The 287,706-nt window shown below is 45.9% G+C and overlaps 1 protein-coding gene across 1 annotated transcript; it reads right to left on the bottom strand.

Moving 5' to 3' along the window:
• Positions 1-55,930: 55,930 nt before the first annotated feature.
• On the bottom strand, positions 55,931-235,425 carry OAZ3 (ornithine decarboxylase antizyme 3). The gene is made up of 5 exons (XM_069626441.1): positions 235,272-235,425; positions 205,174-205,280; positions 111,848-112,020; positions 110,054-110,139; positions 55,931-56,258 (listed from the first exon to the last, which is right to left on the bottom strand). The coding sequence occupies exons 1-5, from the start codon at positions 235,423-235,425 to the stop codon at positions 56,128-56,130; spliced, it is 651 nt and encodes a 216-aa protein (XP_069482542.1). The 3' UTR covers positions 55,931-56,127.
• Between the last annotated feature and the right edge of the window lie 52,281 nt (positions 235,426-287,706).

The raw sequence follows: 287,706 nt of genomic DNA, 5'->3' as shown, positions 1-287,706 counted from the left end.
ACCGTTGCCGTTGGCAGAAGTGGATCCTTTCCAATGTTCCATTCCTATGGTCTTGTCTTTTTTGCTTTGGTTAGCCCACAAGGGCCTTCAAGTGGGTACCATTAAGGGTTACCTGACGGTGCTGTCTATATTTAAGCGCTCGTCTGAAGTGTTCTTACTTTCAAATTCCTTTGATTTCACAGTTTCTGAAAGGACTGTCCAATGTGTTTCCACCCTCCCCTTTCCACGTGCCGGGTTGGGATTTAAATTTGGTTTTAAAGTTCCTGATGGGAGCTCCGTTTGAGCCCTTGAACTCTTGTCTGTTGAGACTGTTTTCTTTTAAAACTGTGTTTTTAGTTGCTGTGACTTCCGCATGCAGAGTGAGTGAATTGCAGGCACTTTCTGCCAAGCCACCCTTTACTGTTTTCCATAAGAACAGGTTTGGCCTGCGGGTGCAACCTTCTTTTCTTCCGAAGGTTGTGTCTGAATTTCATGTGCGCCAGAAGGTGGTTCTTCCGGCTTTTTATCCTCTGCCGCATCCGGGTAAGGAAGAGAAGAGGCTCCATAGGTTGGATCCTAGGAGAGCTTTGAGCTTTTATCTTTCACGGATGTCCCGGGTCAGAGTGGACGATCAGCTCTTTGTAGGTTATGCTGGACACCGCTTGGGTCAGGCTGTTTCCAAACAGACCTTGTCCAGATGGATTGTTTTGACTATCTCAGAATGCTACCGTTTGGCGGGGAAGGACCCTCAGGTAGGTTTACGGGCTCACTCTACTAGGCGTGTGGCTACCTCCAATGCTCTACAGAGGGGTCTTCCTATTCACAATATTTGTGAAGCAGCCACATGGGCCTCTGTCCATACTTTTGTTAAACACTATTCCCTGGACTCCACCATGGGCAGGATTTGGCCTTTGGTAAGGCAGTCCTCTATTCAGCTATTTGATTGGTCACTCTAAATTTCACATTCTAAATTCTTTCCCTCTTCCATAAGTGTGGTACTGCTTTGGGAGTCTGTCATAGATGTGGAATACGTCGGAGGACACAATCCCTTCGAAGAACTTCGTCTTTTTAGATCGGACGCTGATTGGTCTGCAAAGGAGATGAACAAGTTACTTACCAAACTGGTAACGTTCTTTCGATGGGCTGTTCCTCCGGCGTATTCCACATCGCCCTCCTAGCCTGCCCCTCTGGAGAATTTCCTCTGTGATTGCAGCTTTCATTTCGCAAGGCTGTGGGTGGTTATGGTGGCAGGAGATTAGTGTTAAGACGTATTTCTGAACTCTGACCTGGAGGGACAGAGGTTCAGAAGGCCAGCCTAGGCTTGTATTAAAAATATAGACACATTTATTACAAGGCCTTTGTAACATAGACCATAGCAAAGAATCACAGTAACACTAAAGTAAATCAATACATCTAAAGAGTTAAAAGCACGGAATATGTAGACCACCTAGATGGGGAGGAAAACAGGCAGTGCAGGTAATCTTTAGTCCCAGTTCATCATCAGAAATACACCTAAGAGGCAGTCCAGGCCCTACGAAGAGAGGAGCCTTATGCTCAATAGTACCTGCACACGCTGGTGCCAATGGACAAGATGGGGTCTCTTCAAGGGTCACTAGTAGCTCAGGAAGGTGGATGCGGTCGATGAAGAACAAGTCCCCACTACTCGAGCAGGACCTGCATTTGCGGGCAGAGGCAGGTTGAGAGTGCGGGATGGAGTTGCTATTTCGCAACAGCGGTAGAAAAGAAATGGGCTCCTGCGCTTGGGGCCACTGGTTGGGGTATGGACTACTCACCGGTCCCCGATGCAGGCAGACCCAGACTTCGCCAGTTCCGTTCACTTTACTGGCAGGTTCGAATGCGACAATCGGGACGTCTCGACACCGTGTAGTTTCCACGGTAGCAGGATTCAGGGTCAAGGGGGTCACAAAGGCAGCGAACGTGCACAGGTCGTTGCCACAGCAGGGCAACACGGCAACCGCGTTTACTCTGGTCCGGGCACACTCTTCTCACTCATTGCCATAGCAGGGCAACACAGCAACCGCGTTTACTCTGGTCCTGGTGCACTCGTCTCACTTCAGACCTGGGAATGCCAAGTTTACGAAATTTGGTTTGAGGGTGCCGTGGATACAGAGCTAGCAGTATGCCAAGTTTTGAGGGCTTCCCCGAAACGGATGCGGTGACGGAGCAAACGTCCCGTGTAAGCTGGTCAGCCCACTGGTTGGCCCAGGGACACTTCCGAAGAGGCTTACTTGCCGGGTTTGATGAAGGTGCCGAGAATAGTTGGTCCTACTATTCCAATGGATCGAAGCGTCTTCACAGACCTTTTAGGACAATCAGATGCAGAGGGGTCCCACGGGACGACAGCAGGCTCAGGGTGCCAAACCTTCCAGCGGATCACCAGCGGTTCCTTGACTCGGCTACTTGGCTCCTTATCCTTTGTTCGGTGTGAACTCAGGAGATCGACATGGTAGGTGGTGTTTTCAGCCTCCTCTTATCCAAAGTTCCCTTTGCACCAAAACGGAGAGGACCCAATGGGAGATCTGCTCACAAACACTCACTCCATAGGTGGACCAATCACGGACCACAGTGGTCCCAGGCATTCAGGACACTCTAGACTCCCTGGCACCCAGGATGTGTATTGGGAACAGACATCCCAGCCCACATCCTGGAGGCACACACACAAGGCATGCAGAAGCCTGCGAAAGCATTGGGTTTCGCAGGAAAGTGCATGACCAAATAAGGACTGGCCCGAGTCGACTCGACCTGGGGAAGATGAAGGGGCAAGATGGCCAAAGGACAGGACAAAGAACCTCGTGGCATGGCCATTTTGCAGCCAGGCCACCTATTTGTGCCAAATGCGGTTAACATGGCAAAAAAGGGTTTGAAACATAATATAAACGATAGCTTCCACCAGTCCTGTCCGTGACACACCTGCACAGTTCATAAATAAGTCCAGCGAGAGTTTCGAGGGCCTTTGGAATGACTAGAGACCCAAGTGTACTGTAAGGTAAATTACATTGTACACCTTTTACATGTTGCACAAAAGCTGCATCATGAGGAAAGGACTAAGGGAAACAGTCTCCCAGTACTGACTTTCTTAAGGGCATGTCAGTTTCCCCATAAGAATTGAGCGAAAGCCCGGAGGAGTGCGGCTGAGGGCTTGGGGGTTGACACTTGGAGAGGAAAATCACATTCAAATATGAAATCTTTCCTAACAGCTGGTGTCACACGCTCTGACGGAAAAAACTAAACTGAGGCAACGGACGCCATGCGTCCTATATATAACATCCAGTGACGTCGACCCTCGACGGAGGCCCTCGAGGGGCATGGGATCGACGCAGGACACCCTCTGCTGAATAGTTTTCAAAGTGCACAGCTGTGGGGACACAACTGTCATAGATGTGGAATACGTCGGAGGAACATCCCATCGAAAGAATGTTACCAGTTTGGTAAGTAACTTGTTCATCTCCTTTGCAAACCAATCGGCGTCCGATCTAAAAAGACGAGATCGTCCGCAAAGAGGATCCACAATAGCTGCCTACCATTCATCTTCGGAGGGAAAGCCCTTACTGCAACCTGTGACTCTGCCAGATCCGCAATGTATAAACAAAACCGGAGTAGCGCCAGGACACACCCCTATTTAACAGAAGGTGTTTATTTTTTCTGAAAGTAGCCCCTTATTAGATAATCTGATACGGACAGAAGTGTCAGTGTACAGAGCTTCCATGGCTTCCACCAGATCTAAAGGGCATCACCATTTCCTCAATTTGGCCCATAGCCTCCCCCTGATGACCCCATCGAAGGCCTGTTGAAGGTCCATGAAGGCGAGATGGAGAGTATTTCCCGAGTTCAGCGCCCTCTCTTTCAGCAGGTTTATCATAGAGATTCAGGGATGTACCCACTCCCTTCACGAAGCCCGTTTGTCGGGGGTCCAAGATACCACTTTTTGAAGCCCAAATTTTTAGATCCCTTAATAAAAAAGTCGCAAAAAGCTTCCCTATAGAGTCGAGCAGAGCAATAGGACGATCATTTTTAGGCTTTGCACGACTACCTTTTTTAAAGATGGGTATGATGTTGGCCTCCCTCCATGAAGCTGGTATCTCTTTGTTCGCCATGATCTGCGAAAAACGTGATGACAAGCAGCCTGGCCCACTGTTCTTTATTCTTTTTCAATTCTGGATTAGACAACCCATCGGGCCCTGCCGCCCGCAACAAGCTAAGGTTGTCTATCATGTTCGCGTCATGTTCATCGAACTTTCACCTATGGGGCAAATGACTAGTCATTACCTCATCCTTCCCATCAGGATCTGCAAAGAGGGAGGAGTAGTGTTGGACCCAATCACGTTCAGACACCATATTCAAGGAATGTGCTTCTCTAAACACCCCCCCCCCCCCGTTGTTAATTAATTCCCAGATGTCTTTGGATTTTTTTGCACAAACTGCTTTCAGAACATGCTCAGCATTGTTTTGTGATCTAATGGCCCTAGAGCTTTTGCCCACATTTTAGAATTTTTGCCTAGTCCTAATTCGCTCTGGTTTGGCCGGATAGTTATCTTTCCTAATGGCTCTTCCCGGAGTGGATCCCTGCTTATATCCTTCCTGTGCAGGACTACTCGTCCTTTGAATGCCTGGTCTGCAGGCTCTCTCTCCTGGCCTTTCTCTCACTGTGGCCTCTATCTACCGGCTGCCCGGCCAGGTAGCTTCCTTCCTCTCTGAGTGGGTGGATATCTCCTTCTCCCTCCTCGCCTCTACCTCTCAACTTCTCTTCAGAGACCTTAACATCCACTTGGATGCTTCATGTCCTTCTGCAGGACTCTCTTGCAACCTCTGCAACTCCCTCTGTCTCTCTATTCTTCCCTCAGACCCGACTCACTCTGCAGGGCATACCCTGGATGTTCTGATCTCCCTCTCCAACCCTCTCACCACTCCTCTCCACCCCTCGGGCCAAGCCGACTCCAGCACTTCCACCTACCTTCTCGGTCATATGAACCATGAAGCGTTTGTCAGTGGAGGGTTTTGCCGCTACTTTCTCTCCTCCTTCTTGCATGGCTTCTGGCCGTTCTGAAGCCAGACTGACGGTCATGGAGACAACCAACAGATTCAGTATGAAGGTTAAGCTGGGAGATGATCAACTTTTCCAAGAGTTTGCCCAGGAAAGGAGTGATAGAGATCGGGTGATAGTTGGCCAGAGAGGAAGGATCGCCAAAGTGATTCTTATGGAGGGGGTGCACAAGGGAGTGCTTCAGGGGGGAGGGGAAGGTTCCAGCGGCAAAAGAATGATTGCAGAAATCGGCCAGGGCTGTCGATGTGGTCCTTGATGGTTCTGGAAGAACAGGGAAGAACATGTTTTGACGAGACTTTCATAGATCAGACTTGTCTAGAAAAGTCATTGGGGGTGAACATGGGAAAGGAGGAGCAGGGAGGTGGAGAGGTGGAGAGGAGGCCATGGGTCTGCACTACCTCCAACTTGTTCTTCGTAGGTAGCTCCCATCTCGAGCTCTCCGCTCATCCACCTCCAACCCTCTGAGGGTGAACCTCTTTCTAAGCAGATAGTTGGGGGAAGATCTGTCTTTGGCTGGGGCCTCCCTCTGGAACAGTCTCCCTCAAACTTGAACAGAACCATCTCTGGTTCAGGAAGCAACTGAAGACCTTCCTCTTCGCTTCCGATTTCTCTCTTCCTCTCCCCTGCTGATGACCTGTCTGTTCCACGCACTACACACTGGTCACCTGGCCACCCTCTGAACTTTGGCCCAGGTCCCTGCCTGTCCAGCCACAACTCGCACTGCCTCTTGGCTACCCCAGCACTTGTGGTCTGTATCTGTAACCCTACAATCCCCTCTCTCTGCACTTATGAGCCACGCATTGGCTGCACTTTCCGATTACCTGCACTGAGCCACCCGCTGACTGCACTTTTGATTACCTGCACTTCTCCACGCCCGATGCACTTCTCCCCTGCGCGATCTGTTGGACACAAGGCCTAGTAAGATTGGTGTGTTGTCCTCCCTCTATTTCCCCCTCCTTGTCTTGTCGTGCCTTGAAAACACTTGTGTATAGGCGCGTTATAAATGCATATATCATAATATATATTTTATTTGTATAGCGCCTATACACCGTGTTTCAAAGTGCTTCAAGGTGGAGGAAAGGAGCAAAGCTAAAATACAATAACATTCTTACAAGGCCTTGAGGCATTAAGATTGGGCAAATAAACCATTGTACTTGGCCTGACTACATTTCTGATAGTGCAAGAGCATTGACAATAAAAGAGAAGAGGGAAGGATTGGGGGGGAACAAACAAACGATCGTACTAGGCCTGATGACATTTCTGATAGTGTAAGAGTAGTTATTATGGAGGTGGCGAAGAAGAGAAGATTCAGGCAAGGACAATAAAGGAGGTTGGTACTACTCGGCGCAACTAAAACACTATTAAAGCAGATGGTACACAGTAAGCCACTGGGCGCATCTAAAACAATATTAGAGCAGATGGTACACCGTAAGCCACTGGGCACAACTAAAACAATATTAGAGCAGATGGTAACACAGTATGGAGATGGTAGCACAGTAAGCCAGTGGGCAGGGTTTGGGGTAAAGGAATGGAAGTCCAGGTGAAACAGAGTGAGAACGGGAGAGTCAAGATGGGCAAAGTGATGGTCAATAAGATGACTAACCCCAGGAGGTGAAATGTCTTGACATCAAGCAATGATCCGAGGGAGAGCCAGGTCGCAGCAGTCAAGTGTGCTTGTGTGGCGGTGTAAGTGCAGGCCCCTTGGGCCTGGCCAGACAGCAGACAGGAGCCTCAGGAGTGGGCCTTGAGTGGGGGCGGCGTTCACCTGCGGGCTCCCGTGATTGGTGGAGGAGGGGGGGGGGACCAGTGGCCATTCCCAGCAGAGATGGTATTAGGGGCAGGCACTCCAGTGCCAGGAAAAACGCTGCAGCCATGATGGAAGGTCCCAGCAAATATCTGGGAAAGTAGGGCCCAGCTTCAATGCAAATGTGCTTTCAGTGCAGGCACCACGGGAAACGTCCACAACACAAAAAGAGATGAAATTAGCCGTAGAGCACTGTGATCGCCCCTCGTGCACAGCAAACGCAGCAACTAATTTTGATGGAATAAGCCGGCAGGGCTTACCTTGTGCCTCGTGCTTGCTCCGCAGCCCGTGCCGCGTGGCAGAGGCAGCTGCAGGTGTACCACAGAGGTTGGCAAGGATGGATATCCTATCTATGGCATGCTCCATGGGTACAGGGATGTGATGCTATTCTTGGATATGGATGTCATAGTTCACCTATGACACCAATCGAATGTGCAGGACATGCCATTCAACAGCATAAGCTGGTTTGTGAGCAGAACGCATGACTCCCTTGAAAGGTTAAAGGCTTGCATGTCAATGGCTGGATCTCATCGGCCACCAATACATTCTTTACTGCATCTGCAAGGGGACGCTAAAGGGATTATCCCTTCCAAAGGGGCCATGGCCATCAGCAGTCCCAATGTCGGTAGCCAAGATTGTTTTCCTCCCTTTGAGGGAAAGAGCGCCGATTGGTGAAATCAGTCACACCTTTGTGTGCTCCGGCACTACCCCATCAAACCCGTTGTGCGTTATTCTTCTTATCCCACCACTCGCCACCTTTTCTAACAGGAATGGGAGAAGATAATAGACCATTGGGTTCTCTAAATCACCTTCCCAGAGTTAGTCTCATGTTCCTTAAGAACCCCATCTCTGAACCCTCTTCTTCTATGCCATTTCCTGACCTTATTTTGGTAATTGTGATTTCGCACCATCTCAAAGCCATCAAACTTGTAACTCATAGTTGGGAAATGGCTGGTATTCCTGGCATTTCCTGGTCCCAAGAAAGATGGTGGATCCTTGGTCCATCTTGAACATGAGACTTCTCAACTAGTGCCTCTGTAAAGACCAGCTCAAAGTGGTGGCCCTGGAGCAGATCCTTCACACTCCTTGAGCGTCAGTATTGTTGGGTGTCATTCATTCTTTAGGATGTTTGCTTTCATGTCCCAATCCACAATAAATATTGGTTCTGCTTGGGGTTTGTTGTAAGTCAACTTCCAGTTTACTACACCCATTTCAGGTTGACCCCAGATCTCTGGATGGCAGTGGTGGTGCGCCTTCACACAGGATTCCAGTCTTTCCATATCTCAATGACTGCAACCTTCATGCAAAGTCAGAGTGCAGCGCGCTGGCAAACTTGAGGGATACACTTCCATTCTCTGGGCTTCCACCTGAATCTGAAGGAATCTTCGTTAATGGTGTCTAGACAGATTCCCCTCATTAGTGCTATTTTGGACAGATAAGTGGTAGAAGCTTTTCTGCCATGGGCAAGGGGTCAAGGCATCCAGACACATTCCAACAGCTCTCTTAGCATGAGTCATTTCTGGGATCTTTCTGAGGCATCTGTGCCTCATGGTCTCTTAAATCTTTTTTGCTCCTCAGGCGAGACTGAAGTTGAGATCGATCTTCAATTGTCATGGAGAACTCAGTGATCACAATGTTGGGTTGGTGGACCACATTTGGGTGGATCCTTCAGTTTGCAACTATCTGCAAAGGTGGTCCCTCCCAACCTTCTATAGCCTCAGCTCATCCTGGAAACAGACTGGTTACTACAGAGAATGGGTGCTTGCATTCTGGACCTTTCTCTGAACAGTCTGTAAGAAGGCCAGGTGAGTAGTTATCCCATTATTTCCTCGATTTTAGGATGATCACACTGACATTGAAGGATTTGTTGTCCCTGGTCAGGTTTGCCCTGGTCATGACGGACAGTTTTACTGCCATACACAATCTGAACAGGAAGTGAGAAGTGGGATCATATCAACTTTGCAGGGAACCTATGCCTCCTGGTTTTGGGCCATCAAGCGTATAGTCCACATCACGCTGGCTTACATGGCTGCATACAGAACATTTGAACAGATGCAATCATTTGGCTGACTGCTTAACTCCCACTGGTGGGAGAAACCCATGGGATTTCACAGCAGATAATCATCTCTGTGTGAGTTTCCACAGGTGGACCGATTCACATACAGTATCAATGAAAATGTTAGGCTATTTTGATGGGTTTTTTTACACTGCATCATTCATCACTACAGTGGTTTAACAGACCTGAGGCCTGTATGGAAAGTGGCATCTTGTACATCCGTCAGTGGTATCCAAACTTTAGTCAGTGGTGGACTGATCATTAGAGGAGAGGAAGGAAGAAGAGGGAGCAGAGTTGTAGGAGGAGGATGGAGGATTAGAGTTTGACCAATATGAAATATTTGGACACGGAAGAGGGGAAGGATCGAGATTGTGATAGCTTGCATGTTTGTCAGTGATGCATGGTCAAAGCACACCACTGATCAGGAAAGGAGCCAATCCATAAATATGTGCTCCTTTCCGCTCATGGGATTTTTCCTAATTGGACTTCTATAGGAGACTTGGTGGTCCTGTGAGAATTCAACTTTGTAAGCTTTTCTCCTATTTCTGCTTATTTTGCTGTCTCTCTGGAAACTGAACTTTGCTGGTTAACAATGAAATTGGTTACCTACGATTGGGTCAGAACCACCTGGGTCATGGTGCTGCTGGAAGTAGTAGCATGTTCTCTTGTGAGCCAATTGAACATCTATGCCAAGGCTATTGAGGATGGTGTACCTAAATTGGGAATTTTTAGTTTGTTATTGATGTTCTTTTGTCAGCAAGATGCCAAGCTGAGAAATCTGTTAGAGATTTTCAGAACCAGCACTGAGTGAGTGTTCTGAAAGCCCAACCTAGGTGATGAGCCAGGCCTTTTAACACTTGGTCTTTTCAAACTATCTCACAGTAGCATCGGCTAAGCAGTAAAGCATACTTGGAAGATAATTATATGATATGACATTTCTAATGCGCCTGTAAACAAGTGTTTCTAGGCGCCACAAGACAAGGAAGGGACAACCGAGGGAAGATGAGACAAACTATCCTACTAGGCCTTGTGTCATTTGAATCGTGCAAGTGTGGTGACGAGAAGTGCAGGGGTAAGGGAGAGGGAGAAAGGAGAGGGTAGGGCGGAAAGTGTGATCAGTGCTGCAAGTGCATACACAGCGCTGCTCTGGGTAAGTGCAAGGAGGCAGGGGGCTGGAGGGGTTACAGTTATAGCCCCTACGTGTGCAATAGGCCAGGAGGCAGTTTCAGGAAGACTGGTCATGTAAGAGCCTGGTACCCAGAGAGTCTCTGAGGGTATCAAGCAACTAGTCGGCGCAGAAGGCAGGTAAGTTAGCAAGGAAGCGAGAGCGAGAAGGCAGAGGAGAAAAGGAGGGTCTTGAGTTACTTCTGGAACTTTAGGTGGTCCGGCTCAAGTCTTGGAGGGGGCAGGGAGGCCGTTCCAGAGGGAGGCACCTGAGGAAGAGAGACCTACCCCCGCTTTCTGCCTGGAGAAGCGTCTGACCCTCGGAGTTGAAGGTAGGTGAGCGAAGGGCTCTAGAAGGAAGCTATTTCGGAATAGAGGGTTGGATGTATTGCGAGCCCCGGCCCCAGAAAGCCTTATGGATGAAGCAGAGGTTCTTTAACTTGATCCTTTGCAGCCACCGGGAACCAGTGGAGAGATTTCAGGGCTGGAGAGATACTGTCTGTGGGCTTGAGGCCAAGGATAAGTCTTGCAGTCCTGTTCTGGATTAGTTGCAGGGAGCAGGGCTACCGATGACTGGCATTAAGGCAAAGATCGTTGGAGCCGCACCAATCCTGAATCACGGATAGACAGTCAGGGATGAGCGAGGGGAGGAGATTAGGCAGAGGGAAGCTTGAAGGATAGATGAGCGTCATCTGCATAACACAAAGTTAAGAGAAATTGGAGATCAAGTGGGCCAACGGGCCCAGATACACATTGAAGAGCCAGGGAGAGAGGATAGAGCGCTGGGGGACGCCACATGTGTAGAGAGAGGTGGTAGAGAGAAAGGACCCAAGTTGGACCTGAGAGGGTTGGTCCAGGAAGGTCGTCAGCCACACCAGGGCCTGATCTGTAATGCTCAGGTTCACACGGAGTCGGTTGATCAGGGTGGCGTGATTGACTGTGTAAAAAGCAGAGGAAGGTCAAGGATGATGACAGAGGGAGAGCTGGAGTCAAGGCTAGAGGGTAGATCTTCACGGGTGTTCAGGAGAGCAGTGTCAGTCCCTCTGGCTGCTCTGGAGCCAGACAGATGGTCATGGAGACACCCAACTGATTCAGTTCTGGAGAGTAAGCTGGGAGATGGCCAGCTTTTCCAGGAGTTTCCCCAGGAAAGGAGCAATAGAAATCGGGCGATAGTTTGCCGGACAGGTAGGATCGCCAGAAGGCTTATTTAGGAGGTAATGTACAAGAGAGTGCTTGAGAGAGGGGAAAGATCCAGTGGCGTAAAGGAGATTGCATAAATTGGCCAACGCTGGAGCAAGGGTGCCAATGTGGTCTATGATGGTTTTGGAAGAGCCTGGGATCACCTGTTTGGACGACACTTTCATAGATCGGACTTGTTTAGAAACATTGGGCCTCATTACGATTTTGGCGGTAGCCATGCCGCTACTGGCGGCATGGCTGCCACTGAAATCGGGTCCGGGTCCCCAGAATGGGGAATTACCGGGCCATTCCGAGTTTGGAGGGCCCAGGCCCGGACCTTTCCCATTCTCATTTCAGCCCCCATAACGCTGAATGGGGGAGGGAGCAAACAATGGGCCGATTACGAGCGGCCTGTTGTTTGCTCCCTCTTCCCCTCGCGGGACCCGGTAAGCACGCCTGGTTTGACCAGGCGTTACTTACCGGGTCCTGCGAGGGGAGCTTGGAATGAGGCAGAACGGGTTTAATGGGACTGCCTCCTTTAGCGGGTCCCGTTAACGCGTTCCGCCTCACTCGTTATGAGGCCCATTGTCTGGGATTGTCAGAGAGGAGGAGGAAAAAGGGAGAGGAGAGGGAGAGTCAGCCAGAGGGGGCCTGAGAGAGGGAGAGGAAGAAGAGAGTGAGGACAGGATGTTCTGAGTTTCAGTGGTGAAATGCAAGGCCAGAGCCGTTCAGAGGGCCTGGGAGGGAACATGAGAGGTGGAGACTGCAGTAGGATTGGCCAGCTCCTTGCAGATTTTAAAGCGTTTGACGGTGTTAGAGCCTGCAGAGAAGCAGGCTTGGATATGGACCATCTTCTTGGAGAGGACAGAGTCTGTATTGCCTTTGGAGCAGGCAGCAGGCCAGTTTGGCAGAGGATGCTCCTGAAAACCGCCACCTCCTCAAAACCACCCTGCACTTGCGTATCAGGGTGGCGAGATCAGAGTCCAACTAGGAGTTGCACTTGGAGGTAGGCTTCATTTGTGTTCTCATGACAGGGCCAAGGTCCAGAGAGTTACAGATAGAAAGGTGCAGGTTAGAGAGGGCTTTGTCAGAGTGCGAGTCAGCCGCAGTAGTGGGAGAAGCAGAGAAAGTACAGGCAAATGCGTCCACTGAAACTCGCCTAGTGGACCGAATGACTGAGGAGGAGGGTGGCAATGCTGGTGTAGGTTTTTCTTGAGGGACAAGAAGTTTCAGGTGAGAGGAGGGCAGAAAGTGGTCAGTCTGAGAGAGGAGTGGCAAGAGGGTTAGAGAGGGGGATGTCTGAGTAGATGAGAACATCCAAGGTGTGTCGGGCACAGTGTGTCGGACCCGAGGGTAGAATGTAAAGGGAGAGAGATTCGCAAAGGTTGCGGAAGAGCCCAGAGGTAGGATCTGAGGCCTCCAGGTGAATGTTGAGGTCTCGGAGGAGGAGAATTTGAGAGATTGAGGCAAGGAGAGAAGATGTTGCCCCATTCTGTGAGGAAGAGGGTGACCTGGCCAGGTGGCCTGTAGTTGGTGGCCACAGTCAGAGAGAGGCCAGGAGAGATGGAGAGCCTGCAGACCAGGCATTCAGAGGAGGAGTAGGCCTGCGTAGGAATGATAGAAGCAGGGACCCAATCAGGAAATATCAGAGTCACTCCACCTCGCTTGGTTCTGGGCTCAGAGAGGATCTTGTAGCCCTCAGGGAGGAGGGTGTCAAAACTCGTGACAGAGCTGCCCATCAACCATGTCTCAGTGAGGGCAAGGTCATCCATGTCAAGGTCTTCAAGGAGGTGGAAGATGTCAGGAGTGTTTGGCGGCAGAGCGAGAGTTGAGAGTAGCAACATGGAGCCGGTTGACGCATTTGAAAGACTTCCGGGATGTGGTATAGGAGTGAGGTGCACCCATTGGAGGCGGTAGAAGGGGCCAAGAGTGGGCAGAGGCAGTAGACGGAGGTGGGATAGGGGCCAGAGCAGAAGAGGAGGAGCCCGAGAGGTGTTAGAAGGGGAAGCAGGAGAAGGGAGGAAGTTGATAAGACGCGGGAGATGCCTATCAAGAAGAAGGAGATTGGGCCAAGAGCCTTGGACCATGACCGTACCATTTGGATAGACATTGATGATGGTCTTGGGGGAATGGAAGGAGGCCAAGAGGACCTCCCACCAGGGGCCACCGTTAATTGGAGAGGAGGAGAAAGGAGAGAGAACGGACCGTATGAGCGGTCAATGGGTCTAGAGAGGATGTCGGTGAGAGTCTGTGTGGAGGAGGCGCTGATGTGGGTATTGGCGATAGGGACGCCTGGGTTGGAGACCAGGATATCCTTTTTCAACTTTTTCCTTTCTGCCTTAGTTAGAGGTATAGGATAGGAGATGGAGTAGCAGTTTGAGAAGATGGAAGAAATTGAGAGCACCATAGAGGCGTGTGAGGAGGAGAAAGGGGGGGGGGGAGAGAGGAAAAGGAAGCCTAGATCCGCGCACCACAGGAAGCACCGGAGGGGGAGGGTTCACACAGGAAGAACAAGCAGGTAACGCACGACAAGGGGAACACAGGAAATGGCGTGGACGGAGGACTGGGGCGGGGAAGGGGCAACAGAGATTAACATCCAAAGGGGGGGGGCAGTGCCAGTGCAGAGACAGAGCGAGTTAAAAGGTTTTCAAGATGACGTACACGCACTGTGAAAAACACCCAGATTCAACTTTCCCAGAAGGGAGGGATAGGCACAGTTTTTAACACGACAGCAATGCAAAATCACACACTTCTGACTTTTTAATAAAGAGGGAAAAGGGCCTATTTTTCAACACAGCAGCAATGCAAACCCACCTAGATTCGACTTTTATAAAGAGGGGGGAAAAGGCCTCATTTTTAACACTATTGCAATGTAAACCCACAGAGATTCAACTTTTCTAAAAAGAGGGAAAAGGCCTAGTTTTTAAAACGGCAACACTGCAAAAATGTGGCTTTCCTAGAGAGATGAGATGTAGCTGACCAATACAGTTCACCAAGATGCTGAAGAGTATGAGATATGGGAAGTAGGGTGGGTCAGTTAGTGCGGTGCCGTGATTGCTGCATCCCCTCTCTACACCACACTTTGTCAGTCGAAATAAGTGTAGTAAGTATGGGTTTGGTGTGTCAGTACAGTTTAGAACACTTGGAGGCAATCAAGGAATAGAGTTCTACCATGAAGTATACACATATACTATTTATAAGACCCAAACACACATGCAAGTAAAACATAAGGATGCTATACACTACAACACACTTATATTAAACAGAGGCTGCACCACACTTTACAGGTAATGCATTAATAAGCAATTCCACAATGTCAAAGCAACACTGTGACTAGTAAAATGGGAGAGAATATTGATTCAAACGGATAATCTACAACCTATTTATAATTTTAAGGCAGGCGCCTTACTTTAGCAGTTCTTCTGTAACCAAGTAAGTAGATCTGAGGTGCTAAAGATTTCAGTCACAGGTAAGTACTTGGCAAGGGAGTAGGAGTGCTTTCCACTGCGGAAGTGTTGGCCTCAGTTAGCAGGGGTAAGTAAAATGTATTTGAAAAACAGACTTTTAGGGGAAAGGGTTTAGAGGCAAAGTAGGCGTAAACTTCCAAATCTCAAACACTCGAGGGATTACCCAGAGGGTAATGTAAGGGTAGCATTAGGGAATTAATGTATGTCCATGCAATCCATATTGGGCAAGGGAGGCACAAAGTGGTACTTACATTTACACCCGTAAAGGAGCTCAATCAGAATGAACCCTGCAACATTGTCCACTGCAACTCCCATACTGAGGGTGGACCCTCTGGATACAGCAAGCAAAGTGAAGTGGTGAAGAAACCCCCATCAGGGGTCGGAAGGCTCAGCTGGAGGCAGTGCCAGTAATTAAACTCCAGGCAGGGCCCTCTTCAGGATGGAGAGCAGCTGATGCCAGTCATTTTGTTCCTGGGCCACCAGTTAAAGATCAGCCAAGTCCCAAGTTCCAACTCTGGAAGGCATTAATTGTAGCAGGGAGGCCTGTTTGGTTAATGGTGGGCACATAGCATGGGCCAGGGTCACTTTCAAAGTCCACCAATGGTTGGACAGCCATGTTGGACGCTGGATTGGTTGATCTCACCAGTACATGGGAGGAAGTTCTTCCATGGTTGCAGGAGACAAGTCAGAGGATCCCCAGTGATTGGCTTTGGCGATGATGGATTCTTCAGTGCTGGCCTTCTCGTGTTCAGATTCTTGGCTCCTTTAGGTGACGTCCAGAATGGCTATAAATAACCTCATCTGAAATCCAAACTTGCGTGTGACCCCAGTCATCCTATAGGAAGGATCTGCACCATTCAAACTGGCAGTGAGTGCCCAATTTTGGACAAACCACCTACCAACTGTCTGCCTGGTATTATACACACACTGGAAGAAATGTGGGTTTGGACCAGTATGTCTCAAATCCGGTTTCAACCAGTTGCAGTCACAAAAAGCAGAACCCGGGAGTACTGAACAGGCCCTGTAAAGGTGATTGCCCTTATTTGGGGTTTTCTGGCCTCTGTGTGCTGGAAGATAGCTAAAAGCGATATGGCCAAAGGACAGGTAGGGTAGCCATTTTAAATACATGGTACTCAAAATGGCATTCTTGCAATATAAAAGATGTAAAACATGGTTCACTGCCACCAGCCTTTCCTAGGCACATTACAAAGGCATACAGATGTTGCAAGAAAAAAGGGGCTCAAAGTGCCCCATAACAATTAACTTAAGGTTGTGTCTGTTACAAAATGAAAACACAGGAAAAGATGAGTGAAAATTCCCCTGCATTGTCATCCTTAGGGACTGAGCAGTGCCCCCAACATAAATGAGTTTAGCAGGTGTGTGACGCTCAAAAGGTTTCACTCACCCCAAGACTCAGCGTGGTTTCCAGACCGTAGATAAATATGCTAGGAGTCCAAGTGAAATCAATGGTGGAAAAAGCTGCAAAAAGAAACAAAATAGCTGATGAAGTCCATTTATGCCATTGGATGGTGGTGGTTGTTCTTGATGCTACTCTGTATTGGCACCGTTATGGGCTACGTAGTGGCCTTGTTTGTTTTCAAGAGCAAGGATCTTATTTCGTTATAACTCTAGTTATCCTGTGTATGGTGCCCTCCTTTCCATCAAGGTCCTTCCACCCAATAACCTTCATTGTGGCGCAGTGGGAACTGTTTTGTTCTCATCTTTCTGATGATACTCCCTTTAAGCCTTAGTATTTTTTCCACTGCCTCTTTAAACACCGAAAGTTGCTTTTCTGGTTACACTAATATCGAAGATGGTGTTGGAGCTTCAGGCTCTCCCCATTCACCTCCCACCCTTCTCTTTTTTGAGGAGAATTTTACTTTGAAGCTACACCCCTAATCCTTGCCAATGGTGCTGTTGGGTATCCTTTGTAAAATAATAATCCTAATCCTCCTCTTAAATGGGAGATGTTCCACATGCATGACCCATTGCAGGCTTTAGGCTGCTGCGTGTATGAAACTAAATATGTTCATCAAGGTGAGCAGGTGTTTCTAACATTTGCTGTGCCCCTTAAGGGCAGGGCGGTTTTAACCAGATCTAAAAATGGATTGAAAAACTTTTTTACAAGCTTGCTACGAAAGAAGTGCCTGTTTGACTTCAAGGTCATTCCACAAGAGGTCAGGCTGCCATCTCGGCCCTGCACAGCCAAGATAGTTTGATGGAAACCTGTTGCGTTGCTACATGTCACAGAAAAGACCACAACATTGAAGAGTAGAGATCCCGCCAGACCATGCTACCCAAGGCCTAAGACCACCCAGAGCAATGCTCCAGTGAAACACAGAGGAAGACTTCAGCCCCAAGCTCTCCTTCAGATAGTCATTCAGGTCAGAAGAAAGAGGGAATAGAACAAAAAGAAATGCCATCACCACTCTGGGAGGGAGGATTCAGCGTTCGACCATGCAGTACTTTGGGATTAAAATCGCATAGATGGCCTATAGATTTAGCTCCACCTAAATTGCGTTGAAATCGCCCATGCAATATGAAGGAAATGGGACGAGACACAGGAGTAAGTAAACGTTACTCACTGTAGTGACTATACTGTACTCCAGTCCAGAGTCCCCTTTTCCCCATATGCCCCATTCACCATCAACCTCAAATAGGTGTAGTCAGCGCTGTCATCGTCGGCGCTCAGAAGAACTGAGGTGTGGTGCTGAGAGATGTGGTTAGCATGTGCGATCATGCTTACGCGCCCCCAAATACAATTTTAAAGCGTAAATCCATATTTTTCAGAGCAAAAGGCTCCCGTTGCAGCCCTGTACAGGGACGCCCATATAGTATGGAGGAAAGGGTACTATGGACTAGGAGTGCAGTAGTCACTATAGTAAGTAACTTATCCATACCCAACTATGATGTCATCCTGGCATGAGATGACGCTGACAAGAAGACATGTCAGAGATCAGCGCCAATGGCGCCACCTGCTGGATAAGAAAACCTCAGGAGCTGACTAAGGAGCTGACTAAGTTGAAAGGTATGTTTCACAAGATGTGGAATCTGTGCTAGGAATTGACATGTCCACCCGAAAGAACATTACCAGCCCACACCTTTCTGCCAGAAGAGTATTTTTCTTTCATACGGAAGGATTTGCTCGATTTTTGGGATGGTCCACATTCCAACTTGTATCCACGTGGTATGAACTGTATGCTTATAAGTAAAGAGAACCCAGGGGCAACCGGTAAAACAGTGGAATTAACCCAATTGTCTACAGTCCATTTTACAATCACTTGAAGTGCTTAATTATCTGAAATGGTGCACAGTGGACATTTCTAGATATGTATTTCCTTGATTATGGACTATATACGCTCAAGATTATCTTTCTAGTCTCAAAAGCATTCATTTCATAACTATGGGGCATGTATTCTGATTTTAATAGTTAACACAAATGTGTTATTCTTCTTGAACAAGGATCCACACATTTCTTCATTTCTTCCAGCTATGTGCCTTGGCAGTAAATCTGTGGAATTTGGTTATAAGCCAGGAGATGTACTCCTCCTCAACATGTCTGCCAAGTGTAGGCCATTACAGAGCTAATGGAGGGAGCAAGCAACACTTCCCCACACGAGTGAGAGCTCAACAATCAAGTAGTTCTTAAATCCTCTTGGAAAATGTTTGTGAGTCAGCTATAGTCCAAGTCTAGTGTTTATGCTTTGTGGCTGGTAAAGGGTCTGCCCCGTGGAAAGATTATTTTCTGCGGTATTGCTGGGGCTGTTCACTGAAGCCTGTTTACCGTGCCACATCATCCACAAAGTCATACTGAAATTAAATGCAAGCACAGCCTGTTGATTGCTGTTAGTAGCACCCAAATGGCCAGTCTCTGTATGTGTACCTACCTCTGCCGTCTGTAATGCAACAATTTCCCTTCCATGTAGATTGTACTTTCTGTCAACAACAATGCTGGGTTCTTCTTTGAGGTACAAGGTTAGCATAGTGGCCAGGTTCTGCTCCCATGATGTGTGAGAAGCTAAGTTGGAAACGTCTTTGATTCTTGGATGACCACCTGAAGAAAGCAGTCCGAGTGCTAGATGAAATGCTACAGATGTTGACCTTGTTTGCTGTTTTGTAAATGTAAGCCAAATCGTGCTTCTTGCACATAAATCTGACAATACCCAATTGGTGAAAAAGTAGCCTACTGCTAGAAGCATCTAAAGTAAATCCTACCTGGCTATAACCGGCCTCCAGAGGAATTACAAAAAGGACTTCTTTTTTACAAAGGTTGTCCAAAATCGTTTTGTTTGATTACAGACACTGGAATCATTTGAAAATGCTTCCCCATTCATGGGTTTGGAACATTGCTCCAATGTTTTTAAGCTTCACACTTGGAAAACATTTCGGCAAGGAGAATATACAAGATCTCGGCCCTCTCAACTTGGAAATACTACACTCTTTTTCATAAAGATAAGGTGGCTCAGTGGACCGATTCTTCTTTTCTGCCTAATATTGTCAGTTACCCTATCAGACCAGAAATATCTATTTTCTGCAAACCTGCCATCTTGATTTTAGAATGCCTATGAATGCTACATAGAGGTAACTAAGAATGTCAGAACCCCATGAAAACAAACATACCTTCTGGCAGATCCTCTCCAATAGAACAGGCTTCATGGGTTTGCTGGATAGTTTCTTATATTTTGGAAGTATACAACATTCAAAACACCTCTATTCCAGCAAGTATTCATGGAACTTAATATGACAAATGCAGTGCCAATGCTTCCCAACGATGCTTGCCTCTAGATTTAATCTGCACATTTGTGGAGCTCAAACCTAGGTAAGACATCTGTAAGGGCTACTCCCTGCACACCAGCTCAATGTCTGATGCTCTTTTTTGCCAGGAATGTTTGGTTAAATCTTTGCTGTCCTCCCTATAGTAACTCAAGTACTGGTAGTTGTGAGAAACATGAGGGAATTTTCCCAGATGGACCTTGAGAAACCCTTATTCAGGTGGCCAGGGACGAGCTGGCGTGCTCAGATCCCAACCCTGGGGGTGGACGAGCGAGAGAGGATCACCTGGGTAGGGGAGCGCCGTGGTTATGCTTGGGGGAATATCCAAGGTGGAACACAGTATTACACTGGGGAAGAAAGATAGGACGAGATCCCTGGGGCCTTTGTAGGCTGTACTACATCTGCCTCCCTTCCTCCAATTGAATCTCTCTGGACCAGATCTCATAACATGTCCGTACATAACAAATGCTCTAGAATCCCAAACCCTGTTGCACCCAGCAACTCTCTCTCCTACACTCCCTATTTTCCTGTTCCCTTCCCGAATACTCTACTTCCCTAAGATTATTCTTTCCCGAACACACCATCTACCTTGACAAAACACTACCATTCCCACCATCCCCTCTGTTCAGTTCACCATCCGGCTATCCCCATTTGTTTAATAAACCCTACCAATCCCGTCCCTCTGTCATTTTCCAAACTCCCAGTTGAATGTGACCTACAATTACAGTTCCCACAAACCCTCTTACTCATTTCACCAACCCTACAAAAACCACCCCTCTGAGATCACTACAAACCCCTCTAGTAATGCCATACAACACCTCTTCCTTTCTATATCCCATAAGATACTCTAACAGTCTACCCCCCTCTTCTGACACACTTTTCTACACCACGGAAACCAACAGACTAATTCCAGAGCTGGTCACCTGACGTGTCCCAACGCAAGGGCCAGGCAGAGTCAGGCAATTGACCAGAATCACACACGCATGACAGTCCTTTCCCCACAGGGATAAAAGGTGGAGCAAAGAACGAGCAAGACAGACCGCACGACGTGAAAGCTAACTCAGCACGGCAGTTCAAGAGGAGGAGAAAGACGGCGCATACCGAGAGGGAGACGAGGAGAGAAGTGACCTTGCTCTTTTAGACCAAGGCCTGTGAAACATCTGCAGAAGGAATCAATAAACCTCAAACAATAGCCAGCATGTGTTGCAACAGATGGCAACGGTGCACTAGACCCTCCTCTGCTGATACCAAGCCGGGGAGAGAGGCTTGTCTCTGTGGTACCAACCTTGACTCCAAGAAGAGCGACAGCTAAGCAGTTCATCACAGCTGGTGAGTCGAGGGGAGAGTCGCTAAGAAACCGAGCTGTGTTCAACAAAAAGTAGCAAATGGCTAATTTGAACTGTGAAGGGCTTAAAGAGCTATTGATATAAAAGGAGGAAAACCAGCAGCCGAGGAGTCCAGCACCACATGGGTGCTCATGTAGGAAACTCTGGGCGATTACCCGATGGTAGAAACTACCGTAACCAGAAGGCCTTGGGAAAAGATGAAAGTTGTCAAAGTGGTCATACAGGGATCTTGTAACATTCTCTGTACACTCGAAAGTCTTTGACCAACAGATGACTGTAAAGATAAGGGAAAGGAATCCCGCTTGGTGAAATTAGTGCATGAACAGTGTGTTGCAAAGCTTAGCAAGAGTGAACCCAGTGGAGGGATGCTAACAAGACGGGACAAAGCCTGAAGTCCCATGAACCATGTGTTGACTGGATCCGAGCCCGAACAAGGGAGATCCAGGGTGAAAAGTAATCACCCAGAGTTTATTCAAAAGTTGGCAAGAGTGAACCCGGCAGAGGGAAGCTGACAAAAAGGGGTAAAAGCCAGAGGCGCTGTTTAAAAAGACAGTGACTCATGAATGCAAGAAGTATTGTAAGACCAGGGGAAGTGGATTGTCTCCCTTGGCATTTGAATCCGAGCCCGACCGAGGGAGATTCAGAGATGAAACAATATCCCCCAAAGTCCATTGAAAAGGAACTTTCTGTTTGTTTTGTTGAACGTGTGCAAGAAGGATTGCAAGATGAGGGAAGTGGATTGTTCCCCTTGGCATTAGGATCCGAGCCCAGCAGAGGGAGATCCAGGGGGAGGAAAGTCATCATCCCAACGTTCATTTGGAAAGGGACTTCTTGTTTGCTTTGTTGAATACATCAGGCCCTCCGAAGTCAAGAGACTTCAAGAAAAGAGATTTAACCATTGAATAACCTGATAGCTAGTACGGAACAATCGGTTTGTGCTAGGAAAGCTCAAGCGTATACTGTGCTCAGGAAATCCCCCTTATCCCGTGCTCAAAATGTGGGGAAGGGAGACCCCTGACAATCACATTCTGACTTATTCTTTGTGAACAATTCTTTCTTTATTGAAAACCCTATGCCACACTCTTTCTGTAATTAATGTAAGGATTTGGCAATATTTATTTTTAGTATAGGCCTTTTTTACTTTGACAAGATGCCACAAGGACGCTTTATTTTTAATTTGATGGTCAAAGCTTGCTCCCATCTTAGATTTAGGTTTCGGTTAGGCGCTTTTCCACCCTGCATTTCCAGTTTAATAAACACCCTTGAACTGTGATCACTTTTGAGCAATTTCTTTACTGTTGCCACCATGAGTTCCTTACATAGTCCATACCCCTTTTTCCGGATTTTTCTGCAAAGAGGCGCTCAGCTGGTCTGTGTCAGGACTTCCATCAATCTTACTCCTCTCTTTTAATTATAACTGACATGCAAAGGCTGAAGACCCCATTGAGGTACTCTAAGTCAGTCATCCACTGAGGTTTGTGTCTTTTTTTTATTAGATAACTTTCAATGCATATCTTCCATGTCTCTTCCCTGCCCTCACAATGTGGCTATCCCCACCACTTCACATCTGCATCGCTAAACCTTCACATCCGTGTTGATTTTTCCCCAATGTGACTCTATTTGTTTTGGCATCTTCACAATGTACCTATATATGCAACTTTCAATTTCAACAGTCTCTTGCTCGAACCCCCTTGCACACAATCCACATTCCCTCACACCTGTATTCTAGATGACCATCTGGCTTCTCCCGTCTGCCCTGTGGATTTTCCCGCCTGCCCTCTGGCACCTCCTACTCTTGCTTCCCTCCCACTCTTGCGCCCATCCTGCCCTCTCTGTGACCTTCCTGCCCTTTCTCTCTGAACGTCCTGACTGCCCATACTCTGATCCTTCCAGCCTACTATCTGACCTGCCTGCCCACTAAGACCCACCCATTCTCAGACCCGCCCACCCTCTCTGACACTCCCCAGCCTTTCTCTGACATGTCCACACTCTTACTTGTCCCCACCCCTTGCCCACCTACCCACCCAATCTTATGCCTGCACACATTCTGACCCACCCACTGTTTCCGAAACTGTCACCCACCGGCCCATTCGCTCTATGACCCACCTACCTCTTTTCTCTCTGGTCCGCCCATTCACTCTGTTTATGCCAACCCATACTTCCTCTGTGCCCACCCATTTGCGCGCTCTGCCTGCCTACCCACCTGTTCACTCTGCCAACCCAACCATTCACTCTGCCCACCAACCCCTTCACTCTCTCTGCGCTCAGTGTCTGCTCACTCACCTGTTCACTCTCTGCCCACCTGCTCTCTGCCCGCCCACCCGCTCTCTGCCTGCCCGCCCTCTCTGCCCGCCCACATGCTCTCTGTCTGCCCACCCATGCTCTCTGGCCATCTGCCTGCTCCCCTGCCCCCCCTGACTTGTTTACTCTCTCTGCCTGTCAGTTTGCACTCTGCCCGCCTCCCAGCACTCTGCCCACTCATGCTCTGCCTGCCCATGCTCTATGCCCACCCATTCTCTCTAGCTACCCGTCCACGCTCTGCCTGCCCCTTTGCCCGGTCTCTCCTCCTGCCCATGCACTCTGCCCACTCGCTCTATGCCCACCTGTCTGCACTCTCTGGCTTCCCGCCTGTCCCCCATGCCCGCAATCTGCCCACCCGTTTGCGCTCTCTACCTGCCCGTTTGCACTCTGACCGCCTGCTTGCTCACTGCCCGCCTGCTCTGCCGCCTGCTCATTTTGCTCTTTGCCTGCCCAGCCTCCCGTTTGCGGTCTGTCCCCCCAACCTCCTGTTTGCGCTCTGTCCCCCCAACCTCCTGTTTGCATTCTGTCCGCCCAACCCCCATTTGCGCTCTGTCCCCACACACCCCTGCTAGCTTTTGTGGTGCGTGCGACCGTGGGGGAATAACTTGCAACCAGGGTAGGGGGGAGTACGTTGAAAGGGCATTCGTCAGTCTTGTGGCACTGCCAACCTACCCACATACTGTTCGCAACATTGGCTCTACTCCAACCAATCTGCAAGCACCACCCTCTACCGGATGCAGAGTCAGACATGCATTGCTACGGTGGGTGTGCTGAAGCCCAAGGCTCTTTAGTGCATGGCCTATGGCCTTAGGCCATGCACCCAATAGTCTAATCCTTCAACAGACCCACCGCAACTTCATGCACCCACCCATGCCACCATGTGCCCAACTACCGCTATCCATCCGCATAGCACAGGCACCCATGCTCCCCCTCAACCTATGTAATATGCAATTCACGCCCCTTTTGAAATTCACCTGCCACCACTCACCACGGAAAGAGGTCACTGCAAACAGGTCATGGCAGAAGCTATCGGGCCGTTGGCTGCCTCCAATCACCACACAAAGTAGTCACCTGTCTATGTACCCGCAAATTGGCGCAATATGCACGAATACTGCAGGCACTCCTCCATCTTCTTCCACCCATTTACATATATCACATGAACCAATTATCACTCTCCCCCCCCCGCACCCACCCTTTCCCTGCCTTTGTGCTGCCAACACATGGTGTACAGTATATTTTCCAGACCCATCCGTCGCCGCACTGTCCTCCGATACAACATGGCAAAGTTTGGCAAAAATTGTTGACGCAGAGCACGATTCCCTCCAGCCAACCACCGGCCTCGTCCAAAGTTCTCTTTCAGCATGCCGTACCGCAAGCCAATGACACTTCTGTCCGTGGAGCGAATAGGAAAATGGGTCTGTGGAGCGGAACCAGATATCACACATTTATAGACACGTGCATTTCTGTTCTTTGCAACAAAGGTATTGATCAGATTCCCACCTAACACACAAAAGCACACTTTCTGAACCAAGCCTCCGCTCCTGCTGCAAATTTGGTGCAAATCCGTTCGGCCTGTAGCCGTGCGCAAAGATTTTGCCCATTCAGTCTATGGAAAAAGAAAATGTTGGAGCCCCCCTATAACTCCCCGCTGCCCCCCGCCCCTCCCTGCACGAAACCGCACCAAAGTTGGCGAAACAATTCAGAGCGGGCAATATACTTTTTTTGCAATGTTTGCTGAAGATTCGTCCAGGGGGAGCGAAGTTATAAGCCACCCAAAAAGTGGTCTTCCTATGAGTTTAGCAACTAACCATAACTACACGACCGCTACTGCGGGCCGTGTAATATTAGTTTTAGTGTCATATTTGTTTACAGCATGCATGTAAGGTATTTGCAATATGTGTTGTATGTACTGTGATCAAGTGCTATGTTTGAGGTTAGAAGATGGGATGGGGTTGGGGTCCACTCACTCTGTGATTCAGGTTGCCCAGTCCATCCTGAGCCTCACGTCCAGCCACTCTGTTCCAGATAGAAAAGTAGACCAGGATTATACAAATTGTGGAACTTCAACTACAGGCCTTTGCGAGTCATCCAAAAGGGAGGCCTGGTTTCTTAAGTGACAAGAGCATGCATGCGCCGCTCACCAAGCGGCATACAAACCATGAGCATGCCTGCCTCGAGCAGTGTGAATCATCATTGTTGAGAGAAAAAGGCCTTGAGCCCGAGACTCTCAACTGGCCTCTTCTGTTGGAAATCCACATTGAATTTGGCAGCTGGATGCTTTAATAAGTGTGCTAGCAGAACCAACTGCTAACAAAGTGTTTCCACCTATTGGTTTCGTACTTCAAACCCAACCTAGCCAATCTTGTAACACCGCGCACCACAGCTGCATGCATGCATCTGATGGTCCTGAGAAATGCAGACCCAGCACCATGCAGGATAAAAGAAGGCTGGGGCAAGCAGTTGCTGTGGCAGCCGGGAGTACAGAGAGAGGCGGTGTTAGGAGCGTGGTGGTGCAGTGAGTAGAGAAAGAGTGAGGTGAAGGAAGACATATAGGGGTGCCCTTGTAACTGCCCATGCCTCCATAAGCTAACACTTCATTGTAAACAGGGGATACAGAAAGACACCATCTTTGAAGGTAAAACGGGGCGCATTTTATTCACAGAAATGATTTATCAAAATTGACAGGGAGCCACAGCTCTATACGTCAAACCATCGTCGGTTAGCATGACCTCCTTGACCCTACCAGCCCTGCCGACCCGCTAGCTACCCGATTGGCCTACTAGCTGTCCGGGTTGTCTCAGAGGTACTTGTATAAAATTATGTCATGTCCAGCCAGACAGTCCAAAACGCACAAGCCTAGGCTAAAAACCACCCAATGGGCCACCCGATGCGCCGTGCCCACCGTCCTAGCCTGGCTGGCCTATTGGACGCAAGAGGACCCCTCGACCCACCACTCTGGTAGCAAAATCATAGATATTGTTAGTTCAACATTCCCCAGCTGCAGCTGCCACGGCTTGCTGTCAGGGATGCTATACTGGGTCAAATTATCTCATTCTGAGATGGTAGTTGGTTGGTGATAGGTTTAGACAAGCTTACTTGTGAATTTCAATTTATAATGCAGGTTGTAAAATATATATGATACGGTTTCGTATTAAATAATATTACTTTTAATTACGTATACACGTTTGGAGGAGCCCCCGGGTGGGCCCTTTCAACACAGCCACATCTTCGTGTATGATTCCGTCAACATTCTGGAATCATACACGAAGATGTAACCCTAGCAACATCCAACATTCTCACATCTCCCCACCTTAACAATAAAATACAATTTGTATATTCAAACAACAAACAAAAAAATCTTTTCTTTTTTTTTTAAATTTAACTAATAACACTTAATCTATGAAATGACATAACGCTGTATTTTACAACCAATAAAGGATACATCTTTCTCCATGTGTCTTGCAATCTACAGCCAGTCTTGGAACGTATAACTGTGTTGAACTCTTCAATAATACACATAGTCTTGCTTGTGATTCCATACTCTTTTCCTACATTTAGATCCTGACTGAATACTGTCATTTCTTCCTTCCATTGAATTTTCCTGTACATTCCTTCCTTGTGATCTCTCGTTGACTAAATCTCTGAGTTCATCACATCCATTCATGGAATTTTCAACTTCCTTCAATCCATTTCCTCCATATTTCATCACTTCTTTCTCCTTTGCTAACACAACATCATCACATGACCATTTTTTTCCGTCTTCAAGTACCACAGACTTCCTTGAACATTCTTTTACTCTCTGAGGAGAACGAAACTTAGATTCACCTTTCATCACACGTTTTGGTTCTTTTACTCTCACCATATCACCTACTTTTATTTTACTCTCTTGAACATTCTTCTGCTGGTCATAATAACTTTTATACTTCTCTTGTTTCCTTTTTACTCTGACCACAATGTCATCCATGTTGATTTTTTTTTCTCATTACTCATTAACCAAGCAGGTCTCAATCTATTGTTACACAGTCTTCCTCTCATCAACGTAAATGGTACTTCTTCAGTTATGGAATGTGGCGTCACTTTATAAGTAGTGAGAGCTTCTTTAAGTGTCTCCTTCCATGGTAACCCATTAACACAAGCCAACTGTATAATCCCTTTAATGAAACGATTCATTCTTTCTACAAGCCCGTTACCCATTGGATGGTACAACGCAGTGGTGCTGTGCTTAATAGAGCTATCCTTTAAAAATCCTTGAACCTCTGATGACATGAACTGGGCTCCATTATCTGACACAATTTCTTGCGGGTCTCCCTCTCTACTGAATATTTCATCCAGGAACTTCACAACCTTGATGGCCGAAACTGATTCTTCTACTATACCACATTCCACCCATTTTGAGGTATAATCAACCAAAACCATCAGATAAATCTTCTGAGACTCCAAAGATTTGTATGGGCCAGCTATATCAATAGCCAATTTAGTCCAAACAGTACCAGGAATGTCCACAGGTTGTAATGGAGTCATTCGTATGGATTTGCTCTTATCACTTATTGCACATGCTGTACAATCCCTTACTAAAGTCTCCATATCACTCCACATGTTGGGCCACCAGTAACTTTCTCTTACTCTTCTTTTAGTTAACATTCTACCCACATGGCCTTCATGTGCACTATCCATAATCCTCTTTCTTAAAACTGTTGGTGGTATTATCCGATCTCCTCTGTAAACACATATTTCATCACTGGACATTTCATCCTTAAATCTTTCCCAGTGTCTTAACTTGTCATCGGTATCTCTCCAACCAGTTTCAATAGCCTTTCTCAACATTTCTTGTTCGATGTCACTGTCCTTCGCATCTTCCATTCTTTTTGTGAGAAACTGGGATACACTTGAGCTATAATACAATCCATGTGCTGTTCCTCTCTGAACATATGTTCATCACCACAGTCGTTTGCAACTTCTTCACAGGGCAATCTGGAGAAACAATCCGCAACCACATTGTTTCTTCCCGGAGTGTACTTTATGGTAACATTAAATTGCATAATAATCAGAATCCATCTACTGATGCGTGGAGACATCATGTGCGAATTTTTCGCATTCAAAACATGAACAAGAGGCTTATGGTCCGTCCTTACATCTACAGGAATACCCCAAATGAGACTCTTGAAATGTTCTAAAATCCACTTCACTCCCAGAGCTTCTTTTTCTATGGTCGAATAACTTCGCTCAGCTCCTCTCAATGTCCTTGATGCAAACGCTATGGTAACAACTTCACCATTTTGCACTTGTTCTAACACACCCCCTAAGCCCACATTGCTAGCATCAACTGCAATCCTTGTTTTGGACCTTGAATCAAACATTTTCAAAGCTGGTGCTCTGTTAATCATAGTCTTTATCTGCTCAAATTCCTTTTTGCATTCTTTTGACCAATCATATCTCATTCCTTTACACATCAAATTCCTCATATTTTCGGTATTATCCGAGTAATGATCTATAAATTTGGAATAGTATTCTGTTAGACCTAAAAAACTTCTCAACTGGTCTTTGTTATTTGGTTCTGGAATTTTAAGAATGGTGTCTACCAAAGACTCTTTAGGCATGATGCCTTTGTCATTTATTCAATGTCCTAAATATGTGACTTCATTTTTCTTTATCTTACATTTTTCCATTTTGAGTGTCATTCCTTTCTGCTGTAACACTTGTAGGATAGCTAGCAATTTTGCATCATGCTCCTCTTGAGACATTCCTGACACCAGAATATCGTCTTGGAAGTAATACACACCTTGTAGACCGTCAAATAGATGATGCATTAATCTCTGGAACACTGCTGCAGCCGAAGCTAATCCAAACGGCATTCTCTTGTACCTAAAAGCTCCCAACGGCGTCACAAATGATGTCAAATGTCTCGATCCTTCCTCAAGAATCACTTGATGGTAGGCTGATGACAAATCTAAAGTCGTGAAATATTTCGCCGGGCACATGGTGGACAACATTTCTCCAATGTTCGGTAACGGATGTCGATCTATCCATATGTTGGCATTTAAATCTCTTAAATCAACACACATCCTAATAGATCCATCAGTTTTTTTAACCAATACAATAGGCGATAACCACTCCGAACTCTCAATCGGTTCAATCACATCTTGCTTGCAAAGTTTTTTTTAACTCCGCTTCCAATGCATCCTTGGTGCCAATGGGTATATTTCTCACTTTATGTACAACTGGTGTTACGCCTCTTTTGAGAATGATGCGATGTTCGAATCCTTTAAGCAAACCAATCTTGTCATTGAAAACATTTGGAAAAGCTTTTGCTAAACTCTCTGCATTGTCACACACATTTTCAGCAATGCAAAGAATGGGTACACACTCTCCAGGATGAATCTTGATCTTCAATGCAGCTTGTTCCCACCATCCTACTATTGAAAAACCATTCTCCGCCACATACAATCTGCAGTAAGTCTTGCGTCCTTCAAATTTAAGTATCACCCAGACACACCCTATGATATTAATGGGTGTTTTTCCATATCCTGTTGCTCTGGTGTTGGTCACCTGTAAATCTTCCATCTTCTTCTTTAAAACATTGACATATGTCTGTACATCAACCATAGTATATGGGGAACCTGTATCCACCATCACTTGTAAGGTTACACCATCAATATCCATGGGAACCCAAGATCCTACTCCATCATTTCTTGGTGTGACAGTAAGTATCTGAACTCTATCTTCTTCCATATCTGTTATCGCCACCAAATTACTTGGACCAGCAATTTCCTCCACAGCTCTCACACCCATAGTATTGGCACCTCTGGTTCTATAAAATCGTCCAGCATTCCTACCAAACCTGCCATTATACCTTCCTCTTCCTCTGTAGCTGCGACACATCTTACCAAAATGTCCTATATGTCCACACCTAAAACACTCGGCCGAGAATGCTGGACACTCTTTTTCCATGCTTTCATGTTTATTCCATCCACAACATGTGCATCTATTACTCTGCTTGAATGCATCTCCTCCATCTTGTCTGTAAACACCAGACGCATCTGACTTGACCATTCTCTTGACCAAGGCAATTATTTTCTCCTCTTGGTCGTTTTGCTGATTGCCACTTATCTCTTGAACTGACTTAATTCCAGAATACTCCGGTTTGCTTTGAATCTCTCTCATACATTTTTCACCCAATTCAATTGACCTGGCTATCTCCACAGTTTTTTCCAACGTAGGGTTCTTTGCCTGCCATAATCGTTGCTGAATACGCGGGTCAGCCACATGCAATACTATCTGATCACGCAGATATTCATCTGAAACTCCTGTAAAGGCACATGTGGCCATTAATCCTCTCAAAGCAGCCAAATAAGAATCGATACTTTCCTCTTTGTCCTGTTTCCTTGTGAAAAACCTATATCTTTCCAATACCACGTTGGATTTATTACCAAAATGTTTATTCAATTTAGCTACCGCTATATCATACTTCCTTGACCCACTTGAAGCTTCTCCCCAAGTTTCTTCATCCTGCTCCAATTCAGGCAATGACCTGAAAATCCTCAATGCTTCTGTACCAATACAGTGCAATAGAGTTGCTTCTTTCTGATCATCATTAAATTTTGCCCCTCCAATTGCTCTCAAATACACTTGAAAATTGTCTTGCCACTGCTCCCAAGGACATGTCGGATTCCCAGGAGCCGGCAAAAATTTTATTGGGGCAGTCGTGTTCTGCATGACTAAAGATTGATGATGATTTGTATGTAATGCTCTGCTCATATGGGTATGTTCCAGTGGGATTACTGTACGCTTCTTGTATAGTAATTATTTGCACTTTTCAAAAAAAAAAATTTTTTTTTTTTTTTTTTATCTTCTTCCAATGTCTCTTAACTTTATGAATCCAGTAAAATCACTCAAAAAAAATACACCATCAGTTCCTCCACGTAGCTCTTGTGTTTCTTTGTTAATTTTTTTTTTTATATACTTCGTTGCCGTGAAACAAAAACAGCTGATCGTCGTACTAACTAAGCTTGTAACTCTTCCCAAAGATGGCGGCACGTTTCTCACGTACAAAAGTCCTTTCCTCTAACACAAACCGACGGTTGAAGCACAATCACTCCACGCGCACATCCCACTGCAGCTGTTGTCGGGTATTAAATATATTTCTTCCTTTCCTTATTATTTCCTTGTGCACCAATGCTCATAATGTCATGCCGCTCACCGTACTCTCCCGTGAGCCAGCAACTCTTCCTCGACATATCCAACCTTGCACGACACTACCATCCTCATTAGTCGCATCCGGGGGCTCCCTCCACCTATCCGCGTCCTCGTCGCCAATTGTTGTAAAATATATATGATACGGTTTCGTATTAAATAATATTACTTTTAATTACGTATACACGTTTGGAGGAGCCCCCGGGTGGGCCCTTTCAACACAGCCACATCTTCGTGTATGATTCCGTCAACATTCTGGAATCATACACGAAGATGTAACCCTAGCAACATCCAACATTCTCACAGTTGGGCCTTAATTTTATCATTTAGAGTGTTGACAGGATCCCAAGCCAAGATGGTGAAATGCATCAGTGACCTGATTGGTTGAGAATTCCTTGTGTCCTGTTGAAAGGAATTCTCAACTGCCTTTCATCATTAATCTTTAGCTGAGCTGGTCAAGTGTTTTGGAGTTCCAGCAGTTGGGGCCCATTTCCCTGGGCCTAAACTGGATTAAGTGCGTCAGGAAGAAGATTTTGAAGATTTCAGGTGAAGCTGTTTAAACTGTATGCTGTGGAAGTTTCCGTTGCTGAGATAATTGCCTTTCTGACTTATTTCAATTCGATTGCTGCCCTGCCACAGCAGTGAACCGTAAAATGTATCTGTTAGCTCTGAAATTGACAAGATTAATATAAAATTCATTTCACGAGTTCTGAGCGTTGTGAAAATAAACTATTCAATTCATCCATGTGTTAGTTTAAGTCCTAAGGCAAGCGCGAGCTCTGAGAAAAGCTTTCCTTTGAGTAATCATAGTTGTTACGGAGTGGACCTCCGGTATGTGTTTCCCCTTTAAGGCGGCGTTGTACCTTTTTATACTGTGTTTCCCTTTTAACATGGACCATGATTACGTCATGGCCCAAGATAATAAAAGGAAGCCTGCAGGCACGTGCGGGCAGTACGGCTGCGGACACCATGACCAATTAATCAGTGTGTGTCCTTTCTTGTGGCCTGCAGGCCCGCCCTGAATACAAGGGGCCTGCAGGCCACGGCGTCATGGGGCCTCCTGAGGCACTGAAGCCTCCCAAGTGCTGGTGTCCCATAGCACTACATGGCCAGCTCCACCCTTCAACAATAGTGAGTTCTAACGTTATATTATTTAGTCAGTTTTCCCTGTGAAACAGTGTTTTTAAATTTAGGGAATTTGTTTGTGTTCTATTCCCAGCGGCTGCTGAAGGAGGAAGCAGTCGGGCACATCGGCTAACAGCTGTTAGTTTACGAGCGCGGAGCTTCCGAATCTACAGGCTTTCAGTTTGTTTATTTTTTCGGTTGCGGTTGTCAGCCGCACAACAGTTACTTTGCATAGGCGAAGTTTTGTAAGCAGTGGGCTCAAATTTAATTAATAGGTTGCGATCACGCCCGCACTTCTAAACTTTTCTTTCATATCTCCTGTGTGCATGAAAAGAGCTGTAACAAAGTGGAAATTAATAGTTTAAAAGGAAGTTAGTTAACCTGGTGTGGCCAAATGATAAGTAAATAGTTTTAAAGAGGAAACGTTATCTAGGTCAAGTAAAGATAAATATAAGCTTTATATAAAAGATAAACAGTGGCAAGGAAACGTACTTTGGCCAGAAAGACTTCAGGAGAGTGTTTCCTGACTTTTGGGTGTGTGCAGAGACTAATCCTTTATCAGTGGAGACAGGAGCGCGGGAGCCTTCAGTGACAGCGCAGTGACTGGTCAGTGTTGGAATCAGATAGTCTTTTCTAAGCAACTCCAAGAGTAATTTTCTTGCGGAACAAAAGAAAAGGAATTTCCTGTTTAAACCGTGTACAATTGAGGAATCACTTATCTGAGCTTGGTCCAGTTGGTGTAAGAGTTACATTTTTAGTTTCCGGAGCAGTTTCCGGAGCAGAGGCAAACTGGTGTATTTGTGAACTCAGCAGAAATCAACAACTTTGTGTCAAAGCAAATAACTTACTGTGACTCTTCAATTCACTGCAACATACAAAAATCACATCCTCTGGGCTAGGAGCAGAGGGGTTTATAGTGATAATATTGAATACAAAAATGTCGAAAGTCATAATTTCGAAAAAATGTCTTAAAAAAATCGAATTTCTTTTTCACTACGTTTTTTTTCGAAAAGGGGGGTTCCTCCCAACCCCCCCTTTTTTTTTTTACTCGCGAAACCCCAAAAAAATATGAATAAAAAAATGAAGAATTCGATTTTTTTTTCGACATTATATTTTCGAAATTGTCTTTCGACATTTATTTTTCGATATTATGACTGAACACTGAGCAGAGGATTAACAGGTACCAAGTTAACTGTTCAGCAATTTCTTTAGGAAACATGTGAATGAAATGTTTGTTGACTGCTATAACCTTTGCTTCCTGCCATTGCTGCAGATCATCCTTAGGGTCCAGAGGTCCGGAGGGAGTCTGTTACTTTATTTTCTCCAATTTCCTCTTTCCCCTGGGGGTGTGGAGTATTTAGCTGTGGCTAACTGTGGTTGAGTGTTTTACACCTTTGAGGGTCTGTTGGGGGTCAGCAGCTTCCGCAGATCATTGGACAAGACTCAGCCTGACAGAATGAAAGGGCAAATTTTTTGAGTCTGCCCGAGCTGCCATGAATCCTGACGAGACCTCAATGGATGTTTTGGGAGATATGATTAGAGAATTGAGGGATGAGTTAAAAATATCACACAGGGAAAATGAGAAATTAAGTAAGAAGATGGAGGAGTTGAATGAGAAGGTAACTAGTTTGCAGGAGGCTGAGGCTAGGAGGACGGGAGTTTCCAGATCGCAGGATGGAGGGGATCCGCCTGTGTTGTATGGGGTGGATGAGAATCGGTCCCAGGCAGGGACTGGTGGGGTGATCGATCCTTACTCCTGCCAGTTCCATTGGCAGCTCCCGAACGGTATGGAGGAGAGGCCAAAAGATTTCAGACTTTCAACACTTAACGTGAGCTTCATTTTTAAGTAAGCCAGAGATATTTTCTTCTGAAACGGCTAAAGTCACATTTGTTATGTATTATTTAACAGGCAGGGCAGCAGCATGGGCAAGGTTATTGGGAAACCAGAAACATTTAGCCTTGGGAAATGTTTGATCGGCGCCAGGTGTCCCTGGAAATGGATGGAGAACTTTTGGAACTTCGGCATGGAGGACGAGATTTAGTGTCTTACATAACTCGACTTAAATCACTAGTACTGGAGAGTAAGTGGCCGGAAGAAAAAAGGTCTTCCCTTTTGTATAGAGGGTTAGGACAGTAATTGAAGGATACTCTATCCAACATTGTGAATAGGCCAACTTCTTGTGAAGAACTTATGGATTTGGTCATTCAGTTAGACTTTCGTCTCAATGAGAGGAGGATTGAGCGAAGACAAGTTTTTGGAGATGGTAGGAGTTTGACCAGAAGTGAGCGATCCCCTAGAGTGGAATTTGTAATTAAGGAAGTAAGAGGACGGGGGGCTGAGGTTAAGGGTTCTGATCAAGGTGCTAGGATTAGAGTGCCTTTAACTAAGGAGGAAAAGGAGAGATGGCGTGCTAATAAGTTATGTCTGTATTGTGGTAGAAGTGGCCACTTTTTTAGGAAATTGCCTTTATACTCCTAAGAGACCGATCATCTCAGCGATTAAGGATCAGCAGGTGGCGAATACCATACAAGCGGCTGTTCCACATATTAAAGTGAATGTTTCCTTGTTTGACAAAGCCACACTAAAGGGGTCTGGTCCTGTAGTATTTGATTCAGGAGCCACAGGTAATTTTATGGACTGTGGAGTGGCAAGGCTTTGGGAATTCAGTCTATTCAGAAGGAGGTGGTGGAACAGGTGCGGGCAGTGGATGGAACCTTGCTTTCATCAGGCCCTATCACTCATGAAATGGAGTTGTTGATTATGGTTCTTGCTGGGGGTCATAGAGAGGAGATAACTTTTGAATTGATTAATACACCCCAGTTAAAGATTATTCTAGGAATGCCGTGGCTCACTTCTCATAATCCTCGGATTGACTAGGGTCGTAGGATGGTAGAGATGCAATCTGAATTTTGTTTGGAACAGTGCTTTTTGGGTGAGGAGTCGTGTAAGGTTGTGGCTCAGGAGGAAGAACTATCTGTGTCAAAAGCTCTGGCAGAGGAAGGAGCTTCAGTAGTTTACCTTGCAATTGGGGCTGTGGTTGGGGAATTACCACGTTGTTACCAAGAGTTTTGGGATGTGTTTGATGAAAGGATTGCAGGGGAATTACCTCCACATAGACCTTTCGATTGCAGGATAGATTTGGAGCCGGGTGCGGTTTTACCCAGTAGTAGAGTATATTCTCTCACTGAGAAGGAGAATTAATATTTGATGGAGTACTTGGCGGAGAATTTAGAAAAGGGATTTATTCGGCATTCACAATCTCCTGTGGCTTCCCCCTTGTTTTTTGTTCCAAAGCCAGACTGTTCTTTAAGAACTTGTATTGACTACCGGCTGTGAATAAGGTGACCATAAAAAACAGGTATCCTCTTCCTTTAATATCATAGATGCTAAATTGATCCAGGGAGACACTGTATTCTCGAAACTTGATCTGCGGGGAGCATACCATCTGGTCAGAGTCCAGGAGGGGGGTGAGTGGAAGACCGCCTTTAAAACCAGGTTTGGGCTTTTTGAATACCTTGCTATGCCTTTTTTGTTCTGTGTAATGCTCCAGCGGCTTTTCAGTTTTTTATCGACAAGGTCCTTCAAGAGTTTCTGGATGTATTTGTGGTGGTATACATCGATGATATTTTGATTTTTTCTTCAAACATAGACCAACATCAGATTCATGTGAAAATGGTGCTCCAAAAGCTAAGAGAAAATCATCTGTTCGCTAAACTCGAGAACAGTCAATTCCACACAGTCCATAAAGTTTTTGGGATTTATAATTTCCCCTAAAGGTTTGGAGATGAACCCTCGGAAGGTCCAGGCGATACTAGGTTTGCCTTCAAACAGCAGTGGAGGGATGGTTCCTTTCGCTATTACTCGTCCTTCGGTAAAGCGAGAGGAGCTGGCAGTCAAAGAGGCCAACGCAGGGGTACCAGAGGTGGACGACAGGGTACCCGTGGTGCCAAGGCCGCTCGGGCAGTTGCCTCTTTGCCCTCAGGTAACACCGCAGCCGCTCCCACTGAGTCATGAGGCCATGTCCCATGGTTCGCCGGTTGGGGGAAGGCTGGCGCAGCATCTTGTAGAGTGGCAAGCCATTACTTCAGATGTGTGGGTTCTGGAGATCATAACCCACGGCTACTGTCTTCCCTTTCGGCACAGGCCTCGCGACAATCCACCGGGGAACCTCTCTTTGCAGAGTCCGGATCCGCTCCTTGCGCAGGAAATTCAAGCCCTGCTGGAGAAAGGCGCCATAGAATTGGTGCCTGTAGCGGAGAGGAACAAGGGATGGTATTCCCCTTATTTTTTTATTTCGAAGAAAGACGGGGGATTGAGACCCATCATGGACTTGCGCGGTTTGAACAAACTCCTCAGGAAGGACAAGTTCAAGATGGTTACTCTCTCTCAAGTCCTCCAGGCCCTTCAGCTTCAGGACTGGTTGGTGTCACTCGACCTCAAGGATGCTTACTTCCATGTGCCGATCCATCCCAAGCACAAGAAGTACCAGAGGTTCGCGGTTGGCGACTCGCACTTTCAGTTTCGGGTCCTGCCGTTCGGATTGACCTCCGCCCCGAGGGTTTTCACCAAGCTCATGGTGGTGGTGGCAGCGCATCTCAGGCAAGGGGGGATTTGCGTCTACCCCTACCTGGACGATTGGTTGATCAGGGGGAGCTCTCCCGAGCAAGTCCTGGATCATTTGTCCGTCACCTGCCACTCCCTTCACAGGCTGGGCTTCTCCTTCAATTTAAAGAAGTCCCATTTGACGCCAACACAGCGGCTCCAGTACATCGGAGGAGTGCTCGACACTTCCCTGGGGCAGTGTTTTACTCCCCAGGTGAAGGCTCTTCACATTCAGCAGATGGTGCACAAGTTTCAGCATGGCCAGACGCTCCCAGCGTTCGAGTTCTTGAGGTTGCTCGGCCTCATGTCATCCTGCATTCTTCTGGTGCCAGAGGCTCGCCTGCGGATGAGATCTTTGCAGTGGGCACTCAAGACGCAATGGTCGCAGTCCTCCGGCAGGATGTCGGACCCGGTTCAGGTGCCGCCCTCGGTCGCCCGGGACCTTCTGTGGTGGGCCGTCGAAGGCAACTTGATGAAAGGGGCTCCATTTTGGCTTCCCTGGACGGAGGTGACTATCGTGACGGATGCATCCCTCACGGGATGGGGAGCTCATGCCAACGGGCTGACAGTCAGCGGTCGTTGGTCTCCGTCGGAGTCCAGACTCCATATCAATCTGTTGGAGCTGAGAGCCGTCAGGATAGCCCTGAAGGCTTTTCTGCCGACTGTGCGAGGAAAGAGTGTCCTGATCCTGACGGACAACACAGTGGCCATGCACTACCTCAACAAAAAGGGGGGGCAGGGTCACTTCCTCTGTGCAGGGAGGCGATGCAGCTCGAGTTCTGGGCCATCCAGCAGGAAGTTTCGATCTCGGCAGTTCATCTGGCCGGAGACGAAAACGTGACGGCGGACGCTCTGAGCAGGCAGAGCGCGATCTCTCACGAGTGGGAGTTGGCTCAGGAGATTCTCCTGGAGATCTTCACCCTTTGGGGGACCCCTCAAGTGGATCTCTTCGCCTCCAGTGTCAACCAGAAGTGCGAAAGGTTTTGCTTGCGGGAATTTCCTCCAAAAGGAGCCTTAGGAGACGCGTTTGTGGTGGAGTGGTCATTCCCGCTGCTGTACGCGTTTCCTCCAGTCCCCGTCCTCCCACAAGTGCTGCGGAGGTTACGGAAGTTCGGTTCCCGGATGATCCTCATTGCTCCGGCGTGGGCTCGGAGGACGTGGTACCCGGACCTTCTCGATTTGTCCATCTGCCCTCCACGTCGTCTTCCCTACCGAGACGATCTGCTCTCACGGGAGGGGGGGTCAGGTTCTCCATCCAGAGGTCAGATCCCTCAACCTTCACGCTTGGCTTCTGAAAGGTTGAGGTATAAGAATTGGGACCTCCCTGAAGACGTGATGGAGGTGTTGCTTTCGGCCCGAAGGCCAGCAACAAAGTCTCTGTACCGTTGGCGTAAGTTCTACGACTGGTGCAGAGTTCAGAATGTGGATCCTTTTGCATGTGACATCCCCATGGTTCTGTCCTTTTTACTTTCTTTGGCCCACACGGGCTTGCAAGTGGGTACCATTAAAGGTTACCTGGCGGCGCTGTCCATCTTTAAGCGCTCGTCTGAAGAGTGTTCTTACTTTAAAATCCCTTTAATTTTACAGTTTCTGAAAGGGCTCACTAATGTGTTCCCTCTGTCACCTTTCCTGGTGCCCGGTTGGGATTTAAACCTTGTTCTTAAGTTTCTTATGGGTGCTCCGTTTGAGCCTTTACATTCTTGCCCTTTGAGGCTGTTAACTCTGAAAACTGTGTTTTTAGTTGCGGTTACTTCCGCTCGCAGAGTGAGTGAGTTACAGGCACTTTCAGTTAAGCCACCCTTCACTGTATTTCACAAGGACAGGGTTGTCCTTAGAGTTCGCCCTTCTTTTCTTCCGAAGGTAGTGACGGAATTTCATTTGGCCCAGAAGGTTGTTCTTCCGGCATTCTATCCTCCTGCGCATCCTGGTAAGGAAGAGGAGAGGCTCCATAGGCTTGATCCTAGGAGAGCTTTAAGCTTTTATGTTTCACGCATGTCCCGGGTCAGAGTGGACGATCAACTCTTTATTGGTTACGCTGGAAAGCGTTTGGGGCAAGCTGTGACGAAACAGACTGTCTCGCTGGATTATTTTGGCCATCTCGGAGTGCTACCGCTTGGCGGGTAAGGACCCACCGGCTGGCTTGCGGGCCCATTCTACCAGGGGTATGGCTGCATCTACTGCCCTGCAGAGGGGTGTTCCTATTCGCAACATCTGTGATGCAGCCACCTGGGCTTCAGTACATACATTTGTACGTCACTATTCCCTCGATTCCATCCGAGCACAGGATCTGGCCTTTGGCAAGGCGGTCCTTTGCTCTGCTATTTGATTGGCTATTCTAAATTTTGATTCTAAATTCTTTCCCTCCTCTTTGCTCTGGTACTGCTTTGGGAGTCTGTCATAGATATGGAATACGTCGGAGGACCCAATCCCCTCGAAGAACAAGTTACTTTCTTACCTGGTAACGTTCTTTCGATGGGATGGTCCGACGACGTATTCCATATCGCTCCCGCCCTGCCTTCCCCGCTGTAGAATTTCTTTTGCGATTGCAGCCTACGTTCCGCAAGGCTTTGTCTCTGACTGGCAGTTGACTAATGTCACACGTTCTGGGGGAAAAAACTACAACTGAGGCTATGGGCGTCGTGCGTCCTACTTATCACATCGGATGACGTCGGACGTCGGAGGAGGTCCTCGACGACGGCGCATCGACGTCATCGACGCAGACGCCAAAAAAAGTTTCCGAAGCAGCACAGCTGTGGTGATTACATGTCATAGATATGGAATACGTCGTCGGACCATCCCATCGAAAGAATGTTACCAGGTAAGAAAGTAACTTGTTCTTTGCTCTTGTTGTTTGTGATGTCACTCAAACCCCATGGTGGAATATGAGACTGAAGAGGATAGCTACTAATCTATAATCCCACAAGTGATTATAAAAAACCTTTTTCTCACAACAATTAGCATTAGAACTTGTCAGGGTGAGGCTTGCCGAAATCCGCAGGAGCTGATGCTGGTCCCACAGACCCTCACCAGGATTTCCCTTCCCAACCTACATTCTTCAGCTGAGTCGAGAACCCCAGGGAAGGGAAAGGGGTAAATGAGAAAATAATAAACGAGATACTGCTGGCTTGCAACCTTCTGGTCGTCACAGGTATCTGTAGTAAAAACAAGTGTCCTAGGTTATATATGCATTATATAGAAATCACTACTCTAAATTATTCACAAAAATGTAAACTCCTGTACCTGCTTAACCTCTGCAATGGCTTAGAGGTTCTGAAAATCGCATTGAAAACTTCCAAAAGACTGTGCTTGCACACCTCATAGAACTTATCATAGTCCTTAGGAGTTTTCTTTTGTAGCTTCAGGTAAAGTTTCGAGTTTATTTAGAGTAATGTGCTTCTTATAGCCCTATATAGGCAACTAGCATTCTTATAGTAACTGACACCTGCTAGAAGCCTTTACAGTCCTTAGTGCTTTTAACTTGCCGTCAGGAAACAATACTTCATTGAAGTCTGCAAATGCTGTGTAACAGATGAAGAAACTGTAAATGACTATCCATTTTATTCATGAATGGGCAAGGATTCCTTTCACTTTGTTTTGCCCATTGTATGGTAGTCCACTTTTTACCTTCATGACCAGACCTTGAATGCTCCTTTGCTAGATAGTCAGTGTAACGTTAGTAATTGCTTAACTCTTCTAAAAACTTTCGGCTGGAATCACCATTAACTTGAGAAGTACAGAGTTTATTTAACTTGCTGTAGAAACACGAATCCCTCACGTGCTTGTGTTGGTAACTTGCGCTACAATTAACTCACGCTCTCTTTGTTTATTGAGTTACGTTCTTGCTCTAACACACGTGCATAATAATCCATTAAGCACTCTGCCCTTTTTCGCGCAATGCAGACGATTACTGTTAAGATGGATTTCTAAACTCTGACCTGGTGGGCAGAAGTTCAGAAAGCCAGCCTAGTTTCTTGGAACAGGGTAACCTCTGGACAAGCCAGTAGATTTGGCAGGCGGTCAAGACTAAGTCTCAGGAGGGGTGAGGGTGACAAAGACTTCAATGAGCACACAGAGCAAGGGCACTTACAAATTACTCCCAGACAGGTGTTATATCAAAAATATAAACACATTTATTACAAGGCCTTTGCAACTCAGACCATAGCAAAAGAATCGCAGCATTACTAAGCAAACCAACACAGTCACAATCAATACAATATATATATACAAGACCATTGGGGTCTAAAGGATTAAATGCACAAAATATGTTGACAACCTAGATGGGAAGGAAACAGGTAGTCTTTAGGCCCCTTTGACATCAGCAACACACCTAAGTAAGAGGCAGTCCAAGCCCTAAGAAGAGAGGAGCCTTGTGCTCAAAAGTACATGCAATGCAAGTGCACGCGTTTGTTCCAATGGGCAAAACGGGGTCTCTTCAGGGGTCTCTAGCAGCTCAGGAAGGTGGATGAGGCAATGAAGAACAATTTCCCACTATTCAGGGAGGACCTCCCTTGCGGGCAGAGGCAGTTCCAGAGAGCGGGATGGAGTCGCTAGTTCACACTAGCAGTGGGAAAGGTGAGGGACCTTCAGGTGCCACTCATGCGTAAAAAGGGGCCCTGGTGTTAGGGGTCACCGGTTAGTGTTAGAATTACTCACCTCTCCTAGGTGCTCTCGGACCCAAACTTCGCCATTTCAGTGCACTTCGCTTGCAGGTTCGAACACGACAAAAAGGACATCTCTGTTCTGTGGCTTTCAGTTCCTGAGATACAGTGAGGGTTCCCCAACGGGTCAGTGGCGATTTCTCCGCTCGGGGTGGATGAATCAACTTGGTTTCACTGCATCAGGCTTCAGGGGAAAGGGTCACAAATGCAGCGCACTTGCAAGGGTTGTTGCTGCGGCAGGGCAACACGATATCCGCGTATGCTCCGGTCCTGACGCACTCGTCTCACTTCAGACCTGGGAATGCCAAGTGTACGAAATTTGGTGTGAGGGTGCCGTGGACACAGAGCTAGCAGGAAACCAAGTTTCGAGGCCCTCCTCGAAACAGCGGCAGTGACAGAGCAAAGCAACTGGGTAAGCTGGTCAGTCCACTCGTTGGCCCAGGGACACTTCTGAGAAAGCTTACTTGCAGGGTTTGAAGAAGGTGCCGAGAGTAGTTGGTCCCACTATTCCAATGGGTCGAAGCGTCTTTGCAGACCTTCTAGGATGACCAGATGCAGAGGGGTCCCACAGCAGGCTCAGGGTGACAAACCTTCCAGCGGGTCACCAGCGGTTCCTCGACTCAGCTTCGTAGTTTCAGGATACTTGGATCCTATCCTTCGTTCAGTGAGAACTCCAGAGATCAACATGGTATGGGTGTTTTTGGCCTCCTCTTATCCAAAGTTCCCTTTAACCAAAAACGAAGAGGACCCAATGGGAGGTCTGCTCACAAACACACACTCCATATGTGGAACAATCACGGACCACAGTGGTCCCAGTCATTCAGGGCACTCCAGACTCTCTGGCACCCAAGATGTGTATTGGACTCAAGTAAAAAATATAGGGCGCCTGGCGAAGTCCTGATTTACCCAGGTGGGTACATGTATAAGAAAAAAATAATCAGGATGAAAAGATCCTACAAGCCATAAAGTTGTTCTGTGTGTGTATGTTTATTTTACAATGACACAGAGCATTTTGTGTTGATTATACAATTTATTTTACAGTACTTTCGATAAGCACGAACGTTTTGAGAAAACAAACGGACAAGAGTGATTGTGAACAATGGTAACACGGGTAAGTGTCAACCTCAGAAGTATTGAGGTCAAAACTCCACAGGCAGGCACATTCCAAAGACAGATGAGGTAGAAACCTACTATGCAAGGGAAGTGCGCCTGAGACTTAAGATGGTGCCAGGATTGGTTCACACAAGGTGTACACAACAGTCTTTACAAAACATACACGAGAGGGGGATGGTACAGTTGTGTCACGGGGATCGACACAGGTGTGTTTCGGCCAAAATAGGGCTTGATTGAAGCCAGTCTATATGCTGGCCTTCGTCAGGAGGGACACCAATTGTGGTGCTTGTGCGTAGAATCTGTAGGTTTAAAAGAAGCTGTCAGGATCTCGGAGAATAATTGACTGGTTCATAATAGTATTCAATACTGGCCGAGTGGTGCCATGGTGATACATCACGTGGTGTATCAAAAAACAGCTTCCCTGCTGCTGCAATAGCAGTAGGATGCTGTGGACAATCCTCATATAATTGCTGGATTGCTAGTGCAAAGTTGCACTTTCAGAGTTGGCCGAACTGTCCTGGAGGCTGACGTCTCTCAGGGTCCCGCAGACTGGAATGGGCCAGGGTCGGTCCCAAATCTGAGAGGAAAACCAAGGGAGGATCATGACCAAATGATCCTCAAAGAGGTCTACTAGTGGTGTATTCGGTGGTGGTGAGGGAATCCTCCCAGGGGTCTGTACCCCCTGTTTGCCGTGGTAATAGTCCATGCGTGTCATGATGCCTACCCCCGGAGCATCAGGCCAGGCCCAGCACCCCCGGAAGCAGTCATCATGCCCTCAGGTAAAAGCCCAGCGGCTCCTTATAGGGACTCTTTGGACTCAGTCCTGGCGCCTTTGGCGCCAGGCTCATGTTGGACATCAGTCCTGGCGCCATAGGCTCCAGGCTCATAAAGGGAGGTGTTTTGTGCACTTACCTGATGCAGACCATGCTGCATGCTTCAGGCCTCCCTGAGACCTGAAAGGGACTATTTTTTCATAGGGACTATTTTTTCACTCTGGCGTGGCCAGGGAAGGATACATACCTGGGACTTCTTTGGAGGCTATTTAAGCCACGCCCAGACAGCAGCTCATGCTTCGCGTTGTTCTGCTTCCTGCAGCTTAACGCTCACCGTGTCTGCTCCTGCTCCTGGACTACAGCCACGCCCGTCTTGAACCTGGAAGACCTGCAAGGAAGGAAGAGAAGAGAAAGGGGAAAACCGAGGATTATTTCAAGCTTCTTACCTGCATCCGGAATCTTCTCGCCAGCATCCCTGAAGGAAGACTTCAATTTAAAAGCATTGCGTTGCTCGCTGCAGCGCCACGCTTCACTCACTTGTCCTGTCCTCGAGACATCTCCCGGCTCCATCGCGGCTGTCAGCATCGGACGCCACATCTCTGCACCTAGGGGAGAGAGGAAGAAACAAAAGGTGTGCAGAAGGACACACAGAAGGAAAGCCTGATTAACAGCCATAATACTTACCGGCTTTTCTTCCACATTTCGGGTCGATGCCGCCCCGTTGGCAGGTACCGTACCCCGGCCCCTATGGGGAAAGGACTAGAGACATTTCAGAGGAATGATAAGGACATCTAGAGGGATCGCCCTCATTACTACTCACCTCGGCAGGTTAACCCCTCGACGCATCGCCTTCATTCTGCACCTGAAATAAAGGACAGATCACAGGTGAGAAAGACAGCATAAAGGGGGCCTCACTTGAACTTTGAACTTTCATACTTACGGCGCATCGCTCAGGAAAGTCAAGTGGATTTTGCCAGCGCCATTCTGAAAACCAGTGAAGTAACTGGACGAACGCGCGCCCCTGCACCAGAAGCAGGATGGAGAGTTCAACCTTCCAAACCATAAGGTGAGCTTAAACCGGGTTTGGAGGAATAGAGAGGAACGGAGAGGGGAAGGGGGGAGCTAGCACACCATTCTGCAGACTGTTAATCCCCTTTCTCATCTGCAGAAGGATATTCCTACGGGCCAAGGAAGCACGATTTGGAGGTCCTGTCCAATCGGTGTTCCGGGCCCTGCGCATCACGCTAGAAGAGGCCGCAGTAACCCAGACTAGATCAGCGCCCCCGTGGGAACCAGGTGGGCGTTACAATACGTGCCCATAGAGTGAAGAAGTATTCTACACGAATTGGCTTCTAGGATGAATCTACCTCTCTGCAAAAAGACCACTTCGGATGTCATCACCACAGTCGATGGAACAGAAATTGCCTCTGGGCCTGTAACTCATTCCACCACAGAGATGACACTGTTGGGTCAAGAAGGGCATCGAGAGACTATTGTTTGATTTAATCAAAGCCCCGCAGTTCCAAATAATACTGGGGGTACCTTGGTTGGAAACGCATAATCCTTGTATTGATTGGCGAGAGAAGAGAATAACCATCCCGGATTGTGCACACACCTGTTACCTGGAAAAAACCTTGAACAAAGGCCTGGCCACAGTCGCTAATCCAGTCATGCAGTTACCTCAGGAATATCAAGAATTCCAGGATGTTTTCCAAAAAGAACAAGCAAACACCTTACCACCTCACAGATCATGCGATTGTCAAATCGACCTCATACCCGGTGCACAACCTCCATGCAGTAGGATCTTCGCCCTTAGGGAACCCGAAAACCTTCACCTGCGACAATACTTGGACCAATACCTTGCTAATGGCTTCATTCGTCCATCCAAGTCCCCTGCATCCTCAGCTTTGTTCTTCGTGCCCAAAAAGGAAGGTGACCTCAGAACGTGCATAGACTACCGCGCATTAAATCAGATTACGGTGAAGAACCGATACCTATTGCCTCTGATCCCCGAATTACTAGACCAAGTAAAGGATGCTTGCATCTACACTAAATTAGATCTCCGAGGGGCATATCATCTGGTACGTGTAAAGAAAGGCAACGAATGGAAGACTGCCTTTCGCACCAAGTACAGATTATTCGAATATCAGGTGATAGCCTTCGGGTTGTGCAATGCACCAGCAGCCTTCCAGTATTTTATGAACGATGTCCTTCGTTAACTCATTGACGTCTGTGTTGTCGTATACATAGACGATATTCTAGTGTACTCCTCCTCAGAATCAGACCATGTTAAGCACATTTGTGCAGTCCTCGAGAAACTACGCCAGCACAAGTTATATGCAAAATTGGAAAAATGTGTTTTTCATGCTACAGAAGTTGAATTCCTTGGATTTATCCTGACTCCAAAAGGAGTCCGAATGGACTCTCGAAAGGCGGACGGAATTCTCAAGTGGCCATCACCCAGTTCAGTTAAAGGGGTACAAAGCATGCTTGGATTTGCTAATTTCTACAGCAGATTTATTCCTGACTTCTCACATGTTGTACACCCCATCACAGCACTTTTGCGAAAAAACAAACCCTTCTTGTGGACCGAAGAGGCTGAAAAAGCCTTCCAAGAGCTGAAATTGAAATTCACGTCAGCATCTGTCTTAAGGCATCCACGGCCCGAGCTCCCATACATAGTTGAAACCGATGCATCCAGTTTAGCCATGGGGGCTGTCCTGTGCCAGAAGGATCCTGAAACCGGTCAACTTCATCCAGTAGCATTTTGGTCCAGAAAGTTCTCGGCCCCCGAGTTAAACTATGCGGTTACCGATAAAGAGTTGTTAGCCATCAAATCCGCCTTCAAGGCTTGGCAGCATTATCTTCTCGGTGCCAGGCACACCATTACTGTAATCACCGATCACAGGAACTTGCAGTATTTAAAAACAGCCAAGGCTCGATCATCGCGTCAACTTTGATGGGCATTATTCCTTACCGAATTCGATTTCGTGATCACTTATCGACCAGGTTGTAAGAATGGTAAGGCAGATGCCTTATCCCGAATAGGGATGGGAGAAGCATATTCGAACCCAGAACCGGTGCCTATAATTCCAGAACAAAGAATTCTTGGCATAACTACTCTACAGACTTTAGAAGATATTCATTTAAAAATCCAACAACTTTTCGATTCAGCAGCCCTGCAGGACTGGGTAAAAAAGGGCCAAGATTATTCAGTCATCAATGATTTACCTTACTATCAAGGGCGTCTATTTCTACCACACAAGGAACTACAAAAACTAGTCATCTCCAATTACCATGATGCTCTGATGGAAGGGCAACCAGGTATTGCAAAGACTGAAGCTAAAATTAAAAGACAATTCTGGTGGCCCACCTGGCGAAAAGACGTAAAGTCATTTGTACTGTCTTGTGGCATCAGCGCCCAAAAAAAAAGTCAGAAGAAAAAAACAGCTGGTCTTTTACAACCTTTAGATATTCCACCCACACCATGGCACACTTTGTCTTTAGACTTTATTACAGATCTACCGCCATGTAATGGATTCAACACCATTCTAGTTATTGTGGATCTTTTTTCCAAGATGGTCCACTTTATTCCTTTAAAAGGATTACCTTCCGCTTCAATTTTGGCCAAGGAATTTCTCGAAAACATAGTTCGAATACATGGATTTCCTTCCGTATTGATCTCTGACCGAGGTAGTCAGTTCATTTCGTAATTTTGGAAGAAATGTTGTTAATTGGCGCAAATCGACGTAAGGTTATCAACCAGTCACCATCCCCAAACCGATGGTCAGACGGAGAGGACCAACCAGACTCTTGAACAATACCTACGTTGTATGCTTCACCAAACCGGAAGTAATTTGAAGGATATTTTATGGATTTCTGAATCCGCATACAAAACTCACTGTCAGGTTTCGTGGGATTTGGTTGAATGTGGTGGAATGAGGATATGATTAACATAAAGTATGGTTTGGGCCTTAACTTTCTGTGCAGAGTGTGGAGAGCTTCCAAAGCCAAAATGGAGACTTCCAAAAGGATCAGTGATTGGTCAGAAGTAAAAGAAAGGCATTGTTGGAACATTCTAAACCGCCTTTCATTGTCAGAAGCCCAGCTGGAAGGTCTTATGTTTGAAGCTCTTAAGATTTAGAAAACTTTAGTTAGGCCCTTGTGCCTAAAATTGTTTATTTGGATCAGGAAAGTGTTGGAGAATTAAGAAGAAACTTAGAAAACGTTCCAGTGAAAGAAAGAAGCAAGCTAAGTGAATTCTTTATATTTTACGGAACTTTGTGATATTCAAGCAGGAGTTAAATATCAATACCATTAATTAACTTGTTCCTGTTTTCTTAGTTTTTGTTTAATTAGTAGTTCATTTCGTTCTTTCAAGAATTTATTTTAGAACTTCTAGAACTGTATTTAAATTTATTGAACTGCGTCACATTTTTTGCACCTGGCAAGTTGGAGTGTGGAGGTCTGTTTATCATTTTAGCGTCGTGTGTTTTTTCGGCCGTATAAAAGATTGAGTATTGTTCCATTTTACGGTAACAGTGCTTTTCTTAACGTCGGATTAGCGTTAGAAATCTTACACTGTCTGCGCAAGTGACAGTGTGGTAGCCACGCGACTCCGAGGCGTTATGTTTTATTTACTAACATTCTAACCTGGCGCGTGATCATCACTGGGCTGCCTCTTCAAGGATTAGTGTCCGGAACTGAGGAATTTCTTCTTTACAGTTTGAACAATTCACATTAAGAAGAGTGAATACTATTCCATTACGCATGCGCCCATGCCAGTTTCATTTTTGAACTCTATTCCTTGTTCATGAGCGCATCCATTTTAGAAGGAGAAAACAATATCTTTACGCATGCGCATACTCTGGTTAAAAGAACGCTTCTTTTATGAGCGATCTTCTTTGCAAGCAGAAGATCCAATTAATGAACACTTTATATATTCAGGAAACAAACAATTTTAAATTGAATAGCCAGAGTGTCATTTTTGGAATTTGTGTTGAAGCTAGAAATTAATACGAACTACAGGTATAATATTTCCAGCGGGTTGTTTGGGTAAACGACATCTGAACTGCTAGAAGATTAACTCATTAAACTGAGAGAGATTAGCAGTTTTTCAATTCCGAATTGAAGAAATTAGTAAGAGCATCTGAGACTCTATTTTTCTGTTTTCTTCAGTAGAATTCACACACGTCCTCTACGTTATTCACAGAGGATAATCAGGTATGGTGGCGTGTTTATTTACTTAAATTGATAAAGAGAAGTCAGAGCCAAGGAATTCAAAGGTTAGTGACTAAAGTGAATTTGTTGTTATTTTTACCAACAGGTTGACAGATAAAGAAGCTGAGCAAAACCTGAAGTTTATTATTTTGTCCCATTTTCCCCCTTTCCCTTGGGGGTGCTCTCAACTGAACTGTTTGATACCAGTTAAGAGGTTAGCATCCAAAGGGGACTGCGGGGGTTCAGCAGCTTCCGGGGACAACATCAGATTTGATAATGCCTGACAGTTATCAACCAGTCACCATCCCCAAACCGATGGTCAGACGGAGAGGACCAACCAGACTCTTGAACAATACCTACGTTGTATGCTTCACCAAACCGGAAGTAATTTGAAGGATATTTTATGGATTTCTGAATCCGCATACAAAACTCTGTACATTCAGGAACCGGACAAAGTCCCTTTTATACCATATATGGACATCATCCTCGAACATCAGAACTCAATTCGCCCCAGCACTTAGAAATGCCGGCAGTGACTCACTTTACTATTATACAAGCCTTTAAGGAGGCAACAGAACATTTGAAACAAGCAAAAGAGAAATTAAAGAAAAATGCTGATCAACATATAAGTGAGACTCCACCATATCGGATTGGAGATCAAGTTTGGCTGGCTACAAGACACATACCTCTGAAAGGAACTCGGAATTTTAACCCTAGATATTTGGGACCTTACACCATTAAGGCCATTATCAACCCGGTGGCCGTCAAATTAGAATTACCCTAAAATATGCAAATTCATCCTGTCTTTCATGCTTCACTTCTAAAACCAGTTCAACCCGGGACAGGATTAACCAAACCACCTGACCCCATCCTAATAGATGGAGAACCTGAATTCGAGGTAAAAAACATCCTGGACTCTAAGATGGTTAAATCAAGACTTTTTTTTTTTTAAATCGACTGGAAGGGTTACGGACCACAAGAAAGAACATGGGAACCTAGTGACCACGTTCATGCTCCTCGGTTGGTGAAAAAATTCCATCGGAACTTCCCAGACAAGCCAGGGCCAAGGGGAAGAACAACTTTACGAGGGGCCTTGGGGGGGGGGGGGGGGGGGGGAGTGCTGTCATGATGCCTACCCCGGGCATCCGGATCGGGTCCTTCGTAATCAAGAAAATTGATGGCTTGGTTGTCCCAGTCGATGGTGAACTTGATGTAGGTATTCTGTGTGTTGAGCCATTGGTGAAATGCCAGTAGTGATTCTTTACTCCTTCCCAGATCAAAAGCACGTCGTCGATGTATCGACGCCAGATCTTGATGTGCAATCTGTGGGGGTTGTTGTTGTGGTAGATGTTATCTTCTTCGTACTGGGCCATGTAGAGGTTGGCAACGTTTGCTGCAAAAGTTGCCCCCATGCTGACACCTTTTATCTGCTGGTACATTTGTTGTCCGAACAGGAAAAAGATTTCTCCCATGGCAATGCGGCTGCATTCCAGGAGGAAGTTGGTGGGTATGGTGGTTGTGTCAGTGCTTCTTTTGAGGCAGGTGGCCAGTGCTTGTAATCCTTCTAGCTGTGGGATGGAGGTGTATAAAGCCTCTACATCCATAGTGACGAGGATGGAGTCGTGGTTAGATGTACTGTGTCCAAGATCTTGATGGTTTCTGTGCTGTCTTTAATGTAGGAAGCCATTTTCCCAACAAAAGGTTTCATAAAAAATGTGTATAATGAGAGGGGTTCGAATAAGGAGACCCCGCCTCCAGCACCAAAATTGTGCACATGCACCGTGCATTGTGTTCCTTAGACCAGAATGCACAGTTTTCACGTTGCACCAAGCATAGGACCGGACGCCCTCAGAACCAGATATTTGAACATGGACCACACTGTTTCACTCATGCGTCACCCTTACACACCTGGTGGTCTACCAGGCCTTCTGCACAGGCCTGCATCACTGTTGCACATCTCAAGTTACGATCAACGCACCAGAGAGGATACACTACACCTGGAGCCATACCCACTTGTGGAACCACGTCACTCCACTTACCTCCATGGATACTTCACGGCCTACCGGAACTATTCGCCGAGGTCCTGTTACGCTCACCTGGTTCCCACAGGGGCGTCGATCGGACCCGGACAGCTGCGGTCTCCACCAACGTGATGCGTAGTGCAGAGATGACAGTCTGAACTGGCCCGCCTAATCTCGTCTGCTTGACCCGTAGAAGTATTCTCCTGCAAATGGAGAAAGGGATTTAGCCACCTGTGGATTTTAGTGATGCCCCCCCCACTGTTCTCGTTCTCCCCACTAGTCCCCTCCGATATCCCCTTTTAGTATCCTCACCTTATGTTTTTAAATGATGAGCTCTCCATCCTGCGTGGCATGCAGGGGTACGTAGATACCAGTAACTTCACTGGTTTGAAGGTACTGGAGGAGTTCGGAGGAATATTGACTCCGGGGTTTATGAAGTTCAAAGAGTTCAATATGTCCGATGTTCACTCTTGTTCCATTCCCTTGTTGAATTGCAACTGGGTCCAAAAGAAAATTGCCTAGAGGCAGCTGATGGCGTTCAGGTAAGAGTCTGTATTACTCAACACTGTCCGGTAGAAGTTGCATGAGTTTAACTTGTTGTTTTCTCTCCCTTTATAGGTGCGGCATAGGAAGATGTGGCGTATTGAAGGTTAATGCCTCCGGTGGTAAATCAGGCAAGTCTATGGTGGTAAAAGAGATGGTATTTGTCGGCTCTGTCGGCTCACCTTGTTATTTCTTTTGTTTTCCCCCAGGTGCTGGAGTTCGACGAAGAAAATGATGGAGGCCGTGCCAAGTCGAAAGATGCTGTGGACTGGTGAGTATGACGCGGCGCTGCTGCTGGCGATGCGACGCATGCTGAAATAATGTCCTTTCCAGGCTCGGAGATGTGCTGGATCCGGAATCAGGTAAGGAATTAAAAATAATGTCTGTGATCTAACCTTTTCTCCTTCTTTTCCCTATTTCTAGGAGTTCTGGATTCGAGGCGGGCGTGGCAGAAGACTGGATGCTGACTTGCAGGCATGGTTAGCGTTACGCTGCAGAATGCAGAATAACGCAAAGCGTGTGCTGCTGTTCGGGCGTGGTTTAAATAGCCTCCAAAGTAGTTCCAGGTAAGAAGTTCCCCAGAACCACACCCGAGTAAAAAAATAGTCCTGTAATAAAATAGTCCCATCCAGGCCTCACGTTGGCTTGGATTCACTTGCAGCATGGTCTGCATGAGGTAAGTAATGTCTATGAGCCTGGCGCCTAAGGCACCAGGACTGAACCCAAACAGCCCTGAGCCGGGGCTGCTGGGGTTTTAATAAGTATCTGGATGCCTGCTCCCGGGGCTGATGGACTCGATCCGGATGCCTGGGGGTAGGCATCATGACAGGTCCACATAGAATACTTCTTCACTCTATGGGCACGTATGGACCACTACCACGGCAAACAGGGGGTACAGACCCCTGGCAGGATTCCCTCACCACCACCGAATACACCACAAGTAGACCTCTTTGAGGATCATTTGGTCATGATCCTCCCTTGGTTTTCCTCTCAGATTTGGGACCTACCCTGGCCCATTCAAGTCTGTGGGACCCTGAGAGACGTCAACTCTGAAAGTGCAACTTCGCACTAGCAATCCAGCAATTATATGAGGATTGTCCACAGCATCCTACTGCTATTGCAGCAGCAGGTAAGCTGTTTTTTGATACACCACGTGATGTATCACCACAGCACCACTCGGCCAACATTGAATACTATTATGAACCAGTCAATTATTCTCTGAGATCCTGGCAGCTTCTTTTAAACCTACAGATTCTACGGACAAACACCACAATTGGTGTCCCTCCTGACAAAGGCCAGCATATAGACAGGCTTCAATCAAGCCCTATTTTGGCCGAAACACACCTGTGTCGATCCCCGTGACACAACTGTACCACCCCCCCTCTCGTGTATGTTTTGTAAAGACTGTTGTGTACACCTTGTGTGAACCATCCTGGGACCATCTTAAGTCTCAGGCGCACTTCCCTTGCATAGTAGGTTTCTACCTCATCTGTCTTTGGAATGTGCCTCCCTGTGGAGTTTTGACCTCAATACCTCTGAGATTGACACTTACCTGTGTTACCATCATTCACAATCACTCTTGTCCGTTTGTTTTCTCAAAACATTCATGCTTATCGAAAGTACTGAAAAGTAAATTGTATAATCAACACAAAATGCTCTGTGTCGTTGTAAAATAAACATACACACACGGAACAACTCTATGGCTTGTAGGATCTTTTCATTCTGTGTATTGTACTCGCAGTCCAGCCCACATCCCAGAGGTACACACACAAGGCATGCAGAAGAAAGTATTGCGTTTTGCGGGAAAGTGCATAACCAAATAAGGACGGACCCGGGTCGACTCGACCTGGGGAAGGTGAAGGGGCAAGATGGCCAAAGGACAGGACAAAGAACTTCGTGGCATGGCCATTTTGGAGCCAGGCCACCTATTCATGCCAAACACGGTTAACAAGGTTAACATGGCAGGAAAGGGTTAAAAATAATGCGAAAAGATAGTTGCCACCAGTCCTGTCCATGACACATCTGCACATCTCACAAAAAGTCGATCAGGAGTTTCTAGGGCCTTTGGAAAATGACTACAGACTCAAGTACACTGTTCTGGAAGGTACATTGTGTACTTGTTACATATTGATCAAAAGTTGCAACATGGGAAAAGGACTAGGGGAAACAAAGTCTCCCAGTACTGACTGTGTTAAGGGCATGCCAGTTTCCCCATTAAAAGTGAGCGAAAGCCCAGAGGAGTGCAGCTGAAGGCTCTGCTTCTCTGGGAAAGTCAGTCTATGGTGTCTAAATAGCAGCAAAAACTTTGGGGATGTACACATGGAGGGAAAATGACATACAATTTTGAAATCTTTCTTAAAAATGACCTTGAACCCTTTTTTCGCACTTGCACCAACGCGCTCCCTCTTTCACAAGACGCCCGCTTCGTAGCGTACTGTAACCATGCCTCCTGTACCGACAGTGCAAGAGAATCTTGGCTCGCGCTGGCACAACTCGCGACTACACCGCGCGCCATGTTACTCAACCGATTCACTTTTAAAACTATAACCCAGTGGTTGCATTACACGTGCTTCATGCTTTCCTTTACTTGCGGTTGCTTTACAATGAGTTTAAATGAATCCTCACGCTGCACAGCCATGTACGGTGTCAATACCATTCTCTTGGCTACTAGTCTTTTGGTCCTACGCTTATGAGAAATCCTCAGTTAGACTATTTACAAGAAAACATATCTAGAGTCTCAAGATACGTTTGCTAACTGTCATTCAGCAAATACTTTCCTCTCAACTTACTCTTCATGCGATTTTCTTTCTAGTCCTACTGTTATCTTAGTTTTGAAATCTTCTTTAAATCTTTGAACTTCAAAATAAACACTCATACCTGTAGTCTTCAAAACTCCCTCAGTCAGTCTTCTTACTTCTTAACTTGATTCTCGGAACATTGGAAAGGCCTTAATTAAGGAGCTTAACAAATATACAACTGGTCTCTATAAATTACTATGGATGGAAGGCAGTTTAGAATATTGCTCACCTACCAAGTACACAGACCATTATCCTCCCCACCAATCAGATAAGGGAAACATACAATTGTTCCTCCAAACAATCAGATAAGATTTACTTCCCTCCATCTTTGTTTATACTTAAGGAAGCAACTTCCTATCCTGGGAATCACTACAGGCCTTTTCCTGCTGCCAGCCCACCTACTCCGACCAACCCTGACAGACCTCTCCCATAAATGAAAATAGTATCATGGCATTTGTGTTCCTGGTACTCAATCGCCCTCAGTACTTATCTGTGTTGGGATGCAGGACATGCCGGTTTCGAAGCTCTGCACCCAGCGTAGGGTTCCTCATCTCTGGCTCTTCTCCTGATGGGAGTGGGAAAGCCTCCCATTGCTCTGACCTTCTCCGCATTCAAGATCTCACGGTTGGTGACCTCCAGATTTGTCCTAAGACAGAGCAGTGTTGTTAACTGACCGGCATAGTACGACTCTGCGGGCGTGTGCTGTTCCGCCCACCAGGGCAGAATTTCATGGAAGCACCGTTAACGGTGCCGGTGCTTCCGTGATCCCCATTCCTAATGGCAATGGGTATTAACAATTTACTGACGCCTGACATCCTGGAATGCCGGGGTCGTAATCCCCCCCGGTGTTTCCGGCAAGCCAGGCGCCGGTAAATATTGCAAGTCTGGCGGCAACCACCCTGGTAGCAGTGGCAAGGTTACCGCCAGACTTGTAATGAGGCCCATAGAGTACCCTGCTCACGGCTCAAAGACTTTGGATTTGTTTTCCTTACGTTTGTCCACATTTAGGGATGCCATTGTTGGGAGGTGGTTACCATCCTTCCGATCTCTGAATCTATATACCTTCCTTTTCCGGGATGGTATGATGAGCCAATGTTGGTGGGAATTTGGGGAATCATGTTAAGTAAAACAACTTAGTCTGTGCACAGACCTCAGCGTGCACTTGCATCAGTGGACTTATTGTTTAGCATGTCTTGTCATAGATTCGGCGTTTGAGGTACGTCCTCCCGGCGTGTTCTGAGTTGCACTTCTAAAGAGAATAGCGAATGTTGTTCATGCAGGGATGACCTCTTTCCTACGTTAATGTCACTACAGTCAGGATAGATGCATGTGTAAGCCTGCAGTAATACCAAGAGGCAGCGCTGTCACTATGACAGCTACACAGGCACCACTATAAATGCTTGTGAAAATATAAACAAACATAGTTAAAAAATGACCACACTATTTGTTTTCAAGGATCCCTGGTGACTCTAACTACAAGTGTGCAGATTAATTTAAGTGTATTTGCCAACATCTCTGACGCAACCACCAACTAAAATATGGCCAGTTAGCACGACATGGCATCACTTCAGCAAACCCCCTTTTCTTCGTGGCCACATGTGCATTGCCATTACAGTTAGTGCATTTGGACAAAGAACAGACGAGGGACGTTAGAAGGTATGTGGTCGACAAGAGACGTTATTTCGGGGTGCAGCACTGTCTGAACTCCTTATTCCTTCAGGTAACAGCCTTGGTATCAATCGGTCTGACCACAACTTTGAACTTAACTTTTGCACAGGTTTATTTGTCAGTTTCTTGTGAGATTTGTCGCCTAAAGTGGTTCGAGTGAGCTGTGCGAAAGTGAGCATTTTACTGTACGTTCTTACAATGTGACTCTCCTCTCTTTGTGGCCTTTAGTACTGTTCCCAATGCCGGGGGTCACGACCCCTCGCACCGAGAGAAGTTCTTCAACGTCAATGACTGGAAGGCAGCTCCCTCTCCAGCGAGTAGACCATGAAGATGACATCTTCCCAAGCTGGTACAGATGGGTGGCCTGGCCGTACCACCTCAAAGCCCAGGTAGCTGAATGCCCGCAGCAGCTCACCTGTGAACACACAAACAAGAACCTCATCAGTCTAGTGCAACCCTGTCAAAGGCAAGGATCTGGAGCACTCGCATGTGTTGGATAACGCCTGAACAAACTAATAACGGCGCTTTCCATTGAGAGAGTGCATGGTGTACTCACAGGTGTACTAAGATTGATGACATGAGTCTAGGTGGCATCAAAAATGCATATGGGAACCGAGAACTGTCATGTGGACCAGATCTCTCTGCAATTCAAAGAAGGTGCAAATGCCCGCCTCCCATCCAGCACAACACCTTCTGGCTCTCATGCCTGTCAGAAGGGCATCAAACTGGGAAGCCAGAACCGCTCGTGATTTCATGCTTGTACATACTCAGGTGCGGGCCACATCATTTATGAGGAATGCCTAATTGATTCTTGGCTCTGTATCTATGTTGTGATATCACATGTTGCTGAATTTTACAGGGCTGCTTGCACTCAGCCACTCGATGGATTTACAAATGGTGACATTTTCATAACGATCCCTTTTAATCCCACTGGAGATCAACAGTAAAATGGACAAACTATTAGGAGATCAACAGTAAAATGGACAAACTATTACTATCCCTAGAACGGGCACCCGCTAATAAGATGCAAGTGAGTTACTAGTTGTTTTAACGACACATAGAAGGTTTGAGTATTTCAGTATGGGTGAATTCACTACACTCGACTAAGAAGCTTGCTAGAGGCGAAATGTCAATTGGTTACAAGTGTGCTGGTCCGGTAACAACGGTGCTGGTAAGCCTACCGGCACTGTTGTTACCGGATCGGCACACTACGAGTCTGCGAGTGGCTGCTGTCCTGCCCGCCAGGTCTGACCTGATGGGCAGGATGGCAGCCGCTCGCAGACCTTCCAGGAAACACCAGCACTATTACTAACGGTGCCAGTGCTTCCCTCATCCCCATTCCCATTGAGTCCTACGGGAATCAATGGGGATTTACATTTTTCCGGCGCCTGACTTCCAGGAACACTAGGGTCGTAATTCCCCAGTGTTCCTGTGGAGCCGGAAACATGCACGAGTCTGGCGACAGTGTGCCGATTTTACCAGCAAGGCTACCGCCAGACTCGTAATGAGGCCCAATATCTTTTTTACACACTAAGGTGCTGCTACAAGTGGAAAAACGGAATATGCGTACCGGGGAGCAAACATTAGAGTTGCAAGCTACTTGCCAGCCATAAAAAGTCACTCACCACCACATTTCTATGCATACACACAGCACCCCATTTCTTACTCGCCAAGAGTCAAATATCACTAGCCAATGGCTTGTTGAGTGCATATTTTTCACCCATGTATTATAGTAAGCATTCCCTTCCCCTCACCGTTGGCACTATACCAAGCTTAGCATATCCTTCCTTCTTGAGGCTGAAAGGTACTGTCATATATCAACAAACATTTAATACTAGAACTGGGAAATGAAGGATGGCTTTTGCAATCGATATTAATGATCTTCTTTACACCATATGAATGAGAATATCTGATGTCGAGAGTAACCCCCAAACCGTGGTTGGTGTGTGTCTTCAGTGCTGCCTTTCAAAAGTAAGAACATCGTGATAGAATGATGAGAAGGCAACACGTGTTCGAAAATCTCCACTGTTCAAATAACCGTGGCTGTGATATTGCAGATTGATTTAGTGAAGGCAAATGTGCTTGATATTGGTGACAATAACCAACGCCCCCCATCCCTACATATCCCATGCCCATTGTAATAATGCTCAGAATGTACTGAAAGCTCATTCATGGACCTGCTTCTGGGCTGAAAGGTGTATCACACATCAAGCACACTCTGGCTAGAACACCTTTTGAGGGAGGTCTGTGTATACCTTTCAGTTTGATGGATTACCTATTAAAATGCCAGTGATTTTATTTATGTTGGGGGAGGGTCAACTGATTTAGCTTTTCAAGTGCCAATTGGGGTGCCAAAAAAGTGCACATAGGGGCACCCATTTAAAATCGCCAGATATGATGTGGAGAAAGGTGGAGACTCTGGCTAATTCAGTTACTAGCAGTAGAGCAGGTCACCCCACACCCTCTGGGGGATGAGAAGGGACTGCTACTCTGAGATAAACTGGTTAAACAAGTTTGTGTCTGGGACATTGAAGCCTCAGTGCTTCGACAAAGCTTTAACCACATATCCAGGAACAAAAGGGGGAATAGGTTAAGGAAGCCACACAGTAAAATGTCGTCCCTGCCTCAGCCCAGGTAATGGTATGTATAAGTCTGGATGGCTGCAAGGCGAAGCGAAGGGTGGAGTTTAGGCACCATTTCAAAACGACAGTCTACAAAAACATTCTCATCTGATGTATTTTGAATAGAAAAACCAGTGTTACCAAAGTTGCCCGACAGTGTAAGAATGAAATGTTACCTGTTTTACACATAACTAATATATTCATGGATGGCCTATCATCTAATGCTTACAATAAAGAAGCATTTAACAGGAGACGTATACAATCAAACCAAAACGTTTTTGGCTTGAAACGCTAAAAGGACTACCTCCCTCTGGTGATATTTTTTCTGACCTATTCTCCTCTCACTGATATCTTGGATATTTCCCAGTGCCAGTCGATCTTCGGAAATCTGTTTCAGCCCCATGGGGCGCAGTATGGTTATGCGCTGGGTCTCGTTGCCACTCTCGACTGTACGCCACCAGCAAATGGGCCCATGCTCCATACAAATAGAGATTGCCGCATTCCCTGACCTGTTCCAGCTCTTTTTCCTCAACAGGGAAGGAAGGAACAGATGTGCCTGAGTTGTCTTTCTCTTAGAGACAGTTGGGAGGCTGATGAGGATTCTTGGAGAATCCATTGGAAAGAACTGAAAGGCTGTTTGTCAAGGTTTCTAGTGATTGCATCGGAAAAAAAGGGTCGACACACCAAAGCATCGAAAACAAAGCATCTAATGCCAAAACATCGACAGTCTATTTTTAACATGGAAAAGTGCCTTTCCATCTAAACCAGTTCATCGAAAATATAAATGGACTGGTTTCAATGGAAATGCACTTTTACATGTAAAAGATAGCATTTCAATGCACTTTTTTGTAGTGAAAATGTTACATGGAGCTTTCCAGTGCTGAAATTTCGGCACTGGCCAGCTCCTTGTAACGTTTAAAAATGTTTTTGCATATTGGGGGGGGGGGGGTAACCCTAATGTAACCCTTAATCTAACCCTAGCCCCAACCCTAACCCTAATGTAACCTTTAATCTAACCCTAGCCCCAACGCTAAACCATAACCCTAATGTAACCCTAATCCTAATGTAACCCTTAAACTAACCCTAATGTAACCCTTAATCTAACCCTAACGCTAATGTAACCCTTCAGATAACCCTAACCCCAACCCTAATGTAACCCTTAATCTAACCCTAGCCCCAACCCTAACCCTAATCTAACCCCTAATCATAACATTACATTTCGATGGATCCATCAAATTTTATTCAACGAAATGGCCATTCTATAGAATAGCATTTCGATGTAAAAAAAATTTGATGGTTTGGTGTTAGATGATTTGGTTGTCGATGCAACGACCGGATACCGTTTGGCAACTGAGTTACCCATTTTGGCCCCACCAAGAGAGAGGAATGTTGTTTTTCCTTTTTGAATTGCCCAGTTCTGGATGCATAGAAGCTCAGGATACTCTTGGGATCTAGCCCAGGGGTCTGCAACCAGTGGTTCTCCAGATGTTTGTACTATGACTCTCATGATCCCTCACCATCATCTATATTGCCTAGAGCTGACGGGATAATTAAAATAACTGGAGAACGAAAGGTTGCAGACACCTGATCCAGCTAATTACATCTTTCCTCCACTTTGGGAGGTTGTGGAGGAGGGTAAACACTGTTAAATGGATCTTATGTAAGGGGTACAATTACAATGCCAAAACTACTTTGGGGAGTGTTATGGATTTCAATCAGGCCATACACCCAGGTCTCAGCCTAGCATGCAATGCACAATGAAATACTTATTTATTGTGTCTATAGGTTCAATATTCTGAGTGATATACCACTCATATCGCACCCATCTCAAAATACCCCTCGGGTCACAGTGGACCAGGAATCAGGCTGGTTGGTAAAGGTAAATATATATTTATTATTTAAAATTGAAATCACACAAGTTTAAATATATATATGGGGCAGCAATCACCAATGTGGTGACAAAACAAATCAGAAATAAGTAAGGCAAATTAATTCACTTTTGAGCAGCACAGAAGATAAAACACAGGGAAAAGACAGTTTTGGTTTGTGAAAAGATAGCGCTTAGGTTAAGATTTCCCCTGGCAAAGTTCTTAATTCACAAATGAGAAATTCTACACAGATGTAAGTAAGCAGCAGGTATTTAGGAATGAAGAACAGATAGAGGGCGCTAGAGAGCCATCCAAGATGGCTGCCTCCTAGAGAGCTCTGTGTGGCTCTCCATTAATCCTGCGACATCCTTCCCTCTGCGGTGTCCGTTTCTCCCACAACTACAGCCAGGTGCATTCAGGAGGCGCCGACGAACATTTTAAGCCCAAAATCGTCTTTGGCGGCAGAGCAGCGGCCGAGTCCCGGCCTGGCCAGCAAGGCCTGCCGTTCACGCCGGCAGTGAGCCTCGGACGGAGGAGGGGATCGAGAGAGAGGTGCAAGAGCTCCCCATCAAAGCTCGAGCGGCGGCGTTGGTGTAACACCCGACACCCAGAGCCAGCGGAGACCCGTGGAAGTGTAGAGCTGGGCCGCGTCAAGCAGCGGGTAAACGTGCGCGCCGGAGGCGCCAAGAGACACACAGTCTCTGTCCCTGCAACAGCCCGGCCGAAGCTCAAGAAGAAGTGCGACGAGCAGCGGTGCTCTCGCTGAGCACCCAGGTAGGAGCTCCCCCCAGCGTGCGCAAGCTGCCTCCCCGATCCGTCTGTCTGCAGAAACCCTGCGCTTCCGTCAAAATCCTCGGTGAACGAGGGAGGCACAGCAGGATACGCCTCGCCAGCAACCGTCCCCAACGCCCAACCGGCTGCCTCCCCTCCGTACGAGGGCCGCACCCAACCTACTCCGGGCTTCCACGAACTGCGAGAACACCAAGGCCCCCCCACCCCCTAAGGCGGAGCGGAGAGGAACACGCAGCGACAGGGGGATATCACCATCATTCCCCACAGCCACAGCGAAAGCCACAGCGATCAGCCCATTTGGCCGAGGCCAACACTGTCAAACCCCACGGCCGCCGAGAAACAGTGCCCAGATCAGAGACCCTCAGCACCCCATAGCATACAGCAGAACGGCAGGCATAGGAGACCCGGACTAACAGTATCACCTTTAGGGGTTTGGCTACGACACATGGCCATACGGGCCCCGCCGATCGGCGACACAACTCCTCACACCGAGGCCCGGAAAAAGCCCGGCAGCTCACAACCAGAATATCTGCAGCCTGAGGAGCACAGCGTCCCCGTCTGAGAACCTCAGAGGACGCCTCTGCAACCCGGCGTTACAAACCCTCTAGCAGAGGCAGACGCTCCTCACAAGAACAGTACTAACCCGCGTAACACAAGTGGTCCTAACCCCCGAGCTAACCCCATACTCAAGTGTCTCTGCAGTAAAGGGAGTAGACTGCTAGAGCTTGCTCTGCAAATCAAGGGGGAAAAAAAAAAAAGCCGCCTCACCAGGAATTCACTCCAAACCTCCCCCAAATAGCAACCCGACGCCGACCCAGCTACTACCCTAACGCAGCCACCATAACGAAAGCAATAGGCGTCACTCGATCACCAGTGTTTGACCACCAGTTATCCGCCTGTTCCATTTTCGAGTGCTTGGAAGCAGAAGATAGTTTAAAATGGGGAAATTAGACAAATCCCAAAAGAAACTGAACTTTGAGTCTGGCTCCACCAGCAAACCGCATTCCGAAGCGAGCGGAGCGGCGTCACCAACACCCACTATGTCCCTGCCAGAAGAGCAATTACCAAGTTTCGATATCAGGGAAATTCTGATGGACCTCAAAGCTGGAATTGGCGACTTAGGCAGTAAACTCGACAACCTATCATCTAAAGTAGACCTGCTCCAACATCGCCTCGACAAGCACGCCGATAGGTTAGATACAGTGGAGCAACGAGTATCCGACCTGGATGATGGCGCAACAGGCCTTACCACAAGAGTCACCGCCCTCGAGTCCCAGATGAAAGCAGTCTGCGCCAAGAATGAAGACTTAGAGGGACGCTCACGAAGGAATAACATCAGAATCATCGGAATCAGAGAACAACAACTCCAAACGAAAATGGAGGACTATGTCGAACATATCTGCATAGACCTCTTCGGGAAAGAGCTTCTCTCCAAAATGTTTGTAGTTGAACGAGCCCACAGAATTCCGAACACCAGACCAATCCCAGGCGCAAATCCACGGCCGATTATTGCAAAACTATTAAACTATAAAGATAGAGATGCGATACTCAAGGCAGCCAGAGAAAAAGGGAAACTGCAATATGACGGAGACCCAATCCAGTTCTTCCCAGATTTCTCCCCTACCGTTCAAACACTGAGGCGCTCCTTCACGACAGTTAAGAGAAGACTGCAAGACAACCAGATACTTTACTCAATGCTCTACCCAGCAAAGCTTCGCATTCAACATGAAGGGAAAGCCCTCTTCTTCCACACACCTGAGGAAGCCAGCGACTACCTTGATCACGCCGGCTGCAGATCCGCCGCTAATAACCCCAGACCGCAGCGTGAACACCAAAGACGCAGAGAACCGCCATAACGTTCGACCCAGGCACCCAAGGGAACAGGATTCATACCCCCGACACCAATGCATAAACCTAATACTGCAGAGACTCACTCCCAGTGCGTTGGAGAGCCACCCTCCCCTCTCGGGAGGCGCAAGTGCCCCAAGCACAGCAACCCTTATAGTTTAGTTATGAAGAGGGAACCTCGCGGGTCAGTTGGGGGTTACCCGCACGCGGGAGGGAAGTCACAGTTGCCACACCACCTCCAGTTGAGGTGCGCATCCTCACCTTCGTTTAGCCGTGAGGAGCGGCCAAGTTGTGCGACACCAGTTCCACGCCGTCCTCCGATCCTGCATCCCCTTCGCTCGCCACCACCTCTATCTCACCGTCCATCCACCGAACCTCCTGGCAAGACCATAGGGAACAAAAAACTAATCAATGTAGACCCTGACCCGTTCCATTCAGAATCATAACCTGGAACATAAGAGGAGGCAACATCCCATCTAAAACTAGGAAAATCCTCCAGTACCTTAGAAGACACGAAGACGACGTTGCCATGCTTCAAGAAACTCACTTACTCCCAGGGAAGGATCATCAGTGGGCCAAGAGCTGGGGATGCCATAGATACTTCTCCTCGTACTCATCTTACTCCAGAGGAGTCGCGATCTTAATACACAAGATGATCAGCTTCCGGCTTGTCCACACCACAAAAGACAACGAAGGGAGAACTCTCCTTGTGAGCAGCATTATAGCAGGCCAGAAAATCACCTTTGTTAACTCGTACGCACCAAACATAGACGGCCCCGACAACTTCAGCTTGGTACTATCCCGTCTATCATCCCAAGAACCTGTGACCATAATCTGGGGCGGAGACATGAATACAGTGCTGGACCCGGTGAGAGACATATCAAGAGCAACCCCACAACCTCCATCCAAAGCCAGCCTTCAAATAAAAGAAATCTGCAAGGCATTCAATCTGAAGGATGCCTGGAGAACGTCTAAAGGGGAGCTGCGTGAATACACTTTCCACTCCGCCGTACACAACTCGAGTTCCAGGATCGACTATCTGTTCACCTCTGTGAACGGCCCATGGACCAGCGGCCCATGCGATATCCATCCAAGAACTCTCTCAGACCATTCCCCGGTAACTCTCGTTCTAAACCCAGCACACCCCAAACCCCCCCTACAACGGTGGCGTTTCAAAACCGGCTCAATGCGGGATGAGGTATTCGCTGCCGAACTAAGAGAAGAGATTGCGTTGTTCCTCGAAGTCAACACAGGATCTGTGGCCTCACCCAGCACACTGTGGGAAACTCTAAAGTGTTTCGTCAGAGGGGTCTGCCACGCCAAAGAAAATGGCATATTGAAACTCATACGGCGGGAGCTGACAACTTGTGAAGAGAAACTAAAACAACTTGAACTCCAGTGCTACAACACAACCAACCCGAACATACCAGTCGCCCTGAGGGAAGAGCTACAAAAATTCAGTAACGCAGCGGATCGAGAAGTGAAATTTCTAAATCGCAACAGTCTAGTCAGACAATACGGCGAAGGTCAAAGACCGGGCGCCCTCCTGGCAAACCTGGTCAAGGCACACAACAAACAATCGCCAATAGAAAGGATTCGGACCAGGCAGGGACACTTCGTCCACACTGACGAAGATATAGCGGAGGAATTCAGGCTCTTCTATCAGGACCTATACAGCAACAGTCACAAAAGCGACCCACAAGTCGCGTTGGAGTACCTCGAAGATGCAGAGTTGTACTGGGTTGAGCACTCCCTGCGGGAACCACTGAACGACCTAATCACACAAGAGGAGATCACAGAAGCTATCAAAACCCTCCCTAGCTCAAAAGCTCCTGGCCCAGATGGCCTAACAGGGGAATTCTACAAAGCCTTCGCCACCACCCTCGCCCCCCTTCTGGCGGCAGTATATGCCGAGGCACTAGAAAAAGCGACTCCCGTGAAGCCAACGTCATCCTCCGGCATAAGCCAGGCAAGCCACCAGAGGACTGTGCATCGTACAGGCCCATTTCCCTCCTCAATCTCGACAACAAAATACTTGCAAAGGTGCTTACCAACAGGCTACTACCATTGATGCCCACCCTCGTCCTGGCAGATCAGGCAGGCTTCATCCCAGGCCGCAACACGACCTTCGGCATCAGGAGGCTGTTCAGCGTCATTGAAGCACTAGACCCCTCAACTCAAGCAATAGCAGTCCTCCTCGACGCCGAAAAGGCATTCGACTCGGTGAAATGGCCGTTTATGTTCGCTGTACTCACCAGAATGGGTCTGGGAGCCCGCTTTATCAAGCTAGTATCGTTATTGTACAACAAGCCGCGCTCCAACATCATCATAGGTACGGCAAAATCGGCTCCAGTGATACTCCAGCGGTGCACCAGACAAGGCTGTCCACTCTCAGCATTGATCTTCGCCCTGGTGATGGAACCGCTGGCCTCCATCCTAAGAGAACATCGACAACGAAGAGGACTCGTTATTGGACCACACAAGCTCATCATATCCCTCTACGCGGACGACGTGGTCCTGTTCGTTCGCGATCCCGAAGAGAACCTGAACCCAGTCATGAGGGAAGTAATCAAATTTGGGACAGCCTCCGGCCTGAAAATCAATCAATCAAAGTCCATCATATTCCCGCTGACCCCAGCCACCAAACCCTTCGAAGATGACTTCCAATTCACATGGAAAACGTCCAATGTCCGATACCTGGGAATCCAAATGTCCCTGAGCTACCACGAGGTGTTCCGCGACAATTACGAAGAGGTGACCAAGTCCCTCCAGGAAAAAGTGACAAGATGGAAGACCCTACCACTAACGCTCTGGGGAAGAGCTTCCCTGGTCAAGATGGTGATCCTACCAAAATTACTCTACCCGTTTACCAATATTCCAATATTCCTTCCTCAAACTTATCTGAAAAGACTAAAAAGCATGGTCCTCGAACTACTATGGGCAGACAAACCGGCCAGAGTGGCATATGCAACACTAACACTTCCAGTGGCGAGCGGTGGCCTCGCCCTCCCAGACATGGAAAAGTACTTTTGGGCAGCGCAAGCGCAATTTCTCAGTCACTGGTATGCCTCCCACACAATCAGACCTCACGTTCAGGTGGAACGGGCGCTAGCAACACCGAACCTGTTAACCGCAGTCATCTTCAGTCAAATTCCTGTTCCCAACTCCACCATGAACGTAATGCTTTCAACATATAGAGTTTGGCTGAGATTGGCCCAAAGGTACGGGGTAAAAACAAGATACTCTCCCCTGTTGCCCATTAAATTCATTCCAGGAGTTCCGCTTACGTCTGTAAAAGTATTTCATCAGTGGGCCGATAAACTGAAAATTGAGACTCTGGAGGGATTTCTTCACAGAAGACGGCTTTATAACTCCGCAACAAGCAAAATCGAAAGGCGGCAACACCGCACTCGATGTATTCCTCTATTTTAGGACCCGATACACGTTTCAAGCGCTCCTGCCGGACTTCCCACGTCAGCCACAGACCTGGCAATTACTACACAACGCCATTCAAGCACAAGGTGAAGGCAAGCTGGTGTCACAAATCTACAAAGCTATTATTACTGATACATCACCTAAACTCTACCAAGCAAAGATCAGATGGGAAAGGTCCCTGCACAGTACAATATCAGAGGAGGACTGGACCTGCATCCTGAAGCAGACTCAAAAAATTGCCCTCAACTCACGCTTTAAACGAATCCATTTTAACTTTCTACACCAGACCTATTACACACCTGCGAAAGCAAACCAGCATCGCCCTGAAACAGCTGCAAAATGTGAAAGATGTGGAGAACATTCAGCAGACTTCGTCCATTTGGCATGGGACTGCCCTGAAATAACACCGTTCTGGAATCATGTCTTGGAGACAACAGCAGCAATAGTGGGAGAGGCGATACAACCAAGCCGGACAGCGGCCTTGCTGGGTATGACAAGGCTGCTCTCTGCCCCGACAAGGAAACTGACAGGACTTCTGCTGACACTGGCCCGGAGGAGAGTGGCCATGTCCTGGGGCCGGGCCCCCCCCATCGTTCATCGCCTGGCGCAAAGACATCCTTTATTGCCAGGATGTAGAAACAGACTTTGTCAAACAACTTCCCCTACATGCCCGTCCTCCAGACATCTGGGGTCCGCTGATAACATTCTTGCTAAAAGAATCAGTGGAGGACTCTACCAGCCAACCAGATGCCTCAGACACAGGAGAAAGGTCACAGTGAAGATACAGAACTAGCAGCACCATTTCCATGCTACATCGACCTGGAATCAGGACGGCACAAACAGTTGAACTATGGGCCGAGCCGGGGGTTGGGGGGGAGGGGGATGGGGAGGATGGGTGGTGGGACACGGCGCAGAGTTAAGTCCACCCTAATGTGGGTGTGTATTTGTTCTTATGTCTTTATAGAATAATACAAAAACCAAAAATAAAGGTTTTAAAAAAAAAAGGAATGAAGAACAGAATGTAGAGTTTGAATGCAATCTTCCCTCCCCAAACAAGAGAGAAAAGCGTTTTTGGGAAATTTGCATTTTTTAAAATGACAGTTGAAAATGGCTTTGTGAAACAACGAAAAGTGCAAAAATGCTTACATTGATTAAAAAATTCCTATGGGAGCAACACTAACCAGATTCTAACCAACATGAGCTACAAGATGAGCAACAGAACACACTTTAAATTAGAATGGGAGTGTGGAAATACTTTGAATGGGAAAAGACACGTGTAAAATCTTTGCAAAAATGCAAATTAGTTGCGGGTGTAGCTAAAGGTCTTAGGTTTAACTGAGAGTTGAAATTATGTCTCTAGCTATAAAATTGAAGAAGTTATGTAAGTTTTAATAAGAGGCGTTTTTGAAAAAATAGAACAGAGAAAAGCAGAAATTCGGTTTTAAAAATGACAGATTGGTTTTATTTAAACTATATTAATAACTAAGAAAAAGAAGAATGCCGCCCGGGAATCGCCACAATTACGCATGGCCTCTTGTAACTCTTCACGTGGCGGATACTATGTTTTCTTTATGGGAATTATTTTATTTAATCCAAATCACTAATGGGTTATGGTTTTGTAAAACAAATAAAAGAAAATCAGCGCTAACACTATGAATTACAAACAGGGTTGCAAAAATGGTTCTGACAATATTAGAGGTTCTTAAGTTAACGAGAGGATGGGTTGAGATTGGGATAGGACAGGGCAAATATTTATGGGTCACTAGGATTCTTATCGATACTTACAGTCCACTGTAATTTAATATTGCACCGTCAGGGTTCTGGTCATCGCGGGTCAGGTCTACCGGCATCCGGGCACCTCTGGCAGGATGGTCAGCTGGGCGGTTTGGGTCAATTGGACTGGCACCTCTGACTGGATTTGGATTGGATTGGCCCTTCGGGTCACTGGATACTGTAGTTTGGCGGGATGGCAAGTTCAGTAGGTAAGCCTTAATGGTAGCAAGCCAGACTGGATCAGAATTATTTTCCCTTAAGTTTGGGATGGTTCAAGATTTGGGCCTAGCTGAGAAAGAGTTCAGAAAATGCTTGGCCTTAGTTTTGCAAAGTATTCTGGATCAGGACAAGATGAAGAAGTCTGGAACAAAACGCAGCGCGGAAATCAGGATGTAGTCAGGAATCAGTGTGTCTGTGTGTTGTGAGGTTCCCATATTTATCATGCCAAGTGACATCACACAGTTTATGGTAGGGGCAGAATTACAGTCCATACCCACTCGGCTGTGATAGGTCCAAGGCACTTGCCTTTTTCTGGTTGGAAGTCAGAAAGAGCTGTCATCTTTTATGATGTGATTTAGGAACTTCCACATTGATTTGTACGAAAACGTAACTTTTCCACAAATGCACATTTCTATAATTATGCCCTCTACTAAAATCGGAAAAATGCATTACATATTTGAAGGGTTATCTTTACATTCAATTCCCATCTCAATGCAAGCTGTCTTTGCCGGTCTGTGGAATTTTGTCAATTTTAATCATAATGGTTTGGCCTAACAATTCCTAATTCAGTACAAATCTGTGCAATCACCACTAGAACACGGGTATACAATATTACACTTGCAGCATTAATAACACTTGGCGCAATCAGTGTTTTGCTGCATCTTTGGTTCCTTATGCAGCACAGGGTTCACTCACGTCTTCACAGAAAGAGCAGAACATTAGATTTACAACTACACATTTTTAGATTTGCCCTCCATCATGTTGCAAAGTTAGAGTTTCAAAACTTAATCACAAATAGGCATTTAAACACCAAAAGTTCTTGTCAGTTTTTCCAAAAGTTCTTGTCAGTTTTTTTTTTCTTTTTAACTTCCCTTTCAACAGGCAACAGCTGTCAAATTCCTTTGATCAGGGTGGGGTGTACTCTTCCTTGAGAGGGAAGCTCCCGGCCCCTCCCCTGTAGGGATCAGTAGGCAGCCTGCCATTGTCCTTGGCTGGGCCAGAGACGAAAGTTTGATGAGGTCTTTGTTCTAAATATGTGAGAGCCTCCAGCATCAATTAAGCCTTCCTGTAGCAGCAAGGTGTTACCCATTCCCAGGCTGAAGCTGTCAGCTCAGAATTAAATATTTGATTAACTCAAGACTGGGTTTGAACTTTAAAGAATTACCTACAGCTTTCATTACAACATATAACTTGAACACAGTTCATAGGTAGATTTTGACATTTAAAGAATTAGGCCTTTCCACTAAAACATACTTTTAAAGCAGGCGATTTTGCACTTTCTTCAGGGAAAAACACCTTTAAACTGAGTCTTTTACATCCAATTTTCTTATGCACATTTAACTCGGCATTATTTTGTCTTTGAGGGCTGAGATGTGTCTGCAATCTGGATGTACGTATCCAGCCTTTGCTTGGAGTTCTCTCTGCACAGCTGAATTTGTTACATGTTGCCATTTTTAGCCACATTTTTCCTGTGGAACTGAAAAAAATGTTGCTGGTATGCCTTTTTCATGAGATACATTTCTTGGCTGCTGTCAGTCAATGAGGCCCAGCTTCTCTGGCCACACTGGATGATCTGTACCCTTTTTAATTTTAATGGTTCACTGGATAATGAATGGATCTAGCGCCAAAACAGCACTGTGAAGGTTGCAAAAGCTGCATTTTAAAACGCATTTTCATTGTTTTGCCCAATTCTGTGGCCTTGCTTCATGTTAACTGTAACAGCACCCACTGGCATTCTCCTGCAGTGAGAATTCTGATGTCGCCCCCACTTTGAATGTGTGGCAGGGTTGTGCAGCTTTTGGTGAGTGTGACCCATGCACCGCTTTGCAGATTTCTGCGCGCACAGGGGTCAATTTTTGGCTGTCTCTTTCCCCATTTGTAAAGTGAGGCAGTGGGGCACATTTGGATGGGTTAAAATATCCAACAGCAGGACGGCCAACCTCACTCTTAAAATAACCTTCTCCTTAGAAAAAGCTAAGTAAGGAGGATTTCTAAATATGGCCTGAAGCTCACTCACTCTATCAACTAAACTGATAACTATCAAGAAAACCACCTTCAATGTTATCATTCTCAAAGAACATGAATGTAAAGACCCACACAGAGCTGCCAGAAGGGAGTCTAATACAAAATTCAAGTCCCAACTAATGTGGAGGGCCTTCAATACATTACAGCCTTGTTGCTGGCCCGATTTCTCTGTTTTCTTTCAGAACCTCTGAAAGGGGCCCCTGGGGGTACCTCACGTCTATGGAAACAAGGCAAGCCACCACACACGATAGATACGCCAGACACAAGGTTGTATTCCCAAAGCTAGGGTTTATTGCAAAGCAAATACTCAGTGGGCCAACTCGGTCTCACGCCCCGCAACGTGTATCTCTAGACCTCGAGGGACGCAAGAGAGTGAATTACGTATATCAGTTACATATATACAAAATGCATATCATACAATCAGCTGTGACATGTTTAACACCCCCCTTTATTGGGTTTCTTTGAACTCGGTTTGATGATGGACACTCTTGACGAATATGACACCTTCAAACGTCTATTCTAGCAACAATATGCAACTTTGCAAGTGCAGAGACATCTTTTCTTTGTTGAACAGAACACAGTGCTTCTTTTCTTGGAAGCAAGCTACATACGGGGGAAGAGTCACATTCCAGACCTTGCTATCTATGAGGTGCTATTCGTGTCCTGGGAGCCGACACGCTCTACAGGGCTCGGAAAAGGGGGCCGTAAGAAGAGCATAATTCAAGCCTTTAGCTGCTTTATTCTAACATATTCTACCATATAACGAGACAGGCTGGCAGCTGTGAAATGATTAAATGCCCTGTGGCTTTGCTTCAAGGCTACATTCGGGAGGGAGGCATTCCTTCCCGCCGCTGCCTAAGTTGTGTTTCAACAAACTCTTATTAGCCTCACGGCCCTGCGGCCTTGTCCTTTCACGTTCAGACAACAATGTTAACAGTCGAGCAGTGTAAGCAGAAAATGTGCTGCGAAGCAATATGAACAGAAAGCAATAGGCAATTGTTAGAAAACAAAATGGTGATCCTTGTTACATAAAAATGGCTGTTCATTGGTAAACTCGGAAACCTGTATTTCTATCGTTTCGTGCATGAGACGGTTGGCCTTCGGCCACCAAAATACGTTTGTCGTTAATCATGAGAGGTATCCATTTTTCTAGACTGACACCTCAATGTCCACAGTGAAAGGTGGCAGTGAAGAAACAATGGAGACTGCCAAAATAAATCGACATATAAATTCCCCACCGGAGCCCAAGGAAGGCAACTTACCAAGCGCAGCAGGAATAGATTGCTGGAATGAACACCTAGTTGAACAAGCCATGAAAACCACACGCACAAAAACGGAGTGCGCTAAGAGCATTGTTAAAAGCTGTGCCATCCGATAACCGAAACCCAGGGGAAAGGATAGATTTAAATTAGCCCACAGAGTAGGGTGAGACTAGGGAAATAATTGAAACGGGATGCCAAGGGTATAAAAGACATGTAGGAATGAGATGGAGTGAAAGGTGTTCGTGTGAGGTCAGGTGGTGTGGAGGTGGATTTTAAGACCAGGTGGACGATGGAAGGTGGAGGGGAGCATTAAGAAGTCTGTGGCAGTGGTGGATGTGCCCCCTCGTTGTCTGCAAAAGAAGAGGACAAACGGCAGTACAGAAGAGGAAGAGAGTAGCTGCCGAAGCTACAAACATGGAGACTGTAGAGCGGCGCAGACAGAGAGACCTCCTCCTGGGAGGAGCCAAGGAGGGAGACCAGCACAAGTCTGCATTGGGGCCAGAGAGAGGCAAGTCAGCAGAACGTCTGGTTCCCCGTCTGAGACACAGACCAAAGAATCCTGGTCCCAGAGGGTCTCCAGCAACGAGGAATGCCCGAACCGAATGGCACACCTGTGACCTGATGCTCCAGCAGTAAGCAGGAGGGGAGGGGAGAGTATGGTCAGACACACAGCTGCTAGAGGAAAGCCGACGCAGAGAAGGTGTGTGGCCTGATCTGAACGCTGGCCCAGAGAAGCACTGCAACAAAAGAAGAGGTATGTGGTTGTTCCCTGGACGCAAGCGGAGGGCGGAGAAACGAAAGCAGGGGTGAGAACCACGAATTACCAAGTAGGGGTGATAACCAAATGACCCCAAACAGGAGTGAGAACCAGGAAGCCACAAGCATGGGTGAGACACAAACTACCCCTAAAGGGGGTTTTGAGCAATGAAGCCCCAAGCGAGTGCAAGAACAAAATTACCCCAATTGTGGATGAGAGCTACAAAGCCCCAAGCACGGGTGCGAATAGCAAAGCCCCAATCAAAGGTGAGAGCAAAACACCCTCAAGTGGGGGTGAGAACAAGCAGACCACAACCTGTGGTTAAAGGAAAGGGACCAAAAGCTGGGCTATGAGGCACAAGGCCCCAAGCAGGTGTGAGAGCCAACCAACCTCAAGGTGGGGTATAAGAGCACCAACCCCAAGGTAGGTTGATAGGAACCATATCAGGCGGAGGAGAGTGAAACCCAAAACCCAAGCGAGGGGAAAAATACAAGAAAATGTGAGGTGTGGAAAACACCACAAAGTTCTCTGGACCCGAGAAGAGAGACTGATCTGGGTTTAGGAGCTAAGTAGTGTCTAAAGAGAGAGAAGACCCGAGACTAGTCCAAGGTCTCTGACCTTGCAGAGAGACTAACCAAGGACTGAACAGTAACCCCAGGAAGGGAAGCTGTGAGAGACATTTTCTGATGCCTTGAAGTGGAACTGTACCTCAGGCAAGAAGCCCTTTTTTCTCTGATTCAGAGACTTTACGTGGGGTCAGAAATCAACCACTGTTCCATCATCTGAGTAGAAGACCTTTCTGATACTTTTGGTTAAGTTGGGTTCTCTTTAGATGGAAAGTGGCAAGGACGGAAATCAGGTTTTTCCTGGGCAGCGTACTTGGATTATTCCTTTGTAAAACAGAAAGTTCTGGAATAATATAGGTTTTTGCCTTCATATAAAAGAGTTATGTCAACCAGAGCCACCTTGTCCATCTCCTGATTCTGGCTTACCACAGTGCCTAGACGCCTACCCTGATGTCTTCTCCACAAAACCAGGAAGAGTGCAAGGGATTTTTCGTAAAATCAACCCTCTATCATGGAGCGTAATCCGACTAAAACCCTCTAGACTGCCAGTGGCCCGGCAAATAAATCACTCAGGAGGAGCTACAGAAAATGCTAGACCCGAATGTTATTGAAAGGTCTTACAGAAATTGGTCCTCCTCTCCTATAGTGCTTGTACCCAAGGCTGATGAAACCTGGTTCTTTCTATCGACTTTAGATTAAATGAAGTGATCAGGTATGATGCCTACCCAATGCTTCCGAGCTTGCAGAGAAGCTGGAAAAAGCCAAGTTGATATCCACCTTACAGACCTTACTACGGCGTATTGGCAAGTGCGGCTGGATCCGAGAAAAAACTGCATTCACAGCTCCAGACAGACACTTCCAGTTCATTTGCAAGGTATTGCAATCAAGTGGTCAGGAAAAAACATGATTTTTAGGCAAGTCTTGGAGACGACTTTTATGAGCATATGCCTTTTAATGGGAGGTATTGAGGCAGTTATTATAGGACTTTCTTCTTTATGAACCACTCTCAGAAGCTAGAAATGCAACATCACAACAGAGAGAATGAAGTTAGACTAATACCGGCAGTGGCACCCATCTGCCTCTTTATCTGCTGTTTCAAAGCCTGACAAGTTGCCTTCAGGGTTCATTGACTTTCAGTACTTCAGTACTTCTTGCTATTTGCTTTTTTTCCACGTTGCTTATATATGCTTGAGTATACTGATGTATGCTTGTAACTATATTTTATATTATTTATTTGTGCTTGTATTCTTATTTAGTTTATATGTGTTCTTATACTAATATGGCCTTGTTAGGGAGTGCTTGCATGTTTGTCTACTTTCTCCTCTTGGTTTGGATCGGTCTTTTCCACCCACGATAGAAAAGCTTCTGCTTCACAGAGGAGGAAATGAGAGCCTGGTGCTGGTCTCATAGAGCTCCATGCCACCGTAAGTGGTGTGTGCCAGGGCTGCCTCTGAGGCAGGAAGACTGCACAGAACTGTAATTACCCACCCATTGACTGCCCATGGCCATGCTAATCCCTTCATTCAAGTCCTGTTAAAAACAAGCATTGGCACAGTTTTTGTATACGTATTAGGCATTTACCAGGCACAGGCATTATATACCCAGGTACTCACACCATTTTGCAGCTGCTACCATTGATAGCCACTACGGCAGTGTGTAGTAAGTGCATTACCCATGCCTACACATCGTCAATGATGCTCTTACTGGCCTCTGGTCGCCTAGTGTGCCTTCCTGTTAATGTCCACCAATGCTAATGTGTGCTCTGGGCCAGTCACCACGCCGTTTCCGGTTTTCTACTCTCCTTACCCCGTCATACAGTCCACATGTGTGAATAGTTGAGATCAGAGTTTTCCTAATTTCAGCCATTTCCGAGGTAACATTAGCTTCTTTCTGTGTCATTTCAGGGTCACTGCAACTATTGCAGAAGCATTTTGAATAGTTGAAACCTTTTCAGGGCGGAGTTTTAAGGTGCACGGATGATGACGAAGCTGATGGAATCACTAGCGCTGCACGGGGTGTACATTTATCACTTTACTCCTTCCTCTCTTTGAATCCATTTTCCTTTTCATTAGCTTTTGGGCCTTCCTTTCCGCATGATAGTTTTCCGGGTTTTTATTTTATCCCCCTTCTTTGCCACACTGCCTTTCATCTGCGTTTGCTTCAGTGTTATGTTTTGTCTTCGGGCCTTCTGTCTTCCTGGCAGCAATAAGAGCAGCGGATATGACACTGGCTCCCCATCACACACGGCTTTCCCCCGCAGCTGTAGCTTAACAAACACTCACCCTTTATTAGAGAGGTGGTCTTACAAGGATGTGCTTGAAAGGATTTACCTCAAACTTGGGCATTTGACTGTTTTGCAGAAGCCTGTAGATACTGGGGTACATGGTTTGTAAAACTATGATTGCCCACCCCTGCCCCCACATCTGGGACGTCTGTTCTTGGAGATCACTCCTCCAGGGTTTTGGCATATAGAAGGAAGAGTGGGAAAGACGAAATCCTTGTCCATGGAAAAACATGTCCAAGCTGCCTCTAGGCTCTGTTGCCAGTGCTGTGCATGGCATAAGGCTGCACATTTAGCCTCTACCCGAGGGGAAGCACAAATATAGACTTTTGAGTGCTGGTGAGGCAATCCACTGATGGCAACCATGGCTACAATGAGGACTGGCAGCAGTGGGCCTCACCACGGCCTTCTAACTGTACTGGGTGGCTTTGGGCCAAGGGCCCCATAAGTGCCACTATGTTTTGCCTAGAGGAATTCCAGCATTCCAGGTTGAACGATTGATGGCCTCTGCAGCCTGCGTCCGACTATTCTAGAGCGTGCCTGCGGTGGCTGCTAGGGCAGGAGTGCAGAAACCTCAGGCTGGCAAAGTGATCACAAGCAGCGACCAAGAGCTGCATGACACCAGAGGTGAACCAGAACATGGTTCCCTTTACTGCTGAGTTTGAGTTTTCTAAGTGCTTGGCGACGAGTTGGTCTACATAGAAGAACCTGTGCACGAAAAGAAGGAGCTGAAGTTGAAGGAGCCTGCTGCGGGGGGTGCAGTAGACAGGAGGACACAGCGGAGTTCAGCACTGCCCCCCACATTACAAGTAAGAGACCCATCACCCAGGGCTGAGAAAGTGACCGTGCCTTGTTAGGCGCAAGGACAGGCACCCAGGGCTAAGGAAGTGTTGGTGCACTGAGCAGGTCTCAGAAGGACTGGATGTCCCGGTAGGCACCTCGGGCAGAGTAAAGCAGGCGGCCCTATTATGCACCCAGCAGTAAATGGTTTGTCCTAATGCTCTGGGAAAAAGGTCTGGGCTGCAGAGGCAGTTTCTAGTAGGTAAACATAAGAGAGAGTGCTAAACTCCATCTGCCCACGGCGCCAGTGAGTGGTTGTGCCCACCAGCCAGAGACAGTTGGCAAGCAGAAGAGGTAAACAGAAGAGAGGGAGCGACTTCCCTACTACCCATGGTGTCATAGACCGTTTGCAGCCAAATACAAGTAACATTGAATAATAGTGACTGTCAGCAGATCTTATGGTTGATGAGGAGTTCTGAGAGAGAGTAGATCACCCCGTGTTTGGGACCGCGCATATAGCTGTTGCTCAGTGGGAGCGGGTTGGTGAGCGTAGCTCATTCCAGCTCTGTGCTTCAGTCAGACTGATGACGTCACCATGGCTGGCGTGGGAGCTAGCAATTATTTGGAATGTTCTCACCGTGCGGCTCTTCGGCATCCGCTGTCATCTGGCCTCAGCATGGAATGTTGAGTGCTTCTCCGTTTATGGCTTCGGAGACTGTTTGAGCTGCCGTACTTCGGCAATGAGTATTCGAATAAAGCACCCATGTGCGTCCCTACGTGACCAGGAAGCTAGCTGTGGACCAATCATAGCTACTGGTGGGAAGCGATCGTGTTGTCGTCCATTTGTTTGCACTTTGTTGTCCCAGGAAGGAGTGTTCACCGGATGTCATTGTGATCTTCGTGGGACGAGAGACGTCGGCTATTTCAAAAAGGACATGTACAGTGACCATCCCAGAGCGGGTAGGGTAATGTTTGTTGCAGTCCAGCAGTAGTTTCAGTTGTAAGAAGAATGCCGTCCATAAAAAAAAAGAAAATGTTGACCCGTGTCCAAACATGGTAATGGGATGGCAGCACTATGGATGTAGTGTGCGTGACAGGTTACATTTTCACATAGCGCCGTGGAAGGTAATGGCAACGAAAAAGGAAGGTATTGCAGCGATGGGTCAGAAAAATAAATGCAATGTTAGTGCACAGGTTGCCGTTTAGTCTACACTATGGTGCGCTTGAATTAAAGTGCTGTCTTCATTTTGCATGATGCTTTTAGGCTTCATAGTACGGCTTCCCATGACATACTTTTGAAAGGCCATGTTATTTTGTTATGACATGAAGCGTTTTTCCATTTTTGGAATCTAAATGAATGGAAAGGTCATTTCTATGCAAATTGTGGATGAGTGGTAATGAATTTATTGTGGTCCTCCATGGATGGTATTGTATGTTTAGAGTTTGGCAGTTGTGCTACTGAGTTTAAACTAATTGAGGAATTGCAGGAAGGTTGCATTCCAAACATGCAACAGAGACTTTTAGCAGGCGACAAGAAATGTTTATACATGTTGCTTTTATTGATTATCATGAATGAGTGGTGTTTATTGCATGAGTGAGATTCTTATGTTGTGTGGGACATATGTTGCTATGTTTTCTGTCATGTTAGTTTCTTAACAAACTTGAGGATTTGCAGGCGTTAGTGTTGCATCCTGGAAATGGCAACATGGACTTTTCGGAGCATAGTATTTATCTTAGGGTCAAGAGATGACCATGGACTTCTAGGATAAAAAATGTTGGTTCACTTAATTACACCACACTAATAACATTGCATGGTGAAATGTAAAATGTCTTAGCCGGATTCAGTTAAAGTTGGAAGTGAAATAGATGCACAATAATGGGCATGAAGATAGTATGGATTAGGCAGTAACTGAAGAAGTAGCGCTTCTGATGTGGATGGCATTTTGTAAGGAATGAGAGGTAGCGACTCTGATGTGTATGTGTCTCCATCATTATTAGTAAGGGGTAGCGCCTCTGAGGTGAATGACACTGTGGTAGTACTTAGAGGTAGCACCTCTGATGAGTGTGGCTCAATGGGTATTTTAGGGAGGTAGCGTCTCCAGTTAGAGTGACAATAAGTTTTCTTTGAGAGGTAGCGCCTCTGAGGTGAGTGTCACTAGAGTTTGTTAGGGAGGTAGCGCCTCCGGGTTTATGCGAAGTATACTATTAGAGAGAGGTAGCGCCTCTGATGTGCATGGACGTAAGTGCATCGAGGGAGGTAGCGCCTCCGATAGGTGTCTCTATTAGTGTTAGCAAGAAAAGCGCCTCTGACGTGAATGGGCACAAGTGTATATGAGGGAGATAGCGCCTCAGGTTTGTGGAACTTAGTGATGTGCGTGAGGTGGTGCCTCAGCCTGTGTAGAGTAGGACAGGTACCTCAGTGGATGAGTACCATGTCATATTGTTTCCACAATTGTTTAAAGGAGGTAGCCCCTGTGTAGTGGTATTTCCTTATGTGTAGTTGTGTCAAAGCCTGTGTTTCATCCAAATTTGTGGGGTGTGGCATGTCAGTTTCTATCAATTCTGCATTGGGTTGACTGTGGTCATTCACCGGGTACGCAGATGGGTTTGGGATGTCTGGCCAGTGTCTAAGCTTTTTCTGCAGTATTTGAATGTATTGGCTAAGTAGGTCACTCCCAACAGGCTGAGTATATTTTATGTTTGAATGGGTGAGTGGTGTTGTGTCGCCGTGAGTGTGTCTGTTTTCTGTTTGATATTAGATGTGTGTTTGAGACGGGTTTAGAGAAATATCTTGTTGTGACTGATTTGTACATGTGTGGGTCTGGTAAAGGAATGAGATGTGTTACGTTGTGACTTCCTGTGTGTGTGTGGCTTTGGAAAAGGAGGGAGATGTGTTATATAGTGACTGTCTGTGTTGATCTGCCATGTGTGAGTGTGTGATGTCATATGGAATGTTGATGGGTGAATGATGGAATGCCGATCTGAGGGTTCGATACTGAGGCAGGCAGTTAGAGCTCCCCTGCCTGGGTGATGGGGCCAGTGCTGATAATACTCCATACTCCTGTATTTACTTTCATGTAACCGTAACTGAAGTGTCTTGAATAAACCTTAGATATAACCTAAATTAAGCCTGTAAGTCACTTCGCAACAGTTTTGCCTAGAGGAATTCCAGCATTCCAGGTTGAACGATTGATGGCCTCTGCAGCCTGCGTCCGACTATACTAGAGCGTGCCTGCGGTGGCTGCTAGGGCAGGAGTGCAGAAACCTCAGGCTGGCAAAGTGATCACAAGCAGCGACCAAGAGCTGCATGACACCAGAGGTGAACCAGAACATGGTTCCCTTTACTGCTGAGTTTGAGTTTTCTAAGTGCTTGGCCTGCACACGGAGGCCATGTGAGGATCGGTTTCTCAATGCCAAGTGGGTCACTGTTGATTTGGGACTGAAACGTGGATGGGCACAGCCAGCCTTCTATTTCCTCGGGAATACCATCAGAGCCTTGTTGGCAGAGCAGAGAGGCAGCATCTGCTACAAGAAAAGTCCCAAGCTGATGATTGTGATGGTGTGTGAGGCTTGAAACGACCGTGTGGCTTCCTCTTCATGAAAGGTTTTATCAAGATGTTTAATAGTCTCGGGAGGATAGCTTAGGGGCAACTTGCTCACCTTGGAAGCAAGACGACGCAGGGCAACACAGGTTTGATCTCCGGGTCCGTGCTTTGAAACCTCTGGCTATTAAAGCGCATTATAAATACGCTATCATATCAATATATATATGACCAGGTACACGTTGCTGAAGGTGTTGCTCCATTGGGTGTTTACCCCTGGTCTTTGGGGGGTCTTCTGTTGCAATGGCTCTGGCAGTTGTGAAACGTTCCTTGGCTTCCAGAGGGCGTCTGGCTTTTTCCCGCAGCATGGCAGAGAAGGGAGTTTCGGGAAGCCCGGAGGCTGTGCCCAGCCAGCCTCCTGATCAAACACCAAGATTTCCATACCAGGCCACCCACAGAATGATACACGAGTATCCTTTGTTGTACCAGAAACTGGCCTTGAACCAGATGGTCTTGCAGACTGTCTTCTGCTTTAAGATACAGTTTTCAGTGATCCCTCACAAGCTCTGGCCCCTGCCAAGAATTTCCTTCTAGTGCAAGGAGAAATAACTGATCTTCAATGGAGACGTGGGTATGGCTGCCAAAAATATGGTTCCCCAAAGGCCCATCTCTTCCCCAGGTTTGCTGAGAAATATTTTCTTGGTTCGGGAGCAAATAGATCAAGCCAGCCTTAAACATACCCGGCATGAGGCTGCACTCTTGCCTGACCTTTGGCCCCCTCATCAACCCCATGGTGTTGCGCCAAAATGTTAAGACCTTCTGATGCCTTTTTACGATTATTTTCCTGGATGACATCATGATGTCTCAGGAAGAGATACCAGCTCCTGCAGCAGTCGGGCACGACAGTGGGCCTACTTCACAGGTTAGGTTTCATTGTGAACATGGAGAAATGGGCGATTGTGCCAGCTCAAATGATGGACTTTGTGCAGTATTGAATAGACACCTCCAAGTCGCAACTTCTCCCTGTTTGATCCAGACAGTGCGGAGGACCCTGCTTCTGGTGGACTCCATCTTTCGCAGATCTCTTGTACTAATAATCGACCACCTTTGTCCTTTGTCTGATATATAAGGATATCCTCTCCAAACCTCTTCACTACAGAACACTTCAGAGGCTCAAGGTCAAGTTGTTTTAAAGGGGCAGTTGGCATGGGAACACTGTCTCTGGAGCCCGACTCCAGCAATGGATGCTAGCCAAGCAGGCTAGGGTGCCTGGGACAGTCCCACCTTTATGGAGATGGTGGGGTTGGCTGGTGTACTTTGTTGATGTCATTTCCAGAGAGCTCCTGGTGGACTACATTGTCATTTAAATCCCAGTTAGGGGCAACATCAACCAGCTGGGTGGCAACCAGTCTGAGAGGTTGGCCAGCCTTGTTGTGGATTTATGGCAATTCTGTCTGGACAAAAGTATTTCACTCTGGGTGGCCTCCAGTGCGGTTGCAGAAAGGCACTACAGGAATGCTTGGGGGCCTTTTGATGTCAACCATTTTTGTGTCACACTTGAAGGTCCAGGTGCACAATGGTTTCAGTTGGCACCTGTAGCGTGAGGTGGCAGCCACAGGTGATTTTCAGCAGGAGTGGGGCATGCCATTCTGTTCCTTTCTGAAAAATAGTAATTTCTGGGAAACACACAGAGGCGGCTAATATTGGCCTCTGCAAAGTCCATCACCACCTGGTTGGAAGTGTGCTAAAGTGATTTCAGGTGAAAGATAGTGAATGTAAATGCATGTGACTAGTCGGCTGCCTTATGAATGTCTTCCATTCTCATACCCAGTAGGTATGCTTTAATCCATCTGCTGTTTTGAGGGCGCCCCAAAAAGAGAAAGGTCCAATTAGGCCTCCTTCATCATGTCCTTCACCCACGTGAACAGTGTGAGAGATGAAACGGACTTTGATAACCCCTGAGTAAGTTCAGGCAGTGTCATTCAAGCTTCATGCGTGTCCAGACACTTCACCAAGCACCACTTTTGGCATTCATCCTGCGAGCAAATAGAAACGGAGCCCCGCCAGGTACTACAGACCTTATCCCCAAGTCCCACACCTGCAGATCCCTCTAAAAGGAAATAAGGCCTAAGAGGTTTGCCAGTTTCACGTAAAGTCTCCCCCGAGTCAGGACGTCAATGGGTGGTGTCACGAAGTAGGGTAGGATCAATACCCGGCAGACACACAAATTAAACACAGGTTTACTAAGAGTGTTTACAACATTGGGACAAGAAAAAACACATTAAAACCACTACCTGGATCCTAGAGAACCTCCCCTTGAATAACTAACTCTGGGAATCAAAACGTCTTAACACTAAGCAGGTTGACCTTCCCTTAAGTTTGAGCAATGAGTATCTGGGTCTCATAACCCACAGTCCAGGTTTGCCTTCCTGGGATGTTCCAAGTTTCTGCAACAAGTCTCTGTGTTTCACAACCATCTAGCCAGCAATCCCTTCCCGGGATGTCTCAAGGTTGAGCAACTCTCAATCCTGGGGTACCTTCCCACGATGTTTCAATTTTCCACCACTCAGTTTTGGGGGTTAAGTGTCCCCGTACATCTTTCTGGTCCCTTCTTTAGATTCAGGTCCTCTCCTTCTTGCTGTCAACTTCTGGGAGACCCCTCGCCTGGGTTTCACGGCCCCACATGCTCTGGCATGTTAAGCCTGGGAGATATGTATGATAAGTCATTTATAGGGCGCCTGTGCACAGGTGTTTCCACCAAAGTCTGGTCACCTCTGTTCCGCTACAATTTCGGTTGTGGTGCCTCCTCCACCTCCCTGTCTTAGGGCCCTGCCTGCCTCTTGTCTCCAACATCCTGTTCTCGTCTACAACCTTGACAAGAAGCAATGGCCTTATGCCTAAATGGACCTTTTCTGTATTCCCTGCTCACCTCCTCTGTCTTGCTTCTGCCTCCTCAGCACTTCGCCACATGTTTGTACCGCCAAGCCTTAACCAGTCACACCCTTCTAAGGGTGCAGTAGTGGGCGGTAGTTTATGGAAACTACTACCTCTTCATACATCCTCATGTATCCCTGCTAGCAGTCTTTCATCATCGCAAATCGAGCTCCCCTCCAGTAGTAGAAGCCCCCCGCCACTCGTATGGGTGCTCCCAGTGCCCTCTGGTGGTGTCATTCCTGGCACTGTTATCCCTTGGTTGATGGGTCTGTGAGGGTTAGGAATCCTAGCTGAGATGGGGGTGGTGTCTCAGCATAGAACCTTTTTTATCATTAATTTTCCTTAACTTGCATTCACCAGGTGCCGGCACCAAAAAAGGTTAGGAAGAGCCTTGAGTCCTGGCACAGTCTTTGATGGAGTATGAGGCAGTGTGCCTGGGAGATGGGTGTGTTGAGCTTACATTGGCTCATGCACCCAATCCTTACCAACTTTTAATGCCTACTGCCGGATCTGAGGGTCACAGTTCCTGGCGCCTCCTGCTGAGGCTCTTTACCGATTGCTCTGTCCTTACAAACTTGCACAAAACACTCCACCAAAGAGTAGGTCCAGAATGGAGACACCACTCTACAATTGTTTCTAGTAGAAAGCACTACTCTTCAAGCGAGCCCACTGCTCCAGTCGATATGTTTGGGGGGTGGCTCCACTAGGGTGCCGACTCAGAATCGAATCTCTGATTCTGTATTGTACTAAGGTTTTTTCCTTGGTGCTTTTGGGAGTAGGGTTTCGCCCATTTAGTAGTGTGTTATGAGAAGTGTCTGTACAGTTCTCAAATTAAACGTCTGGAGATAATGCGTCTCTGAAGTCCTTACATGTTGCAGTTTTTATAGTTATTTAGATTTGCAAACGTAATCAGCTTACACAGATCTTCAACTTAGGAAGTGAAACATTCTTTTGGCAATAGGTCCAAGTACTGAGCTAATGGTTTCAGATAATAGTTCGCAAATTCTAGGGAAATACTAGGTAGGTTTATGTTTTGGACAGGGAGTCAGGTCAAAATTGGAAGCATTCGTCAGTCTGCTTAAAAATAATTACACAGCTTCATTTTAATTGCTTGTGATATGTTAGCAGAAGGGAGGTTTTGGGTCTGTGGCATTTATAATGCATCCAATACAGGGGCCTGTGTCTGACCGCGTGGTCACAGGTTCGGGCAGGTCCCCTCAGCACTTCATCCTTCCGTAGTCGATAAGTTGAGTACCATTACTTAAGTTGGGTAACTATAGACACCTGTCAATAGCGCCACGATGCCCCTTTTGATGGTGAACGTGCACTGTACAAACACACCTGCTATGTTTGACTTCATGGAATCATACAAGGACATTCTGAAATAGAAGAGCCATTTCTATCACATCATACCCTGGTTGTTTGGCAGAGGTGATGAGGTAAACATTGTTGCAGCGGAATTGGGAAATAATGGAAACCTAGGCGATTGCCAGAGAAATACAAATGTTTTCCCCTTATGTCTTTTAGCCCCAGAAGCAGAGATCAGTTGGGGCTTAGTTTTTATTTTGTCACAATCCCCTTTTCACCCAGGGCTGTGGCGGTTAATCATGTTTGCTGGGGAGTGGGGAGTAGGGTTTCAGGGAATCTGTGAGGCCAGCAGCTCCTGTGGAACCCGCAAGACATTTGAACTGGAAAACCCCTCAGTCTTAGGGTGCGTCTGCTTTTCTCTCGCCTCCTTCTGAACCTCTCCTAACCTCCTTTCTGATGGTCCTTTCTTCCTCCTGAGCTCTTCTTCTGACCTCAACATGCTTCACCACCTCCCCTCCAATGGCTCCTCCAAACTGCTTCTAAAGATACCCCTCTGCCTCTCGCTTGAAGTCTCGTCCAACCACCTCCTGAATACACTCCTCCACCTCTCCCCTATTGCCTCTAACCACAGCCTGTAACCATTGCTCTTTGTCCCATTGATGTCTCCTTCCACCTCCTCTTGAATCTTTACCTCCGCCTTTCCATAATGTCTCTTCCACCTCCTTCCTCTTCTCCTTCAGAACAGGCTCCAGCTGCTCTACTCCTCCTCATGTCTCTTTTCACTCATGTCTCCTTACTGCTCTAGACCTCTCTTCCCAGCCTCATTCCTTCTACTACGCCACATTCTCTATCTCCCATCATTCACACTATTGCTAAAAAGTCAGCAGCTAAAATGCTGAGTTGGCCGCCCCCTGGGCCCCTCCCTTGCTAAACCGCACTGAGGTTTTCATCTTTATCAGATTGATTAATAGGTCATTGTGTGCGGCTTCCATTCTGCTTCTGTTGCTCTGCCCCATCTGCACAAACCTCGCTCCAGGCTGGTCCAATCTTGGAATTTCACTTGCCTAACTTTGGGAGAGGGGCTGCTACATCTTGCGTTCCTATGAGGTATTGCTCCAATGTGTATGCGAGGCAGTCACATGAAGAATTATTGCAGCATGGGTGTGTGCTCACTCTGTTTGAATGGGGGAGCAGTATTGTTATAGTGGGACAAGGGTTTCCCAGGTCCTAGTACAGTTAAATCTTTGTGAGCAATACTTCCCAAAACACTTTTCCCCCGGTTGTCCCTATTTTACCAGGCCAGTCTTTGTCAACAGCATGACCGAACAGCTTGCAGAAGGTGGGGGTCTGGAGATTACTGTATGTAATGTTTTGGAAATGACTACATACTTTTGGGAATGGTTGTACCACAAAGGTGCTTGTCTTTTGAATGTACTACCCATTGTTGGAACTTCTTTTAAAGTGACAAGGCCATCTGCCTTTTCAATGTGATGAGCCCCTACCAGAAAACTGGGAAAGGGTTGGCTAGGGCAGGGGATCATCCCTACACCTCCCCCAGGCCCAACACATGGATGCAGCACCCAAACTAAAGTATAAACAGATCACTTTCTCAATTAATTACAAGGTAATTATGAGGTCTAGAATCTATTCTTCTCTCCCTCAACGCCTTTTCCACAGTTATACCTCTGACCCCTCAGCTGATGCCAAGAGAGACTTCATGATGTTTCCGTTAAAAAAAGTCACTTGTGTAGAGAAATAAACTCACTCAGGATTGTGTTGTAGCAAGCACATTAACTACTGTAACTATTTACAAATTAATTGTTTTAACTGTACACATCCTTTGTTCATGCTTCTAGACTCCTTCCGAATCCCACGCAGTGCGCACGCTCATAACATTGCACGCCGCATAGAAGTCGGGTGTGTTTGAGCGGACATGCTCCAAGCGAAGAATAGCTGCTTTAAGCAGCTTATTTACGGAATGGCTCTTACTAAGGCCACTCCCACGCTAAGATGCACAATGGCTAAAGGTATCAAAGCTTCCTTGCTCCAAAAGTCTCAATAGTGGAACAAGAGGGTGGTCACAATAAATCAATGAATCACTTAACATCAGTCATCAGAGTTCCTGTAGTCTTTGCCTTAATATACAAACTAGCAAACAGCGCTCCCACTGGTTGTCAAATGACTGCTGTCCTGAATTTCTTCTCTCTTCTCTGGATTATTCTTTCTTCTTCTCCTTCCTATTGGGTTTCATGTGAAGAGCCCTTCATGTCCTGCTCATACAACAAACTTAATGGAAGACAGTTTAGAATGGCCAAGCATTCCAATTCCCCTCTACACGGTTCTAACTCTGACAGCTTAATTCTGTTCTCCATCTTGGTTTGGGAAACCTGGTGTCTTGATAGTGTTAATTAAGGAAAACCGAAGCAACATCATTCCTTCCTTATTCCCAACTCCCAATACTACGCACCACTCGCTTACTGACCCTGACACCAACCCCCCCATGGCCATTTCACCATTTGCCCCAAGATCGAGACAGGGACTTTGTAACAAAGGTAAACAATGAGGTAAGAACGCTCCAGCAAGTAAGAGTTAACCTCAATGGTTCAGGCTGGCCATTCTCTTCCTAGTGACTGGAACCCAGGACATTGTTTGCCAGGAATCTGAGAAATCACTGAGGCAATCGGGCGCAATGTTCATGCCAGCAGGAGTTAATGATGGTGATCATCCAGGACCTGTAGGATGTTTGGGTACACCAACAAAATGCAAAGAAAATAAATCTGCTGTCAATTCCTGTAGACTCAGAAATGAGGATTGTGCTGGTGAGAATGGGGTCAGGACGATTATGCCAGAAGAACCCCTTCTGATCTGAATGACAGTCCTTGGAATTGCAGCAAAGTGGGAAAAGGAGGGTCTCGCCACACAACTGAAGAAAATAGGCAGCTAGGCCATCAAGCAGTACACAAAGAGGTGGATGTCAAACCGGGCTCAAAGGGCTTGCAGGTATGATAATACTGAGGGTTCTAGAAATCAGTTACCAGGGTCTACCGTATTCCTGCAGAGCCAGTTCACCACTGCACAGGAGGCACCCACAATGTTGTCCACCTGTGAAAAATACCATTGCTCAGTGTGATGAAGGCATGGTATCAACAGTAAGACACAAGTGACCACAGCTCAAGAGTGTTTATTGAACTTCAAATGTAAAGGTTTGAAAAATGCCTATCTAATCCTAAATCTAAAGATGGGAGCAAGCTACGACTATCAAATAATATGAACGCAGTCAAAATAAAAGGGCCTATACTAATAAACCGATTGCCAATCCTTATCCCTAAGCAAAAATAATGTGGGAAACAATGCTATGCAAAAGAAAAGTGTTCAAGAAATCATATGTCAGGATGTTCAGGCCGTTGGCCTCACTTCCCCATGTTTGCAGCACAGGACAAGTCGGTACACTCAAGCTAAGCACAGTCTCTGGTTTCTCTGGCACGAGGGTGTAGTTCAAACTTTAGCAAGAGGGCCTTCTGTGCCCAAGTCTCTTTGCTTTGCCTTTTAAAGTTTCTTCTTTCAGAGGGCCTGATGCAACAAATAAACAATACGTTATTTTCTTCTCAGAATTTCACACGTACTCAACTTCTCATGTGATTCACTTTTCACCTCGGATCCCCCTCAGCCGGGCTCGGATCCAGTTTAACACAATGTTCAATCAGTCTCCCTCTGCCAGGCTGCCGGGCTCGGACCTATTTAATTCTCTTTAACACAAACTTTTTTTTATCCCAAAAGCTTTCAGTTGATCTCCCTCGTTCGGCTCCGACCAACTTAATTCACCTTTGTCATCAATTTATTTGGTAGTGTCAACATCGAAGACTTTAGAATGTGCACAACATTTTGCTTGACCCGTCGCAGGACCACTTCGATGCACAGTTCTTTGCCACTCTTTCACCTTTCTCCACTCTTAGTTGGATACCTTCGAATGGAAACGCACATGCTGCCGGACCACTCTGTCAAAGGTATCATATCTTAGTTTCAACGTTCAATCACACACCTGTTGTTCACCTTTACTCGCGTTGGTTATCCCATGCATTTTAACACACTGTTCGTGTTCGCTTCAGCGCTCGCCATACAATGTTGCTGCTTGCAACCTTGGCTTCAGCACAGACCAGTCTGATATCAGTCTCCCCAACACACTGGCTGTGTCGATTTCACTGGTACTGCTTTGTTGTAGGAGCCAAGGACAGTACCACAGCGGCAGGCGATTCTCCCCTCCTCGATTATCGATGTGGGAGAGCCTTACGTACCTCTGACACACAATACAGGATTCTTCAGCCTCATTACCTGGTCTTACGCTTTTTATTCTCGAGAGTTTGTGAAAGTAACAGTTCCTCGTGGAAAAGGTAAAGGGCACTTGCCTCCTTGCGATCCCCTTCTGTTTTGCCGTCTGTCTTCTCGTGTTAACCTGCCATCCTGGAACTGCAGCTTCCTCGTGTGTTTTGCCTTGCTCAGAGTGTGCTCTTGTGCTCCTCCTTTTATCTGTGTGGGGAAGTTAATGGAAGTCAGGTGTGTGTGATGGTCAGTAATTGCCTGGTCCTGCCTGACCATTTTATTGGGACATGTCAGGTACATGGCTCGGGTGTTAGTCCATTTTCTCTCATAGTGGGCTGTCCGTGAGAAAGTGTTTGTGTTGTAAAGGGGGGTTGGGTGGCTGCTCAGTTCCTAAATATCCTACTTAGTAGGATGGGGTAAAGGTGTTACAGGGAAGGGGATACCGCATCTCGCCATCCAGTGTCCCACTCCTACTCCCTGAAGGCGCCTCACCCAGGTGATCCACCTGCACTGGTCCACCCCCAGGAACTGGATCCAAAAGCAATGGCTGTGTCCTGGCCACCTGGATGACAGATCCCCGGGGGCTAGCGGGTGAGGCATCTTCAGGCTTCTCAAATACCCTTCCCCTGTGCAATGTAGCCGCATCTGTTTCAGAAGGAAACCGAAATAGGAAATCTACATTTCCTTTGTCTTTGCCTTTTCAATGTTTGACAGTGATACAGTAGGGTTGCAGGTCTAAGAACCATTGCATGACTCAAGGGTTACAATCGTTCCGCTGGCTAATCCAAACTAATAGAGAATGATCCATCACAAATGTGAACTACCTTCCTAGGAGGTAGTATCTAAGGTGGGTGATGGGCCACTTTATGACAAGGGCCTCTAATTCCAGCACAGAGTAATTTCTTTCATGTGGGAAGAGTTTGTGACTAGTGAATAAGATAGGGTATTCCAATCCGTTGCAAATCTGTGACGAGACTGCTCCTAGCCCTGTTAGGGAGGCTTCTGTTTGCAACACAAACTCCTTCGAGAAATCTGCTACCTTTAAGATCTGGTTCTGGCACAGGGTTTGTTTTACGTTGTTGAAACATATATCGTCCTTGTCAGTCCAATGAATTTTCCTGGAATGGGCGGTCTTTAATTTGTCTGTCAGCCTATCTGGCCTGTCCGAGAAGTTAAGGATAAACCTGGTAATAACCAATTAACCCTAAGAATGCTCTGAGGTATCTTAGTTTTAGGTCTGGGGGTATCTAGGACGCCTTTCACTTTTTCGTGTTGAGGTTGGACACTACCATACCCTACAAAGAATCTGAGGTATTTCACGGCTGATTGAGCCAGCTTGCATTTGGATGGATTGGCAGATAGGCTGGCTTCTCTGAGGACTCTCATAAAAGTAAAGAGATGAAAAAGATGGTCTTCCCAAGTTTTACTATAAATGACCATGGACCTCATTACAATCGACCCAGTATGGAAACAACGGTGGCGGTAAACCCACTGCCACCGTTGTTTCCATGCCCGGTGATCACAACTCCTGCAGGCGGAGGCGTCAAACCCGCCAGGTCTGACCTGTCGGGTTTAACACCGCCCGCCTGCAGGCGGACGAGGAAACACCGGCACCACCACGAGATGGTGTTCGTGTTCGCTTTAGCGCTCGCCATACAATGTTGCTGCTTGCAACCTTGGCTTCAGCACAGACCAGTCTGATATCAGTCTCCCCAACACACTGGCTGTGTCGATTTCACTGGTACTGCTTTGTTGTAGGAGCCAAGGACAGTACCACAGCGGCAGGCGATTCTCCCCGCCTCGATTATCGATGTGGGAGAGCCTTACGTACCTCTGACACACAATACAGGATTCTTCAGCCTCATTACCTGGTCTTACGCTTTTTATTCTCGAGAGTTTGTGAAAGTAACAGTTCCTCGTGGAAAAGGTAAAGGGCACTTGCCTCCCCTTGAATGGGGATTAACACCATTCCGCCTCCGGAATTCCCGGGTCACCGGGGTTGTATGCCCCGGTAATTCTGGGAATCACAGAGGCGGAATGTTAATAAGAGTCCGGCGGTAACCAGGTGGTTTTACCGCCTCGGTTACCACCAGACTCGTAATGAGGCCCTATATCATCAATATAAGCCCCGCAGAAATCGGAGTAGAGCTGTAAAATGTTGTCCATAAGTTGTTAGAAAGTTTCAGAGGCCCTGTGTAAGCCATAAGGGAGGACTTTGAACTGGAATAGTCACAGGGGTGTCGAGAAAGCTGTCTTTTCCTTATCAGGTCCATGTAATGGGACCTGCCAGGAACTCTTGGTTAAGTCTAGGGTTGATGCAAAGGTGGCATTTCAGAGTTTATCAATCAATTTATTGATGCGTGGCATGGGATAGGCATTGAAGTCGGAGATGGCATTGACTTGGCGGAAGTCTATGCAAAACCTCCAGGAATGGTCAGGTTTTGTGACCAATACTATGGGGGAGGACCATGGGCTTGAAGGGGGTTCAATGATATTCGCCCTTAGCATTTAATTCACTTCCCCAACCACTATCTGTCTACAGGCTTCCAGGAGTCTATATGGTTTCAGATGGACCACTTTTCCCTTCGGGGTTCTGATATAGTGATAAGTGCCTTGCACTCTTCCTGGTTTCTCAGAGACTACATCAGGGAATGTTGTAACTAAACCTTTTAAATCTTCTTGTTGTTGACTAGATAGCGCTTGGGGAATTAATTCAAAGTTATCTATTTCCTCTGGTACCAAGCAAGATAGTATTGTGGCATTGGCGGCAGAAGGATTTTCCTTCCACTCTTTTAAGAGTTTTACGTGGTAGAGATGAGTCTTTTGTTTCCTGTCAGGTTGGGCTAACTTATAGGTACAGGTTCCTGTTTGTTCTAATATTTCATACGGCCCATGCCACTTTGAGACAAGTTTGCTTTCCGAGGTAGGGAAGAAGACTAATAGCTTTTGTCCTATTGCAAATTATCTTAAGTTTACCTTTTTGTTTTAGGTGGACCTTTGTTGTGCTTGGGCTTTTTCCTTATGAGTATAGACTAGATTTCGAACAAGCTTCATACGCTCTCGCAATCTGCTAGCTGTTTGCGAAACTGGAATGGGTGCCTCTTTTCTTTCTTTCCAGGTCTCCCGGAGCATATCTAGGACATCTATAGGTTCTCTACCATAAAGTAGTTCCAAAAGAGAGCATCAAGTGGATGCCTGAGGGGTTTTTCTTACTTCACATCCTTATCTACCAAATTTTTAGCATCATTTTGAGTGTTTTATTGAATCTTTCTACCAATCCGCCTGTTTGGGGATGGTAAATTGAGGTTCTTAAGGTGGCAATATATGATATGATGTGGCATTTATAACGTGCCTGTACACAAGTGTTCCTAAGCGCGATATGGAGCAATTCCTTGACTTCACCTGTGAGTTTGCTCATAAAACTGGATCCTTGATGTCAGGGTCCGGCTTGACTGAATTCCACAGGAGCTGATGCTGGCCCCACAGACCCTCACCAGGAGTTCACCTCTCAACCCTTAAATATAAGCTGAGCTGAAAACCCCAAGAAAAGGAAAGGGGAATTTGGAGAAAATAACAACGGAGACACTGCAGCCCTGAAACCGTCTGGTAGGCTCTGGTATCTGTGGTAAACAAATACACCTGGTTACTTATATGATAAGATAAACTTCTTTTCTAAAATTATTCTAAATAAACTCTGAACTCTTTACCTCTTAAACCTCAGTAAAAGACGTAGAGGCTAGTAAACTGTGTGGAATATCTTGTAAATAATTTCTTGTGTAGTGCATATAGTTCAAGCCACTCAAGTCTCTTTAGAATCCTAAAGTGATGGCCCTTGCAAACACCTTTCAGAACTAGATATTCTTCTTGCTTCAAAGTTCTTTTAACTCTATGTAGTTTTCAATGCTTTTATAAATGCAGTCTTTCTCTGAAGTATTGAATTCCATTTGCATAAATTACATTAAATAAATATTCTTTAACTTTCTGGAATGCTGTTTTCCTTCTGCGTGTGACTTGTTTCCTTATTTACACAAAGAACGTATAGTTTCTTCCTTGATAAGCGTGTGAGTTAAACACGTGAAATCAGAAGACGTGAAGAATTGTCCTCGCGTTTAAAATACACACGCAATTCTTTACCAAACCCACGTGTGTGAAAAAATACGTAAACGCGATAAAAATAACACGCGCTAGTTAAAATGGACTCGCGCTCTATCGCTACCGCACTCACGCGGAGAAACGAAACGTAATTCACGTAAAATAGTTCACGCGTTAAAAACAACTCGCGCTTAATCAAAATGGACTCGCGCTCTATCGCAAACCAACACGCGCTTTCTCATGAGACGTCTTTCACATTTAAAATGTACACGCGCTAAAATTCACTAGCGCATTTCATTTGGGCATGCGCTCTATCGCAAACCAACAGGCGCTTTCTCATGAAACGTCTTTCACGTTAAAAATGTACACGCGCTAAAATTCACTCGCGCATTTCATTTGGGCACGCGCTCTATCGCAAAACAACACACGCTTTCTCATGAAACGTCTTTCACGTTAAAAATGTACACGCGCACTCGCGCAATTCATTTGGGCACGCGCTCTATCGCAAACCAACACGCGCTTTAAAAAAAACACGTAAATGACGACTTGCGAGCTCGCGCACACATTAAACAGTCTTGAAGAACATTACACGCAGTTAATTAACTTTAAACTTCTACGCACAATCTTCAAGCTTGTTTTCCTTTTAATGGCCCTCATTCCGAGTTAGGACTACACCATAGAGTAAATAGCTCCATGGTTGGCAACCATGGAGCTATTTACTCCATGGAATACCGGCATGGTGAATGGAGTAATTTCCTGGTCCATTCCAAGGTTGGATGGACCGGTAATTCCCCATTCACCATAGCCCTTCCCCATCCCCATTTCTGCCCCCATAGGGCTCAATGGGAATGTGGAAGGAGGTAATTACGGCACTGTAAATTACGGTGCTGTAATTTACTCCAAGGTCACTTTGCGGGTCCCGTAATTTACTCCTGCTAAAAGCAGGGGGTAAAGAGGGACCCGCAAAGGGAACTCGGAATACGGAGGTAAGGGATTACCGCCATTGGTGCCCTTACAGGCGCCGGTAATCCCTTACCTCCAACCTCGGAATGACCCCCAATGACTTTAACTGTAAATGTCTTTTTTCTCAAATAATTTTGAAACTTGTTAACTCTTTAAGTTTTTTTATAAAGGAAAATGAAAGTTCACTGTGACAATCTTAAAATCTTTAAAAGAACGATCCCACCTGTTGTCTTCTTGTTCAAACTGGATCAGCTAACGATATTCTTACTTCTTTGGTAGATTTTCTGAGCTCTGAAAAGGCCTTACTTAAGGAGCTTAACTAATGTACAACCAGCCACTGAATTTCTATGGATGAAAGGCAGTTTAGAATCTTGCTCACCTCCCAAGAATCAACCCCATTGTCCTTTCCACCAATCAGGCAAACCAAACATATCATTGTTCCTTTAACCAATCAGATTAAGTTTCTTTCGCTCCATCTTGACTTGGGCAAGCACAATGTTAATTCTATGTACAAACTCTTCCTGTTACTAACCCAGCCAGCTCTGAAAGCACAATGTTAATCCTGTTACTCTTCCTATTGCTAACCCAGCCAGTCCTGACACTTGATCTGTTAGAATTTCCTTAGGAAAACCAACACCTGAAAAATGTTGTAATAGGTGTTTTCAAATCTGATGGGTGGTGGTGTTCCGCATATGGAATGCTTTGGGGTATCTGGTAGCATAATCGATGATTACGAGGACATCATTTTTACCCAATCTAGAGGTTTCTAACTGCCCAATGATATCCATCCCAACCCTTGAGAAATGGACTCTCCTCAGCGGAAGAAAGCTAAAAGACGTTCCCGATCCAGGAGTGTATTTCGCCACTCTTCTTCGCATTCACCACAAATGAAGTAAAGGCATCACAGGTCGCCGTCCTCTTAATCGAGTTCCTCCCCTGAACAGGTAACATGCCTGAGGAAATCAGCTGAATGGGAGAGATTCCGACAAAAAATGCTCCAAGTCTTTTGAGAATGCGGCCCGACCCCCTCGAAGCAGAAGAGTAGGAGCCATGCTCCAGTCGAGGGAAAACCCAACAAAGAAAAATCAAACGACAACCCCTGTGCGCCCTTGAGCCCGGGTGTCCATGAGAAAACTCCTTGAGAACCTTTGAAGGTCCTTTTGAGTCACAAACCTACTCCTTCGAAGTCAAAATCTTCGACACCTTCTACAACGATGGGTTCGACGCCCCTACCAGCTAAATCTTTGATGCCATTGTCGTCAAAGCCCTAGACATCCCAGAGAACTTTGCCGTCATCGATAAAAATGCCAAAATTCGCAAAGGACGTAGAGAAAATGAAAGAATCCTTCACTCCACTTCCAGGACAGGACTTTTTCAAGTCTCTTTCTGCAATATATGATTAGCATGAGCCATCAGAAAATGAAACTTGGCCTTTTGGCTTGGAGTATGGGACACTAGATGTTCCAGAGGCTCTAATATCAGGAGAGTCAAGAATGAAGGATCTATATGAGGCACTACAGACAGCAAGTGGGATAGAAACTTCTCCCGAGATTGAATTTGGCAGACCCCTCAGACCACGCAAATGGGCCATATCGGCAATTAATGACTAGAATCATTGAACTTTTAGGGTGGGGGCAGTGTTAAGCACAATCCTATGCAGTACCCTTTGGGAACACTACACAAAATTAAGACTACAAGGGGCAGCACAAATTCACCTTTGGTACAAGCCTGTGCCACAAAGAAAAAGTGGTAGCAGTGGCAGAGCAGCCAGACTTATCTCAAGAGTAAGTGAGCAGTATCAAATAGTTACACAAAGGACAGCAATTACTATGATTCAGGCAAACACTGACTCAAGGTTTTCAAGCAAAAGAATATACATTTATTTTACTCTTCAGTTGTATAACATTACACTATTATTAGCAGTTTAAAGTCACACTCTTAATACACCACACCGCTCCCAATAGTTTTCAGACCAGTTATGCTCGAAAATGAAGTGGGAGCAAAATGGCACTCTGATAATGAAAAGACAAAGTTAGGTAGAAATTGAACCACACCAACAGGTAAGTACTCAGGGCGATTGAACAAGAGAAACTACAGTGATAAGATCAGGTAAAAAAAGGCTTAGGACCAAAGTCAATGGGACAAAAGTTTTTTGCTCAAGAGCACACAGTTCAGGGATAGTTCACGGTAAAGTTTGCGCCACGAGTTCCGGACGAAGTTGGTTAGCAGAAAAGTTAGTGTTATAAGAAGTGAAGGACAAGCCCTCGATTTGGCGAAAGATTTCACACACTTTCACCGCAGCTGAACGAAACGAACAACCGGATTTGCACAGTAACTTAAAACGGAGAAGAAGCTGTAGCTGGGGCAGACGTTCCTGGTAGTTCCTGCAGGCTCATGGTTCCTGAAGCGACTGTTGGACTGACACGAAGTAGGAAGCTGGAGGGTTCTGCACTACCCAGGGAAGAAACAAGCAGCAGAGCTAAACAACAAATAAAAGGTGCACTCCTTAAAACCCAAGCAGGGTCCGACCATCCTGGCTATCCGGCCCACTGTAGCTCTTTACAGGGAATTCAACCAGAGGAGAGGTCCTGGCTTGAAGTTTGGGCGAACTGGTTGGTCCCACCAGCTCAAGGGAAGAAGATTCCTGGAGGATCCTCTCGTGCATTTGGAGTTGAAGATTCGGACCTGCAGCAGGGCTTCACCGGGTGGTTCAGTCGTGGTAGGGGTCCTCTTCCATCAGCTCCTCATTGGTTATTTCGTTCCAGAGACCTTCTTTTTATGCAATTTTCCCCCATTCACACAGCCTGGCTGGCAGTCGCCCAGCCAATCAAACAGGAGTGCGACTTGGGTTACCAAGGGAACCCATGGCAGGGGACTGAAGACCCCTCCCTCAGATCCTGCCTACCCAGACTTTCAGGTGCCTAAAGGAGGGCTTCTGTGCAGAAGCCTGTGAAAAGACGGTGAACAAAGGAACGAAACCTGGTTTGGTGCATAGAGACGAATACGAGAAAGACTTTACTAAAAGAAATGGCGACTAAACCCAGCCGCAACAATATTAAAATCAATATGGTCAAGCGGGTTTAAGTTCGAGGCTAATATAATAGCCTAAAAAAATACCATGGTTATATAAGATAACCACGGTAGAAAAAATAGGGTAGTTACCCTTAATGGAAAGGGAGCGAAACAGTGCTGCAAGAGGAACCGACAAAAAGGGATAATAATTAACCCTTTCCAATACTCCATGTAAGATGGGTGAAAAAAAATAAACCCTAGAAAGCCAGCAAAGCTGCTGAGGGACTCATTAGGTAAGGGAAATCAGCCATTTATGAGAATTCTCCCTAACAGGTAGGCCAGCACCACCTTTTGAGCAGGATGACTTGACAGACATTTTAGACATCTTCCCTTTTATATAGCCTTACAAAGGCGGATCAGTGCAAACTGGTATACGCCAGAGCTAATTCCGGTGGTGAATACAAATTGACAAATTACATACAGGACCTCCAGTAGCAATCCTTATTATTACTCAAAACATCCCACTCCAGAAAACCTGGTGGTGTAGGCCACCACATCTACTTCAAAACAGACTGCCTACCCAACGATTCCCCCAGACAGGGATGACGAACCGAATGATGCCTTGCAAGAAAGGTTTTCTCGGCTGGCAGTATGGCCCTTAAGTCAGCAAACGCTACATGCACACTTGCCAAGTTCACATTTAGCCTGTGGGACTGTATAGCAATGGTGGCTGATCATATTACTGAAAGTGGAAGAAAGAAGCGGATTCATGAAAATTATTAAAGATGGGAAGGAGGCTATGTGCAAGTCCCTTCAAACTGGACTCGACTCAGCAGAGCAATGGCGGCTAGCACTGCGATAGGCAGGTTTGCGTGGTTAAAGTCAGGGTTTGCTTCTGACGTGCAATCAAGGCTTCTTAACATGCCCTTTGATGGCACACGCTAATTTGCAAGTAAGGCTGACGAAAGCTTGGAGAACCTGCAGACCTCCAAAGCGGCAGCCAAATCCCTTGGTGCTGCGATCAGACAGCACCAGTGGAACGGCTTGGAGGGACAGTGCATTGTTATTTTATTCCTCAGATGGAAGAGCGAGAGGACTGGCGAGTCAGAGAGGTCAAAGGAGATTCCCCTGTGGTGGACGGGGGAGAGGTGCTAAAACCGCGCATGCAATGGCTGTTTTACCCTCATTCGCTGCATCAGCCATCTCAAAACCTCTCTGAGGCCTTAGTCCATAAAACCCTGGTGGGAGGCAGACTCTGAAAGCCAGAATGGCAGGCTATTACTTCAGATGCATGGGCATTGGAAACAGTAGATCACTGTTACTGCCTTCCCTTTCGAAAAAGGCCTCAGGATCATCCACTGGGGGTCAACTCTCATAATTCCTGATCCGCTCCTTGAGCAGGAAATGTTGACCCAGCTAGAGAAAGGTGCTATAGAATCAGTACCTGTAGCGGAGAGGAACAAGGGTTGGTACTCCCCTTACTTTCTAATGCCCAAGAAGGACGGAGGATTGAGACCCATCTTGGACTTAAGAAGCTTGAACAAGTTCCTCGGGAATGACAAGTTTGAGATGGTCACACACTCTCAGATCCTTTAGGCACTTCAGCTCCAGGACTGGATGATGTCATTGACCTTCAGGGTACTTAATTTCATGTGCCAATCCATCACAAGCACAGAAAGTACCTGAGGTTCGCCCTTGGCGGTTCTCATTATCAATTTCGAGTTCTGCCTTTTGGGCTGACCTCTGCCCAAGGGTTTTCACCAAGTTAATGGTGATGTTGGCAGCGAGTCTCAGGAGAGGAGGGATTCACATCTATCCCTACCTGGGCGATTGGCTGATCAGGCCCCGTTCTCCTGAACAAGCCCTGGAACATCTCAGCATAACCTGCCACTCTCTTCACAGACTGGGTTTCTCCCACAATTCCAAAAGTCCCACATGATACCATCTCAAAGACTCCAGTTCATTGGAGAAGTACTGGATGCATCCTTGGGAAAAGCCTCCCAACCCGAGGTGAAGGCTCAATACATTCTGCAGATGGTCACCAAATTCCAGAGTGCCCAACGTCTTCCGGCCTTCAACTTTCTAAGGTTGCTCGGCCTCATGGAATCCTGAATTGTCCTGGTGCCAGAGGCTCACCTGAGAATGAGATCCCTCCAATGGGCTCTCAGGACTGAGTGTCTCAATTCTCAGGAAAGGTGTCAGACCTTCTTCAGGTTCCAAGCAGAGTCACGTAGGATCTCCTGTGCTGGGCCTGCGAGGGCACATTCTGGAGAGAGAACCCTTTTGGCAACCATGGCCGGAGATAACAGTAGTAACGGACACCTCACACACGAGGTGGGCAGCCCACGCCAACTATGTAACAATCAGCGGTCGTTGGTCTCCATCAGAGTAAAAACTACACATCAACCTTTTAGAGCTTAGGGCAATCAGACTAGCACTGAAGGCCTTTCTGCCCTCTGTATGAGGAAAGAATGTCCTGATAATGAAGGACAAAATGGTGGCCATGTACTACCTCAACAAGAGAGGAGGTGTAGGATCACTACCACTGTGCAGAGAGGCAATGCAGCTCTGGTTCTGGGGAATTCAAGAGGGAATATCCGTATTGCCGGTTCACCTAGCCGGAGAGTAGAACATGGTGTTGAACGCTCCGAGCAGGCAGAGCATAGTCTCAGACGAGTGGGAACTAGCTCAGGAAGTCCTTGAAGAGATCTTCACCGTTTGGGGAACCCCTCAAGTAGATCTGTTTGTAACCAGTGCCCACCAGAAGTGCGAGCTGTACTGCTCCACAGCATTTCCCCCAAGAGGAGCTCTAGGGGACTGGGAGTTTCCACTCCTGTATGCATTTCCTCCAGTCCCAGTCATTCCTCATGTGATCAAGCGGTTGAGAAAGTTTGGGAAATTCATGACCCTAATTGCTCCAGATTGGGCCAGGAGGTTGTGGTACCCAGACCTTCTAGACATGGTCATCTGCCCTCCAATTTGTCTTTTGCAAGGAGAGGATCTTTTCACATGGGAGGAAGGTTGGATTCTCCTTCCAGAGGTCAAGACACTCAACCTTCACACCTGGTGTCTGAGAGGTTGAGATGTAAGGATTGAGTTCTTCCAAATAATGTTATGGAAATGTTGCTTTTGGCCAAAAGGCCAGCAACAAAATCCTTGTACCGCTGCTGCTGGAACAAGTCCTGCAGCTGGTGCAGGGATAAGAATGTGGACCCTTTTCTGTGCAGTACACCTATGATGTTATTGCTCTTGTTACATCTAGCTAATCTGTGGCTCCAGGTTGGCACAATGAAAGGATATCCGGCTGCGTTGTCAATTTTTAAGCGCTTGTCTGAGGAGATATCTTTCTTCAAAATGCCACTAGTGATGCCACTAGTGATAACATTTCTGAAGGGACTGATGAATGTGTTCCCTCTGATCCCTTTTCAGGTTCCAGTTTAGGACCTTAATCTAAAATTGTGCATGTCTACTCCCTTCGAAACCAATTCATTCTTGTCCTTTAAGGTTGTCAACCTTCAAACCACTCTTTTAGTTGCTCTCACATCAGCCCGTAGGGTGTGTGAACTTCAAGCCATGTTTTGCAAGTCTCCTTATACAATTTTCTTGGTCCTTAAAGTTAAATCCACATTGTTGCCCGAAATTGTGTCTAATTTTCATTTAACACAGAAAGTTGTACTACCTTCTTTGTATCCACCTCTTCATCCGAAAGGAGAAGGAGAGATTGTGAATCATCCATATTTCCTCTTTATACATCTCTTCTGAGCTCCAAGTTGTTCTACTTTCTTGAAAAGTTCAGACTCAAAATCACTTTTTGTGGTGTAGACACCAAATAAAAGCTGAAGTATTTGATTTCTTGGACTATCTCCAACTTCTCACTGCTTATTTCCTCTCAAATCCATAAATACCTCTAGATCTAGACAATCAGATTTTTTTATTTTGTATTGTTTTATTAACATTAATTATCAATTTATTTTCACTGGTATAGTGATACAACTGGTGCATCAAACGTTGCAACCAAATGTGGGTGTCATTCATAAGGATCACATCAGCTGCATATGTAATCCATCAGATTTTGCACTTTCCCAGTCTAGGTGATAGAAAATCCACCTTTTCCAAATAATGGCCCATATCAGAAAGGTAGAGATTGAAAAGGCATGGAATTACAACGCACCCCTGGTGCAAGCCTAAAAACCCTTATTTTGGTATTTGTGTGTAGATGTATGAGAATGTTTAATAAGCTAGCCAGGAGTTGCCAAGATTGTGATTTATCCCACAAATGCCCACAGTCTCCCATGTCGAAGGCTAGTGAGAGATCAATCGATGCAACAAACAGAGGGGCGATATTCGTTATCGCTGACTGTTGTCCAAAAATCTCCAATATGAGACCATTCAGAGAAGTGCAAATTCCTCTTCTGAAACAAGTATGAAATGTTGTAAGTCTACCCACGAAACTAGCTCATGTCTCAATCTCTTAACAATAAGGACACAAAGGTTTGACTTTCTGCGTCCAACAGAGCAATGCAATGATAATTAAGTGTTACTTCATTCTCCTTTTTATGTATAGTAACTACATAAAAAAATGTCTACAAGATTGGAGTGGTCGTTAATATATTTTTTTAATAAGAGCAAGAGAATCAAAGACCACAAATATGGTGCACCTTCAAATACTCTATATCTGAGCCCATATGTGCCTGGTGGTCTTGATTTAGATGACTTCTGAATCAATTCCAAAATGGCATCATAATTAAGATTTAGGCCCCAAGGTCCAGCTTGCTCTATTTGTTGAGATTCCTTGGAGTGTGTGTTATGTAATTTATCGAAGTGGTCTACCCACCTTTCTTAATTTATATGATTGTATTGTATCTCTGTATTTAAATTTGGGATTCTGAATCAGTGACCAAAATCAGCTGTGTTCCTCTTTAATCGTTAACATTTGTTCACCATCGCTGCAAGATTAAATGACGATGGCTCCTTAGCCAATTTGTGTAGGCTTCTTTTAGTTTACGTTCCTTGTCCTCACTTTTTGTAATACATAGCTGCATTCTTTTCAAAGCTAGAATGTCTCTTCGCATCTATTTTCTTATAGTTTGTAGCAAATTGTCATACATGTGTAAATGTTTGATCTCTCGGATGGGGTGCCAAACTTATTCTTTAAGGACGATGCCCCTTTATGGGCAGATATCCTGTTTCAATTATTGTCCCAGGATGTGGCTTCTTTGGCATGCCCTAGTTTGCGGAGTTGCGCTCTTCCCATATGCTCGCCTCGGGTCGCAAGATCCTCCTCCTCATTTTCGCGACAACAGCAATCCTCACAGGGTTGTTGCGGATTCCCCACTTATACCCGTGGCAAGAGGTCTTCTTTCTGCCTCCTGGCACGGGGTTCCTTGCATTCTTGGAGGTTGCCATGGCACATCCACGACATCAGAGCACGGGGACGTCACACCGCTCGCATCACGTGATCCAATAAGGAAGGGCAGTATAAAAGTCCTGCCATAATTGTAATTGGTTATTTATAACATGCTTAATACCCAGAGGTTTCTAAGCGCGGACCCAGGGATCGAATCTGCGGTGCTCCACGTTGTCTTGCTTCGAAGGCGAGTGCGTTGCCCCTGAAATATCCTCCCTTAAAGCAGGATGTTGCTTCTCAACGTTTCCTGTGAGTGGCTTGCTACGCTGTTACTCTATTTATCTGCTCTTGTAATTTTGACCCTTTGGCTGTGTGCTATCGGATTTCCTTTGGATTACCCTTTTGCTGTGGAGACTTTGTGCTTTTGACTTTATGCTTTACTGGCTTTTTGACCTCCGCTCTGCTTTTTGGGATTTTCCCCTGCATCACTCTTCAGCTTTGGTGTATTGGAATTTCTCCTGGACCCTTTGGACAATTTGAACTTCATTTTTGTGTTTTTGGCTATTTTTGTTTTCCTGGATTTTGCCCTTGGATCTGTCCCCCTTCTTAGAACATTAACTCTGGACTTTTTCGGAAGCCCCTCTCCTGGAGCTGCATCCATCAAGGAACTGTGAACCTCAACACTCTCCTCCTTCCCAAGGAGGGAATGCCATTGTCTTGTCTATAGGTGGAGTTCCCACTAGGTAGGTCCCTTTGCTTATGCTCTCTGTCATATGAGACCCAGTGCCAAGAGTGGGGTTAACCTTATCCTTTTGTTCTTGCTGGGAATCCGCTGCTGAAGTTCAAGTTTCCCACCTGTGGCATCAATAACTTGTTAGGGAGTTTGTATTCTCTCTCTGACTGGTGCATGGGGATGGAGTATAGGCCTCCCGGGAGTCATCCTGCTGAATCTTGACACATCGTCCCTATATTCAAATCAGGAACAATATTAGACCTTGCTAATTATAGACCGATAGCTTTGATTGATTCCTCGGCCAAAGATTTTGCTAAATTAGTTTTGAAAGATCTAAACAAATGGGTGGATAGTAAGAACTTGCTGAGCCTGCAGCAAACAGGGTTCAAGAAAGGGGTAGGGACCTTAATTAGTGCCCTGGCTCTGTCCACTTGAACTTATAGGCGGTGCATTTGGCAAAACACTATATGTAGCAGTTTTAGATCTTACGGCAGCCTTCGACAACATCGACCTTGCTTTACTTTGGGGGAAGTTGACAAGGTGGGGTTATCTGTCCAGGACTTCTGAGAATTATCCAGCTATTATACAGTAACAACACTAAGTGTTAGACTAAACACCCTTGGCGACTTATCAAAACCAATCATGGTCACCAGAGGGGTCTGCCAGGGTTGTATTCTTGAACCCATCCTCTTTAATCTCTTTCTGGCAGATTCGTGTACGGAGTCCCTCTCATGGGGCGGGGGCTTGCTCCCAAATGGGGTGAGCTAAGAGTAAACATAATTGCCTATGTGGATGACTTATTGTTCATGACTACACCCCTGTGGGGCTCCAAAGACTTCTGGATGGGATAAATGGGTATATGGAGCGAAATCACTTGAGTATTAATCCTCGGAAATAATTTATCCTAGCTTACTCCACAAAGCGGAGGCTGAGGTCTTACGTCTGGACCTTAAATCAGGCAAAAATCGACCATGTTCCAGCAATAATCTATTTTAGATTCCTAATCTCCCCAAAAAAACAATTTCAGTTCCAAAGGGAAAGAATGATCACCAAACATAGGCCCAGCATCTTCCTCATGAAGGCCCTTCGGAGGAAGCTTTGTGCCTTCTCCTTTTTGCCATTGATCGAACTTCATAAACTTAAAGACATTGCTATTATTCTGCATGGTTGTGAATTAATGCCTTGTCGGGACAGATCCTTTTTTTCGATTGACTGGAAGGTAAGGTTTGGAAGACTGTCTTAGGCCTACCTAAATCCACACCCATCCGTGCTATTAGATCAGAACTCTGCCTCACTTCTTGGTGGGCCCAATATATAAAAAGGTGTCTGTCCCTGCATTCCAAATTTATGGGGACAGAAGGTATTTCCCTTTACTCCTACATGAAGACCCTTCTGGAGGGTAACTTGCCTCACAACTCAGCATTAGCTAGGTTCCACAGAAAATGCATTCACTTTTCTGAAATGATTTTGCTGGATGCCTCAGACACTGAGCATGTGAAAAAAAGGAAAATCATCACATGGGATAGAATTAAAGTTCATGGAGACCTAAATAGATTGGCACTGTATAAAAATAATCCCCATTTATTCATCCATTTGCCTAAAGTATGACCCTATTCAGCAAAGTGCCCATCTAAAAAACATTGGGAGCTGTATTTTAAATTCCGACTAAATGTTCTACCCACCCTAGAAATCATGGGGCCCACATTGGGCCTTCCAAGAGGCTTGAGGAAATGCCGGATGTGTGGTTTAGATTTAATCGAATAATTATTTCACTTAGTGCTGGTGTGCCCTTCGTTCCAACAGCTGAGAATTAACCAACTAGGGCCCTTTGTACACTCAAGTGCTCGTATTTTGTCCAACGATTTGCGAGAAAGGCTCATGACCGCTTCAAATCAGACTTTAATTATTGCTCTAACTTCACTCCTAGAAAAAATCCTTTTGGGTTTAAAGAACAAAAGGGTGAAGCAGCATGGACTGAGCTCGGTTTTAGTTTTTAATGCTATCTACTAAACTTGCGGCTAAATTAAAAACGACTATTCACTTGATTTGATTTTTGCTATGAGAGAAGATTTTTGCCAGTGACTATCTTGGCTATTCTTTGTGTTTTGGTTTCTTGCAAGCCTTTCAAACAATTTTGAACAACTTTGTATTATTTTGTTTAAAATTGAGTGTAAAAGTTTACAAGAAACTGTAACACAATTTTATAATTAAAAATAAACGTTTGCTCTCACTGCCCTTTCCCCTTGATAGCCCATCACTTCTTTCTTGGATAATAGGAGGTAAATTCTCTGTATTGAATTTCATTGGTTGTTTTATTATAAAATAATTTAATTTGATTGTTAAAATTAATTATTTTTGTCAATCTCCATGAGATTGTAGTTCTTTTCATGTTTGTTGGCAATCCTACCGCAGCTATATGTTCGCCCTTATACAGCTCCCAATTTAGTGTGGCGATCAGTATATTCTGATCACTCAGCTTGGTGGTGGTAACGCAGAGATTTTCACACCTTTTAAACAATGCGTCAGTATCAAAAATATAGTAAATTCTAGAGGAATGAGGGCCTCTGTGCCATGTATGTTTACTTGGTACATCTCCCGTTACATTCCCATTCAACATTACGTGGCCCCACTTCTTCATACAAGCATTCCATCTTAGACCATTTGATGTTTTTTGCTTTGTATACAAGATCGTCTCTGGGGAAAATCTCTCTTTCTATAGGTAATTCCAAACACAAGGAATTAAAAATCGCAAGCTATTATCTATCTCTTGGTTTGGCAAATTATGAATATAAACTTCCAACAAAGACTAACTCTTCAATGACTACTTCAAAAGTGGAATGTGAGGGGTTCCAGCATATGTGTACACAGACCCACCAACTATGGTTATAATTACTACCAAGATTACTCTAAATGTATTTATAGTGCCATCAATTTTAAAGGCAAACTTATTTTTGAAGGCCATGCTCGCGTCACCCGAAGGCCGGACCCCATTATCGCATACAGCCATTTGTTGAATCAAACAACAGTCATTTCAGATAACCACTGTGGTGGAACATTGCTCCTTGAAAAGTATGATGGGAAAAGTGCTTAATTCATGACATAAATCATTATTTATTATTAATTTAGGAAAACCCCTCAGATTTCAAGACAAAAAACGAAATTAATTTACTGCAATAAAGACAATGCCTGTCTATGATTAGTAAGTCATGTTCCTTTGATATGATTCCAGGCAACCATGACCAATCGCATGCTCCCTGTGTTCTACTTTGCACCATCTCAGCTACCAAAACTCTATGGTTAGACTTGCCTTTCCCAGTGCAAGAGATCTTTAATCCCAAATCATATTTTATTTACATGTATTTACTTTTAATGTATTCACTCCGACTCAATTTCCTATTTGAACACCGTTCTGGTGTTTGCAGTGATTGGTTAATCTGCGGACTGCTTAGCATGCATCCTAACTGTTTGAACACCACCCCATCCGTGCCCCCTTGTGGCTGTCTTTTTTTAATATAATGGTTTTGTAGCTTGGTGCACAGCGGGGATAGCCCGCAGATTAAATAAAGCACGGAGAATAATTGAATCGCATACCTCCGCTGCCCATGACAGCCCAGAAAAGAAGTTGCTGCACCCTTCCTAATCTGCCTACGTCCCATTAGGCACCTGAATTAGTTAAACCACTATGCTGCCATGCGAGCGTGCCTGACGTGGCCATGCCCTCTCACGGAAGCTAAGTGAATGAAAGTTGAATGTTTAAGCTCCGGCAACAATTTGTTCTGCATTGGTGTGTGAGCAGGCATAACGTAGCTCAGCCCCCTCACGAAAGCTAACAAAATAAACTCGGCAACACTTTATCTGCTGCATTGCCCTGCAAGCATATTTAATGTGCCCCCGCGCCCTGAAAAAAACGACGTAAAGAAACCTTTTTTTCAGCTCCATAAGAGTGCAATACAAACGCTGCAAAGAAGGAACCAGAAAAATCTACAAACTAATGTAAATTATCATTATGTAGTGCCCACCTACTGAATGTTAACTATACACTCGTTCTTGTTGTTGAAATAATTCAATATTATATTTACATTTAAAACAACTAACTTTGCCCCTGCATTGCTCTGCGTGATAATTTTTTTTTTTTAAAACTACTCACACCTGCAGTTGATTTCTATAATTAAACCCTCGATGCCCCTGGTGCTAATTACCTCCCACAACCCTACAAAAAGTAATGTCTGATTTCCTATTTAACTAAATACTGAGGGTGTTCTAATCACTTTATAAACCTGCAGCTTGGAACGTAACAGGGCGTTATGGTCCCTCATACCTCGTTAACATACCTCGGTCTTCAGGGCCCATAACGCCCCGTATGACCCTCGCTACAGGTTTATAAAGCTATATTAATTCTCTGGGTTTGCTACAAGGCACTTAATCCTACCTCATCTGTCTACATGATTCTGCTCTTAACTTAGCAAACCCAACTCTTACTGGCACTTTTCTTTCTAAAATATCAGTTTGCACCGGGTCAAAAAAATCTGCTAGTGCAATATGTTTAGCTGTTATTAACTAGACACAGTATCTCACTTAGTAGAGCAAGAAAATTGGAACGATTTCGAGCAATGTGTTCTCCATTCCCAAGTGTAAATTCCAAGATCAGATAGATGTGATGATTATGTGCCTTGCTCATACTCGAGGTGCTTCACACATTTGGCTTATGTTGCCTCTCAAGGCCAAAAGAGGCTTCTCCGCAAGTATTTATCCTTGGAGTTATTCAAATATTGATTAGATGTATACTGAAACTGGGAAGTTTGGGTCGTGATAGGTCAGCTGACGTCTTTCAAGCAGGATTCATGTTCTCTCAGAGTGTTACAGTCCACTACTCCTAACCCACGACTGTCATCCCAGTGTGTGCTAGTAGATTCATCAGCTTTCCCATTTCCTACAAATTTGGTTAATGGCACCAATGTCACTTGCAGGGTTTGCGGGTTCTCTTCTGTCGATTAATTGGACCAATTTGCGAGGATTGTGGGATTGGTGTTTTAACCCACCAGGACAGGCTGAATCTAATTCTCTGGGCCCAATTCGCTCAACACTCAGTGGAATTATTGTCACAATCTCTTCCACTACTCCTTTATTCATTACAATGGGCTTGGTTTTCACAGTTCTGTCATCTATATCAAAGTTCGCTAGCATGCGTGGACAAACCTCTTGTGATTTAATGAACTTAAACAGAGGTTGCTCCAAGTTTTCCTTCGTTATTTTAATGACACTTAGGGCCTCATTACACGGATGGCGGTAAGGATTTACCGGTACCGGTAAATCCTTACCGCCTTACTACGAGGTCCCTTTGCGGGTTGGGGGATTTAACGCCTGCTTTTTGCAGGCGTTAAAAACCAACCCGCAAAGGGACCCAGGGAGCTAATTACGGTACCGCAATTTGCGGTACCGTAATTAGCGCCTTCCCCATTCCCATTATGCCCTATGGGGCAAAAATGGGAATGGGGAAGGGCAATGGTGGAAGGGGGAATTACCGCCCCGCCAATCTTGGAATGGGGCGGTAATTCCCCTTTCCGCCAAGGCGGTGCTGGTATTTTACCGGCATGAACCATGGCGCTAATAGTGCCATGGTTCTCCGCCATCCGTGTAATGAGGCCCTTAGTATTAACAAGTGAGATTTCACGTGATCCGTGATGTTGTTATAACGGTTGATGAAGGAACTAAGGACTAGGTTCAGAGCGGACGGAGATGGTCGGTGCTGTAAATTTAGTTTTTTTCATCAGCGTCTCTTAGGGTATGGCGCAGGTGAGGCGTATCTGAGATAACACTTGAAAAAAACAGAACGAATTGAGTCGTTAAAAACAGAGTGTACCTGATCACGATCTGAGTCTAAGGCGCTTGAGTCAGTAAAACTACATCATCATCATTCATGTCTTCTATTTTGAGCATACTGAAATTATTTACACATGGACATTCATCTCTGGGATTTAGTTTGTGGCTTGTTTAATTTCAGCACTAGAACCTTTTATTGGAAGGAATTTAGTAATTTTGTTCCCTGAGATCGTCTTTAGTGGATACAAAACCCTCCGATTATTTAGAGGGTGCGCTGTGTTAGTTAAAGTAGTGGCAATGAGCTCCTGCTTAAGGTCTCGGGCAATTTGCCTTCATACCAATCATTAGATCAGCAGATTTCTGAATCCTATCACCTTCGTTCAACTCGGTAATCAGCAAAGCCACAAACGACTCCTCGTTCAGATTGTGTCGATTGTTAATGCTAGAACGAGGAATAGTGTTCAAACTGCACGCTACCTCAGAATCCGACTTACTGCGCAGGTTATAGGCTCTGAAAATGATTCTACTGTGAAATGTATGAGAAAATTAATACCAATTGCATTTAGAAAAAAACAAACGAACATGTACATCTACATTGCACCTAAGTGTTCGGTTATATATAATAATGATAGAGAGGGGTTCTGCTTATGGTCCCAAGATAAAAACGGTAAAATGTCCAATTTCGGGAGATTGGTGCACGTTCAGTGGAAACAGACACTGTCGGGTAGCCCCAGATCTGGACGGAGACACAGAGATCCTCAGGGTAGCCCCAGATCTGGACGGAGACACAGAGATCCTCACGCACCCCACCTGAAGAGAATACGGAAGTTTAGCGCCTTGCTTCCAGACAGCGTGGCCAATTAACCAACCCACTAACAATTTTGCCCCTCTAAATACACCTCTCAAACTCTACACAACCATAAGCCTACAACACAACAATCTGCACAAACTTCATAACACTGCAACAACAATACAAACCACACATAGACCTGCACAACAGCACAAGACGGCTACCGACGGTAAAACACCCCAAGCCCAGCCTCATGGACCTCCGGCTGAGGCCGCCAAAAGCACATCACTGCTCTCTTGCACTTTTCCAGCTTATTCCCATTAACTCACCTCCCACCCCTCCCTTTTTTTCAGAGCCGCCAGAGCGTCAGGGGACCACTCCAGTGATGATAGAGCGCGGTACAAATATCCTGTAACATTAACATTAACACTTCTAAAAACAAAATTATGTCCATTTTGAAAACGCTGGTTTTGCATTTTATTTGCTCCTCTAAGAGCTGTGATAACAGCCGCCTGTTTTACTTGATGCAATTGGTTGTTGATTTTGGAATGTATTTCATTTTGTGTCGGTTCCTTTGAAGAAAAGATAACCTTCAACTACAGCCCAACTACCTTGTTTTTTAGCAAAACGGCCAATATAAAATGGACTGTGTGCTACAACGTTTGACGTGAAGCAGAATACAAGCAAAGAAAAGAAAAGCAGAGTTCCCTCATGTTGGTGTTTTGTCAAGACCATGCCTGCAGTCCGTAAAACAGTGGTCTTCAAACTAGGGGGCTGGCCCCCTAGAGGTGCCCAAAGGATGTCTGGGAGGGGCCCAGAATATTTGGAGAAAGATGAAGATTGCTTTTTTTTAATATAAAAAAAGGATTAAGGTGAATACTTTTAATATAAAATATAAGCAGTAGAAAATCTGCCTATATTTTAAAGAGCCTGACCCCCCCCAACCCCCACCCCGACATTCCTTGGACCCCCTAGGGAGAGGAAAGCCTAGGTGGGGGAGCCAGAAACAATATTTTTACTCCAAGGTGGGGGGCGCGGCATGAAAAAGTGTGAATACCACTACCTTAATACCGGTGCAATATTATGCCATCCAATGGCACCAACTAAAACTAGAGTGTCACTTACCACGGTCATTTCTGGCTTTGCTGAAGTTCACAAAGACGAAATTGGCGTTTGTCTTCACTTCCACAAACTCCAAGGCTGCCGTTAGGCTACAGAGAAAAATATTGATATTTAGAGAATGCACTAAAAGGCTCCGATGCTATCAGTTGCAGAAACCTATGCCCTTTACAGTGACTCTAAAATCAAGAAGATTCCGGCCAGACACCTAAATGATATACATTGGGCTGGGTGAGTCAAAAGAACTTGACAAGTGTAAAGAGCACCGGGGATTTACTACCACCATGCGAACTATTTCTCCAAGCAATTTAGCACCACCGGAGAAAACACAGAAATGCAAATCAAAAAAAGTATCCTTAATTCGCACCACCCAGCAAAGATACGTAATCTGGACCCAGGCTGTTCAGGTGCATCGGTGCAGCACTGTGTGGGGGGTCAGAGTAGCATATTAGTGCTTGAATTTAATAATGGATTACTGGCGCTGCAGTATTTTGCTGTCACCCCCCAGCTCATTTCTTTTCATAGTGGCGCATACCCAAGGGTTAAGTTAACTAGCTTTATCTCTTAGTTTCAGAGGTGATGGTTTAACCACACCCGCTGGGGATAAATGCAGGGCTTCTACACTCATTTCAGAACCATATGCTCCTGGAGAAGTCTGTGCTCCTTTTAAGCCCAGTACTGCCAGACATTAAACTTGGTGGCCTCAGCAACTAAAAACGCCACTGATTGTTTTCAGTCATCACTGTCTCAGGAGCTGCTGGCTGTGGGACCAGGTCTGAAATGTCAGAATGTCTTCTGGGCTCAAGCAAATAGCCACTGTACAGGTTAAACCAATCCACATCCCCCATGTTTGCTCCCTCTTTGGAGGGACCACTTCGATCCCTATCAATTTTCGGTTCCATGTCATTTCATTGCTTGTAATTTCATCTCCTGTCAATTTAACGTGCACATTCCATAGAAAATGCTCATTGTTTTTTTTGGGGGGGGGGAGGGTTGGCCCTCCCACACTTATTTTTGCTATTGTCTACCCGCTCAAACCCTTATCTGCCCTTTCCCACCCCCCTAAAAAATTCTATGAGCACATGCAAGGGAATGTGCACGTTAAAATGGCTGGGGATGAACATGCAGGCGATGAAACGACGTCGTACCCAATTATTTTCACCCTGTCCTCACTACCAATCGAGAAAACCATAATCCCGAATTTATTTTGTAACTCTTTATACCCACCTTCTTCTCAAATATGTAACCCATTCATCAACTCTGTGACAGCTTTTATCCACCCCTTCTTGTGGAACGCCTTGCCTCTTCCTCAAGCAACGGATGTGATCAGTAAATACCCCCAATAAAATATATGTATGGGAAATTACTATCTCCCTGTGCCGCAGCATTTTTTGTGATCACACTGGATGAAATGTCAGGGGAGTGAGATTTTAAACAGATGAAAGTAAAGGTTGCTATGAACTTGCAATTCTGCCAAACCCACCCCAACCTTGTATGGTTCTTCGTGATTTCATCGCCGCACTTTTCATCGCAGGGTTTTTTGCCGCGATTTTTTTTAGAAAAAAACATCAAATTTTTTTTTTGGGGGGGAACCCCCACAAACCCCTTTCTTTTTTTTTATTTATTTTTACATCCCAAACACCCAAACCCATTTTTTTTTAAATGTACCCCCCCAAAAAATTCGATGTTTTTTTTTACAAAAAAAAAATCGCGGCAAAAAACCCTGCGATGAAAAGTGCGGCGATGAAATGACGGTATACCCCTTGTATGGACTATCTTTGCACTGCCCCATTTACTTACCTTTCTCTGTTGCCTTGGTCAAGTACCCTACTTGGAGTTTCTAAGAAGAGTTTCTTGTTGCTAAGTGTCCCATGCCAGTAAGCAGATCCTCGGCTACCTAATTTGAAATGGAAATCTAGCTGCACAGGATCACTGGACAATAAGGCGTCCCCAAGCACGATCAGATTACCAGCCTGCCGTGAGACAAGAAACAGAGGGAGGCAATACATTAATACTCTTAACATAAATGTTGACACTTATATAGTACATTTCACAAAGTGAGGTGCCTTCTGGAATCTAAATAATATCTTCTACTGTATCTACTCCAAGGTTTTCCATGTTATCAACATCAGACGGATTTAACTGTGTGGACCCTTGCTTGGATTTGAGCCTGTGATATGGTAGATACAGGTGCATTAATTCAACCCCCTGAATTTGCCTTCCCCCACCCTTTCTGCCGTACTGGATTTTGAACCTGTGACCTGCAAATTACACAGAGATCTGTGGATAAATGAATGCATGAAAGAAACATATGTGTGTGTACATATATGTATATATATGTATACATGTATACATATGCACATACACGCAAATAAATTAGGCAAGTAGGTACAGCATATATATGACATACATTACTTACCTTAATTGCATTTCTGATGCTTGTATCTGCTTAGATTCACATGCTTTGCATACGCCAACATCTAGTGGTAGGTGCGCAGTATTGCATTTTGTTTTCAAACTTCAAAAAGGGACGTCGAGTGGGTGTATTTATAATGTTATCCCTGTCTCATGTGTATTGTACCTATGATCCTTCACGCTTCGAGGCCCCCCGGATTGTTTTGTTTCTGACAGAAGAGAGCATGAAGTCAATGCATGAGTACAGAAAGTAAAGAAAAGGTGAATGACATCTGTGTACCTTCAAACGGGGAGGAAGGGCGGGCGCATTTGAATCTAAGCAGATACAACCAAGCATCAGAAATTTGATTACAGTAAGTAATGCATGCCTTCTGAAGCTTGTGGCTCTGCTTAGAATCACATGGTGTGCGTAAGCTAGAAAGCAGTACCTGAAGATGGTGGTGGGTTGTTTGAAGGTACAGCAGCAAAAATACATCTTAGCACCACTGACACCCCCTGTGAGTCAGCCTTAGAATGTGTATCTAAGCAGAAATGTTGTGTAAAAGTGTGGATGGAACTCCAAGTAGCTGCCTTGCAACAAATGGCATCTAAAGGTACATTTGCAATCAAAGCTAAGTTAGCTCCGGTGCCTCAAATAGAGTGAACTATGGGCGAAAAAAGGTAAGATTCTATTTGAAAGAGAATAACACATTTGTATGCATTTCACAATCCATTTTGAAATGGGCGACATTGAGACAGGATTCCCTTCTCTTCAAGTGGCAATGGAAACAAAGAATTTACATAATGGTTTTGTTTTATTGAGGTAATACATTACCACTCTCCTTACATCCAGTGTTTGGAGGCTTCTCTCCGCTGAATTTGTGGGATTTTGGAAACAGGCTGGAAGTTCTATAGACTGGTTGACATGGAACTTTCAGATGAATTTAGAAGAGAAACGTGGATGTGTGCGCAAAACCACTTTGTCCTTGTGGGTGGTGAAAAATGGGTCTTGAACTCAGAGAGCCTGCAGTTCACTTACCCTCCTTATAGATGTATGACCACGAGAAAAGCAATCTTATAAGTGGGACACTTTAGATTGGCTTTATGCATTGGCTCAAAAGGACGGCCCATAAGTTTAGTAAGGACCATATTCAAGTCCCACCCAGTGTTGGATTAGAAATTGGAGGGTGCAATTATTTGACCCCTTCAATAAAGACTGTAATGACAGGGACTTTCCACCAGGTAACTTTACTTTGAGAGGTGGTTTAAGCAGAAAGAGCAGCTAGATGCACTCTCTGCGAATTAAAGACCAGTCCTGAATTTAAGAGGTAAAGAAGGTATAGCACAATGTGACAAGGTATGCAGGCAATAGGATTGATGCTACTTGATTTACACCAAATGACAAATTGTTTCCATTTGTTGAAATAGAAGTGTCTGGTATTAGGTTTCCGTGTCTCCTTAAGAATGTACATGCACCTTTGAGGCAGATTTAAATTTCCAAACTCTGAATTCAGGAGCCAAGCTGCTAAATTCAGTGTCTGAGGACTTTGATATATTGTTGATCCCTGATTCTGGGACAGCATGTTACAAAGGCATGATAATTTGATAGGGGGACAAAGAGGATTTCTTATTGGGCGTGAAAACCATGTTTGACGGGCCCACATTGGCGTTATTAGGATACTCTCTCCCAGACTCACTAGACCCAACTACCCCAGTGAATTCACCAAAGTTGTATCAAAAGCCATCGATACCATAGCCCCCCCTAAAAATGAGAAGCAATAAACCAAGACCACACCTTAACGCCTGGTTTACACCACACCTCAAGTCATTAAGAAAGGAAAAATGAAATAGCGAATCCATATGTAGGTCCTCTCCTTCTGAGATGAACAAAATTAACCTCATCAGGGGGCGTGGCCAGCACGCATGCCGTGAGGACAGGCATCCACAGAGCTCCGTCCGTGATCCTAATTTAAATGAATAACTATCGCTAATTCCAAGCCTGCAACGCGAGGCAAAGACAGAATATTGCAGGGGAACCAACTGCCGGCACTCGACAGCAATCCTGGGCGGAATCAGAGAACAGATGCCAGAAAACGAGAAGCCCGAAGCCGAGCCCCGAGGACTCCAAGATGGCGGCGCCCACCGCAGAGCGGAACTAAATCAACCTCGGCCCCCCCGGGCCATCCTACGGATTACCGCAGCTGGGGGCGCTGCTGCGGATGAGCCAGCTGCCTGCTCCACCGACCGCATCCCGGCCCAAGCGGGCGGACGCTTGAGAGTGGAGAACCGCAGCCGGGGACCGCTGCGGCCGCGGCCCGAGGAGAGACTCGGGCGCGGCCTGGAACGAGATCCGCCCGCCAAGGATGGAGGAATAGGAAACGAGGAGCTGCGCCCGCAGCACTGACCCGACTGCAAGCAGGTGAGACCGGGTAGACGAACGGCTGAGCGGAATCACGTGGGGTGCAACAGAAGGTGGTGAGCCCCCATATATAACGCGGAACCGGGATCCCTCCACATCCCTCCTTCACGGGACCACTCGAACTCGCCTCACACGACCTCCCAGCACCTGGGAGTGGGAGGAAGCCCTGCTTTATCTTGGCCCCTGGACAGTGGGAAGGCGCCGGGGCCTGCACCTAAGAAAGCAGCCCACACGCACAATAATAAACGCACCACCGCAATAGCTGAAGGCACAGGAGCGGCCTGGGGACCCCCCTGAGGGACTGCACTGAAAGCGGCTGAAGACCGTCAGCCCACCTGAAGCCCGGTGCCCCCCCAAACACACATTGCTAACTGCGGGCAGGCAAATGCCCCCTCCAAGAGGACGGCAGCAACAGGACAATCAAGGGGCATCTGTTAATGCATGACACACGGTCATAGGGATACCCTTCACTGGAACAAGGCTCAAGTAAACACAAGGCACCAGTAGTTGGGACACTGAGAGAGACAAGGCCCGCCCAACACCAACTCGAAGACCAGCTTGAAACACACCCTATCAGCACAAACCAACGGGCAAGAAAGTGAGGCAGAGAAGCCCGCATTACAACCTAAGAAGCTGGTCACTGGTCAGATAGGGAACCCGGCGGGGATCCCACCGAGCAACACCAGATCTACAGCACTAACTAACGGCAGTAAATAAGGGCTACGAAACCTGTGGATCAAGACCTGGAACAGGCCACCGAGGATCCCTGGGGAGGGAGATGTCACCCCTCAAGGGCAAACTGAAACTGGTCACGATGGACTCTTTCACGACGGCCAAACTCCAGAGACAACCACAACAGGCCCAGGAAACCTCAGGGGAACCCCCACAACAGGAAGAGGATCTTAAACACGCGCAGGTCCTACAGGCAATATTGGCCCTCCGCACATCGGTGGAAGGGAAGATAGAGGAGGTGAAATCGGACATACAACTCATGCGTCAGGATGCTCGCAACCTCACTGAAAGGGTCACGACGGCAGAAAATATACTACAGGACACTGTGGAGGGTACCCAGGAATTGAAAACGAAAGTACAAGAACTTGAGCAAAAGGTGGCGAGGCTGGAGGCGCGCTCAGAAGATGCCGAGGGCCGAGCTCGCTGAAATAATATTCGCATATTAGGAGTTCCCGAGGACTTGGAGGGCCCAGACCTGACCGAGTTCATTGAGACACTGCTACTACAAGAGATAGGCCCAGGGAATCTTTCCCAGGTGTTCTCTGTGGAGAGAGCCCACAGATCCCTTCAGAAACGCCCACCGCCAGGCTCACACCCACAACCAATTATAGCCAAAATTCTGAATTTCCGGGATCGTGAAACCATACTACGATATTCGAGTGAAGGAGGAGAAATCAAACGGAAGGATTCGACAATAGTCATATACCTGGACTATACACCCACCGTGCAACGAGCAAGGAACTCCTTTATTCCAATAAAAGCACAATTACGGAAACTCAACCTAAAATACATGCTGCTATACCCGTCACGCCTCAGGGTCCTACACAAAGGCAGAGCGATATTCCTGGAGAGTCCCGCCGCAGCAAATTTGTGGCTGGAACATAACAACCTGGCTGATGGCAAAGATGACACACCGAGAACAGAAATGGGATGACAACCTACCCGCCGTAACAAGAAAAATAGGGAGACCTCCTCAAGCGAGGCCACCAAAGCGGACAATGAAACTACAGCGGAATTCTACTGAGACGAAAGCTGGATCGGACGAGAGCTCGAAGGATCACACGAGCACGAAAAAGCAACCCACCCCTACGGAAACAGTGTGGGCAATCTACCTACACGCATCCTGATCCAGAAGGCTAGAAGTGGCCTGGAAGGCTCGGGAACCCCTGAGCGTTGCAAGTTGGAAGCAACTGCTGGGGGCATGTTTGGACGTTACTACTGTTGGTAAGTCTCCAAAAGAAGAAAGAGGGAGAGGAGGGGATGAGCTGAGGGAAGGGGAAACCCTCACCCTGACCCATACAGGGAAGGAATCATCAACACCAGTACCAGGCTCATGGACACAAAGAAGGGGGGAACAGAACGACCACCATACCCGCTTTAAACCACCATGACCTCAACGGCAATTAAAATACTGACATGGAATGTGCGAGGTCTGGGGACATATATCCGCAGAAACAGAATCAAGACTTACCTGCATAGAAAAGGGGTGATGATAGCGCTATTACAGGAGACCCATTGCACGGCGGACTCACTGGCCAAACTCCAAACACACTGGGGAGGGCAGGGATTTGGCACAACATACTCCAAATATGCCAGAGGAGTGTACACCTGGATACACCCACAGCTCCCCTTTCGTCTGACTAAATCAGAAGTAGACCCGGAGGGAAGGTTTGTAATGATAAGGGGGCACATAGAGCAGACAGAAATATGCATAATGAACTCCTATTTCCCTAACAACAATATACCGGCCCACCTGGACTCACTATATCCCAAAATTGTGCAACATAGAGATAACCTGCTCATATGGGGGGGCGATCTTAACTGTGTATGTGATCCGACACTAGACAGATCCATTCCCCACCCGAAGGGCCCATCAGCAGCGACAATGGCACTGACCGCAATGATAGACAGGTTGGACCTGGCAGACGCATGGCGGGAAGCACACCCAACACTAAGAGGATACTCATACTACTCGTCCCCACATACGCTATACACGAGATTGGATCACATCCTCATAGGCAGGGAACATTTGCCCCAATTGGAAGGAGCGCAATATTTGGGAAGAACCATATCTGATCACTCCCCACTCTTGGTAACATGGAACCACAATGGCCCTAGACCCCCGATTCCCATGTGGAAAATGCCGGCGGAAGTTCTCAAAGAGCCAGATTTTAGGGAGGAATTACAAGACTCCATAGACAGCTAGATAGAAATTAATGTGGGAAGCGTAGAGCATAGCAGCACAGTGTGGGATGCCCTCAAAACAGTGATAAGGGGGGAAATCATTGCGAAGGCAGGGGGAATCAAAAGACAGCTCAGGAGGGACCTAGATCAGCTGGAGAAGAAGATAGAAAAATTGGAAGCAGCACCCACAGGGGCTCGTAATAGGGAAACGGAACTTCTGAAACTCAGGGAGGAAAATGATATGACGTGGAGTAGACTAGAAAAGCTCGACTACACGGCCAAAACAAATAGAACACACACTGAGGCGGACAGACCGGGCAGGCTGCTGGCCTGGCTATGCCGAAGGGAACACCCCAGGCACCCTACCACCTCACTGCGAGATGAGGATGCGAACATACATCACATGCAGCAGAACATAAACAACACCTTTAAACGCTTCTATGCACAACTCTATTCACATGAGGAACAAGTCCCTCCAGGACAGATCACTGACAATCTGGATGAGATAGGGCTCCATAAGATGTCCCCCGAACAAGCTCTGATACTAGACGCTGCAATCATGCTCGAAGACATAACAGAGGCCATCAGGTCCCTGGCCATAAGCAAGGCGCCTGGAACGGACGGTCTGCCCTCAGAGTTTTACAAAGTATATGAGCCATCCCTTACACCTCTGCTACATAAAGTATACCAAGAGGCATACGAGAGGGGAGTACTGCCCGAAAGCATGAGGGAAACACTAGTGGTCCTGATCCTCAAGCCAAACAAGCCGGCAGATCTATGTGATTCCTACCGCCCATTGGCAATGTTAAACTATGATGCGAAAATCTTAACTACAATACTAGCCAAGCGACTGTCCAGAATAATAGGGGACATAATACACACCGACCAGAGCGGCTTCATACCAGGCCAAAACACATCAATGAATCTGCGCAGGCTACAACACATCATAGCGCAAACTAATGAAGACGGGAGCTCATATGCACTAATGTCCTTAGATGCCATAAAGGTGTTTGACTCCATCTATTGGGAGTGGCTCGAGGCCGTGCTCAAGGGATTCGGCTTCAGACCCGGGTTTATTAGATGGGTTCAGATACTATACACCAGACCAAGAGCTAGAGTGAAGTCCGGGAAATATGTATCAGAAGCCTGGGACATACAAAGAGGGACCAGACAAGGCTGCCCGCTTTCCCCAATGCTGTACATATTGGGGCTGGAACCTATAGCGATCTATTTTAGGAAGCAGTTCTTTGACGCTGGTATAAGGCTAGGAGGGGTAGACCACATCATCTCGCTTTATGCAGATGACGTCCTCATATATGTTAGAGATCCACAACTAAATGTGCCCACCATGCTAGAAGTTTTGGATAACTACTCCAAAGTATCCGGTATCCAATTCAGCAAGTCAAAATCCTGTATGTTCCCCCTGGCGGCCCTGAAACGCGCAGACATAGGGGCACTTCCGATGGTAGGGATTAAATGGCAAACCACCACATTCAGATACCTAGGCATCCAGATAATACACACCCCCACACTAATGCATGAACACAACACAAAGGCAGCATTCCCGGCCCTGCGCAGGTCCATGAGCTTCTGGTTACGACTCCCCCTGTCAATGATGGGGAGGGCCTCAATAGTCAAAATGATTGTATTACCGCGATTCCTATATGGGTTCCAAAACGTACACTATTACATCAAAAAACCCTTTTTCCGACTGCTTGAGTCAATAATAAAGGAGTTCATATGGGGAGAAAACAGGCACAAAATAGCGCTGTCGACACTTCTATACGCACAGGGCGGCATTCAGCTTCCTAATTTAGAAAAATATTACTTAGCAGTCCAACTTAGCTTTGTATCTAAATGGTTTTCTGACGAACCTACCGATGAAAATCCCCTGCTACAGACCATGAGTCTCCCGCTCCACCTGAAAGAACTGGCCTCCAAGCTGCCGGGAAGAGCACCCCACATAGTCACCCTGGGGAGGGACATATGGCGCAGAGCGAGAACACTCACTCACATGCAGAAGGCTTACGCACCAGAAATCCCACTGCCTGCAGATCTATACACAACGGCCACCGACCTGAACCAAATCAGATCATGGGAAAGGGAGGGGGTGTACACCTGGGGAGACCTATACGACGAAGGCACCTTCAGAGAATTTGCCACGCTACAGGACAAAGAAGGCATTCACCCGGGACAGTTCCTCTGGTACCAGAAGGTCCGTGCCACGGCACAAAGCAAATGGGAAACATGGCCGGAAGAACCAGACACTGAATCACTATTAACCTTGCTATACAACATGGGAGAGGGATGCAGACCAATATCCCAAATATACAGACACCTGAGTGATATACCTAACCCCCGAAGCATGGAAATGAAAAGCAAATGGCAAATAGATATAGGCAGTGAATTGACAGAGGGGGAGTGGAACAGAGCGCTCATATTTCCCAAAGAGGTGTCAAGAAACCACCGATTTTGGCAAATACAGATGAATGTACTGCATCGAACTTACTTTACTCCGAAACGGATAGCCAAATTTAGCAGACAAACGCAGTCAAACTGTACCTGGTGCACGAGGGAAGAAGCAGATCTAATCCATATGATGTGGGAATGCCCCAAAACGAAGACACTGTGGGAAAAAGTGAAACAGACATGCGCGAAAACGGGCATGACCAAATACAAATGGTCGCCCGAGGAGTGTTTGTTGGGAACCTATCCCAGTTTAGCCAAGTTAAAGCACACAGTCAGACTTATAGACATAGCGTGCATACTGGCCAAACGAACTATAGCCATGTCCTGGAAAAAACAGCTGGACCACAATTTAAAGCATGGCAAGGAGAGACAGAACGATGGTTGCTGGCCGAAACTAAGGCCTGGGAAGAAAGTGTGGCCAGATCTACAGACGAGTCCAGCAGAGCCCTCGAGGCATGGAAAGAACTCACTAGGAACATGCTTCTCCCCACCGACGACAAGCCACCCTGAGCCAATGCCCCGAAACGAACATACCTACAAGTCAGGCAAGGAAACTCAATGGGACCCAAGAGAGACACTATGAGCCCCGGGAAAGCACCCCCCCCACACCTCATGAGCAACCTGATTGACCTTTTCCATTCTCCCCTCCCCGCTGGTACGAGGGAAGCTGAAACATGCGAATATATCAATGAGACAGTTGTTGTTGTTTGTTAAAGTTAAAAGTAAAATGTATTGCATTTGAGCATGACTAAGGCACAATGTGGAAGATATGTAACCGCTATTATTGAAAATGCCAATAAACAAATTTTAACATAAAATGAACCTCATCAATATCTCCACAAAATATAAAAAGGAAATACGACAAGCCAAAAAAGACAGTTTCGATAACAGGATTCTACAAGACAAATCAGCTACTAAGGAACTTTTACTATCCTAAAGGAATTAGAAAATCCTATCCCTTCTCCTGATAACTGTGTTAAAGACAAATCATGGTGCGCTGAAATACAGAAAGCACTCACTAACAAAATTGCCACGCTCCAACAAAAAATTGCCAAAAAAAAACTAAATGTACCAACACCCACCACCCAACTCACTAACACTCAAAACCCACCTAAACCTGAACTTCGCTTTAACTTTAATAAAACTACTATACTGTAGGTCAAAAAAATCATACTCTCCCTCAATCCCACCAACTGCCGAGGAGACATATGCCCTGCACAAATTATAAAAGATGCTGCAAGAGATCTCTCACCCTTTATAGCCAAGCTCATTAATGTGTCATTTATCCCAGGCACCATTCCAAGCAACCTCAAGGAATCAAGGGTCCTTCCCCTTCTGAAAAAACACACCCTTGACCCTGCCATACCCACAAACTACAGACCAATCACAACGGTGCCATTCCTCCTTAAAATACTAGACAAGGTGGCATACATACAGATCCAGCGATTCTTGAAGCAGTATAAACTCCTGGCTGTCCGGCAATCGGGGTTCAGACCTCAGCACTGTACTGAAACGGCACTCATCGACCTTAAAGCCCAGATTGACGAGCTGAGAGATCAAGGCAAATGTGCCTTACTACTCCTGCTTGATCTCTCAGCAGCGTTTGACCTAGTGGATCACGCTGTCCTTTGTAACCATTTAGAATCAGCTGCACACTTCTCTCAACATGCCATAACATGGATCCAATCTTTCTTGAGTGAAAGAACTATGGGTGTCTTCTCTACCTCAGAAGCAGCCGATCCTATCCCCATCACTTGTGGCGTACCCCAGGGTTCCTGTGTCTCCCCAACCCTGTATAACATATTCACCAGGCTCCTTTTTGATGATCTGGATTGTCTTGGTGTCACCTACACTAACTACACAGATGACACCCAGATGCTCTACCCACATACAGGGGATTACAATCAAGACTTGGCCTTGGTGAATATGAAATACCTCATTATCCAGGCCTGGATGGCACTCCACAGCTTATGCCTGAACGATGAATAAACTGAGCTCATCATCATGGGAACCCCACCCAATATTAACAAACTTGGCCACAAATACACCTCCTTTGACATAGAGGTAATACAATTAAGGTGATGGAGGTAAAAACCACAGGTTTTTACCTTGATTCTGGCCTCACCCTGACAAAACAAGTAAACGCTATGGCATCTGCCACAGCTTACATGTGTAAACTGATTAGATCAGCTAAACCATTCCTCTCCTCAAGCAGCTGCATCACTCTGGCAAGAGCACTTGTACTATCAAAGTAGGACTACTGTAATGTTCTTTACATTGGCGCCAACAAGTACATCACAAAGAAAATACAACTACTCCAAAACAATGCCCTAAGAGCGGTGCTAGGAATGTCCAAAATAGACCACATCTCTTCAGTAAGGAGAAGCAACAACTGGCTATCTACTCTCGATAAAATCAAACTCAAAACGGCATCTCCAACCTTCAAAGCCCTCAACAATGCAGCACCCCCTTACCTAACCAAGATGGTTAATAAAAGAACCTCCACTCGACCCACAAGATCAAGTTACACAAACTGCTTAACAGTTCCACCATTCAAACGAGCTACCATTGGGGGAAATAGCTTCCCTGTCGAAGCTGCCCAACTATGGAATGCTCTGCCCCCACATTTGAGGGAAAACCAATCATACCAACACTTTAGATACAACACCATCACCTGGCTCAAATCAAACTATCTCTAATCAGGCAAGGGACCCCCCCAATAGCCCTCATGATTGTCACCTCACTATTACATACTCCAGCCAAATCTGATTGGCCATATTCGCATAACTCAAACTCTGCTGTATTATACCATGAATCTTTGTTAGCCACACACCTTAACATGCAAGATGAAAACTTTTCTAAAATGTAAATATTGTAAGATGTCAACCTGTATATTCTACTGTATCACATTATGTAACCTTGTCAGCCGAAAATATCCTTTGTCTCTGCGCCCTGATACCTCTGGGTCTGGCGTGCGCTACAAATAAAATAAAAAAACAAACAAACACACGTTTGACTAGTTCCTGGTGCATCTTGTGGACTATTTTGTTGAGGAAACGAGTAGGGGGAAAAGCTTAGGCAAATGTCTCTGACCAATTCATCCACAGGCCGTTCCCCTTGGATCTTGTCTGGGGATACCAGGAGGCGAAGTCTGGGCATTGTGAATTCTCCAGTATTGCAAATAGATCTATTTGTGGATGACCCATTTGAGAAGACGCTGTGTAAAATGTCTGCATGCAACTTCCATTCGTGGTCTACAGGAAGTTGTATGTTTCTGCTGAGCACATTTACTAGAAGATTGTTTTCCCCTGGAACATGTTGGGACAAGATGAGCATGAAACACTTGTATATAGGCGTGTTATACATGCCATATCATATCCTATCATCTTGTGTTTCTGTGCCCAATTTCCTAGTTCTGGGTAATTTGTTGACCAATAAGTGTAAATACACAGTAACGCAAGGTAGATGAGACTTTACTTTAATATATTTATAGAGCACACGTGGGTACCCGGAGGCATAAGGATGCTACATACAAGCAGGAGACAAACAGTTGCAGAGAGCCATGACACCATTCATAGAGGAGCGTCAAGTCATTCGTCTGAATAACAGGCCCCACAGACTCTCCTCAGAGTTCAGTCAACTACTGGCAGAAAACAGCAGAAGTCTCAACACCTCAGGGGGAAAGGGGAAGTGGATAAAATAAAAAAAAAGAACACAGGCTCCAACTTTGTTGAGAGCCTGCAGAGGATGAGAAAATAAAATTAATTATTTCTACTCACTGAAACAGTCCCACCTAGCTGCCCATGTGACTTCTAATACCTGGTTGACCTCCTTGAACAACTGGAAGGTGTGTTGAAATGTTCAATATAGATGATTACTTTAATTTCTCTGCTTCCTTTGGCTGAAGAGAATGTTTCCTGAATTCTTTGAACACATTGCTTTGTAGCAAGCTCATATCTAAGGATCTAATGTGTCATTTGCACTGCTTAAAGTTGGCTATATAAGAATAAAATACATTTTATTTTTCTTTTCAAATGAAGTCTTGAGGTTTAAAGTCTTTCAACACATAAATTGTTCCACAAGAATGTCTGCTTAACTTGCCCCTTTTTTCTCCTGCATCTTGAGCGTGCGCACTGTGTTACTTAGAACTGTGCTAAGGGAAACTCTACACTTGCACATGGGCAGTAAGCAAATGTCTGAAAGGGGACACTTACTCCCTCCAGGCTGCCTGCTACTCTTCGTTAACTACACATTGCAAGATAGAGACACTAGTCTCAATGCGCATGCACGCGGCTGTGTTATTTCTCACTGAAACGCTTGCCGCGGGTAAACAATGTTGAAAAGAACTCCAACTGGTTTAGCAAATGAGAGAAATCCGACTCTGCTTAAGTCTCCCACACGCCGTTCAATCCTCTGAACCCTGGCTCCTTATCACGAAGCGAGCGCGCAGCATCAAGTCATTTGTACATGAAGCAATGAAGCTATGCTACGTGTCTGTAATGGCTACTTTTCAGCTCCCAAAATCAACAGACACAAGTAACGGAGTGCTGAGAACTTTTAAGCCTAACTAAATACCTAAACTAATTTTGAATTAAACAAAAATGATTTCTTTCAAAAACTTTTCCTGTCAGTCTGTTGCTTTTTTAGAAATTGTCCAGAAACTAAACTAGAGCGCAGCACTCCCACCAGTCTAACAGCCTGTCTTGTCCCACGTCGCTCTCCTAGAGAAACCTGAATCTTCACCAACCTGGCCAGGATATCTGTAATACTTAAATAAGCCTTAACATTAACGGTAAACTGTAACAGGACCTTCCTGTTTGGGGAAGGACAATGAAAGGCAGTTTGGAATGTGTTTTCAGTTCCCTAGCAGTCACAACCTTCAACCGGCTTCCAGCTTCTTCTTCTCCAATCAACTGCCAGCTTCCACTGCACCATGTTGGCTTGGGGAACTCCCCTTCTTAAACAATAGTGGTTATGGGCCAAACCAACTAAAAGTAAGCATTGAATGTAACTAATAATTACAGTGTTCAGAAATCAATCAGAATGGGAAGCTGACAAGCTGCCATATAAAAAGCACATTTGGAGGTCTGAGACAGGGTGCATTTATGGATCTTAAGTTGGTTGGTCTTGTTAGATCGAAGGTTCTTCATGTTTGATTTGTTGACCAGGGCATCCTTCAAGTATAAAGGACTTGGGCCCACCATGCATTTGTGTGATCACCCGAAGGCGGAATTGCATCCTAGCCTCGATATGGAGCCAATGTAAATCGCGTCTGGCATTAAGAGACATGGGGCCTCATTCCGAGTATGGCGGTAAGGGATAGCGGCCACCGGTAACGAGACCGGTGGCGGTGATCCCTTACCGCCATACTCTGAGTTCCTTTTGCGCCCTCGCCCTTAACGCCTGCTTTGAGCAGGTGTTAAAGTCGAGGGCGCAAAGGGGCCTCCAAGCCAATAACGGTGACCGTTATGAACGGTCACCGTTATTTGCATCTTCCCCATTCCCATTGAGCCCTATGGGGGCTCATTTGGGAATGGGGAAGAGCCTTGGTGAATGGGGAATTACCGCCCCGCCAACCTTGGAATGGGGCGGTAATTCCGCCATCCACCAAGGCGCTGCCGGTCCGGGTACGGCGTCAACCAAGGCGTTAATAGCGCCATTGGTTAGCGCCGTACTCGGAATGAGGCCCATGGTCTCTCCTACCAATTCCAGTAGTGACCCTAATGGCGCTGTTCTGTATAATTTGTAGTCTAGAGCAGTCTGATGTATTGAGTGTTACTAAGAGGCTACTACAATAATCAATTTTAGAACAGATAATTGCTCTACCCACAGTCTTGCAGTTGGCTTGTGAGTCATAAGGGAGAAGTTGGGCTAGAAGCTTAATGCAGTAGGCTATGGATGAGACTAGGCTACTCACTTGGGCATGCATATTCAGATTTGGTCTACAAAGATCCCAAGTGTCTTAACTTTATTCTTAGTTTTAATTTCAGAACCTGCTACCAAAAAGGACTTGTAATCAGGTCCCAATTTAACCACTCTTTTCCGTGCACTAGGCCATTCTCTACCATCCACATTTGAATCAAATTATATATTTTGTTTATGCTCTGTTTTTACCATTTGACTCAAAAATGCAAGAAAGTGGGATGATACACTGCATTTCATCCACATAATTGATAAATCCAACACCTTGCTCCTCCAGCAAATCAAAGAGGGGAATCGGAAAGGTGGTATAGAGGGCGGCCGCCAAGCATTCCCCCTGTGGGACTCCATGGGTCAACGGTGCTGGCAGAGCCTCTGCCACCTCACTACAGACTCTATAGTGCCTGTTACTGAGGAATGATTCAATCCAGCCTGCAGCCTGGTCTGACATATAGAAGTTTGCTATAGTGGAACATATATCGTGGCTAAGAGCGCCATGATAGGAAAATGGACGCTGGTTTGTGTTAAGATTCAATCCATCTACCTCAGAAACAGACTAGGGATGCAGAGTCAGGAGACGTTGGAGAAATAGCTTTGTGTGCAAAATAAAGAGGAAGAGTCTATGTTGGACTCAGATCAAGGGTTTCATTTTAAGGAACAATTGCAAGACACAAATGGGGGCAGATGGATAAGCCATGTGCGCAAGACATATTTCTCTTAGATTAAAGAAGAAGAAAACATTTGCAAGAGCCAAGTATTGGACAATTAACAGTGAACAATCAAAAAATAGTCATAAGTGCCCCCCTGCGAGAACAAACACGGCTAAATGACCTGTTCTTTTGGAAGGTACTCACTCGAGAGTCTGCAGCCACACTTTAGCTCACTGTGTCTTTCACAGAAGGGAAATAGTCATTTGCATATCAGTTTTTGTGGGCAGTCCAGTACCAAAATGCTATGGCAATTCTCTTCTGAAGAAGAGTACCAACAGCAACCCCAGACACGTGTTTTAGCCTTGCTGGGCCTCATCAGTGAGGTGGAGCTGTGCCTCGCTGAGCACAGTTAGCAAGGTGTCCACGTCTGGATTACCCTAAGAAACTTAGGGTGACTAAACCAACGTCCCTTAAACAATCAAAAAATAGTCATAGGTGCCCCTCTGCGAGAACAAACACGGCTAAATGACCTGTTCTTTGGGAAGGTACCCACTCGAGAGTCTGCAGCCAAACTTTAGCTCGCTGTACATTTCACAGATGGGAAATATCAATTTGCATATCAGTCTTTGTCCCACCCACATGGGTACCTTCCCAAAGAACAGGTCAATTAGCCATGTCCGTTCCCTTAGAGGGGCACCTATGACTATTTTTTTTTTTACCAACTTTATTTAAATTTTGGAGCACATCGACATGCATACATTAATAAACCGATCAATAGCATATATGTAATACTTCTTACATGTCGCTTCCTCGTAACCCCTACCTGGGGTTTCAACATGTTCCAATGCCAGTGCTCATTTATGATAACAATACAGAGGAAAGGAATAAAAGAATAATATAAATGTTGAACTCCCCTCCCCGTCCCCCCAAAGTTATCTCCCCAACTTAAGGTGAAGAAGTGATTTGATCTGTCTTATTATTTCAGTCAGATGGATCCTTTCAAGTTCAGTATTCGATTCCATCAGATAACAGGTATTGCACGGAGCAATCTGGGCTTGAAGTACATCTGCTCTCTGTCATCCGTGAATTCATGCAATGGTAGCCAAATGTTCAGATATTTGGAATAAGAGCCGTGGGCCAAAGCAGTCACCTTTCTCCATGGCCATCACTCCCCATAGCCGCATCCACCACATGGCCACCACTGGCCCATCTATAGATTTCCATGCCTGCGCTCTTGTAATTCTGGCTGCACTTAACATATGCGTAATTAAGGTGGCCGTCGGCCCTGAGTTTGCATAGCAAGCCTCCACTGCTTCTCCCAAGAGCACCACTAGCGGGTCAAGAGAGGGCTCTACGCCAGTTATGTCTTGAATGTGACTAAGGATCTCTTTCCAGTAGGTTTCCGTTAATGGGCAGGACCACCACATATGTATAAGGTCCCCAGGTTGTTCACAACTCCTCCAACATTCAGGCGGGTATTCTGGATTAATGGCATGCATGCGTGTGGGCGTCATGTACCACCGAAGACAAAGTTTATATGCTGCTTCCTTAATCAAGGTGCATTTAGAACTCTTCGCGGCTCTATGCCAAATTAGGCCCCATGTGTCCCAGTCAATTGATCTTCCCAGATCAGCTTCCCATTTCCGCATATAAGTGAGATTCTCTTCTCTAGTTATTCCCCTATCTGGGTGGCCTTCCTGTATGGTTAACTGTATGGTTAACTCCACTCCTGTAGGGTTCCTAGCTGCCCCTTCCTTCACCCTCGCATTTGAGACCCAATGTCTGAGTTGAACATAGTGGAATCGTTCCTGTTCCGGGATATTGAATCTGGTTTTGTATTCTTCAAATGTCAGGGGTATCCCATTTGCATAGAGATCTCTTAGGACCATGCTGCCTTCCCTGCCACCCCAGTTAGCCCAGAAGTTAGCATGTGTTCCAGGGGTAAATTCTGGGTTGTAAGCTACTGGCGTAAGAGGCCCTCCCCCTCCTTTAATCTTCTTGTTTCTCAGGACCCTGTCCCAGTACCACAGGGTAGTTCTGGTTGATTCCAACAGTTGTCCCCCTTTTTCCCTATGTCGTGTGGCGAGGAAGCCGATACCTCCCAGGGCTATTTTAGTTGCCAAACTTTCAAGTATAACCCACTGGTTCGAGGCCTCCACCGCAGACCATTGCAGCATATGAGCTATCTGTGCTGCCCACAAGTACCTACGGAGGTCCGGAACCCCCAATCCCCCCAGGACCTGCGGCCTAAATAATACTTTCTTGGGAACTCTCGGTTCCCCACCCCCCCCAGATGAAATTCATCACCTCTTTCTGTAGTGTTTGTATTGCTGGGTTTGGGATTCGTATTGGAAGAGCGCCGACTACATATAAGAATTTAGGAAGTAGAGTCATCTTAACTGCTGTAATGCGTGCCAACCAGGACAGTCCCTGTAATTGCCAACATTTTAATTCTTTAGCCAATGTTTTCAGGAGGTCTGTGATATTAGCTCCGTATAACCTATCATATTTGGGGGTCAGTGGAATTCCAAGATATTTAACTGCTTTGTGTTCCCACTTCAGGGGGTATAGGTTTTCCCAAATTGGGATTTGCTCTGGCCTCTCTGTAATGTTAAGAGCTTTAGATTTGGGATAGTTAATGTGGAACCCAGAGACATTGGCAAATTTCTTCAGTAGGTGTGTGGCTGCTGGTAGAGAATTTGCGGTATCTTTTAAGAATAAGAGAATGTCATCCGCGTAAAGTGCCACCTTCTGCGGACCTATATTGCCCACTTCAACCCCTTGGATATCTGGATGGCTACGAACTTGGCATGCAAACGGTTCCATAGCCATAGCAAAGACCAGGGCGATAATGGGCATCTCTGTCTCGTGCCTCTCTGGATGGGAATGCTCCCTGTGAGTTTTCCATTAACCAATAGCCTAGTGGATGGGTCAGTGAAATTGGCCATTACCATGTGGATAAAGAGTGGGCCACACCTGAACTTTTCAAGGGTCAGGCGTAGGAAGCCCCAGTGTAGACTATCAAAAGCTCTGGAGGCGACCAGAGCTGCCACTGAAAATCTCTGGCCTGTCCTCCGTCCCCAGTCGATTACATCTATAGCCCTGCGGATATTATCGTATGTATGCCGCCCCCTCACAAACCCAGCTTGATCTGAGTGAATTATTTCGGGTAATATGATTGCCAGTCTCCGGGCCAATATCATGGAATATATCTTTGCGTCTCCATTTAGTAAAGAGATCGGACGGTAGCTAGCACAGTCCAATGGGTCCCTGTCTGGTTTCAACAATAATACTGTGGTTGCTGGTCTCATATCTCCAAATGTACTCCCCTTATCTCTAATAAAATTAAATAGGCAGGTAAGGGGGCCTATCAGCGTGGTTCTAATGGTTTTATAATATGCATTGCTAAGGCCATCTGGGCCTGGTGTTTTATGCCCTTTCAGTGCCCTTATAGCGTCCCCCACCTCTTCCTCCGTTATGGGGCCTTCCAATTGCTGCCTATCCATCTCACCAATCTGTGGTAAGTCTATCTGGCCTAGGAATGCAATCTGCTCCTCCTTTAAGTTTTCCTTCTTTAAGTTATTGGTGTAATATGAGATCAGGACTTCCTCTATTTCTCCTTCTCCCCTCACTACCTCCCCGTGGCCATTATGAAGTTGAGTTATTTGATTCCTAAGGGTCTGGTGTCTCGATTTATCAGCAAGAAACCAATAAAACTGTTTAGTTTGGACCAAAAGGCGTGCTGTGTCATCTGCTGGGTGAGTTTCTAAGGTCGCTCTGGATTTTTTCAAATCCCGCCAAGCCTTCTGTGAACCTTTGTCCCTGTAGACCACCTCTGCCTCATGTATCTTGGCTTCCATGTTGTGCCTTACCCTCTCCCGACTTTTAATGTAATTTGAGGTTTGCGCAATGAATTCCCCCCTTACTACCGCCTTGCTGGCATCCCAAATGGTTGACCAATCCATCCCTGTGGTCTTATTTTCCCGGAAATAGTCCTGCAGGGTTTGTTAAATATTTGTCCGGACCAGTTGGTCCTTCAATATTACCTCATTCAGTCGCCAGGGTTTGCGAGACCGTTGTTGTGAGCAAGCCAATTCTACATTCAGGAGTACCGGGGCATGGTCCGAGAGGCAATGCACCCCAATTTCTAAGCCCGTGACTTGTGGGACAACTGTTTCGGAGATGAGTATCATATCGATGCAGGAGTAACCCCTGTGTACCGCTGAGTAGTGGGTAAATGCCCTCTTCTGTGGGTTAAAGAAACGCCAGGATTCTAAAAGGTGCAGTTCTCTCAGAAATTTCACCAGGGCTTGTCTAAATGTGTGATCATTAGGGGTAGCCGGTAGAGTCTTATCCATTGTTGCATCGATCACCCCATTAAAATCACCTCCGATCAACATTTTTCCTATTCCCCATTGTGCTATTTTAGGCAACAAGTCAAGTATAAAGTGGTCTTGATTTATATTGGGGGCATAGATCGAGATCAAAGTCACCAGCTGGCCCATCAGTTTCCCCTCCAACATCAGGAAACGCCCATCTGGGTCTTTTTTAACAGATCTTTTCTCAAATTTTACATTTTTTGCAATTAAAATGCCCACTCCCCGCTTTTTAGTTCCACTAGAGGCTAGATATTGTATAGGGAAGGCTCTGTGTCTCAGCCTCAGCTCATCTTCAGGAAGCAGATGTCTCCTGCAGCCATACCACCGAGGCGTGCATATCAACCAACCTGGTCAGCATGGACTTCCGCTTAATTGGGGAGTTGAGCCCCTGAACATTCAGCGACACAAGTGTTAATTCAACCATTATCGTGTATTAGCCCTTAGACCCTTTCTTTATGATCCAACTGAACACTGTTGTAGATATAGCATGTATGTCATTCACTTCTTCACCAAAGAATAGAAAGTATGAATACCCATTCTGCCCCCCAACTTTTAAACTAAAATTTTCAAATAACTGTCTCAACATAGTATGTTCACACTAAATCACCGGGTTCTACTCACCCAGGAAATTTGGGTTCCGGTTCCCTCCCCACCTTCCCCCCTTTTCTTCTCTACCTCATTGTATTAATTCCTTTTTGCGTAAAGTGAGCTTACTTCGGGCAATAAAGTCAATGCATAGGCACTTTCAATTGCAGAACCCATCCTTCTCTTTAGGGACTCCCGTATCTCAGATTTTAAGTGGATGGTCCCACATCGCGAATGTTCAGCCGTTGTTCAGGTAGGCTCAGAAGGTTTCTGTTCTTTGTTACGTCGCCGCGGATTGGAGTGTCTCAGATTCCTTTGGCCTATCCCATGTCTGCCTTCTGATTCTCCGCTCTGGGATGGGGACTCCTTGTTGTCGGTGAAATTGCCTCCTTTGTCCTCTTGCATGAGGTCTGCCATCTCTTCCTCTTTAGAAATAGAATGCCGCTTGCCCTTCAATTCAAACCGGAGGCAAGTTGGGTGCCCCCATCGGTATCGCACGCCCTTAGTTCTCAACCAGTCAGTGACTCCATCAGTTTCTTTCTCTTGGCAAGCGTCGCTTGGGCCAGATCCTGAAACAGCTGAATCGGGACTGAGCGGAACCTGATGGGTTCTATTTTCCGGGCTGCCCACATAATGTCCTCCTTCAGTGTGTACAGATGTATCCGGGTTAGAACATCAGGAGTCAGGTTCCTATTAAGTTGAAATGTGGAGTAAACTCTGTGCGTCCGATCGAGCAGTATTTCTTTATTTTCTTCTGTGTCCAAGATGTGATGGAACAGGTCAATCACGTATTGCTGTAGGTCAGAGTCCGGTATTGATTTCAAAATTCCATGAATTCGTATGTTGTTTCGCCTGGATCTATTTTTCGGCGTCTTCTTGCTTGCTCTGCACTTGCTCCATCTGCTGTTCTAATTCCATGACTCTGCTTGCCAAAACATCGTGATCATGACCCTGTTCAGTTATCACCTTTCTATTTCGTCAACTCTCTTTTCCACGGCCAGGACTCCTTTATTGAGGTCTGCGATGGACTTAGCTAGGCTGGTTGCGCTTTCTTTTATATCTGTTTTGAGTTCCAATAGCACCTCTAGTAGGTCCGATTTCCGAATAGGTGGATCTTCAGAGTCTTTTGCCCCCTCCGGAGGGGGATTGTGCACTTGGGCCATTGCTTGCAGTTGATTGCGTTTCTGGGTGTCCGCTGTCTGCAGCATGGCTTTGCTATCACCAGAGCCTTGACTTTTACCTTTTGTCATTTGTTTGGTCATCCTGGGCTACGCGCGGTATTTTGTTGCCACTTAAGCTGTGGCCCGGGAAGTCGCGAATGATAAGCCTTCAGGGGGCAATCAACTTCTTGCTTCCTTGAGAGTTATGAAGGCCCCGGTGTACTTCTATGTCCCATACAGCATTCACGATGTGGGTGTAGATTTAACCAGATCCACTCAGGTATGGCAATTATTGCTGTTTGTATAAATCTGCATACAGTCCAGACCCCAGCTAGCTCAAGAATTTGAATTGCAGACTAATGTCCACTTTTGCCCACTTTTATTGTGATGCAGCTGTTCATATATTCGGACTGTGTTGTACGTCCTGTGGTTCCCCACACCGTTCGCAGCATTAGATTCTGCTTATTACGGTCCTCGACTCCCCTACAGCCAGCCATTTTGCCCACTCCCATGCCGTGTCATTTTGCCAGCTCCTATGCCGTATTTGGTGCTGTTCGTGTCTCCTCATGTGTTCCCCCTCCCCCCCGGGGTCAGACCAAGCTTTCGTATCAGGGTATGGTGGTGTGACATGGGGACCACAAAAGTATTATTCAAATTGGTTATTCAGAGCTCTCCAGTGGCCTCTTACGGGAATCACCACACGCCTGCCCTCTTGCATAGCCCGGGATGTTGTCAGGGACCACCGGGTACGGGGGGGTCGCCACGGCTTTCAGCGTGGGCGCCCCACACTGTAGCCAATTCCACCCTGAGTTGGTCTGCTCACCTCCAGTCTCCATAGCTCAACGTGGAGCTGCTGCTTCGATCTAGCCCTGCCAGGCTCAAGGTGTGCGGGCTCTCGTCGCTGCGGCGGGCCGGGGGGGGAGGGAGGAAAGGAGTCCACAAGTCGTCCAACTTGCCTTCGCGGACGCCGAGTTGTTGGGTCGTCCGCGGTTCCAAGAGGCGAACACCGGCACTCTGGATTCCACTGTGCAGCTGTGCGGTGCTGTACTCCTGGAATCCTGCGGTCCTCCTTACCAGGCGAGGACCTCGGGAGCCGCCATCTTGGGCAATCACTGCTGCAAGCGAATCGGGTCTCCATATAGCGCTCAGCTGCTTTGGTCGTTAGCTTTCTTGCCAGCACGCGTTCGCCTCTCTCTGCTTCACAGTCTCAGGAGAGCCGGCCTCTCAATGCGTCCAGAGTACTGCATCCTCTCCCCGACTGGGAGATCTTCTCTGGGTCCGGCTGCACGAAACTGCTCCGCAGGAGCATAGAGGCGGGGTGGCGAGCGCACCGCCGCGCCAGCAGTCCTCGGTCCAGTATCAAAGTTGCATGCCCCCGATCCGAGCGACTTAAAGGCGAGTGTTCTGACGCCTCTGGGGACCTGCCCGGCTGAATTCGTTCCGCACCAATGTTCTCATTCACAGCCTGCAGCTGGGTCACAGGCATCGCAGGGAAGACACTCAGTCCCGTATGCCATCTTGTTTTCGGGCTTCCAAATTTAAAACTTCATTTTGTTCCGTTGTACGGGCTTCAATGTTCGCCCAAATCGCAGCTTCTGCTCACCAAGGCTTCCGACGCTCGCTAGGGTGTTTTAAAGGGTCGGGTACATATTTTAAGGGGGTTTAGAGGTCTCGAGAAGGGAAGGAAACACGGAGCTCACCGAGGAGGCATCCGATGGCACCCTCGGCTGGCCACACCCCCCCGACTATTTTTTTAACAGTGAATAAGGTCTATACCAGACGGAGTGAGCAAGTCTCTAGAGGCCAAGAGGAGCAAGAACACCCAGTATAAGTAAATGATATAGCAGTAAATAAGAGGTCGAAATGGACCTCTTATTTCTCTGAACGCATAATTCATAAGTTAAAATCAAGGGCTATTCATTAAGCTTCGAATGAAGATAGAGATGCAGTTACACTCCCTCAAATGTCTTAGAACAGAGAGCAGGCTACAAGGTCAACTGCAGATCGGAAACTTTGGCTTATGGTTGGACTGATGAGAGGTGATAGTCTAATTGGGAAAGTGGGTAGTAATCTGATGTGACTCTAGCACCTGGGTTTCGTTATGCTATCAGGTGCTAAAGAGCTGAAAGTCCAAGGTTGGATGAGCATGCCAACCAATCAAAGGGTCTATGGGGAAACGTGCTATGCAATGTTGCATACACCAAGCTGCTGTCATTTTTTCTGCTATAATCAGTATTATACATATTTAGAGGTAGATCGAGGCGTGCCCTACAGATAAGGGGCATCCAATGATGTACTAACCCCTATATAGACCATACGTACATGTTTCCCTAACCAATCCTTCCCTTAAATTGGTTTTATACTTTGCCACATAGGATGACATCATAGATGACGCATATTGGGGTTTATAACCTCTGTATAGTCAAGTTTGTGTGTGTTAGTGTGCGAGCATCAGTCTGTTGATCATCCTGCTTTATTGAACTGAGAATAAAGTAGTATTTTGCAATATTTTCTGAGTCTGTCTGAGATCTTTATTGGTAATTCCATTTAGCACAAGAGACGCTTCAAGATGCTAGAGCACAGCGCTGAGGCTATGCCAAAGGGAAGTACTTTGAATTGACAGTGGGTGTCTCCCACTTTGAGCCTTAGAAATTTCCTGTGTGCTGGCAACATTGAAATATGAAAGTATGCATCTTTCATATCTAATGTTGCCATGTAATCCCCCTACTTTGTCATCCTGAATTTTTGTGGCTTGACATACTTGTTTGCAGGGCGTAGGTCTAACACAGGGTGCATGGTTAAGTCCTTCTTGGATACAATGAAGTACACTGAATAGATACCCTCATTTGCCTCTAGAACAGCGACAAGTTCTATTGCTCCTTTTTGAAGTAATGGCTCGATCACCGCTTGTAGGATAAGCTGGTATTCCTGGGAAATCCTTCTGGTCTTTGGCAGATGGTAGCAAGGTATTTGCAGAAACACTATTGAGGAAATGATTGCTACGGCAGTTAACACCCACTTATCTGAGGTTATTTACTCTCACGCGTGGGTGAATTATGTAATTTGACCTCCTACTGGACATGCGTAGTAGGGAACTCTGATGGGTGTAATTTATTGGTGGGGGGTAGGAGAGCCTCTGGAGGCTGCACTCCTAAATCTACCTTTGCCTCCTCTGAACCCTTGGTGTTGTGAGGTTTGGGAATTAGACTGAGCACCCTGTGAGGAATACCAGGGGGAAGAACTTGAGATGAAACCTGATTGAGTGAGTCTGGAGAAGGCATGAGATCAAAAGGAATGGCAGGTGTTGAACAAAAGAAATCATCTTGCTTTTAGACAGCTGCTGAAGACTAGGCTGTTTATGTGAAGAAACCTGAGAATATTGGAATTACTGTTCTGTAGCCCTGTCCCTCTGGTCAGCACCTGCATGCCTTAGGGCTTTGGCACTTTATAAACAAAATAACATAACAAAACATTGAACATTGTTGTAGCTTGCCAAACGAGTGGTGTTATTGGCAATACTGGTTGAGTAGGTGGCTGAGGCAGTGACTGTCTTCCCTAAATCATAAAGCTTTTTGCACTCCTTATCTGGAGGTGCCTCTGCATTAGATACTGGTACCCCAGCACGTTTTCTAGTGGTAGTAACTACTAGCGCGTTGGCTGTCACATGGCCTTCAATATACAGAGGGTCAGTTGGTGCAAGTTTAAACATCTTCTCTACTCTAGGGTTAACTGCCCGTGTGAGGGAGATATGAGTAGGGAAAGTGCAATTTTCCTTTTTAATTGAATTTAATAAGGGAATTGCCTGGTGTGAAGGCATCATGAAGCAAGACACAAACAACAGATTAAAAGTTTAAAAAAAGATCATTTATTAAATCAAAATGTCAAAATGGTTGACGGCCTAACTTGCTCTATGCTAAGGTAGGATTTCCCTACCCGAATGAAACTAAGTAAAGTCTGAGTCAAAGAGCTCAACTTAAGTCTCTCTGCATCCAAAACCTATTCTTGCACCTTCACAACTAAAGCTAAACAACGTGTAGGGTGCGTCAACGCTGAGAGCTCTTCTGCGCTATTTTGATCCAGAAGCCCAAACAGAAAACTTTAGAAAAATAGTCCAAAGATAATGTTCAAAAACGAGTGCTTCACCACAGACAGAACATGACAGTTTTAAAGGCAGTATATTAGATGACGTACACTTAGTTTATCTTGATGCCAAAAACAGCTGCCTGCTTCACTCCTCTGCTCCTAATCCAAAGCCAACTTCATTACCCCTGATGATGGCCCCAATGCTATAGGCCAAGATAAATGCAGCTCTTGAAATATAGGTCTTCTCTGCTGGGCTGATGACAATGAAATGTAGTTTAGAATGCCCAGCCACTGCCCTTTATGTCTCCCTAGCCAATCCAGGTGCCAGGTGAGAACAACTATCTTGGCCTGGGAGACTGTCCACACTCTGCAGATATAAGTTAAGGCTAAACAAACCTAACCCAATCACATAGAAAACAACAAGTACTACACAACCATACAGAACCCCAGGGAACCCTGACAGTTACACACCTCTTTCCCAGGCTTTGGCCTTTTAGCACTGTACTCATTCATAAGGTTCACTTTGTAGTGGTGGTCTGGTTCATGCTCCACCTTTCTGTGACACTCTTTCACACTTGCATTCTTTTATGTAGGTTGCTTTCAATTGGGCACTTTCCGTTTTGTCTTTCTTTCATTATTAGTTTTGGCCTTATTCAATATGCATAACTATGTTTTGTTTCAAGCTTTCATTCTGTTCGGTTTTCAATATATATATATATACAGTTCAGCGTTGCATTCAGTTAGGTGTTCAATATGCATATTTTATCTTTGTTTAGAGTTTTCATTCTGTTCGGCATTCAATTAACATTATATGGCAGTTCGTTATGTGTGTGCAGCCTTCCAGAGGCGCCCCAGCTTTGAGTGACCACCCCAACACTCACTGGTTCTCGGTGTCCTCTGCGGTGGCTCCTACTGCCTTCGATCTGTGAGCCCCGCTCATATTTCGGGTGTTTGCCAGCACACGCTGGTGGCTCTGCTTCCCCGGCACAGATACGGACTGCGTCCCTTCTTTCCTGCTTGCCAGCAGGATCAGTAACACCCTTCCTAATACTGAGGCTCCCACACCTGTGGTAGCCCAATGGCTTAACTGGCCTTTGGAATCACAGCTCCTCTGTGCGTCGACCACCGTCCTGGCTCCCTCACAGGCCCCACCACTGCTGCCTTATCACGTCATGGGTCTCCTGCTGGTCTCTCCCACACAAGTCTCCCTGTTGCTCTCTCTGCTGTTCTCTGGTTCTCCATTTATACACCTGCAACCACTTGAGAGTTTGTAGGTGTGGATTCATAATTAGATTTGTCTGACCATAGTTAAAGGGACATGCCTGATTATCACACCCCTCTGCAGGCATCTTCCTCTTCCTAGTACCAAAATGGTGCAATGGAGTTTGAGTGTTCATTGCTCTTAGTCGCCTCTTCCTCGTCCTAGTACTATCAGAGCCCAAATGTGGGGAACTAAGGGAAGCTGTTTTACAATAGCCTGTACCATGTCTCACCTGTGGCCCCCCCAGTCCCAATCCCCAATGGCCCTCCACCCAGGTTATCCTTCCTCACTTCTCCACCCCAGAGTCAGGATCCAAAAGCGATGGCTTTTCTCTGGATACCTGAGAAGAGGATCCAGGGGCAGTAGGAGTGAGAATACCCTCCCGTTTCTCACACTGGCTAACAATCTTTTCTTTCAGAATGCCTTCCCCAAAATTAGATCTGAAACTGTTTCCTGAGTTTGAATCTGGAAGTGTTCTGCTGCTTTTTGAAGCATAGTATTAACCCCTTAACTGCTGAGCTGTTTTTCTCCCAGTGTTAAGGTCTTTTTTTGATATTTCAGTATGTTGGCATTCAATCCTTTGTAACGTCTTTCTTAAAAGTGATATCCTGGCCAAATTGGCACCCTTTTCCTTTCACATGTAGGCCAAAGGAAAAGGGCTAAACCACCAGCATGGAAATATTCAGCGAAAAGCATATTTGGGCTTGCGGCAAGCCCAAGCATTGAGGCCTTTGGAATCACAACGCACAAAGCAAAAATGGGAACCCCATGCAGTTTTGAAATGGAGAAACCCAGCCGAATCCAAATACATCTTGCTTTTGTTGATCGCAGAAGAATTATTTACCCAGAATGCACGGCAAATAGGAAAAGTTGGAAAAATAGAATATTTGTCATTTGCAAACCACAGAAATGGATGGCAACAAAAAAAGTTTTACCTGCCCACATTCCCATACGCGTCCCTTTGAAAACGGTACCTCACATGTGTGGGTGCACTGGCCGAGTCCGAAAGGGAAAGGGCTAAACCAGATCAACACTGTATTTAGCCTTGCAGGCAAGCCAGATATTTCAGACTGGGGTGTTACAGCCACCAAGGAAAACAGGGAACACCGTACATTTCTTCAAAGAAGACACCCGTGGGAATCCAAAGAGGTCTCACTTGGCGTGAGTCGCGCTAGAATTTCTTACCTGGAATGCGCAGAAAAGCCCAAAATGTAGGGGGAAAAACAATTTTGAGATATTCGTGAGCAGGAAAACACCAAAACACGTGGGCAACAACACATATCCTACCTTCCCATGTTCCCACAGGTGTCCCGATGAAAAAAGTACCTCAAGTGTGGGTGCACTGGCCTGAGCGCAACAGGGAATTTCCCACTAAGAAATGACTGAAACGCTCGGAAAACACTGCATGTCCTTTAGCCTTGTGGGCAACCCACAGATTAGCACAAGGGAACCAGGGAACCCTCTGCATTTCTGAAATGAAGACGCCTGTAGGAATTCAAAGAGGTCTAACTTGCGTGAATCACACTAGAATTACGTAGCCAGAATGCACCACAAAGTTGTAAATGTGACAGAAAATACACTATTTTCACACATTTTCCACTAGGAAATGACAGAGACGTTCTCAAAATTCTGCATGTCCTACCTTCCCACGTTCACACAGATGTCCCTATGAAACGCAGACCTCACACATGGGAGCGCTCACCTGGGCGTACAAGAAAGTGTAAACCATTGGTATGTCAACTGTTCTGAAAACGCAAGATTCATCCTGCCTTTGGTCTTGTGGGCACCCCACAGATTTGGCTCTAGGGTGTCAAAGCCATCAAGAAAACCAGGGAACCCTCTGCATTTCTGAAAAGAAGACACCTGTGGAAATCCAAAGAGGTCTAACCTGCATTAATTGTGCCAGAATTACTTACCCAGAATGCACTGCAAATTTGCAAATGTGACCAAAAATACACTAATTTCACACATTTACCACTGGGAAACCACTGAAACATGTGGGCAACAATGTATGTCCTACCTTGCCATGTTGCCACAGGTGTCCCAGTGAAAAAGGTACATCCTAAGTGTGGGTGCACTGGCCTAAGCACAATGTGGAATCATTGGTATACCAAACGTTCTGGGAATGCCAAATCCGTACTCTATTTGGACCTGTGGACAGCCCAAAGATGATAAGAGGGAACCCCCTGCATTTATGAAAAAGGGCAACCATGGGAATCCAAAGAGGCATCACTTGCGTGAATCGCGCTATAATTATTTACCCAGAATGCACCACAAGGTTGGAAATGTGACAGAAAATAAACTATTTTCACAAATTTCCCACTGGGAAATGACAGAAACGCTTGCAAAACACTGCATGTCCTACCTTCCCACATTCACACACATGTCCCGACGAAACATAGACCTACCTTTCACGCATGGGTGCTCTCACCTGGGTGCAAAAGAAAAAGGGTAAACCATTGGTACGTCAATTGTTCTGAAGACGCAAGATTCATCCTGCCTTTGGCCTTTTGGGCACCCCACAGATTTGGCCCTGGGGTGTCGTAGCCACCAAGGAAACCAGGGAACCACCTGCATTTCTAAAAAGAAGACACCTGTGGGAATCCAAAGAGTCATCACATGTGTGTATTGTGCTAGAATTTCTTACCCCGAATGCACTGCAAAGTTGTAAATGTGACAAAAATACACTGTGTCCCACTGGGAAATGACCAATATGCTTGCAAAACACTGCATGTCCTACCTTCCCATGCTCACACAGATGTTCCAACGAAAATCCAGAACTCAGGTGCATGGGGGCGCTCACCTGGGTGGAAAAGGGTAAATCAGTATGCCAACTGCTCTGGGAAGACGAGAATTGATGTGAATTGCAGGACTCATCATCGACACTACAAACGCACCTTGTGGCTACAGGTTCCTTCCGGGAATACGCCTGTCTGGGGGTCGCTTGAACATCAATCGCCTCAGGGGAACCTCCCCGAGGTGTGCTGAGGCCTTTGCAGGGACACTGTTCCCTTCATCCCCCTAAGGTCAGACCTTGATCAGCACCATTGCAGGATCCCTGGACCTGGCATGGAGGCTTATTGCCAGCGCGACCTGGTTTCTCAGTTTTCCCACCTCGTGGGTTCGGGAGGACCAGGTGTCTGGTGTGCCCTGGTGGTGGTGTAAAAACCTGACGCATCTTCCCTCTACTAAAGGGCAGCTGGCCATGCCACGTGTGCCTGTCTATTGTGTCCCACGGCTGCCTGCCTTGCGACCGCGTCCGGTGGACATCCTCGCCCCAGGTGGGCTTTGGTGCGTATTGGGACAGAGCATATGTGGGTGTCCAGGGGTGCTGCTCCGGCCATTGGGTGCTTGCCTCGTACATAGGTTAACCATTCCGAAGCCCAGCGGTGGTCCCGGAGAGCCCCGGCAGGGTCCCCATCCCTCCCCGGAGGGAAAAGCTGTAACACGGGTCGGCCAGAGCTTCAGGACGACCGGGGGTGCTGCCCCCGGCTTTGGGCACCTGTCTCCCATGTGGGTCGACCGCCCTGAAGCCCATTGGAATGCCTTGTACTACCAGATGGCTGCTCTCCGAGCCCAGCCATCTGGTATTTCCCCATTGGAACAAATGGCAGGACCAGATGGCTGGGGGCTCTGGAAGTCTGGATAGGCATCAATTTGAAAATTCTCTCCAGTTGGGTCTATAAGGAGCCTGGATGCTTTTGCCCAGACTCCCCCCGCCCCCCACACCTCTGTCACCCAGGATACACAGATTACAAAAAAGCTTAGTCACCTCTCCCCGGATTACTGTATTATGGGTCCTGCCTGCGCTCCACTTGGTTCTCGCTACCCGAGCCGAACTCCGTGGTGTAACCACTGCACCTCCTCACCCCAGCCAAGAGCCGTACCCCATGCAATGCCCCAACAGAGCTTGGCCTGCTGAGGGTGCTCTTCTGAGGGACAACTTTATTTTCTCCCCAGGGAAGCACAGTGCCTGGCCGACAACAGAACCTCAGCTGAATTGCATGCAGAGGACTGGGCGGCCTGTCCATCTGCCTCTCCGCATTCCACGGGATCGATTTGGTGCACTTGGTCCATCTAGGGTGTGAGGGTGGGGGGAACACGGGTGAGAGTTCACCCCTGTTCCCCCAGTACATTTTGTGCATTTCCAGCCCTGCCCATGCACCAAGAAAATAAAACACACATAAAATGTTACCCTCCCAAGTGGCAAATCGACAGCAACCTGTTGATCTGCCCCAGGGAGGGCAGAAATTGCATGCCCCATCCCTTTTGGGTTCAGAGGGGAGGGAGGGCTGATTATATGCTAAGTAGTTCCCTCCACTAAAAGAAATCCTTATAGGTCTAGTGGCCATTGTGGCTCCTCGGGGTGGCAAAATGGTGGTAAATACTCCCAAACTGCAATGTTTTGCCAGCATGGGTGACATTTCATGGACTGACTATGCAATTATGGGCAAGCCCACTGAAATACCCCCTCCCATTCACAGAGGAGGCATTGGGCCTGAACAAGACGGAGCTGCTCTCTGGCAAAAACTGTTTTTGCCAGAGAGCTCCGTTCCGTGTAGACACGAGGCCCAAAGCTCTCTAAGTTGAGGAAGCTCCCAACCGCTGACTGTCGTGAGTGTCGCCATGTGCTGTATTGAGCTTCCTCAACTGTTGGGGGTGGAAGATATGGCACTCTGTTGCATTTCACTGCTCAGCTGCACGCATAGAGACACAGTCCCAGTGTGTCTATGCGTACCGTTGAGCTGCGATATGCAAGGACTTCACAGACTGCATCTGAAAGGTGTGCTTTGCTCAACAGCCCAAACTCAAACAATGAAAACGTCCACATCTGTATATAAGTCTCAGCCATTGCACACATTGTACTGTCAGGGTGACTATTCTGGCAGAGGAAATGAGCACCATACCAAGTGTGCATTGCATGCTCAGAAGGAAACGTTCAAATTACTAGTACAGGCATGTTTGATACATTGGTGGTCATTCTTATGTTTTCAAAATGCTATTTGGTTTTATGTAAACAAGCCAGCATCCATATTCAGGGCATGCACATCATTCAACACTTAGCTCTGCCCCCCGCCCACACCACTGACAATCCGTCCCAAGCCCCGCCCACCTCACTGACAATCCGCCCCTTGTGTGAAAGGAGGTTCGGGGGGTGAGAGCTCCCCAGTAAATGTTGTCCATTTCTGGCACTGCTCATGCACCAACAAAAAAAACACATCAAATGTTACCCTCCCTAGGGGCAGATTGGCAGGTTATGCTGCCCATCTACCCCCAGGGATGGCAAACCTTGCATGCCCCATCCCTTTTGGATCCAGGGGGTGTGAGGGACCTGAAGGCATCCTCCATTCTTTCGCCAATATGTCCTCCTCCCAGGTGGCCAGGGAAAGGCTGTTGCTATCGGATCCTGACCCTGGGGGTGGATATATGAGTGGGATCACCTGGGTGGAGGAGACTTGGGGAGTGGGGATGAGGCACCCTTTGGTGAGACACGGTATCCCCCATTTCACTTTTCTCATGAATACAATATCCCCCTTGACTTTGTAGGTTATTACCAGTCCCTTCCCCATCTTTTCCATAAATCATCTCCCAGTGCACATCAGTCAGGTACTCGGACGAGGAAGAGACACACCAGGACCAAAAAGCCCCTCTTTATTGATTCCTACACACACAAACACCACTTAGGTACTAAGATGAGGAGGCCTCCATTAACACAGATGATAGACTGGAAGAAGAGACACGAGCGGTCTAGTTGTTGAACTCATTCTCACGGAGCCGAGAACTTTAAAACTGGCTCAGCTGAGAGGCTTAAGGAGAGGCACGGAAAGAAGCACAGAGAAGGCTGTGAAGGAGAGTACAAGGGCAGACGTTGTGGCAGTGAGAAGGCACCTTCTGAAGACGCTGGGAGGCATAGAGAGAGTGATCCAGTGCAGCGAGCAAGAGGGGCTCGTTGGCAGTCTGAGGCGGAGCCGAGAAAGCAGTGCGGCACAGAGCAAAAGTACCGGGAGCATTGGACATACTCCTGAATGTTCACAGGTGCAGGACCACTGACTGCGGTTTACCGTAGCTCCGGCGTAAGTAGCAGGGAATCGAGGAAGCCATGGAAGATGCTGTTAGCCAGAGGGAACCAGTGCAAGCAGACCGTGAGCAAAGACAATTCTCTGAAAAGCCGCAGAAAGTGGAAAGCAGACCGTGAGCAGGCCGGTGAGCCCGTCTGGGTGAAAAGGGGGCCCCGGACATGGTGGATTGGGGTCTTAGTGCAAAAGACATTTAATTTTGAATATTTGAATTGAATATAAGGAAACAGCGTGAAAAAGTGATGAACAGGATGAGAAGCCGTGAACGCAAGCATTGCCAAGAGCCAAGAATAATTGTGTTAAATAAGCAAACATTTTCAAGAGTCAAATAAGAAAGCATTGCCCCAAGTTAAATAAGCACGCATTGCCAAAAGTTAAATAAGCAAACATTGCCAAGAGTCAAATAAGCAATCATTGCCAAGAGTTAAATAGGCAAGCATTGTCAATAGTCAAGAATAATTGGGCAAAAGAAATCTAATAGTAACAAAGCCTGTATGTAATAGAAACCTGGCAAAAGGATGCCAGATACTTTGATCCAGAAACCTGAAAGAGAGAATATGTTTCCTAGCAGGAGAGTGTACTAGGAAACATTTGATGGATTGTGCAAAAGAATTATAACAGTAACTGAGTTTCCTAGCAGGAAAAGTACTGGGAAGCCTATGATGGTTTGACAAGTGAAAGCTACTAAACAAGTGAATGATGACAAAACAAGTGATAATAAGTATTCAACTGCACTTGAAAGGATATTAAGTCAAGCCTCACTGTGAAGCTAAACTTGTGGCAAGATACCTATGAAACAGATATAAGTAAGGTGTGTTGGTTGCATGACCTGTAATGGGTGGACCGTGTGGTCCGACAACTGCGTCTAGATCGAACACACCCACCTAAGGAAAATCCACTTTGTGATTGTTATGATTAAATAAAGGGAGAAACTCTGTGTGAACTGAAATTGAGGAACTGAACTTTCTAAATTGGAACATTGAATATCCCAAGCAATTGTGTTATTCTGAAACATTGAAAGACTTGAAAGCGTGGGGAAGAGAACCCCTCTTTTGGTAACGTGAACAGTTTGAACCTTGAGGAGGGGTACCGCTTCTTCACCTAAGACCTGGAAGAAGCTCTGATCATTTATTTTGAACACTTCTCATTTGATGCTAACATCCATACTCATTGTATACAATTAGATGTGAGGGCAAGTATAGGGTTTGGACACAGACTATCATTAGTTTCAGTTAGGTAGGGAAATCCCATTTTACCAAAAAGCAGGTTAGGCCTCCTTCCAAACTTCTTTTTATTTTAATAAAAGTGTGTTGCCCAAACATCATTCAGTGGTCTGTGCCTACTTCATGATGCCCTCACAAGGTGGAGAGGGCCACCTATCTGCTAAGCGGCCCCCTCCCCTAAAAGGAATCCCTGGCGGTTTATTAGCAATTGCTGCTCTTCTGGGGTGGCAAAATGGTTGAAAATACCTCTCATTCTGCACCCTCAAGGAAGCAGCACCTCCTTTAGGGGCGATTTTTGGATGGGCTGACCCACAGGCACAGGGCCAGGCATTTGATGCCAGACTGTTGCCATTCTAACATGGAGTGGAATGTTGTTTTGCCTTCCTTGGGGGGAAAACGGTGCATACCAGCACTGCTCTGAAGGCAAGACAACACTGTACCACCTTTGTGGGAGGGGTTGGGGATTCTGCTTGGCCCGTGGTGGCTGCCGACCCCCAATGTGGCCTAGTGTTTCTTTCTGCCTCCCAGGGGTGGCAAATCATTGCCAAGAGTTAAATAGGCAAGCATTGTCAATAGTCAAGAATAATTGGGCAAAAGAAATCTAATAGTAACAAAGCCTGTATGTAATAGAAACCTGGCAAAAGGATGCCAGATACTTTGATCCAGAAACCTGAAAGAGAGAATATGTTTCCTAGCAGGAGAGTGTACTAGGAAACATTTGATGGATTGTGCAAAAGGCCCTCTTTGTTGCTCTCCCAGGTAAGCAGCAAGGATCTGCCCATCCTTGGGGGAGGGGGGAGATTCCTGAGAGGGATGGCCCACAGACACGGTGCTAGCCCTTTAATGCCCGCCAAGTGTGCCACTCTATATAGAGTGCTAGAAGCTTTTCGCTCCAGCATGTACATATCACTCCCTGATTAGATGAAGTTAGCGCATGTCATCACGTCTGGCCCGACCTCTAGGCACGGTAGGGGAAGTGTTCACCCTTCATAGCCTGGGGGCTATCCACCCCCAAAGGTAGGTAGTTAAATGGACAAGATTGCTCATCCTCCGCACTTAAGCGGCTAAAGAGAAGCTGATCATCTGTGAGAGATGAGTCGCTGGGCTGATCTACAAGATCTAAAGTATTGTGAGTGGGAGCTGCTGGCCAAGCACTCTGATCAGTGTCAGCTTGCCATGTACTTTGATCTTTATCCCCTTGGTCTTGGTGAATATAGATTACCCTGGTTGTCCTGAAATATATTTTCAATGTGTCTTCAGTAACATCAATAAAATGATGTACAGGAGATTGGTGAAATCTGGGAGAATTGGGAGGTGGTTCACCCTCTTCTAAAAAGTGTTTTTTGTTTAATTGGGTTTTTCTCCATAAAGGTGACAAACTCGGACACCTTGTCCATTGTAAGTTCAAATCCCTCCTAAGACTATGGGCCTCATTATGAGTTCGGCGGGGTTGCCGCCAAACTCTTAAACGTTCCGCCACCTGATATCCCGGTGGCATTGGAACATTACAAGTCCCGGCGGGCCAGGATGTCAGGCAGCAGAATGTGTAAGTCCCCATTCTCATGGAGGACTGCAGGGGAATGGGGACACAGAAGCACTGGCAAAGTTGCTAACGGTGCCGATGCTTCCAGAAAGACATGGCCTGCAGGGGCCGGTGCCCCGGTAGGTCACACCTGCCGGGAGCAACAGCCCCTGCAGGCATACGTGTAGTCCGGTGGTCCAGGAAGGGTGCCGGTCTGCTGCTAACAGCACCCTTATTTTGTGACTGCCAGACTTATAATGAGGCCCTTTGTACCTGTACTTGGGGTTTTCAGGAAGGGGAAATACAATGCCCTCTCGGTCTACAGTTTTCCTATGATGTAGTGATTTGGACAATGTTTCAGTAGCTTTGATATAATAAGAGGTTACTGGTGCAGCTGCTGTATTGGTGTTTGGTGTTTCCCCCCATATTTCAACTTAGAATGATGTTTTGACGGATCGGAAACAGCAGTTGACAGGGGTTTGTGTAGCAACGTGAATTTCATTTGTCTTAGAGCCGTGCGCTAAGTGCGATGGCAAAAGCATAGAGGGCTTCGAACGCAGAAGTTCAACAGCTGGAGAGGTCATGGAATGTGAGGCAGACAACTTTCAGATGATTTATCATGATTTATCAAAGTGTCATTTTATTAAATCCAAAATGTCATCCAAACGCCTCACATGCCTTACTCTAACAGTGCTTTCCCTGCCTAAATAAACTAAGAAAAGTACTCTAACATAACATTTCTGGACCTCACAATAATACATAAACATACATAAACATAAACAAGAAAATATATGGCAATTCACAATGTCATTATTTATATTCACAGTACTTACAAAGTGTCTGATTGTAAACTGAGCAAATTCCCCTTCCTCGGGTTATAAGTAAAAGGGCTTCATCACCGGTTGGGCAGTAGCCCTTAAATGCGGTGGTAATGCTATTACCACCGCATTTAAGGGTCCCCCAATACCGAGTATGGCCACATTTACCTCCAGCTAATAGCTGTGAGGATTCTAGCTAGTATTTTGGCCTCTCCTTTTATTAGAGAAATGGGCCTGTAAGAGGCGCATTGCTCTGGGGGTTTCCCTGCTTTGGGGATCACCACTATTGTCGTTTTCTGGAGGTCCGGGGGGGGGGGGGGGTGCTCTGTTCCCTGCTGCGGAGGAACATGCTGTGCGTATATTTCGTTGTCGTTCCGCTCAGTTTTTTCCACAGTTCCACCGGGAACCCATTGGGGCCAGGGGTCTTTCCCGTCTGTAGTTGTGAAAGGGCTTTCCCTACCTCGTCTTCGGTGATGATTGTGTCTAGCTGTTCTATCTGTGGTACAGAAAGTCAGGGGATCGTGATCGAGTCTAGGAAGTTTGGGGTGTTTGTTGGGGGTTCTTGTATCGGTGGAGAATATAGTTTGCTGTAGTATTTTGCAAAGACCCCCGCTATCTCAGCGTCCCCCGTTAGCATATCCCCTTCCTGGGTTCGAATGGCCCGTACTTGTCATTTGCTCTGCTCCCTTCGCTCTAGCCAGGCCAGTGTTTTGGTGGCTTTGTCCCCCCTCTCATATATCTGGCTCCGGACCAGCCACTGGGCGGTTCGGGCATTATCCAAGGACCTGTCTTTCAAGATTACTTGGACTGTTACTAAGGCATCATGCGCCTCCTGGGTTCCCTCCTCGAGTAATTGTTCCTCCCGCCTGGTTACTTGGGCCTCTGCTTCGGAGATTGCCTCATTGTGCAGTTTGCTGTGAGCTGCCACCAAGGATATTGCTTCCCCCCTTATAACTGTCTTGTATGCCTCCCACCTTATTATTGGGCAATCCACTCCTTCCTCATTTAGGTCAAAGTATTCTGACGGTTTGTTCGAGAGCCCCTCCAGTATTTCGGGTATCCCTAAATAATAGGCGTTCAGGTGCCAAGTGGGTTCCTGTTTTGGTGTTAGATCCTTGAGTTTAACCAACAGGGGGGAGTGATCAGAGATCCCTCTCGCCAGGAATTCTGCGGATAATAGTCGGTGGGCCATGTTTTTAGGGGTGAGGATATAATCAAGTCTGGATAGGGACCAGTGTGCGGTGGAATAGAACGAGTAGCCCCAGTCCGTTGGGTGGGTTGCCCTCCACGTATCGGATAGCCCCATTGCTTCGGCAAAAGTGCGGAGCTTGGTCGGGGCATCCATCGCCCTGTTGCCCACGTGTGTTCTGTCCGTGGCTATCTCCATGACTTCATTAAAGTCCCTCTCTATTGCCCATGAGTCCGCTTGTTCTTCCAGCATTATAACTTGGAGCTCGGCAAGGAGTTCCGCTGTGAGCGTGGAAGGTGCATACACTGCAATGAGGACCCAGGTCTCTCCCCGCAATTCCCCCAATACCATCACGAACCTGCACGTGAGAATCCGCTTTGACCTTTTTTGCATTAAATGGAATTCTTTTGTGTAAGAGGATCATGACTCCTCTAGAGCCTCTGGAAAACTCTGCAAGGTATGTGTGTGTGTTATTAGATTTCCTGAAGAGCCCGCTGTTGGTACCGATCAGGTGGGTTTCTGTTATGAATGCAATGTCTGGGGAGTGGCGGTTGAGGTATTGGAGTACCAGACTGTCATGATGCCTGCCTCCAAGGAGCCAAACCAGGCCCGGCACCCTCAGAGACAGACACCATGCATTCAAGGGAAGTCCCAGCAGCCCCAGATGGGGGCCCTTTGGACTCAGTCCTGGCGCCGTTGGCGTCAGGCTCATAGGGGACATCAGTCCTGGCGCCATCGGCGCCAGGCTCATACAGAAGTAGGTTGGGAGTAGTGCTTGGTGTAAACTTACCTGTGCAGACCATGCTGCAACTTACAAGACTGGAAGGAACTATTTTTCTGGGGACTACTTGATCTCTAGGGTGTGACCGGTGGAGGAATACATATTTCTTGGGGAAGAATACATACCTGGAACTACTTGAAAGGCTATTTAAGCCACACCCAAGCAGCAGACCACGCTTCGCGTTGTTCTGCACTTAGCAGCTGGACGCTCACTGTGCCTGCTCCTGCCTTGGTCCTCCATCACGCCTGCCAGCATCCTGGAAACACCTAAAGAAGAAAAGGGAAGAGAACAGGTGAAAACAAGAACCTTACCTGATACATCTGCACTCCGGATTCTGCACGCCGACGATCCTGCAAAGAAGGCAAACATTTTAAACGCGCATTGCGTCGCGCGCAGCACGCTGCATTTCACTCACCTGCACGTGACGTTTTCGAGTCCTGCGACGTCCATCCGGAGCTTCCACCGCCATCCAGCACATATTGGAAGGAAGGAGAAAGAGAGGTGAGAAGGGAAACACGAATCTAAGTAGAACTTACCTGTGGTTCAATTCCCTCTCCGCCTTCGGGTTTGTGCCATATCTTCGGCATCTCAGCACCCCGGCCCCTAAGGGGAAAAGAAACAGACATTGTATTAGTGAGAGCATGTGAGAACATTAGCAATACGCTCACTCAAGACTGACCCATTTCGAAGAGAGACACAGCAGCTCTTTTCGGGTCGGCGCCTTAACTCCGGCATTGCCGTACCCCAGCCCCTATGGGGAAAAAGACATTGGACATTAAAGGAGATACTTAAAAATGCAAAGGAATCTCTCATCGGAATTCTTACCAGAATTTGGCTTCATCCAAATCGCCTGCAGCCCGGAATCTTCTCCAGCACCTGCGAAAGAAAAGAACAGATGAGTGAATATAAACCCAAACTTGCCATAAACATTTGCGGTACGACGGGAATGGACAAACTAGTTTAAACTCATCAATCCAGTGAAGTAACTGGAATCACAACGCGCCCCTGCATCAGAAGCAGGATGGAGAGCTCGTCATTTTGGTCCCTAAGGTGAGTCTTCGCAGGGAATCCCAAAAGGGTTTCACGGTGGGAGAGAAGGGAAGTGGGAGGTCGGAACATCACCCGCAGACTATTAACCCTTCCTTTTCACACACAGTGGGATATTCCTCCGAGCCAGAAAAGCCAGGTTGGGGAATCCAGTCCAGTCCATCTTCCGGGTCTTGCGCATCTCTGCAGAAGAGGTCATAGCAGTCCCAGCCACGGCCGCGCCTCCGTGGGAGCCAGGTGAGCGTTACACAGACCCAAAGCTGTTCACGTTCCTGGTCAACAGGGATATTTGTCTCCTTTGTGTTACATTCGCGTGACTCTTGATTTGGGGTTCTGTGAGAGGATGTGATGTGATTCCCATGTTCCCATCTTGTCGGCCGTCTTGAGGAGCGGCGGACGCCAGAGCCCGTCTGCTGCTCTCACTGTGTGATCAGTGATGTGTACTCGTTGTGCAAACTCTAGAACCCCAACCCGTAAACCGTAGGCTGTGTCTGTATGGATGTGTACTTGCGGGCCAGTGGGGGGGATGTTTCGGTCCCTCCCATATCTTGTGCAAGACTGTCTCTGGTTGTTTGTTTCACTGACCTTTATTGCTGATACTTGTGACATTAGACCTTTCCACTGCCCCCCTGAAATCCCAGAACTCCCCCCACACTGCACTTCCCCCCAACCAGAAGTACCTGTTCCCCTAACCATTCAAACTATTAGAGGGGCAAAGTCCAACTCGGGAAGGGTCAGGAGGACCCAACTCGTGTGGCTAGAAATTACCACAAAATGTAAATAATGGAACTAAGGGTGAAAGCTCCCCCACGGGGGAGCGGGGGTGGTGGTTGTTCACTTTCTCCACATCCCCTACGGGGCCGCCGGACGCATTTCCTCCAGTCCCCATCATTCCTCAAGTGATCAGGAGGTTGAGGAGATTCCGGAAACCCATGATCCTAATTGCCCCGTATTGGGCGAGGAGAACATGGTTCCCAGATCTTCTAGACATGTCCATCTATCCTCCGATTCATCTTCCACAAAGAGAGGATCTTCTCTCGCAAGAGGGAGGTCAGGTTCTCCATCCGGATATCAGGACTCTCAACCTTCACGCTTGGTTTCTGAAAGGTTGAGATACAAAGATTGGGACCTCGCGGATGGCATAATGGAGGTGTTGCTTTCACCCAGGAGGCCAGCAACTAAATATTTATACCGCTGCCGTTGGAACAAATTCTGAAGCTGGTGTAGAATATTGACTCTTTTTCATATAATACACCAATGGTGTTATCTTTCTAACTATATTTGGCAAATTCAGGCCTTCAAGTTGGCACAGTCAAGGGTTACCTCGCCACCCTGTCAATCTTTAAGCGCACGGCTGAGGAACCTTCATATTTCAAGTTACCCAAAGTCATTCAATTCCTGAAAGGATTGACTAATGTCTTTCCCCCAACTGCTTTTCAAGTTCCCCTTTGGGATTTAAATCTAGTCTTAAAATTTCGAATGGGTACTGCATTTGAACCTCTTCATTCCTGTCCATTAATGTTCCTCACTCTAAAAACAGTCTTCCTAGTTACTTTAACTTCTGCTAGAAGAGTGAGCGAATTACAAGCTTTATCTTGCAAACCTCCTCATACAGTCTTTCACAAAGATAAGGTAGTTCTTCAAGTGAAGCCAAATTTCCTCCCAAAGGTGGTTTCAGAATTCCATATCACACAAAAAAATAACCTTACCTTTATTTTACCCTCCCCCTCATCCAGGGAAAGCGGAAGAGAGATTGCACAGGCTGGATCCAAGGCGTGCCCTGAGTTTTTACATTAACAGACTTGCAAGGATTAGACAAGCAGATCAGTTGTTTGTTGGGTATGCAGGACATAAACTAGCTTTACCTATCACAAAACAAACCATCTCAAGATGGATAATTCTAACTGTCATAGAGTGCTATAAATTGGCAGGAAAAGAGCCTCCTCAACACCTCTGGGCTCATTCAACCAGGGGTATCGCAGCCTCGTCAGCTCTCCAAAGAGGAGTTCCAATTAAAGACATGTGTGCGGCTGCCACGTGGTCGTCTGCACATACGTTCACCAAATTCTACAGTCAAGATTCCTCCACTAGCCAGGAGACTAAATCTGGGAAAGCTGTGTTGCACTTTTAAAATAATTACGTTTTACTTCCGCCTTCTATACACATTACTGCTTTGGGAGTCTATCAAAGATAAGGAATCCGTGGGAGGATGCAATCCATTTGAAGAACAAGTTACTTACCAACTGTAACGTTCTTTCAAATGGATGTTACTCCCACGTATTCCTTATCGCCTGTCCCATCGTTCCCTGCAGTAAAACTTCCCTTGTAGTTGCAGCCTACCCTCCTTCAAGGGCATTAACCATCTCATACAAGGCAAATACTGCACCTCAAAATGAAACTGAGCAACGGACGCTGCGCGAGAAGATTTATACCTATGGTGACGTCGGCGCCGATACAGAGGCCTTCGAGAGATAACGACTCGAGAGACATCGACGCACAGCGCCCTCTTCTGCGAATTTTTTTTCCCAGGCCAGCAAGCTGGAAGTGGATTTATCAAAGATAAGGAATACGTGGGAGGAACATCCAATCGAAAGAACGTTACAGTTGGTAACTTGTCATTATTTGATCAAACGGAAGGTTAATATCCCATGCTCAAATTACTTCCTTCGGCAAACTATGGGTAGGTATACTCCCCTAAGCAACAACATTCAGATACATTTAATGTGCAAATTCAATTGATTAGCGCTCCCAGAATCTTTGCAGAGTGGGGATTGATGGAGGTTGATGCATTTTCACTGTTTAATCCCTATAAAACGCCCTCTTTTGGTTCTACCATAACTTTACTTTGTTGCAAACTCATTTATACAAAAGAAAATCTATCCCTAACAACTCCACTACCCAAATCTCCTGAAGATGAATAACATTATATTTTAAAGCCTTCTCTTAACACCCTTATTTTTAGTCAGCAACTTGTTCTTGTTAAGTTCTTACTTTTTATACAATGATGTCCGGTGTCCATGTCATTTACACCCTCAGTTGGTTTTTATCATTCATCATGTCCTCTACTAGTTCTTGAAAGCAAGCGTCCCCAAACAGCACGATCCTCCCCGCAATGAGAGACAATGAAGGACTCTCCCAGGATGGGAATAAGGCCAAGACAGAGTGCGGGTGAGCGTAAATGGGAGTTTATCAATCAGAATAGGGCATGCAAAGAACTCTGCAACCTCCGAGAGCGCTCTGTCTGACAATAGCAAAGACAGGCGTATATATTTACAAAAAACGTCATCAAAACCTACATACTATAGGGGGCACAAGTTCATTGGGATTGGGTGGCGACGACTAACTATAGGTGCTGCTGCGGCGTGGTTGGTCTTGGCTGAAGGACGTCACTGGTCACCCTCGTGGGTTGGGCTGGGCCTGGCAGGTCGGCTTGATTTCATCCGGGCGGTGTTGGTGTGCCAATGCGGTCTGGGGCAGAGATGAATGCCTTTCCTGACTTGCTTGCCCTCGGCCATGCACACCGCAGTCATTCAGTCATTTACAGTGTTATTCTCTTTAGTAAATCTTCCAATAGGTTATTTTATAGGTTAATGCAACACAGGAGGAATGCACCTTGTGAGGGGTCTGGAGGTAATATATTGAGGCCTGGTTACCCGTGTCCTGTTGACCGGGGCCATAGGTCGAGGGGCTAAGCTTCGGGGCCTGGGACGGGCGGTACAGGTCTTTCTGTCTTGTTAGAAGTTGTTATGGATGTTCCGCTGCGTGTTGTCAAAGTGTTGGGTGTCCTGATTGCACAGGGCCATAAGTCTAAGATGGTCCGGTGGGTTGTGGGGTTTACGAGGGGGCGCTTGAGTTTAGACAAAGGTTTACTGCTGTGCTGTAAATAATGCAGGTGGCTGGCCGTGGCCTTGGGTGCTGCAGTGGGGGCTACAAATCTTTGAAGTGGCTCCAGTCTAGTCGGGGGAGGTGGGGTAGCGCAGAGCGGGCCTCTGTTCTCATGTCTTGGCAGCCTTCGCAGGGTGGGAGGGGGAATGGCCTTGTACGCATTCACAAAGGTATCTCCCTCGTGTGTTGCCGAATGTAGGTAAAGACATCACAAACATTTGAACAATTTCTATAATACTTATTCAAAATCACTTTAAAACATGCATTTAACTTTGCTGGATGTGTCTCGATTATACCCAGTCCGAGCACCATATTTGTATATTATGTTCTAGCAGTTACAGTATTTTAGTTACATGCATATACATTCGCAGTAAATGAGGTAGTAGTTGGGTCGGTGGAGTACATAGAAAACGACCCGCCACTGTACGTGACGGTGGTGGCACATAAGGGGCTTAGACATACACACATGATAAGTGCATTCTCGCGCATCCTTTACATGAGTTCATAGTATAGTTGCATTCGCTTTCTCGTGTACTCTAGCAGCATTAGCTTAGTTATGGCGCAAAACCATGGGAGGTAGGTTGCCCAGTGATCCACGCAACAAACAGATCCCTGGAGCGTTCCTTTATTATTAGCATCCACCTGCAATGGTGTGGGCTCGTCTTTGCTTATATCATGGGAGCATGCTCTCTCATTTTAATACATTCTACAGGCGTTTGTACTATACGAGATTTTGTGGAAGAAAGCATACTTTGCAAGTGGTCTTTACATTAATATATACATATGTATAAAGACTGTCTGCCATCAAGTGACCATTTTACCGTTCTTCTCATTGTTCAGGCCTGCTGGCCGGGTCATGCTGATAGTGATAATGCACTGCGGGAGGTGAACTGTTACAATGTCAGCGTATTTCGCTAGATCATGTCCGTCTTGTTCGTGGGAACGTGCTCGCAGCGGATCTGCCAGGGTGCTGCGGCAACAGGGATGTGACTCTCCAAGGGTGGGGGCCGCGCTACAGTGCGCTGAGCTCACACCATCTTTACCGGGCAAAAAATGGTTTCTGGGCCTAGCTAAATTTGTGTGGCAATCAATACGTGTGGGCACTCGATACGTGTGGGCAATGTCTCCAGCGGGTGAGCCCTCCACCACCTGGGCCCGGGTGGCACGAGGGAACGCCCAATGAGCCATAGCCCTCACCTGGGGAGGAAACGCAGGCGAGAGGGGTCTCCTGGACCAGTCCTCCCCTACATTTCCCCCCTTTCGTTACTTAAGTAACGAATTCTTTAAATCCTCTATCCTCCTACATTCTGCTTCGTCCATCACTGCCTCATCCCATGCAGGAGTTCCTTTGATAGGCATCAATGCTCTGCACACCCCCCTTAAGCTCTCACCTCTCCTGGCGTATTCATCTGGAGTACACGTGAGATATATACACCCACCATCTCCCTCCAAATCTACCCAAACTTCCTCGTACCATTCTAGTATGCGGGGCTCTTTGATGGTGGTGTGCCACAGCTTATCTACAATATCCTTGTCGTGGTACATGGGCACCAGTTGGTACCTGGGTGTGTTGTCTACCCCTGTTTGTACTTGTGCTTCTTGCATCGTTTTTATTGTACCGTGTGAGTTGCCCATTGTCACCATCATCATTGCACCATTTGGTACTGCGTTAGCACAGACTCGAAGACCCACCTGGCACAGGCAGAAAATCAAAAGGAGGAACACCACAGCTGGTATCAAAAATTTCACAGTTGTTCCAAGCCATGAGGGGACCCAGGAAAAGATGTTATCGAACCATGTACTACCTTCTGCTCCGCCTTCCATCTTCATTTTTTCTCCTAGGTTGTGGACTGCTTCGATCACATGGGACAGGGAGCCGTTCTCTGCGTCTTCAGAAGGTACGAAAGTGCAGCAGGCACTTCCTATTTTTCGGCAAACACCGCCATCCATCGCCGTCAACAGGTCCAGGACATACCTGTTTTGCATGGTCATCAGTCGCAAGGCTCTTAGTTCGACCTTTATTATGTTAAAACCTTCTTCAGTGTCGTTTGCCAGCTGAATTAGTTCCCAACGGGTTATCTGGAGCCATTTTGCGTTAGCCCTTGCTTGGACACTTGATACGAGCGAGGCAAAAAATGTTTCTGCTGAGCTGAATAATCGATATTTGTCTGGGATCTGAGCCAATAATTCTGATGATGCCTTTGATATATAATTTGATGCTCGTCTGTTACGGGTCAGCACCTCTCCCTTGCTTCCGGAAGACAGGACATACATTTGTGACTCTGAAGTTGGTTGAGCCACACTTTGCTGCATGCGTTCCTGTGTCCTTTTGCTCCCATCGATGTGGCTTTCGGGTATCACCATTAGGGCTCAGTGCAGAGTGGCCATTGAGCAGCTGCCACTCCATGACGGGGGGAGGTGTAGGTATGCCTGGTTGCCGCATACCCAGTACGTGTCCATAAGGGCCGCAGTCCCTTTTCTTAGATCTGGGATGGTGAGGGTCTTGTTACAGCTCTTGTTTGTTCCCATGGGGGTTCTCCCTTCTCCTTTAAAACACAATTCATAGTCTTTTTCACTCTGCAGCTTGAAAGGCTTTTCGATGGGCGTAACCCAAGTTAACTTTGAAATGTGTTCCCTCCATACGGGTGTGCACGTTTCTTCTATCCATTGCAATTTCTCCGGTGCCACACCTCTCAGTGCTTCAGCTTTACACATTACTTCTTCGTTCTTCCACTTGTTATCAGAAAAAAGTGTCCCTTCGATTGCAAAAAATGGTTCTTTCAGACATACAACCCCTGACGGTTTTGGGTAGCACGTTTTCTCGTTCTGCAGAATTTGAAAAGTCACTTCATGTGCCTGGAAGGTTTTCTTAATTCTGCATAACGTGAGATGAAGGAGATATTGGGCATCTATAATTGGCAACTCTTTGGGTAACAGTACTTTGGGTGTACCTGATGCGTGAGGGATGAGGGAGCAAACATAACAGCTCTCGTTTGTTGTTTGTTTAGCTGTGGCACTCATATCTGCATACCACTTATTTGTTTGGTGGGGGTGTCGTGGGTCTTCCATCTTATCTAGACCTAGCCCATAGTACTCATCATACTTCCTCCTCCCTGCTTCCCTCTTCCGTCTGTTGTTCTTATTCCTCATATACTTCCCAACTCCCTGGGCAAGGGACAAACTAGACCCCCCTTTCTCATTCCCGCCCCCCTTGGCCCATGCATCATATAATATTTCGTGTATGGCTAGCAGCTTTTCCTCTTCCTTCCTGACGTTATCTGGCAGGTAGTTGTTTAGTATGGGGGCAGGCTGGCTGGTGGGGGTGTTATACAACCACGATATGGCAGACGGGTTTCGGTCATTTAAACTGTGGGCATTGTAATTAGATACCCCTGGTGGAGACACTGTGTTGTTCTGCATTCCACCTTGTGGTTTTTTTTTTGTATGATGACAGCACTGGATGGTGTGGTATGATACCCCCATACAAGTTTAGTTCCGTCCCATCTCAAAAAATCACCTTCCCTTGTATTGGCCCTTGTAGTTGTATTGGGCCCAGTAGTGCTGTTAATCCCTCCCCCCTCGTTCATCTCGATAGAGATGAACGCTACAAACCAATATGTAACCAGACCAAACATTAGCATAAAAAACAATGTGATGCATACAGATAATCCACACTCATACGAATATCTGCATCTCTCATGTACTAATTCTCTCATTCTATTAATTCTATCCGTTGCAGGCTGCCCGTTAGATGCCATGGAAGCTCCTGTTTTGAGATATAAAAGTGCATTAAGTGCATGCATGTAAACATTTTGCTAGCACCATCAGTGCCAATATATATTTGACGGGGAATGGAAGCGGGTGGGGATACGGGGATGGGTATCCACAGACAAGGGTTTATACAGGCCATAATTTGGTCATTTCATTAAGTATATACAAATCAACAAGATAAAAAGAGAAAACACATTTTTTTTTCTTCTTAAGTATCCTTATCAGTTATTCTCTTATTCAAGTCCAGTACCAACACACACACACACAAATTCATATTCAGACATTCTGCTCAGTTGCATCATTTGCTGTTGTCTGTGCCATCTACCTCCTCTTGTACGTTGCTATATGCCTTCCGTACGTCGGTCAAGTGCACCCAGTACCTCAAGCCTTTGACCTTTACTGCCGTGGGCGTGCAAAATATTACTTCGTATGGGCCATGGAATCGTGGTGCATTCCACCGACGCACAAAGCTTCTGACATAAATCCAGTCGCCTGGCATTAGCTGTAGCTGTTGCCCTGGCTCCGTGACAGCGCCTGTTACATTTCCCTCTTCTCTAGTGAAGGGTGGGGAGAGTTGCTTTGATAAAAAGCGCGCTGCCCTTGTCAATTTCCTTAAATAATCTGTGAACTCATCTCCCAATATCGCGGCGCTTCTGTGAGCGTCTGAGTGTTCGCGCAGTGGCGAGTGTGCTGTGTTCATCCGTCTCCCAGTCACGATCTCGTGCGGGGACAAATGGTGGTCTTTGCTTGGCTGATTTCTTAATTCAAATAGCGCAAGGGGAAGGCAGTAAATCCAATTCTTCTTTAATGAGAAGCATAGTTTTGATAACCTGCCCTTCAACAGTCCGTTCATCTTTTCCACTACGCCATTACTTTGAGGATGATAAATTGAACATAATTTATGTTTTATTCCCAATAATGTAGTGACTTCCTTAAAAAGCTCATTCACAAAATGAGTGCCGTTGTCTGAGCGAATCACGTCACAAATTCCCCAGCGCGGGAACACTTCCCTTACTAGGAACTTGGCGGCGCTCTTGGCATCAGGTCGTGCGCAAGGTCCTGCTTCCACCCACCTTCAAAATGGGCACACAACCACGACCATGTACCGTGCGCCATTACACCTTTCCCCCATGTCTGCGTAATCTATATGCAGTTCCTTGAATGGGCCAATGGGTTTAGGAATTGTTCCCCGGAGAGTGCGTAATGTGATTCCTGAATTGTATATTTGGCATGTTGTACATTCCATTGCCAATCGAGGCACATGCTCCTGGAGACAGGGCACGAACCATTCTTCCTGTATTTCTGCTGCGATGTGCTGTTTGGTGTTATGTGCAGGGAAGTGTAGCTGTTGAAATGCAATCTCTAATAGCTGTATTGGCATTACCACTTTCCCCGAGTTATTTTGCCGCCACAGCAGGTCTGTTCCTGACTTGCTGCACCCTCGCTTTGTCCACATTAATTTTTCCTCTGCACTGGCTCCTTCCTGCAATTCTATTATTTGTGGTATGGGCATCATATTATATCCCTCTGGGGGCTCTTCGTTCGTCTTGTGCTTAAGCATGTATTCACCTGTGTCATTTTTCTGAAAATAGGAAGCCTCCTTGGCGGCAGCGTCCGCTGCCGCGTTCCCTAAAGACACAACATCTGTGTTGGATGTATGTGCTTGGCACTTTACTATTGCTACTGCTGTAGGGTTTTGCAGGGCCTCAATTAACTCTTTCAACAATTCTGCATGCTGTACTGGTGTTCCGTCTGCCCGCCTAAATCCCCTACGCCCCCATCTTGCTAGGCCTCCATGTACTGTAGTTGTCATGTAAGCTGAGTCTGTGTATATTGTCACTGCACAACCCTTTGCTGCATGTAGTGCTTCTATGAGCGCAATCAGTTCTGCTGCCTGTGCGGAGTAATGTGATGGGAGGCGATATTGTACCAGTGTTTCATACTCACCGTCTTCTAACCTCACTACTGCCATGCCAACGTGTTTTTCTCCCGTGTCCACGTCAATTGATGCGGACCCATCCACAAAATACACTTCCCCCTCGCTTAGAGCGTTCTCACACACCACTGTGTCCTTCCCTCTCTCTCCTGTGTAGGTTGCGCAATCGTGGTTCTGCATGTCTTCCAGTGTGCACGCTTCTGTAATGAATGTGGCGGGGTTCACTGTCTTGCATCTCACTATATGGATGTTGGCACTGGACAATATAATCTCGTAGGCGGTCGCCCGCTGTGTGGTCAGTGTGCTTTTTGATCTCTCCAGTATTGCAAATAATGAATGTTCCACAAACAATGTCACAGGGCAACCCATTACTAGTGTGGCACTTTTTTCAATCGCGAACGCGGCTGCAGCGAGTGATTGCTCGCACGCGAAATGGCCCTGCATCACGGCATCTAAAGTACCACTATAGTAAGCCAGTGGCTTGTGTCCTAAGGACGTTTTTTGAGTCAGCACTGCTGTCATGAGAGTTTCTTTGCAGTGTGAGAATAGGTAAAATTCGCGTCCATAATCAGGGTTTGCGAGTACTGGGGCGCTTGAAATCAAATCTTTTAATGTTTGGAAAGAGGAGCTCATCTCTTCCGTCCATTCCATCTTCCTGTTCTCCTGTTGGGCCACCTTTAATGCTTGTAATAGGGGCCTGGTGTATGCCGCATAATCTAATATCCATGCTCGGCAGTAATTGCACATTCCCAGGAATTTTTGCATGTCCTTTACTGTTGTGGGTTCTCCTACTGATCTTATGGCTTCTACTCTGTCTGGTATTATTCTTTTCCCATCTCTTGAAATCAGCTGTCCTAGGTACAGGACCTCTGTCAGACAGTACTGTAGCTTTCCCTTGTCCACTTTGTACCCCTTGTTGGCCAGCAAAGTCAGTAATGTTATGGAATCTGTTCTGCATTTCTCTTCGTTTTGTGCGCATACTAGTAGATCGTCTACGTACTGAATAATGGTGCTCTCAACTGATAGGTTTCCTAGGTCTTCATGTAATACGCGGTTGAAGATGCTCGGGCTCTCGCAGTATCCCTGTGGTAATCTGCAATGTTCGTATCTTTTACCCCCCAGTGTGAAGGCGGTAAGGTATCTACTCTCTTCAGCCAGGGGTATAGAGAAAAATGCGTTCTTCAAGTCTACTACTGTAAAATGTGATGCCTCTTCCGGGATGCTGCATAGAATTGATGCAGGGTTCGGGACTAGAGGGAACTCCTTCTGAATTACATCATTGAGGGGGCGTAAGTCCTGTATCATCCTCCAAAACCCCCCTTTTGCTTTTTTGATTGGATAAATACAGGTGTTACATGGGGAGCTTGAAGGCACTATTATCCCTTGTGCTAGTAGGGCATTTATTGTTTCTTTTATCCCTTCTTCAGCTTCACGAGACAAAGGATACTGTTTAACTCGCAGTAAAATTGCTCCTTGCTTTAGTTTTATTACCACAGGTTGTACTCCCTGCAACAGTCCCACATCATGGGGGCCTGTTGTCCATAAGTTGTTTGGTACGAGCCTCATGTCGTCATCAAAAAATGACGGTGGTGCTCCTACCACTGTCATCAATTGGACGGGGGTCTCCCTTGCTTGTATTAAAATATCACAGGGCATCGCTATTTCCATTACTATCTCACCATCCCCTTCCGTGTCTGAAAAGAGATCCTCATCTGTTACCTCTCGTAGGGCGATGTTGGCGTTTGTACACAGCACTGTGCGCCACTCACACCCTTCCTCGTCCACTCCAATCACAGCGATCCTTTTTGCTGACACTTGTACAGCGTGCAAGTCTAATGATACCACTGATCCCGGTGCTGTGTTGGGACACACTATGGGGCGGAAGAGGAACTCCGCCGGAATCCTCCAGTCCATGCCTCCTAGCTCGGGAATTATGAGGGCCAGAGTCTTTAGCCCTTTGATAAACATTTCCTCGTTTTGTGGCAGCCCTCGTATTTCCTGTGTGGTTGTGTAGGCTTGCACTACCAACATCGCACGCAAGGGGCATATCCCAGGTGTAGAACACACTATTCCACTCTCGGTAAATGATATGGTCATGTTGAGTTTGCTCAGAAGATCCCTCCCTAGCAAGTTTATTGGGGAATGTTCGTAATACAATAAGGGTGCCTTCACAGTCTTACCCCCTACCGTTACATCCAAAGCTTCTGTGTAAGGAACTTCAATTACAGCCCCAGAGAACCCCTGCGTCTCTAACTTCCTGTTAGATAACGGGAATCGGCCCTCTCTGACACATGATTTCTCCGCTCCCGAATCAACCATGAATATAAACTGCTTGTCTCCTATCTGCGCCCCTACCAATGGTTCCTCTGCTGCATTGTAGGTGGTGGATAGAACTGGACACGCAAGTGTTCTCTGTGGGCTGTCCTATGCGGGGTATCTCATCGCCCCTCCCTCATTAAAAACACTCCCTGAAACCACTGACATGCCACTGTAAGGTGCTGGTGCGGGGGCCCCGTTTGCTGTTGTCGCGAAAGGGTTACCTGGTGTGTATTGCATACTGTCATTGTTTTGTGGGTGGTTCTGTGTCCTATACTGGGGTCCCTGTTGCTGGCCCGTGGTACCCTGGCCGGGGTTTCTTAGTTGCTGCTGTCCCATTGGAAGACCATATGGGCTCCCTGGGTGTGGATGACCATAATTCTCCTCCTCTTGGAACCCATTGTTTTGTCTACTTCTACACTCCCTGGAGTAATGCCCCCATCGTCCACAGTTCCAGCAACTCCCCTGGGGGCCCCTGGGACCCTGCCATCCATTTCCTCCCATTCCCCCGTACCCTTGTCCACCTCCTCTCCGGCCCCTGTACCCACCTCGTCCCCCTCGAGGGGTCCACTCTTGCCACTGCGGACCTCCACCTTGCTCCTGCTCAGTCCACTGCCGCTGTGCTGTTCCCGCCCAATTAGTTGCCACCCTTCCTTGGAGTGCTATCAGCCCCTCCTCCTCATCATCTCCCTCCCTACTGTGTGGGAGCGCGGCTACTGCTGCTGCAACCTTCACTAACTTTGTCTGTACTAACTTCGCCTCGTCTGCCAATCTTTTCTGCGCCACCTCCTTCTCCCTCTCCTTAATTCGTTTACAATGGTGTACTATTATGCTCTGAATTTCTGGCCATCCCTTTGCTTCAATACCTGCTATCTTGTCAAGCGCCTTCTGCACTTCCTTTGGGAGCCCTCTCTTTATAATAAAATAAAATAAAGATGTCGATTGATACCAGGGCGTGCCCGTTTCTGCTCTCCACATCTCTTGGACCCGAAAAATGTAATCCATAGCTTCCTCCCCGTCATTCATTGTACACTGCATCACTGACTGTAAGTCCGGTGTGTCTGGGAATGTTTCGCGTAAGGCATCCCACACCCTGGCACGCACTGTGTTAAAGGATGCCCCATCATGGCGGTCACAGTCTAACGTTACTCCCGGGAAACCGGCTTTTACCCATACTCTTTCAGCCTGATCGCCCACTGCTGACACGAGCAGACTTTTCACATCTCCTATAGCTAGGGGTACCCCAGCAGTATGTTTCTCAAAGGCATATATCCACTTACTTGCCCCTCCTGATAACGGGGGCAATAGCTTTAATAAATTGGCTTTATCCATCTGCGCCCATGGGATATAGTTAGGCCTCCCTCCTCCCCTGTGTATCAACGGGAGCTGTAGCTTCCCTTTCGTCGTCCCATCCGGGCCCGTTTTGGCTGCTGATGTTCCCAGTGGTGCCATTTTCCCCACTCTGTTCCTTAATCGCCCCGTCCATTCATCGTCCAGTGTTCTCATTGAACACGTACCTTCCTCCCCCTCGCTTCCCCCTCCCATCGCCATACTCAACCTGTCGCTTTCTTCTAACTCATCCCTTGTATCACACAGCAATTCCTCTCTAATTCCCCCAAGCCTTTCTTCATTTACAACATCTCCCTCTCGGGACCCTACTTCTATTATTCGCGTTGGTTCTTCCTCAATTCTGAACAGGATCTCGCCCTTTTTCCACCCCTCTTCGGGCTTTCTATGTTCACCTGGTGTTCTGGACGTACGCCCTGATCTAGTTGCATCTAGTGCTGTTCGTTCGCATATGTCTTTTATCCTTGAGAGCTCATCTTTTGCTATCGACAGTCTTGACTCTAAATCATCTGTGAGCTTCTCTATATCTACCCTTTGTGTGCCTGCCTGGGCTCGCTCCCTCGTGCTTTCATATGGCGGAGGTGCCGTGGGCTGGTGGGGTGTAGTATCTTTTGGGGGAGGTATGTAAGTGGGGTCACTGTACCCCTCTGCGGGCACAGGCTTCTTTAATATCGGGTACAGACTTATTACCTCTACTGGTGGCGCTACACTTGACACTTCTTTGACATCTCTCTGTATTAGTAGTGGATTGTCTGTGGTGGACGGGAGATCAGGATTTAATGCTGGTGTTTTAGGCGGTGGTACTTCTTCAAATAACCTCCAAAGATCTAATATTTCCCTCCTATTCTGCAGCTGCTTTCCTTTGTATTTTAGAAAAATGCATGTGGCCACCGTATCCAGAACACTTTTATCAAATGACCCTCCCTCGGGCCAAATCTGAGGTAACCCCTCCCCCTTTAGCTCGGTCACCCATTGGTCGTGATATTTTTTAATCCGCTCCACGTATCCCGGGAGATTCTTACAAATATGTGATAAGGGTGTTTCAGCCCCCATCTCTGTGCCCTCCTAGTGCTGGTGTGTCTCTGTGTGTTTGCAACTACAATGTAAATGCAGTATCAATGTTATTCTTTATATTTTACTTCACATTCAATGTTGGCTCCCTTTGGGCTCTCCTCCTCCCTGACTGCACAATACAAAACTGGCCGTACACAATGTCTATTCTGTTCTCTTTGGGGGGCACACACAAGAGCAACCCATCCTTTATTTTGACAATGTCGGCCTGGAAATCAAAAAGGTACTCACTCACTTCACTATGGTGACGTTGTCTTAGAAGGGAAAAAAAACCTTTTATCCGACCACACTTACCATGACCAATTAATTATTACACATTTATAACCACTTCACACATTCACAACATCAAAATGTCTTCTAGCACATACGAGGTGCACACACCTCTTGGCACCACTCAATTCACCATTCAAGCTGCCCTCCCTTTCCTCCCTAGCCGGCTGTCCCTGTTCGTCTTATTTGAATATCTGGATGCGCATATATATAGATATTAACCTGCTTTCCCCCCTTTCTAGTAGGACTCTTCTTCTCTTACTGTCTCCCTAAGTTTGTGCTAATCACAGTTCTTTATTCTCCCCCTACCCTTAAGGAAAAAAAAGGAAAAAAGTAATAGCGGTCACTAATGTACTCTCAGTGTCCCCTTTTGCTGAACACTTTTATTTCATATTCCACTTCTTCATATATTCCCAGTACTAGTCAAGATAGCACTATGCGGCGCCGCCTTCCACCCCCTTTCGGAGCTAGGTTCCCGTCACTCTTATCTCTTATTCACCTCGTAATCCTAATGGCCATATGCAAAGAAAAAGCAAGAAAAGTTCAAGATGATCCTTAGTAGATCTGCGTACCCCCCTCTTCGTTACCTGTCCTACACTTCTCTCCCCGCTCCCCTTACAATCGCTCGCACTCAGTACTCACGTGCCCGTCTTGAACCGATAGTCTCCGAAACTGGGTCCGTCCAGGCAGTGTCGCCGTCAGCTCAACAGTCAGCCCCGGCTCCGGCGAGCGGTACTTAAAGGGGATTTTTCAACCGGGATCCCGTACCCTCTCTCTATTGAGTGCGCACTTCTTAGTGTACCGGTTGCCGTTGGCGGGCAGCCTCCCGGAGCCGGCTCACTGTGCGTATCCCTTTTCGACCGGAGATTCTCGTGCCAAAAGGGGACGGTTATAAGGAGTTGGGAAGAAATAAAAATCACGCTATCGGGGTCACCACTGAAAGCAAGCGTCCCCAAACAGCACGATCCTCCCCGCAATGAGAGACAATGAAGGACTCTCCCAGGATGGGAATAAGGCCAAGACAGAGTGCGGGTGAGCGTAAATGGGAGTTTATCAATCAGAATAGGGCATGCAAAGAACTCTGCAACCTCCGAGAGCGCTCTGTCTGACAATAGCAAAGACAGGCGTATATATTTACAAAAAACGTCATCAAAACCTACATACTATAGGGGGCACAAGTTCATTGGGATTGGGTGGCGACGACTAACCAAAGGTGCTGCTGCGGCGTGGTTGGTCTTGGCTGAAGGACGTCACTGGTCACCCTCGTGGGTTGGGCTGGGCCTGGCAGGTCGGCTTGAGTTCATCCGGGCGGTGTTGGTGTGCCAATGCGGTCTGGGGCAGAGATGAATGCCTTTCCTGACTTGCTTGCCCTTGGCCATGCACACCGCAGTCATTTAGTCATTTACAGTGTTATTCTCTTTAGTAAATCTTCCAATAGGTTATTTTATAGGTTAATGCAACACAGGAGGAATGCACCTTGTGAGGGGTCTGGAGGTAATATATCGAGGCCTGGTTACCCGTGTCCTGTTGACCGGGGCCATAGGTCGAGGGGCTAAGCTTCGGGGCCTGGGACGGGCGGTACAGGTCTTTCTGTCTTGTTAGAAGTTGTTATGGATGTTCCGCTGCGTGTTGTCAAAGTGTTGGGTGTCCTGATTGCACAGGGCCATAAGTCTAAGATGGTCCGGTGGGTTGTGGGGTTTACGAGGGGGCGCTTGAGTTTAGACAAAGGTTTACTGCTGTGCTGTAAATAATGCAGGTGGCTGGCTGCGGCCTTGGGTGCTGCAGTGGGGGCTACAAATCTTTGAAGTGGCTCCAGTCTAGTCGGGGGAGGTGGGGTAGCGCAGAGCGGGCCTCTGTTCTCATGTCTTGGCAGCCTTCGCAGGGTGGGAGGGGGAATGGCCTTGTACGCATTCACAAAGGTATCTCCCTCGTGTGTTGCCGAATGTAGGTAAAGACATCACAAACATTTGAACACTTTCTATAATACTTATTCAAAATCACTTTAAAACATGCATTTAACTTTGCTGGATGTGTCTCGATTATACCCAGTCCGAGCACCATATTTGTATATTATGTTCTAGCAGTTACAGTATTTTAGTTACATGCATATACATTCGCAGTAAATGAGGTAGTAGTTGGGTCGGTGGAGTACATAGAAAACGACCTGCCACTGTACGTGACGGTGGTGGCACATAAGGGGCTTAGACATACACACATGATAAGTGCATTCTCGCGCATCCTTTACATGAGTTCATAGTATAGTTGCATTCGCTTTCTCGTGTACACTAGCAGCATTAGCTTAGTTATGGCGCAAAACCATGGGAGGTAGGTTGCCCAGTGATCCACGCAACAAACAGATCCCTGGAGCGTTCCTTTATTATTAGCATCCACCTGCAATGGTGTGGGCTCGTCATTGCTTATATCATGGGAGCATGCTCTCTCATTTTAATACATTCTACAGGCGTTTGTACTATACGAGATTTTGTGGAAGAAAGCATACTTTGCAAGTGGTCTTTACATTAATATATACATATGTATAAAGACTGTCTGCCATCAAGTGACCATTTTACCGTTCTTCTCATTGTTCAGGCCTGCTGGCCGGGTCATGCTGATAGTGATAATGCACTGCGGGAGGTGAACTGTTACAATGTCAGCGTATTTCGCTAGCTCATGTCCGTCTTGTTCGTGGGAACGTGCTTGCAGCGGATCTGCCAGGGTGCTGCGGCAATAGGGATGTGACTCTCCAAGGGTGGGGGCCGCGCTACAGTGCGCTGAGCTCACACCATCTTTACCGGGCAAAAAATGGTTTCTGGGCCTAGCTAAATTTGTGTGGCAATCAATACGTGTGGGCACTCGATACGTGTGGGCAATGTCTCCAGCGGGTGAGCCCTCCACCACCTGGGCCCGGGTGGCACGAGGGAACGCCCAATGAGCCATAGCCCTCACCTGGGGAGGAAACGCAGGCGAGAGGGGTCTCCTGGACCAGTCCTCCCCTACATTCTCTGCACTTCCTCTCCTTGTTTTTACTTTGTTTTATTGTCCATATTATTCCCAATTAACTTCCTTTGTGGGTATTGTCACTGCTCCCATGTGAAGAGCTCCTTCACACGAGGCCGGAGAGGTGAGGCCGCTACCAGATAGTCTCCCTGGGGGTGGTACTTAGTGGGAGGATCTCATGGGGAGGGAAACCCTCTATGGGATCAGTGACAACTATCATGGGAGAACGCGGTATGTAGACACTCCACTTCTGTCCCCTTTATCCTCCTACCATACTCAATCCTCTGTAGTCCCCCACACTCTGATATATGTGTGTAGAGTAGAAGACCCCTTCCACATAGGATATACTGAGACGAGTGAGACTGAGGCCTACCCAGATGGAGCACATGGTAATACTGGGACGAAGAAGAACTGAACAGGAGGAAAGAGCCTACCGCAGAAGCAACATGCACGGTCCAGTCAATAAGAACACTCTTTGAATATAAAACGGGAAGAAGGACTACACATTTTGTCTAACCTGCCCTGGAGTAGCCGCGAGAGCGAATCAGGCGAGCGAGTATGGGACACCGAGACAGGAGGTGGCTGGTATAGAGCAGGATTAGAAGCAGGAGACTGCTCGCCGAACACCAACCGCCACATTTCTGGTGTCTCTACTCTTTGGTCAGTGTGGAACACCAAGACCACACCGAAACTCAAACGGATTCCACTGCAGAGCCGCCGCAGCACGGATTCTGGAACGGAGGCACCTCCCATAACTGTGAGAACTTGAAATGTAACTGAAAAGATTTTCTTTTCTACATTTTAGGGAGATTATCCATCTTGGAGAACTTACTCAGAACTTTTTATTTAGCACAAGGAGAAGAACTCATGTTGTTTCCTAATAGAGAAGTGAACATTAAGCTATCGCCCAGAATGAGGGTGTCATCCTTTAGGACCAAGAAGATCCCAGTTTTCCTTAGTTTAGTTGAGTGTAAGAGACGGAAATAGGTTTGGACACAGGATGGTGGACTTTTTACTTTATTAGACATGCTGACAGAATCCTTAGTATTTTTGTTGAGGTGTAGCAACCCCTCTTAGAAATAGGGCAAGATAGTTTTTATTTTCTTTACTTTTATTCCTCAGTAAAAGTCTTTGCCAACAACTACGCCATCACTGTGTCAGACTCGTACCTCTGCACACTTGCACGAGAAAGCCAAGCAATTGGATGCACTCCATGTTTAATGATCTACAGGGGATGTATTCCTATTTATCTTTAACTTGGTGCATAACGTGGAGTCAACACATGTATCAGATTTAATGAATTGCATGATGAAGCATGGGGAGATGGTTGAGCTGATTGTTGTTGCCCATTCTGCCCACTGGAATGCAAGTCAACTATTAATTCTGCTCTATTTTATAGGGCATACAGAGGCCTAAGAAATAGAGAGATTCCCTGTCTATGTAGGAATATGAGCTTTACTTAGTGCAGGCCAGACCTTCTGAGGTCTATTTGGAGTAAGCTTCTAGAGAGAGAGGTAGAGAGAGAGAGATGCATACAAATGAGGGCTCTGTTGTCAGCCAGCTGCTTGGTCATCCTGCTCAAAGCTCTGGTACAACCGTGGCCATTTTGTAAGGTCCAATTGTGCTGTTTAGCACAGTACAATACATGACAAAACATAGTAAAAAGAATTCTTAGTACGTTCATGATCGGAAGTCGTTTCTAGTATTATTGTTATGTTTGCAAAGACTGGCGTGCACACATTTTGGTCAGTGTAAAGGTAATTGTCAAGCATATATATATGGTATTATGCTGACTTGACGGAGTGTTGTGAGATAGTGAACTGCCCATAGTTACTTGCCAGATCATTTGTGCACACATACCAGAATACTAAAATTTGTAGTAAAAAGACATCCGTCCACTGTGGTAGTTTGAAGATTTTTGTATTATTTCTATTTCCATGACAATGACCATGCTGACTGGGGTGGGCGCTTCTGCGCATCCCCGTGATTGGGGGCTGCCTGAAGCACTTGTTTGAGGCTGACAGCACTGATTTCTTATCAGACGTCTGTGGAGGGAGCTTTGGTGGAGCTTGAATCGTGCCAGAGCCACACAGGTTGTGTATGTCTGTGTGTCTATGGAGGCATGTGTGTTGGGGTGATGCCATTCATTGAGGACCACTGAGAGACAGGTTTGTGGTTAACTTGTCTTTATTAAGGTGCGGTTGGACAAACGGCTACAAGAACTAGGGCAATGATCTATAAATATTAAGGCATGTACATGCAGCACAATGTCCCTCCACCTCCAGAGACACCCTATCCTACTAAAGTCCAAAAGGCATGGCTATCATTACATTGTCTTGGTAAGTATTTTAGCTTGTGGCCAACCAAGGTCTTCACAAACCTAAGCTTTCAATGACCATAAACAAATAAACACAGGATGCTTCTTTGGCCAACTTCCTACAGGGCTCTTCTTTGTCCCAGCACCTTTCTTTCTCGGGCTTCTCCTCAGCTTCCTATTCATAGCACCTATTAGGTCTTTCCACTGCCTCTTTGCAATAGACACCATTTGTTTAGGCCTCTCTGCAGCCTCTGTTTCCCAACACACATTTCTTTCACTTCACGTAGGCAGCTCCACGGTTCTTGTTTTTGTTCACACCCATTTCCCTTAGGCCTCTACCATCCCCTTGACTCTCAGTGCAATTCTCCTGGGCAACTCCACAGCCTGTTGGTTCTCAGTATTCAACTGTCTTAGAAGGACTACACATTTGGTTTGGTTTTTAATGCAGTTCTCTTGGGCCTCTCTATGGCCTCTTGATTCTCAATGAATTTCTCATTGGCAACTTTCCGGCATCTGAGTTTTCAATACAATTCTCTTCAGCCTCTCCACTGCCTCTTGTTCAGAGCACTGCATTCTCACAAGCTTTTCCACCACTGCTTTTTCTATTTACTGTAATTAGTATTTCTTCCCCCTCAGTCAGGGTCTGTTTCAGGCATACAATATTCAATTCTTCCTACGAGGAGTTCTTCTCCTTAAGTTTCTTGTGGAAGTATCCTGCCTAAGGACTCCCTTCTTTCGTCTGTCCTCTATTGTAGAACCTTGCTCTGTGTTCCAAAAAGCTGGAGGTAACAGTACACAGGCCACAGCAATGAGGGCCCAGGTGTAAGCAATGCAATCCAGAGGCCTACAAAGGACCCACCCATGCACAACACCCCCTCCCCAACCCCATTACACCAGCAGGAGCAGGGAGGAGACAGCAATGAGGGCCCAGGTGTAAGCAATGCAATCTAGAGACCTGCAAAGGACCCACCCATGCACAACACCCCCTCCCCAACCCCATTACACCAGCAGGAGCAGGGAGAAGACAGCAATGAGGGCCCCTGTGTAAGCAATGCAATCTAGAGGCCTATAAAGGACCCACCCATGCACAACACCCCTCCCCAACACCATGCTGCCATTTGGAGCCGGGAGCCTTGATGTCGACTTCTACCTGCTGCGCCTGGAGCTACAGAGGCCAGTCAACCAGGCCAGGGCCCTGGGAGTGCAGGGGGCAGTGGGGATGAGGAGAAGGAGGAGGAGAGCAGCAGCAGCAAGGCGCCCAGCCATCCCCAGGGCCAGGCCAACACCCTGGGCCCTAACTGATGCTCAGTTGGTGACAGAATATCGGCTGGACAGGGCAACCATCACCCAGTTGCTGGACACAATCCAGGGTGACATATGCAGCCGCATAGCCACCAGCACGGCAATACCTCCCCTAGTGAAGCTTGTGTCTGTGCTTCTCTTACTTGGGACTGGCAGCTACCAACATACCATTGCCATGATGCATGGAATGGCCCAGTCCACATTCAGTGCCATGCTGGCACAGGTGCTTGATGCACTGTTGAATCATGTGAACGAAAACATTGCATTGCCAGCCACACAGGCACAGGTGCACCAGCTAAAGGGTCAATCCTATGCCATTGGCCAAGTCCCGAATGTAATAGCAGCCCTGGACTGCACACATGTGGCACTTGTACCACCCCAGGCACATGAGGGTGCCTACAGAAACCGGAAACAGTACCATTCCCTCAATGTGCAGATGACATGTGGCCCTGACCTCACCTTCAACCACTGCTGTGCCGGCTACCCAGTTATCCACCCACAACTCCATGGTCCTGCGCAACAGTACCCTGCCAGCGTACATGGAAAGGCACCGAGGCCAAAACACATGGCTACTGGGTGAGTACAAATGTATACCACAAAGCATGTCAATCCACAACTGATGGTGCCTGTCACAGAATCCATCATTCCCAATGGTCAGCAGCATCACAGCAGCATACACGTCCAAGCAGCTTGCACGATGAACCTTGGACATGTCCAACACAGCAGAACACACCCATGCAGGATGTAAGACATGTGGTGGCACAGTGACATATGTAAGCCCCACCACAACAAGGCCTCCTGTGTGAGTAGCACCATGGCTCCCAACACTGACACAGTACAGATATCCCAGCCTGGCCATCCGACAGCAATGAAATACCAAACCATCAGCTAGCACATCCACGAATGCTCCACACATAAGTAGGCCGAGTGATGACAATGCACATCCCACAAACACTGTCCCCAAAATGGCCATGGGAATGCATGGAGAACAGTACAGAATAGTGAAGAGCAGCAAATGCAACTGTAGGCCAATGGATTAGCAATGACACATGAGGCAGCCACTTCTGTCAAGCAGAAGTAGATGGAAGGGCCCCCTCATCCTGCGACATGTGAATGAGTACTGTTACATATTGAAACATAGCCGTACCAAGTGGAGAGTACCCCATTGATTCAATGGTGCCCATAGGACAGCACACTCCACAATGTCATAGTCCAAATGACAAATATTGCAAAATCACACTGATGACAGGGCTCTGTATACCCACTGGATTTACCTTGTCCCCATACCGGCTTTCTCTCCCCTACAGATGAATCTGGATATCCCCAGTACACGTGGCTCATTACCCCTGTGCGTCACCCACACACGGCTGCGGAGTGGGGATACAACCTTGGCCATGCCCGTACAAAGATATGCTTGGCAAGGGCATTTGGACTTTTGAAGGCACGCTCCCGGTGCCTCGACCGCACGGGAGGTGCTATGATGCATGCACCAGAAGAAGTTGTGAAATCTTACTGACATGTGCCTGGCTGCACAACATCTGTTGTCGCAGAAATGTGCCACTGCCCCCTGATGCTCATGTGCAGCCACCTGAGGATGGTAGTGAGGGCGATGAAGTGCAAGAAGGTGTAGCACATGCACAAAGGGTGGGCCTGAGGGAAGGGAGGTTGGCCAGACAGGGATTGATTGATGGATTCTTTTCGAAATGGGTAATAGGTAAATGGTGACTTCTACATCAAATTGCATTTGTAACAATCACTACTGTCCATGCATTGTGATTTTTGTAACGTGATTTATTTTCCCTCAAACAATCCCCCCTCCCGCCAGTGAACACCCAACAATCACCCCTCCCCCCAGTGAGCATCCAACAATACCCCCTCCCCCCAGTGAGCACCCAACAATCCGCCTTCCCCCCAGGGTACAACCCCCAACTGTGCTGTTGCCTGATCAGGCCCACACCAATGATGCCATGCACTGCTATGATGGGCGCGGGCGCTTCCCTCTCCCAGGACCTACCGGTGTGTGTGCCCTCAGGTGGCGCAAGGACCGGCGCCTTGGAGATGGATCCAGTGTGTGGTAGAAGTTTAGGGCACGGAAGCGCTGGCCATCATGTGCTGGCGCATGAGGGCATTTGCCTTGCGTTGTTGTTTTGCTAGTGCAGACACAGCCTCCGTGAATTCACGTACCCTTTGGCCAAAGCCTGTCAGGGCATCAGTGCATTGTTGCACGACATGGTGTGTGCGTGCATTGTCCCGGGAAATGTACTTGCAACCATGCCTAATTGAATTGCTCACGGCCTTAATGTGCCGGCTCTGGACTTTAGCCATTGCTTCCACCCGGGCCTGTTTAGCTTCTATTATGTCCAGCCGGCCCATGAATTCTGCCCCAGTGACAAGGCCCTCTCCTGGCGCGTCAGGTGGTGGACCGCAAATTGGGCGCTGTCGGGCGGGGGGGCTGCATGGTGGCATGCCACCAGACTGGACTGGGCTTCCTGGCTCTGAACGATGGCCCTCTGGGATCCCATACGACGGGGTGTCCACATCGGGCTGGGGTGTGCTGCAGCGACGCACAGCCACATACCGACTCCCTGCCTGCTGTCTGCCTGTGCTTGGTCTTCCATGGGGTGTTGACGCCCCTTCCCCATCACTGCTGCTGTGGGTGTGTACTGCGGTGGCATGATGCCCACGCGGAGGTGTTACTCCCACATCAGGCTGCGATTTCCGGCCTCTCTCCCTCGGCGTCGGGGCTCTGGATGTTGGCTTCCGGTGAGTTGCCGGTAGCCTCCCTGCGGCCATGTGGCTGCTGCTGTCTGGCAGGGCTGAGTCGGGTGAGGTGGGTGTTCCCCGGTGTTCTCTCCCGTGGGTGCGGCCTCTTGGGGGGGAGGGGGAGGATGCTGGTGGAGGCACCGTGTCGTGGGCACATTGCCGGTGTGGCCTCATCGTCATCATCAACAGCCTCTTGGGATCGACGTGTGCCTGTGGGGTTTGAGTACAATGCTACATACATTTGTGTGATGCAGGTCATGCCAACAAGTGTGAATGAAGACAGTGACAATGATGCATTCAACTTGCATTCTGTTCAGTCAACATGTGGTGCTTGTTGTGGATGTGCATGGAGGGACCCTGCATGGGAAAGCGTGGTTGGGGTGGACTGCGCTCAGGCTTTTGTGGTTGTGTTGATGCACAGTACCACTCTACGTAGCTGTCCTATGGCTATAGGAGTCTATCCCCTGCCCCTGTCATTCATGCACTGCACGTACAGGGTCGTCTAGGCAGCACTGACGTTCTAGGGATGTGGCCCTCACTTACGGGTGTATGCAGTGCCTCAGACACATGTCTTCACTCTCATTCAGATGCATGTATTCGGGGAAGGGACTCACCTGCCGGTGGATCAATGCCAGTCCCTGCCGTCAGTTTCTCCTCCCATGGTGTGAGGTCAGGGGGGGGGGGTGGTCTGCCTCCTCCTGTGGCCCTGCTTGCACTCCTGTGCTGGGACAGGATGCCTCTCACTCGAACCCGCAGGTCATTCAGCCGCTTGCGGCAGTCTTCCCCATCCCGGGGCACGCGGCCAACTGCACTGATCCTTTGTGCAACACTTTTCCAGATTTGGCCTCTGCGCAGTGCGCTTGTTTTACGCTGCTGCAGCTCGTGATGGTGAGTCAGTGCCTCATCCACAAGGACCTCAAGTTCTTGGTCCCTAAACTTGGGTTTTCTGACCCTGTCCATGGCAGACTTGCCCCTGGTGCGCTTCTGACTCATTTTCTGCCTTCGAATCAAGTGGATGGCTTCCAGTGCCTGAGATATCCGACGGATTGTGATTTCCAAAATGGCCGCCGCTTTATTTCCCGTTCCGGTGGTGACGCGTTTCCCGCGCGCTATAAGCGCGCGCTATTAGCGCGACGTGGCGGTAGCGCACGGTGCGCCGGATTTAAGAGTTCGCTCTAATCTCTCTAACTCCTTGGGCCGGGGCGCGTGCACGAATAGTCGTGATCTGGCGGATTATCCGCCGGGTGCCTTGGCGTTAGCGCTATTTAGGTCCGGCGGATAATCCGCCACATTTACCGCCCAAGTCCTGATGAGGCCCACAGTCTGCTGCTCGTAAACAGACGAGAAGTGCTTTACAATACGCTAACACTAATGAATGGATAGATTAGATCCGGACATCTAGAATAATCATCCATAATTCGGATACACAGGTTTTTTACGATTATAACGATCAGACGTCCACTAGCAGGTTAATACAACGCAAGGTCGACAGATGGCTTTGAATACATGCTCCATACACTCCTATGTGGACATGACGGTAAGCATTCCCCGATGGGAGATGTCACAGCATGAATATACGTCACAGCTACTAGCACACCTATAGATGCCACATTATTATTTTCTCATTGATACAGACGTTCTATCAACATGCTGGAAGTAAACTGCTTTCCCAGTTGAGACCACCAAAACTCTTTACTGACTGGGTGAACTCATCGTTAGATCGGTGAGTAATGTGTTGAAAATCACTACATAAAAAATGACCGTGTAGTGGGAATCAGGCCATATTGTGTCAAGCTTTTTGCAATGTTGGGTCAACATTAAAGAACACAGGTCAGTTGTTCATTGATTCATTATATGGAATTCACTATGGAATGTTTACATTAGAATACTCAATGAGATATTAAAACACAAATTATTTGTTTATTTCAGAAATCACAATTCATTCTGTACCTGATGAAGGGCTAAGCCTGAAAATCGTCGTACAATAATAGTGTACTCTATTGTCATAAATGATGTTGATATAGAATTATATATATGTTTGTTGGTTGAAATTGTTGAAAAACAAGAATTTGTGTTACTCAATACTCTAGCACTACTATACAATGTTTGCATGTGTTTTCATTTGAATATGATGCATCTATGGTAAAGGTACTCCAAAATGTACCTTTGATTTACTTATTATTGACTTCAAAAGTTTCTGATTTAATACTCTGATTAAATTACACATCGAATTGTGCTTTGCACTTATTGATTATTGTGTATTAGATTTATTTACTGAGTGTGGTCAGCCTATAGTGTGCCCTGTTGTTGTCCCCTATTAGCGGACCTTTCACTCTGTATTTTCACATTAGTCTTGTAGCCGAGACTGACACATGAGAACCTGAATTAATCACTAAGGTGTATGACAATTACCGATGAATATACTTACCACCCCTAAGCCACACTGACAAATACCCAGTGTTTGCACCTCTACGACCATTGTTTTTGCCGTGGAAGAAACAAGACCTTTCATATAAGTGTCACCTTACAATTAATACAGGTTACATAAATTACATTCCAATTCATTTCACAAATCTCTTAAAAAGAAAATGATAGCCGTAACACAATTGCAGTCCAGTCCGTTTGCATAATTCATATGAATTCTATTGTTCATAAGTCACACAATTTAAGAACTTGCTTCTCAATCCCTTGCCACAATTGGGTGTTATGGTATCTCATGCAGTGATCTGCAGTCTTACATCACATGCTCGGTGCGTTTCACAGACTCACTTCTGCATAAGCGACAGGTCCTTCTGGATATTTCAGTTTTATGCCAGGCTCCTATTGTTTCTCGGGTGTTGACCATATTTAATGTTACTCTCAGATAATCCTTTCTTAGTTTGGGATCAGGAAACCCACATACATAGGGAGGTAGATGGCCAAGTACAGGGATAACGTTGTAGTATTCACTAGCTAAATGTTTCGTTTGTAAATCTACTTTATTTTGCTTGTAGATCTTAATATTTCTTTTAACCGTGTTTTTTCATTTACTGCCATTCATATTTATGTTTGTTAGAAGGTTCCAAATACGGCTTCCAACGGGGTGCCTCTCTAATTATGGATCTCAAGGTGCATGGCAGGTTATGGCATCCCGTATGATTGATGTATGCTAGGGAATCCCTCTCAGCCATTTCGTATTTCCTAATCATGAAGTATCTAGGTTGTAAAGTTCATGTGTTGTCAGCAGCAGTTCATCCCTTAAGTACTCCACTGCTAGACTTTTGACAAGACCGAGGTTATCTCTCAAGCAATAGCCTTCCATTCTAGACAGCTCTGTCTGACAAATGACCACATGACAGGGCCCAATAGTATAGTCTGACAGATTTTAAGCAAGTAGATTTCTGTCACAGTGGCCATAGTATAGTGTCTAGAATGGGTGATGGTAGCTGCAGTTAGATGTCTGAGGGCATCCCATCTTTGCGCAATCTGTGCAGACCATGTTAGATGGCAGTTGATCATTACCCCCTAATTATTTGTATTGTTCAACCACCTCTACATGATTCTTAGTAAGAGTCAATTTATATTTGATACTTTTCTTATTAATGGCCCTAAAGCCCATTAACTTAATTTTAGGCAAGTTGATAATTAGTTGATTTTCGTTGGAATAGGTGGCCAAGGAGTCAGCTGCCTTTGTAGGCCTCCAGGGAAGTTTCTAATAGTTCTAAATCATCAACGTACCCCACCCATCTGATCCTCTCCCTTCCCAGTCTGGGTGAATACGTCCCCAGGCAATTTAGCACAAATGGCAAACATGCTAAATATAGGTTATTGAGGGTAGGTGCAAGGATACACTACTGTTTCAGTCCAGTGAAGATTGGTATCTCATTGCTTATTAGGCCATCCTGTGTGTATCTTACCCTCACACTTCTGTGTTATTGTGTAGGGTGATCACCATCTTCATTAGATCAGGCAGGATACACCATTTATTGAGCATAAGCCACAACCTTTGACGATTGTCCATGTATGCAGTATATATGGACTGTTTGTATCCAGCTTCTACTATGACTTAGACAGAGATACCACTGCCTATTAGGCCTCAGAGTTTTTCTGAAATAATTACTCAAAATAAGTCTACCAGGGGGATGGAACTGCTGCCAGTTGCCACTCCTTTTTTTGGAGGGTTACGACAAGCCAATCATTAAGATTTGTCGCTGCACTCTACACAAGAGGGGCCCCTTATTGATTACTCTCTTATAAGCGGGTTGTCACATACCAGTGCTGCTCTCGCCTTTGATTTTGTTGATACTGCTGGGTCTGCCTCTTCCATTCTGCATCTTTTGCTTGCTGATATATCTGATTCTAGGATTCTGATGCTAATCTGAGCCCTTCTGACAATACGACCTATGCTGTAGGTTGTTTGGCCTCTGACTGCGCCTTCTCTGCTCCTTCACCAGCCATGAGTGTAATGTCTTCAAAAATGTCAGAAATGTCTTCCCGTGAGATGATATTTGAGGGTGATTTAAGCCTAGAACCATTATATGGACCAAATAGCCACCTCTCTATTCCTGACCTTCCTAGGGTTGCAGGGCCTAACTCTTAGTTGATCCCTGCCACTCCCTGTGTTGACCAGATATGAGGCAATGCCTTAAATCCCTCAACCGTGCCACCAGTTAGATATTGATTGACTACCCATAAGACTGGTTAAAGCTCTATAAAAAGTTCTTCTGAGGAGTACCCAGCAATACCAAGTCCAGGCTCCCATTTTGCTGCACCCATTCTAAAAGTTTCACTTAACACATGGTCCCTTGTGCAGCATGCAATGGAATTAGCTGACTATATAAGTATAGAGGGGGTTGATGTATTGGCTGTCACTGAAACTTGGCTGTATGAAACTGCCTCGCTATACCAGAGGGATATCAAATCTTCAGGGTGGACCGTAGTGCCGCCTAGAGGGGGTGGAGTTGCACTTCTTTATAGGAACACACTGAACATGCATGTTGTTACCACCTCTTTACTAGATAATTGTGAGCATAATACTTCTGTTTGCTTTCTTATTTTGTACAGGCCACTGCAAAAGCCTCAATTTGGGGAACCATTTTTAGCATTACTCACTGATATACTTAAACCTACATCTTATATGCTTATCCTTGGCGACTTAAATTTATGGGTCGCCAATAACCTCGACCTAGAAGCCATCTCGTTGAGGCTCTCTCTCAGGGGAATTGGGTTTCACACAAAATGTGAACTCATCCACACATAAAGAGGACAATATCATGGACTGGGTCATTGCACATAACACCATAATCACCTCAGTTCTGGTTACTCCATGTCCCTGGTCAGATCATTATGTTGTGTCCATTGAAATACAACTTCCTGTCAAGCCTAATCACATGGATGTTAATCCCAGAATTCGTAAAATGATGTGGAACCTAAAGAATTCTACACCAGATTCCTTCGCGGCTACTGTTAAACCCATCATAGATAACCTCACTCCAACTTCTGATGTAAAAGAACTGGTGGATGAATTCCAGCATATCACAACCGTGGCTATTAATACTCTGGCACATGAGAAGGTTAAGCTAACAAAAACGGAGGTAAAAAAAGAGTACCTGGTTCTCTGATGAGATCATTAAGTATAGGAAAGCCAAGAGGGCATGTGAATGGACTTGGTGCAGCAAACACAGTCCCAAAAATATAATCTACTTACAAAGCTGCAGCCGCCCAATATAAAGAAGCCATGATGCTAGCCAAACATTCAGACTATAGCTCCAGTATTGAACATGTGAAATCCAGCTTGAGAGAACTCTTTTCTCGATTCACAAAGAACTATAGAGAAAAAAGGCGGCAAGTCAGTTTGTTAATGACTCTTAGTGTCAAACCATGCAAAATGCGCTGATGGGTAAAATTGTAAGCCATCAACAGTCCATTAAAAAAAGACAACAACTTATCGTTTCCACAGTCTCTTCTGTTACAATTAGTCAGACCTGTTCTAGTAATAATTCTCTGAATTTTTCTTCAGGCAAGTTTCTGAAGCAGAAGTATTTTAATATTGTTAAAAACATGACGCCAACTTCATGCAAGTTGCGATGTCTACCCTGAAAATATCAAGGAATCCTTAGACATGCTTATTTTGTTGATCACAAAAAGCTCCTCCTATGCCTACGGCCTGGAAAGAGGCCTGGGTTACACCACTGTTAAAAAAGGTTTTCTTGGATCCTGCTGTTGCAAGTAATTATTACTTACAAATGTTCCATTTCTGTTAAAAATCTTGGATTTAATAGCCTATGTTGAACTTCAGGAATTTATTGAAGTAACAATTTACTCGTCAGTGTCAATTCGACTTCCATGCCAAGCATGGCACAGAGACAGCACTTTTAGTTCTGCACACGGAGCCCGAAATCGACTCGAACATCCCTGCAGCGCCAACACTGGCCATCCTTCCCTCTTTAACCACGAACTACCCAAGCTTTAACAGCTACTGCCACCTTACAGCAGACAGCCTGTGATGTGGTACAGCTTGTAAAGTGGTGGCCGCCAGCTACATCACTTGCAATATGACGGCCACAATCCTCTTTTGCTCATCCCAGCGGGTTCCACTGCCGGAATAACAGCAGCCACAGCTGGAATCAACACACACTTGTGCCACCACCCAGGTACACGAACCACACTCTGCAATCAAACCGAACTGTGTATGGGGTGAATGACACCCTGCCATTTGCAGCACACTTACGCCCCGCTCTACGCAGACGCTAGCATCCATCAATGATGCCACCAGTTTAAAACACTCCCTCTTCTTTCCAGTGGACCCATGCTTGCAATCTTTTCAGGGGTCCAACACTTCCAAGGTCCAGATGAAGGCGTATCAAATGATTTACTGCCGAAACCTCCAAGACAAAGAGAGCCACTCTCTGTCCTCACTTTAGACTAATTATAAGTGACGTGGACCAAGGCTGGTTCAGAGGACCATCACACCAACTGTGCGAGACAAAGATCTGGACACTGTGACCTATTAGCCACTTTCACCTCTGATTAAACCAGGAGGATAGGTCCACACAAATTCCCAGTCTAGACAATACGAACTACATCATATATGAATACAGATTTGTGATGTTTCTTATGGATGTATTTATGCTCCTTCAGTTTATATTAGGTGTTCAAATGTACATATCCTGCTTTGTTTGGCAGGGGAACTTGCCTCCCTGTGATCCCTTTCGGTTTCGCCATCTTCCTCCATGTGTTAAACTGCCATCTTGGAACTGCTGTTTCCTTGTCTGCTTTGCCTCGCTCAGAGTGTGCTCTCGTGCTCCACCTTTTATCCGTGTGGGGAAGTGTAATGGAAGTCAGGCATGCGTGATGGTCAGTAATTGCCTGACCCTGCCTGAGTCTGACTTGTCTGCTAGGCCTATGTACAAGTAAAAACTGAAAGCTTCACCTATGTGTGCACTCACTATATCTGTTGAGTTTATGTCTTTTGTTATTTTAAGAAAAAAATGAGGACACAAATGGTGCCTCTCGACGGCGATCAATGAAAAATAAATGACAAATAATTAAAGTAAAGACAATTTACTCCTGCACATTGTGTTTGATAAAAGCTTAAATTAATATACATTTTTTCTTGCTGAGATGAAGAATTAAGAGCCACTGATCGGCCTCTTTGAATAGATGGACACCTAGTGCAGAAGGAGTTAATCTATTAGGACACCTTCTTCGCTACATATTATTTGGGTAAAATTGTAAGCCATCAATAGTCCATTAAAAAAAGACAACTTCCTGTTTCCACAGTCTCTTCTGTTACATTTAGTCGGACCTGCTCTAGTAATAACACTCTGAAGTTTTTTCAGGCAAGTTTCTCAAGCAGAGGTCTTTTAATATTGTTAAAAACATGAGGCCAACTTCATTCAAGGGCGATGCCTACCCTGAAAATATCAAGGAATCCTTAGACATGCTAATTTCGTTGATCACAAAAAGTGTGGACGACTCCTTCATAGCTCCTTCTATGCTTACGGCCTTGAAAGAGGCTTGGATTGCACCACTGTTAAAGGATTCCTTGGAGCATGCTGTTGCAAGTAATTATCGCCTTACGAATGTTCAATTTCTGTTAAAAATCTTGGATTTAATTGCCTATATTCAACTTCAGGAATTTCTTGAAGCTAACAACTTACTCAGTTGGAGTCAATTCGACTTTCATGCCAAACATGACACAGAGACAGCGCTTTTAGATCTCAAAGCCAATATTTCCAGAATTATTGAGAGTAGACATACTGCCCTTCTCATGTTATTGGAAATCTTGGTGGCCTTTGACCTGGTGGATAATTCCATTCTTGTCAGTAGGCTTGCAGAGGTGACCAATTTGTCTAATAAGGCAACAACCTGGATTGAGTCTTTCCTCAATAATCGTACTGCCAGGGTTTTCGTGGAAGACTTCAAGGCCACTGCAGTACGCAGCCCTGTGGCGTGCCTCAGGGCTCCTGCCTTTCCCGACATTATATAATATCTAGACCTGTCCCTTGTTTGATCTCCTGAATGACCTGGGTGTCAGTTATACCATCTATGTTGACGACAACTAGGTTGTACTAGAACTTACGGGTGATTATGCAGGGGACTCTGAGGCTATCAACCAGATCTATGCGACTATGCAGGCTTGGATGGCTGCTAATTTGCTAGAGCACTTCATTCTGAGGTTAGGTACCCAGCTGAAAAAACTCGAGCCCTGTTACAACCAGTTTGTAATTGCTGGCTGTGCCATTCCAGTGGCATCCTTTGTTAAGATGTTGGGCGTGTATTTGGACTCACAATTAACCATGCAGAAGCACATCCTCCACTTGAGGTCTACCTGCGCGTAGGTACTCAAACTGCTGTGACAAATTAGACCTTACTGGTCAGATAAAAACAGATCTTTACTTGCCTGTGCCCTAGTACACTCCAAATTAGACTATTGCAATAGTCCGCTTGCAGGCACTTCTGCCGCCAACTTGCAAAAGCTCCAGACCATCCAGAATGGGGCAGTAAGGGACATTCAGGGCATCGATAGTAGAGATTATGTCACTCCTGCTAGAATGGCACTTCACTGCATACCAGTTAAACAGCAAATCGTTCATAAGATTCTCACCCTGACCCACAATTGTAGAGTTGGGAATGCACCTCAGTACCTCTGTGCCCAACTGAAGGCTGTCCCAGCAGAAGACTACTTCATTCCAATGGAGATAATAAACTCCTTAAGCCACGCATCAAACTTAAGAAGTACAGGGGCACGCTTTTTGAAACATGGGGTCTTTGTTCCCAGGAATGGGCTGCTGGCTTCTCTAAGGGCTATTCCTCGCCTGCCTGACATTAAATGAGCCTCAAAAACACATTTGTTTAAGAAGAGGGATTCATTGTTGATTTCTATTCGGACCTCTGTTTTTTGGCTTTGATTCCCTCGGTCTCCAGTGTTCTTTAATTTATTAGAATCTTTCTTTTTTATGTAAGTATGTATGCTGTGTTATGTGTGTGCTCTCAGGCCTACAGGCGAGTGGTGCATTAAAATAATTAAATAATAATGATAATAATTGCTCTCTCCTGTTCCATTATAGTAACTCATTACAGAAGATTGGTCAGAGTGGATTGGCCGCTTCTAAATGCATTTGATTCTTTTTTTTGTGTCTATTGGCCCATTCTGTTATTTTTTCAAGTAGGACCTGCCCAAAGATTTTAGCTCGTACGTCCAACATTGCCAATGACCTGTAGCTAGCTGAGAGTGTATATGAGTCAGGCTTATATAACTGGAAAGATCCCTGATTCTTGGAAAAGTAGTATCATCATCGCATCTGGCTGAGGTTTTTAAACAGTGTGTGTAATATTTTTCCCCCATATTTCCTTGCTATCGTTCAATAGTTTATTACATACCCCATCAGGTCCCGGAGCACAAACAGTGCCGATGATGATAATGATGTCTTGTGTGGTTCCATTATATATCCAGATAGCCTTGCTCATGTCTGTTATCTCAATGGGAGCCAGCACAGTGCCGATAGTTTCTTTTATACAGGATACCCAACTCTCACAAGACACCCCACCAGTAACTTAGGGCCATGGCTACCTCTGTTAACCAGTGTCCAGAATCATCTGGGTTAATTCTGTCTCAAGGCTTCAATTAGCGTATGCCAGCCATCTGTTCTGCGCAGAGGCCGATGGGCTTTCAACCACTTTTTATAGGCGGTCTTTCTTATATTAAGCCCTTAGGTGCCAAGGACGAGTATGCTCGTTCTTTTTTAATAGACTTGCATAATAACCTGGCACTAAGTAACCATATCTCAAAGTGTTGAACTTCTGGTATTGGGTGGCATTGGAATTGCTGGTATTAGGTTTAATTGTTGTCCCTGAGGCATTATATATGTGCTCTCTGTGCTCTGCGGACTGTCTCAAGAAACCAGCTAAAACTGACTGTGTAGTTAACAAACATTCCGAAATGTACCTCAGCTTCGGAGATGCAGGTATTGTATTGTTGTATTGTATTGTAGTTGACATTTATAGAGCGCCCTTTACCATTAGTATAGTCTCAATGCGCTAAATCATGCAGTAGGTTTAGAATAAGTGTGTGCATTTGACCATGATAAGGCTTAAGAGGGCTGGCCAGGCTCTGGTAAAAGCGAACCCACAAGGTCATGCTTGTGAGTAGGTGCTGAGAGAGGTCAAGAGAAAGCATGAATGAAAGAGACTCGTTATGTGTCCAGCAGGCACAAATGTGTTGTTCTTAGCTGCATACTGATAGCAGAGATGTTGAGGCATAGTCTAGTGTGAGTAGGCAGAAAAGTTATGTGACCAGCGAAACTGAAGGCCATTTTAAAAATCTACACACCCCTATATAGTGGGACCTGCAGACTATGTCACTCACACAAGGAATATTGGCCCTCATTCCGAGTTTGACAGTATTTCGTTGGTAAAACTGCTGAAATACCACCAAAATCGGTTAACATTACCACCACTTGGTTGAGTGAGTTTTGCATGGGATTACAAGTGGTGGTAGGGCAGTGTTAGTCGGTTAGTCCGGCTTGACTCTGGAGGTAAATCCTTTCCTAAAAAACCGGTGGAATTACCACTAGGTAATTGTATAGAGTCAAAGGCTACCCATGCAGCAGGCACAAACACTCGTAGCCCTTCACTTCCTTCACCCCAGCCCGTGATGGCAGCCATCATTTCCAGGCACCACATGCACAACTGCTTCATTTCTAAAATTCGGTTCAGTTCCAAAGCACTTAGGCAAGACCATCACCTCCAATGGGGCTTTCTCAGCATACATGCAGGTCGCACTTATAACGGCTTTTTTGTATGTGTGTGTGTGGTTTTTTCCACTCCATTTCTTCACCATATTTCTCTGGTCATTCAAACACGACCTTAGTTCCAATGAGTCAAACAATCAGTATCCCGATCACCTTCTTCACCCACCGTGCCGATTTTCTCTGCACCTGCATGCCAATGTACTTACCTCTGGAGCCAGCCTTTGATGCTTCTAATAACTCGTAATACCTACCCCTCTCCGACAGTTTACCACGACTTCACTCCGTGATAAGATAGAGATTTCCTCTCATCTACCTCTACCCGGATCCCATTTCGGCTACACCAGGTAAACCTCCATCCAATTCTTCCTAATTTTTTAGATGCATTTTCTGCACTCAAATTACATTGGGATTTTCTAAATTGTTCCAGAGACCACCAGCACAATCCACGGACTTCATTCTCACGCCAGTGATACATTCTACAACTGGCCACCTAACAACGTTTATCCATGACGCTCCTACTACCTTAGGTAGGTGTTACGCTCACCTGGCTCCCACAGAGGCGTTGATCGGAACTGGACAGCTGCGGTCTCCACCAATGTGACGCGTAGGGCCGAGATGACGGACTGGACTGGCCCACTTAGCTTCGCTTGCTTGGCCCGTAGGAATATTCTTCTGATGATTTTAAAAGATGAGCTCTCCATCCTGCATTGAGCGCAGGGGTGCGTTGATAACCAGTTGCTTCACTGGCTCGAATGAATTGGTGAGTTCCAGAACAATATTGACTCTGAGATTCCCGGCAAGACGCCGTAAGTATAAAGTTCGTAAGAGTTCAAATGCCTGACTTTCACTATTGTCCGATTCCTTGCAGGTTGCAGCTTGACCCTAATGAAGAGTTCCTCGTGGTAAGCAGTAGTATTCTGGTAAGGATTTGTATTTTCCAACACAGTTTGATAAAATAATGTCAATATGTAACCTGTTGCTTTCTCCCTTATTCAGGCGCTGAGAGAAAGTATGAAGTCTCTGGGAATAATACCTCCGGCGGTAAAATTAGGTAAGTCTATTGTGGTGAGGAGGGTTCCCCTTGTTAGTCCCTTTGTTTCACCTTGCTGTCCTTTTGTTTCCCCTTAGGGGCCGGGGTTCGGCGAAGATGCAGTGGAAGCTGCGCCGACCCGTGAAGAGGAATAGTACTCCCGGTGATAAAATCAGGTAAGTCTATGGGGGGGTAACTAATATTCCTCTGTGTATTCCCTTGGCTCACCTTGCTGTTCTTGTCTTCTCCTTAGGTGCCGGAGTGCGGCAGGAACATGCAGGAGGATGCAGTGGAATGTGAAGATGCTGCGAAGGCCGGTGAATTCAGAAAGGCGCTGCAGCAGGCGAGGCGACGCGCATGAATAGCTTCTTTCTTCCAGCTCGAAGGCGCGATGGATCGGGAATTCAGGTAAGGATCAAAGGTATTGCTCTTGTTCTAACCTTTTCTCCTTCTTTCTCCCTTTTTCTAAGAGCTCCAAACTCGAGGCGGGCGTGGCAGAAGACTGGATGCTGACTTGCAGGCACGGTGAGCGTTACGCTGCTGGATGCAGAATAACGCGAAGCATGTGCTGCTCTTCGGGCTTGGTTTAAATAGCCTCCAAAGTAGTCCCAGGTAAGTATTCTTCCCCAGCCCCGCCCGAGTAAAAAATAGTCCCTAAGTAAAGTAGTCCCTTCCAAGCCTCTTTTGGCTTGGAGCTCTTGCAGCATGGTCTGCATCAGGTAAGTTTGCAGCATGGTCTGCATCAGGTAAGTTTTAATCTATGAACCAGGACTGACTCTCCATATGAGCCTGGTGCCATAGGCGCCAGGACTGGACCCAAATAGACCCTAACAGGGGTTGTTGGGCTTGCTTGGGATAACTTGATGCCTGCTTCCGGGGTTGATGGACTTGGTCTGGGTCCCCGGGGGTAGGCATCATGACAGTAGGTTTTCCTTTTGCAGTGTCCCCCTGTGCAAACACTCTTTTTGCATTTTCTAATTTTAACTTCTCCCATTCACAATACTCCATCCCTTGTCTCACTATTTATAGGTGCCTGGCACTCTTCAAGCACCACAGTGCTCCAAGATTTCTTAGTCCTGAAGACAGTTTGGTGCAACACCCAGCAGGTTTCCATTCCTTCAACCGCTGGCCGCTCCATCCACCCACCGTACTAGAAACACCTGATTTGTGTGTGTCGACAATGTTTTCGTATTGCCTCAATATTAGCAATACATGAAACTACAGTCACCTCAGTTGTACTAACCCACCTATATGCATAATCATTTGTGATTTGTATGCAATGTTCTTTGCTGTGCCTAGGATGGCATATGTTGTTGTTTTAAATATTTTTGGTGAAACTAATAAATTGCATTTTTTATGTCTATAAATAATCTACTCCCTTGTGTTCCTTGTACGAGCTAACTGATACATGCTATCTTAGCTCCACTGCTTCCTAAAGAAAACTACCAGAGCGTTAATGCCAAGGGTAGCCTTTGACTCTATCTCTTTTCTACAATTTTGCCCTAACCATCTGGAGTCAGGCCCCCTTCAAAAAAAGAGGGTTCCTGCCCTTATCTCATAAACAACCACTAGGTCATTGCGCCAAAATGTGTAATTTGCCAGTGTGGGATAAATAGAGGTACCGTCAAAAAAAGTGGCAGCAATGGAATTACTTCCACCTTTTTCCCACATCACCAAACTGAGACTGAGGCTCATTAAATGTTAATAACCCAAATGCATCATATATTGGGTAAGGAGATGCATTGCATTCTAGCATAATAATACTGTTGTATTCTTGTTTCAAAGTGATTATTTAACCTATCCTTTAAAGAAGAATTTGGCAGTAAGGGAAAAAAAATCTGTAACTGGTGGTAATTGAATTTCTGCCACTTAGTGTCACTTTATCGCCAGTTTCCCACACCACTTACTTCCGAATTTGGGGGCAAAGTGTGGGATTTATCCTCCACTTTACCTCCAAATATTGTTTGATTTAGGTGGGCAACGTTACTGCTCTACAAAAATACAGAATAGCACTGCCATTTCCTTATTCTTAATCCCATGGTAAATCTGTGGTGTTGAGTGGCAGAAACAGTAAACGAGTTTGGCACCATTTCCAACGGAATTACTGTTAAACTCATAATGAGGCCCATGTGTTTTTCTTTCTTCCTCTACAGCCAGTTCAAGCTAGAAGTAGGTCTGATTATTGTAGCCATGTTTGCAAACTGGATGCATATGCGAAGCTGGAGTGTGATTTGAGCTCAGAGACCAATGTTTTGACGCATGAGGCCTACGGAGAGGCCAATCCAGTTCTCGAGTTGTATACAGCATAAGGAATTGATGGACATCTTGCCAGCCATCGCGGATTGGAATGATAACTGTTCCTTGCTCTCTCAAGTTCAACCTGTTGTTTACTTCTATTTCCTGATGGCAAGAAGAGAGGAAGTAGGCAGTTCACACTGCTCTTGACATTATCCATCTCTTCTTTGGTAGACTTGCAACTCTTCAAAAGACATGGTTTCGCAGGCCAGAAAAGAACGGTTTCTCGCCATAGTTACTAACTGTATTCTTAGTCTAATGTCCCCTTTCTTCTATGCTTTTGGGAGTTCCCGCAGAGTGGGGACGTGATCAGAACCTTCAGCACGCTTTGCCTTTAATTTTAAGATTGAGCGCTGGACAGAGCACATGTGCATAGCATGATGACACCCACAGCCCCGCCTCTCGCACTCCTTCCTCTTAGCCCCTTGATCCATCGAGAGGACCGGTAGGACCTAGCACAATTTCTTTGGAGGGGAGGGCGTATGGAGGAAAGGGGACATTTGTATTTGTAGTGAGCGTATCCACAAAGCACCGAGCAGACACTGCATCTGGGCGCAGATATATCGGTGATGGAGGATGAGAGAAAAAGGCAAACAGATCATTGAAACAAATAAGACTTCAACTTCTTCCGGAATAAGGGCAAAGATTCAATCATCCGTAGGTCAGAGGGCAAAGAATTCCAGATGCAAATGCCACTTATACAGAAGCATCTGTCTCCATGGTGAACAAACCGGGAGGGTTCAATACTCGGAAGGTTTTATCCCAAAGATCTAAGCAGATGTAGTGGGCGATGAGAGATTTTGGATGCAAGATAGCTAGGAGTGATGTTGTGTATACATTTGAATATCAGGTAGAGGGTCTTAAAAAGGATGCTCTGCTGCCCAAGCAGCCAGTGTAGAGTCCTATGATATGGCGAGACTGATGGAGACCTAATGAGACTAAAAAGGAGTCTCACTGAAGCATTCTGAGCAACCTGAAGGTGATGAATCTGGCCAGCTGGAATGCCCTGAAGAAGGGCATTGCAATAGTCCAGATGGGAATTAACCAATGACCCTAAGACTGCAGAACAATCTGAATCAGCGATAAGATGCATGATTGGGTTTAACAATTTCATTTGGTATGGATAGATTTGACAACTTCACTAACACAGGAGTTGCAACATAAAGATGCCTGCCAGATGCAACCAAGGTTTTTAACGTTGGTAGAGAAAATAGTTGGGAACATCAAAAAGTGCTGGACATGGCGTTTCGTTGTGAAAACCTCTTTGTTGTTTTTTTGGACCAAATACAATCACCATCGTTTTTGAGGGATTGAGTTGGAGCCTGTTATCAAGCATCCGGGTCTTCATTTTTTGCACACAGGCTAGCACCCTAATTTAAACATTAAATACTATAGGGGAAAGGGAGGATTTCTGTGGGACACCACAGAGAACAGGTAAGGGATCTGAGTAATGAGTTCCCAATTTAACTAATTGAGCCTGGTTGGAGAGGAAGGACGAGAACCACCTCTGTGATTCCTTGGATACCCGGGGCTACTTGAGCCAGTCTAGAGATAATTCTCCAAAAATCGACTGTGTCGAATGCCCCTGATAGGTCGTGCATGAGCAGCACGCTCAAATCACCCTTGTCAGTGGCCCTGGGGATGTCGCCCCACATTGCTACTAATGCAGTTTCGGTGCCACGACCGGACCTAAAGCCGAATCGGAAAGTGTCAAAGATATAATTTTTTTCCAGGAAATTCTGCAATTGTACCGTTGCTACTTTTTCAAGCACCTTAGATGGACACTTCAGGCCAGCAATGAGTCGATAGACATAAAACATTGTGGTCCAAAGTGGATTTTGTAAGGAGACGAGTCTGATATGATTTTTGAAAATCTATAGGCACACAGCCATGGGTCAGTGAAGCATTTACAAAATTAGTGATAAAATACTTCATAGATTAAGTGTTTTGTTTGGCAAGACATGCTGGAATTTAAGTCATCATGGTATGCGGGTTTGAGATTATGAATCAAAATCTCTATTTCATCACTACTGACCATGGAAAATGTGAATTTAGAAGGCTTTAAAGGAGAGAGGGGCACGCAATTAATATTGGAGGGGGGACATTTTGTAAGTTCTTGAGTTGTGTGCCAATATTCTGTCGAATGAGGTTAACCTTTTGCCATGAAAAGTAATTGGATTTGTTCACCAATTTGGGCGAAGGGGTCAAGCTCAGTAAGGTGCAAGGAAGGAAGGTTAGGTTTTTTACTGTAGCAAAGAGTTACTTTGGTCTATTTTTTGAAAGCTCAATCTGGTTTTGGATAAATCAGGACTTCGCTGATGAAATACCTCATTTGTTAGTGGTTAAAGCTAACTTATCGACCTGAAGGTCTTTAGAATCCCTAGATTTACCCCAGATCTTCTCTTTTTTGGATTATTTTTCTTTAGACTTTTTCGAACAACCGAGTACCAGGCATTATTTGTACTCTTAGGTTTTTTTATGGCTTTAAGTGGTGCATTCTGATCACACATGTTCTGTAACATTAACATGTTAGTGAGATAATACTCACTACAGTCAAGATCATGGGAAAAAGGGGAAAGTCCAGAGCTTAGTTGCATTTAGGTCTTTCTTGCTGCGTAATACTATAGTTATTGAAGGTTGGACTTTATGAAGCCCTGCATGTTCGATTGAGCTAAGGAAAATAACAACAAAATGATCAGACCATGTAACTGGTATATTCGCCTGTAGGGATAAAATATTCCCTCTATAAATGACTAAATCCAGGTAGTGGCCAAGATTGTGGGTAGCAAACGTTGTAAGTAGCTAAAGAGAATGTAAGCTCAGGATATCAGCACTAGTAGTACAGTAGTCACTATGGTGAGTAACTTAAATTACTGCTAAATCCTGTCCCCTTTCCTACATACTTATGGGATAATACCAAGCACTATAGCCATATGATGAGGACACTAAAGACTGAATACTTGGGCAGACCAAGATGGAAACACTTGGACGATTCATCAATAGCATCCTGTACCACACCCAAGCTCCAAATGTCTAATTTAACATAGATAGAACGGGAATAGGGGCCACCCAAACCCCAGCTCCAATACCTAAAGAGGAGAATAGACACACCCAATCACATTAGAATACAGCAGGGATTGTGCAGCACTAACTTCCACAACAGTCAGTCAAGAAAGGAAAGTAGCACCTAATCCCACCCATAGCAATACAAATTAAATCGAACAAGGTGTCCCACAACCAGGATTCTCACCCCACTAACCTGACCTTCAAATCTCTGCATACCTAACTCACCAGAAAATTCACACAACCAACTCTCGCCCAGCAAACCGCACGCACTTTACCACATCGCATCAACAACAAACCAACAACACATAAACAGCATCAACAGCACACAAGGTCTCGCCCCGGTCCAATACTTACACCAAAGCTGAGCGCACAGTGTATACCTAACTGAAGCCGCCAACAGCACACCACCTCTCTCACTCTCCTATTCCCTCTTCTCCTGAATAACCCATCCCTGCCCGCCTTCTTGTTTTACAGATCTGCCAGAGTGCCTGGGGACAACTCCGTTGGTGGCGGTGCCCGATATAAATACCTTTAACATTTACAATTTATCCCGGGAGGATGGCTCTAAGCTGAAGCAAAAAGGTTTCTTAGAAGTGTCTGCCTAAATTGCGCATCTGCTCTAGAGCTGGAATCCAGCACTTAGTGCTGGCAGAAGGCTGACGGTGAAGCCCAAGTGACTGGCTTGCATATAGCTTCCCAGGGCACATGGAGCTGAAAAGCTACTGTGGTGCTCTTTGACCTGGTTAAGTGTGCATGTAATCTTTGAGGTCGCGGCCTGCCCTGTACTGCATGTGCGTGCATAGTGCAAGAGACCATCCACCTAGCTATTGTGGATTAGCTGGTCGTCTGCCAGGGTGTACACCCCCGAAGGTGATAACAGTCTGTCAGTGGACATATGAGGTCTAGCCCTCACGAGATACAACCTCAAGGTCCTACGAACATCGAGGTTGTACACCATGCAATCTGCTTCAGACTGTGGTTTGGAAAAAACACTTGCAATGTGATCTCCCGATTAATGCAAAAATTGGGCACAACTTTAGGTAGGAAGGATGGGTGTGGACTAAGGACCATTATCCCAATGAAAGACAGATACAGCTCCTCAGCCAAAAGAGCATGTAATTCACTAATGCGGCGTGCTGAAGTAATTGCCACATGGAATGCCATCTACCAGAACAACAAGCACAGCTCATCGGAGGCCACTGGCTCCAAGGGCCAGCGTGCAAGCACAGGTACAACAACATTGAGATCCCATGAAGCAATAGGGAGTGTGATGGACCGAAATAGGTGGGTCAGACCCCAAAAGTGTTGTTTGATTAATGGGTTGGTGAATGATACGACCCTGTATTTGTTTGACAAGTAGGCCTCAATAGCCAGTAGGTGTGTTCAGTAAGATGATCCCTGTCTCCCTGCTTGGATTATGTTAGACAGGAAAGAGAGGATATCATCAATGTAAGCTTATAGTGGATCTGTGGTATAGTGCCCACGCCCAGAGCTGCACTGCCAGCGCCCACAGCTTTGTTGACCTTGTTAGCCCCTGCTTGTTTATATGGAACACTGTGACAATGTTGTCCGTAAGTATAAATACTCTTTAGCCTGCTATCATTGGCAGGAAAGCTGAACGGGCTAGGAAAGCTGCCTTCAGCTCCATGAAGTTAATATGCTCTTGGCCATCTTGATTGTTCCACTTGTCGTTGATCTGTAAGCCCTATAAGGGTGCCCCCCATCCCAGCAGAAAGGAGTGCATTGTGATGGTGTACTGATTCAGGGATCTTGAAAAAGCATTCCCACCCACATATTTGTGTTTGACCACCAGAGCAGGCCTGGGTGTAGCCAAGCTGGAAAGGATACTGCGGTCTTCATTGGTTCTGCTAATTGTGACCATGAAGCCACCAAATGTAGGTGCGTGCGGCACATCCAGAATGTGACTGTTGGTCCTGACAGGTGACAAGCCGACATCAGACCCAGAAGGTGCAGAGACCACCATGCCCTTATCTGGGCATGCGAGAGGAATAGCAACGTTTTTTCCAACACATCACGTATCATTCTGTGGGACACACTTTGCCCCGTCCTGAGTTCCAGAAAAAGACAATACATTCTAGTTTCCGGGTGGATATAAGCTTTGATTTGTTTATGCTGACCGACAATCCCAGGGCATACATCAGATGTATAAGATACTCAAGATGCCGGGATGCCTCTTGTGCCAGTCTCTGGAGCCAGCCGTCCAGGTACGGATACAGATGCATGTCTTTTAAGCACAAAAGCACTGGCACTGGCCCAGTTATTTCCAGAACTTTAAATTCCCTACTACCATAACTGCCTCTGCATTAGCCTGTTGCAAGCTGATGACAGAGTTCTGATCAACTTTCTTGCCTGTGTTGTCATGAAGGCGGTCCTTTCAGCCAAAATATTCTGTGAGTAAGAAGACGACACTTGGCTCCTACTGAAGAGTGTAGCCGCCGCCACAATCGTGGTGTGTGCCGGGGATGGCCCATGACACACAGTTCCTCCGCTTGCAGGGACCTATTCCTCATATCCACTTTTATAGACAACTGTTTGACTGATGCCTTTTGCCAAATTTTCCAGGCCTCTTCCGCTACATATGGTTGCAGATGAATCCTGGATCTGTCCATGGCCTTCAGGGAAAGGCCAGATGACAAAACCCCCTCATCTACCTGTGGAATGTCTGCAACCAGGATGGACATGTACTCCATGAGGCCTTGTACCCTTTCATGGAAGAACTTGAAGAACTACCTCTCTGTCCTCTGTAGTATCATCCTGAGTGTCTGCCACATCATCATCTGGCAGACCTGGCAGTAGTAGGGGCAACAGGGATGGAGGATCTTTTGGAAGAGGAAAAGCCACACCAATGGAGCCGGATGACCTGTAGCTCCCGAAGGCTCCTGTGGGTGCTGTTGGAGGAAGAGGATTCACTGTTGGAGGCACAGGGTTTAGAACCTCTTTCATGAGGAATTTAAATGCATATGATCCTGAAACTTATTAAGAAATCTATCCTCCAACAACGGGGCCTGGAGCACATGGACCCGGAGAGTCATGCCAAGTAACCCTTGATGCTGGGTGACAATTCAACTCTTGGCGAAAAAGGTGGGAGTCCAACGGGGCCCAGTAGCAGAAATCTATCTGCGTCACCCGGCGTGTGCTCTGATGAACTCAGAGATAGTTTGATTGGATATTTGCCCAAGTCCGATCCTGCAACTGTGACACAAGGTGCGCATTGAGCCAGGGCCTAACGAATCTGAAGGGTGACCTGGGTCACGTTACAGCACCAGCCTCACAGGCCCCTGAAAAGTTTTGCAGAGCGGGCCTGTCTAGAACTGCGGGCCCTCTGGGCCCCACGGGTTAATGCTTGGTAAGCAGAGAAGTTTAGGCCTCGGAATGAGCTTCGGAACAAGACACAAAGCCCTCATAGACAGCGCCCCGGTACAAGCCACCCCTGAGGAGGCCTTGGAGCAAAGTCTTAGAGGATAACCGGCTCTTAGGCCTGCGGCAATCTGGATTCCGCCCACCACACGGCACCGAAACGGCCCTTCTAGACCTTAAGAATCAAATGGACGATCTTAGAGATGCAGGCAAACTTGATCTCCTACTGCTCCTTGATCTATCCGCAGCCTTTGATCTCGTGGACCACAACACCTTGTGCCACCATCTAGCCACCCAAGCCAACTTCTCCCCGAAAGCCTGTCAATGGACCACCTCCTTCCTCCAAGAAAGGGCCATGAAAGTCTTCTCGGAGTCTGCATCCGCCACCCCGAGCCTCCTCACCTGCGGTGTTCCCCAGGGGTCCTGTATAGCACCTACCCTTTACAACCTTTTCACAAGGCCCCTGTTCAGCATCTTGGATTCCCTTGGCAAATCCTACACCAATTATGCGGATTAACCACATGTACTCATCCCACTCTCGGGCGACTACCTAGCAGACACTAACACCCTCACCACTATCTACTCCACCATCCAATCCTGGATGGCAGAGAACTGGCTTTGCCTCAATAGTGAAAAAACTGAACTCCTCCTCATAGGATCACCTTTCACATTGGGCAACCTTGGAGACCAGTACTCCTCCTTCACCATCGATAACATTCCTATCAAGGTCTCAAACCATGTTAAGACCCTCGGAGTCTACCTTGACTCCGACCTTTCCATCGACAGACAGGTCAATGCTATCGCCACCTCTTCAGCCTATTACTCTAAAATCCTCAACGCTGCTAGGCCCTTCCTGGCCTGCCACAATTGCCTCACCATTGCCAGGGCAATTATCGGGTCAAGGCTAGACTATTGCAATGCCCTCCTCGCTGGGACCTCCAGCAAAAACGTGGCCAAATTGCAGCTAGCTCAAAACAATGCGCTCAGGGAAGCCACACGTACCGCCAGAAGAGACCACATCTCTGAAATCAGAAGGCAAGCCCACTGGCTCCCTGTCAAAGAGAGAATTGTCTTTAAAATGCTTGCCCTCACCCACAAATGCCTCCACGAGCTCGCCCCGCCCTACCTGACCGACAGAATCATCAGGCACACGGCCACCAGACCCCTAAGATCACGCTATGCCAACACGATTGTCACACCTACCTCACGAAAGGGGCGCGCTGGAGGTTCCAGCTTCCCCACCCAAGCAGCCACGCACTGCCACCTCACCTAAGACTGATTGAATCACACCTAGCCTTCCGCAAGGCTATCAAAACTAGACTCTTTGTCTAAACAGAATATCTATCACAAATTGGTTTCAGCAATTCCCTGCATATTTGTTCGTTACTGTGTAACCATGAGCCCATTGGTCACCCACTTGTAACTCAAGTCTGCTTATCATCTGTAACAGCGCCTCGATGCCTCATGGGCTGCAAGCACGCTTGATAAATGCAAATAAATAAAATAAAATAAAGTCTGGTAGAGGGCAAAGAGTGCTCGGAGATCGGCTTTACAGAAACCACCCAGGCCTGGTAGCAAGTCCTGGTGGGACCTCTGTGGTGGCGCAGGTAAGAGTCTCCTTACTTACTTCAAAGTGAGCTCCGGTGACACGCTTGGTGTCTAGCTCTACCTGGTCTCAAATGAGGGTTGTGTCAGAACAAGGGTTTGGGTTAGGTCTTCTAAAGAGTCCGTATCATCTCGCACAACAAAGGGCCAGTGTATCATGGGAAGTGTTCTTCCTCTCACCTTGAGGTCTCAGCCACGCAATCAAAGATGGCAAGAATGGCATCTTGGCTCTCTCCTTTGCAGTACTTTAGGACCACTGGTGGAGGTTGTGGAGCCCAGTGGGGCTTGGAAACTGGCTCGTTCACATCCCCAATCACCTTCAACTGGCCATCCACCAATTCAGTGGGCCCTTAAGCCACATATTGGAATCTGGACACGACTTGCTCTCTAGACCTTTCTGGTCTAAACTGAGGGTTGTATCTAAACAAGGGATCGGGGTAGGTGTTCTAAATAGTACAGTCTTGCAAGAGTAAGCCATTATTAGTGATCAGTCATTTAGGCAAGGGGAGGAGACTTCTTAAAATGGCAGGCTTCCCAACAGTGTGTGGCTCCAGAGTCGTCCTTCTCATGGTTTCCTTTGATCTTTCGGGGATTAATTACTTGTCATCTTCAATAGTTGGGGAAATAAATCCTCATTTGAAGAGGAAGAGATGGGAAGTTTGACTAAGGGTGAAGGAGGGTGAATACACTGGTCCAGCTTGGTAGACATCTGGGGTGGAACTTCCCTGTCAACTCTGAGCAGGGATTTACCAATGAGGGGTTCCAGAATAGCCGCTGTGAGGGATTGCAGTGCACAGGAACAGGATCTAACCCATCTATACAAATATTTGTGAAGGTACAAATGAAGAAATGACAAGAGACAAAGACAAACAGTGAATGAGCCCTGATTTGAAAAAGGCGGCCACAGCCGAAACACGTGTCATCATAAAGGGCAAACAAATTATTTGCTTTTCTTCAAATTAAATACATATGTGAAAAGTTAACTGGCGCAGTCATATGTGAGAGTGGGTTGATTGTATATTATTTTTGTTAGTTCTTTGGCTTTTCAACCACCTTACTCAGCATGATGCAACAGCAAAATCTAAAGGAAAAAACGACTAACTGACCTTTATAAACCACCACAAGTGGAAGGATTCAATCAAAGCAGAAGTGGATAAGTGTCACCAAACAGACCAGCCCTACTAAAAGGCAAAGGTGTGATTTTTTACCAATGACGGGGCCTTTATCTACTTGGTCAGGGTTCTATGTAGGCTGGGTGTCAACCCACTCTGGTCAAGGAGTGCAATCCTACTTCTGACACAATATGTCACAGCCGAGGGAACAAAAGACAACTCAAGGTTAAGTACAAGTTCACGTTTCACTTTATTTTGAACCAACAAAACTGAAATTGGGTTATACTGAGCCCAAAGATGGGGTTAGGGCATTGCAAATCTATCTGGCCCCTATTAGGCGTCAACACAGTTACAGTCTTTGGGATTTATAGCTTCCCTCACACCTTTCTTGGCTTTCACTTAGTCTTCCTCAGTTGCTTGGTGAAGTCATAGATATCAGCTGTTGGTCGTCTCGACACTCCCACTAAGTAACCCCACCCTCTACCTTTCCTACAGGGTCCGGCATCAAGAACACATACATATGGTTACACCTCAGTGGTTCTGAGGCTCAGGACCAAACGTTTTGGGGGCTCTCTGTCGCCTTTCACCTTTTTCTCCTTCACTCTCTCTTTGACCTCTTTCACGTCTCTCCATCTCCTCTGCACTGTTTGCCTTGCTCAATTCTCCTCCTTCCTTTCTACTGTTCCCTTCCTCCTCGCTCTCTTGCCACCTTCTTCCAACTTCTCTTCATCTTCTCAGTCTTTCTCGGTTCAACCTTCTCTCCTCCTCTCTCGTTCTCCCCTTCTGCTTTTCTCCTTTGGTCTAAATCTGTTTAATCTCTCTCTGCTTCCCCCCTTCTCTGCTTGTACATTTCTCCTTTCTTCTTTATCCATTCCTTTCTCTCTTGTGACCTCCGTGCCAGCCCTCAAATCTGGGTCAAAAAGTAAAGGCAAGCTGTTGCTAATTTGGCCAAAATAGGCATGTTTGGAGCCTAATGTGGCAGCATTTTATTTAAATAAAAATCATATATCACCAGAAGTGCTTTTGCATCATTGTTTATTATTTATCAAATGCATGGTGTTGTGGTTTCAGATATCAAATCTACACTATTCTTTCAAAATTAGAAATAAACCTGCACAACCACTGCCATTCATTCGTACTGTGGTGAATAAAGGGAAGGACCCTACCAGCAGCAGGCGCTGGCAAAGCCAAAAGATCTTGCTTCTATATACAGAAAAGTGTGTCTTCTGAGCATGAAGATGTTTTTTGTACCCTTTTTTAAGTCTGTAAAAAAAAGGTATTACACTTGTATTACACTTGTACGGGCATGTTTCTGATGAGGAGAGGTTGTGCACCTAGTCTGTCCTGCAGTGTTCATTGTTGAACATTGTTTTTCAGCATTTGGCTTGTTTCTAAGCATTCCCATTGTCAATTTGATTTGCCCAGGATATTACAATTTGGTTAAGTAGGAAAGCTGGAAGACAGTGACTTGATCATGATCATCAAAATGTGTCAATTTCACAACAACGTTCCCACTAGATCACATTTGGGAGTGGGGTGAGCAGCGGACATGGGCTTCCCAACCAGAGGAAATTCCCATTGTCTTGGAGGTCCTGTTCAGTGTTTTGATGGCCCTTATTGACAACATATGGCCAGTGGATGAGGGCTCCTCCTTCAATTTTAAGAGCTAAGGGAACGACGAGTTGAATGTGTGTTGTTCTACAACCTTGTTGTCTTGTATTTCAAACAGAAGCTGTTTCTTGCATTCTGTGCCTGCTCTTTTAAACATGTTGCCTTTTGTGCCTGCATTAAGTCATCCTAGAGGACTGTGCTGATCTTTAAAAGAGCAGGCACAAAATGCAACAAACAACTTCTGTTTGAATAACAAGACATCAACGGTGTATACCAACACATCCATGCCAACACAATTACATTAAAAAAGAGCAAGTCCCTCTCTCCAAAGGTATGTATATATTCAGGCCAAGTTGGCGAGCAAGGGTCAGAAGATACCCTGTCCGCACCCGAAGTAATGCAGGTACCACATTCTGCCCGCCCTTGTTGATCATTCCGCAAGAGGAAGGTTCCAGACAGAAAGGAATTGAAACATATCCGGGATTTGTTTTCGTTTCTGAAAGATACATAAGCACATCCTCCTTAGGAATGTTGACACCTTTTTAAATTCAATATCATGATATGTAATGTTGTTGTGTTAAGTATGATTGTTTTATATAATTGTTTATTTTACAAATACACTGTTATTCTTAACAATTGGTTGTTTGTACAGGGGAAAACATTTAAAAGTGGTTAGCCATGTACACAAGATGAAAACTTGATACTATAAAAAAAAGATTCTCGGACATATAAAAAACTATTTTGGCAAACGTGCTTTCATAGTGTTTAAAAAATAATAGATGCTTATTATGAAAGGAAGATTCAGAGTATGGAATATGGTTCCATCTGCTGTAGACTACACTGCCCAATATAACCCATTCCTCAGTATAGGGCCCCTCCCAATGTCATGTAGACTAATGCACTTATAGACTAATGCACTTAATAACATGTTACTAATGCTCTTTACTGTTTCTACACAAAGCAAAACCCGCGAGGATAGCTCAGCGACAACGTGTGCTTCTTGGAAGCAAGACGACACGAAGCAACACAGGTTCGATCCCCGGGTCCGCGCTTAGAAACCTCTGGGTGTTTAAGCGCGTTATAAATACGTAACTAAGACAAAAAAAACAATTGCGCAGCTAAGAAAACAAATAATTCCTGTAACAGCGCCTCGATGCCCGCGGGCTGTGTGAGCTGTAAAATAAATAAAAACAACAACACTTGGCTCCTAGTATTTTTATACAAAAGAAAAAAACAAGTGAAAAAATGTCGGTATTTTAGTTCAGGGCTCTGTGCCGGGATACTCCATTGCTTAGAAATGGAATTGCTGAAGGCACACTTGGGGATGAAATTGTATTACACCAGAAACTGGTTCACAGCTGCAATTAACCCTTTCCATTTCAAACCGATGCAAACTGTTCTGCCCACAGGGGAACATTTGGGACACTGTGAGAAGAGGTAGTTGACAACTGCGTCATGTTTGATCATGTGAGAGAAAAAGTGGCTTGCAAAATAGGACATTGTTTTATAAGGCGGTAACCTTTTTCCTGGCCCTTTGCTTCCTAGCCCTTTGAGGAATTGCAGTATGCTGCAAAGTCCTGACAAAACACTCAGCCCAGAGCGCTGCATCAAAGAAACCTAAGAGGTATTTGTGCATCACAGGGACTGCTAGCCAGCATATTAAGGAAGGTGAAATACCCGGCTGTGGCTCTTAGATCTTAAGTAGCCCTTTCTCTGATCCAAAGGTGCTTGTCTCCCATAACCCTTAGCATGTAGCGTATGGTAATTAAGTGGCGTTTCCAGACGGTCCATTCCCCTCCCAGCTCGCAGATGCATGTTTTGTTGTGCATGGTAATGTGGGCAAGCGAAATGAAACATGCCTGCAAGAGCTCAGGGGTCGGAGTGCAGGCTTGCAGGATTGTGTTGCCTTTTAAGGCCTACTCCCAACTTTCCCTGATTATCAGACACCCCTTTAAGATCTCCTGCCACTACACACATGTCACAGGAATAGCCATAGCACATCAATGCCAACCTGAACCAAAACTTGGCTTTCCTCTTTAGCTCCATCACCCTTTCCCACATCAGCTGCCAGCTCAATGCACTGTAGACTATCAGAACGTGGGTCCTTCCCTGTGGCTAACATACTCCCAAGTTTCTCTGCTAAAGTCATAGAAAGTAGATTGGCACATAGTGTGGTAAGCAAGAATCAGGAGATGGACAAGGAGCCATGATTCTCATCTCTGTTTATTCATTCTTCAATTTGCAAAGGGCCTAATCTTTCCCTAATCCTATTACTAATCCCTACTCTAAAACAGAAACACATAAAAGGGTGCGTGTCAGCATGTCAGTATATCTAAACATAAATAAAGTCCTCCGTCTGGAATCCTATTGTGGCATAGGCTCTTTCCTTATCTCTTAAACAGGGAAAGGGGTGGCTGCTGGCTTCTGTCCTCCACCCCTTTATCTCTTTCTCATAGGCCCTTGCCTAAGTCCACAGACCCAGTTTATATGCTTGGTTACATCACTGGAGTCCCGTCCTTAGACTCCAGCCTGTCTCTCTGCTTCTCCTTGAAACATAGGTCTCCTACAGTCCTCGCTTTGGGGAGACTTTCGTATTTCACTTGGCTTCTCTCTATTTTTCTCCCACTCTGGGGCTTCCTGGCTCTTTTGCTACACCAGAGCTTCCCTCGGTTCCCCTCTTTCACCAGGGTTTCTCTCCCCACTCTGGGGCTTCTCTCGGTTTCTTTCCCCACACCGGGTCGCTGGTCTTGCCACCTGCGCCCTATGCCTTTGGAGCCACTACACTTGTGTGTGTGAAGAGCGGTACTGACTGCCCTCACCTTGCCACGATGTCGTGTATGCGACTCTTTAACTGGACCCCGCGGCAGCGGGTGTTTCCTCTTTCTTCACGCTTGCTCAGTGAGAGGTCTTGTGGGCGGCTCACGCTCTGGAGTCTGTCTCAGCCTGCTGAGGTACTCGGTTCTCATTTGGGCCGTCACACCACATGCTTCTAGTTACACCCCTGCTGGACCTCATTGCGCCCCCCAAGTGCGGACTTCCAGGAGTGATGCCACATCTGGCGTCTTCGCTCCCAGAGTGTCCCCAAGCCCAATGTGAGCTGCTGCACAATTGAACTCTGTAGCCTGCGTAGATACTCTTTCCTGATTGGCCCCTCTTTTGACTGCCTCCAAAAGGTTGGTCTTTCTGCTGTTCCCAATGAGGAGGATTGAATGAAGTTTGGGTCAGAAACCGAGCCTGCTGTTGCTAAAGGGTTCTTATAGAACTTAGCTGTACCCCATAAAGGTGTTATTGTCTGGGGAGGGAGGGTGACTTAAGTACCTCTCTGAAGTTTCCCTATCCCCTAAGGGGGAGTGCCCTCCAGAGGGATCCCATTTACCCTGTGCCATAGGGGGTGTTAAGCATAGGAGACTCGTCTCCCGAGTCCCAAAGTGGGTGGCTCCCCATTGGGGAGCAGTGAGGAACTCTTTGGGGAGCAGTGAGGAACACTTTGCATTCGTCACACCAGTAACCAGGTACTTCCCACCTGAACCAATCAACAGGTATCACATCTGCCACTCCTTCTGTCCTACTCTCTTCCTACATATCTGTCTTCCTTAATTTCTTTTTATATTCCTGCTTGTTCTCTTCGTTTTGAATCTTTTTCTTCTTTCCGTCCCTCGTGCTCCTTGTCCCTCTTCTCGGTTCCGTTCTTTTTTTGTTACAGAGAACAGCGCTGGGAGGCCAACAATAGTGGCAGATGGGTGCTATACAAAACAACTCAAATGACATTACCAAGAGAAAAGGCTGTTGTACCTTACCCTAAAGCCACAAGAAGTCAGATAAGATACCAAAGATAATGTGCTACTGGTCATGGCACCCACTTCCTCCACAAATGCCAGGAAAAAGTGCTAAACCCACGTCTACTCTCTGTACTGATTGTTTTTCCTCATACAAGTATTTATCGCCACCTCTATCTTTCAGCCACAACTAAAAATACACAAATACAACAATGCATGCAAATGTACTAATCAATTCTGCAAGTGAGGGAGTCGCCAGGCTATAGATCATTCCTTACAGAAATCGCCTTTATGGCAATTAAGTTAGCCTGTCCCTCCCTCGCTTGTTAAAACAAGAGTTGACAAAGCCAATGTTTCTGGCTTTTGTGAATGCATGCAATAGTACATTGCGAGATGGACCCATAATGGTACCACTTTGCCATGATATGACAACAGCTGAACATGGTGGGTGTACATGAGCATATGATATCAATGACTAGCAGTTTCCTATCAAAAACCTTTTTAGCATCCAAAACTATTGACTTTGCTAGTGTTTTTTTTAACAGGACTCCAGTGCAAGGAAAAGATTCAAGTGCATGCATTTTGCTTATAAATCAAGAGGTTGAAAACACACTTGGTAATGATATTTTACAAGTGCAATAATGCCAATAATGCCACTAACTCTCAGAAGATTGCTTTAAGATAAAACTGGCAGGCCCCATAGAGCACAACATGTCATGTTACTGTGTGCTATTTCTAGCCCAAAGAGATCCCAGTAAGAAGTGTTTTGGGCAGGGAGGGGAAGACAGTGGATCAGATTGGCCATAGGGATTAGCATGGCCATGTGCTGTCAATGTATGGCAAAAGACAGCTATTTATTCATAACTGGGCCATTTCAAGTTGGAGTTCAAGGACTGTCTATGAACGAATGCACATTGGTGATTGCCTGATTTTCTCTCTCTTTAGAGACCCAGAAATCTGGCCCCATCAAATGCTGTGCGATTCTTTCAGTTAAACATTCATTGCTTATTTTGAAGGACCATATCCCTGTCAATTTCTTAAGAAATTAAGCAAAAGGTAAAGCTGAAGAGAAAGAGGCTACTAGATTAATGTGGCGTTGCAACCCACAGAACACAAACTGGAAGGTGGGGCATACACCTCCTGCTCACTCACCGAATATAATTCTTTTAATTCCTTCTGCTGGTCCTCATCACGTCCCTCACCACTTGGGTGCCGACGCCGAGCCTCAGGAACGCCAGGAGCAGCGTCGAGGCCCGGGAGTCACAAATTCACGTCCACATGGGGACGGCTTTGGGCTGAAAGGCAGAAGAGAGGTGTGAAATACTAAATGCGGTGACAATGAGTAAAAACATAGATATCTATTTGTATTACTACTGTCTCCAAGGTTACAGATTTAGACTGCCAGACATAGTGGTGGGACTTCTGCTCAGTAAGTAATGAGTGGTAGATAAGCTTATATATGTATCATTGTTCACTGGCTAGTCCACAAAAGTATTAAAAAGTATGTATATAGTTGCACACACTTCCTTTGTATCGCCTTCACTTTCAACTATGTCTAATTCTTCTTTTCCTGTATTATCAACATCCCAACCTCTTAAGGACACCAAAATTCTTTAGCCCTAGCTAGAGCTAATCCTACCTCTTCTCCTGCTGATTTTCTTCCATCTTCTTTAATTCTCCTGGTTTATTCTTCACTTTTACCTCACCTTTCTGTTCTTTTTACCATATCCGTTTCTACTTCTAGTGTTCCAGCTTGGTTTAAGCATGCTTCAATACTTCCTATTCTGTAGAAAACTACTCCTGATCCCTCTCTGCCCTCTCATTTTTGCCCTATTTCTATCCTGTCTTTTCTTTTTAAGTTCCTTCAACGTATTGTTTATCGCCAAGTGTCTTCCTTTTTTTAATGCACATTCTTTGTTACCCTCCTTTCTGTCTGGTCGCCGGCCCAGTCACTCTACGGAAACTGCACTTCTATTTGTTACTAATTCTCCTTTGTCTGCTTGTCACTCTAAACTTTCATCTTCCTGTCCTCCTTGATCTTTCGGGCACTTATGATACGGTCGATCGCACTATTCTTCTCTCCTCTCTTTCTAATCTGGGTTTTCGGGGCTCAGTGTTAAATTGGTTTAATTCTTATCTCACAGGCCGTACTTACTCTATCTGTTGGGCTTGTCACTCTTCTCCTACTTTCTCGCTTCTTCACTGTGTCCCTCAAGGCTCGGTCCTTGGTCCTCTTCTCTTTTCTCTTTATACCTCTTTTCTTGGTTCTGTTATTTTGTCTTTCGGATTTTCCTACCATCTATACGCAGATGGTTCAAATTCTTCTATCTTTTCCTGATTCTATTCACTCCTTTCTTTCTGCCTGTTTGCTTGAAATACAATCTTGAATGTCGTCCCACTATTCACATTTTAATCCCACCAAGACTGAGGTTCTGGTTTTTTGCAGCTTCAACTATTCCTGCTCCTCTTTCTCCCCCTTCTCTTTCTTTTCCACCTTCTTTTCTTCCTATCTCTTCATCTGCTCGCAATCTTTGTTTAATTCTAGACTCTTCATGTTCTTTTTCTACTCATGTTTCCTCTATTTCTCGCTCCTGTCGCTATCAACTCTTTAATATTAAAAAAAGTGTTGCTTGCTTACTTTTTTGTCTGCTAAACTTTATTTCCTCTTTGTTTTTTCTCGCTTGTTTTATTCTTCTCTTCTTTTTGGCCCTCCTGCATCTCATTTTGATCCTCTTCATTCAATTTATCGGTCTTCAGTTCGGGTTTTTTGTTCTCTTGCTCCTCTGGATTCTATTTCTTTGGCTCTACTTTTCTTGCAATGACTCTCTTTTGAAAATATTCTACATTTTCATTTTCTTTGTTTTCAAATATCTGTATGGTCTTGCGCCTCCATATCTGTCTTCCTTAATTTCCTTTTATACTCCTGCTTGTCCTCTTCATTCTGAATCTTTCTTCTTGCCGTCCCTCGTGCTCCTTGTGCCTCTTCTTGGTTCTGTTTTTTGCCTTTTTGGCCTGAAAGAATTGGGATTCTCTCCCTCTTTCTTTGTGTTGCATATATTATTTTTCTCTTTTTAAGACTCGACTTAAAACCTATCTTATTGCTCTGTAATTTGTTGGTTCCCTTTTTGTTTTTATCTGCTTATGTGATTGTACTGTTGGTTCTTTTGTACAGCTCTTAGGTGTCAGGCACTATAGAAATGCAATAAAAATACAAATACACACTCTTAAACCTCAACACGTACAAACATACATATATATTTTTTTCTCTCAGTGAAGAAATACTTCAGTTTAAGTTATGTTCAGGTGATGATTCAACACAACTAAACCCTTGAAATGGTGTGTTACCCTCCAATACACCCAAAGTAGCAACTGGGCCTAGCACGTGCCAAGTTTACACCCATAGTGGGTCTATGTTAGGCCCTGAATATTCTTGAATCTGCAAGAGCTGCTGGACCCCAAAGACCCCCATTGAGGTTCAAAACAACAATGTATGCACAGTTGCACTCTCAACACCCTTAAGGAAAGGCGAATGGGATAAAATAACAAACACATGACCTTCCCCTCAACATATGTGGATACATGCAGGTGGTAAAAAGGACAATAAAAGAAACACAGTACTTCTGTGCTCTAGTGTATATTAACACTATCTCAGTTACTCTGTACATTTTCACCCCTTGACATTACCTGTGTGCACCTCTGCAACTCTGGAGGAGATAAATGAATTGCCCAACTATCTAAAAACTCCTGAACTATATGTGATCCAGATATACATAGCTACTGTGCCTTCCTTAAATCCTCCGTACTGGGAAACTATGTACACTTCTAATCACGGTCTTGTTTTCACTTCCACTTTGTTTTATAAAGTATCTTGGCTGTGAATTCATTAATACTAATTATTTTCCATTGAAAATAATCTACTGTGAATAATCCTATGGATCCCTCACTGTACCCCTGCCTACAGTCTCCTCCCAGGTGGCCAGGGAAAGGCAGAAGCTTCCTGATCCTGACCTAGGGGGTGGTGCACTGTGGGAGGATCACCTGGGAGGAGAAAGGGCCAGGGTGGTAAAGTGATCCCGTGGGATGAGGCACAGTATTCTCCTTTGAAAGGGAGTAACCTTTTTTGTATACCAAACATATAATGGCCTAACGCCATTGTAAGGTATCTGCATTCCATGTTAAGTTTAGAAATATGGGCAAAGTGGGTGCAACATCTTTAACCACTTTACTCAAGGAGGAACCCGCCATACCGTGTATGGATAAAGACCCGCCCCCCTTGCTCCCAAAGGTACAGAGAAAATAAACCTATAAATGGTGGTATAAATTAACTGCGTTAACCCTCTGTGATAAAACCTGATGAGGCATTTTTAAAAATGGATGAACAAACTAGTTCTAAAATTAAAAGTAGTAAATTAACAGTTAGAAATAATTTTGTTACTGGGGACTTCAAGTCCCATAGTCCAACGAGTACTGGGAAGAAGAGGGCTGAAGAGCAATACAGGCCTGAAGGTCAGGCAATTGGGCTTAACAGCTCCCTCAGGTGCAGGCCATTACTTGTGGTCGTGGTTCGAGGCGTAGTAGCAGTTGTAACAGCAGCAGAAGCAGTTGGGGTAGGAGAAAGATGCAGAAGAAAGCCAGTTGCTAGAAGAATCCACAGACGTGGAAGGAACGGAAGGACGCCAGGACTTTCCGTCCGCTTATTCCAATTACCAATCCTGAGTTCGTCCTGTTCCCCCAAAGTCTGGATTGCAGAGGTTGTGCAGCGGGAAGCGTAAGGTTCAAAAGCTTTTCCCCATGGCAGCCTGATTGCAGAGCATTCGTAGCGAGAAACGTGCAGCAGACCATGCCTGGAGGCTGGCGTGCTCCCGGGGGTTGTGGTGAGCCGAACTCTGTGCCTGTGTGGCAGGACCGAAGGCAGCTTGAAGTGAGAAGTATGCCCGGTCGAGAAATTATTCATTGTAGAAGCCCTGCAACATGTGACAGAGGCCGAGAAGCCGGTGAGTGTTTCTGCATGTTACCAAGCCTTCAGGCATCGCAGGCGGGCAACTGTAACCAACTGCTTTTAACTCGCGATAGAGTGAAATTGACTAAAGCTGACCAGAGTGTGTCAGACAATAGAGTGTAACAATTGTAGCACTCGCGTATAGAGAAATACGGTGTGGAAGAGGTTTTCGAACATTAGAAATTACAGAACCAGCTTTAACAATGTTAATGATAGTCACATGTACATAAAAGTGATTCTCGCATGAAGACCGAGCCTAATAAAGCCGCAATAACATTGTATCCTGTGAAAGCAGGTGTTAAACCTTAATACTGAGAGCCAAAGAGAGCAAACAAGCATTACCTTAAGCCTAGAATTGAACAAGCATTGCCCTCAGTCAAAAGAGGTTAAAGGAAAGTGTTCTGTGGAAAATAAATTTGCTACCAGAAGAAAAGGGGCTCATATAGTATCTCTGAAGGTGTAGCTTATAAATGAATGACTATGATGTAAAAAAAAAAGTCATGAAATCACATTGCTGAAGCCAATAGAGGTCTGGCCCTAGAAGACAGCTGGTGTTAACAGATATTGGGCCTTATTACGAATTCGGCAGTAACCCTGCCGGTGCTACCGGCGGGTTGCCGCCAGACTCGTGATATTTTACCGGCATCTAGCTTGCCGGTGCCACCGGGACATTACACGTCCTGTCGGACCAGCAAGCTAGGTGCTGGTAAATGTTGCTCCCCATTCCCATGGAGTCCCATAGGACTCTACGGGAATGGGGTAACGTAAGCACCGGCACCGTTGGTAACGGTGCCGGTGCTTCTGTGAACAGTCTGCCTACCGTGACCGATGCACTTGGCAGGGCAGACCTGTCGGGCGCAGCAGCCCTGGCAGGCAGACTCGGAAAGAGGCGGTCTGGAAACAGGCATGCCGGTAGGCTTACCAGGACCCTGGTTTTCGGACTGCCACTATTGTAATGAGGCCCATTGGTTGTCTGGCAGAGTTAAAAGGGCATTGGTATAAATCTTATCTTCACTATAGAGTTGTGATGGGTTGTTTAAAGCTGTTTAAAGTTGAAGAAGTGGTAACCTTTAGAAGTATCAGTGGAACTGAGACATCAGATGCAGTACAATTGATATGATATGGCATTTATAACGCGCCTATACACAAGTGTTTCATGGTGCTGTGAAGTTTTCGGTTTCACTGTGAAGCAGAGAAACAAAACTACTTGGTGTATCATTGTAGGAGTTAGGTCTGCAGGAGAGTGGAGCAGATGGAAGTGAAAGTAGAGGACTGTGTCTGGACCACTGCGGTAGAAGTTGAATATACTATGAAGATTATTTGTTTCATGGTGCTAAGAGGGAAGCACTGTGAAGAGAAGCCATTGGCGTTTATGGTGCTAAGAAAGAAACACTGTGGCATTCTTCAAACAGAAGTTGTTTTTCTTTCATGGTGCTGAGAGAGAGCACTATGAAGAGAAGCCAATTTCAACATTCCTGTATTTTGTGAAGCATTTAAATTGCAACAGAGATCATCCTGACCACACATTCCTTTGGTACTCTTTAAAGAACTTTGAACTATCTAGATTTCCTGAAGAGAGGCATTCTTTTGCTGAACTGTGGAGTAGTGGGAGTGACTTTGTCAAGAACTGTGTTGGAACTGTTTCAACCACGGATTTCCTTGCTGTTTTGTGTCATCCACAGAAGTGATTTTAACTTCCCTCAGGTTGCAATCAGAATGTTTGAAAGTGCTGTGAATATAAATATTGACATTGTGAATTGTCAAATATTTTCTTGTTTATGTGCAAGTCTGAGTGCCAGAAATGTTGTTACAATATTTCCCTTAGTTTATTTAGCCAGGGAAGTCCCCATTAGAAAAGGGCAAGTGAGGTGTTTGGTTGACATTTTGAGTTTATTAAAATGGCACTGGTTGATAAATCATCTGAAAGTTGTCCGCCTCACATTTCTCAGCCCTCCCACTACCAAGACAGTCTCTGTAAACAAGAATTGTAGATCTTCACTTCTCTTGAATGACCACCTAACATGGTGGTTCTGGAAAGTACCGTTCCAAAAAAGAAAGAACTGAAATGGAGTTCAAGTTCACTGAGTAGCAACTGAATGGGAGCTTCATTCTGAAAGTATCATCAGTTGATTGCGGTGGAAATCTGGGAGTGCGTGCTTACACATTCGACAGTGTGATACGTCAAACCATCCTCTGACTTCTGCACTCCAGGTAACAAGTGTGCAAGGCCTCAATACAAACCGAGCTAATTGTTTTCTCACATGCGCACATCTGTAACAAAACACAGAGAAGGCAACCACCCTATCCTCATGCCAATGCGATGATCAAACAAATTGGATTCAAAACATCAGCGCCTCAAATGAAAATAGCACAATCTAAGTAAAGCTTTCTCAAGCCACCTAGTCTTTTTACAGATGATTGGCAACACTGCCACCATAACCTCTGCTGTCAATGTCCCACGCAGAGTCTCAGCATCCTGAGAATGGAGGTTGACAAAAATCCTCTATAAGAACTAACTATTAACTTAAATATGTATAAACTGTGATCTAATACAGCAACTCTTCATCACAGGACCTACTTGTTTTCTGAACAAAGATGAAAGGCGGTTTAGAATGCATTCAACATTATTTCCTGTCCCACTCTGTCACTTTAGAATTCTGTGTTGTGTCTCAATCTTCAGTTGGGCTTAGCACCTGCTCCAGTACTCACTGTTAAGTAAATGTTTCCTTATTCAAGAATATTCAAGATTATTCAGGACCTAAAAGGCCTTTTAGAATGCCTGCAACACACCTTCCTGTCCCTCCTGTCACTTTAGAATTCTGGATTTTGTCTTCATTTTGAGAGTACTCACTGTTATGGAAAGGTTTCCCAATGCGTTACACACAAACATACTCTTAATTTACAGCTATGATTTCTACATCGCAGTAAGCGAGAACCTGAAAGTTTTTTGGGCCAATAGCCTTGGCCTGTGACCCACCAAGGCACCCAAAGGAGCCGCAGGGCCTGGACTATGGCAAGACCTAGTGGCAACTTTACCACCATAGCCGGTCTATGGGCCACTTATTAGCATGCACTTCTAGAATATGCTTGAGATATGTTTTGAAATATATGAGAACATTTTTATTCCGACGCATAGTTCCCCATGCTATCCAATTCGATGGCCTTGGTGGGCTGCAAACTGCGGGGGGGAGGGGCGAGTTACAGTTAAGGTGGCGTCCCTTCCAGCATTCTCAACCATCACCTTAACAACACTTCAACTAAGGTTTGATCATTTAATTGCAAGGCTCTGTTATGCTATTGCTGTCAGGCTTTCTCAAATCTGATGTTGTCCCTGGAAGCTGCTGAACCCCCGCAGTCCCCTTTGGATGCTAACCTCTTAACTGGTATCAAACAGTTCAGTTGAGAGCACCCCCAAGGGAAAGGGGGAAAATGGGACAAAATAATAAACTTCAGGTTTTGCTCAGCTTCTTTATCTGTCAACCTGTTGGTGAAAATAACAACAAATTCACTTTAGTCACTAACCTTTGAATTCCTTGGCTCTGACTTCTCTTTATAAATTTAAGTAAATAAACACGCCACCATACCTGATTATCCTCTGTGAATAACGTAGAGGACGTGTGTGAATTCTACTGAAGAAAACATAAAAATAGAGTCTCAGATGCTCTTACTAATTTCTTCAATTCGGTTTTGAAAAACAGCTAATCTCTCTCAGTTTAATGAGTTTGTCTTCAAGCAGTTCAACTGTCTTTTACCCAAACAACCCGCTGGAAATATTATACATGTAGTTTGTATTGGTGTCTAGCTTCAACACAAATTCCAAGAATGACACTCTAGCTATTCAATTTAAAATTGTTTGTTTCCTGAATGTATAAAAGTGTTCATTAATTGGATCTTTTGCTTGCAAAGAAGATCACTCATAAAAGAAGCGTTCCTTTAACCAGAATATGCGCATGCGTGAAGATATTGTTTACTCCTTCTAAAATGGAAGCGCACATGAACAAGGAATTGAGTTCAAAAATGAAACTGGCATGGGCGCATGCATAAAGGAATAGTATTCCACTCTTCCTAATATGAATTGTTCAAACATGAAAGAAGAAATTCCTCAGTTCCGGACACTAATCCTTGAAGAGGCAGCCCAGTGATGATCATGCGCCAGGTTAGAATGTTAGTAAATTAAACATAACGCCTCGGAGTCGCGTGGCTACCACACTGTCACTTGCGCAGACAGTGTAAGATTTCTAACGCTAGTCCGACGCTAAGAAAAGCACTGTTACCGTCAAAAGGTACAATACTCAATAATCTTTTATACGGCCGAAAAAACACACAACGCTAAAATGATAAACAGACCTCCACACTCCAACTTGCCAGGTGCAAAAAATGTGACACAGTTCAATAAATTTAAATACAGTTCTAGAAGTTCAAAAATAAATTCTTGAAAGAACGAAATGAACTACTATTTAAACAAAAACTAAGAAAAACAGGAACAAGTTAATTAATGGTTTTGATATTTAACTGCTGCTTGAAAATCATAAAATTCCATAAAAGATAATGAATTCACTTAGCTTGCTTCTTTCTTTCACCGGAACGTTTTCTAAGTTTCTTCTTAATTCTCCAACACTTTCCTGGTCCAAATAACTAATTTTAGGCACAAGGGCCTAACTAAAGTTTTCTAAATCTTAAGAGCTTCAAACATAAGACCTTCCAGCTGGGCTTCTGACAATGAAAGGCGGTTTAGAATGTTCCAACAATGCCTTTCTTTTACTTCTGACCAATCACTGATCCTTTTGGAATTCTCCATTTTGACTTGGGAAGCTCTCCACACTCTGCAAAGAAAGTTAAGGCCCAAACCATACTTTATGTTAATCATATCCTCATTCCACCACATTCATCCAAATCCCACGAAACCTGACAGTACCCTCCCCTTAATGCCCTGTCCCAGGGAAAACTTTGGAAGGATACTTTCTATGAAATTTTGCGACTAATTGTGGTGCATGCACATTCACCTCATCCTCCCATGTACGTTCCTCAGGTCCGAAACCTTCCCAATCTATTAAATATTGTAGTTTCCCTCTTAACCTCCTGGAATCTACAATTCTTTTCACTACAAACTCTTCAGATGAATTCTCTAACTGAACTGGTGAAGGTGGATGTACAACTCTAGTCCCCTGAATCACAGGTTTTAATAGACTAATGTGAAAGGTGGGATGTATTTTCAAGGAAGTAGGTAGTTTTAACCGTACTGACACTGGATTGATCACCTTTTCTACTTTAAATGGACCTACAAAACGTGGGGTAAATTTGTTTTTGCCCTTAATTCTCAAATGTCTAGTCGAAAGCCAAACCAAGTCACCAACCTCATATTTAGGACCCAACCTCCTTTTTTGATCTGCAAATCTTTTGTACTTCTGTTTACTATCGAAAAGTACCCTTTTTGCTCTTTCCAAATTCTTTCTCATAGTTTTTAATCGAACCTCAACTCCAGGATTCTCTGACTCTTCAGTAATTTCAAAACTTAAAAACCGTGGGTGAAAACCTCTTCCAAGGTAAAACTGAGACATGTTAGTTGAATCTTTAGCACAATTATTATAAGCAAATTCGGCAAGCCAAATCAAATCCACCCATTCTTCCCCTGCCTGTAGATAACACCTCAAATACTTCTCCAGTTCTTGATTTACCCTTTCTACTTGTCCATTGGTCTCGGGATGATAGCCTGATGATAAACTGACTTCCACACCCAAATCCTTACAAAAAACCCTCCAAAATCTAGAAATAAATTGAGGACCTCTATCTGAGATAATTTGATTAGGAAGACCATGCAGTGTAACTATTTCTCGCAAAAAGACTTTGGCCAAACTGTCTGCAGTAACCTCTCCCTCCATTGGAACAAAGTGAGCCTCTTTTGACAAGAGGTCCACCACAACTAGAATAGATGTACAACCCTTGTCACAAGGAAGATCTGTAATGAAGTCCAGGGAGATTGTATGCCAAGGACGAGGTGGAATAGGCAACGGCTCCAACAACCCGACTGGTTTTCCGGTTTGATTCTTCATTTGAGCGCAAATAGCACAGGTTTTTACAAAATTTAAGATGTCCTGACGCATTTTTTCCCACCAGAAGCTCCTCCTGACCAATTCTAGCGTCTTTCTAAAACCTGGGTGTCCGGACAGCATAGATTCATGACAGTCTCTTATTACTCTCTCTCTCAATTCCAAAATAGGTAAGTAAAGTTTATTTTCAAAAAACGGCAATCCTTTCTCAATTTTTCGAACCGGATCCTTTCGAACCCATTCCTCCATTTGTGCAATTGACATGGACTTTCGAACTTCTTCCTCAACATCCTCAATTTTCTGTATTCCGGCAGAAATAAAACAGCATGGATCGATAATGGATATCATCTCCTTTTCTGATTCCATCTCACTTCCAGGAAATTGACGTGATAAAGCATCAGCCTTTCCATTAAGCCTACCTGGCTTAAATGTCACTACAAAATCATAATCAGCAAAGAACAATGACCATCTTAACTGCCTTGGTGTGAGAGTCTTGGCTGATTTAAAAAAAAAAGCAGATTTCTATGGTCTGTTAACACAGTCACTGTATGTCTTGCTCCTTTTAAAAAATGCCTCCACTCTTCAAAAGCAAACTTGATTGCCAATAATTCTCGATCTGAGATCGTATAATTTTGTTCTGCCATAGAACATTTTTTAGAATAGTAAGCCACTGGATGAAGTTGTCCTGTCTCTCGATGTCTCTGAGAAAGAACAGCCCCCATGGCAAGATTCGATGCATCCGCTTCTACATAAAAAGGCTGAGATGGATCTGGATGAATTAAAATAGGGGCCGAACTGACCCTTTTCTTTAATTCTTGAAATGCCTCCTCTGCCTCTGTCGACCACACAAATTTGGCACCTTTCTTTAAGAGTTTTGTTATGGGAGTAATCAATCGAGAAAATCCTTCAATACCTCCTTGAGGCCTCTATAAAAAAGAGAAGACCTCTTCTCTGCTGGCCACTGGGATTCTAAAACCAAAGACCTAAACTGTGTGATATATGTGACCAAGTCTCTGTTTCCTTGACGCAAATCTAATAATTCCCCATCAACTTCTAAGGACATTTGTCTTTTATCAAACATTTTCTTAAATTCTTCCATAAAAAGAGAAACATTTTTTAAAGATAAACTCTTCTGCCTGACCAATAAACCTGCCCAACTAGAAGCCTCTCCAGATAAATAAGACATCATAAAAGTAACTCTGGAAGCATCAGAAGGAAATAGTTCGGGCCTACTAAGAAAGTGCAACTCACATTGGGTTACAAATGTCTGATATTTACTTGAATCTCCATAGTAACGCTCTGGAGCTACCAAAGGTACTGGCATAACTAATGCCCTAAAACCTCCCTCTGCCCCATCACCTCTACCCACACCTCTCTCCTCACCAGCCCTTACCAATTCCGGGGGAAATTCTTCTCTCCCAATTCCCTGCGTCTGTGCCACCTTTTCACATAACTCATCTACTCGTTGTCCTAATTTTTTATTCTCTTGATATGCCACCTTTAATTCCTCCTGTAATTCCCTCACTAAAACACTTAACGCTTCCATTGAGAACTCGGGGTTCATGACAGCTTAGGAGGACTATTTTTTCTGGCCTTTCATACTGTCAGGCTTTCTCAAATCTGATGTTGTCCCCGGAAGCTGCTGAACCCCCGCAGTCCCCTTTGGATGCTAACCTCTTAACTGGTATCAAACAGTTCAGTTGAGAGCACCCCCAAGGGAAAGGGGAAAAATGGGACAAAATAATAAACTTCAGGTTTTGCTCAGCTTCTTTATCTGTCAACCTGTTGGTGAAAATAATAACAAATTCACTTTAGTCACTAACCTTTGAATTCCTTGGCTCTGACTTCTCTTTATAAATTTAAGTAAATAAACACGCCACCATACCTGATTATCCTCTGTGAATAACGTAGAGGACGTGTGTGAATTCTACTGAAGAAAACATAAAAATAGAGTCTCAGATGCTCTTACTAATTTCTTCAATTCGGTTTTGAAAAACAGCTAATCTCTCTCAGTTTAATGAGTTTGTCTTCAAGCAGTTCAACTGTCTTTTACCCAAACAACCCGCTGGAAATATTATACATGTAGTTTGTATTGGTGTCTAGCTTCAACACAAATTCCAAGAATGACACTCTAGCTATTCAATTTAAAATTGTTTGTTTCCTGAATGTATAAAAGTGTTCATTAATTGGATCTTTTGCTTGCAAAGAAGATCACTCATAAAAGAAGCGTTCCTTTAACCAGAATATGCGCATGCGTGAAGATATTGTTTACTCCTTCTAAAATGGAAGCGCACATGAACAAGGAATTGAGTTCAAAAATGAAACTGGCATGGGCGCATGCGTAAAGGAATAGTATTCCACTCTTCTTAATATGAATTGTTCAAACATGAAAGAAGAAATTCCTCAGTTCCGGACACTAATCCTTGAAGAGGCAGCCCAGTGATGATCACGCGCCAGGTTAGAATGTTAGTAAATTAAACATAACGCCTCGGAGTCGCGTGGCTACCACACTGTCACTTGCGCAGACAGTGTAAGATTACCGTCAAAAGGTACAATACTCAATAATCTTTTATACGGCCGAAAAAACACACAACGCTAAAATGATAAACAGACCTCCACACTCCAACTTGCCAGGTGCAAAAAATGTGACACAGTTCAATAAATTTAAATACAGTTCTAGAAGTTCAAAAATAAATTCTTGAAAGAACGAAATGAACTACTATTTAAACAAAAACTAAGAAAAACAGGAACAAGTTAATTAATGGTTTTGATATTTAACTCCTGCTTGAAAATCATAAAATTCCATAAAAGATAATGAATTCACTTAGCTTGCTTCTTTCTTTCACCGGAACGTTTTCTAAGTTTCTTCTTAATTCTCCAACACTTCCCTGGTCCAAATAACTAATTTTAGGCACAAGGGCCTAACTAAAGTTTTCTAAATCTTAAGAGCTTCAAACATAAGACCTTCCAGCTGGGCTTCTGACAATGAAAGGCGGTTTAGAATGTTCCAACAATGCCTTTCTTTTACTTCTGACCAATCACTGATCCTTTTGAATTCTCCATTTTGACTTGGGAAGCTCTCCACACTCTGCACAGAAAGTTAAGGCCCAAACCATACTTTATGTTAATCATATCCTCATTCCACCACATTCATCCAAATCCCACGAAACCTGACAATTGCTCAGCCAACTGTAGAACTAAACGTTATTCTTTTTAAATGTCTCAAAGTTACCATCATAGGATGTTTCCCCATTACAAGACAATGGCCCACTGGCCATGGCCAGTCAACACTTTGCGATAATTAAGGACTGGGTAAAAATGTGTGCACTATTTGCTATGTTTTAGGGAGGTGGTCTAAGCCCAAGACAAAGCATACAAGTAGAGTCCAATGACCTTGGTTGCATTTTTGACGATTAGGTGACCCGAGTAACGTACCATCCTAAGCATCTAAGTAAACAACATTAGATGAAGTAATCCGTACTCCCAGAATTAACCCATGGTGGCATAAATGGCAGGCTAGCTTCAAATGCCTATTTTCATACCCTTTTCACTTCTGGAAACCTTCACATGTTTCTTTTCACGATCCCCCTTTGAAGGTGAAATATTTCTTAGGTAGAGCTACAGCCCTGCTTCAAGAGGAAGCTAATCCCGGTAGATTACTTCTGTTAGAACAATGGCAATCATGTTTATCCGTGTTTATACTCAACACAGTGAAATGATGCATGACTGCATTTTCTTCAACCTCATCACAATGAGGTCTTTGGAATCACACACTAGATTCATTAACCGACTAAAGATGACTTTGTTTATCAACCACCACAGTTCCACCCATTTCTCTGTCTTATAGGGGTGGAGTGTAAACATCTGTTTACTTTATTTTTGATAACAGAATCCTTGGCAAGGGTTTGCCTCCAATAGCACATGCATATGAGTGAATAGTTAATGTTGCAGGTCCTTGTAGGGGCTATAATTTGCAACATAAGGTAGCAGGAATAAAGACTCTCTGGGCAGGATATTGATACAGTGGGGGGGGGGGGGGAGAGAACACACCAGCCAGAGTCTGGCGCGCCATTGACAGGGGATTACATAATTTAACTGCCAATGAGAGGGAAATTAAAACACAGCGCAGGAACAATACAATTTGGGACTACAGGCCGTTAGGGAAAACAGATGATTAATTCAAACCTGTCTCACTATTACAGGGTTGAAATCATACTTGAAAACAGTCAAAGTTCTGTAAAAAGGGAAAATTATCGAGGACTAAAAACTGGAAAAAGTCAATCAAAGGAGCCTAGCCCTCCATATAGGGGTACAGCTGTGTACTTTATGTACATTATTGAACAGAGATCTGTAGGTACGTGGACACATGACATCAATTCTCAGACGATGGGACATTTGACTGGATTAAACTTTTACATTTGCGACGGACATTAGAGGACATGGGGGGACAGTAAGATCATCGCAGAGAGAAGTCTTTTTGAATTAGTTCATGGAAGGGTCAAAGAGAGTAGGGGAGTTGAGATGAATGTGTTTGGGAGAAACAAATGTAAAGCAAAAAATAAAATAGAGAAGTTATAGAAACAGATGAAAGGACAAGAGAGAAAAGCGAAGTCTAGTCTGCCTATTGCATATTGCCTGATTATAATTACGTAATTATGTTGCAAGTAGTAGAGAAGAAGGGCAAAGCTGGGCAGGAAGATTGAGAGGCAAAAGGGGTGGACATTATTGAGACATTAGGCACCTTAAGCCTAACGCACAATATGTATGCAGCACATTCGCCTGCCACGCAAGTCCAAACTCAATCCTACACTGCTAAACAAAGGTAGCCTCAGGGGGCTGCGAGCACAGGCATTCTGCATCAAACCCTAATGAAGCCCTGGCTGGGTAAGCAACTAGTGCCTCTGCCACTGTGAGGGCATCTCATACCTATGCAGGTGTGGTCTATGATGCAGCAAGGTCGCAGTTACAAGCCCTACTGAGAAAGCTACCAGCAGTGGGTGCTGATAGCCAAGTAACGGTACACAACTAGGCATTTGATGATTGTGTGTAAAGTTTCTGAATGTTAGGAAGAACCAGAACAATTTGCTGAGAGATTGAGGATGATAGTTCAGTGTTATACCTTTATTGGGTTGATATGAACCAACTCATGAGTGTGATAATAACTGCCGAGATATACGAATGTTTGACTGAAGAGATTAATTGCCCTACCGGGAACATGAGTACTGGTGTTGCATTAGCACAAATGAAGAATGCTTTGCTACAGAAAATCGATACAGTATGTCCAACAAAAACAGCCTTTGGAAAGATAAGCAACTGTAACCAGAGGAAAGATGAGACACCCAAAGGCTACCTTGACCATTTGAAGGTTGTAATGCATCATTCTGGTATAAATAAGCCTGCTAAAATAGCACAGGAAGCAGTAGCATGTGTTTTTGGTTGGGGTTTACTGTCTAAGGTTCAGGTACAATTGAAGAAGATTTGTTTGGGGTTGAGAAGAAAATCCCTCTTCAAACTTGTTTCTGTAGCCAATCGTGTTTCTTGTGAAGATCAGAGAAAGGAAGTAAATGAGTGCAAGCGTATGTTGCTTCAATTATAATCTTTGAAACAGGAGAAGGAGTTGCCTGTGCTTATTAATGTGAGCAACCTACGTCTGCAAGAGGAACGTGACAACCAAAGGGTAAGGGAAGGAGAAGAGCTCATGGAGGTTGTGCACTATTGCAAACAAAAGGGGCATAGGAAGTTTAAGTGCCAGAAATGATCTCAACGGGCCTCATTACAAGTTTGGCAATAATTTGGCAGTGATTCTGCTGAATTACTTCCAAACTCCATTGCCGTTACTGCCACTTGGTCCCACAGGGTTACCACGAAATTCGAAGTGTTGGTAATATCCCTTTTTTTGAGTCGATAGAACTCCATGTTGATTTTTGGTAGATTTACCATGGTCGAATTTCTGCTTGGTAAATCTGCAGATTTTTGAAGTAAAAGTGGAGGATTTATTGCCATCAAAAAGCTGGAGGTAAATCTGCTACTTTTCCTCCAAAAATTGACAGATTTATACAGTGCGATAATTCCACTACTGATAAATCCATCAAATATAATTTGGCCTGGGAAAATGGTCGTAATTCCCAAAAAGTGACGGTGATGGAATTGCTGCCTTTTTTTCCCCGCACTGCCAAACTTGTAATGAGGCCCTATGTCTTAATAGAGAGACACTTGGGTAAATCGTTCAGCAATCAAAAGTAAAGATTTTTTTCAGAGTTCCATTATCTTGTGAAACTGTGCAAGCTCGAGACTTTGCTAATAATCCAGTGGTCCATCCTATGACCGGGCACTTTAACAGTGTCAACTGGCCTGATCACAGATCAGCACTCTTTCATTGCAAGCCCTTTGCCACCAGCAAATTTTATTAGAAGGGATTTGTTGTGTAAAATGAGTCGCACTATTTGTACTCCAGATGAAATTGTCCTAGATATTCCATGCGATCATGAAAATGAAGTAATAGCATCACTGCAGACAGAACAACCAAAAGAGGGGATTGGGCAGAGTCGGTCACAGGCAGAACACAAAATCCAGAGGTAAATATTGTCACCCACAGGGGTACACTGGGAGCACAATCCTTTTCCCTCAAATTTTGAAAAACAGATATGGGGGATATTCGTTTACTGGGACGTTCTATGTTGTTGCATTACGTGGACGATCCACTGATCACTATGCTTTCTTATACATGTATTTAAGCAACTCACATTAGTATTGTTAATCACATTGACAGAGAAGATGCACTAAGGATCGAAACAAACATTCCAGCTATCCAAAGAAATGTTACATTATTTATGGCATGACATATCAGAAGGAATGGAAGCCATTTTGAAATTGGCCAAGCAAACTGCGATTAGTGAGAAGAGGCCATTTCTGGGGACATCAGGATACTAGGTTACACCATGATAGTGAGTCCATTACAAGAAATGATTCATTTACAAACATCAGAATCATTACAAAGGTCAGAAGAGGATGTCAGGTTTTCCCTAAATCCAATTCTAGTTAGCATTTATGAGATTCCTCACAAATATATTTGACAGCATAAAGGGGTTAAAAAGATATATTTATCTAGCATCTAACTCTGGCTGGAAAAAACAAACTCATCTGCCACATGAACTTTGATCCAAAAAAACTACATACACCGAACGAAGTTCTGAAGAGATTTCCAGACAAGTTGTTAAGATCCGTCTTCTTGCGTTCTTGTCTTAATTTACTGCCGACAAATGAAATAAGGGCTATTAGAGGCCAATCTCAAACAAACCTCTGTCGATTGTGTGGAACGACTCGTGAGCCAGAAACCATAAAACATCTTCTTCTGTATTGCCCCGAAACAATAAAGTGGAGAAGAGCTTACTTGAGACCACTAATAGACAGTGACTCCTTGTATGAAGAAAAAACCTGGTGGAATCGACTGATGAGTGGATCGAGGACAACTTGGGCTTTGGCAACTTCGAAAATATTAAAGAATGCCTTAGAGTCTTGTCTATGCAAATCAGAGGGGCCAGAAGGAGCAAATTCCAGTTTACCGAAAGGTGCAAGTCGAGCAAGAAATCCAATCAAACTTTTAAGTTCAAAAGGGTAACTGCAAAGCCCAAACTCTAACTTCAAGTCGAATTAAGCTTGCGAAGAAAGAACAGAAAAGAAATTTTGATAGACTTGTTTGTCCTGTTTTTGCAAAATCATTGAATTGATAGAAGCAAATAATAATATATTTATCTAGTTATTATTTTCAGTGTGTGCAATATGAGTTAGGCCTTAACTGGGATTTTCAGAGCCAAGATGGAGGATTTCACTCTGGCCCCTGATTGGTCGTGGAATGACAAAGGTGAGTTTCAGGACTCTTTCAACTGCCTTTCATTGCCAACGGCCCAGCTGAGTGGAGAAGGACGTCAGGAGCTCCTGTTATCTATCTATGTAGGCCTAGCAGGTTAAGCAGGTGACAGGAGAGCAGGATTGGAACTTCTGTAACAGCCATTTACAGGAATCAAAGAGTGGCAGGGAGGCTGTTCCAGAGGGAGGCCTCAGCCAAAGACAGAGATCTATCCCCAGCTTGTTTGAGAAATGATTAACCTTGAGGGAGTTGGAGGAGCGAAGAGCTTGAGAGGGAAGGTGTTTACGGAGGGAGAGTTGAAGGTATTTTGGACCCAAGCCCCAGAAAGCCTTGTGGACAATGCAAAGGATCTTGAATATAATCCTTGCAGCCACTGGGAGCCAATGAATAGATTTCAGGGCTGGGGAGATACAATCCCAGGGAGTGAGGCCAAGGACAAGTCTTGCATTCTTGTTCTGGATGAGTTGCAAAGGGTGGAGAGTAGAAGCAGGTGGATTTAGAAAGAAGCTGTTGCAGTAATCCAACCTAGAGAGAACCAGAGCTTGAGAGACAGTGAGCTTCTGAGGGAAGGAGAAGAAAGGCAGAATACCTCTGAGGAGGTGCAGTTGGAAGTTTGACTTTTTAGAGACATCAGAGATGTGGGCAGAAAAGGAAAGCATGGAGTCAAAGATGACCCTGATGTTCTTAGCCTTGCAGGTGGGGCTAGGGGGAGGGCCAAAGTAGGCCGACCAGAGGGTGACAGGAAAGGAGGGTGAGGGTGTGTCGATGAGGAGGATCTCAGTCTTGCTGGCATTCAGGCAGAGATCATTAGTGGCACACCACTCCTGAATAGCAGACAGGCAATCAGAGATGAGAGAAGGAGAAGAGGTTCCACGTAAGGCGCAGAGTCAAAAGTTTATTTAACTTCCCTGAACATTGTTGGGGTTTTTTGAGTTTGTTTTAAAACTGTTAAGTAACTCGTAAGGCGTTTGGTGTAATATACTGTTCCTTCCTTGAACAGTCATTTTTTAGCTCTCCTGAGAGAAACCCAGCGCGCATTGTCCCGTTGCTTGGGAACAGTGGAGCGTCCGGGTTTACTCTTACAGAAAGCTTTCTGTTTATTCTCTGTGACTGCGTAGCTTCACCGCTCGCAGCTCGCGTTGGGAAATTGAAGCGGAACAGAAAGCAGTTTGTTTATCTTTTCCCTTTGTTCTGTTGTGTGAAGACTTTCCCATAGTGCTGCATTTTGTTTTTCTTTGCACAGCAACTTTTTTCCTTCACATCAGAGGAGACAGGAAGAGCGCGGGAAGCGCAGTGACTGCTTCAAGATGCCTGAACTTTGTGACATTATCCCAGTAGCAATCTAAGTACTAAGGGGCAAATATGGTTTCAGCGCTTAGTCTCATCAAATGTTGTAATCCGCTGCAAAGAAAATAGTAAGAAGTGCAACTTCACAGGGTCTATTATAACACTAAAGTACACATTTAGAATTAAACCCTTAAGTTTCTTGTATTGAATTCTTCTGCAATAAGGCAACTTTAGAGAGACTAAAGAGAAAACAATAAATGAGCAAAGGTTTCTGGTTTTTGGAACGTTAACTCAGTTAAGCCAAAGGGAAAGAGCACTGCAATATTTTAAGAAGAGCATTCGGGTCCTCCACAAAGGCTCCTCTGGGTGAGTTGAAGAGGAGATTCAGGTACATTGTAAAGTATATTTAAAGGATATAAAAAGGAACATTATATTATAGGGAGTAAAAATTAATGAAATGTGTTTTTTTCCTTTCTTTCCCCATCCTGCAGATTTCCATGTGATTGCTGAAAGGAATCTGATTGTATTATTTGATCCACTGCCCCCACCCCCGGGGTGTTCCGTGTCCAGCTGTGTATTCAGGCCGGTTGGGGGCTTATTGCTCTAGGTGGTCTGCCTGGGGTCAGCAGCTTCCGCGGATCACAGGACAAGACTCAGCCCGACAGAAGAAAAGAAAGCCTTTGTAGAAATAAAACAAGGCTTGGCCAGTGTGCTTGCACCCGGGCTGCCCAATTACCAAAACCCATGTACGACGTATTGCCATGAAAATGAGGGATATGCACTATTGTGCAGCATTAGATCATGTGGTGGCAGGGTTTATACCCTGCCTATGATGAGTGGCCTCCATCGCGCTGGCAGTGCAAAGCTCAGAGAGCATTGTGCTAGGATGATCCCTTGCAGTAACGGCACTGTTGCTCAAAACAGCAACACAACACCTGCCAGCATTCAGACTCACTAAACATGAACTCATTCTGCTGGAATTCAGTCAGGGTGACCCTCTCACGTTGCTCAGTGTTAAACCAGTCTTGCTGTTACCATGCCCAACAGATGGGCAGCCCCATGATTGTCTTTTAACTGCAGCAGAACTCACTAAATCATGCCAAGATGTATCAGAGGTTCTGTTACCAAACTTTGGGAAGGAGAACAATTTGGAGGATTCTTGTTTGAGGAATGGGCAGGGAGAGCTAACATCAGGTTGTGTAGTATGCACAGCAAAAGCAGTGCTTGGGAGTGACAGCTCCCAGAAGTGTAATAAGCACAAATGGCAGAGCTCATTCCATTGACACACTCATGAACTGTAGCAAAGCATAGGAGGGTGACTATCTCCAGACCAGCAATATGCCTCTGGGCTAGAGCGTGATTGCAGGATGCTGTGGAAAGAAAGGGGAGATTCTCAATACTGCAGACATACTCATTAAAAATGCACATCGTGTGAGTGCCCATCAAGAATCATTAAAGTTTCCCAAGGAATTACTGATACCAAATGGACTTGCACACCAAGCCATGAGAGAAGACGTCAGAACAAGAAATGCCTCTGCAGATGAGATAACAAAGAGAAAAAAGTTAGTTCCACAAAGACAAGTTCAGTCTATTATTCCACCTTGCACCAGGATATAAGAGTTAGCCGAAATTCAGGAGGCAACTCCAGATACTGAGAAAAAACAGATAAGAATTGGAGATCATGCAAAGGCCATTTAGTTGTTCCAAAAGCACTTATTTCGTTTGTAGGTATGCTCCATGGCGTGGTGGATGTTGCAAAAGGGGGGATGGTAACCCAACCACAAAAGGAATGGTACGCCCCAGGTTTTTCACAAGTGGCAGATTGATTAAGTCACCAGTTATGTTATATTATGTTGATTTATACTGCACACTGGTACCACCTAGGGGCAGTCTGCAGGCGCTCACATGGCTCTGCAAGAAAGAGGAGGAGGTTGGTTAGTGAGGCAAGAGTGATAGGATAGGTCTATAACCAAAAGAAACTGGCATCTGTGCGTGTGGGCTTGCAGATGGAAGGTTGCGTGCACTGGCTTGTTGTGTCAGTTCCGGTAAGGTCCAATGCCTGGGTTGTTTTCTATGTGACCATTTGTTATGTTGTGGTGTGTCTGTTTGTTTTATGTGTAGATTTCTTGTATTTAAGGTTGTGTGCACTGGCTTGTTGTGTCCGTATGGGTAAGGTCCACTGTCTGGGTTTGTTTGTTGTAAGTGTGTGTTACTTGTTTTGGGTATCTAAAAGTGAAGAATGGCTAAACTTCACAATTCTTTCTAAACGAGACTTGGGAGGTAGGGAAAAAAAACGAAATTGGAGACACCACAATAAATGGAAAACACCTAGACTTGAGACACCTGGGAAGTTAGAAAATGTCCAAACTGGAAATAGCATTAAATGGAAGCACCATGGAAAAATGGCTAGTATCGGTGTGTTAGGATATGTAGGTAAATAAGGTGGTAGGGCTATTCTGGAATACAGTAATTGCTGTACTCCCCACTCAGACCACATTTACCTGATCAGCCGCTGCTGGTGGCAGGCTTCCCAGGTGAACACCAGTGTTTAATCTGCCAACAGGAGAATATATCCCATAGTACAAATGTGAAACAGGGAGCGCACCCAGCCCTATGGACCCCATTTGCACAAAACAATGCGCTTAAGGTTGCAGGTTACAGCTATGTTCTGGTTGTTATTGATATGTTTTCAAAATGGATAGAGGCGTATCCAACTAGTGAGGCCGCCGCATAGGTTGTTGTGAAGGCACTGATACACAACTTTATCCCCTGTGTGGTGCGCCAGTCAGTATTTGCACTGACTGAGGGTTGCGCAGCATAGAAACATGTATACAAGAGCCCTGTAACGAACTGAATATTCAGCAGAAGCTCCATTATCTGTATCATGCACAATCAGCAGGGTTGGTGGAAAGGCAAAACAGTTTCCTGACAATACAAATGTAAGAAAAATGTGCAGGAACTGGTTTGAAGTGGTCAGATGCTGCTCGCTCTGATAAGCATGCCAGATGCTGCTAACCAAGTTACAGAAATCAGACTCTATGAAATTCTCACTCATAGACCAATGCGTTTACCAGAGGCTCGACCAGTGTCTTTGTGCCAAGGCAATGTCCAGCTAATGAACAACACGAAACTGCAATACTGTCAAGTGCTAGTCAAAGCTGTGAAATGTGTTTATCAGCAGGCGTGCGTGGCGTTCCCAAAGGAACCAGCAGCACTGTATCATGGTTGTGAAGACCCACCATCAGAAGGACTGCTTATGGGCAAGTGGGCAATGCAGGCTGGCCATTTGTGGTATTGCTAGTAACAGCTGTGCAGAATTGAGACGTCCCTGCCTGGACCCATGCGAGCCACTGCAAGCAAGCATTGGCGCCAACTGATGCACTACCTGCAGATCCAGCTGTGCAGAATCCTTATTAGTGGCACAGTTGTTTCTTTGTTAATGTGCAACATAAGTCAGAGAGATTTTGTTAGGTATTTTATATATGAAAGACTGACGTTTCAACAAGGAAAAAGAAGCACAGAGGAAGTAACTACTGCAGAAATTAGAACATGTCTATGGTGGAAAATGAGAAGTAGAGGGGTGTGGCAGGGACTACATTGCTGAAGTGCTTCATAGGAGTGTGGTTTCACTTACTACTTGGCTTTTATCCCTGGTGAATATGTATGAGCAAGTACCATCTCTTTGCTGTGTCCTACCAGAGTGGATGCCAAATCATAGGGAGCGCAGGGTAATTGGGAAGGCAGCGGTTTATAGTGAAAAGGTCGAATTTAAAAAAGTCGAATGTCAAAATCTCGAAAAAAAAATCTAGAAAAAAAAGTCGCATTTTTTTTATGACGTTTTTTATTCGAAATGGGGGGGTTTCCCCCAACCCCCCTTTTTTTTTTTTTTTTTTTTAGTTTTACCCATTTTTTTTATTCCCGGACCCCAAAATAAATATATCATTAAAAAAAGAGGGAATTCGACTTTTTGTTTTCGAGATTTATTTTTCGAGATTATTGTCATTCGACTTTTTTTTTCGAGATTTTGACTGGATACCGAAGGCAGCACCTAACTCAGAGTGGGCTAAAATGTAAAGCATAGCAAAGCAACACAGGTAAAAGATGTGAAAAAAAACTGGTATGAAAGACCAAATAATTAAGATAGCCAAGACCAAAGCTAAGAATTGATGTAACAGCTTGCTGTTTAACTCATCTGTAGTTTTTAGAACATGCCAAGCAGCTTTGCCGAGCTATACAGTCGATGACCAACAGCAGCATGCGAGAGGTAAAGAACATGGTGATGTCGTATGAATAAGTTAAACGTGAGGTTATTACCAAATGACCTTTCCGAAAAAGCTCTAGATATGATTGCCCTGGGCCTCTGTATGACTATGGATAAGGGAGATTATCCAGAAAGCAAATGTTATAATTACGCCTTTGAAGTCTATAACAACCTGTCATCACCTTGCTATAGCATGAAGAATGAGTAAATACATTGCTTGGACAATTTACCTATAAGACTCTATGCACATTCATTTAGCAAATAGCCTATCACCCTCCAAAAGCAGTTCTTCCAAAGGAAGGTATTGTTTTTACCACCCTAAGTTCTGTGGTACTGAGATCTCAGTAATTGAACTGCTCCTACAAAATGGACTAGCCTGAAAACTACACTTTGTTCTGTGCACTTTTATCTGGCAGTACTGAACTTTAAAGTAGCATTTCATTTTCCAAACTGTTGGGCAGGAATGGCAATAAGACTGGTGCAACAAATGGACATCCTAATGGTGAACAGAAAAACAAGAAAACGTTTAGAAGGCCAAATGTGGGAGGGAATTCTTTCAATAGCCTTAGGATGAAACATTTATCAGGGAAACAATCAAAGGGAACGGCTGGGTGAATTGGAAAAAGTGACTGGGTTAATATGGGTTGGCAATCAAACAATATACATGAAAGCCAAGGGGACGTGCACATCAACAATGATATAGGCAATATCACACAAGCCAATTTCATGTATCATATATTTAACATCACTATTGCAGGTCGAAGGATTGAATGGGACATTGGCTGCACTGAAATGCAAGACTACCTAAACAACCAACTGTGATTGATCCGTGATGACTTCAGACACCAATGCTGGCCAGAATCGTTGACTGAAGATTTGGGAGTCCTATCAGCATTGTGACCCTGTAGGAGCTTGTGGAATCTTGCCAACTGCTATTGTGATATCCAACAGTGTGGTGTTCCTGCAATGCATATGGGCCTGTTCGAAGAACATTGGTCCCAAAATATTGGATAACGTCAACAACCTAGGCTCGCTGTAGATGGAATTGGGTGGTGCATCCTGACATCAAGAAATGCAAGCTCCACAAATAACTAATCATGATGTGGTGAGTGCTCCTGAGATAAAACAACACTTGTGGATTGGACCTGGCAATGATTGGGCTAAAAAAAAAAAGAAAAGACAGATTCAATGTATATAGTGTGATGAATCCTATGGAGTCATCTTTGAAACCCAGCCTAAAGTCTCCTCCCAAGTGGCCTGGGAAAGGCAGTCGCTACTTGATCCTGCCTTTGGTGGTGGTATTATGAGGGAGGATCACATGGGGGGAGATGGCTGTCGGGAAGATGTGGTGATTCCATTAGGAGGGACGCAGTATTCTCCCCTTCTCTGTAAAGAAGACCCTATAACTCCAATGTTCTTGATGGCATGTTGTCATTATTCAAATCCCTCCAGTTGTGAAACCCTTAAACCCCTTTTTGTTATGTTATGTTATTAAAACTTGTAGCGCGCACGTCCACCAAGAGGTATCTTGGCGCGAGGAATACACTGATAACACATAAGCAACTGAACTAGGAGTTAAAATATTTTGGCCCATCCACTCTCTCACAGCACCCAGGCAGTCTCTCAGACAGGACGACACCCCAGTCTGGTCATGATCTAAACAGACCAGAATCTGCGTGTCATTCGTGTAGGAGTAGCATCTGAACCTGTGGCAGCGGATAAGACCAACCAATGGCTGGCTATAGATATTAAATCAAACATCCTAAATAAAATGCCATTCACACTTCATATGTGCATAACACCAACATAATATCGTCTGTCTCTGATGTTTCTGATTTAAACACAAATGTAAAGCAATGCAACATTAAAAGGTGTTATACTCCTATGGACTCTGACTCCCCTAAAGCCTCAAGTACTGAGACGAGGAGAACGGAGTCAATGTGGAATGAAGGAGCATCAAACTCAACGTGCAGACTAGTTGTTATACTATCAGCTGTGCAGGGCATTTAAACCTTCTGAAGAACTTCAATGGAGGAGTAGAGTGCTGCAGAGCAGGCGAAGCACAAAGCGTAACCAACAGCAGAAGGAGAGACACGGACACAAGCTGTGCTGGGAGAGCAAAGCGCTCGCAGGCAACCACTTGGAGGCCTGCTTCACCAGAGGAATGGGAGACCGGTGAGGGAGCAGCGGGAGAACTGCTGCAAGGCTGAGCGCTTCCGCAAGGCTACAAGAGACTCAGTCTTATGGGGCTGCCTTGGTTCCATCAGCAAGGAGTTGAAAAGCAGACATGTGAACCAAAAGAGGGTCTGCATGACCGGGGAAGCCTTCCCATAGAAAGAACTTTACTGCAGCCACACATTACACCGGTGAGTCGGGAGTCCCGGGACGTGTCTTCAAACTACAGACAATTGAATAGTCAATTTGAATACCGACCAAATATATTGGAAAGTCAAAGATTGTACAAGTCTTCTTATATGAAATGTCAATTAGGGGAAACTTGGAACATAATGAAGAGGTTAACAGAAAGAACGTGAACAAACCTTCATAAACAAGATATTAATATGGGGGAAGTTGTAACAAGTAGCACCTGAAGTAAAAGAGATATAAGCAGAGAAGGAGTGTAACTGTCTTATGCTTAGAAAGAAAGTGAACATTATAGAAAGACCAGGTGAAAAAAGCACATCAGGCAGTGAATTCTTTTACCTGGCATGAGAGTGCACCAGGGGATCTACAAATTCCAGTAGGGAGGATTCCTGGAAGGGCAGTATACCAGATAATCCATAAAGCATATGAAAGAAAAACATATTGAAAGATACCTGGCCCTGGCAGGAGAGTATATCAGAAGATCTAATGAGTAAAAGGACAACTTCCTAACAGGGGAGTATACCAGGAAACCATCTTTGGAATAGTAGTGTAAAAGAGATGTGTTTCATCCTTTAAAGACTTCTTTTGCAATTCTCCAAACAGTGCTGTGGGAAAAGACACTTCTACTATTTTTGTTTGCAGAAAGACACTGTTTGCCATCTTTAAGAAAGTGCTTTATGAAGAGACTTTCCAGCTACTCTTAACGACTCAAACTTTAAAGAACACTGGTTATCCTACCTGAAATAGTCCAGGGGAAGGAAACCCCTCCTGAAATTTAGGATTATTTGTGGAATTGTCATACTTTATTTCCATATACTTTTTATTAAGTAAAATTCAGAACATTTACCTTGCACCTTTGATTGCTTGTTTAAGTGTGAGGATCAGATATAGTTTGAACACAAGGACTGTTTATATCATTTTGACAACAAGACACAGACTGATCTTTAGCTTTAGTTTCCTAGGTTGGGAAACTCTTAAGGATAGGGACAGAAAGGCCTTTATCCAACCCCTTTAAGTTAATAAAATGCCTGATGTTGAAAACATTACAACTTCGTGTCTGCCCCTCATTTCTGACCCTTCACAATAGAAAGTAAAACCAGGCCACATACTAACTTTTGGAAGGGGACTGCCAAAAGATTGATGCCAAATGGAACTCGAACATTTCTCATGAATAACTACGTGCATCCAAAGGATGGGTTAGGACTTGTTGTGAGCTTCATTCTGAGAACCGTGACAGAGAGACACAACATGTTTTGGCCTGCTAAGTGAAAATATACCTTTAATCTAAAGTAAGAGATTAAGCTTAACTGGTCTTCTATTATATCCTATGGCTTCCAGAATTTGTTGAGACTGTTGCTAGACACGCAGACACTGTCAGATTTTAAGAAGGGGGATATAGATTATTGAAGCAAGGTTTAATCATTAAAGAAATTACTTCGATGTAGCATGTCCAACAGAGGTCCTATGTATCATTATAAATGTAAAGTGCCATGCAGCAAAATTGTTTAATTAGTGGAATCATATCATAGGGTGTAACTCATTATTTCCAATCTGCGAGTGATGCTATTGTCGCACAAATCGAGAAGTCTTTGCATATATGAGAAGTTGCTTTCAATGTTACCTTATAGTATAGAGATTACTATTCCTGATACTAATGGTGATGTTGAAGATGAAAATTTAATTGATATTAATTGCAATGCAGAGAATAGTGAAGATTGATTATTCTTGATGAACATGTCCCTATTTGTTTAATGACATTGTTCCTATTCAACAAAAAACTGAACAGCACACATGCTCTTAAAGTTATGCCATAACACAATCTTACATTTTCAATGTACACAGTTAGATTAAGGGAATAAAGGTATGATGAGACCCGAGTGGAGTTAGCTGAATAGAGCAGAGTAATGATGAAATCAAATATTTAATATTTTGTACGTTGCGGAAAAGGGGGAAACGGCCGCAGCATTGTATTTCTGAATGGCGGATGTACATGAGCCACGGATAGAACAGAACTGAATCCATTACTGGTCAGTGACGAGGTGCCCGCAGCCATGATTACAGAGGTGGCGCGGTGAGAGATTTGATTGGTTGGCATGTGTGGGCCCACCTGGTCATGCAGGAATGATGTAAACATCTGTCCGATGAGCAGGCACGCCTAGGGAAATGTCCCACATCGTTACATGAAAGTGCACTTAGCCGTCTGAGATCCGGAATAAGTGCTACAAGGGCGCTGTATTATGCAACCAAGCCAAGTGGAAATGTACAGGCCTCGGAAGGTGCTGTATATCATGCACTCAAGGTCAGATGATGCTCTGTCATAAAATGAATTGTTAATGTAACCGACTAAAGGTATCTTATAGAGTCTTCTGTATAAGGCTCATTGTGTAAAGTGCAAGGTTTCTGTGCTCTGGGGCCAATGTCAATTTCTGCAGAGCTGTATGGAAATTAATTCTGTCTCTACCTTTGCTGCATGCAGTTGCTCATTGGATTTTATGGTGGTGAATAGAAATGGGCTCTAAAGGCTGTTACTCTCTCTCTCCAAACTAGGGATGGGCAGTCCTGTGCCAGCCCAGTCATCCCTCAACCCCAGACTAGTACTAGTCCTTCTACGCTCTCCAATTATCTCTCTATCACTCTCCCTGATCTCTTCCTACTCTCCTCCCTCATATTCCATCTATCCACTCCCTCTTCTGTTTTGTTGTCCCTTTTCTTTCTTTACTGCACCCTCTGATCTTAAACCACTACTCCTCTTACCACTCTACACCGCTAGTAATCTCCTGCCCACACCACTACTACTCTGCCCTCTCCACAGTACTACTCTCATATCTCTACAATAGTACTCTTTCCTCACCACACTACTACTACTACTCTCCTTATCTGCCCACACCTGCTTACTCAGTCACTCCCTCTTCCACTATTGCAGTCACCTTCTCACGCACTACTCTCCACTACCACTCCACTTTAACACACACCCATTCACTTCCAGTACCACTTTCTCTCACCAACCAATACCTCATCTTGCACACAGACGGAATAATCCTCCTTGACACTCCTCTACGCCATCCTTTCTTCTTCTGACCTATTGTCAAGCCTCTGCCTTCTCTGACCTCACCCGAACAACCCACAACTTCTTGTTTCCTCCCCCCGTTGGCTATCCTCCACATGTTCCCCAGGCCAAACATCCTGTGAGATGGTGCAATCAGTGAGAAAAAACATTAAAAGGGGTATAAGCCCCACCCCTTTCTCGTGTGCGAGTCCACTGTGATTTTACAGTGGTGAGTAATGCTATTTAAGTCCCATTTAATGTGAGGGCCTCGCAGGCCTGTTAATTTGGCTAGGGTGCCCACAGTTCTGTGACAGGTGAGTGCAATGTCTGGAGTGTTTCGCTTGCCTCTGCTCTAGCCTGTGGGTCTGCATTGTGTAGTGGATTCCTTCAGGGTATTTCCAATTTGAGTTCTTGGGTACTCAGATACTCATTAGAGCTCCAGTGTGGCTGGTCTCTGCGGCTAGGTATGCAGAGACTTGTAGTTTCCTAAAACAGATAGAGAAAAACTGGGCAACATCAGGCAAGACCGGTATGCAGTGATAGATGGTGCACTGTGCGCAAGCATCCTGATGCTATAGGAGGTGCACTGTGCGCAAGCATCCTGATACTATAGGAGGTGCATTGTGCGCAAGCATCCTGATACTATAGGAAGGGACAGATATTGGGGCCCTCCCAACTGCTGCCTACCTTGTCTGGGGTAGGACTGGCTCTGGCTTTTACCATGGTAGGCTCCCACCCCAGGGCACCCGAGTAGGCCTTCCATCCGAGGCTGAGTGGAGTTCCCATCCCCTCTTGACAGGTTCAGCTTATTACCCCTGCCACACTACTCCCCTTTCAAGAACCTTTTAGATAAACGAGATAAGCCACTTTCCCAAATGAAAGAGCCAGACGCTCGTACCAGCCAGACCTGAGACTCCTGCATGTAGACAACCTTATGGGAAATGCTTTCTGCCTGGATAATGAAGGCAGCACACACAGTGTTACTGTTTCCGCTTACCTGGCATATCAATGGCAGTGTACTCGGAGGTCAGTGAAAACCATGTCAAAGCCAGTGGTCCCATGGAGACCATGGATTCAGTTTGTGACGCTCTCAACATGAGAAGGCCAACATGGGAGAACATTCTATAGCAGTTAAAGAAATTAGTTAAAGGCACACTGAACAGGAACATGGATATTGTTTTTCAAAGGTTTACACTCAGTCGACCTTCTTCATATAAGTTTATAGCTCTGAAGCACACCTCGCACATCTGTGTTTAAAAGTTAATTTAGTGGGGGCGTGGCTTGGCGCCAAGATGGCTGGTCCAGCTCTCTGAGAGTTTCTGACCGCGTCCACACACCAGCATGAAAATGACCCGGTGAAGCTGACTTTGCGAACTTACCTGATGGTGCCCCCGGCTCCGGTGGGGTTACTGCCTGTGGTGGCCGACTCGCAGCTGGCGAGTACAACGGGATCTCAAGATAAGCTGCAGCTGCTAGCTGCTGAGTGCCTGGGGAGATCTCTGCGGCGCCGCTCCAAAATGGCGGCCGCTGCATAGCGTCTGATGCTCCTCAGCCGCCGCGAGATCCTTTTTGATCCCTGCTTTCCTGGAGCCCTCCTGGGTCGCTGCCCCATCCCCGACCTGCGACGACTTCTCCCTCCGCACGGCGCCTGGCCCCCTTCACAGGCCGAACCCGGAGCGCGGCGTGGGAGGTGCTGGCCGGCACAGGGGAGTGGGAGGCGGGGGGCAAGCCTCCTTCCCTAAATCAGTTTTCCCCGTTCCGGGCTGCTCTGGCTCCCGCGAGAGTGGGGTGCCTCGACGCGGAGGGAAGCGGCTCCTGGACCCTGTGAGGTGGGTCCGCGGTGTGCGGCTCGGGAGGAGCCTGCAAATGTCTCCCCCATCGTAGCCAGCCAGAGGGGAAGATTTTGGCGCTGGACTGGGGAGCGCCTCCCCTCTGCCCGGCTTGTTATCTGGTGAGGTGAGCCTGGAGGGTGCGTCGGCCCTGTCCGTGGAGGGGTGTGCTGGGGGGGGGCCTCATGCGAGCTCCCGCGGCTCTGGAGTTGCGCTGCTGTCCAAGTTGCCCACCCCTGAACGGGCATATCTGATCTAACTGCTCCAGGGTGTTCCGAGACCCGCTCCTGCTACCTGCATCCTGCCCCCCATCCTGGCAGGTGGGACTGAACTTGGCATCTGGCACCACAGCGTTTGGAGGGGGGCCCCTTGCACTCTTCTCCCCCCCCAGGTCTCTGATCCCTCCGAGCTCCTTCACCAGCACCTGGGGGGTCCTGCCCGAGAGGGCGCGGGACCAAGAAGATCTACTGATTCCCCCGGACACTGGGTACGGCAACCTACCCTGGCGTGGCCCCCTGCCACCCGGGGGGACATCCCCTGCTGACTTGCGGCCCTGGCTCCTGTGATGCTTTGAATATTACGGGTCACTCTTGGGCCTATATCACCTGCCACCTACAGCCCGCGGGCCCCCCCGGCCTCCTCCCGCCGGCCCCTAAGGACGCCGGATCAGTTGCCTTGACCCGACGGCGCTACACTCTGGGGCCCTCCTCCTCAGCGACACAGCACGTGACCCCGGGGCTCCCCCGGCATTACTAACATCATGGGACCCCCCGCAGGCCAACGGGCCTGACTCCACCTGGAAAACAAAAGAGTTGATGGCTGGAAGGTTTAGAATAAATCTTGACCTCTGGCGTTGCTCTGGGTAACCCTCCAGACCATCGTTCTGTGCCTGCCAAGCCATTACAAAAGGGGAAAAACCATATTCAAATCAGGCTTGGTACCACCCCCAAAGTGGTAGTCCAGCCCGAACTGCTAGGTCACATCCCTTTTGCACGAGACCACAAGCATCCCCAGACATGTTTCAGCCTTGTTGGGCGTCATCAGTGAGGAGTAGCTTGGGTCTCTAGGCCCAGCAGGGAAGGGACCCACGTCTGGGCATACCCTTTCCACTCGGGGTGACAATAGCAAAACAAAAGAGTTGATGGCTGGAAGGTTTAGAATAAATCTTGACCTCTGGCGTTGCTCTGGGAAACCCTCCAGACCATCGTTCTTTGCCTGCCAAGCCATTACAAAAGGGGAAAAACCATATGCAAATCAGGCTTGGTGCCACCCACCTGGTCCATCAACCCACAGACCCCCCGCCGCCTTTAGCAGCACGGGCGGAAACCTGGACATCAGCCCTCATCTACCGATCGTTCTGGTGGGGCTGATTCCAGAGGCCTAGCGGTGCACATCTCACTATGTCTAGGAACACCAGACCCGCGAAGCAAGCAGACATTTCTGCCATGTTCACGGCACCCACATTGGAGAAGCCAAAGCGGGGGGAGCGCCCAGAGGAACCCAACCCGGAGCCCCAGGGGGATAACAGCCCCGAGCAAACTGCGCAAGGGGTAACAAAAAGCGACCTTCAGGACCTCCTCATAGCGATCACCAGAGAATATCAAAAAGGCACGGAGGAACTGAAAGGCAAGACCTCTACCCTGGACAAAAGGTTAGGCGAAATTGAGACAAGAATGGAAGAAATTGAAACCACCCTATTCAAGCAAAACTTTGAAATGCCTGAGTCAGTGGACCGGATTGCAGCACTTGAGGCCAGGTGCGAGGCCCTGGAGTTGAAACAGGAGGACTCCGAGAACAGATCCAGACGCAACAACATCCGCCTGAGGAGGATACCCCCACAATCTCCGATGCAGAGCTGGGGCCCTACGTCAACGACCTCCTACGCTTCATCCTGACCCTTCCAGATGGGGCCCCCCTGGAGCTCGACAGAGTCCATAGGACCAGGGCCAGGCAAAGTAACGCCTCCCCCCCCAGATGTCCTAGTGAGGGTGCATTTCTTTAAAACCAAAGAAGAAATCGTGCGCGAGGCTAGAAAAACCCCCCAAATACTCTTCCGGGATGCAGTTATCTACCTATACTGGGACTTAGCGGCTGTCACCTTGACAAAGAAAAAAGCCCTAAAACCTCTGGCTGACTGGCTCCGTGAGAGGAAGATCAAATACCGCTGGGGGTTCCCCACCTCCCTCTCCTTCACGCGGGAGGGCAAAACCTGACACATCCTCACCTCCAGAGAAGCAGCGGACTTCATGAACCCAGAGTAGTCGCCTGGCACAGTGAATGATCCTCCCTGCTCCTCAGATGGGGGCCCGCGGGAGTCCCTAAAGTCCTGGACCCGAGTCGAGAGATGATGCAGACCGCGCGGGCCCCTGACCAAAAATAAGAAGAAGAACAACGGCTAAGTTCATGATCTGTCATTCCAGATCGGGCAGCCCACCGGCCTGCAACCCCCCTCACGTCCCGGGCCCTTGTTTCTGCTGGAGATCATATACAGGAGCCTAGCGGTCCGGAGCCCGGATTTCTCGGCACCCATGGGTGCTGGCCCATCTGGAACGGCCTAACTCCTCAGGCCTCGTAAATCTCTCTGACCATGGAGGCCCCTAAGCCCCCCAGGAGGCCCGTTGGCCAGCTGGAGGGGCACTCCTAGGAGTCACTCCGCGTAACACCCCTTATCAGTTTCACCGGTTACAAAGGAGGTTCCGTTGCCTCACACTGTACTATTCAAAAAGGGTCAGGGGAACTCGACGTGGCAGAAGGCGACAGAACTCTTCTCCACGGATGCCTCAGATGGGGACCCCAGAACAAATCATTAAAGTGACAACCTGGAACGTCTGGGGCCTTAATGCACCTAGGAAACGGAAACTTGTGGAGCAAAAATTAGCCCGCCTGGGGTCGGACATTGTTTTCCTTCAGGAAACACACCTCGTAGAGCCTGATGAGAAGCGCATCAACTTCCGAAGCTACCCTAGATGATTTTTCACCTCAGCGAAACAAAAAAAAAAGAGGAGTCGCTATCCTCATCAGTGGGAATCTGCCCTTAACTCAACTCTCAATTACAAAGGACCCGGAGGGCAAATTCCTGCTCCTCAGAGGCCTACTGGTCGAGCTTCCGATAACCCTGGTCGCCATCTACAGCCCCAACAAGGACCAAAGCCTGTTCCTTCGCAGGCTCCTGCCGAACATAGCAGCCTTTGCCAGAGGTCAATTGCTCATCGGGGGGGATTTCAACCTGCCACCAGACCCCAACCTGAACAAAACCCTCCCACCCTCGAGAGAGGACTTCATTAACGCCCTAGCCCTGGCCGAATTCCTAGGGGAGACAGAAACCCTTGAAATCTGGAGATTCCTCAACCAGGGTGCAAGGGACTACACATACCTGTCACACGTACACAGGGGCTACTCGAGGATTGACCTGATACTGGCCTCCAGCTCTTTGGCCCTCTGGATTGAGAGTATCGACATAAGACACATCACCATCTCGGACCACGTGCCAGTGACCTTGATCCTCCGCACTCAGGGGCTCCCGGAACCGCACCTCAGGCCCTGGAGATTCCAAGACCACATCCTCACGGACACAGCCATCAAGGCCGAAATAGAGGAATCGCTGGTGAACTACTTCCAGGAGAACGCCACCTCGGACGTCTCCCGAGCGACCACGTGGGACGCAATGAAGCCGGTGATCCGTGGGGTGACCATGAATGCCACAGCAAGGCTCCGCCGTTTGAACCAACTACACCAAACCAACCTGGAGAGGAAAGTAATAGAGCTGGAAGGCAGCTTCAAAAAGCATCCGGCCAAAGCCATTGGCCGTGCTGTCAAGCAAGCCAAGGCTGAACTCGAAATGCACCAAGCAGACCGGGCGACCAGAGCCCTGCAGTACCAAACAATTTTATTACCTTAACAGCAATAAGGCAAATCGCCTTTTAGCGCATAAATTGAAGAAAACTCAAACAAGGAACTTCATCCAGTGCCTAGCAGACCACACTGGTGCTCTGCACTAGCTGGAGGCAGAGAAGCTTGACCTTATGACACAGCACCACGAAGGCATTATGGCTGGTCCCCCCTCGGCCGCATCGGCCAGAGCCAGTTTCCTAGCAGCCACCCGGAAGCTCCCGTTGCACCCGGCGCTGGAGGCCTTAGAGCAGCCAATATCAATGGAGGAAGTTTACGATACGATCCGTGGTCTGAAGAACACGTCCCCTGGGCCAGATGGGCTAACAACAAGATTTTACAAGAAATGTGCCCACATGCTGGCCCCGCAGCTGGCTGTCCTGTTCGACTCCTTCCTAACGTCCGGAGCCATTATGCCTTCTATGGAGGAATCCTCCACTTTTCTCATCTTAAAACCGAATAAAGACTGCACACTCTACGCGTCTTACAGGCCTATCACGCTGCTGAACAATGACGCCAAAATTCTGGCCAACAGACTGGCCCCCATTCTCCCAGACATTATCCACCCGGACCAAGCCGGGTTTAGCCCGGGGCGCAACACGCAGGACAACATCAGAAGAATGATCGATACCATCGAGTCAGCGCACAGAACGGGCTCCCCCCTGATGGTTCTCTCACTGGATGCTCACAAAGCATTCGACTTGCTGGACTGGGGCTACATAGCCGAAACCCTCCGCCATTATGGGTTCAGCCCGAACTTCAGAAAATGTGCCCTCGACAACTACCAGCACCCGTCCACCTATCTGAGATTGAATGGAGCCTATTCCAGGAAAATAAACATCACGAGGGGGACCAGGCAGGGGTGTCCCTTCTCCCCGCTCATCTTCGCCCTCTCTATGGAACCCCTGGCCAGCAGGATCCGGAGCACCCCATTAATCCAAGGCTTGAATCTCAAGGGAGAATCCTACAAGATAGCCTTGTACACGGACGATATACTGCTTACCCTATCCAGTGCAGAAGGGTCTATGAAGGCCCTATGGAAGGAGCTGGGGGAATTTAAAGAAGCCTCGGGCTTCACAATAAACATCACCAAGTCCATCGCTATGGGAATTAACATGCCGGGCAGTCTCGTGGAGTGTTTGCAAGCCTCCTACACGATACAGTGGGCCAAAGTGCAGATAAGCTACCTGGGGGTCCAGATCCCCTCCAATCCGGAAAGCACATACAGAGCAAATTTCCCACAACTATTTAAAGACCTCAGAGCCGACCTGAGTCGCTGGCAGAAGCAGGAGGTTTCCTGGTTCGGCCGCATCTCGGCACTGAAAATGAACCTGCTCCCTACACTGCTCTACCTCTGTCTGGCACTCCCCACTACCGTCCCCTCGGAAGCTTTGCAAAAACTGCAAAGACCTATCCTGAAATACATCTGGGAGGGCAAGAAACCGTGCATCACTAGCCATATCATGCTCCGTGGTCCGGCCCTGGGGGTCCCAGATGTGGCCCGATACTGCCTCGCAGCCCAGCTTGCCCACGCCTTTGCTTGGAGAACCACCACCAACCAAGCCAGATGGCTGAAATTGGAAGTGGAATAGTGCCCTGTACCGTTGGAAGCCTTCCCCACCTGAAACTAGCCAACATCCCCGGGCACCAGGACCTACTTCCTGCAACGCAGAATACTGTGTTGAGCTGGAGGAAAGCGGCCCACCTCTGGAAATGCAGAAGCCGGACAGGCCCGCTCACCCCAGTCTGGGGCAAACCCGACTTCTCTCCGGGTCTCGCCCCTAGCACCTTTAGCAAATGGCAGGAGGGCGGTCTGCGAACCATGGGGGACTTCTACGCAAACGGGAATCCACTAAACTTTGAGGAATGCAAGGCCAAATTCTCGATCCCCGAGACTGAGAGATTCTGCTACGCTCAGCTCGGGCACTGGCTATCCAGCGCAGCGGCCAAGAAACTAGGCGGCAGAGAGCTAACAGCCCTGGAGCGGACACTCTCGTCGAATCCCCCTAAGGGGAAAATCTCATCCTTATACAAATTGCTTGACAGGTCGGATCCGTCCCAGAAAGAACCGTATATGCTCAAGCAGGAGAAGGACATAGGCAGAACCATCGAGCCGGAGGAATGGGTCCAGATCTGGGCTCGAGCCCACAAGAACTCCAGATGCACGACAAACAGAGAGGGCGCCTACAAGGTGTGTTACCGCTGGTACCGTACCCCGGAAGCCACAAACAAATTCAACCCGGCCATTCCTCCACAGTGCTGGAGGGGTTGTCCCGAATGGAGCACGTTGCTTCACTTGCTCTGGACCTGCCCGAAGTCCTTGTCGTTCTGGAGGGAGGTCCTGGACCATATCCGAGAGATAAGGGGCCTCACAATCCCCTGGGACCCAGGCATTGTGCTCTTAGGGCTACGTGCGAGGGCCATTTCCCGCTAACAGGCTGCATAGTGGACTTATGCATCCAACTCCTGACAGCAGCAAAGATTGCGCTGGCCAGACTTTGGAAGCACCCCGAGGGCCCAGCTATACAAATGTGGTGGTCCAAATGTTGGGAGACAGTGGCGGCGGAAAAGATCACAGCCATAAGATTTGATAACACTGCCAAATTCGAACACATCTGGTCCCCCTTCCTGGACTACACAAGAAAATTCCCGGGCCTAGCGAGACAACCCCCCAACCTTCGCTGAATGGGGGTACAGACTTAACAGACTTAACCGGGGGAAGGCGGAATGGAACACAACTTGGCCTTCAACAAGCAGTTCTTCGCCCGACCCCACCCCCCCCGGCTCCCCGAACTCGGGGAACCTGATGCCGCATCAGAGCCCAGCATCCTAACAAACGGAACGCCCCGCCAATGCTCCCATTAACCTAAGGCACTTCGCTCTCCCCACACATCCCCCTGCAGGCAGCTCCCTCCCTGCCCCCCGATCTCCACCCTGGATCCCCAGAGACTTACCCACCGTTGGGCTCAGTTTGTGTTACGTTTATGTTTTTGCTTTGTCGCTTTTGAACGTTCATCTTAATTGCTGGCCTTCTGCGTAAGGCATCTTTGTCGATGCAATATTAATCTGGCACCAATACCAATAAATACATATTTGAGACAAAGAAAAGTTAATCTAGCTGCTATGGCTGAAGAATCATACTGTTTGGATATTCTAAGTCACTTGTAACAACAGTTCCCATTAATATCAAACACAGCGATGACGGTTTCTACAGCTGCTGCCCTGACACATTTAGGGCAGAGACTGGAAGACGAATTCCAGCAAGAAGAACTTTTTTTCCTACAGACCATTACTTGGGTGAAAACTTTTCAGCATACATTTGAATATACCATAAAAATACATTTGTGGAATGGAAATGGAAAAGTTACTCAACGTAGTGACTATTGCTACTTTGCATATGGCCTCAAAGGACATGTGACTTTGGAGGGCTACTCCCATGCTTTGTTCTCATCAAATATGAATGGAGACTTTGAGGAGGGATTTTGCTCTGCACTTGGTAAGCGTGAGAAAGGCATGAGACGTTTGTTTGTTTGTTTGTTTGTTTGTTTTATTATTTATAATGCGCGAGCGTACCCGGGGGTATCAGGGCGCAGCCTTTACAAGAATTTTCGAAGCTTGGTTACAGTACACGAGGAATATACATAATACAGAAATATATACACAAATGTTATATACAATATATACAAATCAGCAGTAAGGCCAACAGGCTGTAATATAATATACAGGTAAGCAAGAGGCACACGTGGTTACAATGTGTGCGTGTAGCGCTGGACACTACCTAGTCTTAGTGGGTCTCCAGTTTCAGCCAGGAGACTAACTTGGAACGGAAGTTCTGATAAGGCAGGTCTACTCTAAGGTTTGGAGGCAGGGAGTTCCAAAGCTTGGCAGCTTTTACCGGGAAGCTGTTGCCTCCTATGGTGGCCCGTTTGTAGTGGGGAACAGATAAACAATCTTTGTATGCGGTTCTGACGGGTCTTGAGGAGGATTGTTTGTGGAGTCTGTTGATCAGGTGGTTGGGGCTGCGTTGTTAAGAGACTTGTGGGTGAGTGATGCCGTTTTTAAGAGAATTTTATCTCTGGTGGAGAGCCAATTGTTCTGTTGGCTGAATCCTGTGATGTGTTCTCTTCAGGAAATGCCCAGAGCTGCTCTGAGAGCGTTGTTCTGAAGGGTTTGCAGTTTATTGGTGGTGGCCTTGGTGGATCCTAGGTAGAGGGCATTACAATAGTCGAGGAGAGACAGTATGAGGGCTCTGGCGAGTGTCAGACAGCTAGTATCCGACAGGAAAGGTTTGGCTACACAGATTAATTTGCACGTGTAAGCCGTGGAGGATGCAAGGGAGCTCACTTGTCTTTTGAGGGAAAAATTGGAGTCTAGATAGAATCCCAATGTTTTGACCTCCTGTCCGACTTTGATGTTGTTCCCGTCAATCATGAAGGAGTTGTAAGCCGGGCCAAGTTTCTTTATACTGATTGTGGTGCCTAAGATGATGAGTTCTGTTTTATCATCATTCAGGCATAGTCCATGAGTAGCCATCCATGCCTGGATGATGATGTACACCCTATTTAGCAAGGCCAAATCCTTTCCATAATCTCCTGAAAGTGGAAGGAGGATCTGAGTATCATCTGCATAGTTAGTGTAGGTGATACCGAGATGATCCAAATCATCGAAAAGGGGCTTGGTAAATATGTTGTATAATGTGGGGAGACACAGGAGCCCTGAGGAACACCGCATGTGATGGGTATAGGGTCTGCTGCCGCCGTGGGAGAGAAGACCCTCATAGTCCTGCCGTTAAGGAAGGATGTGATCCAGGTGATGGCCTCACTGGAGAAGTGAGCTGAAGTGTGGAGGTGTGAGCAAAGGACAGAGTGATCGACCAGATCGAAGGCTGCAGATGTCTCTGAGCGAGTCGATCTGCACTTTCAAGTCAATAAGGGCGGTTTCGGTCCCGTGTTGGGGGCGGAATCCAGATTGTCTAGAGCCTAAGAGGTTGTGTGCTTCTGTATTTGTACATAGGCAACCTTGTCCAGAATTTTTAGTAGAAAGGGAACAGTAGTTATGGGTCGGTAGTTTGTGGGTATGACTGGGTCAAGTGTGGGTTTTTTCAGTAGAGGTAGTACCCAGGATTGTTTTAGGTTAGTAGGGATGGAGCCAGTGGCGAAGGAAGCATTGATCAGTTTTGTAATGAAAGGGGAGAGGTCGCGGGCAGCATCTTTAATGAGCTGTGCAGGGCATAGATCTCCCTGGCAATTAGACGGTTTCAGGGGCAGGATAATTTTTTCGACTTCCAGTATGTTGACTTTGGCGAATTGGAAGCTGGCTAGGTCGGTGGGCATGGGTTTGTCCGGAATTTTTGAGTTGGGGGTGTCATTCAGGGATGCTCTTTTGCTGGAGATTTTACTTTGAAGAGTCGCAATCTTGTTTGCTAGGGCACTTTGAATTTCTGAACACCAGTTTTTATCTTTGGTGCACGTGTCAAGGGGTGCTATGGGGGTTTCTATTTCTTTAAGGATGGAGAAGAGTTCTTTCATGTTAGATTTAGCTTGGGATATACGAGAGTCAAAGGAGGCTTGTTTGGCCAGGTAGATTTCTTTTTTGTAGAGTGCAGCTAGTTTGGAGAGTTTTAGTTTGTTAGAGACTGAGGGGGATTTTTTCCAGATGGCCTCGCAGTTTCTTTTTTGCTGTCTTAGTTTTTTGAGGAATGGGGTGTACCATTTGTTAAGGTGCGTTTTCGGTTTGGGGAGTAGGTTAGGGATAAGTCTTTCTACTGTCATGTTCTTCTTGTTTCTAGTGAGAGTAGGTGGGGCCTTAATGGTAGGCGGGGGTGGAGGTCTGTCGGTGGAGAGCATGAATGATACCAAGTGGTGGTCAGTCCAGGCTTGGGGTGAGATATTTGTGATGTTCGCTAGGCAGTTGTGGTCGGCCACCCAGTCAAGTGTTCTACCTTTCGTATGCGTGGGTGTCATACATCTTTGCACAAAGCCTAATTCAGTAAGAGTATTAGCTATGGTGCTAGCGGGATGGTCTTCTAGGTCATTGTAGCCCAAGTTAAAGTCTCCTAAGGTGAGAACTTGAGTGGAGCTTTTGAGGTTGCTGGATAGGATGGAGTTAAGGTCTTCATCGAAGGTGCCAATGGGGCCTGGCGGGCGGTAGATCAAGTAGATGTTAAGAGTTTGGGAGTTAGTGAGTGGTATTTTGACTGCTAGTGATTCGCAAGAGAGGGCATCGGTCGAAGTAGCTAGTCTCATGGTAAGACTGCACTTATGGATAAAGGCGACACCACCTCCTCTAGAATTAGGGCGGTCTTGTCTCAGGATAGAATAGTTATCTGGGACTGCCAACATGAGCATAGGGCCTGCTGCTGGGTGTAGCCAAGTCTCAGTGATGGCGAGGAAGTCAAGGTCTTCAGTGAGGATTAAGTCTGCAATTTCTGTAGCATGAGCTACTAGCGACCTGGCATTGATCAAGGCTCCCTTGATATTAGGGCTAACTATGTTTTTAGAAGTAGTGGCTATGTTTTTTGAAGTAGTAGTATGGCGCTTGTCTTGTGTAGGTTTAGGGGTACCCTGGTTGCGGGGGTTCTGAAGGGTTTGTAGTGGGTTACTGGTTTGTGTGGAGGTAATTGGTTGCGGTGGCAACGTTCTAGAGTTTTGTGTAGTGGGCAGTGAGCGGGCAGGGGGTTCATGGATTTTGGCTAGACTAGCTCTAAGTCGTAAGTTCCTTTCTGTAGTGGTGCAGGGTGACTGGAAGGTAGCAGTACCTGAAAGTCGTTTAAATCTAGTTGTGGCGAATCCAGGGAATTTGTTCCCTCTACCAAGGGGGAGCCACTCCCTTTCGGACTAGGAGGTAAGCACACTAAGCTTAACACCCCCTAAGGGACAGGGCAAGCATGATCCCACTGGTGGTGACCCGCCTTTGAGGATAGGAAATACCTAGGAAGGCATATAAATGTCTCTCCCTATTCCCAAGAGCTCAATATCTTTGTTGGCTACATGGGGGTCAAACTGTGTGATGACGTGAAAATGCCTGCAAGAATGACTGTCTTGCTTTCTGGCCCTCAGTAGGCACAGTATTCATTGGGAATTAAAGAATAGTGGGAAGCCCCATTCCATTGCAGAGGGAAGGATCAGGATTGAAGAGAGCGAGGGCTGACAACAACGGAGCTGGAGAGACATGGGATCCTCCTCCTGGGGAGGTGTGGTAGGAGATGCTAAACATGTACCAGGCTTGGTGGATCCGGCAGTGGAGAAGCCTGTGCAATGCCGAGAGTCCTGCTGTACTAGAAGCCGAGAAGGCATGGCCAAGAGGAACCACAAAAACTGAAATCCCTTAACGACCTTTGATGAATAGCTAGCACCCAAGTCACTCAGTTAGCCCGCCGGTCAGCGCTGCTCGACGTGGAACAGAAAGAACGTCTGACAGAAGTGGAAACGCAGAAGCTGAACTCTGCAGGAGCGCCGCCAAGAAAGCAGAGGTACACAACTGCGTACAACATACTTAGAAGGGGCTTATCAAAGAATAATACAACCTGAAAATAAAGAAACTGATCTCTCATACTCTGAAGGTTCAAATCCTTCCTGGGAAAATTGTGAATCTCTGCGGAGAACCGGGAGAGGGAAGGTGAGGCCAAATATGACCCCAAAAAGCGGTGAGCTAGACAAGACCACAAGGAGCGGTGAGCTAGACAAGTCCCCAATGAGGGTTGCGCAAGACAAGACCCCAAGATGGGGTGAGCTAGACAAAACCCCAAGACGGGGAAGAGACTCCAGACCCCAAGGTGGGGTAAAAGAAGGACAAACGCAAGGCAGGTGAGCGAGACAAGATCCCAAGGCCAGACGAGAGAAGGACAACCTCAAGGCGGGGTGAGCGATAAAAGACCCCAAGCAGAGTGAGAGAATCCAGACCCAAAAGGTGGAGTGAGAGAAGGACAACCACAAGGAGAGATGAGCGAGAGAAGAGCCCAAGGCATGGTGAGCAAGAACCGAAGGCAGGGTGAAAGAATCCAGACCTCAAGGCGGAGTGAGAGAAATACAACTCCATTGCAGGGTGAGTGGGACAAGACCACCTCAAGGCGCGGTGAGAGAAGGACAATCCCAAGGCGGGGTGAGTGAGACAAGAACGCAAGGCAGGGTGAGAGAATCCAGACCCCAAACCGGGTGGAGAGAAGTGAAACCCCAAGGTGGGGTGAGCAAGACCCCAAAGTAGGTTGACAGAACCCATACCCCAAGGCGTGTTGAGAGAAGACCTCAAAGCAGGTTGAGAGTGGTGACATCCCAGCTGGGGAGATAGTGACAGGACCCTAAGGCAAGAGAGAGATACCAGACCCCCACGCAAGGGTGCGAGAAACCAAAAACCTAAGGCGGGCTACAAGCAGCAAACTACTGATAGATGATACCCAGAAGACTCTCTGAAAAGGGGGGGGGCTGTTCAGCCACCAGGCACCATTCATGGGCAAGGGCTGAGGGCCTAAGTATATCTTTGTTTGACTTATGTGTTTTGTTGTAAGTGGAAGGGACAGAATCTAGGTTGACATAGGCTTTCGAACAGAGGACTTTTCTTGTTTTGTAACGATCTTCCTGACAAGCATCCTTTAACAGTTTATTTGATAGAATAGAGATAAGATCTTAGACCTAGGGAGAGCATAGGTATGCAGCTGATACAAAAAGGTCAGTCACCTTGTCTGTATCCTAATTCTGATCTACCACAGTATCCATCTCACTATAATGGTTTAAGCCACATGTCTACCTTGCTGTACCCCACCCAAAGGTGATAAACAGTCTGTCCGAGGGCCTGTGAAGCTTAGTCCCCTCAAGATAAAACTTCAAGGCCCTTCAAACAGTCAAACAACAGAGAATTGTACCAGCTCCTGTCTGAGGATTCGAGAAAAATACAGTTAAGGAAATTAGACCACTTTTGGTAAAACAACGGGAGCGTCCGTAAGACCACTTTGTCTCTGTGAAAGGAGAGGTAGGACAACTTGACAGATAAACACTGCAGTTTGCTGATACAACAGGCTGAGGTAATTGCCACCAGAAAAGCAATTTTTCCATGTTACCAGGCATCAGTAAACTGATGCCACTGGCTCGAAGGTCTTGTGTGCAAGAGTGGTCAAAACTATATTCAGATCCCAGTTTGCAAAAGGACGTTTTATGGAGGGAACCGATGGACAAGTTTCCCAAATTGTTGTTTGATATTTGGATTGACAAAGAAGACCATCTTGTCATTATTTGAGAAGTATGCCCTGATAGCTGCCAGATATGTTCTGTTTGATAAAAGTGGAGTTCCGGACGGCACACGACATGCCAAGAAGGAATGGATGCCATCTATGGATGCATGTAGGGGATCCCTTGACTTTCCCAGCATCCAATGGCAAATACAAAGCCATTTTTGTTTTGCACTGTGATCGAATAGAGGGATCTATGTGATTATTGCAACAGTCGAAAATGCAGACTTTTTTTTTAACCCTTTACACCACATAAATATGTGGGGGGAGACCCCCTGCAACACCCCCCATATTAATATTATACTCTAAACCCCCCCACATATACATGTGATGTAAGGGGGGGTTAAAAAAAAAGTAGTCATTTTCGGCCGTCGCTATTCCCAGGTCGACATTTTTGTACGATTCCGAATAGAGGGTTTCCAGGATGTCCCCATTATCTTGAGGTTATCATCTGATAATCCCAAGTGACCATAGTTCAATTGTTTAGGTGCCAGATTGCCAAAGTAAGTGATTGCTTGTAAGGGTGTATAAACTTCCCCTCGGCAGGTGAAGCAGGTCTCGAAAGGAATGGGAGAATCGGAGGTTCTCCACTGGCTATAAGGAGAAGGTCTGAGAACCAATGCCTCTGTGGCCAATGGGGGGATATTATGAGTAGTTTGCAATGATTGGAGGCTCTGAACCTCTGCAAGACCTTTGGAAACAGAGGAAGAGGTGGAAACGCATATGCAAATAGGTTGTTCCACGAGATCCACAATGTATCTCTCAGTGAATGTTTCCCTTGGCCCTTCCATGAGGCGTATTAATGATGACACTTCCTGTTCAATTCTGTCGCGATTGGCTCCCCTGGACAAATACCCCTGGAGGTAAAGATCTCCCGGAGGACCTGCTTGCGATACTCCCATTCGTGATTTGTGAAAGATTTCCTGATTAGCTTGTCTGCTTGAACATTGTCTGTTCCTGGTAGATGAGCCACTTATAGCAGCATGTTGTTGCTCAGTGCCCACTCCCATAAGTGCACAGCCATAGTACACAGTTTCACCTGCCAGGTGCCTCCCTGCTTGTTGATGTAGAACATTGTCCTAACGTTGTCCATAAATATAAGGACATTGACAGTATAAGGCCATTGAAGTTCTTCATCACTAGCAAGATCACCTGCAAGGCAGAAAGACTGCTTTCAATTAATGGAAGTTTGTGTTGCCAGGAATCCTCCTCGTTCCACAAGTCATTGACTTGGATTTCCCCAAGGTTGCTCCCCACCCAAATAGGGAAGGGTCTGTTGTGATGGTAAACAGGTGAGGAGGGTCCTGGAAGGTTGTGCCTATCTGGAGACTCCTGTGATCTGCCCACCATAGAAGATCCAGTTGGAGCCAAGGCAGAAAGTAAACCAACTTGGTTAGGGAGTGTGACGAATTGAGGGAATTTGACACTTCTCCCCAAAGGGGAGTCCCCCACCCGTTAGGCTTGGGAGGTGAGCCCGCTCTGCAACACCCTCCCTAGTGAAGAGGCAAACGGGACCTCACTGGGAGAGACTTCGCCTTTGGAGACAACGACTCCCGTCCTCATGAGGAACTCCCTGAAGACAGCCACCTCATCGCCTAGTGACATGTTCCACAACCACAGAAACTCCTAACCCAAGGGACGAAGAAACACTGAATAACTGCCAGAATTTTACAGGCAATGAACATGTTCCTTGAAATACTAATATCCCATACATTGGGACGAGCTGGTTAAATAATGGACACCTGGCAAACAGAAATGAGAGAGTCAGTACAAGCTGACTAGCCTACAAGTTTGACACCTGCGTGAGACAGGAACGCAGAGAAGAAACCCAAAAAGAGATGCTGGAGCGCCAGCAGAACACAAGAAACCCTGAGACAGAGCCTCGGCCTCAGCCAAGTGTGAGCAATCCATGGGATAGGGCCCACACTGAGGTTGTGGCGAGACAAGAGAAAACCTGTTGTGGACAGTCGGTCCCTTCAACATTGCTGATACGCTACGCATCAAAGGAGATGAAGTGTCCGACGCTGTTTCAACAGGCAAAAGTATCGCAGAGAGAAGGGAAAGCCAAAGGAGAAACATGAAGCCGAACCGTAGATGGCCACGCCAAGAGACCGGAGAAGAGGTCCCGTCAGGCTGAATGTTCATCGTAGGTCCGCGGAAGCTGCTGAACCCCAACAGACCGCCAAATGCGTGGAACACTCAACTACTATTACAGCACACCTCTGGGGGGACGGGGAAGTGGAGAAAATAACAAAGTAACAGGCTCCTTCTGGGCCCTCGGGAAGATCTGCAGCAAGGAAGGAAAGTAAAAGTTATGACATATGTCACACTCTCTAAGTTCTTTGTTGTAACTAAACATTACTTTATCTGCTCAGACACATGGAGTTTCTACAAAGTTAACTATGTTACTTGAGTGCAGTTTACTCCTCCTGTGAACAGATGTGCTCAACCAAAATTGATTTTCTAACTTTAGCTTTGTGGAGAATGTATTACCAAAAGAATTGAAAACTGGTTCTTGTCTCTTCAGATGTGCACAGCTTTTCTTAAAATGAACCTCCTGTCCAATACATCAGTGAAAGTATCTCTTTAATGTGATTGAAGTGAGGAAGTTCTTTGGTTCAAGTCAAGTAATATGTCTCTTTTATTCCGTTCCTGTCAAATTACTGCGCTCCTGTCTCCATCGTTTTTGTAAGACTTCCAAAGTGCGGTTTTGATCTGCTTCAAATAAATGTATAAAGAACAAATGCAGTGCTTTGATAACTAATGACTATTTACATTAGCTGCTCTAATTATACTCCTTCCATACTCCATATTAAATGGAAGGCAGCAAAAACAACGCGGGCGGCAATTGCATCCTGAAAATTAAATATGAAATGCTATTGCTTTATAATACACTGCACTGAAACTAAGCAACAGCTGACTGCAGTCAGAAGGAAACCTGACACTGTCTTGTCACAGCCACATTTGAGGAGACTGAATAAACATTAGATTTCACTTAGATAAAGCCCCACAGTAGTCTGTGGGCATTCGTAAAATGAAACACTTTTTCTAACCTTATGAAAGGATATTATTTCAGATGAAGTTTACGGTTCACAGTTCCAAGAACTTGCAGATGAGAATCAAAGAGTAGAAAACTTCACTTATCTTTTTAAATGTACAATTCACTGCTTCCAGACAGTCTTTTTCTTCAGCATTAGTAGAAAGTTTCTTTCTGACACCCTGAATCCTGGATAGGCCCCTGGACCTAGGCCTTGTACACGGGAACTCCCAAATCCTGACCTGCTCAGCTGAATGTTAAGAATGAAAGGCAGTTGAGAACTCCTGCCAGCAGAACAAAAGGAGTTTTCAACCAATCAGGTCACTAACCTGATTCTCAATCTTGGCTTGGGCACTTGTCAATACTCTAAACAACCAAGTTAAGGCCCAACCTGTATTAAAAGGTGAAATTCAGAGCAAACATTATCTTAACCTTTTTTCCAACCATCCACCTTCCCAGATGTAAAACGATGTGACCTAAATATAGCAACCGGGACAGTCCCAAAGGAACAAGGTTGCTGGAAGCGTTTCCCCGCATAATACAAGTTAACGGGGAGAATGAATATAACAGGCTGTCAAGAAGCAATCAGTATGCTAAACAAATAACTCCTCTCAGTAGAAGTCACAGGATAAAGATCCCCTTTTCGGAAAGGACTTTGAACTATGGCAATATAAGAGCAAACAATACTATAAGAGAAGAGAATAATATAAATGGAAACCAATTTGGGATAACAACACCCGGGGAAACGGAGAGTTTCAAACCAATTTATACAAGAAAAAGAGAATATCCAAAGTAGACATTATGGTAACTCTGAGTTTGGAGAAATCAGACAAGTGAAGTTAAACAAGAGGTCAACAGACCAGAGAAAACCAAACCACAATAGACCAAGAGAGAAAAGCTGTTTTGACATAAGGAACCCAAAAGGGAGTTTTGGAGGTAAGGGAAAACTACAAAGCATACTTGAAGTATAGCAGTGACTGATGCAAGACATAACGAGAGACTATTTAAGGATTTTCTTATTAGTGAAGAATCCTGCAGGCTCGTACTAGAAGTACCCTTAGGAGACGGGAGTCATTCTTACCTGTAGGTTAGTTTATATAGTGTTAGGGTAGATTTGGACAGCAAACTTTTTAAAAACCTTTTTTTCGTTTTTTCGTTTGGACATTCACGACTTACCGGTGAGCTCCTTAGTTTGAAAATTGGCAGGGACCACCCATAGAGACAGGGAATGTCAGACCTCATTTTACATTAATAAAATATTGTGAAGCATCAAATTCTATAAATTGACCCCAAAGCCACCGCTGAATCAATAGGCTTTGACCTGCAAAGCACTGAAGAGATTGAAATACTATTTGGGGAGAGATGACTGATTCTCACTGCCTTAACCTTAAACCCACCTAAAGGATCCAATATTAGGCTAACCTCTAAATCAGGTTTGCTTCAAGGTTTGGTTTAGAGGTCATGGCCGAAGTCACAGATCCTGATTTTCGAGGGGACGTTAAAGTCTGCATAACCACAGGAAGAACCTATATGCAGTGAAGGAGGGGAAAAAAGAAATGCTCAAGGCATATTAGAGAAGGCTGTATTTCCAGTTCCCAAAGAAGTTGCAGAACCAGAAGAAACAGAACGAGGGACTAAAGGTTTTGGAGAACGTGACCTCTGTTCTAGAGAAAACACAGAAAGAGCCAGAACAGATCTCCCTTTTACCCGATTTGGCTTTTGCTCAAAGGAATGACCCCCACCCTCACAGAATCCTTTAATAAGGTAATAGCCGAAGAAACTGGACCTCATCAGGCCAGTCGCTTCTTTTTCTTAAAAAGGGGTTATTGTATAGAAGAGATGTGCCACCTGAGGGGGTACACTGAACTCAATTGGTGGTACCACAAAGCCATAGGAGAACTGTATTAGAACTAGCCCACTCACATCTAATGTTAGCTCACTAAGGAATACCGAAAAAACCCAGAACCAAATAATACCTAGGTTCTATTGGACGGGTGTCTTTGCTGACATTAAGAATTTTCTAGCCACTTGTGAAATATATAAAAAAACTGCCAACACCTGCACCCTTACAGCCTTTACCTATAATTGAAGTTCGATTTTCCAGAATTGGGCTAGATACAGTGGGCCCCTTATAGACCTCAAAGTTAGGGAATCTATTCATCCTTGTCATCCTGGACTATGAAACTCGTTATCCAGAAGCCTTCCCTCTGCGTAACAATACAATGCACAAATGTTGAAACACCTGTTGCTATCTTTATGTTCAATCTGATGAAAGAGGTAAAAGAGATATTAAACATAAACACTCACCGGACATCAGTGTATCATCCCCAAACTGGCAATCTTGTAGAAGGCTTCAACCAAACCTTAGAAAGTATACTAAGGAAATTGGTTGAGGCCGACGGAAAGAATTGGAACGCAATGATACCCTGGGCTCTTTGTAGTCAAGAAGACTCCATAAGCCTCCTTGGGGTGTTCTCTCTTTGAACTTCTTTATGAAAGGGAACAGCGAGATGTCTTAGACATGCTGAAGGATACCTGGGAAGAAACAGAGGAAGCCCTATTACCCATTTCTCAGAAGGCTCAGAAATTAAAATCTCACATGAAAGCAGTACGAGAGATTGTGAAGAAACATCTAGGACAGGCCCAGCAACAACAGCAGACTGTCTATAATAGATGTGCATCACCCATATTTTTTCAGTTGGTCAGTCGGTGTTGGTCCTTTTACCAATGTCTGAAAATAAAAGGATTTCCTGATCGTATGGTCCATATAAAATCCTAGAACACAAAGGAACATTGAATTACCTTATATCACAACCATATAGACGCCAGAAGACACAGGTCTATCATTTAAATGTACTTACAATGTGCAAAATAGATCCAGGCTAAACCACCACGGTTGCCATGGCAGACCTCCTTACCGACTCTCCTAGTAAAAATCTCCTAGTACCTCTTGATCTTCAACCTCCCAGCAGGGCTGATATTAGAGATCTGTTAGAACAATTTCCCAAAGTGCTCTTAGAGCAACCAGGGAGAGTTACACTTTTTTTTTTCATTTTATCAGAACTCTGGACAGCAAAAAACATAATTAACAAGCCGTACAGACTCCTTGAGGCCTGCAAAAGATAGTTGAGCAAGAGATCGAAGACATGTTGAAAGTCGACCTAATAGAGCCTTCCAAGAGCCTTCTGTGTTTCCGGATAAGCTTTGTCGCCAAACAAGATCAGTCTTGGCGTTTTTGTATTGAATTCAGGAAACTTAATTCAACATCCCGACAACTACCCAATGCCATGAATAGATGAATTAATCGTAGAAATTATGTTGAGCTAGTTACGTATCCACTTTAGACCTAACATAGGGATATTGGCAAGCGCCCTTGAACCCAGAACACCGTGTAAAAACTGCCTTTTTTGAAAAGCGAAGGCTTTTCCCAATTCAAGATCTTGCCTTTTGGCCTTCATGGGGCCCCGAACACTTTTCAACAGTTAATGAAACGAATGCTAAAACCTTATTCAGCCTTCAGTAGAGCCTACCTGGATGATATTGTCATTTATAGTGCTAGTTGGGCTGAACATATGTATCATTTATATGAGATCACCCAAGTATTTTGGCGGAATTGATCTAATCCAACCGCAAACTGACAAGGTCAAGGCAATGTTAAAAACACCTATCTCCAAGACCAAGAGGTCTTAGGTCTGACAGGGTACTATAGGAGATTCATTTCTTACTATTAAAGGTTCATTGCCAATTTAACAGACACTTGAAAAAATGCTCAACCACAGAAGCTGATATGGAACAAAGAAGACCAGGAAAGTTTCAATGGCCTGAAAAAAACCTTTGTAGCAAGCCCATACTTAAGATGCCAGCCTTTAATAATAATTTCATAGTACAAACTGATGCTTCTAAAGCTGGGCTAGGAGCTGTACTGTGATGTGAGGGTAGTGTGAGGAAACGTCTCCCAACTCACCACTCATAGTAAAGTGAGGGGCGAAACTTGGAAAACAACTCACCACACCATGGAATTAACGTGATGAGAGGACAGCACCAGAGTGCTAGCCAGGGAAGCCGCGTGATCAGTGGTGCAGCAATAGATAGATCGTAGCAGCAAAAGATCTTGATAGAGGTGACAGCTGCAGATGGAACCCCAGAGATAAGGAGATGTTTGTTGGCAAAAGCATGCAATGGCAGGCAAAGGCAGGCATGGCACAAGAAAAAAGGGTGCAGGCCTAAAGTGAACAAATAGGCTGAGGACTAAGAAAAAGGCAAGCAGAAAGAAGGGACGGCCGGACCATAAGGTTGACAAGAATGCAAGAAGGAATAGTCAAGAAAAGCACAACGAAATACAGAGCGCGTTCAGACACGTCCGCAAGCTGTGAAGACTCTGGGCGGTGTTGCCATGATGCCGCCTGACACTGCCCCTAACACGCATGTGCGAAAGACCAGCGTCAGGTCCTCACGCATGCCTGCTAGAGGCAACATGCCTGTGCCCTGCATCACGATGGCAAGATGCCAGGCATCGGGTCGGACTCGGAGTCCCGGTGCCTGACCCACGGCACATCTCCCCATCCTCCTGTGGCCCAAGCGCCACTGCAAATAGCAGCGCCAGGTGAGTAACCGTGGGTCACAGCAGTGACAGGCTCGAGGTCTGACACCTTGTCCCCCTCTGGGAGCTCCAGGCTTCAAAGGATGAATATGAAAAAAAGACTGAACCAGACCAGGGACATGAACATTGCAAGCAGGCTCCCAGGGATGATCACAGGCCGAATACCACTTCCAGTCAATCAGGTAACGGAGTTGGCCCCTGATGTATGTCCTGGATCTCATATTCTGGCTGACCATCAAAAAGCACTGACGGAGGACTGGTCGGGGCATGTTGAAGGTATTCTTCAGATATGGCTTCAGCAAGGAGACGTGGAACACGGGATGCACATGCCAACCATCAGGTAACTGTAACCAATAAGCCACAGGTGAAATACAGGCAAGAATAAGAAATAGACCTAAGAAACAAGGGGCCAACTTGGCAGGCAGGTTCTGAACAAGCAGATCTTTTCTGGACAGCCAAACCATATTGCCGATTTTATAGACAGGTTCTGGGGACTGTTTGCGGTCTGCTGCCGATTTATGTTGAGCTTTGGCTGTTTGCAGGGCTCGTCACACCATCTTGTGGGTTTGAGGGAGATGTTGCACCAGTCTTCGACTGAAGGCACAGTACAGTGTCTTGGCAAGATGAAAGGCATAGTTTTGGGATGCTGACCGTAATTACAGAAAAACAGACTTGTCTGGATGGAAAAATGGCAAGCATAATTGTAAGCCACCTCAGCGGTATCCAAATGTTCACTCCAAGTAGACTGTAAGGCATCTGCATAGTAATGTAGATACTGCTCGAAGGTCTGATTGGTGCGTTTGGTTTGACCGTTATTTTAAGGATGGTATCCAGAACTTAAAGTGTGATGTATACACAAAAGACCACACAGAGCTTCCCAGAAACTGGAAGTGAACTGTGGTCCCCTGTCTGAAACAGCCTTCTCAGGAAGCCCATGTATCCAGTAGATGTCATGGAAAAAGGACCGGGCCATTTGGGCCACTGTAGGCACAATGGCAAGGGTTATGAAATGAGCCATCTTTTACAGGTGTACCCATCAGAGGCTGGTAGGTCCACAATAAAATCTGTGGTGATGCCAAGGATAGGGTGGTTTCTCCAAAGGCTGTAACAGACCGATGGGGCGTTCACGGCTGGTCTTGTTTTGTGCACAGACGTAACACTGGGAGACATAGGGCCTCATTACACGGAAGGTACTAAGGGATTACCGGCACCGGTGCCGGTAATCCCTTAGCGCCCTACTGCGAGGTCCCTCAGTGGGTCCCGTCCTTAACGCCTGGTCTGACCAGGTGTTAAGGACAGGACCCGCTAAGGGACTTCAGAGTTAATAACGGTACCGCAAATTGTTATCAGCTCCTTCCCCATTCCCATTGAGCCCTATGGGGGCTCGAATGGGAATGGGGAATGGTATTTGGCATGAAGACTTACCGGGTCCTCCAGGGTCGGAATGACCTGGTAAGTCCCCATGCCGCCTACCGGGACCCGGTATGCGGTAAGAGAGTAGCCATGCCGCTAATAGCGGCATGGTTACCTCCTACCGTGTAATGAGGCCCACAGTCCTGCACATGTTGACGTAAACCAGGCCACCAGAATGAACATGACAACAGGTTCACCATAGTTTCTATTCCATGATCACTGGAGACTCTAATATCGTGAAAACAGGACAATAACGCAGAATGAAGAGACCCAGAGGGTATGTACAGGTGACTCTCCTTAAAGAGGAGCCCGTTCCTGGGGCATGTTGATAGGTCTTGACAAAGAGCTGCAACCGTCGGGTCACATTCAGTCGCTTCCATCACCTGCTGTAAGTATGGTATGCATGATAGGCAATACTGGTTCATTGAAGGCCACATAAGGGAATGCATACACGTGCAGATAGGGAAGAGCATCAGCCTTCTTATTCTGAGATCCGGGTAGGACATGGAGAAGTCAAATTGTGAGAAAAAGTAGGCCCAACATGCTTGGTGGCTGTTGATACAATGGATAGTTTTGAGGTATTGTAAAGTCCAGTGATCAGTTCGCAGTTGTACCTTATGTACTCTCCCGAGAAGGGGATGTCTCCACTCTTGGAATGCTTCCTTGATTGCCAGGATTTCTTTCTCGATAATGGAGTAGTTCTTTTCACATGTAGTCAGCTTCCGGGAATGATATGCAATTGGGTGTTCAGCAGAGGTTTCAGGATTGAATTGTAGTAGGACTGCCTCAATGGCCAGATCGGAGGCGTTGGCTTTGACGATGAATGGGTGTGATTCGTCTGGATGTTGTAGAACAGGGGCCTTCGTGAAGGTGGTCTTAAGTGTCAAAAAGGTTGTAGTGGCAATTTCATCCCATGGGAAGACTTTCTTGGAACTCAAAAGACGTGTGATATCAGCCGACAGGGTGGAGTACCCGGCGATGAAGCGACGATAGAAGTTGGCAAATCCAAGAAAACGTTGGGTGGCCTTTACGTCTTGAGGTACTGACCAGTCCCTAATGGCTTTCACTTTTCTATGGTCCATATGGATACCAGAAGAGCTGATCACGTAACCCAGAAACTCCATATGATCCTGATGAAAAACGCATTTCTTGGCATTGGCATAGAGCTGATTGGCAGAGAGGCGGGTAAGAACTTCAGACACATGCTTGATATGTTCTGATACTGAAGATGAGTAGATGAGAATGTCATCCAAGTATACCCATACCGATATACTGATCAGGTCGGAGAACACTGTGTCCATGAATCGTTGGAAGACGGCAGGGGCATTGCAGTATCCAAAAGGCATAACCAGCTATTCAAAGTGCCCTAAGGTTGTTTTAAATGCCGTTTTCCGCTCGTCACCCTCCTTGATGCGTATCAAGTGGTAGGCTCCACGCATATCCAATTTGGTGAATATTGTAGAGGTACATAGGGATTCCAATATATCCAGTATCAAGGGCAAGGGATACCAGGCCTTTACTGTTTCCTCGTTCAGAAGGCGGTAGTTGATACATGGTAGTAGTGTGCCTTCCTTCTTTGGAAAGAAAAACAAGGGTGCTCCCGCCGGGGAAATGGACAGACGAATATACCCCTTTTGCAAGCTTTTCTGGAGATAACAGTGTAGTTCTTCTTTCTCTTGTACTATCAAGGAGTAGACCTTTCCATGTGGTATGGGTTTTCCGTGCTGTAGTTCTATTTCCAGGTCGTGTTCCCAATGAGGGTGTACGGGTATGGACTCGGGATCAGTGAAAACAAAAGAAAAGCAGTTATATTCTTCTGGTACATTCTGTACCGTACACCCTAGTACAGCTGAAGAGGATACAGTGGAATTACCTACTGTGGCCCCACTCAACGGTACAGGTAGATCAGAGGCAGTTGGAAAACGCACTGTTCTTGTTGTCAAATTAATCATCAGGTTATGTTGACATAACCAAGGTAACCCCAGCACTACTGAATACAATGTGTATGGGTGACATCAAATCAATAACAACAACAAATGGACCAGTAGATAAATGATAACAGGATACTGTATGTATAAGGTCACATCATTTTAACCAATACAAAATATTTATTTAATTTTTTAGTCATACACAATTCATATTGTGGATCACGAAAAACACTCATACAACTTTATCCACCACTCACAATTCATTCATGACTCCACCATACAATATTCATACCAACAAATGTACCTCACATAGGTGTCTATTGTCACCATAACAGAATACAAAATATATTTCAAAATCAGAAACTCATTGATTTTACAGATGTGTCCCTCTATGTCAATATAGGGGATATGAAAGTCTGTCTGTCGACACGTGTTTCGGTTGTAGTTCACTGTGGGTGCAGAGTTTCTTGCCCCAATTGTTTAGCCAACCTTCCTCAGGACCGAGGACAACTAGGAAATACATGTTGCGTCTATGATGAATGGGGTGAGCTTTGTGATCTACAAATACAATAAACAACTAATTACAATTGTTCCAGTATCCTTGTGCTCTCAGTTCATGTACATTAAATGTAGAAAAAAGTAACATATCAATTCAGTTTCTCTATCAGGCTCACCTCCACACATTTTTCTAGTGGTGATGCTGATGTAGTAGAGTCAATCCACATATAGATTCTCTCTCCCAGGAAATGGCACAATGTACCCTATCCTACAGAGGAACAAACAAACAAAACAATGGCCTGTTTTAAGCTATATTTTTAGCAAGTAAATGCAACCTATCTTTGGCTACATAAATGGTAATGAGAGAAGGTTACTCACTAACCCTGAACTCACAACAAAGAGAGTCTAACCTTCAAACTGATGATGGATAGAATTCCCAGAGGTTTAGTCTTCTTAGACGGATATATATGATTCACACAATTGGAAGGTGACAGTGTGTATAATTGGACTACATCAAAGTTCTATCTGATTGTCAATCTATCGGCCAATGGGCAATCTAATATTCAAGCGATATGAGGTGAGGAACTTTCTGGCCTCTCTCCACGACCAGAGTGAGGGGGTGCGATTCCCCTGGCAATCATGGCGAGTATGAGTTTAACTCGCGATTCTTGTGCATTCTTTTGCAATTATTTTGTTTAAAAAAAACTTTTTGAGAAAAATGTGTTGCAACCATTATACGTAGTAGATCGAATCATACATGAACTACATTTCCCAGAATTCTCCAATTTACTGGTTTTTCATACCCTGATGTTTGGGTGTGTAAATCGTCGAAATCGTCGATCTATATTAAATATGGATTGGTCCTGTTGCTGCGGCGAATCAATGTGCCTAATGTAACATTTGTAGATGAACATAGGATTTGAAGGGAGGAACTTGCTAGTCCTCTTACTATGACCTCAGTGGGATGTGACCACCCTTGTCAACACGGTGAGTAGGAGCAAGACTCACGGAATCATTTGGTGTTTCATATCGGGAGGCGTCACCGATGCGAGCAAAGTGGCACAACACAAAGTGGCACAACACTAAGAACAAAGAACTACAAGGTATGTTGAGTGCACAGGCGGGTTTTGAAAGAACGAGTGAGAATATCCGCAGGGCCATTATCTCATAACGCATGGTGAGCACACAGCACACACAGTTAGACAGAAGGGTTGTTATGGAGTAGCGATTAGGCATGGTCATAAGAAATTATCAGATATGGTGGTGTAGACCGTAGTGATAGCACATGAGGACTGAGAATTACATGATGACATTTTTATGAAAAACCCACCATTGGAAAACGTGGGGAATCATAACGTTTGGCATACCCCGCTTTCTGTTATTACAGAATCTCACGTGACGGGAATACCAACCGTACTGGAAGGGATTACAGCACCTTGGTGCTGAAAGAAGACAAAAACTCTGGGATCATCAGTTAACGATCATCAGTTTGAAGGTTAGATTCTCTTTGTTGTGAGCTCTGGGTTAGTTTAGTTTAGTTTATTTATTTGTATTTGTATTTAGTTTATTTATTTGTATTGCGCGTCTGGCCCGGGGGCATCTGGGCACATTTCTTACAAGGTTAAAGTTCCAGAACAAAGTATTTCTTACATATTACAGATGAGGCATTTGTTATAATAAAAGTGCAGGTACTCAGGATACAGTAGGCAGTGATACAGATCATAGACAAACAAGCATTATGAGCGGGATTCCACTGTGTCCAGGTCAGCAAGCCCTTTTTTAGTTTTGTGTTTGAAGGCAGGGATGGAAGGCTCCACTCTGGGTTGGGTGGGGAGGGTGTTCCAGAGTTTGGCAGTGAGGACGGGGAAGCTAGTTCCTCCTGCTGTTTGTAGCTTGAATCTAGGGATGGACAATGAGTGAGTCCGCGTGGATCTCAATGGGTGAAGGGCAGTGTGTATGGTAAAGCGGTTGGCCAGGTATTAGTGAGTAACCTTCTCTCATTACCATTTATGTGGCCAAAGATAGGTTGCATTTACTTGCTAAAAATAAAGCTTAAAACAGGCCATTGTTTTGTTTGTTTGTTCCTCTGTAGGATAGGGTACATTGTGCCATTTAACGGGAGAGAGAACCTATATGTGGATTGACTCTACTACATCAGCATCACCACTAGAAACATTTGTGGAGGTGAGCCTGATAGAGAAACTGAATTGATATGTTACTTTTTTCTACATTTAATGTACATGAACTGAGAGCACAAGGATACTGGAACAATTGTAATTAGTTGTTTATTGTACTTGTAGATCACAAAGCTCACCCCATTCATCATAGAGGCAACGTGTATTTCCTAGTTATCCTCGGTCCTGAGGAAGGTAGGCTAAACAATTGGGGCAAGAAAATCTGCACCCACGGTGAACTACAACCGAAACACGTGTCGACAGACAAACTTTCATATCCCTTATGTTGACATATAGGGACACATCTGTAAAATTAATGAGTTTCTGATTTTGAAATATATCTGGTATTCTGTTATGGTGACAATAGACACCTATGTGAGGTATAGTTGTTGGTATGAATATGGTATGTATGAGTCATGAATGAACTGCGAGTGGTGGATGAAGTTGTATGAGTGTTTTTCGTGATCCAAAATATGAATTGTGTATGATTAAAAAATGAAATAAATATTTTGTATTGGTTAAAATCATGTGACCTTATACATACAGTATCCTGTTACCATTTATCTACTGGTCCATTTGTTGTTATTGAAAATACTCACCTGGAGGACCATAGAATTACACCAGGTACCCTTTTGGTATTATATGGATGACATCAAAGACAAGATGTTCTTTGTGGTCTGCTAGTTGCAACATGAGCGGTTCCGTTTGTTGACGCACAGGTCCAGATGCAAACAGGGTGCCATCTATCACTTCAATCAAACAAGCAACTGGTTTGTCTATGAGAGGTGTCCCAATCCGATGTACGAAGGAGATGTCGATATAGTTTCCAGAAGTTCCACAGTCTAGCAGAGCAAGGGGCAGGAATCGACGACTGGCATTGGCCTCAAGTAAGTTGAATCAACAGAGAAAGGAGACAAACCAGAGGCATAGGTTCCGAAAATGTGGTTGAAGAGTTTTGCTTGATGATTCCTGGGCTTGTTGCTACCTCCAGTTCCCGCAAAAAGCCCTTCAGTTTCCTGCAGGTTTGGAAGGTTTAGGGGGCAGGAACACAAGTAATGGCCAATACCTGCACAGTATAAACAGAGACGATTGAGTCGTCGTCGTCTTCGTTCTGCATCGGAAAGTGGTCCCCACAAGGCACCGAGTTGCATTGGCTCCTCTGTAACCTCTCTGCTGACCTGGACAGGATTGGCAAGCGGGTGCATTGGTTGCGCTGTTACTTCAACCCTTTTCTTTAACTCCCCTCGACATTCTGCGCGGCAGTGGTCTATTGGGAGGAGGTGGTTGATTAATCCTTGTAATGATTCAGGTTCTGGGCATGGACTAGCTCATCCTTAAATGCCTCACATAAACCTCTTCGGAAAAGAGTAAGTTGTGTGACTTCTGGCCATTGAGAATCTGCTGCAAGCTGGCAGAAGCGACTCAAACAAGGGATGATATCCATGTGTCCTTGTTTGATGTCCAGGAGTTGGTTCTGGGCTGTTGCGGCCCGCTTGGATGACTGAAAGACTGCTAAGGCGGCCTGCTCGAATTCAGACATGTCTTCTAGCATAAGACTGTTGGTTTCAATATGTACGGCGGAGCCCAAGCCATAGCACTACCGTTGAGGTTGCTCAATATGAATCTGATCTTAGCCTTGTCCTGTTGAAAAGGCTGTGGTCAGAAGCGAAACGTTATCTTGCAATGTTTGCAAAACTCTAATTTGCTAGGGTCCCACGTCATATTTGAGAGCAGAGGTATGTGCCATTGCACTCTCAGCCAATACCGCTGCAGGGTCTCGATTCAAAGCCCCACGTAACACTATATTTTCTTGTTTCAATTAAGCTGTTTCTAGTCTCAGGGCTTGCAGTTCTTCTTGGAGCTCCTAGATGGCTTCCATATCCTCAGGGGATTGCTGACGTTTGAACCTGTCAAATAGCTGGTCTCGTTGCTGGCGAGATTGTGCAGTCTCCCCTTTGGTCCTGGTCTTTGTTGACTAGTCCAGGGTGTGCAGTGATGTGAGGGTAGTGTGGGGAAAAGTCTCCCAACTCACCACTTATAGTAAAGCGAGGGGAGAAGCTTGAAAAACAACTCAACACACCCTAGAATCGCTTCCCCGGAATTAACGTGGTCAGAGGACAGCGCCGGAGCGCTGGCAGGGGGAAGCCACGGGATCACTGGTACAGCAATAGATAGAAGGTAGCAGCACAAGATCTTGTTAGAGGTGACAGTTGCAGATGAAACCCCAGAGGTAAAGAGCAGTTTGCTGACAAAAAGCAGGGAATCGCAGGCAAAGGTAGGCAAGGAGCAAGAAACAAGGGGGAAGGTAAGAAGAGAACAAACAGGCTGAGCACCAAGGAGAAGGCAAGGGGAAAGGAGGGCTGGCCGGACCGTAAGGGTGACAAGAATCAAAGCAGGAATAGGCAAGAAAAGCACAACGAACTACAGAGCGCATTTAGATGCGTCCACAAGCTGTGAAGACAGCATTTAAATATTCAACGATGCAGGCGGCATTGCCATGGTGCCGCCTGATGCTGCCCCCATTGTGCTTGCGCGAGAGACAAGCACCGGGTACTCACGCATGCCTGCTAGAGGCAACATGGGCGCACCCTGTATCAGGATGCCGATAGAATGCTGGGCATCGGGTTGGACTTGGAGTCCCGGAGCTCGACCAACAGCACATTTCCCCATCCTCCTGTGGCCAAACCGCCACCACGAATAGCAGCGCCAGGTAAGTGACGATGGGTCGCGGTGGTACAGGCTCGAGGCCTGACAAATACTCTCACAAGAATATGAGGGAGTTGAAAATCCAATATTATATGCACGCCAGAACCTTTCCCCTAGGGAACAATATTATGCTACTGTGGAATTAGAAATGAAATTAGACATAAAATGGGCTGTAACACAGTTACGATATTACCCCACTGGCTGAAAATTTAGATGAATTACCGACCACTCTCCCCTGACCTGGATGAGCTTACGCAGAGAGGAGAGATGGATGACGCTAGAGCCAGGTACCAGCCGAGCATGAGAAACCCAGAGAGAAGAGATGAGCAGAGACGCTGAGACGCCAGAGCCTGGGAACCTGCCAAGCGTGAGACCTCTCTGGGGTTGGATTCTGCACAGTGGTGGTGGCGAGACCACAGGAGCCCCATGGTGGACAGTCGGTCCCTCCAACATCTGAACAAATATAACGGGTTGTCAAGAAGCAACCAGTATGCCAAACAAATAACTTGTCTCAGTAGAAGTCATAGGATAAAGTTTCCCTTTGAGGAAATGACTTTGAACTATGACAATACAAGAGCAAATAATAATATAAGAGAAGAAAATAATATAAAGAGAACCCAATTGGGGATAACAACATCCAGGGAAACAGGAGAGTTACAAAACAATGTATACAAATAGAGAATATGCGTAGTAGACATCATGGTGAATCTGAGTTTAGAGAAATCAGACAAGTGAAGCTAAAGACGAGGACAATAGACCGGAGACAACCAAACCATTATAGATCAAGAGAGAAAAGCTATTTTGACATAAGGAACCCAGAGAGAAAAGGGAGTTTTGAAGATAAGTGAAAGCTACAAATCGCACTTGAAGAATTGGAGACTGATGCAAGCCATAACAAGAGACTATTTAAGGATTTCCTATTAGTGAAGAATCCGACAGGCTGGTACTATAAGTAGCCTTAGGAGCAGGAAGTCATTATTTACCTATAGGTTAGTTTATCTAGTGGCAGGGTAGTTTTGGACAGCAGACTTTTTTTTTCCTTTGAACATTCACAAGTGACGGGTGAGCAGCTTAGTTAGACAATAGGCAGGGATTCCCCCATGGAGACAGGGAAGGTCAGGCCTTATCTTACGTTAATAAAATATTGTGAACCATGTCTATGAAGTGTTCATGTCCTTTTTCTGACTCGCCACAGGGGTCAGAGGCCTGAATCCAATTTGCAGCCAGATGTAGTGGTGCATCCACAACTGCCCACTGTCACGGGCAGAGCACAGGTGCAATCAGATGTAGGAACCACAACGGGGTTGTTTGAGAATGGCTGTCAGGGTTACTGTCTCTCAAACATCTTTTGTGTGTGATTCTGTAGGGAACACTTTGCCTTATGTTGAATCCCATAGAAGCCTGTGAACTTTAACCTTAGCACTGGAATGAGGGTGGATTTCTTTATATTGATCAGTGCTGTCCAGTGATGCATCAGGTCGAGGAGGAATTGCAGGAGGCAAGAGGTTTGAACTAGGAACTGCGCTCCAATTTGTCACTCATCCAAGTAAGGCTACAGGTGAATGCCTTTGAAGTGTAAAACACTGCCAGCACCACCATAAGCTTGGCGAAGACCCGTGGGAGCAGGTAGCAGTGGTGGGAAGACCAATTGTGAATGTGCAGATATGCATCTTGTAGGACCACCGCTACCAGCCAGTCGCCCGGCAGAAGAGATGATTGGATAAGAGTTCGCTTTAGGAAAAGATTGAAGGGGGAAGGTTTAGTGCCATCTGTTGGTCTGCCTTATTCTCTGGAAAGGTAAGGAACCTTGAAGAAAAATCCTGAATGGGACTTTCTCCATTGCCTCTATGAACAACAGATTGTGTGTCTCCTGCGATAGAGAGTTTGAGGCTCGGGTGTGTGGGTTGGGCTGGAGCGGGTGGGGGCGATGGTGGACTGGGGGTAAAAGGAATGCAATAGCCCTTGTGTTCCACCAACAGAGACCAGCTGCCACTGGTAATGTTCTTCCATTGAGAAGGATGATGACGCACTCGTCCTCCAACAGGTGAGCTGTTGATCTGTACCCACATGTCACTTAGACTGGTTGGTTTCTGGGGACTCGGGGGGTGGTGGCTGGAAAACAACTCTTTGCAGTCACAGATGTGCTTTCTTGTTGCTTGGATCGCTCAGAGATTTGTCTTGTCTAGTCTGGCGGTCATAGATTCCTCTAAAGGAATGTATCAGAGCTGAATAGGTCCACCCCATCAAATGGCAGATGCATGACCTGCTCCTGCATGGTTGGTTGGAGTTTGGTGGCTTTGAGCGGTGCTTGCTGCCTATAAAACACACACGGACATACCGCTAACAGCTGTGTCCAGATAGGAGGCCTCCATGAGGTCCTGTGCTACTTGATGAGCTTCTGTCAAGCCTGAGCAGAACCCATCTTGTAATTCAGAAGGAAGGTGGGAGTAATAGTTGCTGAGCTCTTTCTAGAACTTAAGGTTGAGATCTGCCATGACCACTTCCGCGTTGGTCTGCCTAAACCTCAGGGCAGACTTTTGGTAGACCTTTTTCTCCTGTGTTATCCAGGAGGATGTCCTCAGGTGCCAGAAGATTCTGAGAAGAGGTAGAGGAAGACAGTGCATGGCTTTTTCAGAAGAGACTAGCAGCCACCACTATGGTGGAGTGAGCTGGAGGGTGGTTCATCACATACAGGTTCTCTCACTAAAGGATCTGTATATCATGTCTGTCCTTTTATGCGACCAGTTGCACAGAAGCAGGTTTTTTGCCCGTTTTTAATGGCTTCACCCACCACATTAGGTTGAGGTCTATTCCTGCCCTGTCTGTTGTTTTCCTCGAGAGGACTCATGAAAGGACTCCTTGGTCCAACTGTGGACTTTCTGGTACCAGAATCCCCACATACTGTATAATCCCTTGCATCCTGTCATTGAATGGTTTAATGGACATGGGCACTTGCCCCTCAGTGTCTTCCAAAAGGCCATCTTGGTCATTCACTGGGTCGTCATCTGCAGGACCAGGAGTTAGAGGAGGGTTGGGTGGAGGATGATCTTTGGGAAGTGGAGGGAGAGGCACAATGGGTTGAGAGCCCCTGTGCTCCACTGGAGAAGGTGGTGGTACCTCTGTTGTCACTGTACGAGGTTTCATGGGTTGGTTGTGTGTCATCACTGGTTGAGGAGTGGGGAAAAGTACTTCTTTTACATGAGGGAATGAACATTTTGCCTCATGGTTCCTGAGTGCATCAGGCCCAATTGCTAGGGGAAAACCGAACGGGTGACCCTTCAACCCAAGGGGGAAAAAGGCAGAAACACAGAAGCACGAGGGTATCAGGTGATAATGTCCCCATACATAATGTCGCCGGGAAAAGCCATTGGCGACATTATGTATGGGGATGGGTTGCGGGGATGGCCCCTGCTCCCATTTAAAAAAAAAGAATTAAGAACAGGGGTTGCAGGGGTGTCCCCCGCATGTTCAATGTAATAATGTCTCTGCAAAAACCAGTGACTTTTTTGTCAGGGGACATTTTTGCGAGGACATTATTACATGGAACTAGCACGAGGGCGCAGCAGTGGAAGTAATCTGTCTGCATCAACCAGTGTGTTCCAACGTAACCGGAGACGCTTCTAGAGGTGACAGACCAGAATCTGAGCCAGAGACAGTGACAGTTGTGGAACAGTGAGCCTTGATGGGTGAGGTGGGGCCCCAGTCACGGGACAGGCCACAGTGCTCACTTAAGTGATCTCGGGAGCTGGGCTTACTGCTACTGTATGCCTTTTCGGGCCCTCAGGTGTCTGCCTGTAAACTGAGTGGGATCGGCCTTGGACCGTGGTCCGGTGTCAGGTGAAAAGCCATCAGAGGCAGGGTCTCCGGTAACAGCCTTGTCAGGAACTGAACTCCCCCCAGACTGAGGTCTGGTGTTAGACCATTAAGGGCCCTTGGCACGAGCGCCGGTTCAAGTCTCCTCAGAGACCTCGGAATGCTCCCCTGTATTGTGATCGCAACAGGCCCTGACAGAGACCTCCCATTTTGCTATCCCCCAGAAGGGTGATGCCTCAATAGGATGCCAAAGTAAAAAAAGCTGTAATTACCCTCTTGGATCTGATGTAATTTCTGAAGTGATCCGGTGCCAATGACCGAAAGATATACTCCCACTGCACCAGTGGACTTTTGAGGGACTTGTATGAAAGTGCATCACAGAGCGCACAGGCGGGCTAACAAATGTGTGAAGGTCCGCCACTGAGAACGACCTGTGACGCCTGGTGCACACAGAGAAACCTGATCTCCCTGGCATAAAGCAGGAGGAAGCATGGGGAGAAGCGTGGAGAAAAAAGCTAAGAAATAAAGTTATCATATGGAAGCAGTGAGTAAAAAGAAAAAGTGGGATGCGTCTGGCGTCTTACTCGCCTGACATAGAGAAAGGGACTAAAACGAAGGAGCACGAGAGACCGAGAATAGGGTGTGGTCACACTACGTGTACATGGCCCACCATCGCCCTCTAAATTCTTAAAAGGTAAGCAGGCATGGGAGGGCTTGCTATGGCTCCGTTTCAGTGCCCCGCTCGACGGGGACTCCCATAAGTATGGAGGAAAAAAGGTATTCCTCATTTTTCCCAAAACACACTTTTGCCAAATTTTTTGCCTGTATTTTATACCACTTTTTCCCCTGAAAAAATGCAGGTGGTAAGTTGGGGTCATGTATATAGACGGGGGGTAGAATCAGCTAAAAACATTCGGCAAAAGTGTATTTTGTCACCAAACAAAATGGGAATACCTCAGATCTGGAAAGAAGACGGGACATAGGAGTATGCACACTTTAAAGGGGAAAGCCTCTTCAGGCTGGAGGTCCCTTTCATTTGGGGCAAAGAAGTGGGCAAGTAGAGGCTCTACACCAAAGGGGAGGTTGTGAGGCATCAGAAATGCAAGGCGGACAACTTGTTAAAGGTTTTTGACAAGTAGCCATTTTATTAAATTATATGGATAAGATAAGCAACTCACTTGCCCTAGCCTAACAAGGGTTTTCCTGCATATAAAACTAAGACTGAAGGAAAACACTCTAACATCAAAAGGTATCTGTCCCTCACACTTACACATAAATCAAAACCATACAGGAATATATATATGGCTGTTCAAGCTTAAAAAAATAGCAATTCAATTCAAATGCAAACTTTGAATCTAAATATCCTTGTAACCAGGGTCGGATCCTCTTCCCAAAGTTTAAAGCAGGATTTTCTAAATAAAAGTTCAAATTAGCTAAAGTTCTTTTCAATGGTTAAATTTCACTTCAAGGATAACCCAAAAATCTTATCAACATCCAAGTTCTGTTCCCTTAAAACTTGGATTATCACTGGGTTAAACAAAGTTAATCATTCTGCAAAATAAGTTGCCACAAATTCCAGCTTTTCAAATAAAAAGTCCTTGTTTCATTTTTCCAATGAACAATAAAATACAGCCTCTCTTCTTTAGGAAAGATAACTGCATCATAATACTTCTTTATAAGCACAACACTGTTTTCATCAGGATGTTTTTTTACCAAAGTACATCAAACAACTTAAAGGGATAGTCCAGTAAAAAAAGTATTTAAAAAAAAGATAGGCAATATAAAAAAAATAATACTAGCACTATTTTTTTTTAAACTTCCTATGGAAAATTTTGAGCTATTCAAGCTCAAAATTCGCAAAAGCAAGCACATGGGCGCATCCATTTTGTGAAATGTATGCCCGCCTGTACTGGCTTTTGCTTTTGCGGCACTAATGAAGGAAAAGCCAGCCAGCTGTAGTAAACAAAAGCTACCGCTGGGTGGCTTTTCCTTCATTGGTGCCGGGACTCGGAGGACGCGGACCGGAGACCAGAGCAGGAAAGCTGCAGCTGAATCTCGGTAAGTGCTATTTATTTAAAATAATAAAGAAGCACTAGCTGGAGGAGCCCGAAAACTTAGAAATAAAACCGCAGCTTTAAAAACGTTGTATTTATGTTTGCGGTCGCTTTTGAGACCCAAAGTGATAGCCACAGCAGGCAGAAATACAACACGGTTGTGTTTGAAAACGCTGCGGTTTTTCTTTCCGAGTTTCTCAGGCTCCTCCGCAGCGTTTTCAAAAGCGACCGCAAACATAAATACAACGTTTTTAAAGCTGCGGTTTTATTTCTAAGTTTTCTCAGCTAGTGCTTATTTTTTTTTTTAAAATAAATAGCACTTACCGAGATTCAGCTGCAGCTTTCCTGCTCTGGTCTCCGGTCCGCGTCCTCCGAGTCCCGGCACCAATGAAGGAAAAGCCACCCAGCGGTAGCTTTTGTTTACTACAGCTGACTGGCTTTTCCTTCATTAGTGCCGCAAAAGCAAAAGCCAGCACAGGCGGGCATCCATTTCACAAAATGGATGCAGCCATGTGCTTGCTTTTGCAAATTTTGAGCTTGAATAGCTAAAAATTTTCCATAGGAAGTTTAAAAAAAAATAGTGCTAGCATTATTTTTTTTATATTGCCTATCTATTTTTTAAATACATTTTTTTACTGGACTATCCCTTTAAGTGGTCTTGCCACTTTCTTTCCACCTCTATAAACAAAACAATGGGCCTCATTCCGAGTCCGACGGTAAAAATCCAGTGTTACAGTGATGGCGTCCTACCGTGTCCGGCACCGCATGGTGCCGGAAACAAGGTAGGTTTACGGCTTGCCGGCCGCATGCATCCCTAATAATAAAGAGGCCGGCGGCCATTACAAAAATCACAAACCACTGCAATCTCCCTGTACCAGAAGGCATCCAGCATCAGTGAGTGACCCAACACACACAGGGACATGTTATCAAGGATACCCCAAACCGCCTGCGGAAGTCACGATTCAGTGAGGCAGAGCTCACCATGCTGGAGCCCACAGGTGCAAACGCACAGCAACAGGAGGCGGACACCCTCACCCCCTGAAGCTGCTCCCATGGGAGGACAAGTGCAGCAGTGTGCTGCATCTGGAGGGCATCGAGGGAGTCAGTGCAGCAGAGGCAGGAGCTGGGACACCTGTCGAGGCTGGTCAGTACAGAAAGTGCACAAATATAAAGCTCAATCAAGCAAATCCAGCCACCCCCTCCACTATCAATGCACATAAATGCCCATAGCACTGCCCACATCACCCCGACCACAACCAGTACTCCAATGCCCCCCCCACACTGAATACAGTGCAAAGGCATTCAGATGCCCTGCCCCCAAGTATGACCCATACACAACCACATGACAATGCACCACACATGAATGCGTGTGAACTGACACTATGGTTCATGTAAGTAGACAACCACACATGGCAGGTCCACCAAACACATGAGGATGTCCCATGACAGTAGCTGCTAGGGTTGCCGCGGCCAACATGCCCGTCTGTGGTGGGTGCTGTGCTCCTGCAATGCAGAGTTGTCATGGAATCACTGCCACCATCAACAACGTTGACACTGCACATGCTTACCCACCCAAATGGGACTGTATGGGACACAACACAAATGTGAATCAAGAACATCCTGCCACCTGACTTCCTGTTCCCTGTACTAGTTTCATCCGAGTTGAACTGTTGAATCAGCATATGTACATTGGTAATGGCTCCAGTAGCAAGGTGCCGGTAGCACTGGCATGGTCAATACGGGACCCATAATGAGGCACAGTGTCACCTGCACACTGCAGCACACACACCCGTGCTGGCAAACCGATATACAGCTGCATGTACAGCATGGCTATGGCGTAGGGCACACACCCAGGCCCCTCCCCCATAATCCGCACACACAACTCTCCAGCAGGCCCAAATACGAATACCACAAAACATAACCTACGAATGCAACAACGTACATCCTGGTCATGAGTATTGCATGTGTGTCTGCCATGCTGCCACTGCCAGCACATCACAATACTGGTACGCCTTCACCTGCATGGAGACATGGGCACACACTGATTGTGGAGTGCATGTTACTCATATGAAACTGGCTACCCTACCATGAAGATACCACACACATCCTGGCCAGGGAACCAGGTCGCACATCGACTCCAGGCAAGGGCCCCCCCTCAAACGTTGACACACATCCCAAATATCTGCACACGGGCAGACTGCCATGGCACTTCCCACTGCCCAGTGTGGGTGTACATGTGAGCATACCCAGCACAGCTGTGTCACATGTGCGTCTGCACAGTACCTGCAGCTCACTCAAGGCAACCCATGCATGAGATAGACATAACATGCGTCAATGCCTGCACCCACAATGAGATCTAGCTCGATTACCATGTTGCATGTAATTATACAATACTCATCCAGTCTGTCCCCTAACAGCATGCCTTTTCATTCACCCATAGGAACATCATCTGACAGAAATGGCGGACAAGCAGGAACATCAAGGGACAGCAGACGTGCACGGCACACAGCACACCATCCCGCAACCTCTGCTGCAGGCACCTCGGCCATCAGGGAAGTTACATCAGCTATGGTACACCATGCCAAGGCGGCTGACACCCTTGCTGTGCTTGTGACACATCCAGCGCCTCTGGCCATCACCCCTGCTGCCTGTGTGACACAGCCAGCCCCTCTGGCCATCGCCCCTGCTGCATGTGCATTCCCACAGGGACATGCAGCACCACACCCCACCAGGCCGAGTACCATGGCACAGACAGCACTGCTGAGGAAGTGGCTGTTGAGGCAGGCAGAAACAACAGCAAGGACAACGGGAACACCCCATATGTCCTGGGCACATTCAGCCCCATGAACTCCAGGAGTCCCATGCGCTCACCCACCCCATCACTCCAGGAAATGACTATGCGTCTCGAATGGATGGAGGAGTGCTAGGACATGCTGGCCACATTGGTGCAGCAGCACCTAAGGGAGTCAAAGCTACAGAGGGAAAGCAACCAGGCTATTGGGTGCCGTGTTGCACATGCCATTGGGCGTTCAGGCTCTGCCAATATCCTGATGTCACGGAGGGTCAGTGGTGAGGGCAATAGTGTCCAATCTAACATTACCAAAACAATGGCGCTGGCCCTACAGGCGATCATGACACATCTATCGCCTCATAACGCCCCAATGCCCTGCACCAACACAACGCCTACTAGGTCCCACGCAGGCAGCCCCAGGAGAAGGTTAATGGGCCTGTCTGAGTCATCTCAGAGGGACAACCACATGCCGCCAAGAAGTGGCAGGAAGTAGTGCTGATTAAGTGACACTTATTCAACATGTTGCTATTTTTGGGCTGGGAGGCAGGAGGGTACATTTGGGACGGGGTGGGTGGGTCCATAGTTGGGATAGGTAGTTGTGGCCTGGGAGGTGGGAGGGTACGTTTGGGGGGGTATTGTCGTTGCACCTGCTATCTTTTGTCTTTATCTTAATACACTGGGTTGTTTATCTGAATGACGAGTGGACAATCTTCTTATGTGTGTGAATCAATTATTTCATGTAAGTGTTACAAATTACGTGTGTGAAAATGTGCTCCTTGTGCTTGTGGGGATTGTTCAGAAAGAATTGTGAATAAGTGCTGCCGGTGCATGTTGACCATCCATTGCATCCTGCCATGGTCGCACTCCCATCCCATCATCGTCGTCGTCATCCCCATCCTCCTCATCTGCTGGGTCCATGTCCGGGGCACAGTGCAATGTTTCTGTCGAATACGCATATCGTGCAGCCTGGCACAAGCCAGGACTATTATGTCAACCTTTATGGGGCTATGCATTAAAGCACCGCCAGATCTGCTGAGGCAGGGAACCTGGCCTTGAGCAGTCCAGAAGTCTGTTCTATGATGCCCTTGTACGGATGTGTGCCCGGTTGTAGGCCTCCTCATGCCTGTACTATGGTCGTCTAACGGGTGTCATCAGCCATGGCATTAGGGGGTATCCTGCATCACCTGCATGGGAGTGACAGGGAGGTGATTGGAAGTTTATGGTGGAAATTCTGTGTCGGTGATGATAGCATGTACACATGCTCTGTATTTTGTTATCACACAACATAGTAGATGCCACAATGCATTTTGCACTGTTTGATTGTCACACCCTTTCTATATTTCAAACTTTGCTCACTCATTCCTACGGAGACTGTTTTAACTGGAGTCATGATATGGCCTTCAATGCTACTACATGTCTTAATCCTCTCAATGTACACAATGGTGTGTTTCTGCCTACTAGGAGCCTCATGTCTTGTATGGTGCTGACAATCTGCATCATGCACCCGCAGCGCACAACAGTGAAGACACTGCTGTGCGCAGCGGGAAAAATTGACATTGTGCACATGAGAGCAACTGTTACTTTCTCACCGGTGGCAATAGACCTATTTACATGTGACCATTGCATAGTGTGACACTCCATGGTTAGGGCATATTTCCATTTGCCAGTACATGGATTCCCATGTACCGCCTTACAGTTTGGTTTAAAGTTTGCCTTTTCTTGGCTTTGGCAATGTGGTATACTGTTTCACTTTAATGTTGCCCCCTCCAGACTTTCGCAATGATAGTTCTAAACCTCTTCCTCTTGATTCCTCTTTAAACATGAATAATAGCATAAATGCTTTCGTTCATCAGTTCAGCATTCAATTACACGCAGCCAGCAGTGTCACACAGAGTGCTCTGGGCTCACCTCTCATCGGATGGCTCCTGCTTGCAGGTCCGCTTTACCCGCTGCAACCTCTTTTGTCTTTGGGGTCGGAGCCTTTGACAGCTCAGGTTAAGCTCCAGAGTCCTGCGTCTCTCGCAGAAGGAGCCTGCTTCACTCTTGGTGTTGTCCGATGTTCGCCAGCCACCGTAGGTGAGAACAGGGAATGGAAAGCTTCTTTCTTCTACAGGGTTTCAAAAAAAGGTAGCAGGCGCTCCTCTCCAGAAAGAACATGGCATGATAACCTGTTCTGAGATGAGAGTTTGCAGCACACGCTTTTTGCTCACTGTACCTTTAACAGATGGGAAATATACATTTGCATATCAGTCTTTGTCCCGCCCACATGGGCAGTCCAGCACCGAAATGCTATGGCAATTCCTCTCTGAACAAGAGTACCAACAGCAACCCCATACACGTGTTTCAGCCTTGTTGGGCCTCATCAGTGAGGTGAAGCTGTGCCTCTCTGAGCACAGTGAGCAGGGAGTCCACGTCTGGTTGCCCCCAGGTAACCTAGAGTGACCAACCCCAAGTTCCTTGCAAATATTTCAAAAAAGGTAGCAGGCGCTCCTCTCCAGAAAGAACATGGCATGATAACCTGTTCTGAGATGAGAGTTTGCAGCACACGCTACAGTACAGGGTACCTGCCCTTCTTCCATTAAGGACAACATAGCCCAAAAAAAGGCTTAATGTCAGAACAACATAGGGAAGGGTCTATTCGTAAGATGCCCTTTGATTCCCCAATTTCACTTCAACCCCATATCTGTGCAGGATCTATCGCTTATTGTAGAACAACTTAAAACCACATGTTGCAAAGATGATCCATGCTCTGCTATAATTATTAAAACCTGCCCGATTCCTCTTCTGGACGCTATCTGCAATTTTGTTAAGGCCTCTTTCCTTGAAGGCCAAGTACCATGTAATATCAAACAAGCATAGGTCTCGCCAATTTTGACAAAACCTGGCCTTGCAATTGATGATCCTTTGAATTACAGGCCAATAACGAACATACCATTCTTGCTTAAAATTATAGATTGTGTGGCCTATAATCAAATTTCCAAACATCTTGATTTATATCCCATCCTTAATGCTCACCTATCAGGTTTCCGAAAGGGCTTCGGTACAGAAACCGCCCTATTGGAGTTGAAATCACGACTTCTGGAATTCATGGATAAGGGTTCCGCTTCCATGCTTATGCTCCTAGACCTGTCAGCCGCATTCGATCTGGTAGATCATGCGATCTTGGTCTGACAGGCGAGGGGAAGTCGATAATTTCTTGCTGGAGGAAGTTCAATGGACCATTTTGTTTCTAAATAATCAAATCAGCCGTGTCTTCATAGAGGAGGCAGCAGCTGATCCTGTATTGGTGTTGTTTGGAGTTCCTCAGGGGGCCTGCCTGTCTCCCTGTATTTATAATATCTTCACTACCCCATTCTTTGACACCTTAGAACGGGAGGGAGTGTTGTTTACCAACTATGCCGACGACACCCAGTGTGTCGTTCTCTTGGCAGGCTCCCATTCTTCTGACGAAAAGGAACTTAATCAAGTTTATTCTCTAGTACGAAAATTGATGATTGAAAACAACCTCACCCTTAATAGGGAAAAAGCTGAATAAATGATAGCAGGTACGCAATCCATGATCAAGAAGCTGGGACCACATTATTTGGAATTTCAGCTAGGCGATGTGATCATCAAACCACAGAAGAAAGTGAAGACCTTAGGTGTGGTGTTAGATCAGCACTTAGATATGAAAGCTCACGTTAGAAGCCTAGTTTCCTCGGCGATCTTCTTCATAAAATTACTTGCTCATCTGCGTCCCTTTATCTCCCAAGCAAACGCTGAGATGCAAGCTAGAGCTATTATGGGATAAAAGCTGGACTATTGTGGTAGCCTTCTTATTGGGACCAGCAAAGCTGCCATTAACAGACTTCAAGTGGTTCAAAATAGGGCTGTTAGAATAGTGATTGGATTAACCAGCCACAACCATGCATCACAAGCAAGGTCTTTGCATTCGCTCCCTGTAGCCTCGCAAATTCATTTTCAGTTATTAACAATAACCATGAAATGTAGACTAGGCTTAATGCCGAAGTACTTACAAGATCTGATTTCTAACAAGTCAAATAGCTGATGCCTTAGGTTTAGCCATCAGAACCTAATGACTATACCCAGAAGCAAGTCTAAGAAGATTGATAAAGGAGCCTTTTCTATGGCAGCTCCTATGGCCTGGAATGTCCTTCCCCAGATCTTCGGGATCAAGTATTGCTTAACAGCTTTAAGAAAAAACTGAAGACTTGGCTATTTTCGTAGACCCTTGCAGATCTTGGCTACCTGTTTCACTTCTTAATTAGGGTCCCTCTTTTTCTGTTTTATGTTGTTTGTTTTTCATCTGCACCCTAATGCCTAAAGGTTCATGGCTGCGCGGTATAAATGTCGTAAAGTAAAGGGCAGCCTGTCACTTCAACGCTTTCCGCTGCGTGACCTCTGCAGTTCGAGCCTCTCAATTCTATGACCCTCTCTTCACCATAACCCGCTTTACAAACAGCGGTGGTCTCAGTGTCTTCAATTCTCTGCTCTGGCTGCATGCACAGTTGCTCATCACTTCTCCAACTACTTCTGCCACAGCCACAGCTTCCACAATGATTTCTAATGGCCTGCACCTGAAGGTGCTTTAAATAATCAAATGTCCCGCTCAGGTGTGGGTCATTAGAAACACTCGACTGCATATTGCAGTTCTGTACCTCCAGAGCCCTCTTCTTCATCCCAGTACCTAGGGCATTATGGGACTTGAAGTCCCTAATGTTTTGACTTCTTTTTATTTTAAAGCTGTCCGTTTTACATTAGGTCATCAAAACTGTGGGGTCATCAGGAAGTTAGTTAGTGCTTTCTTTCACTTCTCTGTCCCAAGTCCTCTCCCAAGTGATCCTCCCACAGAACACCATCCCCAGGGTCAGGATCAGGAAGCATCTGCCTTTCCCTGGCCACATGAGAAGGGTCCCAGGCCAGGATCTTTGGGATAATCACATTGATTCATCACAGGGGGCAGCATTTTTAAGCCAAATACCTCCAGACCCTGCTCCATCCATCTTTGCTTCCGTCAAGCTCTAATCAACATAAGTTCCAAAAAAGCAGTAGTTTCTACCCGGGGGAGTCAGGCCTCAGGTGTTTAGAGAAAGCTGGATTGAGCTGTTTTCTGACAAATGTTTTCTTCGAATAATAACCAATGTTTATACAATTGACTTTTAGCCTTCATATCAGGTTTAGTGATAACCCAGCTTTCCAGGAACACTCAAAAGAAAGGCTCTATTGCAAAGTGTAAATAATGTCTTATTAAAACAAGCAATCACCATAGTATCTTTTGAAGAGGGCAGGGCTCAGGGCCCTATTCTGCTGCATTGTTTGTTTAGAAAACCTCAGGTGAGTGTTGGCTGTCATTGGTTCAAAACCTGTTTTTTTAAAAAAATGGATCCACACTGTTGGCTTTAAGGTAGAGACACTACAGCAAGTCATTCTTCTTGTCAGTCCAGAAAAATACATTCATGACCTATAAAATGGACAATATTTTAAATAAAAACATCTACGCTTTGGTCTCAAATGATCACCGAGGATATTCACCAACATTGTGGTTCCACAGTGGGGGAATTCTGCATGTAGCTGTACTCCTAGTTAGATGACTGGCTGATCATCCTTCCATGGCATGTATGGAAACCAAGAACACCAACTGGATGTTCCATCGCCATCAGCAGATGAATTCCTGATAAACCTGAGCTGTCATATGGAGACCTCATAGGAGTTGGAGTACATAGGGGAGCACACAAACACATCTGGAGCAGTTGACCTGCCTGCAAAAAGAATTGGTAAACTAGGGCTGGCATCTATGATCTTCTGTAATGTCAGGATGCTTCAGACAGGACACGGTTGGTTTACAAGAGACATTGGCCCTCATTACGACCCTGGCGGAGTGGGTTTACGCCAGCGTTATTCGCGGCGGACCCGTCCGCCCTACTACGAGTTCCCGTAGCGCCATGGAGCCTTTCTCCGCCTGGTTTTTCCGGGCGGAGAAATCCATGGCGCTACGGGACCTTGTTGTTAATTACGCCACCGTATTTTACGGTGGCGTAATTAACGCCTTCCCCACTCCCATTATACCCTATGGGGCAAAAATGGGAATGGGGAAGGGTAAAATGGGGGATGGGGATTTACCGCCCCGCCAAGGTCGGCATGGGGCGGAAAATCCGCCAACCCCCATGGCGCTATCGGCAGCTTTCCGCCGTGCTCCGCGGTGCATTTAGCACCGCGATTTCCGCCAGGGTCGTAATGAGGGCCATTGTATTGCATCCGTATGTCCAGTCCGATGGGCACTGTTCCAATTGTGAAACTCTTGTGTACAACCTGTTGCCATACTGGGATCCTGTGCTAACAGCCTATAAGAAGATGGGTCTATTACCAGAGTTCTGGAACAATGGGTGCTGCAGGCTAGAAACTGAAGGAGGATATTTTGAGTTAGAGGCAATTCACATTGACCCCTGGGGCATTCTTTGGCCACAACAGAGACAAATATGCTTCAAAACGACCAGACAATAATTAAGTTGCAAAAGCTTTGTATGGCAACTTACAGAGGAGAATAAGACAAGGTTTCCGACACAGTTTGCAGATCGAATATTATCCTGATCCAAAGCCAATCTGTGGGTCTTAACAGTGATCATCATAAGGGGGCTTGGACAATCAAGCTGCAGACCATCTCAGCATTGTTCCTTTATTCCCTCAAGCTTGGCCTATCTTAGGATGCTTTCCTTCAGCATTGTAGGATTTCAGGGTTTTGATTCGAGATGTATTTGCTTCCTAGGAGAATACACTGGTTTCAAAAACATCACCACAGAAGGCGGGGGGAATAGATGCTCTTTCTCTTCTATAGCCAAAAGACCTTCTGTTTCCCTATCCTCCCTTTCCATTGATCCCCAGAGTTTTGGCAAAAATCAACGGAGAAAGTTCAAATATTGATGGTTTTCTTTTGGGTCAGGTGGTCCTGGTTCTGTATTCCAAATGGTTGCTCAACAAGGCAAGGATAATATTGAATTTGGATCCGCTCAGGTTCATAGCTCATATTATCCCAGCTCAAGTTGCCAGCTTGATGATAGAAAGGCAAGATCTGCAAAGACTACGGATGTCAGTGAAATCAGAAAGGGCATTCCATCTTTGTGGAGCCTGGCGACTCCTACTCTCATGGCATACTTTCATTGCTGGGGTTCCTTTCAGCAATGGTCTATAATTTTAGACTTCCTAAAAAGAAGGATACCATAAGGGTCAAGCTGTGCCAATATTTAAAGTCTAATGGAAGTGATTGGGAATTTTAGGCAGATGTGAGAATTTGAAAGCTTGAGCACTTGGTTTCTAGGCACTTAAAAATGTTTTCCGTTGAATCCTCCATGTGTGTATTGCACCCAAGGATCTTCATCTAGCTTTGAAGGTTTTTCAAGGTGATCCTTTTGAACCTCTTAAAGAGGTGACTTTTGGTGGCAGTTTCTTCAGTTTGCAGACTCTGAGATCTGACTGTTTTTTTTTTATTTGTTTATGGTTCAATTACAAAATGTAGAACCTTTTAAAAAAAAACACATATCTTAAAACGGTAAAATGTTTACAATGACATTCATTATTTACAAATAAAAGAAAGTTATCAAAACACACCTTGAATATCTTCTAGTTATTAAAGCTAAAAAGCTCTTTTTCAATATGCTTACACAGGCTAACCAATTCAAAAATCAAGGGTTTATGCATACCTTGCATCATGCGGGCCCATATAAGTTCCAAACAGTCCTTAAAATCGATGTTTACAAATTTCATCAGACGATTAGTTTGCATTGCTTTAAAATGAGGGCATTCAAGAATAAGATTTTTCATTGTTTCCAAGGGCTCATTGCATGAAGGAAAACGACATTTAAATTGTTTAGGTTCATCTTTGTTACTCCAGTTGACAGTTCTTTCCCTAGTGTAATATAGGTTCATTCTATATGTAATCTTTTCTGGTATGATTACATGGAAATAGAACACATGGTCAAATCTGGGTATACGTTGTTTAATGAATGCTCCATATTCCCTATACAATTTATAAGAAGATATTCTTTCTATTGTCAACCTCCAGTCTTGTTCAAAGAGCTTCTTTTTGGCATAACCTGGACGCCGATGGACATCTTCGATTGAAATGCATAAAGTGTTCAGTAGATATTCCATTTTAGATTGATATTGAGAGGAGGCCAAATTAGTGGAATCCAGCATTTTTTGCAGATCTTCATATAATGAGTTTTTTGGAGGAAAATTGATTTTTTCATAGCGACATAATTGTCGCCATTTCCAGCGTCCAGATAATGCCACAAGCCCAAACTCATGACGAATCACTGCGTTTGGAACAGCCATTGGTAGATGCATAGCACTTTTTATCAATGATCCCTGAATACAAACTAAGGTTGCACTCATGTCACACAAACAGATGTCAAGAGAATATAAGATGACGCTTTCTATTTTTAGCGTCAAGAAATCAATCATTGGTGTTAATGAGAATTTACAGAATTTTGAGTAAATCATTTTTAGTTGGGACAGTAATGGGTGAGTCCTATTTTTAATTAAGTCTGTCCAAACTTTGATTGAGTTTTGTGATGTAAGATTGTAGCCCAAATAGATTGCACTAGTAGAACTTGGCATCTGCGTTTTCATGATCTCCCATCGATATCCCTTGCTATTCTGTTTGGTGCCAAATTTCAAAATAACAGTCTTTGAAGGATTAGGGATCAGATTATGAGAGGCTGCAAATTCCTCAAAATGTGAGAGCTTCATTTGCAGTCCCGCCGGAGTGGGGTCGACAATGATAATATCATCTGCAAACGCAATCCATTTCAGGCGCAAAGAACCAATTTTAACCGAGAACAGGTTACTATGTTCCCATTCTTTATCAAGATCTGAAAGATATGTTAAAAAATGTTGCCGCAAGGTTGCACCCTTGCTTGAGCCCAATGGATGTTCTAATTGGTTCAGTAGTTCTACCATCAGCTGAGATTTTAATTTTATAGGAGGTGTTAGTGTAGAGTTTGATAAACCAATAAAGTAGCACTGAAGGAATTCCCATGCTTCTTATTTAATTCTACAAGAGATTTCGCACTACGTTGTCGAATGCTGACGTCATGTCTATCATGGCTATGTAAACAGATTGAGAGTTCTTTCCTCTTGTGCCATCTATCATATAGGCCATAATGGCAGCATTCAACGAAGTGCTCATTCCCTTCCTGAATCCTATTTGATATTTCGAATACAGGTCATTTTCCTCTATAACTTTTTCAAGATCATGAAGGAGGAGAATGGCGAACAACTTCACATCCGTATCAATCAGAGAGATAGGTCTGTAGTTCTGCGGTCATCAGCTTAGCCCTGGGTCTTTTCCAGACCTAGCAATTCCCCCGAGGGTGGGATCACCCGTTTTGAAAATAGGAACGATATTCGTAGTAGTCCTTGTGGGCGGAATAAAGCCGGTATTGATAATGAAATCAAATTTGGTTTTCAGAATTCCTGCCCAAAACTCATGATCAGCTTTATAAAGACAAGGGGGAAGGCCATCGGGGCCAGCAGATTTGGAGTGAGATAATCTTGAGATGGCCCATTGAAGATCTTTCAAAGATCATTCCAATCGGGCAATCCTACTATAACATAACCGTACATCTGGAACAGCCTCAAATTTAGTTGGAATATGAAATTTAGCTGTTATATATTCCTTCCATACTTGGTCAGATATGCAGTTATGAGTAGCAAATGCAGAGCGTTTATCACAACTCTTAATTGTGCGCCAGATTACTCACGTGTCATGTGATGTGATAGCTTTTATAAGGTCACAATTCTCCCTGTTAAATTTAAGGATGCGAGCAGATATAAGATTCTGCTTATAGACCTTCAAAATTAGTAGCTGCTTGTTTCGGCATTCCTCCTAAGGAAGATGTTTTAAGTTGTCTCAGTGCCTTATTTTTTTCTCTTTTTAAGAGCTTACAAGTGGAATCAAAGGGATGGCGGTGGTTGACCGAAATATACCTTTTACTAAAAAAAAAATGAGTGCTTTATTAATCAGTTCTGTATAGGAATTAATCATAAGCATTTCATTATTAGATTTTGGATGGCTGAGTGCACGGATCTCATGCGAAACGTGCCTGATAAATTGCATACACAGGCCACAAGTCCATCTAATGGAGACTTGAGGGCGGTCGATCTCTACTAAAGCCAAGGTTGGCTCAAAGGCCAATAATTCACATTCCAAATTCAACGCACAGGAGATCTGAGCATGGTCGCTAGCCAATATTTGACTAGTCTGTAAAGATGGCATAAGCGAGGCAAGGATACTCGTAGTGTATATGAAATCTATTTTTGAGGCTTTATTTCCTTGTGATCAAGTTATTTGTGATTGCATATCCACATTTACAACCATATCCATGTCCCGATCGCCAAGTAATTCTCTGAATTTCGCACCCCTTATACGTGATAAATTAGATGATTTAGGGATTCCACTCTCACTCGGATCTCTACAATCACAGTTAAAATCACCACCAATGATAATTTCTAAAGACTGATGTTTGTTGTTTATGTTTTCTAAACAATCATCGAATTCATCAAACATTGCATCAATCGTAACAACGGCAGGATTCCAGTACAATGATATTATTAAGATTAGAGGGCATTTTGTCATGTTGGTTTCTACTAATACACCCAATATACTTGCTGATTCCCATATCCATTTAGACTGTAAGTTAACAGCATTGTTAGTTTCAATTGCAAGGCCCCACTCGGGCGGCCTTGGAGAGACCTCTTGGCAAACATACAATATGTGGTATACCCTGGAATAACAAAGGAACTCATGTTCATTGTTTCCTGTAGAATCAAAATCGTGGGTTGGTTCTGAGGCACTGTTGATGCATGCCAGCCCATTAAGTTAGCATACCCACGAGTTCCATGAAAGGCTGTTTAAGTGAGTTTTTTCAGGCTGCTATGAGGAAGAGGGCTGGATTTTCGTCCCTACAATGGCAGTAATCAATGGTTCAAGCCATGGGATGCCTGTTGTCATGGCAACCCGGGTCAGAAGCGCATGCAAGTCACATTCAGCCTTTCGATTAGGTATCTGTGCAGTCTCACTAGATGTTGCTGACTGCAAGCGCAAGGTTAGTATATGCTAGAAAATCGACTGCCTTTGATTCCAATTCAAAAGTGAATAGATTAAGTCCTTAATTTTTTATCTCTTCATGATTAAACCAAAGAAACTTCAAAATAGTCTCCGAGCTAAGATAACATATGGCTCTACAGTTGTTGGTCTGGGCTATAGATACTCTCAAAAGGTCCTCTGATTTTATCATTCTCAATTGGGGAATGCGAGAAAATAAAGCCATAATAAAAGAGCGATTGATGCGCCTCCTCGCAGTAGTAGTCATATCTCCTTCCAAGCCAACGAGGTGCAGTTTTGTATACACTTCAGTTAACTTCTCCCGTTTTCTCTCTTTGATCCGTAATGGGAGACCAGTCTCTACCCTAGCCATCTGCACTGGAATGGATGGTAGTAGATTATTAGGCTTATCAACATTCAAGGATCCCTCGTATAAGGCCTTTCTCAGGATTTCTAGTGTGCCATGGTGGGAGTTCTCAGAGATCTTCTGTTCAGAACTAGATGAAGGAATCTTTACCACTTTGTCCAGCATCGATGGAACGGATGATAGTAACTTTGTTAATGTTTCAACATTAAACAGGCCATCTTGGGGGGATTTCCTCATAATTTCTAATAAATCCTGATATTTCTTATCTAGGTCCTCATTGCTGTTTTCAGGTAGAGATCTACTCAATGCAGGGCCATGTATGGAGATACGATCTGGAGTAAAGGTAGTTTTCTCCGTCAAAGTATTTGTTTTGTGTAAGGTAGATGGTCCCATCACCCCCTCCTTAGAAGGAGGTGGGATCTTCTCCTTAACATTTGACAATATTATTGAGTTGGAAATGCCTTTTCCTAGTTCAGTTTCTACATAGGCAATTTTGCCCTTACCAATTGACATATTTGAAATGTTAGCATTGCTACATACATTCCTTTTCAATGGGGTCTTTGAACAACTGGTACCTCTAGACACACTGCACTATAGGAAAATTTGGAGTCAGCAGTGGTTTTGGAATTAGAGCTAGTTTGATCAAGTGTAGGCTTTTTCCTAGTCGTACAGCTTCTTCCCGATCTGAGTGCTTTTGTGTGTAGACCTCCCTGGTTAAAGGCTTTGACACATGCCATAATTCCTTCCTCTGTGGCACTGGTTCCCTCCTAGATATTTATTCAAAACATTTGAAACAGAAAGTAGTTCTCCCAGATTGATTTCCTCTTTCAGTGTCAGTGGACGAGTTAGCCTTCCATGTTTTAGATGTGAGAAGAGCATTTGAAGCCATTCCTCATAACTGTAAGTCATTAGATCAGGATGGCATTTGTGAAGGCTATGAATTGTCAAGGTTTTGGCTTCCACCAATTATTCAGGTCAAATCCACGAGGGGCATGTCGACCTTGTGAGCAGAAGCCACGGGTTGATGCCAGTCGGACGGAAACATGGGCAGTGCCTTCCACCTTCAGGTCCCGTTAGCAGGCTGAGGTGGGGATGCCCAGTGAAGCCCCATTTGGCTGCACCGTCTTACGAATAGTACGATTTGAATAGGAGCAATTCCACTGAATTGAAAGTGAACTGAATAAACACATCTAATTTGATGATGAATATACACAGTTGTGGAAAAATTGGTCATGTGTTTATTTTTCTTTTAAAAAACATGTTGGATTTCAATGATTGTGTCACAACCAAAGTAAAAACACTTATAATACGCTACTTTTGTGGGGAATGTGGCAAGGGATCAAATGAGGAGGTACTTTCAAGATTAAGAGAGTCATTATGGGTTTGGCAGTATGGCAAATACCACAAATTGTACCGATCAACGATTTAATGTTAGAATTTGTTGTCAAAATTCAGCCGGTGGGGAATCATGGACATTCGCCAGTGGTATCCACAAAACACTGCCAGAGACAGATTTAAGACATATCCTCAAAATAAAATGCCACTATATTGAGATTTCCAAATCTGCCCAAAATCCACAAAAATGTCCACGAAAAAATACCACTTGCCGCAAATTCACAACACTATAAAATCCATAAAATCAAACCTAATTTTTGAACTGTCGCCATAAACATGCGAAAAGCATGCGGACTGCGTGTGCTGATTCCCTACAGGACACCTTGCATTGAAACAGTACCAGATAAATCTTGGGTCCGGAGGTACCTGATATTGGGGCAATTTACCAGAGCCTATGTAATTAATTTCAAGAGGAGAATCCTAGTCCCTCAATAAAACAGTTTCATTAAATGAGAAGCTTAGCCTTGAGAAAGACGGTTTAGTTGTAACACGTGTTGGCTGCTCAACTCATACTGAATTTGAAGAGAATAAATTGACGGATTGAGGACATTATGAACTCTGTCATTAATAATTTGGAATTGTAACCACGTACAGATTTGGGATCAGTGCGAGGAGCTGGTAGTACAGATACACTTTACTTACTCTATCGTTTTGGGTTTACCACAGACTACTAGCCATGCAGCTGGCCCTCTCACTTTGATACCCACGTCTCAGCACAATTGGACACAATTTAAACCTGCTCTTTCTTTTACACAATGACTACAGTGACCACATATGGGAGGGGGAGGCCAAGGTCCCTAATCCCACATCATACAATCAAGAATGCATAGGCTATGCAAGATGACACTCCCCACTCAAGTTTATGCATCAGGGTTGAAGGAAGAACAAGGATGCACATAAGCGGCCCACCCCTGCACACGATTCAAAATGGCCGTAGGGGGCTGGAGCACACCACAGGCCAATGTACATGGTCAGCAAGTGCTGCAACAAGTGCAGAAGT

Source organism: Ambystoma mexicanum, chromosome 1p (genome assembly GCF_040938575.1).
Source record: "Ambystoma mexicanum isolate Mex_15411 chromosome 1p, UKY_AmexF1_1, whole genome shotgun sequence".
NCBI lineage: Eukaryota > Metazoa > Chordata > Amphibia > Caudata > Ambystomatidae > Ambystoma > Ambystoma mexicanum.
The sequence above is the reverse complement of the archived record's forward strand: the minus strand, read 5'-3'. Positions and strand labels throughout refer to the sequence as shown.

What these genes read in the sequence shown, in the direction of transcription:
- OAZ3 (XM_069626441.1), bottom strand. Translation starts at nt 235,425, where the DNA reads ATGCAGCGGCCGCCATTTTGGAGCGGCGCCGCAGAGATCTCCCCAGGC. An exon ending in GGAGCCGGGGGCACCATCAG is followed by an intron (nt 205,281 to 235,271) that starts GTAAGTTCGCAA and finishes TGAATTTGTGAC; the next exon opens with TCCCGGGCCTCGACGCTGCT. An exon ending in AATTAAAAGAATTATATTCG is followed by an intron (nt 112,021 to 205,173) that starts GTGAGTGAGCAG and finishes GTCTCACGGCAG; the next exon opens with GCTGGTAATCTGATCGTGCT.